The sequence below is a fragment of the Delphinus delphis genome, chromosome 3, assembly GCF_949987515.2.
Source record: "Delphinus delphis chromosome 3, mDelDel1.2, whole genome shotgun sequence".
Classification (NCBI taxonomy): Eukaryota; Metazoa; Chordata; class Mammalia; order Artiodactyla; family Delphinidae; genus Delphinus; species Delphinus delphis.
Window position 1 is genome coordinate 9,085,361 of NC_082685.1, and position 279,035 is coordinate 9,364,395.

At 51.3% G+C, this 279,035-nt stretch overlaps 6 protein-coding genes, 2 long non-coding RNA genes and 1 pseudogene across 28 annotated transcripts; 5 read left to right on the plus strand and 4 right to left on the minus strand.

Moving 5' to 3' along the window:
* Positions 1-16,232: 16,232 nt before the first annotated feature.
* SMARCA4 (SWI/SNF related BAF chromatin remodeling complex subunit ATPase 4) lies at positions 16,233-103,235 on the plus strand. 10 transcript variants are annotated; one of them, XM_060007767.1, is made up of 35 exons: positions 16,233-16,338; positions 31,204-31,453; positions 33,273-33,405; positions 34,407-34,805; positions 35,094-35,192; positions 35,804-36,062; positions 38,237-38,363; positions 39,282-39,455; positions 40,820-40,993; positions 42,211-42,378; positions 42,469-42,519; positions 47,348-47,478; positions 47,681-47,738; positions 55,638-55,759; positions 57,935-58,085; positions 59,427-59,590; positions 65,284-65,350; positions 66,360-66,470; positions 68,233-68,475; positions 69,881-69,994; positions 70,712-70,819; positions 71,937-72,023; positions 72,813-72,859; positions 73,947-74,113; positions 76,832-76,995; positions 79,793-80,020; positions 80,272-80,370; positions 80,628-80,705; positions 81,495-81,712; positions 86,587-86,850; positions 99,203-99,311; positions 99,578-99,679; positions 100,357-100,489; positions 100,675-100,817; positions 102,946-103,235. In XM_060007767.1, the coding sequence occupies exons 2-35, from the start codon at positions 31,232-31,234 to the stop codon at positions 102,976-102,978; spliced, it is 4,947 nt and encodes a 1,648-aa protein (XP_059863750.1). In that variant the 5' UTR covers positions 16,233-16,338; positions 31,204-31,231; the 3' UTR covers positions 102,979-103,235. The 10 variants fall into 10 exon arrangements, with proteins under 10 accessions (XP_059863750.1, XP_059863752.1, XP_059863749.1 ...); XM_060007769.1 differs by having other exon boundaries at positions 16,243-16,338; positions 31,201-31,453; positions 81,495-81,713; positions 86,597-86,850; XM_060007766.1 differs by having other exon boundaries at positions 16,243-16,338; positions 31,201-31,453.
* A 10,871-nt stretch (positions 103,236-114,106) lies between these two features.
* Positions 114,107-149,955, plus strand: LDLR (low density lipoprotein receptor). Of its 2 annotated transcripts, none has more exons than XM_060007784.1 (18): positions 114,107-114,306; positions 125,118-125,240; positions 126,198-126,320; positions 127,949-128,335; positions 130,730-130,852; positions 132,832-132,954; positions 134,410-134,529; positions 135,006-135,131; positions 136,630-136,801; positions 136,888-137,115; positions 140,315-140,433; positions 140,742-140,881; positions 142,298-142,439; positions 142,550-142,738; positions 143,547-143,666; positions 145,996-146,073; positions 147,391-147,548; positions 148,202-149,955. In XM_060007784.1, exons 1-18 carry the CDS (start codon positions 114,240-114,242, stop codon positions 148,235-148,237), a joined length of 2,574 nt encoding a protein of 857 aa, XP_059863767.1. In that variant the 5' UTR covers positions 114,107-114,239; the 3' UTR covers positions 148,238-149,955. The 2 variants fall into 2 exon arrangements, with proteins under 2 accessions (XP_059863767.1, XP_059863768.1); XM_060007785.1 differs by having other exon boundaries at positions 142,550-142,702.
* Positions 149,956-150,385: 430 nt separating this feature from the next.
* LOC132422804 (uncharacterized) lies at positions 150,386-157,734 on the minus strand. Of its 2 annotated transcripts, none has more exons than XR_009518887.1 (3): positions 157,703-157,734; positions 152,795-152,978; positions 150,386-150,854 (listed from the first exon to the last, which is right to left on the minus strand). It is a non-coding gene; the product is annotated as an uncharacterized lncRNA (long non-coding RNA). The 2 variants fall into 2 exon arrangements; XR_009518886.1 differs by lacking the exon at positions 157,703-157,734 and adding an exon at positions 155,342-155,456.
* Positions 157,735-157,895: 161 nt separating this feature from the next.
* Positions 157,896-163,285, minus strand: SPC24 (SPC24 component of NDC80 kinetochore complex). Its single transcript, XM_060007828.1, has 5 exons — positions 163,126-163,285; positions 159,734-159,878; positions 159,461-159,565; positions 159,113-159,189; positions 157,896-158,108 (listed from the first exon to the last, which is right to left on the minus strand). The coding sequence occupies exons 1-5, from the start codon at positions 163,283-163,285 to the stop codon at positions 158,002-158,004; spliced, it is 594 nt and encodes a 197-aa protein (XP_059863811.1). The 3' UTR covers positions 157,896-158,001.
* Positions 163,286-163,533: 248 nt separating this feature from the next.
* On the plus strand, positions 163,534-182,477 carry LOC132422806 (uncharacterized). 2 transcript variants are annotated; one of them, XR_009518891.1, is made up of 3 exons: positions 163,534-163,872; positions 164,601-164,808; positions 182,279-182,477. It is a non-coding gene; the product is annotated as an uncharacterized lncRNA (long non-coding RNA). The 2 variants fall into 2 exon arrangements; XR_009518890.1 differs by lacking the exon at positions 182,279-182,477 and adding an exon at positions 171,488-171,608.
* KANK2 (KN motif and ankyrin repeat domains 2) lies at positions 170,368-194,507 on the minus strand. Of its 2 annotated transcripts, none has more exons than XM_060007788.2 (13): positions 194,423-194,507; positions 192,729-192,951; positions 191,605-191,720; positions 189,935-191,146; positions 180,582-180,755; positions 180,384-180,486; positions 179,136-179,375; positions 178,412-178,499; positions 177,639-177,858; positions 176,840-176,982; positions 174,040-174,240; positions 173,871-173,960; positions 170,368-172,454 (listed from the first exon to the last, which is right to left on the minus strand). In XM_060007788.2, exons 3-13 carry the CDS (start codon positions 191,639-191,641, stop codon positions 172,401-172,403), a joined length of 2,562 nt encoding a protein of 853 aa, XP_059863771.1. In that variant the 5' UTR covers positions 191,642-191,720; positions 192,729-192,951; positions 194,423-194,507; the 3' UTR covers positions 170,368-172,400. The 2 variants fall into 2 exon arrangements, with proteins under 2 accessions (XP_059863771.1, XP_059863770.1); XM_060007787.2 differs by having other exon boundaries at positions 179,136-179,387.
* Positions 194,508-195,401: 894 nt separating this feature from the next.
* Positions 195,402-238,197, minus strand: DOCK6 (dedicator of cytokinesis 6). Of its 8 annotated transcripts, none has more exons than XM_060007780.1 (50): positions 238,024-238,179; positions 230,529-230,616; positions 229,732-229,907; positions 229,425-229,493; positions 229,046-229,175; positions 227,880-228,092; positions 226,502-226,587; positions 224,703-224,769; positions 224,454-224,603; positions 223,455-223,535; positions 223,186-223,339; positions 222,892-223,019; positions 222,690-222,783; positions 222,014-222,149; positions 218,874-218,991; positions 218,732-218,802; positions 218,371-218,509; positions 218,175-218,276; positions 217,416-217,502; positions 216,769-217,000; positions 216,357-216,518; positions 215,511-215,674; positions 214,737-214,841; positions 212,480-212,572; positions 212,140-212,235; positions 211,260-211,400; positions 208,169-208,282; positions 207,805-207,975; positions 207,316-207,455; positions 207,059-207,228; positions 204,729-204,889; positions 204,275-204,457; positions 204,039-204,165; positions 203,651-203,735; positions 203,399-203,495; positions 203,130-203,264; positions 202,427-202,579; positions 202,087-202,245; positions 201,871-201,971; positions 200,998-201,190; positions 200,754-200,897; positions 199,528-199,659; positions 199,417-199,431; positions 197,983-198,108; positions 197,776-197,865; positions 197,212-197,448; positions 196,703-196,846; positions 196,515-196,621; positions 196,086-196,247; positions 195,402-195,645 (listed from the first exon to the last, which is right to left on the minus strand). In XM_060007780.1, the coding sequence occupies exons 1-50, from the start codon at positions 238,065-238,067 to the stop codon at positions 195,603-195,605; spliced, it is 6,315 nt and encodes a 2,104-aa protein (XP_059863763.1). In that variant the 5' UTR covers positions 238,068-238,179; the 3' UTR covers positions 195,402-195,602. The 8 variants fall into 8 exon arrangements, 5 of the variants coding, with proteins under 5 accessions (XP_059863763.1, XP_059863762.1, XP_059863765.1 ...); XM_060007779.1 differs by having other exon boundaries at positions 222,014-222,176; XM_060007782.1 differs by lacking the exon at positions 214,737-214,841 and having other exon boundaries at positions 222,014-222,176.
* ANGPTL8 (angiopoietin like 8) lies at positions 220,265-221,937 on the plus strand. The gene is made up of 4 exons (XM_060007827.1): positions 220,265-220,572; positions 220,754-220,915; positions 221,447-221,556; positions 221,638-221,937. The coding sequence occupies exons 1-4, from the start codon at positions 220,276-220,278 to the stop codon at positions 221,663-221,665; spliced, it is 597 nt and encodes a 198-aa protein (XP_059863810.1). The 5' UTR covers positions 220,265-220,275; the 3' UTR covers positions 221,666-221,937.
* Positions 238,198-267,186: 28,989 nt separating the features above from the next.
* LOC132422799 (small ribosomal subunit protein eS26 pseudogene) lies at positions 267,187-267,534 on the plus strand (annotated as a pseudogene).
* Positions 267,535-279,035: the final 11,501 nt, after the last annotated feature.

Genomic DNA, 279,035 nt, shown 5'->3' on the forward strand with positions numbered 1-279,035 from the left:
TAATATTCCATTGTCTGGATTTACCACAGTTTGTTTATCCTTTCGTTTATCGAGGGACATCTTGGTTGCTTCCAAGTTTTGGCAATTACGAATAAAGCAGCTAGAAACATTCATGGGCAGATTTCTGCATGGACCTAAGTTTTTAATGCATTTGGGTAAATACCTAAGAGCACAATTGCTGGATGATAAGAGTATGATTAGTTTTGTAAGAAACTGCCAAACGGTCTTCCAAAATGGTTGTACCAATTTGCACTTCTACTAAATTTTTTTTTGGGGGGGGGTACATGGGCCTCTCACCATTGTGGCCTCTCCCATTGCGGAGCACAGGCTCCGGACACACAGGCTCAGCGGCCATGGCTTACGGGCCCAGCCGCTCCGCAGCATGTGGGATCCTCCTGGACCGGGGCACGAACCCGTGTCCCCTGCATCGGCAGGTGGACTCTCAACCACTGCGCCACCAGGGAAGCCCTACTACATTTTAATTTACATATTCACGGTTTAGAATAGCAGCTGGTACCCAGGAAGTGCTATGCAAGTGTTAGCTATTGTTGCTAATATTAATTTCTGGTCCTTTAATGGTGCCTACCTTTAGCACACACCCTTTGGCTTGCTAAGCTCATCCTTTCAACACCTTTGAAAAAGGATTCCCTCCTAAGCCTCCCTATTCCTCCCAACAGAGGAAGCATGTCTAACCAGTCTCAGGCAGGGACAGAAGTTAAATCTAAGCCAAGTCCTTGTGTAGGAAGCCAAGGAGAGAGGCAGAGAGAGAGCATTCAGGCTGAGAAATCATGGGCAAAGGCTGCGGGACTAGAAAAGGACAAAATGGGACCTGCAGTTGGATGTGCACGGCTGCTGTTTCCAAGCAAGTAGAGGAAGATTTGCAAGGGGGGAGCGGCGGGGGGATAGGCAGGGCCTTGTGGGCCACTTTACAAAGTCAGGGCCTCGTTCTGAGCTACTCAAGGGTTTATTTAAAGTAAACACATAATATTTATACATGCACTCAGCCCCAAAGGGTGTAAGCGTCTGCCTTCCTGGATCACAGCTCCTCCTAGGGACCAGCCCAGAGCTGTGCTTAGAGAGGGCCCACCCCCTACCCAGACGTTTGACCCACAACAAGCTTTTGTTTTTTTTGAATTTTTATTTTTTATTGGAGTATAGTTGATTTACAATGTTGTGTTAGTTTCAGGTGTACAGCAAAGTGATTCCATTATACATATACATAACATCTATTCTTTTTTCAGATTCTTTTCCCATATAGGTTATTACAGAGTATTGAGTAGAGTTCCCTGTGCTATACAATAGGTCTTTGTTGATTATCTATTTTATAGATAGTAGTGTATATGTCAATCCCAACCTCCTAATTTATCCCTTCCCCTCACCTTTCCCCTTTGGTAACCATAAGTTTGTTTTCTCTATCTGTGAGTCTGTTTCCGTTTTGTAAATAAGTTCACTTGTATCACTTTTTTAGATTCCACATATAAGTAATATCACATGATAATTTGTCTTTCTCTGTATGACTTACTTCACTTAGTATAATAAGGTCCATCCAGATTGGTTCAAGATGGCAGAGTAGAAGGACGTGCTCTCACTCCCTCTTGTGAGAACACTGGAATCACAACTAACTGCTGAACAATCATCGACAGGAAGACACTAGAACTCACCAAAAAAGAAACCCCACATCCAAAGACAAAGGAGAAGCCACAATGAGACGGCAGGAGGGGCGCAATCACAATAAAATCATATTCCATAACTGCTGGGTGGGTGACCCACAAACTGGAGAACACAGAAGTCCACCCACTGGAGTGAAGGTTCTGAGCCCCACGTCAGGCTTCCAAACCTGGGCGTCCAGCAACGGGAGGAGGAATTCCTAGAGAAGCAGACTTTGAAGGCTAGCGGAATTTGATTGCAGGACTTCTACAGGACTGGGGGAAACAGACTCCGCTCTTGGAGGGCACACACAAAGTAGTGTGCGCATCGGGACCCAGGGGAAGGAGCAGTGACCCCATGGGAGACTGAACCAGACCTACCTGCTAGTGTTGGAGGGTCTCCTGCAGAGGTGCGGGGTGGCTGTGTCTCACCGTGAGGACAAGGACACTGGCAGCAGAAGTTCTGGGAAGTACACCTTGGCGTGAGCCCTCCCAGGGTCTGTCATTAGCCCCACCAAAGAGCCCGGGTAGGCTCCAGTGTGGGGTCGCCTCAGGCCAAACAACCAACAGGGAGGGGACCCAGCCCCACCCATCAGCAGACAAGCAGTTTAAAGTTTTACTGAGCTCTGCCCACCAGAGCAACAGCCAGCTCTACCCACCACCAGTCCCTCCCATCAGGAAACATCCACAAGCCTCTTAGATAACCTCATCCACCAGAGGGCAGACAGCAGAAGCAAGAAGAACTACAGTCCTTCAGCCTGTGGAACAAAAACCACATTCACAGAAAGATAGACAAGATGAGAAGGCAGAGGGCTATGTATCAGATGAAGGAACAAGATAAAACCCCAGATAAACATTGAAATTAAGTGAAGATAGGCAACCTTCCAGAAAAAGAATTCAGAATAATGATAGTGAAGATGATCCAGGACCTCAGAAAATGAATGGAGGCAAAGATCAAGAAGATGCAAGAAATGTTTAACAAAGACCTAGAAGAATTAAAGAACAAACAAACAGAGATGAACAATACAATGATTGAAATGAAAAATACACTAGAAGGAATCAATAGCAGAATAACTGAGGCAGAAGAATGGATAAGTGACCTGGAAGACAGAATGGTGGAATTCACTGCTGCGGAACAGAATAAAGAAAAAAGAATGAAAAGTAATGAAGACAGCCTAAGAGACCTCTGGGACAACATTAAACACAACAACATTCACATTATAGGGGTCCCAGAAGGAGAAGAGAGAGAGAGAGGACCCGAGAAAATATTTGAAGAGATTATACTCGAAAACTTCCCTAACATGGGAAAGGAAATAGCCACCCAAGTCCAGGAAGTGCAGAGAGTCCCATACAGGAGAAACCCAAGGAGAAACACACCGAGACACATAGTAATCAAACTGGCAAAAATTAAAGACAAAGAAAAATTATTGAAAGCAGTAAGGGAAAAATGACAAATAACATACAAGGGAACTCCCGTAAGGTTAACAGCTGATTTCTCAGCAGAAACTCTACAAGCCAGAAGGGAGTGGCATGATATACTTAAAGTGATGAAAGGGAAAAACCAAGATTACTCTACCCAGCAAGGATCTCATTCAGATTCAATGGAGAAATCAAAAGCTTTACAGACAAGCAAAAGCTAAGAGAATTCAGCACCACCAAACCAGCTCTACAACAAATGCTAAAGGAACTTCTCTAAGTGGGAAACACAAGAGAAGAAAAGGACCTACAAAAACAAAACTAAAACAATTAAGAAAATGGTAATAGGAATACACATATCGATAATTACCTTAAACATGAATGGATTAAATGCTCCAACTGAAAGACACAGGCTTGTTGAATGGATACAAAAACAAGACCCATATATATGCTGTCTAAAAGAGACCCACTTCAGACCTAGGGACACATAGAGACTGAAAGTGAGGGGATGGAAAAAGATATTCCATGCAAATGGAAATCAAAAGAAAGCTAGAATAGCAATACTCATATCAGGTAAAATAGACTTTAAAATAAAGACTATTACAAGAGACAAGGAAGGACACTACATAATGATCAAGGGATCAATCCAAGAAGAAGATATAACAATTATAAATATATATGCACCCAACATAGGAGCACCTCAATACATAAAGCAACTGCTAACAGCTATAAAAGAGGAAATCGACAGTGACACAATAATAGTGGGGGACTTTAACACCTCACTTACACCAATGGACAGATCATCCAAACAGAAAATTCATAAGGAAACACAAGCTTTAAATGACACAATAGACCAGATAGATTTAATTGATATGTATAGGACATTCCATCCAAAAACAGCAGATTACACTTTCTTCTCAAGTGTGCATGGGACCTTCTCCAGGACAGATCACATCTTGGGTCACAAATCAAGCCTCAGTAAATTTAAGAAAACTGAAATCATATCAAGCATCTTTTCTGACCACAACGCTATGAGATTAGAAATCTATTACAGGGGAAAAAACCGTAAAAAACACAAACACACGGAGGCTAAACAATATGTTACTAAATAACCAAGCGATCACTGAAGAAATCAAAGAGGAAATCAAAAAATACCTAGAGACAAATGACAATGAAAACACGACGATCCAAAACCTATGGGATCACAATCTGAACCTAATCAAGAGGAAACATCCAGTGAAGTCAAAGTGAGGGACAGATTACAAAGTAGCTGGTTTGTAATTTTCTAAAGCGTCAGGGCGGTCAGGGAAGACTGAGAATCTGTTCCGGACTGAAGGAGGCTGGGGACAGCACAACCAAACCTGTGATTCTGGACTTAATTTTTTTGTTATAAAGGATATTGTGGGGAAAATGCGTAAAATGTAAAAGGAGCCTGAGAATTAAAATGGTAGTATCACGGTTAAGTATCACTGTTAATTTCTTTTTTTTTTTTTTCTAATGTTATGCGGGCCTGTCACTGTTGTGGCCTCTCCCATTGCGGAGCACAGGCTCTGGACACGCAGGCTCAGTGGCCATGGCTCACGGGCCCAGCCGCTCCGCGGCAGGTGGGATCCTCCGGGACCGGGGCACGAACCCGCGTCCCATGCATCGGCAGGCGGACTCTCAACCACTGCGACACCAGGGAAGCCCAATAAAGCTATTTTAAAATAAAACCTAAAAAAAATTGTGGTAAAATACACATAACAAAAAATTTACCATTTTAAGTGTACAGATTAATGGCATTAAGTTCAACCACAGTGTTGTGCAAACATCACCACCATCCATCTCCCGAACTTTTTTTTTTTTTTTACGGTACGCGGGCCTCTCACTGTTGTGGCCTCTCCCGTTGCGGAGCACAGGCTCCGGACGCGCAGGCTCAGCGGCCATGGCTCACGGGCCCAGCCGCTCCGCGGCATGTGGGATCCTCCCGGACCGGGGCACGAACCCGTGACCCCTGCATCGGCAGGCGGACTCTCAACCACTGCGCCACCAGGGAAGACCCCATCTCCAGAACTTTTTCATCTTCCCAGACTGAAACTCTGTCCCTATTAAACACTCACTCCCCATCCCCCTTCCCCTCCCCCAGCCCCCGGTAACCTCTATTCACTTTCTACCTCTATTAATTTGCCTGTTCTTGATACCTCATATAAGTGGAATCATAACAGTATTTGTTCTTTTGTGTCTGGCTTATTTCACTGAGCATAATGTCCTCAAGGTTTATCCATATTGTAGCATGTCAGAATTCCTTCCTTTTTAATGCTGAATAATGTTCCATTGTATGGATGGACTACATTTTGTTTATCCGGTCATCGATTGATGGACACTGGGCTGCTTCCACATCTTGGCTGTTGTAAATAACGCTGCTATGAACATGGGTGTGCAAATATCTGTTCAAGTCCCCAGTGGTAATCTTTTGCAAAATGATAGTATAATATCACAGCCTGGAGAGAGAAATACATATTTTTCCCATTACTCCCCCTTGCCCCCCAGCTTTATTGAGATATAACAGGATATTGGCATGGATACAGTTCACTGATCTTATTCAGATTTTCTCAGGTTTGCTTGTACTCATTTGTGTGTGTGCCTGTGTATTAGGTTCCATTCAATTGTACCACCTGTGTGGGTTTGTATATCCATCACCACAGTCAAGAAACGAAACAGTTTCAATACCATAAGGATTCCTAGTGCTGCCTTTTTATAATCACACACACACCTCCTCTGGCAACTGATAATCTGTCCTGCATCTCCAAAATGTTGCCATTTCAAAAATGTTACATAAATGGAATCATACAGTATGGCTTTCTCTCTCTCTCAGCGTGACTGCATAATTCCCTGACATTACTTCATTCAGGTTGTCCAATGAATCAATAGCTCATTCTCTGTAATTGCTGAGGAGTCATCCACGGTACAGATGGACCACAGTTTGTTTACCCAGTCACCTGTGTGAAGGATGCCTGGGTTGACCCCAGTTTGGGGCTATTACAGATAAAGCTGCTATGAATATTCATGCACAGGTTTTGCGTGAACATTCATGTTTATTTCTCTGGGATTAAGACCTAGGAGCACAGTTACTGGGTCATATGATAGTGGTCTGTTTAGTTTCTTCTGAGGCTGCCAAACTGTTTTCCAGAGTGGCTGTACCATTTTACATCCCCACCTGCAATGTATTATTCCACGTGTATTCCAATGTATTCCAGTTTCTCCACATCCTCGCCAGCATTCGATGTTGTCACTAATTCTTCTTCTTTTTTTTTTAAAGGGAACTTTATTATTATTATTATTTTTTTTTGGCTCCTTTGGGTCTTCCTTGCTGAGCAGGCTTTCTCTAGCTGCGGCAAGTGGGGGCTACTCTTCGTTGCGGTGCGCGGGCTTTTCATTGCAGTGGCTTCTCTCATTGCAGAGCATGGGCTCTAGGCTCGTGGGCTTCAGTAGTTGTGGCTCACGGGCTCTAGAGCACAGGCTCAGTAGTTGTGGCGCACGGGCTTAGCTGCTCCGCAGCATGTGGGATCTTCCCGGACCAGGGCTCGAACCCATGTACCCTGCATTGGCAGGCGGATTCTTAACCACTGCGCCACCAGGAAGCCTACTAATTCTTATTTTAGCCATTCTGATAGATGTGTAGTGATTTCTCATTGTGGTCTTAATTTACGTTTCCTTAATGGCTAATGACACTAAACATCTTTTCGCGCACTATTTGCCATCTGGATATCCTCCTTGGTGAAATGCCTAAATATATCAAGCCTAGCCCCAATCATATGTTTGGCTTATATGTGTATATGTGTGTGTGAAAAATGTACTGTGATTATTCTTGATGGAGGTCCAAAGTGTAATAATCCCAAACTAGTGTTTTAGAAGAGCTTAATAAATTCAACCTAAAATAAAACACTTTTAGACATATTTATAGTTAGAATAAAATACCTATCGAATTATGACAAATGTGGGGAGTTAGGTTTTGCCCTGTAGTTGCAGGAAGTGACATGATTTAGTGCAAGTGTAACATGATATGCTGATCATTTGCTGAGCTGAGTTAAAACCTGGGCTTCCGGCTAAAAGAAATCTATTGCCCTGGGTTTATAATTTGGAAGGATGGCTTCTTGTTCTCTGCACAACGCATCTCACTGCTTGATGTGGGGAAATCGTTTTCTTGTGATGCCCATTTTTCAGGGCAGGAGGTCATGTTTGAGGAATAAATATATGTTTGGTTAATAAATAAGCAGTTTCATGCCTAAGGAAGATCTGAAGAGATTACTCAAAAAGTACTCACTTTACTGTGGCAACTGAAGAGGACGCATTTCACATTTTCACCTGCTGGACGTGCGTAAGCATTTTATTTCAAGCCCTTGACGTTGAGTCAAAAGAGAGAAGTTCATTTTCTCTGCAATGGTTCATTTTAGGTGTCAGTTTGGCACATGGCGCTTAGCTGTTTGGTTGAACACCAGCTTAGCTGTTGCTGTGGAGATTTTCATAGATGTGATTAATGTTTAAATCATACTGAGGATGTTGAGTCAAGCTGGTCACCCTCCATCATGTGGATAGGCCTCATCCAATCCGACATAAGAGCAAAGAACGAGGATTCCCAATGAAGAAATTCTCAAGACTGTAGTACAGAAACCCTGCCTGAGTTTCCAGCCTGCTGCCCTGCAGAATTCAGACTCAACACTGAGACATCCTCTATTCCCTGAATTTCTAGCTACTGGCCTGCCCTATGGATTAGGCTTTGGACTTGCCAGCCCCTATAGTCATGTGAGCCAATTCCTTAAAATAAACATCTTTCTCTCTTTATCTGCATAAATATAAATATACATATACGTGTGTGTGTGTTCTCTTTCTCTATATATGTATATATATTCCATTTCTCCAGAGAAACAGAATAGGATGTATATATATGTACATCCAACATCATATTGATTCTAGAGAACCCTGACACATCCTCTGAGCCACGTGAGAAACTCCTGCCTAATAAGGCAGCAGATACCAGAGGATGTAGACGTGAATGCACAGACTCCAAGACTGCTAAGACCAACTGGGAATTGTATTTTCACCGCGTGAGGAGTGATGCTGCAAACATCTGGACTTTTATACACCTCTTTGCATTCCTACCCTTCCCACACCTGGCACTCTCCTTCCCACCGGGGAAGGCAGGAGGGGCAGCTATCATTGTGCCAGGCAGCAGATGGGGAGGGTGACTGGGACCTGGACACAGGAGATGAAGGGCAGAGCCTAAAGCTGTGACTTCAGTCCAGGGCTCGAGTCATTCTCCCCACTGGCATCTGAGAAGCCGGGAGTGTAATACTGACGCCTCAGGAAGCATCTCGTAAACCGGCAGCAAGGAGTCACCCGGGAGTACTCCTTCACTCTCTCTTTCGTGCACCAGGCATTTGGCACTGTGCTAGGTGCTGGGATGCATGGGTGGTGGAGACAGACACAAAGTTTATGTTTCAGCATGGGGGATGAGTACCGTGGAGAAAAATCAACTGGGAATGCAAGGTGGAGGCGTCTGTAACATTACTGGTATCCTCTGGGAGACAGAGCCATGCATGGGTTGGGAGCACACGGGCAAAAACTCTGGGGCAGGAATGTGCCAGGTTTGAAGAATAGCGAGTGAGGAGGCCAGTGGTGGGAGGGGAATGAGCCAGGAGAAGGGCAGTAGGCGATGCAGTCAGGGAGGGGACAAATGGCCTACAGGTCCCTGTGATGACCGACTTTGGTCTTTTAAATGTGTTTACATTTAAAAAATAAACTTTATCTTGGACTTCCCTGGTGGCACAGTGGTTAAGAATCTACCTATCAATGCAGGGGACATGGGTTCAAGTCCTGGTCTGGGAAGATCCCACATGCCGCGGAGCAGCTAAGCCCGTGTGGTATTAACTACTGAGCCTGCGCTCTAAAGCCCGCAAGCCACAACTACTGAGCCTGCGCGCGTAAAGCCCATGCTCCACAACAAGGGAAGCCAGCGCAATGAGAAGCCCTGCACACAGCAACAAAGAGTAGCCCCGCTTGCCGCAGCTAGAGAAAGCCCTAACGCAGCAACGAAGACCCAATGCAGCCATAAATAAATTAATTAAAAAAAGTAAACTTTATCTTTTAGAGCAGTTTTAGGTTCACAGCAATATTGAGCAAAAGGCACAGAGTGCCTTTTTTTGCATCTACTGTTTTATTTAAGCATATTTAGAGATAAATACACGTCAGAATTTCAACATATGTCACTAGGGAAAGGAGTACATGCACCACACAATGCGAGACACTGTTTGGTAGAGATGTCACCACACTGAATCAGTCATGCACCTGGCTCTGTTAAACAGAGCGTTTCAACATATGTCACGAAAATTGCCATGTTGATGTTTGCTTTAAACATGCACAGTGCTCCCCTCTCCCTAGCTCTGTCTCATGTGTCATCTTATCAAGTACAAAAGCCACTGGTAAAGCTCAGTGTTAAATATATTTTCATGTTTGGTATTAAAGGTGTGCTACCTAGTTTATGCTTTTCATAAAAATCTAGTTATTAGTTAAATAAATTATTTTAAAAAGCAGTGTGCAATAAAAAAAAATTTTTTCAAATTAACAAACTGTAATTGCTTTCCCAAAGATACATTTTTTTTTCATACACATCCATCATACACTGTAACCAAAAAAAGCAGTGTACATGAAATAAGAGAAAATAAATTTAAAATCCATAGCATAGGTAAGGAGGCTCTAGTCTGGAGCACAGCTGAGTTTCCAGCAATATAAGGAGGCTCGAAAGTTTCTTTTATAAGAATGCCTGCTAGCAAGGGTTCCAGCCAGGTGGTTGGTTGGTTTGTAAGTCAGTCTTGAGTACTTGAAACAGTTCTGTGTTTTTTTTTCCTTAGCGTTTAGAATAGCCATCATTGTCCTGCAATAGGCAGAGCTATCACGTCCAGGAAAAATGAGGGGGGGGCACAGAGTGCCACAAATGGACAGCCTCCCCCCTATCAAAGCGCCCCCCCATCAGTGGCACCTTTGTTACCACTGATAAACCTAAATGGACGCATCATCATTACCCAGCATCCACAGTTTACATTAGGGTTTACTCTGGGTGGTGTACATTCTAGGCGTTTGGACAAATGTATAATGACAAGCATCCACCATTGTGGTATCATACAGAGTAGACAGACTGCTGTAAAAATCTTCTGGGCTCTGCCTATTCATCCCTCCTTCCCCTAAAATCCCTGGAAACCACTGATCCTTTTACTGTCTATATAATTTTGCCTTTTCCAGAATGTCATAGTTGGAATCATGCAGAACAAACATAAGCCTTTTCAGATGGGCTTCTTTTACTCAGTAATATGCATTTAAGGGTCTTCTATGTCTTTTCACGTCTTGATAGCTCATTTCTTTTGAGTGCTAATATTCCATTGTCTGGACGTATCACACCTTATTTATCCATTCATCTACTGAAGGACAGTGTGGTTGCTTCCAAAGTTTTGACAGTTAAGAATAAAGCTGCTAGAGGGACTTCCCTGGTGGTCCAGTGGTTAAAACTCCACGCTTACACTGCAGGGGGCACGGGTTCAATTCCTGATTGGGGAACTAAGATCCCACATGCCCCGTGACGCGCCAAAAAAAAAAAAAAAGGTTGCTAGAAACATCCAGGTACAGGTTTTTGTGTGGACATGTTTTCAACTCCTTGGGGTAAGTACCAAGGAGCATGATTGCTGGTTCATATGGTAAGAGTATGTTTAGTTTTGTAAGAAACGGCCAAACTATCTTCCACAGTGGCTCAACCACTTTGCATTCCCACCAGCAATGAATGAGAGTTCCTGTTGCTCCACATCCTCACCAGCAATTGGTGTTTTCAGAGTTTTGGATTTCTCCCATTCTAATAGGTGTGTAGTGGTATCTCACTGTTGTTTTAATTTGCAATTCCTTGATGACATATGATATTGAACATCTTTTCATGTGCTTATTTGCCATCTGTGTATCCTCTTTGGTGAGGTGTCTGTTCAGGTCTTCGTTTTTTAATTGGGTTGTTCATTTTCTTATTGTGGAGTTTTAAGAGTTCTTTGTATATCTGGATAACAATCTTTTATCAGATAACTTTTCAAATATTTCCTCCTAGTCTGTGGCTTGTCTTCTCATTCTCGTGATGGTCTTTGCCTTTTATTCTTGGTGAGATGGGAGCCATTGGAGGGTTTTGAGCAAAAGAGGGACATGATGGAACTGAACATTTTAACTCCTATTAAATATCCAAATGGTGGTATCTGAGAGGCACTTTTCTGGAGCTCCAGGTCCAGACAGGAGATAAACATTTGGAAATCATTAGCATGTAGATTTTTTAAAAATTAAAGTGAGGGACATCCCTGGTGGTCCAGTGGGTAAGACTCCACGCTCCCAATGCAGGGGGCCCAGATTCGATCCCCAGTGGGGGAACTAGATCCCGCATGCATGCCGCAACTAAGAAGCCCACATGCCACAACTAAGAAGCCCGCATGCCGCAACTAAAAAAAGATCCCAGGGCTTCCCTGGTGGCGCAGTGGTTGATAGTCCGCCTGCAGATGCAGGGGACGCGGGTTCGTGCCCCGGTCCGGGAAGATCCCACATGCCGCGGAGCAGCTGGGCCTGTGAGCCATGGCCGCTGAGTCTGCGCGTCCGGGGCCTGTGCTCTGCAATGGGAGAGGCCGCAACAGTGAGAGGCCTGCGTACCGCAAAAAAAAAAAAAAAAAAAAAAAAGATCCCACATGCCACCGCAAATAAGTCTGCAGGCTGCAACTAAAAAAAGATCCCGCATGCCACAACTAAGACCTGGCACAGGCAAAATAAATAAATAAATAATAAAATTTTAAAATAATTAATGTGAGATTCATATAAAATTAAACACCTAAAGATGAATTATTTAGTCATATTTAGTACATTCACAACAGTGTGTAAGCATCATCTCTATCTAGTTCCAAAATATTTTCATCATCGGCCAAATAAAACCCTGTACCCATTAAGCAGTTACTCTCCTCTTACCCCCAGCCCCTAGCAATCTGCTTTCTGTCTCTATGGATTTGCCTATTTCAGACATTTGAAATATACAGACTCATACAATATGCCGCTTTTTGTGTCTGACTTCATTTGCTTAGCATGTTTTCAAGGTTCATCCAGACTGTAGCACATAATAGGACTTCGCTTCATTTCATGGCTAAATATTCATTGAATGTATACAGCACAGTTTGTTTATCCATTCCTCTGTTCATGGATATTTGGACTGTTCCAACCTTTTGGGTATTATGAATAGTGCAGTAGTAATGAACATTTATTTACAAATATTTGTTCAAGTGCCTGCTTTCAATGCTTTTGGGTAGATACCTAGGATGTAGATGATTTTTTTTCCTCACCATGCGGATTGCGGGATCTTAGCTCTCTGACCAGAGATTGAACCCGGGCCACGGCAGTGGAAGCATGGAGTCCTAACCATTGGACTGCCAGGGAATCCCCTGGAAAAATTTGTAAAGTCACAAGACTGGAAGCCAAGGGGGTGAATGTAGATAGGGGATGAAGGTCTGAGTCCTATGGCAGGTCATTCTTAAAAGATCAGTGTGAGGAGGAGGAAGACACAAAGGAGCTGATGATGGGGTGGGAAGAAACCTAGCAGTGTGTGGTGCCCTGGAAACCAAGTGAGGAGATTGTTCTAAGGAGGGAAAGCGTCAACTGTGGCCACCAGCCCGAGGAAGGTGAAGCTGAGAACTGACTCCTGCCTTCAGCAACAGGTAAGTCCCTGTGACCTGGACAGGAGTCATATCACTGGACTAGGAAAGGCCTGAAAAGAGCAAGTTTAATGGACATTAGAGAAGACCTAAATAAACAGAGAGATACTCCATGTTCATGGATTGGAAGATGGTGATTCTCCACAAACTGGTCTACAGATTCAGTGCAATACCAATCAAACCATGACCGTGATAAGTCACTGTTTTTGGTAGAAATTTACAAGTTGATTCTAAAATTTACATGGAAATGCAAAGGATCTACAGTAACGAAAACAATTTTAAAAAAGAACAAAGTTGGAGTACTACTTGATTTCAAGACTTACTATAAAGCTACAGTAATCAAAACAGTGTGGTCTTAGCTTAAGGGGAGGCATATTGATTAATGAACAGAACAGAGAGTTCGGAAATAGATTCACACTTTCTGTCTCAAATAGTCAACTGATTTTTGACAAAAGCACCAAAGCAATTCAAAGGGGGAAGCAAACAGCATGGAACAACTGCATATACCTATGGAAAACAATGAACTTCAATCTTACCTCATACTACATACAAAAATTAACTCAAAGTGTATCACAGACAGAAGTATAGCGCTAAAGGCATCAGTTTTGCTTAAACTGGGATCTCACTGTACAGCCATAAGCCACCGGTCTATAGGCTTATTCCTAAAATATATCTTGTCCTTAAAACAGGACTCCTTTTTTGGCCTTGCTACATGGCTCTTGTGGGATCTTAGTTCCCCGACTAGGGATTGAACCTAGTCCACTGCAATGAAAAGTGCTGAGTCCTAACCACTAACCACTGAGTCCTAACCACTAACCTAGTCCACTGCAATGAAAAGTGCTGAGTCCTAACCACTGGACAGCCAGGGAATTCCCCCCAAACAAGACTTCTGATCCTTCCTTGCCAGTGTCCATGTCCCCAGTGTCCCAGCTGCAGAGAAAGCTGGAGTTCACACAGGGCCCTCCTTCTTCACCTCAGTCCCACTTCCATGTTTATCCATTCTAACTCCAATTTCATCTATCTCTAGATGTGAAGACACCCTCTTTACCCTGGGCCACTGCAATGGCCTGAAGGGGGCTCCCTACTTCCTCTCCTTGCTCCTTGTCCCGCTAGCCCAGTCTCCACCCTGCAGCCAGAGCAGCATGGGATTCTCCTGATTAAAGCCCTCCAACTGCCTCACACTGTGCTCCAGAAAAAACTTGAGATCCTTGCTACTGCCCTGCTTTGCCCAGCTACTGCCGACATCCCCCTCACAGCCACAGGAGCTGTTCCCATGCTCTTTTCCCTCTTCAGGGTCTTGGCATACAGAGAGGTCGAGCTGACGCCTCAATCCCAGGAAGGCCCCATGTTATGATCTCATCACACCCTGGGCTTTTCTTCCATTGCACTTAGACTCTCCTATCATGTATTAGTGTGATCAATGTGGGAGACAGTCAGCTGAACTCAAGGACTATCTGCTCCAAGGGCCGGAACCCTGCCTGCAGGCCTATGACCAGCTCAGTGTCTAGCATGTTGAGGGCGCTTAAGAAATATTACTTGAGTGTATGAGAGAGACCAAAGTCCAGACTCCATTTGCCCATTTCCTGTCCACTACCCAACATGACAAGCTAAGGTTCTGAGAACTTCCAGGTGGCCTGCTTTCAAGGATTCCTCATAACCAACCTGTGGAGGTGAGTGCTGTTATTGTTTGCATTTTACAGGTGAAGAAAAGGAAGTGTGGATGAGTCCAGTAAACTTGCCTGGCATCCCCCAGCTACTAACAATGGAGTCGGGTTTTCAATTCAGGTCTTTTTGGCTTCAGCCCAAGACCTCGCCTGCTGCTCTATGCTGCAAGGGACTCACCTTGGGCTTGGAAAGGCCCAAAGAGCTTATGATACACACTCAATAGAATCTCTATTATTCTTTCAATCACAAAAATTTTTTTTAATTATCTAGCAGATATGTGGCAGAGGTGGGCAACACACTAGATGCTGGGTATTCACTAGGGACTAAAATTTACAACATCGTGTCATTTGAGTGAGACAGACAATAAAAGGGGTACACAAGAATTGTGAAAGAAAGGAAAAAGAGGCAGTGATCGGGCTTCCCTGGTGGCGCAGTGGTTGAGCGTCTGCCTGCCGATGCAGGGGTCACGGGTTCGTGCCCCGGTCTGGGAAGATCCCACATGCCGCGGAGCGGCTAGGCCCGTGAGGCATGGCCGCTGAGCCTGCGCGTCCGGGCAACGGGAGAGGCCACAACAGTGAGAGGCCCGCGTACCGCAAATAAAAAAAAAAAAAGAGGCAGTGATCAAAAAGGAGGCAAGGCCAGTGGAGGTGATGAGTCAGCTGAGACCTGAAAAATGAGGAAGAGCCGGCCTGAGAGAAGCAGGGGTAGGGACAGTCATGGGCTTTGGGACTTGACCTTGGGGAGCGTCTGTCCAGTTGCGGAGCTAAACGCGACATACACAGACTCGGAGATACTTTGAAAACAAAAAGAGACCAAGCCGCCTCCAGGCTCTGGGTCTTCCCACTCGGAACAAGGCTCTCTCCGTCACTGCTTTTATATGTCTCGACTCAAATGTCTTCGCAGCGAGGCCTTCCTTAGCTGCCCCATTTAAAACTCCAACGACCCTTCCTGTCTCCATTATCAACAAAGTGTATGTTACTTAATTCTCTTGCCCCGCGCCTGCCTCTCCCACTAGACCGTGAGCGCCACAGCGGGTGATATTTTTGTTCGGTTCCGTAGCACCTGAGCCTGGGGCAGGTCAATAGATATCTGCTAATCCAATTAATAGCCCTAGGTAGGTTTTGCAGAAAAGGCAGCCACGGTCGGTGCCCGTTCGGCAAAGCCGGACGGGCACCGCCATTCTCCGACCAGGGATGAAAGCGGTTCCTAAGTCCGCCCTTGGCCCAGGGGTCGGCTCTGCTCGTCCCCAGTCCAGCCTGTCCGCCACGCGCCTTCACGCACGACCTTGGGGCCTCACTTACGAGTTTCAGGGTCCCTCGGCCACCCCTTCTCCTCAGACCTCGCTGCCACCCCATCCCCCAACCTCCCCCAGCCACCTCCGCCTCCACAACCGCCGCAGTGCCACCCGCTCTGCGCATGCCCGGCGGCGTGGAGACGCGCGGCGTGCCGAGGACGAAGACCCCCGCGCGCAGGCGCAGGACCGTCCCGCACAGCGTGGGGAGGTGCGTCGGGAGCGCTAGGTCTCTCTGGCCCCACCCACCTTCCCCAACCCACCCTGGGCGGGCGCGCACGCGCGCTAGGAGCGGAAGGGTGGGCGGGCACGCGCAAGAGGCCGGGCCGACGACGGAAGCGGGAGAGGCTGTCTGTGGTGGGGGGAGGGGAGGTGACGAGTGCGCGCGCAGCGGGGGCGCGGGCGGCGTGGGGGGGCGGCTGAGGCGGGCGCGCGCGCTAGGCTTACCCTCGCTCGGCGGCAGCGGCGGCGCCTTCTTTGTTTCGTGAGGAGAGACGAGACGCTCATTCTGCCCCCGGCCCCGCGCGGAGGGGTGGGGGCGGCGCCGGGAAGGCGACGGCGCCGTCGACTCCCGGTAAGGAACGCGGGTCTCGGAGTGAGCGCGGCGCGGGACTTGGGAGGACGGTTTGAATGGAGCCAGGGCGCTGAGGGTGGAGGGGGCCGCTGGCGCCCGGATTGGGGCCGGGGTACGGCGGCGCCCGAGGGTCAAGAAGCCTGGCCGGCACCGCGCGCGCGGTGAAGGCCACAGTGCAGCGAGGCCGCGGCGGCTACTGTATCCGCGGGCCGGTTGGGTGGGGGCCCGGGCCAAGTGGAGGCCGCGCGCCCTCCGCGCGCGTTCTCGCCGGGGTCGCAGGACAAAGCTCGCAGCCCCGTCGGCGGGCCAGGGGCCCGGCCCCCATTGGGGTTCCAACAATAGCCAGCCGTCCTGGCTTTTCTGGCTACGTGTAACGGGTCCGACTCGAATGTTGCTTTTTGGCGAGGCTGCGGTCGGAGCTCAGTAGGAAAAAGCCCAGGTGTGTCCAGCGTCGCCTGGACACGAACATTAGCAGCCCCCTTGGGTTAGCCGACCTAAAATTTTATTATAAAAAATCACGTCATTTTAGATTTTCAAGGAAAGGTAAATAACTCTCCTAAACCCTCGCAAGTAGTGACTTAAGAATGTTTGCCCTGAAGCGGGGGTCGGCAGCAAGTGGGGAAGGACTGGGGAAACTGCTGTTGAAAGCATTGTTTTAGTTTTGCATCTTTTTCCCTTTCTCTCAATTGATTTTCCAGATTAAGGCTTTTATTTAAAACGTGGATCTTTCAGGAGAGGGTGTCTTGTGCCGGTCTTGAAGACACTAGTCTTGATTTTTCCCCCCGCCCAGTGAATCCTTGGGGAAAGTAGGGAATAAGCGTGAGAGCCACTTCCGAGGAATTTGAAACAAGTTTTCACTTTTAATTGACAGACCGGATTCGAGTTTGCTACCTGGCGTTGCTGGTCACTTAGCTGTGTGACGTGAGGCAAAAAGCTTAATCTCTCTGAACCTCTTAGTGTCCTCGTATGTGAAATGGGAATAATGCCACAAGTGGAGTTGGTGAAGGCCTGTAAAATGGTTCTTGGCTAGAGGGAAGCACTATTATTGTTGTTCAGTACAATCTCTTCCTTTATTGTTCAATATTTGTTGAGTCCCTACTGGGTGTTCGATGGTTGGAGGTTGGATGCCCTGAGGAGCCTCTCCAGGCCTGTAGGGGAACAGGTGGTAAATGTGGGAACAACTCCCCTTGGCCTATCATGTGTGAGGAACACAGTGGATGGATGCACAGGGGAGTGAGTGATGGGAACCGGAGATCAGGGAGGCTGCGTGGAAGAGGGGGCCTTTACTCAGGATCAGGGAGGACGTCCAGGCTGTATTTGACCACCCGGGACCAGTCATCGCTCCCCTTTGCTACACTTGCGCATCACCCTGAACCTTTCTTGTGTAGCAGTTACCCCAGTTTGTAATTATACATCTCTTTTTCTCCAAGGGCCATCAGAGCCCTCAGCTGTGTCTACCTGATCTCCTGCAGTGTACCCCAGGCCCAGCACCTAGTAGGCCCTCAGTGAACCTTTGTGGATGAATGAGGAGGGTGTGCGGGAGGATTGAGTGAACATGTGTGTGAACTGCTTGGCACACGACTGAAGGGGGATTGTAGGCAATAAATGTTAGTTGCTGTTGCTGGTCTGTTTTTGTTTTTGTTTTTGTTTTTAAACTTTCCAGGCCATTGTTTTCCAAACCTCATTACCCCAACAATGAGGGTGTGTGTGGGGCGGTGGTTAATATGAGGTGGTGGTGTGGAGTGCTAGTTCTGGAATTAGACCTCCTGGATTCACAGCCAGCTCTAAATCCTAGTTTGACCTCAAGCAAGACACTTACCAGTAGGTCCCCCCACTTGTGAAACAGGTATGACAGTGGTACCACCTCAAAGAACTGTTGTGAGGGTTGAAAAGGTAGTATGGGAAGTGACTTAACACACTGCAGAGCCTGGCATGTAATGAGCCCTCAATTTATTGGAGTTAATATTGTTTATATATGTATGTATTTGTAAATTAACTGTTTAAAAAACTGAAAACATAAGTTAGAGTCATTCTGTATCCCAGAAATCCCAGGTTTGATGTGCCGGTTATATATATTTTTATAATTTTCTTTAAAATCAATGCATACACAATTATGAAAATAATAAACGTTCTTCTGCATGCCACTTAAAATCATTTTGTGTCCAGCACTTCAGGAGATGTTGATCTTGCAGGTTTTTGAGCTGGGGGTGGTGGTGGGATGACCTCATCAGAGCTTCTGTGTAGGGTAGTGCAGTGCAGTGCAGTGGTCTCCAAACTTCCTGTCAGTGAAAAGCACCCCAACATAAACACGTGTTTATTTATATACGTTTGCTACTCCTTGTGGACCCTCAAAACACTGGGAGGTAATCCTAGACCATCTTCAGGTCCTAGCTGTCTATCAGATGTGGGAGAGTGGGAAGGATTAGTTGTGTTAGGTGAACATTCTGCAGGTGAAGAAACTGAGGTCCAGGGATATTTCACCAGGAGTTCTCGGGTTGAACATCCAAGTCTGACTCCTGGCTTGGCCACTTTCCCTCTTGGTGCCTCAAGGCAATGGGGGTGACAGTGCCTGGCACCTTGTAAGTCCTCAGACATGACAGCAGATTTTGGCCTGGGCTGTCAGGGCTACCATGGCACAGAGGGCATTCACATTCACCAGAGACAGAGCACAACGTGAATGGCGCCCCCTGCAGTTGTGCAAGAAGTGGCCCAGCCACGCATTCCCCGTTCGTATAGTGAACAAGCGTGCATTGAGTGCCTGCCACGAGCCGGGCACAGCTTGGGGCTGGGGGTTCAGCCGGGAACAGGCAGACAAGGACCTTGTTCTCCTCCGCTCCTACCTGTCTCCTTATTTGCAAAGGGGGACAGTAATAGTACCGAACTTGTAGGATTGCTGCAAGGACTAAACAACAACAAAATGACAGATGACAAACGTTAAGTGCTTAGGACAATGCCTGACACACAAGACTAAACAGTTTGTAGCCGTTGTCATATATTATGATCTCTACAACATCCTAGCGGGTTGAGATACAGAACAGATTTTTGCCCCATTTTAATAGTTCTGTATGTTTTCAAAGTGGTAGCAAAGGAATCAGCTCCTTCATTTTGTCCTTAATAATTTGAAATTGTGTGCTTAAAAAAAAAAATTGTGTGCTTTGAAGTTTCACCATACAGCATTGGAAAGAGGGAAGTGTGTCTGGTGGCATGGGTTTTAAAAAATATCAAGTGTTTGTTTTGCATTTCATATATCTCCTCATAACTTGTAACGTTGATTGGAACACTGAAGAGAGGGTTTTTTTGGTTTGTTTTGTTTTGTTTTTTGTTTTTTGCGATATGCGGGCCTCTCACTGTTGTGGCCTCTCCCGTTGCGGAGCACAGGCTCCGGACGCGCAGGCTCAGTGGCCATGGCTCACGGGCCCAGCCGCTCCGCGGCACGTGGGATCTTCCCGAACCGGGGCACAAACCCGTGTCCCCTGCATCGGCAGACGGACTCTCAACAACTGCACCACCAGGGAAGCCCGAGAGAGGTTTTTTTTTTTTTAATTAAAATCAAAAGAATACGCAAAACCTACTATAAAAGGGAAGTAACAGCGGCGGGAATATTGGAGGGAGATGTCCGAGGGTGACTATATCAGAACTGAGTTGCTGTTGCTATCACCTTCCAGATGTCATCCCTAAGAAATATTAAGCTCATTGATATGGTCGGTGATATCTTGGAGTTTTCAGTTAGCTGCATGCAAATTTTTCAGGATATGGATTTGATGGGCATGAGCAATTTGGCCTCCACTCATCTTCCTGTGTGGGAAAGGACCTTGCGGGAGGCACCAGGTGTAGCTGGGTCTCTTGGGAGATCATATTTCACAGGGCAGAGGGAAGGAAAGGGATGCATCCAGTTCCCTCAGGGAAGGGGCTTTCTTTAGGAAACAGGTAGCTGGCCCCTTCCTAGAAACTCAGACTGGTTTCCAGGGCTTCGTTTTGGGATTCTGTTACTTTGCTCAAGGGCCATGTCTTCATTTTTGTGCGTGGACACTTGTAACTGGGAACGGTCTGAGTTTCGCTCAGTGTGAAGTTTACCACCCGCAGGAGTGTGATAAAGAGAATGTGCTTTCCCAACGACCTATACTGTATAGCACAGAGGACCGTACTCAGTATTTTGTAATAACGTATAAGGGAAAAGAATCCGAAAAAGAATATGTACACATATTAATGTGCTGTACACGACATTATATATCAACTATTCTTCAACAAAATTAAAAAAAAAAAAAAGATGATGGGCTTTAAAATGGCTCCTTGGGGTGGTTTAAGTTCTCCTTTCACTGGCAGGTTGCGCCCTGCTGGTTCAGGAAGCAGGTGGCCGAGTGGCAGTTGCTGCCTCACCTGTTACAGTGAGAGACTTGAGGGGGCAGGGTTTGATGTGCACCACCCCACCTTGCCCCGAAAGTCCCAGTAAAGTGGCACAGTGGGTGTCTCCTTGTCCTGATGGTGACACTGAAGCACAGGGGGCTCCTCGATGTGCCCTGGGAGCTGCTTCTGGCCCTGATGACCGCAGAGCACACATCGACCACAGCCTGGACTGCTAGCGCGCTGAGCGCCCTCGTCGGCCTCCTCGGAACACCCCCTGGAGGCTCCTGCCTTTGGAGTGCTTCTCTTTGCTGCACTTTGTGCTCTTCCAGACTCTCCTCCTCCTCCTCCATCTTCTGATTCTCAGCCTGAATCAGTTACTCAGGCATTAGAGTCCGACAGGCTTGAGGTAGGCAGGACTCTATTCCCACGTGATTTTGGGCAAACAACGTAACCTCTCTGAGCGTAAAATCCCCTGTTTCTCCCATAGTCCCCAGTTGGCACCTCAGTCACCAGTAGTGAACCAAGGGGATGCAAGTTGGGGCTGAAATCCAGCCTGGCTGGGCTTTGCTAAAGTAAGCCTGGTTCCAGGGCTGGTCGCCCCCAAGGAAGGGGCACCCTTTATACTTCAAATGGCATGTGCTAGCTGAGGCCCTGCTGTTCACCTTGGTCATCCCTGTCTCCTCTCATTCTCTCACATGCATTCCATCTGCTTGTACAGAAAAGTCTTCTAAAACCATCATCAGACCATGTCACTGCCTTACCCAGAACATTCCAGTAGTTTCCCATTGCACCTAGGGTAGACTCCAACTTCCTTACCACTGCCCTCGAGGCCTGTGATCTGCCCTCTTTGCCCATCTCTGACCTCATCTGCTGCCACACCCTTCTCGCCTGCTCTCCTCCTTCAGGGTCCCACCCCAGGGCCTTTGCACTTGCTGGTCCCTCCGCCTGTCCATAGCCACTGGCTCCCATTTCACTTCAGGTCTCTGCTCAGATGTGTCCCCATCACTGCCCACCATGATTGGAAACGCACCTCCTATCAGCTTGACTGTTAACCCTGCTACTTTATTCATAGCACTTCCACCCACTACGTGACACTGTGTCTTATTTATTTGTGTGCTTGTTTCTGTCACTCAGTTGTCCGTCCCACCAGGCAGGGACTTTGTTCTCTGCTGCATGGCCAGTGCCTAGAACCCTGTTTAGCGCAGAGTTTGTTCTCCCTAAGTATTTGGGGGTGGCTGGGGCTCTGTCATGAGTGACACTCGGCAGTTATAGGTGCCACGCCTCCCCACCTATTCTTGGCCACACTTGCACTTTGTGCGTCCCTGTCATGGGGGACTTCTCTCCTGCCCTCTCCACAGGTCACGCATCATGCTCAGTGTTGAATACAGAGCAAGCCCCACAGCAGACCCAGTGGTGGGTCATGATGTCCATCCAGTGGGGCTTGGTCAGGCTTAACAGAAAAGGAGGAGAGTCTACCCAAGTTTCAGGGGGGCAGGGTCAGGACAGAACTGTACAACTCGTCTTGGTTACTTGATGCGTGTTTGTGCTGGATCACATTGGAGTCTGGGTCATGGTAAAAAGAGTTTGGCAAACACCTGTGTAGATAGGCTAGTGTTTGTGTTCTTGAAGTGTAGACAGTTTATCTCCCTGCTGGATTAGAGCTTGAACTCCCCGAGGGCAGAGGGCTGGCCTGGTTGTCTTCATGTCTCCTGCCATGTTATAGATGGGGAGGTACTCTTCAGTGGTTTTCAGATGAATGAAAAACTTAAAAAGGGCAGGGGGGAGGATTCCAATGAATAAAATGATATATAATTCCCAGTGCTAAAAATAGTACTTGGTAGCAATTTGGCATGTGTACCTCTGAGGTAGAACTGAGAAGACATTGTAATTTATCATCGCGACATGGTTTTTTGGTTCTCAAATGCATTCCCTTTTAAATGTAGGGCAAGGTTTTGCTACTTAATTATATTGCAAGGGAAATGCCACAGAACAGCCAGCTTCCCAGGGTCTCAGGAATAAGCCATTTCCACGAGGTCCTTAAAACCACAGGTGCCCCCCGCCCTGCACATCCTTGCAGGTTCGAGGACTAGTGCACCCCACACCGTCAGGTCAGGTGTGGAGGGTTTTCTTAGTCATGGAGTGTGGCGGGGGTGGGGATGGGGGAGGTGGAAATCTCATTTTGTAGTTTAAATGTGACGGATGGGGCTGGCTCTGCTGAAGCCATCCCGCATGGCCACCTTGTACCGTCTGAGCGCCGGGTCATGACTTGACTGCAGTGTTGCTGCTGCTGAAATGTGTCTTCGAACAAATTTCTCCACGCCCCAAAAAACAAAATAGCAGCCATCCTGGGACCAAACTTAAATATAAAGCTGGTTTTTAGGCAAGATGGAAAAAAAAAAAGCCAACCCATGATCTCAGCAAGCAGGTTGCAGAGGGTCCCGATCGCCTGTTGGCAGCCTGTCCTGCCACAGTGGCCGGCCACCACGGTCCTTTTTTATTTCTAAGAGAAACGCTAAGAGTGGTACGAAAGAAGAAACCAGACCTCTGATCCTCAAGCAGGTCTGGTTCCGCATTTGAATGTCAGCATAGTGATTTTGGTGAAGTTGGAAGTGGGTGGAAAATAACACAGTCCCCAGATCCTTTCATCTTCCTCCTTTATTTCCACAAAGGCACTTCCTGGGGCGTCTTTTCTGGGTGTTTATTTCCCAGGTATTTTTTCTGATCCAGGGCTTTTTTTTTTTTTTCTTTTTCCTTAAAAAAGTGTTTTTTAAAAATCTGTTTACAAAAGTAATAGTTAAAACAAACACACAAAGAAAAACTCCAGAAATCTGTGATGTGGAAAGTGTAAGTTCCCCAACAGACACCTCCAGAGAGAGTCGCAGGCAGTTTGGTACATGTTTTCTGGCTTCTGTGCTCGGATTAACGTGCAGAAATTGTTCTTCTTAGCAAAGTAGGGTTTGGGCCAAGCACCCCAAACTTTGACGATGCCTTGTTCCCCTGCTTCATTTTGGACCATCCTCTGTGTCCACGTGTACCGTGTCCCGCATTCATTTTTAATGATGCCTTGACTTGTACAGCATGGACTGTGGGCAGTTCTGGTTGTTCGGCAGTTGGGGGGCTTCTCAGAGAAATTGAGGTGAAATGGCTGAGTACCCTTCCAGACCCTTTGGCCCCAGGAACCTGGGAGTCTGTTTTCATCTCACAGCCTCCTGAACTGTCTTTAGTTTTCAGCTTTTTGGTTCTGGCCCTGGAGTATATTTATTTTCTGTCACATGCCTTCGGGCTACCTGCCCAGAATCCCAGGTTCCGTTCCCCGCTCATGGAGCCCCCAAATACACCTGCCCCTCGGGCCACACACATCTCAATGAGGCTCCCAGACACACACGTGCTAGTGGCTTTGCCATTTTGGCCCCTGCATCCCCTTCTCCTTCGCTTTTCTCGCCTGCTTAGGTTTGGGTTGTCTGTCTGGTTTGAGATGGATTTCTGTGTTGTGCAAAGTTGCCCCACCTCTTCCAGCCCAGACACCAAGTGAGTTGTCAGAGAGGGACTTGTTGCGGGAGTCCAGGCAGCACCAGAAAGCCACCTGAAACCCCCTGAGGCAGCCTTGAGGGTGACCTAGGGGACCCAAGGGCTTTGCTGGAAATGCCAGATCTTTATAGTTTCCTGTATGAGGAGGGCAGGGGTGTTTGGTGATGAGGGAAGAAGGAGTTTGGAGAGAGGGGTGTTCCCTGCCCTCAGATCTTACCTCTCTTCTGAAATTCCTGGCTGAATTTGTCTGGCCCCCGCTGGGTAGGAGCACATTGGTATCCCGTCCCACACCCTCTCTGGCTCTCAGCAGGGCCAGGCCCAGCCCCGCACCTCAGGAAGGGCTGGCTTGATGATGGCTAAGAACAGCTCCTTTGTGCAGTGGGAGCTAAAAAGGTAAGGGAGAGTTTGTAGCCCAAATCCTATTCATTGACCGTCAGGCTGGACTGCGGTCACTTTTGACAGCTGGTCCTCATTTGCACCAAGGCTGTGCTGGCGTTCAGGTAGCTGCTGCTCCTCCAGGTCAGCAGAGCTGCCTTGTGCAACCTCTACTTCCCGAGGAGGGAAGTGAGCCTGTTGTCCTGAGTGCCGTGCGTCCGGAGCGCTAATGGCTGATTTCACCAGCAGCGTGGTAGCACTTGCTGCTGGTATGTGCCTGGTGTGTGTTAGGTTGTGTGACACAGCTAGCGACCCCTGAGAGAGGGACTGGTCTCAGCTCTAGTCTGCAGAGAGGAAACAGGCTCAGGGAGTCCGGTGTTGTGCCATTGGCAGGTGGCAGAGTCCACGCTCAGAGTCTGAGGTCTACTATGGCCTTGGGCTTGTGACTCCAGCTCTTCCATTGACCCACTGGGTGGCCTGGGAGCCTCAGGGACCCCTCTGTCTGGTAGTCCTTCCTCGTAGGGTGGTGGGGCAGGCTCAGTGAGGAAATAAATTCCTGTCCTTATTACCTAATGGGACCACGCCTTTCCCTCCCCTCTCTGACTGGATCTTACCTCCCTGCACTTTCTTTGTGACCGATTAGTCCTCAATAATTGTAAGCCACTAGGAGGCGGGAACAAGTCACAATCCCCCTGGACTTTAAAATATTCCTTCCCTTTCTCTATCTCCATGATCTTGAGGTAGTAAAGTGTCACAGTACTTCTGACACCAAACGTGGGTTTTCCACACCAACCAATTCTGCAGGTTCCTGTGGACACCAACAGGGTGTCCTACAGTTCAATTCAATTCTGACACTACCCAGAGTTGGTGCAGACCTCACAGGTTAAGGGTTCAGTCCCACAAGACTGCCCCCCACTTCAGATGCCAGTCGCAAGTAGTGGGTCCCAAGGTTATCCACACTTCTGTCCAACTTGGTTACAAACGTGGATTCCCATGACCCCCTCATAAGGTTTGATAATTTGCTGTAACAACTCACAAAACTCAAGAAGACACTTATGTTTACCAGTTTATAAAGGATACAGATGAACAGGCAGAAGAAGAGATACATAGGGTGAGGTCTGGAAAGGTCCGGAGCACAGGAGCTTCTGTCCCCATGAAGTTGGGGTGCACCACCCTCTTGGCACGTGGATGTGTTCACCAACCCAGAAGCTCTCTGAATGCCATAGTTTAGGGGTTTTGTGGTGCTTCATCACGTAACCATGATCGATTAACTCAATCTCCAGCCCCTCTCCCCTCACCGGAGGATGGGGTGGGGTGGGGGTGAAGGTTCTAAGCTTCTAGCCATGGTTTGATCTTTCTGACGACCAGCCCCCATCCTGAAGCCATCCAGGAGCCCACCTAGAGTAGCCTCATTAGAGCAAAGGACACTCCTATCACGGAGGAAATTCTAAGGGATTTTGGAGCTCTGTGTAAGATGCTCTTATCACCCCTATCACTTAGGAAATTACACAGGTTTTAGGAACTCTGTCAGGAACTGAAGGCAGAGACCAAATATATTATTTCTTATTGTCACAGGTAGACAAAGATTTCTTAAACAGGACCCCAAAACCATTGACCATAAAAGAACAGACTTGATACATTGAACATCATTAAAATTAAGAACTTCTCTTCATCTCTGGGAGACAGTAATAGCAATTACACATCCCCAATAAAATGTTAGTGAAAGCTTAGAGCCTGTACAAAAGTGGATCTCTTGGTGGCCAGTGAGCATATGGAAAGGTGCAACACTATTAGTCACAAGGGAAATGCAACTTAAAACTGGAATAAGGTACGATTATACACTCACCAGAACGGTTACAAATTAAAAAGACTGACAGCACCAAGAGTTGATTTAGAGGAGCTGGAACGCTCACCCAGCTGCAGCAGGGAGGGCAGTGTATGTGATTGTCATGCTGATTTGGAAAACTGACAGTATCTGCCAAGGTAAAGTTATGCCTCCCTCATGACCAGCAGTTCCCCTCCTGGACACACAAGGAAAACGAGTGCCCACGTCCACCAAATGACATTGTTCACAGCAGCTTTATGTGTGCTAAAACCTGGGAGCACAACATCCGGGAACAGGAGAATTGACAATAGCATCCAACTGCATGGATGCCCCTCCCAGACCTAGCGATGAGCATAAGTAAACTATATGACCCTCTTTTCTTTTCTTTCTCCTTTTTTTTTTTTGGCCATGCTGCACGGCATGTGGGATCTTAGTTCTCTCACCAGAGATCAGACTCGCACCCCCTGCAAAGGAAGTGCAGAGTCCTAACCACTGGACCGCCAGGGAAGTCCCTGACCCTGTTTTCCGATTGAGTTCAGTAACAGGCAAAACTAACCTACAGTGAGAAAGTCAGAACAGGAGTTTCACCGGCAAAGGCCCCTTCTGAAATGTTGGAAGTGCTGTGTCTGATCTAGGATTCATCCAGCTGTATACCTACGATCAGGGCACTTTAGGTATGCCAGAACTCAAGATGCCCCTCCTCAGTACTACACCAAGCACCTGAGAGCCGCTCCCCAGTTCCATTTTTCTGTTCTCTCCACCGCCATGCTGTAGGACTGCCCTCCTGTGTCCACACGTGGCACAAGCATCAGCCCCTGGTGGGGCTTTTGATGGAACCCTACCTGCTTTGCCGCTCAGGATGGTTTTGCATTGTGTCTGCACTTTTTGGATCTCCTTTACTGTCGTTTCCACGTGTGTCTGAGCTTTCAAGTCCAGAAACGAGTTTGCTGACGGTGGCTCCGAGCAGTTACCTGTTTCATTGCAACCTGACCCTTCAGAGGTGGCAGCTTCTGAAGGAAATGCAATTTAAAAAGGGTTTTGTGAAAGCCCATGCTTCTTGAAGGCGAAGGTTGCCATACTCGGGCATGAAAGTCTTTTTCGCTGCCCTCCTGTGTCTTTGGTGAGCTGCTTTGTGTCGCCGATGACGTTAGTGGTGCTGTGAGAGGAGGCAGTTAATTCCTAGAGGGACCTTGGGCAGAGCTGTCTTTCCAGAGGCACATCGGTTCGTCTGTCTTTAGATAGGAGGTGGTGTGGATTTTATTTTGCTGTCAGTTTCAGTTGGCTTGACTTCGAGTGGAGACCTCCAGGTGAGAAAGAAACCATGAGCTGCCAGGTGCCACAGGTTCCTTAAGGAGGTGCAGGACTATTGTCCCTCTTCCCGCCTCAGCAGTGCTCTGTGGACCCGAAGAGAGGGCCTGTGGACACAAAGGGCCCAGAAGGGAGCCCCGAGGAGCCATCGTCCTCAGTCCAGCCATGGCCACATCCATATCACTCGGCTGCCCACTTGGGAAGTGTGACTGCTGGTGCATCCACCCTGTAGACAAACCCCTGGACCAGAGGTTTCCAACTCTAGAATCAGCATTTTAGCAAACGAGATACAGGGCACAGACCGCTGTCACGTGGCAGGGCAAACAGCATCCTGTTTGTGCGACAGAATGTGTGAATATTCACATGGAGCTGAATCAGGTCAAATTTCTTTTTTTAATTGAGGTATAGTTGATTTACAATATTATATTAGTTTCAGATGTGCGATGTGATTCAAACGTTTTTGTACATTATACTCCATTTAAAGTTATCATAAAATATTGGCTGTATTCCCTATGCTGTACAATATATCCTTATAGAGTATTCATTTTATACATAGTAGTTTGTACCTCCTCATCCTCTACTGCCATTTTGCCCCTCCCTCTCCTGTCTCCCCACTGGTCACCATTAGTTCTCTATATCTGTGAGTCTGTTTCTGTTTTGTTATATTCATTTGTTTTATTTTTAGATTCCATATATAAGTGACAACAGAGTATTTGTCTTTCTCTGACGTATTTGACTAAGCATTATACCCTTCAGGTCCATCCATGTTGCAAATGGCAATATTTCATTCTTTTATTATGGCTGAGTAATATTCTATTGTATATATAATATTCTATTGTATATGGCTGAGTAATATTCTATTGTATATATCTATGTATATAGATACACACATACCACATCTTTATCCATTCATCTGTGGCTGGATACTTAGGTTGCTTCCATATCTTGGCTACTGTAAATAATACTGCTATGAACATTTGGGTGCATGTGTCTTTTCTGCATATATTCTTGTCTCCTTTGTTGTAGATTAATTGACCATAAATGTGTGGATTTATTTCTGGGCTCTCTATTCTGTTCCATTGATCTGTGTCTGTTTCTGTGCCAGTGCCATACTCGTTTGATTACTCTGGCTTAGTAGTATAGTCTGAAGTCAGGGAGCATGATACCTCCAGCCCTGTTCTTCTTTCTCAGGATTGCTTTGGTAATTCAGGGTCTTTTGTGTTTCCCTACAAATTTTAGAATTATTTGTTCTAGTTCTGTAAAAAATGCCGTGGGTATCTTGATAGGGATTACACTGAATCTGTAGATTGCCTTGGGTAATTTGGTCATTTTAACAACACTGATTCTTCCAATCCATGAACACCGTGTAACTTTCCATCTGTTTGTGTTTCTTCAGTTTCTTTCATCAGAGTTTTAGAATTTTCTGAGTACAGGTCTTTTTGAATCAGGTCAGGTTTTGCTTCCAAATGAATTTGTCTCGAATTTATTTTTTTTTTCAGTTTGATTTTTTTCCTTGAGCGTGTTGGGTTTTGGATTTATGTGGAAGGGATTGTGAGCACATGTCAGTTCTCCAGCACTCCTGTTAGGTGTATTTAAGGTCCAGCACTGAGGCTTCTTGAGCTTTGGAGGAGATCAGGGATGCCGGGAGGATGGAGGAGTGTTTTCTCATACGGTCAGGCGTGTTCACCAGCAGGCAGGGGTGACAGCTGCTGGTCCTGGCTCTGCCAAGATTTCTGACCCTCTCTATTCCAGTTATTTAGTCATGAAACTGGACTGAAGAAGTTCGGGCTTTTGATCTGTTATCCAGGAAGATATACCCCCACCTTTCAAACGAAGACTTTTTTTTTTTTTTTAATCAAGAGAATTAAAAATGTTCCTGTACTTTTTCAAGATTTAGTCTTAGAATCAGGAGAGCCCAGTAGAGCTTATGGGCAAAAAGATTCATTCCCCAAACCAAAAAGTCCAGAGAAACAAAAGTAGATTTGTGGCATGCCAACAGGAGAGGGGCTTTTGATAATTAATAAGGACCTACTTTAGAGCACAGGGAACTCTACTCAGTACTCTATAATGGCCTATATGGGAAAAAAATCTAAAAAACAGTGGGTATATGTATATGTACAACTGATTCACTTTGCTGTACAGCAGCAAGTAACACGACATTGTAAATCATCTATACTCCAGTTTAAAAAAAAAAAAAAGAGGGGCTTTTAAATAACTCAGGATGCATCAGGACCAGGGAACTTGATGGAACTGCTAGAATTTGTGTCTTGAAGACTGTTAAATGATGAAAAGGGTTATAGGTATGATTCTCTGAAGAGAAAGCTGGCCTAGAATGTGCTGAGTAATTCTGTAGAGCGAGTGTCTGTGTGTGGAATAGCCTCGAAGGAGAAGCACTCTGGAGTGTGGCCGGGTCCCAGCGGGAGCACCAGTCAGCTGTCCATCCTGAGAGGGCTCCATCGCCACAGCTCTGGGGGTCTCTGGGGAGCTGCAGCCCTCTCTCCCCACACGTACCCCCTCACCCCACCCTGCTGGGCGGGAGGGGTAAGGAGGGCAGGGCTGCTTCTTGATCTCTGCAGGGCCAGCAAGCACTTCACCTCTGTGTCTGGTAGGACGGTGGGTAATTTTAAGTTTCTGTATTCTTTTTATGTTTTCCAGATTTCAGCACTGAGAATGTATTACTCCTGACAGTCATGACAGATTGAGGGTTCCCTGAAAACTGAACCCTTACTGTAGGGAGCACTTATAAAATGTATCAGCTCACAGACCAATCGTAGCAGTCATAACTTGCCAACGTCATTGGATATTTTGTTACCTGAGTTCTGGATCTTGTGGAGGCTCGGGGTCATAGTTCCGGGCCTCAATTTTTAGTTTACAGCACTTGAATATCACTTTTGAAGTATTTGACGTATCAGAGTGCCATTAGTCCTGTAATATTTCTCTTTAAAAGAGCCTACTTTTAAAACTTAAATTCATGTATTTTAAAGGAAACTTGGTCTCACTGCCTTAAGTGGAAACCAGCATTACTTGCTATGAATATGTGTTTTAGTTGAATTAACGAAGGTCCCGTCAGATGCTGTTGCCAGCAAAGGCTTTGAGCCTTAGTCACGTTCTTCTTTTTTCTTAAATAGGAAGATGAGCAAGTGTTGGAGTGATGTGAAGGGTGTGTCAGCACTGCCCTGAGACGTCCTCTCTGTTGTAATCAGAAAGATACCAGGGGAAGTGAGGCAGTATCACCTGGTGTCCCCACCTCCTGAGTCCCACCCCTTCCTCGGGGGACTTTGATCTGATTTTGGGTGCCTGATGTATCACCTCCTCGGAGAGGAATGGAGGAGAAAGGACTGGGGCACTGGGGGTGCCCGTCCAAGGCACCAGCTCCCTGTCAGATGGGTGCTCTGACATGACTGTGTGTGATCGTCCTTGACCTGCCCTGACCCACCCAGCCGATGGCTGTGACCCCCACGCTGACTGGGACTTTCTTCCAGCAGGAGACCACTATCCGCAGCTCCCGTGAAGATGTCCACTCCAGACCCACCCCTGGGCGGAACTCCTCGGCCAGGCCCTTCCCCGGGCCCGGGCCCCTCCCCTGGAGCCATGTTGGGCCCTAGCCCAGGTCCCTCACCCGGCTCCGCCCACAGCATGATGGGGCCCAGCCCAGGGCCTCCCTCAGCAGGACACCCCATCCCGACCCAGGGGCCTGGAGGGTACCCTCAGGACAACATGCACCAGATGCACAAGGTAGGGAGCCCTGGGCCTGCTGCCCCACCAGCTGGGTCCGCACGATCAGAGACGGGAGGGGAGCAGCAGCACACCCTGGCCTCCACTGTGGGCCAGCAGCCACCCCACCCTGTGTCTCTCACACCCGTCGTTTTAGTAGTGAATTAAGAATGTCCAAATCCTAAAAGATGGCTTACAGCCCATGGTTTCCCCCACTCAGGCTGCTCGGCTCACCCGGGTAACTCACAGAGCATAGCAGCAGGTGCCCTTTGTCCCCACTTGATCCTGTACTCGGGTGCCATTGTCTTCACCACGTACCTGAGTTGATCAGTGGTGCTTTTGCCAGTGAGATGGAAAAAACCTCTTTTAACACAAATGGTTGCCCTCTCTCTTTGCATTCCTGGGCGGTGGTTGAAGGAAATGAGGAAATACCCTCTTATGGATAGTATTTTGCCCATTTTGCAGACGAGGAAGTAAGGTCTCAGAGAGATGGTCACTCAGTGAGTTGGTGGCAGAGCCACCTCACCCCTCCGGCCCTCCCAACCCCTCAGGCATGTGTCACATCGCTGACCTCCCACACAGTGCAGTGACCCCTTCCCCTCCCTGCCCTCCCCATCCCCCATATATTTCTGTCAACTTCGATACAGTATCTGTCTTGTCACTTCCCTTTTGGGAAGCTGTTGGTGATCTCCCCCCATCCCCCCACCCCCCGCACACACGCTGACTGAGGCCAGCTTCTCCTCTAGCACCATCTCCTTTTCCCTCTCTGACCATCTTGTTTCTTCCTCCTGGACACTTGACCCATGTTTGTCAGATGCCTGCCATGTGTCTGGCCTAGGAGCTGAGGTCCAGTGGTGCCCTTCACCTGCCTGCACAGAGCTCCTGCTCTGGGGGAGGCGAGCCCATCAGTCAGCTCCACCAGCCCAGGGAAGAAGGAGCAGAGGGTGGGCCCCACCCAGGGTTCTGCTCAGCATCCCGAGGGCCCCCTGCTTCTTCTGCTTGTGAAGCTGGCCCTCGTGCTCCTAGCCCGGTACCCTCTCGTCCTCCTCTCACGGCACACACTGAGCTGTAGCTGACTTTGCTGGGCCAGCTATTAGACCGGAGAGCTGGATGTTTGCATTAACTGGGCCCACAGAGGGCCTGGAAGGGTCTCGGAAAATGTCCCCTTTCCCAGCCATTCCGTAGGGGGAGTGCTCAGTGCTGAGCATCAGGAGGGAAAATGTGTGTTTCTGTCCCACCAGGATCTGATCGAGCCTCCGCGGAGGGGCAGAACGATGCTGCAGACAGCCTCCCTCCCAGCTAGCAGGTGGGAGGCCAATCTCGGATCAGTGAGGACATTTGACATACTGTTACCATACTTCATGGGCAGGAGTTACTGCCCGTCTCTCTGATTTACAGTCTCCCAGGCAAGAGGGTCCCCCATCCAAAGACTTGTGGTCACAAGGTCATCTTGTGACGATAAACAGGGAGCTTGGTATCCCAGCTAAAACTGCTCCTGACTGGGAGCTATGTGTGTCCTTTCCTTGTGAGATTTTGGCTGTCTGAAACTGTGTCCTCACCCTCTCCCTGATGTCCTAGTCCAGCTGTCCCCTTGCCTCTAGACCACCAATCTGCAGGTTCCCTGGGTGGCATTATTTCATGCACCTGCCTTGACACCCAAGTAGATGTTAGGCCCATGTCTTGGACCTAAGCCACTTGGTCATGTTGGTGGTTCAGTAAATGCCATGGCGACTTTGGATGGGCATTGTTAGTGACATTGAAGTCCTCTCATTCAGCGCCTTTCTGTGCAGCCTCTTCCCTTCCCGCCTTGCTGATCCTGCCCTGTTGTCCACTCTCGTAGCCAATGGAGTCCATGCACGAGAAGGGCATGTCGGACGACCCCCGCTACAACCAGATGAAGGGGATGGGGATGCGGTCGGGGGGCCACGCCGGGATGGGGCCCCCGCCAAGTCCCATGGACCAGCACTCCCAAGGTATGGTTTCCTTTCTTTTCTTTCTTCATGTTTGTTGCCCTCTGGAAGTCCCGAGGTCATTTTCCTAATTGGATCACCCATGCATGGATTCAGAGGACCTAGGGCAGTTGAGCCTCATGGGAGACCCTGCCACAGAGGGCTGTTTAGCTTGGGCTTGTCTGGTGCCCTGTTCAGGGCATCTTTTCTTATAGCAGCCCCAGGAGAGCGGATACTGGTGGGACAGAACTGTGTTCAGCGCTGGGTGTTAGACAAGCCCTGGGCAGGATGGGCTCCTCGGGATAGCCGCTCTGGTGCCACCCAATGCAGACTCCTGGGATTTCCCTGACGGTCCAGTGGTTAGGACTTGGTGCTTCCACTGCCAGGGCGCTGGGTTCGATCCCTGGTCGGGGAACTAAGATCCCGCAAGCCGCATGGCACAGCCGAAAAATAAAAAAAGAAGAAGAATTGCAGACTCCTGGGCTCTGCCCTGCTCCAGACCTGCTGAGTCAGAATCTCAGGAGGGGGCCGGGGCTCAGCTTTAACAAGCCCTACAGGTACTTTTCTGAACAGGGAGGTTTGAGAAGTGATGGGGTACATGGCTTCCTGTCACGGGGTGGGAAGCTCAGGGGCTCCGCAGGTAACGGAAGTGAGAGGAGTGGGCCTGGCCAAGCCGAGGGGCAGGGGGGCAGGCCCAGAGAAAGCCCGGATCTGTGTGACATCTCAGCTTTAATCGTTGGCAGGTTACTGAAAGATGGGCCGAACCAAACCAGCTGTGCAGGCTGCCAACCAAGCTGCGAGCGTGTGCCCTCTGGGTGCCTCTTGTTTGAATCATGAGAACGAAACCTCAGGGTAGAGGCCCGTGTAATCACGAGAACGAAATCTCAGGGTAGGGGTCCGTGTAATCACGAGAACGAAATCTCAGGGTAGGGGCCAGTGTAAGCAGGCAAGGGTTCCCGTCTCTGCCTTAAAAATTACTGGACATGTGCTGCCGAGTGACCGCTCGGATCCACGTTTCCCCGCAGGTTACCCCTCGCCCCTGGGTGGCTCCGAGCACGCCTCCAGTCCGGTTCCAGCCAGCGGCCCGGCCTCAGGCCCGCAGATGTCGTCCGGGCCTGGAGGCGCCCCGCTGGATGGTGCTGACCCCCAGGCTTTGGGGCAGCAGAACCGGGGCCCGACCCCCTTTAACCAGAACCAGCTGCACCAGCTCAGAGCTCAGATCATGGCCTACAAGATGCTGGCCCGGGGGCAGCCCCTCCCTGACCACCTGCAGATGGCGGTGCAGGGGAAGCGGCCGATGCCCGGGATGCAGCAGCAGATGCCAACACTACCTCCACCCTCTGTGTCCGCAACAGGACCTGGTCCCGGGCCCGGGCCCGGCCCCGGTCCTGGACCAGCACCTCCAAATTACAGCAGGCCTCACGGTAAGGCCCATGGCCCTCAGGGTAGGGAGGGGTCTCAGAGCAAACTGACAGGAGTGTGGGCATCAGTGTTGGGCAGATCTGGACTCTGCCGCCCATCAGCTTCCCCGACAGCAGGGTTGCTGTCGTGATAAATGTTGTTTCTCCAGCTGCCCCCTTTCTCCCCTGGTGCCCACAGTGAGGGGCTTGTTGTTGAGTGTGTCCCCTGGAGCCAGGGCTGCCCAGGGAGGCAGGTGCAGGGAGAAACACAGGACGCGTTTTATCCTCTTGTCCGTTTCTCCCTGCGTGCAGGTATGGGAGGGCCCAACATGCCCCCTCCAGGACCCTCAGGTGTGCCCCCCGGGATGCCCGGCCAGCCCCCTGGAGGGCCTCCCAAGCCCTGGCCTGAAGGTAAGTTCCCTCTGTTCTGGTGACACGTGTGTGCCCTGACTCCCATGTCAAGTTTGTATCATGCAGACCCTGAGATGAGCCCGGTCAGAGAGAGGCAGGCAGGATGTCAGGGCAGCTCGGGGTTCTGTCTCCCCTGTGTTTTGTGTAAAATGTAGTTAGTACTTATTTGAAGGTCACATCTGTTAGGTCAAAGCAGTGGATAAAATGGACTCATTCCCCATCCTCACGGGCCCTGAAGTTCAGTGATGGTCATTGAAGGGCTAATCGCTTAAATAGGATTCCGTTGGAGCTAGGGTGGATGAAAGGCAGGCAACTGCTGCTCCTGTGAGGCCACAGCATAGCAAGATCACACCCAGACCCGGCACTTGGACCAGTAGGGGGCTTTGGGGAAGGGGCCTGCAGGCTGAGATCTGGAGGAGGAAGAGGAAGCGCGCCCCATGGGCGAGGAGTGGTGTGGCAGTGAGAGGTGGGGGTTACAGGGAGCTGCCCAGGCCTTGTCAGCCTTGGGGATGAGTTAGACCCCAGGGCAGTAAACGCCCAGCAGGCTTGTCATCTTCACCTGGAATGGACTCGGAACGCAACGCTGTGCCCTGCTTCTTGACTCCCCCCAGGACCCATGGCGAATGCTGCTGCCCCCACAAGCACACCTCAGAAGCTCATCCCCCCGCAGCCAACGGGTCGCCCCTCGCCTGCGCCCCCCGCCGTCCCTCCTGCTGCCTCCCCCGTGATGCCGCCCCAGACACAGTCGCCAGGGCAGCCGGCCCAGCCCGCCCCCATGGTGCCGCTGCACCAGAAGCAGAGCCGCATCACCCCCATCCAGAAGCCGCGGGGCCTGGACCCCGTAGAGATCCTGCAGGAGCGGGAGTACAGGTGAGGGTGCTGCCGCCCCCCCCCCCGCCCCCCCCAGGTCACGCGTTGTTGTGGTTCACACTTCTAAAGGCCTATGGGGTATGCAGCCAGAGATCACCCTCCTGCCTCTGTCCCCAGCCTCCCAGTTCTCTGGGTCAGTGTGTATCCTTCCAGAGAAATCGAGTATGTATACAGGCAGATGGGTACAAGTGGCTGTGTGGTCCCCAAATGGTACCTGACATGTGCACTGTTCCTCCCTTCGCAAAATATCTTAGGGATCATCCCCTATTTGTACAAAATAAGCTCTTCTTTTTTCTGGACACATTCTGCCTGGTGGCTCTACTGTGACTTATTTAGCCAGTGTCTTACCCGGAGGGACGTTTAGGTGGTCTCTAATCTTTCGGTAAAACGATGCCGTAGTAACTACACTTGCATATTTCTCTTCACATGTGTGCATTTATGTCAGAATAAATTTGTGAACACGGCATAGTTCAGGTGCAGGGGATTTACGTGCACGTGGAAATTTCATCAGTTCTGCAAAACTGCCCTCCATGGAGATTGTATGTGTTGGAGTGAAAGTGCTGTTTCACCTCTCCAACACAAGTGTATTATCCAACTTTTGGCTCATCCGCACTCAAAAAGCCACCTGGCAAGCTTTGCGGTGGATGTTCCTCAAACATAAGTAGTTGTTGGTCGCTTTGCCAAGGCCTCCTGAGCGCCGGGCGCTGTGTGAAATGCCTGGTGCACAGTAGGTCTGTATCACCCTGTCCCACACTGCTGGGGGCGCCTGAGACTCATTCCCTGAGCACCTCGTGCTCCCCTGTTTCTCCACTGCATTTATAACCTGTTCAGGGCTGGCCTCCCTTGGTAAATGTCAGCTCCCTTAGGGGAGGGGGCTGTGCCTTGTTCACCGTAAATCCCCAGCTGCATCAGTAAATCTGTGCCAGTGACTGTCTCCGGAGTGCATCTCCAGCTGTGACATGCCCTGGAGCTCCAGCCCCTGTACCCAGGCGCCTCCCCGCCTGCTCCATCTGGACGGCTTAAAGACGGCCTGTCCAGATGGCCTTATGCCCCCCAGTTTTCCCTTCTCTCTCTGTTCTCATGCAGCAGCTGAATGGACCATGGACCCTTCGGCTCCTTGACCCTCGCTTGTACTCCCTCATCCTCGGTGTCTGGTGAACTCTCTCAGCTCCTTTCCCCCCAATGCTGTTCACCCTGCCATCTGGTCTACACCTCCTCCCTGGCCTCCCTGCTCCCATCCTTCCCTGTGCAGTGTTTCCCACACAGCAGTTTGAATTCTCTTTTTACAGTTAATTTATATTAGATCTTTTCCTGGGTTAAAACTGGCTTCCCATTATCCATTGAGTAACCCTTTTCTCTGTAGCCCCTGCCCAGTGCTCTGTCCTCATCTACCCGACTGTCCCGGTTCCTCTTTCTGTTGAACAGGTTAGACTTGTTCCTGCCCCAGGGACTTTGCACATGCTCTGCATGACTCTTTGTAGTTATTTAAGCTTTATTGCCAAGGTCCCCACCTTATAGAAGCCCTGCCCCCCCCCGCGACCCCTCCCCTCCAGGACCCTCCTCCAAGTCCTTCTCCGGAATTACCATAGATACTTAATTTTTTAACTCCTTTATGGCCTGTCATCCTGATAATGCTGTGAGCTCCATGAGAGCAACAAACAGCCTTGTTAGTCTTGTTTAGTGCTGAATCCCTTCACCTGGAATGGTCCCTGGCACACAATAGGTGCTCAATAAGTGTGTGAAAGACTGAGTAAGGAGATTATCCCATTTGAACTTCAGACCAAGCCTGTAGGGTTGCTCTGAGGGGTCTCCCCACTTCATAGCTGAGGACGCTGAGGCTCATGGGCTAAGTAGATTCCCAGGACTGGGATGGAGACCCTGGCCCGCCTGACTCCAGAGGCTGGCTCCCACTGCTGAGATGCCAGAAACCAGCTGCGCCCTCTCAGGTTTCCAGTTTGCTGTGGCTCCCGAGACTTCTGTGGCTGCCCTCCTGTATGTAGTCTGTGTTGTGGGGCATCCTTTTCTCAGCCATCTCTTGTCTTATGATTCATATCGGCTTCCCTTGAGGGATGGATACTTCTGAGGCTCCACCTTCAAAGAAAGGGAACAGATGGGTTCCTTGTAAACAGGTGACACCTCTCATCACCTGTCTTTTTTTTGTCTTTGTGCCCTAGGCTGCAGGCTCGCATCGCACACCGAATTCAGGAACTTGAAAACCTTCCCGGGTCCCTGGCCGGGGATTTGCGAACCAAAGCAACCATTGAGCTCAAGGCCCTGAGGCTGCTGAACTTCCAGAGGCAGGTGGGCGCAGGCGCAGGCCTTTGCTTTCGGAGGAGACTCTTTCTGCCAGCCTTGGTGCTTAGATTAAAGAGCCGCTCACTGGGCAGTTACTAAATGTACCCTGACCATTAAAGCCGCTGTGCCAGGACTTCCCTAGTGGTCCAGTGGTTAAGACTTCGCCTTACAATGCAGGGAGTGCAGGTTCGATCTCTGGTCAGGGAGCTAAGATCCCACATGCCTCTCGGCCAAAAAACGGAAACTTAAAAAGCAGAAGCAGTATTGTAACAAATTCAATAAAGACTTTAAAAATGATCCACATCAAAAAAATCTTACAAAACCAAAGTCGCAGTGCCTAAGCACACTTGTTGGCTCACTGTCTCCCTTCCTTTCCATGTCCTGCCCAGTGGAGGGACATTGGGATGAATAAGTGTGGGCCTTCCCTAAGGTGGCAGTGGCTAGCTTGAAGCAGTGTACTTAGATGGGTCTATTTCTTTCTTTTTTTTTTTTAATTTTATTTTATTTGGCCATGCTGTGCAGCATGTGGGGTCTTAGTTCCCCGACCAGGGATCAAACCCGTGTCCCCTGCATAGGGAGCGCAGAGTCTTGGCCACTGGACCGCCAGGGAAGTCCCTAGATGGGTCTAATTTCTAAGGGTCCTTTACTTTTGAACGACCAATAAGGAAGTTTGTTTGTGGTTGAGGGAGGGCAAAGCTGGAGACCTGAAGGCCTGAGCATAGGGCTGTCTGCTGGTTGTCCGGAAGCAGCTGTTTCCTACCCTGTGCGTGCCCCGCCCACGGGCACCCACCACGGGTTCTCCCCACGCACGCGTTTATGCTCACGGGTCCTCCTTGCTGCCTGGCTTGCGATATGGAGGTGCGCGTGTTGCATGGATGTTACCAAGTTGTGCCCGTCGCCAGTTTCTCCTCTTCCTTCCCGAAGCTGCGGCAGGAGGTGGTGGTGTGCATGAGGAGGGACACGGCCCTCGAGACGGCCCTCAACGCCAAGGCCTACAAGCGCAGTAAGCGGCAGTCCCTGCGCGAGGCCCGCATCACTGAGAAGCTGGAGAAGCAACAGAAGATAGAGCAGGAGCGCAAGCGCCGGCAGAAGCACCAGGTGTGTCCCCGCGGCCACAGGCTTGACCGTGTGCCTGAGTCGTCAGCTCTGCACTGTCGAGTCTTGGTTTTCCTCTCAACACGATGTCCGAGTCTCTTTTCTGTTCATTATAAGAGTATCCTAGGCACTAAGAATACTTCAGTGGACAAAAACCAAACAGTACGGAAAGGTGGGTCGTAATCAAACGCACGTATAACACGTTGGGAGTTAATAGGGTGTAAGGAGACATGAAGCGGGAATAGGGAGTGATGGAGGAGCCCTTTATATAGGACGGTCGACTCAGGGACGGTCTCCCTGAGGATGTGAGGTCTGAGCAGAGCCCCGAGGGAGGAGCTACACCGACGTGTGGACGAGGCTCTTTGCAGACAGAGGGGAGTATGCCCCAGTGTTCTGTGAAAAACAATGACCCAGTATAGTCAGAGTGGGGTGAGCAAGGGGGAGGGTGGGAGGAGGTGAGAATGGGGAGGTGATGGGCAGAGCGTGCAGGACCCTGTGGGCCGGGAGGATGACTTGGGCTTGTGCTGTGAGTGAGGTGGGAGCCACGGAGGATCCTAAACCATGGAGGGTCCTCAGTCAGTGATCTGACTGAGGTTGATACAAGATCCGTCAAGGAGACCAGAATCTCTACTCAAGTAGGATTTGGGGTGATTCTGTTTGTTCATTCATTTATGTTTTCTAAAGTTTGCCTCCAAACAGTGTCTGTTACTGGCATAGTTTAAAATAACAGAGAAGTCAATATTCAGTGTTAACTACTGTTAATATCTTGGTATATCATTCTGACCTTTTTTGTCTATATACATATAGTAATCAAAAGTTAAACAGCTGCCTTTAAAAATATATATATATATGCACATTGAGCTGTTTAAAGTATTATTGAAGCATGATTTTAACATATGTGTTGTAGTCCATCTCAGTGTGCCCAGCATCCCGTGATTTATGAAACTGTTTCCCTGTTTGGGGACATGCAGTGTACTCTCAGCTTTCCAGTGTTAAAAGTAACACTGGGATAGGCATTCTTGTCCTTGAGTTTTTGGGCCAATATCTGCTATTTTCCTTAAAATAAATCGCTAGCAGTGAATGATTTGGTGGGAGGGCGGGTGCATTTTGCAGTGGGTGGTAGACACTGCCAGGTTGTCTCAGCCAGGGCATTTGCCCCGTCTGCTGTGCATGAGAGGGGGGTCCCTTTTCACCACACAGTCCACGCAGAGAATGTTGGGCCTCGTAGGCAGACAGTGACTCGGTATCGTTTTGGTTGCGTCCCCTTGGTTTTCACCAGGCCCCCTTTAAAGTTTCGTCTCACTTGGGGTGACACCACGGCAACTCCTGTCCCATAGTCAGTCTGCTCTTCTGTGTGCGTCCTGCAGGAATACCTCAACAGCATTCTTCAGCACGCCAAGGATTTCAAAGAATATCACAGGTCGGTCACAGGCAAAATCCAGAAACTCACGAAGGCGGTGGCCACATACCACGCCAACACTGAGCGGGAACAGAAGAAGGAGAATGAAAGAATCGAGAAGGAGAGAATGCGGAGACTCATGGTACAGTTGGCCATCATGACCCGGGTCCCTTCACGCGGTGCTGGGTGTTGCAGGCATGCGGGCGGATCAGCCGCCCAGGGTTACGCCGGGGCATTTTGGTGCTCAGAGTTGGAGGCAGGACAGAGAAAGAAAGGGCTTGGGTTTGGGAGTCCGAAAGACCTGACTCCAGACCTTTGCCCACTCACTGACCATCGGTGACCGCGTGACCTCAGCTGGTTAACTGGCTGCTCTGTGCTCTCTGGAGGGTGGAGGTGGCACCCCTCCTTGTGGAGGAGCCGCCGATGGTGTGAGCCTGACCTCCCACCCCACCCTTCCCGTCTGACCGTGTATTATTCGTGGAGGGTTCTCTGACCGGGCCGATATTGACAGGCACTGCTGAGTGGACAGGGCCACGTTAGTACGAAGGAGAGTCCCTGCCCTTGGTGGGGCTCGTGCTGGCCCTAGAGAGACAGATGCCCAAGAGAGACAGACAAGATAGTTTTGGGTGGTGAAAAGCGCACTGAGGAGAACAAAGCAGGGCCAGGGAGTGGGGATTGACTGGGTGTTATGGGCAGGGTGGGTGTGACCCATGAATGCGGAGATCCAGGGGAAGCACCTCCCGGCAAAGAGGAGCTGAGGGCAAAGGCCCGAGGCGGGAAGAAGCCGTGTGTGAGGCTCAGCCAGTGGCCCCTGGAACAGCGTGGCGTGGGGGCAGAGTGAGGTTGGAGTCCCGGAGGCAGCCACGCGGGGCCTTGCAGGCCACGGGGAGGGCTTTGGATTTAATTCTAACCATGATGGGGAGCCGAGGGATGCTGTAAGCTGGGATGGCGGTGGGGGTGGGGGTGACATGATCCGATGTGTTCTCAGAAAGCCGGGGCAGACGGTCTGTGGGAGAGCAGTGGCTCGGACAAGGTGGAGAGAAGGGTTGGGATTTGGGTGTGTTTGTGGACATAGGGGACAGAGCTTTTAAATGGCCCTTGGCAGGACCATGTCTGTCCAGCAGGTCCCCAAGGAGCCTGGCCCGGGGTGGGAACTGGGGAAGTTCTGAAGCGGAGTCAGTAGTTATGTGAAAGGTGTGAATATAGCGCAGCCCCGGGTGTGAGCTCAGTGCTCCCTAAATGTGGGTCCGGCTGCTGGTTAACTGCAGCCCCGCGGGCTTCTTGAGTCTGGTTTGCCCGCCCTGGGTGCTGGTGGACGAGCGTGTCATGGGCACGCGCCATAACTGCACGCTTCTGCAGGCCGAGGACGAGGAAGGGTACCGCAAGCTCATCGACCAGAAGAAGGACAAGCGCCTGGCCTACCTCCTGCAGCAGACGGATGAGTACGTGGCTAACCTCACGGAGCTGGTGCGGCAGCACAAGGCCGCCCAGGTCGCCAAGGAGAAGAAGAAGAAGAAGAAAAAGAAGGTGCGCCCCTCGGTGGGACTGGAGCGGCTGTGTGCGCGTGTGACTCGGCCTCCCCGGTCGGGGGGTGACTGTCTCTCTCTTTCCTTCCAGAAGGCAGAAAACGCTGAAGGACAGACACCTGCAATCGGACCTGATGGCGAGGTGAGGAACCAGGGGTTTCTTCTGTGGAAATGCCAGCCCAGCCCCAGAGGTTAGGTCTATTTCAACCTTAAAAAAATTTTTTTTTCCCTTTGAAATTGTAAAAGTATATGACAATGGTAAAAATCCACATAGGTCCCCTGCCACACTCCACCCTTCCTCGCTCCCACTGCCCAGAGAGAATATTGTTTACTACTGGGTGCGTTTCCTTCCAGAGCTTTTTCTACGCACGTGCTGTTATTTATTTCTCAGTTTTCCCTTTAAAGTTTCAGGCTCACAGGAGAGGTGTAAGAACAGTGCAGAGAGTTCCTGCGTACTCTTCACCCAGATTCCCACTTTTCACGTGTCATTATTTTTTCCTAAACCATTCGAGGGTCAGATGCACACGTGAGGGCTTTTTACCCCTCTGTGTGTTTCAGTGTGTACATCCTAAAAGCAAGGCTGTTCTATTCCACAACTGTACAATGATCAAAACCAGGAAATGAACATTGACGCAATACCGTGATCTAATTCACAGCCCTTGTTAAGGTTTCACAATTGACCCTCCAGTGTCCTTCACAGCAACAGAAAACCCTGAAATGACGCCGGGTCCTTCTCTGTGCGTCATATCAGGAGTGTGTGGCGTAGATTTCTTCCCCCACTGGTGATATTGACCTTTTGGTGGCCGCCAAGGTGTCTCCAGCTGTAAAGATTAAGTACCTTGTGCAGAGATACTCAGACATGTAAAGATAACGTGATTCCTCAAACTTTCATCGGCTGTTTCATCATCTGTTGTCTTTGCCTGTATCAGCTTTTGCCATAATGGTTACAAAATGGTGATGTTTTTTCCCTCGTCTTTTCTTCTGCATTTATTAGTTGACTTTCTGCAGGAAGGAAAAGCCTTCCCTTCTTTTTTATTTGGCTTGTTCATAGTTTGGCAACCCTTGGTACTAACTCATGGATTCTTATTTAGTTTAATGGATTTACTTAGTTTAATCCTGCACTATTATTATGTATTTTGATGCTCAAATTGTTCCATTTTGGACCAGTAGGAACCCCTTCACATTGGCTCCTGCCTGCTTTTGATGTGTCCCCATCGTTCTTTTAGGGGTTTCTGACTTCCTTGCACACGAAAATGGCCCAGGCTCATCTTCTGCTTTCTCTGCCCGAGTCCTGGACTCGGTCATTTCTCCAAGGAGCCCTGATTCCTTTAATCAGAGAAGAATATTTGGAAACCATGATCTAGATGTGTTCGTTGCTACTGAGTTGTCATTGCTTCTGGGCCCTCTCAGTGGACAGATCTAGGAAACAGATGTGTGTATGCTCACACATCCACCTTGCTAGTTATATATATTAACTAGTTATTGTAGTATTAAAAATACTGAGGCCACACTGATACTTCCAATTCTAATCCAGTACCACGGGGTTCTTTTTCTCCTTCTCCCTGTCCACGTTATAATAGCCCAAAACCTGACCCCCGTCTGCCACGAGATAGGCCCTCATTTCCTCAGTCCTAGACTGTGCAGGAAGTACATTCAGAATGGCTAACATGTACCCCTCTGCAAAAGAAACCTCGTAGCTAGGGGCTTCCCTGGTGGCACAGTGGTTAAGAATCCGCCTGCCAGTGCAGGGGACACGGGTTCGAGCCCTGGTCCGGGAAGATCCCACATGCTGCGGAGCAACTAAGCCTGTACACCACAACTACTGAGCCTGCGCTCTAGAGCCCTTGAGCCACAACTGCTGAGGCTACATGCCACAGCTACTGAAGCTCGTGCACCTAGAGCCCATGCTCCACAACAAGAGAAGCCACTATAGTGAGAAGCCCGCGCACCACAACGAGGAGTAGCCCCTGCTCCCCGCAACTAGAGAAGGCATGCATGCAGCAACGAAGACCCAATGCAGCCAAAAATAAATAAATTAAATAAATAAATTTATAAAAAAATAAAAAGAAAGAAACCTCCTAGCTAGAGGTCAGTGTTTGTCTGAAGTTGAAAGTACATGCTCCAGATACTGCATTCAGAAGATTAGTTCTCCCCTTGTGCCCCCGTTAGTGAGGCTCCCCCCAACGCTTGTTGGTTTTATTTATTTACTTCTCATTTCTTTATTTAGGATGTGAAATACTAGCCTGGTTCCAAAAGTCAGAACCGTGCAGTGAGGCCCACTCAGAGAGGGGTTGCTGTCCCCACACACGAGTCTTTGAGTCTTTTCCATGGCACTCTTGTCCGCCTCCTCTCGGTTAACACACTAGTGTGAAAGAAGGCTGCATAGTGAGGTGTGAATGCAAGGTGTGGCCTTTACCACCTCCTCCAACCCCTCCTCAGTCCCCCTTCCCAGAGAGAAACCTGAGTAACCTTCGGTGTGTTTGCTCTGGGACCTTTTCCGTACCTGTGTCTCCAGGTGGTTTTCTTTTCCCCGCCTGGTATTGTATCTGAGTCTTTCCAAGTTAGCTCATGTACACTTACCTGACTCTTTCTAATGCCACCGTATTAGAGAGGTGGCTAGTGCTTGCTTCTCTGACTTGTAAATGTAATACTTCTAGGAAAAAAATGATAATGATAACATGAAACGTAAATGTAATGATAACATGAAAAGTAGAAGCCCCCATGGTGCCTGTTCTCTCACAAGCATGCACGTTGATCCCTGGTTGATGTCTCTCTCTATATCTTTCCAGAAACCTTTGTGCTTATATTCTCTTTGTTTTGTTTTGGGACCATTTGGGTCAGTCTACACATAGCAAGACTTTTCCTGCGTAGCAGGTATCTTGGACCACTTTCCATATCAAGCAATTAGTTCTTTCATTTTATTGTATTGATGTACTAGGATCTCTTTCATCGTTCAGATTGATAGCTATCTAAGTTGCTTCCCATCTGTAGCTGTTAGATCCTGCACTGAACAGCTCTGATGGACCACCATATGTCCCCTCCCCTATGGGTGGCTATTTCCATTGTTTCCTTTCTTTCTATCCCACATGTTCTTGTAATGAGCCCCCTTGCTCTCTTAGCTGGGCTGCCATAACAAAACACCATGGCCTGTGTGGCTTTTTTTTTTTTTTTTTTAACCACATGGCACATGGGATCTTAATTCCCCGACTGGGGATTGAACCCGCACCCCCTGCAGTGGAAGCACAGAGTCTTAACCACTGGACCTCCAGGGAAGTCCCTTTTGTTGTTTTAGTTCTTGTTTTTGTTTTTGTTTTGGTAGCCTGCATGGCTTAAACGGCAGAAATATACGTTCTTGTAGTTCTGGAGGCTGGAAATTGGAGATCAAGGAGCAGCAAGGTTGGTTCCTGATGAGTACTCTCTTCCCGGCTTGTAGACTGCTGCCTTCTGGCTGTGTCCTCACATGGGAGGAGAGAGAGCAAGCTCTGGTGTTTCTTCTTATAGGGGCACTAATGCCATCCTGAGGGCCCCACCCATATGACCTAATTTAACCCTAATTACCCACCAAGGGCCCCATCTCCAAATACAGTGACATTGGAGAGCTGGGGCTTGGGCATATGAATTTTGGAGGGGACACAGTCCAGTCCGTAGCAGATGGCACGCTTTTTCCTGTTGGCCTGATTCCCAGAAATGAATGACTATAGTGATTAACTCAAATAATATTCTTATTTCGCATGATTTTATTTGAAACGTTAAGTTGAATTTTTTAAGAGAAATGTGGGCTGGCATTTTACTACAGTGCTAAGCCTTCACACGGCCATTTGTGGCTTTCAAGGGGGAAGTCACATCACAGGAAAGCGTGACTCGGGGAATTCTGTTGGGGAATCACTGCAGCTGCTCATCCTGTTTAGTAACGGGAACCATCACTTGATGATGGCTGCTGATTGTCCTTGTTCTCACCCAGTGGTTCGCAGCCTTGGCTGAACGTCAGAATCAGCTGGGGAGCTTTTGAAAACCAGAGAGGCCCAAGCCTCACCCCAGAGCAGTTCTGTCAGGATTCTGGGTGTGGGGACATCCCGGCATCAGCACCATTAACCGCTCTCAGGAAGGACTCAGGGGTGAAAGTCACTGATTGAGGCAGCCTGCAGAGCTCATTCGTGGGGCGTGGGGTTTCTGTTCCGCTTCATGGTGGGCCACTTTAAGGGTGAGATTTTAACCTGCATGGAGACTAATCTCTGCTGTGGGTCAGTGTTGATGGAGGGAGGCGTGGGAGGTATAAGTTCCTGGTAGATGCAAACAAAGGTTTCCATCCTCATCCTCGTCCTGAAGGTTTTCACCAAGAAATGTGAAGGAGCTGAGGAAGGGGAAAACTTCATCCCAAGTTGATATCTCAGGAAATTGAGGAATTCCGTATTTGTTGCTACAAGGAAGTTTTATTTTTCAAATATTCTAGTTAGCTGTTTAACAGAAAAGAATGAGGACCCTTGTTGCAGTCTACAAATACAATATAAATTGAATAACTCAAGGACCAGAAAAATGGGAATAGTGTAGTCACTTGGGTAAAAAAGGAAGGAGTACGTAAGTCCATGTTCCTTATGTGTGGAATTGATCTGGGAGAACACACGAGAAAATGATGCTGGTGGGCGCCTGTGAAGAGAAACTGTTGGGCAGGCGGATAGGGAGGGAGAGTACACACTCTATACTCTTGAATTTGAACTATATGTTACCTATTTGAAAATTAAAACGTGGATATCAGTTCCTTCCAAGAAACAACTGTCGTCAATGGGTTATATATATATTTTTTTACTGAATGGTTAATGTGCAGCTAACCCATCTCCACAACCACTGGTCACATTGGTGTGCTGTTTTCTGGACGTGGAGTTGGGAGGGCACTTCTCCAGTTGGCCATGGTTAGTGGGGCACCGAAGGTATAGACTCTACAGAACCTCAAGTCACACGTGTGACTTTTTCAGCCTCTGGATGAGACCAGCCAAATGAGCGACCTTCCGGTGAAAGTGATCCACGTGGAGAGTGGGAAGATCCTCACGGGCACAGACGCACCCAAAGCAGGGCAGCTGGAGGCCTGGCTGGAAATGAACCCGGGGTGAGTGGGGCTTCGTGTTCCAGAGGCAGCCAGGATCCTGAGTCAACAGTCGGCCTCATTCCAGGGGAGCTGGCAGCTGGGGGTGATCCTGCTTACATTTGGAAACAGGCCAATTTGCTAAGGAAAGTGAATCATGCTGGTTCTGGGGAGATTTATATTAAAATGCTGATTTTTTTTTTTTTTTTTTTTTTTTTTTTTTTAGGTATGAAGTAGCTCCGAGATCTGATAGCGAAGAGAGTGGCTCAGAAGAAGAGGAGGAGGTAAGAGTTCATTTCCTGGCTGTCGAGGCCCACAGTGCTGTGTGGTGTGGCCTCTACCCACTGCAGGCACAGTGATCCTCTCCCGCTCCAGCCAGGCATCAAATGGGGCAGGAGATCGGCACACGGGCAGGGGGTGAGGCTGAAAGTTGGTGCTTTAGAGCTGCGCTGTCCAGTACCGTAGCCTCTAGCCACACATGACTGTTTCCACTTTCACTTAATTAAGTAAAATGTAAATGTCCTCACTCATATGTCCTCAGTCGTACGGGCCACATTTCAGGTGCCCAAACAGCTCTCCCCTCCAGAAAATGTTGGTATGAAGTAGTGAGCATGAAATCACATACATGTTGGCCCCTTGTAATCTATTCTTTGGCAATGTTACAGATGGTCGCATTTATTGTGTATGTTCTCTAAATCATTTAATTATTCCACGTTATGGTGATTTTTGGATGTTTGCTGGTTGACAAAGCTCTGATGAGAGCCTTGTTCCTCTGTCTGTCCTGGGTGGCCTCCTTGGGAAGGGTGACTCAGAGGGAGCCCGGGGATGCAGTGTCCGAAAGCAGGGCTTGTTTTCCACAGTTCGCATCCAGAAGGGTGCTGTCCTGACTCCCCCTTCAGCTGGGGTAAGAGTGTCTTACAAGGCTGTTAAAAAGCTTTGGCCACCTCCATAAGATTTTAAAAAGGGAATTTTAATGGGCAGATATTTGCTTATTAAGGTTGAACATTTTTTCAGGTGTTACTATTTAGATTTCTTCTGTGAATGGTTTGCTTCATTTGCCCATTTCTAATCAGTTGTGTTTTTTTACTGGATTTTTAAGTGTTCTTTATGTATTTACCCCAGCCTGAAATCAGCTTGGTGTTCACCTATATCTTTCTTTTGGTTTGTCCTCTTACCTCTTCAGGTCATCTGGAATTTATTTTGTGTAGGGCTTGAGATGGCGCCCTTTTTCCCCCTTCCCAGTAGTAGCGTTAAGCCAGTTGGTATACTGTTAGTCCATCCCTTCCCCATTGATCTGTGATATTTAAAAAAAACTAATATTAAAGACACACTGGTGTCTTTTTAGGGTCACATGTTCAGTTTCTTTTTCTTTTATAATTTATGTTTCTGGTTTTTATTTTATTTAATATTTTTTTAAATTGAGGTATAGTTGATGTACTGTTCAGGTTCTTTTAAAGTTCTAATAATTCTTAGACCAGTAACATTTTGTTGTAATTTTTTAAACAGCTTTATGGACATATAATTTACATATGTAAAATGCACCCACAGTAAGAGTACAATTCAGTGATTTTTTAGTGAATTTATAGAGTTGCGCAATCATTACTCTACACCAGCTTTAGAACGTTTCTGTCACCCCAAATGACATCTCACCCATTTACAGTTTGTTCTTGCTAACTCCTCCAGCCCCAGGAAACCACTGGTCTGCTCTGTCTCTATAGATTTGCCATTTCCGGAATTTCACATAAATGGAATTATACAACATGTAGTATCTTGTGTCTGGCTTATTTTATGTGGCATGTTTTTGATTTTCATCCATGTTGTCTGTACACCAAAAGTTTGTTTTACATCGCTAATTATTAGAGAAATGCAAATCAAAGCTACAATGAGGTACCACCTCACACCGGTCAGAATGGCCATCATTAAAAAGTCTACAAATAACAAATGCTGGAGAAGAGTGTGGAGAGAAGGGAACCCTCCTATGCTGCTGGTGGGAATGTAAACTGGTACAGCCACTGTAGAGAATAGTATGGAATTTCTTCAAAAAACTAAAAATAGAGCTGCCATATGATCCAGCAATCCCACTCCTGGGCATTTATCTGGACAAAACTATAATTCAGAAAGATACATGCACCCCTCTGTTCATAACAGCACTATTTAGCAGCAAGGTCCTACACTTAGGAAACTATATTTAATATCCTGTAATAAACCATAATGGAAAAGCAAAAAAAAAAGAAAATATTCTATGCTTTGAAGGTGTAGATTTAACCCTTATATGCATAATTCCAAATATATCAAACTCAACTTATCAAAATTTTTGATTAGATATGTACATTTTACTCTAAGTAATTTCTATCTCAGTTAAAAAATATTTTAAAAATAAGTGGAGAAACCATTAATAAAAGTTAAGGTCTTAAAAAAGAAATTTGTTTTATTCCTGAGTCATGTTCCATTGTATAGATACACCACACTTTGTTTATCCATACACCAATGGGTGGGCATTTGTGTTTTTTTCCATTTTCTGCTATTACGAATAACATTGCTGTGAACGTTCACATACATGTCCTTGTGTGGACATACGTTTTCATTCCTCTTGGGTAGATACTTAGGAGTGGCATTGCTGGGTCATATGGTAAGTTTATGTTTAACTTTTTAAGGAATTGACAAACTGTTGCCTGAAGTAGTTGTACCTTTTCACAGGTTCCAGTTTCTCCATATCCTTGTCAACGCTTGGCGTTATCTGTTCTTTACATTATATAGCCATCCTTGTGGGTGTGTAGTGGTATCTTGTGGTTTTACTTTGCATTTTCCTAGTAAATAATGATGTTGAGCATCTTTTCAAATGTTTATGCACCATTCAAATATCTTCTTTGGCGAAAATCTATTGAAATCTTTTGCCCATTTTTAATTCGGTTGTTTGTTATTTCATCAGTGAGTCCTAAGAATTCTTTATATATTCTTGATATGTGTCCCTGTTCAGATATGTAGCTTGCAGACATCTTCTCCCAGTCTGTTTGCTTTTCTTTTCCCTCAGTGATGTCTTTTGAAATGCAGAAATATTTCATTTTGATGAAATCCATTTATCGGTTTTTTCTTATATGAATTGTGCCTTTGGTGTTGTATCTAAGAGCTGTTTGAAGTCACAAAGGTTTTTCTCTTATGTTTTCTTTTAGAAGTTTTATATTTAAGCTCTCACATTTAGGGTCATAATTGAGTTGATTTCTGTGTATGGTTTGAGGTACAGGTCTAAGTTTGTTTTTTGTGGGGTTTTTTTGCTATGGATAACCTTCTTACCCAGCACCAGTTGATGAACAGACTGTTCTTTCTCCCATGAATAGTCTTGGTAACTTTGTGGGAAATCAGTTGACCATAAAATTAAGGGTTTGTTTCTGATGCTCAGTGTTTTCCTGTTGATTAGTATGTCTGTGTTTGTGCCACTACCACACTGTCTTGTATTACAAGTTTTGAAATCAGGTAGTATTATTTGCTTGTTTGCTCTATTGGCTATTCTAGGTACTTTGCATTCCCATATACACTTTAGGATCAACTCATCAGTTACTACAAAAAGGCTTGCTGGGATTTTTATTGAGATTGTGTTGAATATAGAGATCAGTTTTGGGAGAATCACGTCCTAACAATATTTAGTTTTCCAGTCCATGAACGTGAGATGTCTCTCTATTTATTTTGATCATCTTTAATTTCTCTTAGCAATGATTTGTAGTTTTCAGAGTATAGGTTTTGCTTTTTTTGTTGTTAAATTTATTCTTAAATATTTTATTCCTTTTCTGCTACTATGAATAGAATTGTTTCCTTGATTTTATTTTTCGATGTGTTGTTGCTATTACGTGGAAATACAATTTTATATGTATATTTTTAAAATGTTAATCTCGTGTTCTGTGCACTTGCTGAACTCATATTGGTAATTCCAATAGGGTTTTTTGTTTGTTTGTTTGATTCCTTAGGATTTTCACATGCAGGATTATGTCATTCATAAATAACCATAATTCTTCAATACTTCTTCCTTTCCCCTCTGTGTGCCTTTAATCTTTAATTTCCTTCTCTTGCCTTATTGCACTGGCTAGATCCTCCAGTACAGTGTTGAATAGAAGTGTCTAGAGCAGATATCCTTAGTTTGTTTTCGATCTTAAGGGTTATGCAGTTAGTCTGTCACTATTGTTTGGTGTTAGCTGTAGATTTTTCATGGATGCCCTTTATCAGGTTGAGTAAATCCTCTTCTGTTCCTAGTTTATTGAGAGTTTTTAGCACGTGTGAGCTAGATTTTATCTCATACTTTTTCTATTAAGTTGATCATTTGATTTTTTAAAAATTTATTTATTAATTTTTATTTTTGGCTGTGTTTGGTCTTCGTTGCTGCGTGCAGTCTTTCTCTAGTTGCAGTGAGTGGGGGCTACTCTTCGTTGTGGTGCGCAGGCTTCTCATTGCGGTGGCTTCTCTTGTTGCAGAGCACAGGCTCTAGGGGCGTGGGCTTCAGTAGTTGTGGCACGTGGCCTCAGTAGTTGTGGCTCAAGGGCTTATTTGCTCCCCGGCGTGTGGGATCTTCCCTGACTAGGGCTTGTACCCGTGTCCCCTGCACTGGCAGGCGGATTCTTAACCACTGCTCCAACAGGGAAGTCCCTGATTTTTTTTTTAATTTAAATTAATCTTTAAAATTTAATTAATTAATTTATTGGCTGCATTGGGTCTTCATTGCTGCATGGGGGCTTTCTCCAGTTGCAGTGAGCAGGGGCTTTCTCTAGTTGTGGCAAGTGGAGGTACTCTTCGTTGCAGTGCACGGGCCTCTCATTGCACTGGTCTCTCTTGTGGTGGAGCACGGAATTTAGGCACGTGGGCTTCAGCAGTTGTGGCACGTGGGCTCAGCAGTTGTGGCTCACAGGCTCAGTAGTCATGGCGCACGGGCCTGATTGCTCTACGGCATGTGGGATCATCCTGGACCAGGGCTGCAATCTGTGTCCCCTGCATTGGCAGGTGGATTCTTAACCACTGCGCCACCAGGGAAGTACAAATTCTTACTATATTTTTAAAGTTATTTTCTTTGTAGTTGCTCCAGGGATTATGATATGCATCTTAATTTATGATGATACGCTTCAGGTTAATACTAACTACATTCTGGTAAAATATGGAAATTTTGTTCTAGCTTAGCTCCATTTGTTCTTCTTCCTTTGTGCTGTTATTGTCACATATGTTACATCTATATATGTTATAAACCCAACAATACAGTCTTCTAATTAATACCTGATATAATCTTATGACTTAGTCTAAAGAAGTTGGAAAAGAAGAAATAAGGGAAAATATATTTATAGAGTCTTTTATATTGATACATGCACTTACCATTTCTGATGTTTTTTATTTCTCCTTATGGATTCAATTTACTATCACCTATCATTTCCTTTCAGCTTGAAAGACTTCTTTTTTAAACCATTTTTTAAAATCAAAGTATAATTTACAATGTTGTGTTAGTTTCAGGTGTACAGCAAAGCAGTTCAGTTAGACGTGTGTGTGTGTCTGTGTATTCTTTTTCAGATTCTTTTCCATTACAGGTTATTGCAAGATATTGAATATATTGAAAGATTTCTTTTACCATTTATTATAAGGCATGTATGCTAGCAACAGATTCTCTCAGCCTTTGTTTTTCTGGGAATGTATTTCTTTAGCTTTCATTTTCAAAGATAGTGTAGCTGGACATAGAATTCTTTGTTGACAGTCTTTTTCCTTTTGAATATGTCATTCCTCTACTTTCTGGTCTCCTGTTTCAGATGAAAGTCTAGCTACTAATTATATTGATGCTCCTTTGTACATGATGGTTCATTTTCTCTTTCTTGCTTCCAAGATTTTCTCTTTGCCTTTGGGTTTTAGAAGTTTGTGAACTCTCTCTTTGTGTTTATTCTCGTTAGTGTTTGTTCAGATTCTTGGCTTGGTAGAGTCATGTTTTTCATCAAATTTGGGAAGTTTATCATTTCTGTCTTCTATTGAGACTCTGTATTTGTTGATACATTCTACTTAAAGATGGTTTCCTTTATTTCTTTGAACATATTTACAATAGCTTTGAACACATATATAGTAATAGCTGCTTGTATGATTGTATGCTAAGTCCAACATCTAGGAACAGAGACAGGCTCAACCGACTGTCTTTTCCCCTGAGTTTGTATCACATTCTCCTCCTTTTTGTTTGTCTTGTAATGAATGTTTAGTGGAAGGCTATTTTAACCACTCTGGATTCTGACTTCCACCCCTGTGCGTTCTTTTTGGTGTTTTTGTTTGTTTAGTAAATTATCTAGGCTGAATCTGTGGAATGTTTTCCCAGGGTGTGTGCTGCCTTTGGTGTCTCTGCTCAGTTTATTGTTTTTGTTTTTTTCTCATTTTTAGTTTTAATCCTGGCTCTCTAGGAGTGGGTTGTGTTTCTTCATAACTTAGTAGTCTTCTAGTGATTGGGGAGAGTTTGTACTCAAACACCTTGAGCCAGTAAGGCTTCTTTCTCCAGCCAGTGGATCAGTGTGTGTAGAAGAACACATTCCAAGTTTGGGCCATTTTCAAGCCCACCCTGGCTTTTACTTTCTGCTGGGCCCTTTCTCCCTTTCTCGTTTCCTCTGTGCATGTGCACAGCCCTCAGCCAGTAATATGCTTTCCCCACCCATGGCTGAGGTCCTCACCTCCACTGACAGTGCTGCTGGCCTGGGCATCGTCCACTGCTACAAAATGACTAAGTCCCCATCAGCCTCAGCTGCCAGGCCTCGTGGCTTGCCCACCCTGGGAGAACTTGCACATCAGAACTGGGAGCTGAGGGTAGGAGAGATGAAAGCACCCCCAAGTAAGAACTCCACAAACTCCCACTCTTCTTGCCCAAGGCTCGGCAGTTTTCTCAGTGTTAATGCTTCTCAGACTCCTAGGGCTCTGAAATGGTTGCCTGTGCTACTTTTGTCTAGCTTTAAAGCCACTTTTTTTTTTTTTTTTTTAAATATAAGTCAGACCTCAGGCAGGGCTGTCAAGCAGCCCCACCTTTCTCCCCACCTACTCCCCAGGAGGACTAGGGGAATTCTTTTTTTTTAAATAAATTTATTTATTTATTTATTTTTGGCCGCGTTGGGTCTTCATTGCTGCACGTGGGTTTTCTCTAGTTGCGGCGAGCGGGGGCTACTCTTTGTTGCAGAGCACAGGCTCTACGTGCGCAGGCTTCAGTAGTTGTGGCGCACGGGCTTAGTTGCTCCGTGGCACGTGGGATCTTCCCGGACCAGGGCTTGAACCTGTGTCCCCTGCACTGGCAGGCGGATTCTTAACCACTGAGCCACCAGGGAAGCCCCTAAAGTCACTTTTTGAGGGGAAAATTTGCTGACCCCTTTAATTGGAATTAGCCAGGCTTCCCATTCCTATTTTAATTCCCAGCATGGTAATATCAAGTAGGATAAGTCTTACCGGTTATGATTTTTTTGACCAAAATGTTTGTGCTGTCATTACCTGTTCATTATTCCAAATGATCTATAAAATTATTTTGCATGCTCCAAAGGAAATCCCACTGGGTTTTGACTGGAATAATTTGACAGGTTAATGACAGATACTTTTTCTTTTTTAGTTTTATAGCAGTTCCATTATACACACACATTTTGTGTGATTTATACAGGAATACAAGGATGGTTTAATATTGGGAAATGTATTTGTGTGTGTTTTTTCAGTATGTCATACAAAATCCCCTTTATTATCTGCTCAGTAAATGTTGGAAAATCCTTTTAATGAAACACGACACTCATACTTAATATACAGATTTATAGAAAACCTCTTAGTAAACGATGATGCCTTATCATCAGTCTTATTTGACATATTTTAGACATTTTGGCCATGTCAGTAAAGCTGAAAGTAAATCAAGGGCAATAAATATTGAAGGTTACCTATAAAATGTTTAATACCTAGGAAATCCAAGAGAAGGGAAAAGCTGTTTTAGTAGTATGCATTGTGTACGGGGGACTCGGTGCAACAGAAGTACAGCATACCCTGAGAGGCCCTTAAAAAGAAGTGTCTGGACTCTGCTAAGAAAACTAAAAATCATATACTGAGCAATTAAAAGAATGTGCAAATAAAAAGCGTGACATGTTTTGGGATTGGTAGGAAGAGGGCACGTGGGTTGTAAAAGCATCACTCTGGGGTGACCTGAGGTGAACTGGCTTGTCTCTTGGTAGGAGGAGGAGGAGGAGCAGCCACAGCCAGCACAGCCTCCCGCCCTGCCCGTGGAGGACAAGAAGAAGATTCCAGATCCAGACAGCGACGACGTCTCCGAGGTGGACGCCCGGCACATCATTGAGTAAGGCATCCCTCCCTCCACCAGCTTCCCGCGAGGTGGCACCGGCAGAAGCTGTTAGAATCCCAGCTTCTCCCCGGACAGCACTGTCCAGCCGGCAGCCGCTGTGGGACCACAAACACCGGATTGACTTACTTCAGATGTCACTGATGTTTGTAGGGGTCGAATGACGTTCCATCCATTCACGTGGCTCATCCTGTGTTTAAGAGATAGTCGGGGGCTTCCCTGGTGGCGCAGTGGTTGAGAGTCCGCCTGCCAATGTGGGGGACACGGGTTCATGCCCCGGTCCTGGAGGATCCCACAGGCCGCGGAGCGGCTGGGCCCGTGAGCCATGGCCGCTGGGCCTGCGCGTCCGGAGCCTGTGCTCCGCAACGGGAGAGGCCACAACAGTGAGAGGCCCGCGTACCACAAGAAAAAAAAGAAAACCAACAAAGAGATAGTCGGGGGGCTTCCCTGGTGGTGCAGTGGTTGGGAATCTGCCTGCCGATGCAGGGGATGTGGGTTCGATTCCCTGGTCTGGGAGGTTCCCATGTGCCGCGGAGCAGCTGGGCCCGTGGGCCACAATTACTGAGCCTGCGCTCTAGAGCCCGTGGGCCACAACTACTGACCCCGCATGCCACAATTACTGAAGCCCATGCGCCTAGAGCCCATGCTCCGCAACGGGGGAGGCCACCGCAGTGAGAAGCCCGCACACCGCAATGGGGAGTAGCCCCCACTCGCTGCAACTACAGAAAGCCTGCACGCAGCAATGAAGACCCAACACAGCCAAAAATAAAATAAACAAATAAAAAATAAATAAATAAAAAAGAGATAGTTGGGTTTACCACAGAAGGCCGCTTCATGCTTGTGCTTCAGCCGCAGCCCTCCCCATCTCCTCCCTGGAAGAAACTGCTTCCAGCATCGCGTGTCTTCCACACATATTTTATGCATCAGTAAGCATGACATGTATCTGTGTTTTGTTTCATTTGCACGAGTGTATCTGGGGCACAGTGTTCTGCCCCTTGCTCCTATGTCTGTGCACACAGGGTGTCTCACTCCTCCACATCTGGCCATCCTGTCATGGCATCCCTGTCATGGTCTCACGTTGTGGCCTGAGTCTGGCGGTGGTCGTTTAGGTTATTTCTCATCCTTTGGTTGTAAGCACAGTTACAATTAACATACCAATTTTATTGTGGCTTACAGGACAGAGTTAATGGATACTCTTAAATAGAGCATTGAGAGCATTATGTATTACATAAGCACTAGGTATGAAGGGAACCATATGCGGTATGCGGGCCTCTCACTGTTGTGCCCTCTCCCGTTAACGGAGCACAGGCTCCGGACACGCAGGCTCAGCAGCCATGGCTCACGGGCCCAGCCACTCCGCGGCATGTGGGATCTTCCCAGACCAGGGCACGAACCGTGTCCCCTGCATCGGCAGGCGGACTCTCAACCACTGCGCCACCAGGGAAGCCCAAACATACAGTCTTTTGAATCCATCAGAAATATATAGGAAAAAACCCTCTAAGCTAGGAAAACCCAGCTCACTGTGCAGGATTTGTAAGAAGATATAAAAACAAAACACAGCATAAAACAATATGATAGTTGGATCACATATATCTCTCACATTAATAAAATGTAAATAGTTTAAAGTCATTTTTTAAAAGAATTCCAGGGAGTTCCCCTGCGGTCCAGTGGTTAGGACTCTACGCTTTCACTGCCAGGAGCCTGGGTTTGATCCCTCGTTGGGGAACTAAGATCCTGCAAGCCTCGTGGTGCGGCCAAAAAAATAAAATAAAATTATAAAAAGAGGTTTTTTTAATTGAAGAATTCTAGATTAGATTACAAAACAGCCTAAGTGTAAATGATTCTGGTTTGTGCAAGGCTGTTGAGTGTACATTTTCCCTTTAGACTCTTGAACTCCGGGTAGGGAGGGTGGGCCATGTGACCAGCCTCTGGCTAAAAGTAACATTCCTTCTGTGGTGTGACAGTGACTTGATTCCCATGGCACCCAGAAGTCTAGTCTTGGGCCCACCTGGATTAGTGTTTGCTGCCTTGCCTGTCCTCAGACTGTGCGGCTACTCTTTGGCTTATCTTCCGGCTCAGGCCATAAAGCTGCTCTGCGGAGGTTTGTGTCAGAAGCACATTGTCACAAGTAGGAATGTGTGTCTTCACATGGCCCTTTGATCTTGCTCCCAGGAACGCCAAGCAAGATGTTGATGACGAGTATGGCGTGTCGCAGGCCCTCGCTCGTGGCCTGCAGTCCTATTACGCCGTGGCCCACGCCGTCACCGAGAGGGTGGATAAGCAGTCGGCGCTCATGGTCAACGGCGTCCTCAAGCAGTACCAGGTAGGTTGGAGGGGGCCGTGTCCACATAGCAGTCTCGGCAGAGGGGTTTCCGGGTCGTGGGTGGCTGCTGAAGGCAGGCAGACCTGAGTTCACGGTCCACTCTTGGTCTTTGGGCAACTTGCTCTTCCCCTCTGAGCCTCAGTCTCCTCATCTGTAAAGCAGCTTCATGGTCTGACCAAGAGGAAATGAAATGTTGCAATAAATCCGTATCTGCTGGGTACTTGATATGTGCCAAGAAGAATAGGAGCACTTTATAGGCTGTTAGCATCTGAATTCCCTCAGCCACTCTGAAGTAGGTGCTGCGGTCCTCCGAATTTCATGGGAAGGGGGGGTGGTTGGAGGGACAACTGAGGAACAGAGAGGTACAGCGATTCCTCAAAATCACACAGTTTGGGAATGGCCGAGCCAGAATGGGACCCAGGTGTGGGCCCATGGGTGCTCAGTACATATTTCCTAGAGCTCTGTGCAGCATGAGGCAGCAAGGCAGGAGAGGTTAGCAGCCCTAGACTCGGTCCTTCCTTCTGGGAAATGGGGCAGCAGCCCCTCCTGCCAGCCTCTGAGGGTGAAGTGATGATGCCTCTGAAGCTCTTTGTCAGGGTCTGGCCTGGAACAGCCAAGAAATGGAGCTGCTTATAGTAAAAATCTCTTCTCCTGTGGCCCCATATCCCAGGCTTACCTGTAAGCTCCCAAGAGGCAGCTGGTGCTGATATCCGTGCTGATATCAAGTGCCAAAGGTGAATCCTGTGGCCAGTGGAACTTTCCAGAGACCAGTGTAATCAGAGAAATCAGAACATGGCCAAGACTTAACTTGCTTAATCTGTTATGAAAATTTCCAGATTTTCCCTGAAGACAATATTCTCTCTAACTGACTGTTTCAGAAAGCTTCACAAGCGTTGGAAACCTTTCAGTTAATCTTGAAATGCTGTTGAGGCAGTTGTTAGTCATGTGGTGGACTCCTCACCAAGTTCCCCTGAAACCCCAACGCTCTCCTGAATCCAGTGTCACACGGTTGAGGGCAGGTTGCTCCCAATGTGCTGTGTGGCTTGGTGTCAGGCAGTGACAGACGGACACTGTAACAGTGAGAAGCTTAGCTGTTTAAATGTGCGCCCAGAAAGGACATTTCATATACATCTCTCATTAGCACAGCAACCCTGTGATTTCAGAGACAGGATTGCTGAGGATGAGGCTGAGTGGGAAAGGAGTGGGCTGACTCAGAGCAAAATACCAAGTGAAGACGGCCGCAGGAGGTCCCTGGCTGGGGCAGAACTTGTGAGTCTCCGAAGCGCGGGGAACACCCCCGAACCCAACCTGGGCTTCAGTCCTGGCCGCTTTTCCTTGCAGATCAAAGGCTTGGAGTGGCTGGTGTCCCTGTACAACAACAACCTGAATGGCATCCTGGCTGATGAGATGGGCCTGGGGAAGACCATCCAGACCATCGCTCTCATCACGTACCTCATGGAGCACAAGCGGATCAACGGGCCCTTCCTCATCATAGTACCTCTCTCGTGAGTGTGCCCACCCCAGGTGCCAGGAGTGCCCAATGGGAAGGCCCCACCGCCCGAGGTCACTAGCAGCCCGGCCTGGGCTCAGACGCCTGTGTGTTAGCTTGCTTGGGCCACCCTCACGAAGGACCACAGCCTGGGTGGCTTAAACAATAGGAACTATTTCCCGGGAGGCCACAAGTCTGAGAACAAGGTGTCAGCAGGGCTGGTTTCTCCCTAGGCCTCTCTCCTGGCCTTGTGGATGTCCATCTTCTCCCTGTGTCTTCACACTGCCTTCCTTCTATGTGTGTCTGTGCCCTAATTTCCTCTTCTTACAACAAAGTTATACCAGTCATGGATTAGGGCTTGCCCCAGTGACCGTGTTTTTACTTCATTATCTCTTTAAAGACTCTGTTTCCAAATATAGTCACGTTCTGGGGTGCTGGGCATGAAGATGTCAACATACAAATTTGGGGGGGACACAACTCAGCCCATAGCCACCTGCCTCTCGTGTCAAGGCTCAGGATAGAAGGGCAGGTGATGGAGTGCCCGTCCATGATTCCTGTTGGGGCACCTCTCACAGGATGTCCTTGGTGTCCTCTTCAGGCCCCACAATGAGCAAATTCCACACAAGGTTGTCACGGGAGTCAGATAACTGCCCACTAGAAATGTGGAGTGGAACCATTTGTGCAGACACTGTCCACTTACTGCTGGGGCACCGAGCCCTGTCGATTGCGTCCCAGCCTGGTCCAGGCACCACAGACGCTCAGGTGGCATCTGGATACCCAAACGGCGTCCAGAGGAGGCTCTCTCACTAGCCACCTCTTGGTACCGTTGGTCTTTTCCTCCCAGCAGGCACCCTTCCAGGGGCCAGGATTCCTCAGGCCATCTGGGCATCCCTCTTCCCAGCTCCGCATGTGTCACATAATGGTTCTCCTGTTCCCAGGTTTTTTCCAGAAGTCCCAGGACTGGCTGTCATTGACCCAGTTCAGGTCACATGTTAGGCAACAGTCCAGTCATGGGCCTGGGGGATGGTCTGCTCTGATGTGGCCAGGCCTCTGAGTGTACACTTGGCTTGGCCCTGAAGGGGAACCCCCTTTACCGTCGGCCCAGCACTCAGGGGGAACCATGTCTGCCTCAAGTCAGCTGTCGAGGGGGAGGATGGGAAACCGAGTACTCAGCCCTCAGCCCATGGGAACATGCCCTCCTACCTGTAAGGAGGCCAGGCCTCCAGAGGCCACGCACCCACCGCTGGGGGCCCCAGAACCCTCCCAGAATTCACCTCGAGAAGTTGATTTCCTCCTTCTGCCTTCTGTCCCTCATGGCGGTGTAAATCTGGCTGCCTTGGCAGGAACAGATCTTCATAGAGAGGGAACTGTTTCCACGGTGCAGCGGAAGGTCCCAGGCCGTGGTCAGGCCCAGCTGCTTCTCTGCTTCCCGCTGCCCTTGCCTGTGCGCTGACTCCCTGCCCTCCACTTACTCAAGTCCCTTCCCTTCTGTTTAGCCTCCCAGGCGTGACTTCATCTCCACTGGAATAGCTCTGTCCAGCGTGCTGCTCTGCAGCCTGGGTTTGTCATTCTTAAATTTTCATTTTGAAATGATTTCAGACTTACAAACAACTGCAGAAGTAGTGTAAAGAGTTCCTATATACCTTTCACCCGGCCTCCTGCATCTCATATAACCTTAGGACAGTTTCAACACCAGGATAGTAACAATGATTTAACAAATCATTGTTAACTGGTAACGAATCTAGAGACTCTATTCAGATGTTGTAGACTTCCCCACTAAAGGCCTTTTTCTGGTCCAGGATCCCACTTTGCCTTTTGTTGCCGTGTGTCTGTCATGTCGTGTCTGTGACAGTTCCTGAGTCCATCTTTGTCCTTCATGATCTTGACACTTGAATCCTGACCAGGCATTTGGTAGACTGTCCCTCAGATTGGGTTTGTGTGATGTGTCTTCTTTCTGGAATTCTGGCGAGAAACTCCAGGGTGGGTGCTGTGCCCTTCTTGGGGCCTCACATCGGGAGGCACAAGCCCAGGGGCTCCGTGACAGGAGAGCATCGCTTTGGTCTTTCCTTACGTGGTGCCTGCGGGTTTCCCCACATAAACCTAAGAGTTTTCCTTTGTAATTTATAAGTAACTTGTGAGAAGGCACTTAGAAGCTATATGAATATACCATTTCTCATCATAACTTTCCCCCGTAATTTCAGCATCTGTCAGAGGAGTCTCACCTGAAATGATCACTCTGGAAAGTGCCGAGTACTGGTTTTCTCTTTCCGGCATTCCTTCTACAGGTCTTGGAATTCCACTACAAGGAAGAGCTGTCTCTTCTCCCTTATTTAATTGTTTAATGGTGTAATTCTTCATAGAAGAATTGTCTTGTGGACACTATTGTTATTTACTTTGCTTAAATTGTCCCAGATTTGGCCCAGGGAGACGCTTCAGATCCGTCCCTGTGTCCTTTCAGCACGTCTCTGTCATTGCATTGTGGTTGTTTACTTTAGAATAGTATCAGATTTACAGAAAAGTTGAAAAGGTCGTACTCAGAGCCCCCGTATACTCTCCCCAGGTTCCTCCTGTGGTTGATCACATCTTACGTGACCGTGTTACATTCGTCACAAGTGAGGAATCAGCACTGGAACATTACTAGTAATTAAACACATTACTATTAAGTAAACTTTATGTGGATTTCTCTAGTTTTGCCCTGATTTCCATTTTCAATTCCAGGATCCCATGTGACATACATGCATACATACATACATACATACCGGGTCTTAGTTGCAGCAGGCGGGCTCCTTAATTGCGGCTCCAGGGCTCCTTAGTTGTGGCACGCAAGCTCCTTAGTTGTGGCATGCATGTGGGATCTAGTTCCCTGACCAAGGATCGAACCCCGGCCCCCTGCATTGGGAGCACGGAGTCTTATCCACTGCGCCACCAGGGAAGTCTCCCATATGACATTTAGCCTTTACATCTCCTCAATCTTTTCTGGTCTGTGACCATTCCTCAGACTTGGTGTAATTTTGGTGACCTTGATGGTTTTGAGGAGAACTGGTCGGGTGTTTTGTAGGATGTACCTCAGCCTGGATCTGTTTGGTGATTTTTTCATCCTTAAATGGGATGGTGGGTTTCGGGACGAAGACCAGAAGTGAAGCACGTCTCTTATCACCTCACAAGGGGGGGGCAGTTACTGTCTACATGTCTTTTCACTCTTGAGGTTGACCTTGATCACCGGGCTGAGGTAGTGTGTGTCAGGTGTCTCCACTGTGAAGTTACTCTTTTTTACCCCTTCCATACTGTATTCTGGAAAAAAGGGACTAAGTTCAGCCCACAAATAATAGGTGGGCAATTAAGAGCTACCTCCTTGAAGGTGAAATCCCTACATAAATTTTTTGGAGTTTTCCTGTGTGGAAGATTTCTTTCTTCTCCCCCCAGTTGTGAATGTATTCAATCATTTATATCAATATGGACTCCTGGATATTTATTTTATACTTTGGGTTAAACTCCAATACTAGTTTATTTTGTTGCTCAAATCATTCCAGCCTTGGCCATTGGGAGCTCTCTCAGTTGGCTGCTCTGTTCCTTTGACATGCCCCCATCATTGTGGGGTTTTTGAGCACGTCTTTGCTTTTTGGCACCCAAAGACGCTCCAGGCTCAGCTGGTACATTTCCCTCCCAGGCCTAGAACCAGCCATTTCTCCCAAGAAGCCCTGGTTTCCCTTATTAGAAAATGGTCTTAGAAACCAAGATGTGGGTGCTGGGTGTGCTCCTTGCTTCTGGGGCGTCATTGCTTCTAGGTCCTCTCAGTGTGCAGTGCTAGGAAGTATACGTACGTGTACTGACCCTAGTGCACACGTGCTGACATGGTTTGCGTCTGGTCATCTGTGTCTCTGTTAAGTGTGACCATACTGCTGTCTTTGACTCAGCCGGGACCACAGGGCTCATTCTAGCCTTTCTCCTTACTCGTGTGTTCGTTCCCAGTGTGCGTGTACAGTGCTTTCAGAATACTTAGCCTGTGAGGAACAACCTTGCTAACTAGAGATCCAGTTCCTTTTGTTCTTAGACTTACAGTTTCCAGCCAAAACATCTTTTCCAAGGTCATTTAAGTTGGCTGCTTTCCCCCATTCCGTTCAGTGAAGTTATCCCGTGTGTTGATCTTCAGCCCTTTTCACCCTTGTGCTACCCAGACCGGGGCCCAGGCTGTTGAGTGTCATCTCCAGGAGCCACCTGTGCCCTGGGGGATGTTTTCAGACTGTGAGTGTCCCGCTGTCCCGTCCACCTGCTGGGGCGTGCTGTTCTCCGCCATGAGTTTGCTTGTCCTGCCTCCCTCTTGACCCCTGACTCTGGCCTGTCTCCTTAACTTCCACTCCCTCCCAACTGTCCCTCAGCTCTTCTCCCGCTCTGCAGATGCCCCTCCCCCACCCCAGGCTTTGGCCCTTGGCTTCTCTCTCTCTCAGTGCCCCGACCTTCCCCTATTGCTCCCTGCAATAGGAACCAGACCTCGGTGACCGAACCAGGGCAACCTTGCTGATCCCTCAGTAAGGGGAAGCCCACAGCCAGGTGGCTTCAAGCTTCCAGGACCCAGGCTCCTGCAGTTTTCTGCTCAGTAATCCTTAGCACGTGACTCCTGCCCCTAGGCCTTTACCCTCTTGGTTGCAGGATGGCCACGCTGCCTCCATCATCTCCTCTGGGTTCCCAGAATGATGGGCGGGGCCCAGGGCAGCAGGAACGTAGGGCAGCTGAGTCTCCACCACCCTCCTTCAAGACCTTTCCCTGACTTTCAGCCCAGCGACTTAAGCTTCCATCTCATTGGCTCAGACTGTGCCCACCTGGTTGGCCCTGGCTGCTGGGGGAGCTCCTCAGTGGAGCTTGCAGGGTGGAGCTGGGTGAGCCGCGAGCAGTCCCTTCCACTTGGCTTTTGCATCCTGTCTTTACAAACCCCCTGGTCTAGACTGTCTGAGTGAGTTCCCTCCCCCACCGAAGACTCTGTGTCCCAGTATTTCCCCGAGAGCCCACCCGCTCTGAACTTGGCTTTACTGTCGCTGTCACCCTCTCCTGAGGTTCTCTCTTGTAGTCGGGGGTGACTTGTCCCTCCTCACCCGCCCCCATGTCCGCTCACTGCCCATCTCTGTCTGTCCCCCCTCTTCCTGGCCTCGAGCCCTCCTGCGCTCCCCCTCCTGCAGTCTTCTGCCCAGGCCTGGCTTGGTCTCGCCTGCCTCCCATCCTCATTCTGCCTCTTACCGGGCAGGAACCTTCAGTGGCTGCCAGTTTCATTTTGACATGGCACTGCGACTCGGTGGTGTCTCCTGTAGCCCCGGCCTCCGTGGCATGACTCCCGCACCCCACCCCCAGCGTCCTGAGCCTGAAATGAGGCACCGTGAATCTGCGTTTTTCTGAGCAGCAGGTCTGCAGCTTGTGGTGTGTTCTCACAGGGGCCTGTGGCCACACAGCGGTGACAGAGAACTGATCTCCAGGGTCCAGCTCCTGGTCCTGGCCCTCTCCGGCCGCCCTGGCGGGGGCTGACCCTATACCCACCACCACGCCTTTGTGTGTCCCTGTGTCTTCCACCTGGGGCACCATCCCCTCCTTCCCTCAGATGGTCCATTACCCGGCCAGCTCTGAGGGTCACACACACATCAGCTTCACTCCCTCGTGGGCATCTGTTGGACAGTTGCTGGCAACAGAACTAGACCCTGACTCTCCCTTCCTTGTTTCCACCAGAACGCTGTCCAACTGGGCATACGAATTTGACAAGTGGGCCCCCTCGGTGGTGAAGGTGTCCTACAAGGTACGTCGCCCCCTGAGGAGGTGGGCATGGGCAGGGTGGGAGAATAGGGGATACGTGTGGGTGAAGAGGGGCATCAACTTGCATTAATGACAGGATGCACGTGTGCATGTGCGCGTCTTCTTATGTTATACACGTGGGATCCTGCCATTAACACAGGGTTTGGATCACTTTATTTCGAGGAGTGATGCTGCTTTTTTACCTGAAGTTATGGACTCAGTTTGTGGAATGTGGTGACATTAACGCATTCACCTGAAGATTTCATTATTCTTGCCGAGCTTTGGTTAAAACCCATTCACGTGGGATGACTTAGCGAGTGTCCACCGTGGGCTGCTGTGTGACGGGGGACACCAGGACACGTGGGCCCCGTGCAGGCCTGCTCTGAGTGCCACCCCTAGATCAGTTCTCCTGTGAAGTGGGGACTAAATGTGCCTCTTGTCCTCGTGGGGAGAGAGGCAGAGAGGGCCTCACACAGCCACTCAGTGGCAGAGCCCCGTTGTGCCCTTGGCCACAGGTCTACTGGGCCCAGGCTCACCACCCTGTGCTGAGAGGCTCTTGGCCCCATGATGGGGAAAATCGGGTCCCGGCAGAGGGGACAGCGTGTCTGGGGAGAACTTGGTGCGTTTGAGGAGCTAAAAGTCGTTCGGCTGGCAAGAGCTTATGGGAACGAGTGCAGCTCTGTCTGGAACGTGAGCTTTGAACAGGAGGGACGGGGCAGATTTGCTAACCGGAGCTGCCCTTTGGGAGTGATCACGGCGGTCTGCGCCTGTGTGGGAGGCCTGGAGGCCTGAGATGGGGACCCGGGAAGAGGAGGGTGTGGGAAGCGGAGCTGGTTGACCATCAGGAGTGAGGCTGATGGAGGTGCAGGCAGCAAGCCTCCCAGGGGCCCGAGCCGCCCAGGACCCACACTCCTCTCTCCGCTCCCCACACTTGGCCCTCTGCCCTTGCCGGCGTGAGGGGCCAGGACCCGAGGCCCAGAGGCTGAGGCGCGAGTGTCTTCTCTCCCTCACAGGGCTCTCCAGCAGCCAGACGTGCTTTCGTTCCCCAGCTCCGGAGCGGCAAGTTCAACGTCTTGCTGACGACCTACGAGTACATCATTAAAGACAAGCACATCCTTGCAAAGGTAGCGTGTCTGCCTATAAAACAAGCCAGCCCAGGCCGTCGCGTGCTGTCAGGGAGCCCGTGATCCAGCCCAGGATTGTCGCAAGTGTGTCACGCTTCCCATCTTCTCAAAGCCCCCGAAGACATTTCTCAGTGATTCCCCACATATGTGTAAAAAGACAGCTGCTCTGTGTGCGAACAGCCCCGGTCGAGGTGACCTTGGGCTTGCGTCTCCGACCATCTGTACCCAGGCTGGCCCTGGGCCACGTCCAGAGACTGGCTGCGTCTGCGCAACATGTGGACTGGCTCCTCTCGGGCCTTCTGCCCGAAGAGCCTGGTCACACGCGGTGACTCTCGACCCACCTGTCTTGCCTGCCGTGTCCCTGGCAGGGCTGTGGTGAGGCCCCCCTTGTCTCCGCCTGTCTCTAGAGGCCTCAGACCTCCCTCCCTGGTGGCCATGTCTCCCTACCACAGCCTACAGGAAAGCGGCCCACGAAGCAGGAGGGATTTGGTATCCAGGTCCAAGCACTCTGATGTCCTGTGTGTTCTCTCAGCCTTGGACCGCTGGGTTGGCGCATTCAGTGGGGGCTGTGCACGTGGGGCAGCCTCTTAGCTGACACAGTTGTGAAGGCAGCTCTAGTTGGGCCATCAGGGAATTACCGAGAAAACCATGACCCAGATAGGAGGCAGGCACCATCCCTCGCCTACAAAAAGCTCTTTTCCCGGTTTGGGAAGGGGTCGAGCCAGAAGGTGCTGCATCTGGCCTCACTAACCGTGTAGGGGATTAAGTCAAGTGGTGGAGTTTTTGACCCAGTGGATGGAGGAGATGTTTACGTGTTACCACACCTGTCGGCCTTGGTCGTACTGATGACATTTGTGCTTGATGTGCATCTCTGAGCTACGGATGAGGAAACTGGGGCCCAGGGAGCTGGTGTCCAGTGTGCAGGCTCACCCTTCTGACCCAGTACAAAGCCAGGCCCATCCCAAGCATGAGAACGGGGCTCTGAAAATCCTGTGTTTGTCTGACCGTGGCTTTAATTAACGTAAACCCCCTGCCATGGGGGTTCCTCGTGGGAAGTGGCTGCTAGGCCCCACCCCAGTCGGTTCTGCCCTTTTCGTCTGGGACACCTGATGGGCAGTTCCTCAGCCAGGCCGTGCCAAGGAAGCCAAAGCCAGAGTGGCTCTGAAGCTCGTCACAGTCACATGTAAATAGGGATTTACACCTGCGGCTCCTGCCTGCAGACTCACACTTATGGTTAGAATCGACATCTAGCCTGTGTCCACCAGCCGTGTGGCCACTGACAGGCTCTGGGGCGCAGCCGGGGCCCCCAGAGCGCACCATCTGAACCCACCTGTGCTGCTCCTGCCTTAGAGCTGCCGCCTGCTGATTGGAAATGCACCCGTTGCTGAGCCAAGTCCCCTGAAGACCCCACCCCTGAGGGCCTCTGATGAGCAGGGGGGTTGTTATTTGGGGTGTTTCTCTGTGTCATGTACTAGCATACATAATTTTCTTGGGAAACCAAAGTACTTTTCTGCCCCTGGATTTGTTCACCCAGTCGCAGGTCACAGCCGTGTCTCCCTGTCCGCGTGTCCGTCTTCACCCCCTGCTTTACAGAGGCTGCGGTGTGAGCTGATCCCTCATCAGGGGCTGTTGTTGTGCTCACGTTCTCCAGCTCAGCAGGCCGTTCTGCCCAGGGCCTTCTTGCCTAATGGCCATGAGGTCCTCACCCAGGTGGGCAGCGCCGCTGCCTGTCCTCCCCTGACCTCCTGCTCTCGGCCCACAGATCCGTTGGAAGTACATGATCGTGGACGAAGGCCACCGCATGAAGAACCACCACTGCAAGCTGACGCAGGTCCTCAACACGCACTACGTGGCCCCCCGCCGCCTGCTGCTGACGGGCACGCCGCTGCAGAACAAGCTCCCTGAGCTCTGGGCGCTCCTCAACTTCCTGCTGCCCACCATCTTCAAGAGCTGCAGCACCTTCGAGCAGTGGTTCAACGCGCCCTTTGCCATGACCGGGGAAAAGGTGGGTGTGCAGCCAGCCACGTGGTGGCGGGGGGTGGAGTGGGGAGCCGTGAGCCTCGGCCACAAGCAGCTCCGAGGACCCTCCAAGTTGATGGTCCCGGCCCAGCTGGCTTCCCTGGGTCGTTGTGGGTTGAGTGCCCACCACAGCCGGCCCAGCAAAGCACAGGGCAGCCCTGGCACCAAAGGACCCCAGAGGAGAAGGGCAGAGAAATCCCAGGGGATGCTTGGGGCTTCCCTGACCCTGTGCCCCAGGCACAGGGAGGGGACAGCAAGGAATATGGCCCTGAGGTGTGAAGGTGCAGCTGGAGGGCCTGAGGAGAGTTTAATTTTCACCCTGAGGGCAGCGGGTAGCTTGGATGGTTTCAGTGAAAGGAGTAACATGGTCAGATTCTGTCCCTTTTGTTTTTAAAGACGGCTGTGGGTTGTGGCCAGTGTCTCTCAATGTCTGCGTGGCTGGGAGTGGCGTTGTTGGTGTGTCTGTGGCCGCCGCGTTTTCTGTTGAAGGAGGTCAGCGGCCTGAGCCTGATGACCGAGGAGGTGGGCACGATCGCAGGGCTTAACGTTGAGCGTCACCGCCCACGGCAGCCGTGCCCCAGCTCACTCGTTCCCAGTTAGCGGATTTTCCTGAGGCAAGTCTGGGACAGCTGTTCCTCAGCTCTTACAGGGGGGCCTCTGTCAGCATCATCCCGCCTCCTTGGTACCGGCTGAGGCAGAAGCCCTCCTGAAGGAGAAATTGAGGCCTTTCCAAGGATCTCATAACAAAGGAGCCCCCAGTTTTCAGATTCCCAGGGACCGCCTCCTCCAAGAGCTGAGGAACAAATGCTCTGGTTTCACGTATTTTCAAGTTGAGCAAAAGCTCTGCCCAAAGGGACCCAGAGAAGAAAAGTTCAGATGTCATGTTTTCACTTAAAAAAAAATTTTTTAATTCACATTTTTATCAGAGTAGCAGGCCTCCTGGGAGAGCAGCATTTCTTTCCGTCCTTCCCACCCAGGCCAAAAGGAGAGTTGATTTGGGCTTCCAGTGACAGAGCCCTCTTGGAGCACCCCCCCAGTTACGCCACACGCTCTATCCGCGTGGCCCCCGCAGTGCTATCCGGATTTCGTTTGGATGTGTTGGCAGGACTCCAGGCACGTGGGTTTGTTACTCTTCGGGAAGCGATGCAGCATGCTGCTGTGTTTCATAGTGCCCTGGGGCCTTGGCTTCCGTGTCCCAGGGCTTCCATGGAAGGTCTTAGATCCTTGCAGTTTTTCAGAGGAAGAGGTTGCCCTGCTAGGCTCCTGTGAAGCTTAGGGTAGTCTGAAAAGGAGGTGCTGAGCACAGGGTGACTCCAGATGGCCCTTCGCTGCATCCCTGTCCCCTCCTTTGGAGGTAACGCTTGGTTGTCATGTCTTGTTGGGGCTGCCAGGTGGACCTGAACGAGGAGGAAACCATTCTCATCATCCGTCGTCTCCACAAAGTGCTGCGGCCCTTCCTGCTCCGGCGGCTCAAGAAGGAAGTCGAGGCTCAGTTACCTGAAAAGGTACCACGTTTAGTTTTTTTCTTTTTGGCCACGCTGTACAGCTTGTGGGATCTTAGTTCCCTGACGAGGGATCGAACCCTGGCATCCCGGTAGTGGAAGTGCCGAGTCCTAACCACTGGACTACCAGGGAATTCCACGTACCATGTTTGTTTTGAGCGGAAGTCCCAGTGCGGCATCGTCCAGGGGGCCTCCCTGGGGTGGGCCCAGTCAGGTGGCTCCCCTGGGTCCCAGGCCTGGCCCTGGTCTTGCCTCGGCATTCAGGAGTCGATCCCGCCTGGGGTTGGCCACTCTCCCTCACTGGGTCTCTCAAGTGGAAGGCAGGTGTGCTAAGTTAGAGCACTAAGTCCCCCCAGGACCCCCTCCCCTTTCCCCTGGGTGGGCTTGGGGTCCCTGGCCAGTCGCCCCCCCCAGTCACATTTGCGCTTTGTTTCTTGGCCGGCTGTGGGCAGGCCTTTGGAAGGTAGCCGAGTTGCCCCATCTGGCCCAGGAAGCCCCCCACATTCCTCTGCCCCGGTGCGTCTGCCACATCCCATCTCCCCTCGTCCCCCTGGGTATGGGGTTTCCTCACGGTCACCCCTGTGTGCCCTGATCAGAGCACACAGTCCAGGGCCCAGGATGCCTCTGAGAGGCTGGGCGATCAGAGACGGGCCCAGGCTGGGCGTTGGGCTCCGGGACCCTCGGCTCCAGTTCCGGCTGACGGCGGTGTGTGCCCTGCAGGTGGAGTACGTCATCAAGTGCGACATGTCCGCGCTGCAGCGCGTGCTTTACCGGCACATGCAGGCCAAGGGGGTGCTGCTCACCGATGGCTCTGAAAAGGATAAGAAGGTTGGCCCGGGGCCCCCCTTCCCCCCCGGGTGTCCACAGCAGGCGTGCTGGGGGCCACTGGGTGCGGGGCTTTTGCACACTGTAAGCAGCAGGCTCTCGCCTCCTCGGAGGTGATAGTCGTGGCCGAGGCCCCATCTGGCCGTGGTCCCGAGGTTGTTGACTGGGCCTGGTTTAAATCACAGCTGGTGTGGATGGGTCCAGTCCATAAGGCTGAGGGGACAGAGGCTGATGGCCCGTTTCCAGGGAGGCCCCCGAGCCTCCCAGTCAGCAGCCTGGGGTCCTCTGCTCGTGAAGTGCTCTCTCCCGTGGATGCATCAGTCGGAAGTGGGGGGCCCAGCACGGACCCCAGCCATTAGAATATTCTAGGGAGTCCCACCTTCCCAGCTGGGAAAGAGCCTCGACGGCCAGGGCCACTGAGCCCGTTTCCCTCGTCATTACGTGGCGTTGGGGTGACGTTAGTTTACGGTGGGGAGGTGGGAGCTAGGCAGGCTGCTGCCTTTCGGCCCCTCTGAGGCCCTGGGCACCCCCGCCCCTGCTCCCCTCACCAGGACTGCAGCTGTCCTCCCAGATCCCTCGCTTCTGCCCCCGCGGCCTCGGGCTTGGCCCTGCCACCCCATTTTCTCTTCCAGATGTTTCGTTTGGGCCCTTTCTTACCCGAGCTGTTGCAGCACCCTGTTTCCTGGTTTTCTTCTTGGCCCACGGCACCCACCCCGGCATCCTTCCTTCACCCTGTAACCAGAGATCTTCCTAAGCCGTCTGGCTGCAGCCCCGCCCCGGGGACTCCCCCCAGTGCCCACAGAGCTGGCCTCACAAAGTGTTTGTGATCCACCCTCAGCTCTTTGCCAGTCACGTTTCCCCTGTGTCCCGCCGGCCCCTCCTCACCCTCCACCCTCCACCCTCCAGGGTGCCAGGGGGTCTCCGCTTCCCCCAGCGCTGGCTTCTTGCTGGCTTCAGGCCTCTGAGCCCCGACAGGAGCCAGCTGCACACGCCCCGTCTCCTCTGCCACAAGCCACAGCTCCTCTCACGTCCTTCTTCCACGCCTCCTCCCCCAACCCCACCCCACCCCACCCCACCCCGGAACAAGACCGATCTGGGAGCCTCTCTTCTGCCTCTTCAGGGCAAAGGTGGCACCAAGACCCTGATGAACACCATCATGCAGCTGAGGAAGATCTGCAACCACCCGTACATGTTCCAGCACATCGAGGTGAGGCCCAGGGCCGGGGCGGCAGGCCCAGCGGTACCCGGAGCTCGGGGGCCTCAGCCCTGCACAGGGCCCTGCTCTCAGAGGGGTCTGTCTGCGCCTAGCCCCTAGACAGAGCTAGGTCACTTCTCTCTGGCAACTTTAGAGAAAAAGAGCTTGTAAGGTTTAGACTAGATGATGCTTGTACATTTGCCTTTTTATGGATTTTTTGTTTGCAAGTGCTTATATATTGTAAAGAATCCAAACTGTAGGGAAATATGCAAGAGAAATGAAAATCCCACCTCAGGTAACTGCCGAAGCCTTCGGAGGCTGTTCTCCGGAGTCGTTTCCCCCGCAGTGGGGTTGTGCTGCCTCTGCTTGTTGGTTACTAGCCTTCCCCACTCGGTGACACGTGGGGCCATCCTGGGCAGAGCATGGAGAGCAGCGTCGCTCTTCCTGACGGCTCTGGGCCCCAGTACCCTTGAGAGTCTGGATGCTTGCTTCTGAAAAGCACACGTATGTCCGTACATTCTGGCATAAAGTTCCGGGGTCATGCCAGAGGCCCCTGGGCTTCCATTTCAGCTCACCAGGTGCGGTCTCAGGCGCGTGCCGTCCTCGCGCACTCCTTTCTGTGGTTAAGAATGTTAGGTCATGACGGAAGGGATGTCAGTGGGATAGAAAAGCTGTGTTCAGCATCTGTGTGGCCTTGGGGCCGCCGTGGGCGATCGCTGAGCATGGGTGGGAGGGCTCGGAGGCATGGGGCCTAGCCGTCTTTTCCTGCCCCGCACTGACCCGCCTCTCATTCCATCGCAGGAGTCCTTTTCCGAGCACTTGGGATTTACCGGTGGCATCGTCCAAGGGTGAGAATCTTCCTAGCTTAACGGGGTGGGCAGACCATCTGTGTGCCAGTATTTCTCTCTTCGGTTGGCTTTATTTCTGTTGTTATACTTGTCTAATTTCAAAGGCAGTATATTCCTGGCAGAAAACTTTGAAAACATAGATGAACCCAAAGAAGAGAATAAAAATTCTCCACTTGGAGAGGTGACCACACCTGGCTTCCAGGCCCCACCTCTGGGCTCTGTGACCTGTGACAGCTTTCTTAACCACTCTGAGCCTAAACTCTGCCCACCAACAGAGGGATACTCTTTATACAGTGCGCCACGCACCTTGCTCTGGGGGTGTTTTCTCCAGCGTTGTTTATAAAGCGCAGCCCAGGCATCGTTCAGCCCTGGTGTTGGGACACAAATGCTGCCTCAAGATTTCACCGTTAAAACATTCTTAACCCTAAAGCCACCATTATTTCTCTGGGATAGTAAACTATTTCCTAGAGCAGAGGCACCGAATGAAAGGGCAAAAGGTTCTTTAGCTGTGTAGTTCTTTATACCAAATTGCATAATGGGGTCCCACAGACCTGGGTTTGAGCCCGGCCCTGGCAGGTCAGCAGCCGTGTCACACTGTCCCCCAGCCTCAGTTTCCACATCTATAAACCAGGAGCGAATGACGGAAGTTGCAGTGGCCCTTAGTCCTGTGTGTGGTGCGGTGTGGGCACTCTCTACTGGGAGCCTCTGCTCTTGGAAAGTTCTTAAACAGGAGGCCTGGCTTCCCGGGGCAGCCCCTGTCCATGCCCATTGTCCCAGGATCTTTACTAATAAATAGCACCTTCTTTCGCTCTTAGAAGTATCCAAGTTGGTCAGTAATTTCATGACCAAGTTTATTTTAGTTGGGTTGAAATGGCTTTGCTGAAACTTTGGTGGGGGGAGGGGGGCGGGGGCGGGCACGAGGGTAGTCTGCCAAGGAAGCACTTGTGTGCCCCCGAGCCTGGTGGCCAGCCTGCCTAGGCCGGCTCAGGTAGCCTGGGCATGGGAGCGCACGTCCTCCTTGACCTGCCTGCAGGGCGCTGTGGTTCATGTGGTGTGTGTGTCCTTCCCCACCCCCTCCACTCCGCAGGCTGGACCTGTACCGAGCCTCGGGGAAATTTGAGCTGCTCGATAGAATTCTTCCCAAACTCCGGGCCACCAACCATAAAGTGCTGCTGTTCTGTCAGATGACCTCCCTCATGACGATCATGGAAGACTATTTTGCGTATCGCGGCTTTAAATACCTCAGGCTCGATGGTGAGTACGATCGGGAGAGAGACGTTTGTTAAAGGGCGGCCTCGTTATCCGCTGCTGCCAAAGCTTCTCTAGGTCTAGCGGCAGGAGTGGGCATAGCGGCTCACTCAGTGACACAGGCTTGCGGGAATGGGAGGGAGGGCCCTGGGAGTATCATGGCTGGATCTCCTGAATGTGAGGCTCATGGTGTTTGCACCATAATGCTGCGTCCAGTCCAGTGGTTAAGGGTTGCTCTACGGTCCTGTTACGGTGGGAAGTGACAGAAACCCATATCCTGTGGGCATAAAGAAGGAAGTCTTGATAGACTCACATAACTGAACCTCAAGGGTTGCTTCAGGCACAGCTGGATCCAGGTGCCCAGATAGTGTTAAGAGGGGCTTTTCTGGAGCTCCTGGCTCTTTGTCCTCCATTTTGGCTTCATTCTTAGCCAACCCCTCCGGGCTTTCCTTCCACCTACCTGCTCAGTGTCCCGAACAGAGAAGCAGCTTGTCTTTTCCCCCAGGGGTCTGGGGGTGAAATTTCATTAGGCTGCTGTGAGCAACATGCTCTTCTCTCCACCGCCTGGGTGGCTCTGGAGCTGGAATCGGGCCCGTTCATGCCGGAACTGTGAGCACTGAGAGAAGCAGGAAAGGGAGGGAGGAAGAGAGGGAGGAAAACCAATGCTGCAGGGGTGATAGTGGCAAGTTCCCTGGGAACAGCACTGACTGTGACCACATGCACTCATAAGAAGCCCTGTTTCTGCCTTGTTCCCAGCACGCAGGAGCTCCGGGGAGGAGGGGGCTGAGTGAGATGCTGACAGTGTGTAGGACCCGTGCTCTGACACGTGTCAACTGACCGGGAAGACCCTAGAGGGAGCCCCCCACCCTCTGTCAGATGGAGTGAATGGGGCTCTCGAGAAAAATGAACTTGGGGGCCTCCAGGGTAAACACAGTTAAGAAGTGTGGGATAAACCACACTTCTCAGAGCCTTTATCTAAGCTCGTTGCTATGTGCATCCACAGCCAACACCCCAAACCTTTTTGCCCCCATTGTGTCTTTCACGGTACATCTTGTGGAACTGTTGTTTTTTTCAGACGCGAGGTTGCTGGGCGGATCTGTCTGTCGGTCTCTGCCCTCCCCACTCCCACCCAGAACCTTTGCTGCATCCCTGTCTTGCCTTCCTTCGGCCTGTTCTTGGAATTCTGTCCAGGGCGACCTTTACAAACACAGCTGTGGTCAGGTCCTCCCTCAAACCTCCCTCCTTCAGGTGCTTCCCATGGCTTGGAAGGCCTGCGTGGCCAGGCTCACCTCGCCCCTCCCTCTGTGTGCTGGCCTCCCCAGTGGCCTCTCTGTCCTTCAGGGGCTGAGCCTTCATGAGCGCTACTCCTTGTCTGTGTCACTGCCCCGCCCCCTAGAGGACAGGCCAAACGTGAAGAGCGTGTTCCCACCCACCCCAGCGCCCATCCATTTGCCCGCCCCCCCCTTTTTTTTCCTCCATGATGAGAGTCCTCTATCTAGGATGAGGACTTTTGTTTGCTTGGCTGTGGCTGCATCTCTGGGCACCTCATGTGGTCACTGCCACATGAGCGGAAGCTCTGGGAAAGAAAGGCAAAGGGGGGGAATTCCCTGGCAGTCCAATGGTTAGGACTCCGCTCTTCCACTGCAGGGGGCCCAGGGTCAATCCATGGTCGGGGAACTAAGGTCCCGCGTGTCACACAGTGCAGCCAGAAGGAAAAAAAAGAACAGCAACGGTGGGGGCTCGGTGACACGTGGAGTGGAACCTTCTGCTCTCAGAATGCCGAGAGTGAGGGTGCAGGCCGGGCATCTGGGATCGGCCCCTCCACCTGGGCCTGCCTCAGCCCCTCCTTGGAACTGGGGCAGCCCAGGCACCAGTGGGCATCAGGCCTCCATGCTGTTCATTGTGACGTGTAGGAGAGTGGCTGGAAGCAACACCAGGAATGACACCTGATTTCCCCAGAGGCACCTCTGCTCCCCAGGCTGGCAATAGCCCGAGGAGCTTAGATGCCCCTCTGAGCATCACGATGCTGAGGATCATGTCCTGGGCCATCACATTAGAGTCCCTGTGGCTCCACGAAGAGGGGAGCCATCCTGCCCAGAGGGAAACAAGTCTCCATTGTAAGCCCCCCGTGTGCTCGCCTGTAGATGATTCCCTTTGTGAATGGAGAAGACCCATCACAGTAGGATGGAGGCAGGCGCCAGCCCTCTGGCCAGTTGTTCGATACCATAGCAGCCCCGTCTGCCCGCCTGGAAACCCCACGTGGGTTTGGGGGCACGGCGTTAACAGTGTTGCTGCAGTGTCTCCCACCACTGCCTGGACAGCTGGGCAGGGCAGGTGGTGGCGACTCATTGGGCAGCCCCATTGCCTGGGTGTCTGCTGGGTGCCGGGCACTGTGCTCCAGCGCCTGCCCACTTAGTTCCCACAGCAGCCCCGATTTACACGGAGGAGACACCAGAGGCCCATTGGGGCTCGTTTTCTTCTCCTGGGGTGGGAGGACTGGCGGTCAGTAGTGTCACCGTAAATCTGAGTTGTTCGCCAGTCACCACTCATGGCCACGTGTTGAGCGAGTGTCCATGGCTTGGGTGGCCCGAGTTGGACGGCTGTGGACTCTATACCTGCTCCCTGATGTAGGTGTTCCTCTGTCTCCTTTGCACCACCGCCCGCCCCCCCTCCACCCGCCACGGTCACCTTGCTAATAACCCTGCTCTCCCTACCCGCCGGCAGGAACCACTAAAGCGGAGGACCGGGGCATGCTGCTGAAGACCTTCAACGAGCCCGGCTCCGAGTACTTCATCTTCCTGCTCAGCACCCGGGCTGGGGGGCTGGGTCTGAACCTTCAGTCAGCCGACACTGTTATCATATTCGACAGTGACTGGAACCCCCACCAGGTAACAGCTCTCAGGCCCCCTAGGGGGAGGGGCTCGAAGCCTCAGGGAGACCATGCCCACTAGCATGAGTGTCCGCTGGCCTCTTGACATTCTCCTGGAGTCCCGGAAGCCCCTGGAGAGAAGCCCAGAGAGCAGTTACTTTCCTCTGTTTCTCAAAACGAAACTAGTTTTTTGCTCTGATTATGAAAAAATTCATGTTCCGTTGTTATTTAAAAAAAAATAATCCTGGGAATTCCCTGGTGGTCGGGTGGTTAGGACTCTGCGCTCTCACTGCAGAGGGCCTGGGTTCAATCCCTGGTCAGGGAACTAAGATCCCACAAGCCACATGGCACAGCCAAAAAAACAAAAAGAATTCTGGTGTCGCGTAAATGTGCAAAGAAAGTGGAAGATGCCCCAGTCCTATCAGCTGGCAGTAATGGTCACTGTTTTAGTCATGCAGGTCCTTCCTGGCCATGTTCTGGCCCAGCTCTCATGCTGGCGCCTCTTAAAACCACACTGGGGCGTACTTTTTGTGCTCTGTGCACTGCTGCCCTTGTTTCTTATCCACATACCCTGCACAGGGCTCCGTGCCTGTAGATAACAGGGATGTGGTTTTTTATAGATGCAGTAGTTTTTTGTTCGTTTGTTTGTTTATAAATTTATTTATTTATTTTTTGGCTGCGTTGGGTCTTTGTTGCTGCGTGTGGGCTTTCTCTAGTTGCAGCGAGCAGGGGGCTACTCTTCCTTGCAGTGTGCAGGCTACTCGTTGTGGTGGCTTCTTTTTGTTTCAGAGCATGGGCTCTAGGCGCATGGGCTTCAGTAGTTGTGGCATGTGGGCTCAGTAGTTGTGGCTCGTGGGCTCTAGAGCACAGGCTCAGTAGTTGCGGCACACGGGCTTAGTTGCTCCGCGGCACCTCCGGGATCTTCCCGGACCAGGGCTTGAACCCATGTCCCCTGCACTGGCAGGCAGATTCTTAACAGCTGAGCCTCCAGGGAAGCCCTGGTACAGTAGCTTTAAAGTAAGTATTTACCTCTTGCGTCTTACTATAAAAGTAGTAATTTTTTCAAATGCAAGTACCAATAAGTGAAAGTAACAAATTAAAGAGTCCAGTTTTCCCCTTCCCCACCAACCCCGCTCTTCTCTGAGCCAGCATCTACCCGTGTACACACATATATTTTGGCTTTGACATGAACACGGCATGTTCCAGCACGTGTCTCTTCCCGCCAGCAGCTGGTGTGTTCATGTCTCCATGCAAGCACATGGGGACTCTCCCCAGCCGCTTCCTCAGCAGCCAGCTATCTTGGCATATGGTGGCCCCAGGATTTTTTTTTTTTTTGCGGTATGCGGGCCTCTCACTGCTGTGGCCTCTCCCGTTGCGGAGCACGGGCTCCGGACGCGCAGGCTCAGCGGCCATGGCTCATGGGCCCAGCCACTCCACAGCACGTGGGATCTTCCTGGACCGGGGAACGAACCCGCGTCCCCTGCGTCGGCAGGCGGACTCTCAACCACTGCGCCACCAGGGAAGCCCGGCCCCAGGATTTTTGACTCAAATCCCAGTTGGCAGACGTCCGGGTTTTCTGTTCCCCTTGGGGAACCTTGTCCCTGTCTTGGAGCACCAGCCAGGCCAAGCCTGAGAGGTGGGATTGCTCAGTCCACAGGCCTGTCCCTTCACGTTCTGGTTGGTTCTGCCACAGTGGCCTCCAGCAGGCTGCTCCAGCTTTCACTCCTGTTGACGGTGCGAGCGAGCCCTTCTCCACAGCCCAGCAGAGCTGGTTATCGGTGTGTAAACCACGGGCGCCTGACAGACGAGTGCCTGGGATGGTTGCTGCGCCAGCCTGGGGTGTGGCTGCCGCCCGGACCTCGATGACTGGCCTGTTTCCTGAGAGGTGGTCCGAGTGTGCTTCCCCCACCCACAGGCTGTCGAGGGGAGAGACCCCCGTGGAGCCCTGTCCTTCTCCACACCCGGGGGGTATCAGAGGTCATGAAGCACATTGCAGAGCCAGGAATCATGCCGGCTGAGCTGCGGGGCAGGGTTGAGGGTACGAACCGTGGACACAAAGCACGCCTGTTCCCACCAGGTGTGGCCTCTGCTGCCCCCATGAGGTGCAGATCTGGAGGTCAGCCCCACACAGCTGCAGGCCCCAGACACAGGATCTCGTAGCCCCTCCTGGGTCTACGCTGGGTGTGATGATACAGCGTTGGCGCCATACCTGCCACTTTATGGGCGCTTGCTCCACACCAGGCACTGGCCTGAGCACCCGATGCCCGTTGGCTCCTCTCACACACGATAGCCACGAGACGGGCTGGTGTCAGCAGAGTGGATCCTGAGGCTCCGAGAGGTGGGGCCTGGGCCTGGCTTGCGTGGCAGGGCCTCCAATCAAACCAGGCATCAACGTGGTGCTGCCCAGCTTTGGCGTCATTCTGTGAACAGTGCCCTCGCTGTGATACAGCCACGCCAAGCCAGGCCCTGCCCGGGGCAGCCAAGGGGCCCTATGCAGCTGTGAGAGGAGCTGCTGGGGTATAACCCCCTGGGGTGGCCCTCCACAACCGCGGTTTCTTCCTGAGTATCCGTCAAATCCCAGTGAAGGTAGAAAGTGACGCTTCTGCAGGAATTTGGGGTCAAGTCATCCTGGCACGGGCTCCAGGTCTTGTTCCTGAGCTTCTGGCCTGTGCAGCTTCTGGCTGTGGCGGGCAGAACAGCCAGGCGGGCGCCCGAGAATTGCAAGACCCCTGCCTTTCCCAGTGGCATCCAGTGATCCACTGTCCCTTAACGATTTAAAGAGCTTGTTTGGGACTGACCGGCATCTCTCTCCCCAGGACCTGCAAGCGCAGGACCGTGCCCACCGCATCGGGCAGCAGAACGAGGTGCGTGTGCTCCGCCTCTGCACGGTCAACAGCGTGGAAGAGAAGATCCTGGCTGCGGCCAAGTACAAGCTCAACGTCGACCAGAAGGTGATCCAGGCCGGCATGTTCGACCAGAAGTCCTCCAGCCACGAGAGGCGCGCTTTCCTCCAGGCCATCCTCGAGCACGAGGAGCAGGACGAGGTGAGGGCAGCGCCAGCCCCGACCCCCTCCCCGGCGTGAGTGGTGGACGCATGAGCGGCTTTCATTTTTGTTTTTTTACCTTTTTTGCACTCTTATTTTTTTTGCATCCCTTTGGAGTAAAGGGAGTGTGGGCTGAAAGGAAAGAGGATGAGTACTTGCTTTTTCTTTGAAGTGGTTTTTTTTTTCTAAACTGCTGGTGAAAGATGCCGGATTGACAGCCCTGGAGACTGAAGTCCTCTATTTATCCACAGAGCAGACACTGCAGCACGGGCAGCGGCAGTGCCAGCTTCGCCCACACTGCCCCTCCGCCAGCGGGCGTCAACCCCGACTTGGAGGAGCCACCTCTAAAGGTGAGAGGGGTAGTTCAGTCTCCATGCCCATTCAATCCTCGGCTTCTCGGCTGAGATGGCCAGCAAGGGCCCTGATCCCACGGAGCGTGCGTGTGCGTGTGCGTGTGCGTCTCTCGCTGCCGTGTGGGTCCCCATCCACCGCAGCCGGACTGGGACCGCCAGCTCATTTCCCATGGACCGCCGCCGCTCGCCTCCGAGCCCGGCCGCCTCCCACCCTGGCCTCCCCGCACTCCAACTAAACGTGTGACATCTTGTAGGAAGAAGACGAGGTGCCTGACGACGAGACGGTGAACCAGATGATTGCCCGGCACGAGGAAGAGTTCGACCTGTTCATGGTGAGCGCCGCGGGCACTCGGGCCCTGCGCACCCTCAGGGGCTTGGTTCCCCGCCTGTGTGAACCATGTGCAGTGGAACTCACACACACACACACCGCCCCCTTCCCTGCTGACACCGAACAGAGCAAAAGGTCTCAGTGACGGTGGCATCCCCAGCGGGTAACGGGGCCGGGGGCAGCCCTCAGGGTGGCCCCTCCATGGCTCCTAACTGACCCATCTTCGTTCTGTGGCCTCCTAAGTGTGTCATAGGGATGGCAGGACACACGTACACGCCCAGCCCTGCTCCAGTTTATGGCCCTCCGTCTGGCCAATGCCTGTTGTCCTTGAGGCTCCCTTTCAGAGGGAGCCACACTGTCCAAGACTGAGGGACTGGCGAGGGCCTCGGTCTCAGGTGCCCTGTTGCCCCTCGTGGGCACGGAATCGGGGGGAATTGGGGGCGCCCTCGGCCCCAGCAGGCCTGTGCCTTCCACTGAGCCTGTATCGCCTCAGTGGGGCAGGGGAGCCGCTGCCCCGTTTCAGCCCCCGTTCCAGCCCCCGTTCCACCACCATCCTGTCCTTTCCAGTTCTCTCTGCCCCTGAAGCAGAGCCCCAGCCAAGGTCTGACATGGCAGCCCAGCCAGCTCAGCCACCGCACGACCAAGTTGCTGTTTAACTACCGCTGCAGCGATGGTCCTGAGGCAGGGAAGCAGCCCCTGGTCAGGGTGCCCCCGCGTGTGCCCACTGGTCATCTCCTCTGTCCTCTCTGTGCTGACGCCTGTCCCTCTGTCCCTGCCGCCCCGCACCCCACAGCGCATGGACCTGGACCGCAGGCGTGAGGAGGCCCGCAACCCCAAGCGGAAGCCACGCCTGATGGAGGAGGATGAGCTCCCCTCGTGGATCATCAAGGACGACGCAGAGGTGGAGCGGCTGACATGCGAGGAGGAGGAGGAGAAGATGTTCGGCCGCGGCTCCCGCCATCGCAAGGAGGTGGACTACAGCGACTCGCTGACCGAGAAGCAGTGGCTCAAGGTACATGCCGGAGAGGGCCGCGGGCGGGGCTCGGGCAGCGCAGGGCTCGGCCGCCAGGATCGAGGCCTTCGTCCGAATCCTGGGCAGTACCCTTCGGCCGTTCTTGGTCGGTTTTCACTCACGACAGCGACCCTTCCCACGTGGGGTCAGGTTCACTCAGTTCCTCCTGATGGAACTCGGGAAGGCACCCCTGTGCGGTTCCCGAGCTGCTCAAAACCCACTTCTGGGTGGAGTTGGCCCTTCCAGCGTCAGGTTTAAGCAAAATATTGCCAGTCTTTGCATGGGGCTGACCGGAGGACCCAGGGATATATTGGGGATCGTCAAGTCACCCTGCAAAATGGTTGAGATTGGTGATGGGGTCAGGCAGCCCCGCCTTCGCGTGTGTCACCCCTGGGAGCTGTGGGGAGGGAAGAGGAGGAAGCCCCCGCCCGAGGCTCCCGGCACCAGCTGCTCACGGAGGTGATGTGAGCACCTGTTTTCAGCAGGTGGCTCCCGGCCCTCGCAGCTGCCGACAGCTGAGTCAGGGCTGCGGGCGGCTGCTGGTCCTCCTGATTCCGCCCCCCGCCCCCACCCGAGCGAGGGCGCTCTACATTTGCACAGGGGCCTGGCACTGTGGTTACAGTGACAAATCAGACCCCATTCCTGCTCCAGGGGTTCTGAGTGCAGAGGTGATGAGTAAGAGTCCAACCCTCGAGTTGTTGTCCCTGAGACAACACTTCCTGAAAGGCAGATGGCGGCTTTCGGTTACGCCCTGCTGAGCGCCACACCCTGGAATGAGCAGCTGTCTCCCCAGGCCTCTTATCACACACCCTGGGGTTCCCCTTAAGTAACTGCAGCCCCAGTGCTTTTTCAGCCATGTGGCCAGGTGGCCCTGGTCCCCTCCTGGGAGCTCAGAACACCCCAGACTTGCGAGCTCGCCCACTGAGCTGTGCACCAGAGGGAGCTGTTGAAACATGCCAGGAACCACCGAACCTCGGGTGGGCTGGGGGCGTGTGTGTGTCTCATTCCCTGCCGTCAGCCCAGGGCTCCAGGGCCCAGAAGAGAACCTTGGATGAAGGAACGTCGTACCAACCACAGTCCCGAACGGCTCGCGTGGGGCCTTTGCCAGCCCGGCATTACTGAGACAATGGGTGCCCTTTAAAAAGTAGCTGCCCACACGCTAATGATGATAGTCGGTGCGCATTTCTTTCTCCCTCCTCCCTTTCTTTGAGGAATAACTTTACCCGTGTAAGATGTACAGTTCAGTGATTTTTGGTATATTCACAGAGTTCTGAAACTATCACCACAAATGAAGCTTACTACATTCTCACCCCAAAGAAACTGTTTTCTCTTTAGCTATCTTCCCATCCCTTTATTCCCCCTAGCCTTTGACATCCGCTAAACAACTTTTCTGTTTCAATAATTTTGCCTAAACAGGAAATTTTCTATAAATGAAATCATGCATTATATGATCCTTTGATGTCTGGGTTTCTTCACTTAGCAAAATATTTTCAAGATTCATCCAGGTTCTAGCATATATCAGGACTTCATTCTTTTTGTGGTTGGATAATGTTCCATTATAAGAATATACAGCACTTGTTTATCTAGTCATTAGTTGATGGACCGTGGAGTTGTTTCCACTTTTTAGCTATTGTGCATAATGCAGTGGTGAACATTTGTGTACAAGTTTTGTGAGGACGTATGTTTTGATTTCTCTGGGGTGTGTATCTAGGAGTGGATCAAATGGTAATTCTCTGTTTAACCTTTTGAGGAACGAAAACTGTTTTCCAAAGTGGCTGCACTATTTTACATTCCCACCAGCAACACAGAAGGGTTCCAGTTTCTCCAGGTCCTCGCTGATAACTTTCTATTTGCCTTTTGATTCTAGCCATCCTAGCGGGTGTGCAGTGGTATCTTATTGTGGTTTTGAATTGCTTCCGGTGGGGTGGGAGGGTGGTGGTGGCGCTAATGGTGTTGGGCACCTTTTCACATACTATTTGGCCATTTGTAGATCTTCTTTAAAGTCTTTTATCAGATATATGATTTGCAAATATTTTCTCCTATTCCGTGGGGTGGTTTTTGTCTTTGCTTTTCACTTTTTTTTTACATATTTTTAAATTTTATTTATTTTATTTATTCATTGTTTTTTGGCTGCATCGGGTCTTCGTTGCTGCGCACAGGCTTTCTCTAGTTGCAGTGAGCAGGGACCACTCTTCCTTGCGGTGCGTGGGCTTCTCATTGCAGTGGCTTCTCTTGTTGCAGAGCACGGGCTCTAGGTGCGTGGGCTTCAGTAGTTGTGTCTCACGGGCTCAGTAGTCATGGCTCGCGGGCTTTAGAGCTCAGGCTTAGTAGTTGTGGCGCACGGGCTTAGTTGCTCCGTGGCATGTGGGATCTTCCCAAACCAGGGCTCGAACCTGTGTCCCCCGCATCGGCAGGTGGATTCTTAACCACTGCACCACCAGGGAAGCCCCTGTTTTTCACTTTCTTGATACTGTCCTTTGAAGCACAGAATTTTAAAATTTTGATGAAGTCAAATTTATTTGTTTGTCTCTTTTCGCCTGTGCCTTGGTAGCATGCCTGAGAATCCATTGCCAATTGATGGTCACAAAGATTTACCCCTGTGTTTCCTTTCAAGAGTTTTAGAGTCTCAGCTCTTACATGTAGATCCGTGATCCTTTTTTTCTTTTTTTTTTAAAATTATTTATTTATTTTTGGCTGCGTTGGGTCTTCATTGCTGCTCACGGGCTTTCTCTAGTTGGACTCTCACGGTGCGCGGGCTTCTCATTGCGGTGGCTTCTCTGTTGCGGAGCATGGGCTCTAGGCACGCGGGCTTCGGTAGTTGTGGCACACAGGCTCAGTAGTTGTGGCTCCTGGGCTCTAGAGCGCAGGCTCAGTAATTGTGGTGCGCGGGCTTAGTTGCTCCGTGGCATGTGGGATCTTCCCGGGCCAGGGCTCAAACCCATGTCCCCTGCACTGGCAGGAGGATCTTAACCACTGCGCCACCAGGGAAGTCCACCGTTAATCGTTTTTGAGTTAATTTTTGCGTATGGCGTGAGGTCAGGGTCCAACTTCATTCTTTTGCATGTGGCTATCTGGTTGTCACAGCACCATTGTTGAAAAGTCTATTCTTTCCCATTTGAGCACTTGCCATTTTTTTAATATATCATACTCAATAAAATTTACATTAATAAAAGAGATATTTACTCAAATCAGGCACTCCTCTGTCTTAGTGGTGGACATGTAATTCGCACCACTTCTCTGGCAGCCACTCTGATGCCATATGTACCCAAACCCTGTAGAATGTACTTGGCTCTTGCCCTTCTGGGCTGACCTGCATGTCTAGGGCACAGGACCAGAGACCCCAGTATTAGATTCCTGGGACTGCTGTAACAATTACCACAAACTTGGTGGCTTAACACAATAGGAATTTATTCTCTCACAGTTCTGGAGGCTAGGAGTCTGAAATCTATGTGTCAGCAGGACCATGTTCCCTCTGAAGGCTGCTTCCTTGCCTCTTCCAGCTTTCGGTGGCCCCAGTATTCCTTGGCTTGTGGCCACATCACTCCAGTCTCTGCCTCCGCCTTCACATGGATGTCCGCAGTGTCTCTCTTACGGCCTTTTCTGACTCCTTGGATTTGAGCCCATGCTAATGTAGTATGATCTCATCTCTATTCTTAACCTATTACATCTGCAAAAACCCTATTACCCCATAAGATGACATGGATGGTGGATGCTTCCTTCCACCACCCTGACCCTTCAGATCTTAAGTGCCCACCTCTGGGAAGCTCTCCCAAACCCTGACCAGGACACATCTGCTCCACCATTCTCAGAGCACTTCTTACCCTCCTTCTTGGCACTCGGCACACTTGTCACCATGTTTGTGGGCTGTGTATTACTGTCTCCCCTCCATGAGGGGCTGTGTTCAGTGCCTGGCCCTGTACCTGCACTCAGATGCAGCTGGTAACTGAGATGAATAACCAGTGCATCCGTTTGGGTCCAGGCCCCACTCCCGTTTCTGATTCCAAGCCCCCGTAGAAACCTGGCTTCCCATCACTTTGTGTTCACGGCTAAAACATGCAAGTTAGTTATTATCGTTGAGAATTAATACGTCGGAACTATTTTAAAGTTAACACTCACGTTCGTGTTCTTCAACCCAGCGGTTTCACTTTCAGGAATCTATCTAAAAGAAAGACAAATGTCAGTTATGACGGTACTTAGAATAGCCCACCCACCCATTCTTGCAAAACTGGAAAGAACCTAAATGCCCAACTACAGAGGAAGTTAAGTTAAGGCCCATTTTACAAGGAAATACTATTAAATAGGCATTAAAAATTATGTTGCAGAAAAACGAGAGGAAGTATATCCAGGACATAATAAGCAAAAAGATGAGTCGTGATGTGGTATGTGGCTCGATCCCGGTGCTGCCTCGATTGTGCACATGTGCGTGGGAAGGTGGGACATCCTACAGGTGGAGGGTGGGGACGGCTGCACAGCAGGAGCGTTCCCAGGGCCACTGAACTGCATACTTGACAGTGTTTGAAGCGGCTGACTTTATGTTATGTGTATCTTACCACAGTTTTTTAAAAACATGGAACATGGTCTAGAGCAGAAGTGTTGACGGGGTCACTCTAGGTGGAGGGTTTACAGGAGCCCACTCTTCAGGCTTCGCACAGTGAGGCTGTGACACTTAAATTTGTAACATACGCCATTTATCTGCGAAGAACTGGCTTGGGTGGGCTGGCATCGGGGAGACAGAGCTGGCCCTCACGGCCCCCGTGCCCTTGGAGCCCATCCAGAGCCCCAGCATGCGTCCCACCCCAGGCAGGCCCCCGGGTTTGCGCCGCGGCCTCTGCTTGTCGACCTCGGTGCTGGCTGTCCTATTTTTACCACTATTGACCCTGAAGGCCATCGAGGAGGGCACGCTGGAGGAGATCGAAGAGGAGGTCCGGCAGAAGAAATCATCGCGGAAGCGGAAGAGGGACAGCGATGCCGGCCCCTCCACCCCGACCACCAGCACCCGCAGCCGCGACAAGGACGACGAGAGCAAGAAGCAGAAGAAGCGTGGCCGGCCGCCTGCCGAGAAGCTCTCCCCCAACCCGCCCAACCTCACCAAGAAGATGAAGAAGATCGTGGACGCTGTGATCAAGTACAAGGACAGGTAAGCGGGGGGCGGAGCGGGCGGGCGGGGGCCTCTGGGAGGGGCCGGCGAGCCCGCTGCCCGGGCAGTCACTCCACAAACTCAGGTCGAATCTCTGTCTCGGAGGCTTTGTCCTCGTGGGACGTGACATTAACGTCCTGGAAGAGGGCAGACAGGCAGCGTCAGCCATGGTGAGAGGGCAGGGGAGGCGACGTTCAAGAGGGGCCCTGTGGAGGGCAGATCTGGGGACAAGGGGTCCAGGAGGTGGCCGGAGGGTTCGAGGCGAGTGGCAGGGTGAGTGTGGGAGAAGGGGGTCTGTGCTGTGATGGAGGCCGATCACGTGGCTGGTGGACCATGGTGAGGAGGCGCCTGTGGCTGGAGCAGAGAGCCAGTGGTTTTCCTTCTGTAGACAGTCCCCCACCCCGCCTGGCTATGGTCTCCCTGGGCCATTCACAGGTCAGCCGCTTGTGGAGAAGACATAGACCAGGCTCCCCCTAGGCACTGGGGCCCCTGCCCTCACAGACACGCCAACCACAGGACAATGCATGCTTTCTGCTTTGTAGATCCATTTGTGGATCATGAGTACTACGTAAGTAAGAAGAAGAAAATAATGGCTCTCCCGCGGCCCTCCTAGGAGACTTGTGCCCATCCTGCCAGCGCAGGGTGGGTCGTGTGGAGCTGCACAGGGCAGCCAGGGGCATCCTTCCGCCCCCCCAGTGTCTTGTTCCACTTTCTGCTATATGCAGATCGATGAGGCTGTCCCCGTAACGGGAGGGTTTTACGACTTGAATTCATAGTAATGCTCTGCAGTCAGTCACAAGCAAAGTAGGGGAGAATTTAATCTGTCTGAGGGAATAGTGTCAAGGCATGAGCCCATGGTGTATCATTTGGAGAAACTGTTACCAAGCCTGTGATTTCAGGGGGTGGTGATGGTTATAGTACCCAAAAAAGGATACAAATTGCTCTTTAAAAAGAATCCTTTATTATTGGAAGAGAAACAAATGATGAAGTGGAAAAGAGGCATATTTAAGTTCAACTGCTAGGCCTAAAAATATTACATTTTGTGTCAGTGTTTTTTTGGGTTTTTTTAAGTGTATATTGGGGTTTTTTAATTAATTAATTTTATTTTTGGCTGCACACGGGCTTCAGTAGTTGTGGCTCGCAGGCTCTAGAGCACAGGCTCAGTAGTTGTGGCACATGGGCTTAGTCGCTTCACGGCATGTGGGATCTTCCCCGACCAGCGCTCAAACCCGTGTCCCCTGCGTTGGCAGGCGGATTCTTAACCATTGCGCCACAAGGGAAGTTCCTTGTGTCAGTATTGAGAACAAAATATTGAACTCATTTGCAAACTTCACCTTTGAGGCCAATTCCACAAAGAAAAAAGTAGACCAACAATTATTTGTAATATGGAATGTGCAAAAATCCAATGAAAATAATAGACCCTGATGTTTTCTTCCTAATAGTATTCTTGCAAGGGAACCTTAACATTGTCAAAATGAAGAAGACCCTTGAAGGTCAGTGGGGAAGGATGGACTTTCCAAAAAGTCATGCTGATCACTGGGATATCCATCCATACGGAGAAGATGAATATTGACCCCTCCTCACGCCATACACATATATTAATTTGAAATGGATTACAGACATAAACGTGATGTAAATCAACTATATTTCAATAAATCTTTTTTTAAAAACCCATAAATGTGAAAGGTACAACATGGGAAAAAATTTTCATGTCCTTAAAGGAGGCATAGATTTCTTCAGTAGGACAGAAACGCCACTGGCCATAAAAGACTCACAAGTTAGACTTCACTCAAATTAAGAACATTTGTTCATCGAAGGACACCCTCATGAAGATGGTGAAAATTGCCACAGACTAGGAAAAGAAAATTCAATTTTAAAATGGGCAAAAGGCATGAACAGACACCTCCCAGAAGAAGATACCCCAGTGACCAATCAACGTGTGAAAAGGTGCTCGGGATCACCACATCGACGTCATAACAAGAAGGAAGTGCACAATAAAATGAGCGTGAGGTGCCTCCTCACACACACCAGAAGTGTTAAAGTTCCTTTTAGTACCACCAAGGACGTGGAGCAGTAGCACCTCACACCCTGCTCATGGGAGCATGTGGCTCTGGGCAGTATCTTCTGAAGCTCGACACACAGATAACGCTTCTGACCCAGCCACTCCCGTCCTAGTCCTGAATGCATACATCCACCAGAAGGCATGTACAGGTGCATCCATAGCAGCTTTGATCACGACTCCCCTAAAGGAAACAGCCCAGTGTCCACCCACAGGAGAACACATCCACAGTGACCTAGTCGAAGAACAGAATTCTAACAGCCACGAGAACAGACAAGCTACCACTCCCTGGGAGAATCTTACACTCTGTTGAGTGAGAGAAGCCAGACACAGAAAAGTACCTGTCGTATGCTTCCAGTTATAGGAAGTTAAGCTGACCGACGGTGATGAGCATGGATCAGTGGTTACCCCAAGTTGGAATTGACAGGGATGGGACGCCAGAGAGCCTCCTGGGACGTTGGGATCTTGGTCTGCACGTGAAAACCTTCGCCAGGCTGTACACCTAAGATAAAGATGTGCGGACTTTCCTGTAGTAGGTTACACCTCGGTTTAAAAATAGTAGACACTTGAAATCGGCACCCTGCACTCAATAAGGCCTTGGATATTTTCAAACTAAAAGTATGTCAAGTGTCAGTCCACTTTCTTAGTCATCCTATGACTTAGAGAAAAGGCACTGTGCTTAGCTGAAGGTCACGTGACAGAAATGAAGCTGGCTCCCCTGGCTGCTGCGAACAGCTGTTCTCCCAGGCCCATGCAAGATTGGGTGATAAATCGGGCAATGAATTAAAACTAGCTTTTAGGGTTCAGGGACATCTTGTCAAGACTGGCCTGTGTCAGGACACCAAGATCCTGGTAGGGATTCTGAGATCCAGCCTGATGAGAGCCCTGACACTGCAGTCACAGAGCTGAGCTCCCAGGTCTGTCAGACCCACGTGGTGGTGCCTCCGGGGAGGGCTTGAAGCATGGCGTATGCTTAACCTCACGTCCTCCCGGAACAATGGCCCCACTGGACGGGGAGTTCGACGTTAGACTGGGGAGAACTGCAAAGGAGTTACAAGTGGGATGGAGAATATGACCATTCCAGGAAGCCTCCTACACGCTGGCTTTGAGAAACGTTTGGTTCTCAGTTGGAGCAGGGCCTTCCACTCGCTGGTTTGCTGGTGGCCACACAGGAAGAGATCAAACAAGGCACGTAAACTCAGGAAAATAGTCACATCATCCTGGTTGAAACGTTGCTTCATGGAAAATGCTTTCAGAGATGATGTTTGGGTACAAACTTGACCTACTTAATGGACATTTTTGACATTCTTATCAAAACATAAGAATTTGAAACCATGGGGAAAACTACAATATGGTTCATGCAGCTGTAGGGTTAGGCACGGTCTGTAGACCACGCTGTCTTCTGACAACAACTGCAGAGTTCAGGGTCCCCAAGACCACCCTCAGTCTCGATAATTTCCCTAGAAGGACTCTCAGCACTCTCTGAAAGCTGGTGTACTCACAGTTATGGTTTATTACAGCGAAAGGACACAGATTAAAACCAGCCGAGGGGAGAGGCGCAGGGAGCAGCGTCCTCCCCGTGGAATCACCGGGCCACAGTGACTTTCCTGGCAACATTACGAGAAGATGCGCACAGAGCATTGCCAGTCTGGGAAGCCTTGGTGTCTAGCCTTGAACTTGGTCAGTATACCCGGCCAACCTCCCACGTGGCTGCCCAGTCTCCAGTCCCTCTGTGGTTGAACCGATGCTGCTTGACCCGACGCCCCTGCCTGGAATCACATTTAGACTGTGCCAAAGGCCCCCAGCTAAACAAAGGTACCCCACCAGGCGGGACATTCAAGAACAGAGACATGGCCTCCAGGAGCCAAGGGCAAAGGCCAGACCTTTCTTTGGGCCAGGTTAAATTCTTTATGACACAGCTGTCACGTACCTGGAAGGTTCTGAGGGACTGGCCACCACGCCAAGGAGAACAGGATTGGAACAAAACCAGAGGTAGCTTGACGTGCACTTTCTTGTCTCAGACTTCCGATTGCTCCTTTCCAGAAGAGAAAATGAAACTTTGGATTTAAAAATCCCATTTGCTTGCTAGAACCCTGTGATTAGCTAAACTCTGTACTTGAGTTAAATGTGGATCCTGAGGAGAGAACTTATTGTTACAGCTTGGTTCTTCCTGGACACCAAAGAATGATTACAGGACATCGCCAGCGTTTGGATTCGGAGTGGGGAGCCCGCCTTGCTGAGCAGGGGCCGTGGCGCTGCTCTTCCTGCCCCCAGTGACCGTGGTGGGAGTGGGGTTGCACCTTGAAGCAGTGACTCCAGAGAGAAGCGGCTCGGCCATGCCTCTGCTGCTGAGTCTGAGCAGGGCTGTCCCGCCCCCAATTTGCACCACTCCAAATGTTGCTACTGAGTGTTGATTTCAAGATCCCTACCCCCCCACCCCCCACCCCAGTGGTGTTAAAATACCAGTGCCGTCGTGTTTGATAGAACCTTTGCATGTACATCCTGATATGCACGCAGGTAATGTCCTGATTTGGAAGCTTTTGCGTCTTTCATGTGTGTTCAGATTCAGGGCTGCCAGGCCCACCCCTCCCGAGGCCCCAGTGCACCCTGTGAGTGGCCCTCCCTCAAGTTGTGAGGTCTCCAGCCTTTGCAGCTGCGACCCTCTGCTGGGTGGCGGTGAAAATACATGTCCTTCCGTGGGGTCACGGTGGGAAAACGCTGGAAGAGTCTGCAGTTTAACGCAACTGAGGGCTGGCACAGGCAACCTTGGGGTCCAGCATGGCCTCCGGGAGGAGTGCCACATAAGCAGAGCCTGAGGAAAAGCAGGGGCCCACCAGGGAAGAGGAGGGGAAGGAGCATCACAGGCCAAGGAACTGCGCATGCAGGGGCCCGAAGGCCAATCCCACACGCAGGGCCTCGCAGGGTGCCTCCTCCTTGGTGGTTGGAAATCCCGAAACTGCACAGAGGAACCCTCGGGTTAACAGCCAGAAGTGAAACCAGAATTAAGGAATTAAGCTGGAAGTAGGGATTTTCACTTTAAAATATCTAAGCGCACCAGTAAGTTAGGCTGCAGGGTCAGGTTGGGATTTGTCGCGGAGCTGCGTGTGCTGCCGGTGGCTGTCTTCTCCCCTGGTCCTTCGGAGGGATTCAGCAGCTGGTCGCCGAGGCATTTAGGCACCGTCTCCAAGTGCCAGCCAGCAGGTGTGTGCTCCAGGGCGCATCCTGTGGCGCCTTTAGGATGGCTTCAGAGAAGTGCATCTTCTGGAAGGCGCCACCTCGGGGGACAGGCTCCAGAGGACCCCACAGAGCCCCTTCTGTGCCCCGCTGGCTGATGTGTAGAGCTTGACCGTTAACTGCTTCAGGGCAGAGTTGTCACTGCTGTAAAGACTGTGCGTTGGACAGTGGAGGCCCATCGGCACCAAGCTGCCTGAATTTGATCATCGAGCCTGGATGGTGGAAGAGAACATCTTTGTTTTTAGGAGATACTCATAAGTTATTTCCAGATGGTTCAGAAAGTTGGTGTTGAGTACAGGCCGCCCAGGCTAAGCCTCCCAGGGCTGAGCCCCACTAGGTGGACCCTCTGGGTCCCCTTCTCCTGTCCTCTTACCAGGAGGCAGCAGCCCTGTAAGGACCATAGGGTTTGAGTGTCACAGAGACCTGGGATCAATGCCAGATCCACTGTGGGTGACGAAGGGCCCCACCACATCCACGGTGGCAGCTTCAGCCAGGCCTGGTGGCCACTGCCCAAACCCCATCAGCACTTGCCCTCTGCCCTTGCAGGAGCCCTGCATCACCTTGATTAGAATCAAAAAGCAGGTGGCTCTTCAGTTGCAAGGTTGTGCTTTGATTGGCAAGAAAAACCGGGGCAGTGTAACAGGCTCCAGGGCAGGTTGTCAGGCAGAAACATTCTCTAGGAGAGGGCACCTCGGTTGGCTGCAGGCCCTTCAGAACAGGCCTCTGGGGAGAAGGGAGAGGGTGGAGGGTGGGCGGGTCTGGGAGCCCTTTCCTGACAGGGCAGGGAGGCCTCAGGCTTCTCCTGCCTCGGCCTTTGGAAGGGTGCACTGGCCCTTCATCGGGAGCCCAAGCTTGGAATGGGCACTGCAGGGCAAGAGGCGGCCCTCCGCCTGTGGGGTCAGCGCTGTCTGCTCAGCCCCGAGTCCAGAGCCTGGCGTGAGAGGCGCCGAGGTGAGATGTCTTGAGAACAGTGCTGATCCCCATCATTAATCCCCGGGCCCGCCTGAGCGTGGGCACAGGCCAGGCTGCTAGCCGAGTGGGGCTCAAAGCCACGGGAGGCTTAGCCCAGGTGGCCTCGCTGAGCCGTGCTGAGGTTCTGAGCCTGCCACGGAATTTGCGGGAAGAAGCCCACCTGCCCAGTTAGTCAAGCCGATTCCATCCCCCTGCTTCACTCCCTGCTGCTAATCGCCATGGTGGAGACAGAGCACGCCAAAACAACAACAAAAAACAGGGTTCTAATTTTAAGGGTCTTAAAAGTAGAATTACATAAAAGCTTAAAACAGGACAGGTACAGATAGATACCTGGACTCCAGAAACAAGTAGATTTGGGTGAGCAGGTGGCAACCTGCCCCTCCCGTCCCTCTGCCCACCTCGGAATCCCCTGTGAGACCCTGTGAAGTGCTCAGAGCATTTCAGCAGGCATGTGCTTCTTCTGTACTCAGGAAGCAATAGAGGAACATTCGTGAAAATATCAGAATAGGATAAACAGGTAAGGCAGGAGATGTAAAATGGAAAATTCCAGACAACCGGGGGAAAAAAAATGAGGGGGAAAGGATGAATAAAAAGGTCCAAAGTCAAGGTCAAATAAATGAGAAATTACCAAAACACAGGTAAAATTTAAAAGGAAGCCAGGAGACAGCTAGATAAAAGGATTGAAAGGCAGATAGAGAGGTGTCAAACTTCTGAGGTGAAACTCAGAAACTAAATTAAAAATGTAATTTAACTAAGATTAAAATTTAGGAGGAGGGAAGAGAGAGTGTCTGCGGGGGCCTCCGGGGAGGTGTGGAAGTGGGTCTGTGGGTCCCGGACGGTGGCAGCACGGTTTCCCCACCCGCCGACCCCCAGACACACCGCAGCCCCTTGGTCCCAGCAGTCCAGGGATCCCCAGCACCCGTAGCTCCCAGGGTGGCCATCCTGCAGACCCTGCCACCTGAGGAGCTTGAGGCCTCTCTGCCTTGGCACCGCTTGGTGCTCAGAGCGGATGGTAACATGGGGGCTCCAAACAGGAAGCACGCTCCTCAAGACCAAGGTCACTCAGCCCTGCAGAGTGGCCTTGGGCCTCCCTGCACTCACATGACCAGCTCCGCCCACCCCTGGCCGCAGCTCCTGGGCTTGCTGTGCCTCTCATTTTCATCTTCTCCCTGGTCCTGAGAAATGTTCTTTGAAGTGCCATGAACGGTGCTCGTCACCCGCAGCTAACGTCCCTGAGCAGCTGCCACGGCAGAGCACAGCACTGGCTCTCGCGGCGTTCAGGTCAGCTTGGGGAAGCTGGAACGTACACTTGGAGTAGATGCCACCCCTGAGAGCCAGGCTGGATTATGATCCGGCTTCTGCTGCTTGCCGTGTGACCCTCTTCTCCAGAATGAGGGTTTCACACTAAGTGGTTTCAAATCCAGCTTAGCGGGGGTGGGGGTGGGGTGGTCAGGTTTTCTTTAAAATGAGATTTGGATTTCATCATTGAACTGTATTAAGAAACATGAGCCCCCAGGTGTGCCATTGGCTTCTGTAAAATAATCAGTTCATTAGAAATTTTGGCTCATGAGATTCTTAATCAGCTTTGTGACCTACAGCCAGTCCAGCCCTCAACATGTGGACCCTGCAGTAAAGCTTCCCCACCCTCCCTCTTTGTTGGAAGAGTGTGCTAAGAGTGCAGGGCAGGCAGCCTACAGACCTTCCTTGTTGGCAGGTTCCGTGGTGAATATCATTTCCTTTCACTCGTGCATGAGTCAGGAGTTTTTCTGTACCACACAGCCATAAATCTGACACTGAGATTGATCTTTTAAGGGTGGATGCCTGGCAGGTGGAGGCTCTTAGTAAATATTTGTAAGCGGATCTGCCCCAGACTTCTCACTTTCCTAATTCTCCAGATATCCTTGACTTTGTAATGGGTCAAAAAATTGAACCTGGAAAGTAATTTTGTACTAATACCTCTTTAATGTGTTTCATTGTATCATTTTCAAATTTCATGAATGGTGTACATACACATAATCTGAGATTCTGTTTCAGATAAATGTTCTGCTGCTAAGTCAATTTTTAAAATCCTGACCTCATATCCAGGACCCTTGCTGGCTCAGTTCACTAAGAGTCAAAAGAGAAAATAGTCCCAGGGTGAGAAGATGTTATCAAGAGGTGTCATGGGAAGAGGGTCTGAACTGCACTCTAGGAAGGAGAGGGGGACTGAGGGACTGGGGAGGAGGCAACTAGGATCTGTCTTGAGTACTATCTTCAGTTGATTGCTTCTGCCTGCCTGAGGCTATCAGGGCTCAAGAGATAGTGCTCTGATCCATTTGCAATGTCTGCCCCGGTCAAAGGGTGAGGAACGGAAGGAATCAAGCAGTATGTTATCATCCCCAGTACAGACATTCTTTCTGTTATTTTCAGGATTCATACCAGGGGTCAACAAACCAAATTTGCAAACTAGCAAAACTATAGATATGGCCCACGACTTGTGTGTGTATAGTCTGTGAATTAAGAATTTTTTTTAGATGAGTTTGAGAGAATCAAAAGAAGAATACTATTTCAAGATGTAAAATTATATGAAAATCAGATTTTGTTTCTTATAAATGAGGAATACAGCCAAACTCTGTTGGCCTACATGTTCTCTGTGGCCACTTTGGTGCAACGATGGCAGAGTTGAGTAGTTGTAACAGAGGTGGTATGGCCCACAAAACCTATAACTTTTTTTTTTTTTTTTTTTTGTGGTACGCGGGCCTCTCACTGTTGTGGCCTCTCCCGTTGCGGAGCACAGGCTCCGGACGCGCAGGCTCAGCAGCCGCGGTTCACGGGCCCAGCCACTCCGCGGCATGTGGGATCTTCTCGGACCGGGGCATGAACCCGTGTCCCCTGCATCGGCAGGCGGACTCTCAACCACTGCGCCACCAGGGAAGCCCAGCCTATAACATTTATACTCACTGTTCATAGACGAAGTTTGCTGACCCTTGATTTAGAACAGTACATGGGGGGAATTCCCTGGCAGTCCAGTGATTAGGGCTCCACGCTCTCACTGCCAAGGGCCCGGGTTCGATCCCTGGTTGGGGAACTAAGATCCCGCAAACCACACAGTGCGCCCCCCCCCCCCAAAAAAAGGACGACAACAACAACAAAAAGATTCTAGAACAGTATATGGGAAAGGATGAGAGAGACCCCTGACTTAGCCTAGGGCACCTGTGCTGAGGTCCTGCCTGCCACCAATTTTCTGTGTCTGGGCCAGCTCTCATAACCTCTCTGGTTTCTCCGTCTGTTCGAATGGGATATCGACGGATGACCTCTTAGATGCTGAGAGTCTGTGGTTCTGTCCTGTTCAGGGGTTTGGGTCTGTTTTTTTGTTTGCTTTGTTTGTTTTGCTTTTTGTCTCGTCTGATTCTTTGTTTCTCCTTCACATGTTATCTTTTTGTTTCAAGGACACATCAAAGGATGTGTCCATTTAGACTTTGGGGCTCTATGTATCAGGAACTCAGGTGTAAGCCCCGCAAGCAGAACAGGGGTTCCTTTGGCTTGGAGGCCATGGAGGAGTTAGTGAAGTCTAGCTTTCAGGACCCAGAGCCACCTGCCACCTCTCCCCTTACCCCTGTGGTGAAACACAGCTCTGGGCACCGTCCTCAAGGCCTCACACACCAAGAAAAAAGACCTCTGCTTCCCCAGCTCCTGGTAAAAAGGACCAGGGAAGGGCTCTTATTGGCTGGCTGCGTCCCAGGCTCTTGCCTGGATCAGTCACTGAGACCAGACGGCTGAGGAGCTGTGCTTGGTCGCGCCATAGTCTTGTGGGGAGAGGTGGGGACTCAGTGACGGGCAGCCCCACCAGAACCCTGAGTTGGTGTGGCGGAGGGCACATTCCCATAGGGAGGAGACCATCTGGGCAGGTTAAATAATAAGGGTCCCAACCAGGGCTCTTCGGGCTCTAAGGAGAAGGGCTTAGAAAACTAGATAAGGCCCCCCCTACCGCATGGTCACAAACCTCGTTCAGTAAGAAATGACCTCTGGGCTAGATGTGGGAGGAGTTGGAGCTCCAGGCAAGGCCCTAGTCACTCTGAGCCCCTCTGTGTCTCGTGTCCCGATGTGATGGGGACAGGGCAGTGAACGAGATAGAAGAAAATCCCTGCTGTGGGAACTGACATCTAGAGGCTGGAAAATAACGTCACTGTCGTATGTAACAGCAGCCACCACTGCTAGTGTTACCAAAAACCAGGTGACAGGCCAGGCTGGAGGCACTAGGGCCATGGTGGGTGCTTGCTTTGTGTCTGAATTGGGGTCACAGGGCCGATCCTGACGGCAGCAGGATTCTCTCAGGCTCCTTCATTCGCGTGCCCACCGCTGCCAGGCGGCCGGACGCAGAGCAGAGCCAGAGGTGGAGTTCCAGCAATTCTGGCTGGCAGAAACTTCTTCAGAGCAAGTCTCACAAGGCAGGAGGCATGTCTCACCGACAGTGGTGAGCAGGGAGGCCAGGCCTGGGGGCTCACCCTGTGGGATCCCGTAACCTCAAATTCAAGAGGAGGCCAAGCTCGGCCAGGTGCTGGAGGTCGGGGAGGCTCACGGGAGCAAGCACTGAAGGTTTGTGCCTTTACGTGTCATTTCAGTCGTCCGTGTTATTACGAGGTGTCGGGAAGATGACATTTATGCGGAGGTGAGGGTGGGAGCCGGGGTTCCCTGGGGGAGCAGCCGCTTCGGTGATTCTGAGGCGACTGAGAGGGGCGCTGACATCGGAGGTCACGGGCAGCCCATCCTGGAGAGCCAAGCAGCCCCGAGGAGGGGGGCGCCGGTGAGCGAGCCTGGAAGGCCGTACCAGCCCCTGGTCGGGGGGAGGTGAGGGCTCTCCAGGGGACTTCTAAGGATTAAAAATGACTTCTCAGCACTTTGGCAACGAAAATCTTATGGCAGTGGCTTTTCAAGAGGTCTTCACCGTCAGAGAGGGCGGTTTTAAAAGTCCCCCGTGACCCTGGCGCCCTGCCCCTCCCTCACACACGACCAGTTCCAGGCCCTCTGCCCTCAGCACGTGGCACCAGACAACAGTTCTCGGGCCAGGTGGGCCTTTTATTCCTCAAGGATGCGATTTCCCCAGAGGTTTGTGAGGGTTTTGCTCTGGAATTTCCCTCTATATCATGGCGCTGGAGTCCCGCTTCCTGAGCTCCCTGAAGGGCCACGCACACCCTGAGGCCAGGCCACCTGTGTGGATGCCACGGGTGAGCACAGAGCCCATGGCCCTAGCACCATATACAAGCCTGTTTGTGGGCTGCAGCGTTAATTTAGCGGGTCTAAAACTGGCGTTGCCGGGAGACAGCGTCGCCACGCTGGAGGCTGAAGGGAGGCTGAGGGTGGATGTCTCTCTGTTCGCCCCCTCCTCGTCCAGGCACTGGGAGGATGTTGCCTCGGAGCTCCTGGCCCCAGCATAGCCGGGCGCGGGGGTGGCACAGCCTGGCGTCCCAGTGCTCGGGTTCCTCATCTCATGGCCACTCACGGCACGTCTTTCCTCTGCTCCCTTGTGCAAAGCAAGCACCTTCTCGTTGGAAAAGACTAGAAAACAGCTTTTGTCATCCATTAGCATCTTGCCGGGGGGGCATCTCTCCTTGGGTTTTGGCCAGATTCTCTGAAGTTCGCCGCTCGTAAGTGCCGCCTGTGAGAGGTGCACAGTGTGCTTGGGAAACTGGCCTCTGAAGGTGCGGGCACTTGATGCTCCCAACGTGAGCAAACTGGTTTTTGCGTCGTAAACAAATAATCAGGGCTCTTCTCCCTCTTTCAAGCACCAAGGCTTTCGCTGCATGTGGCACGTGATGCTGTTTCCTCCAGGGCTGGGGTGGGGGAGGGGAGATGGGAGGAAGTTGGGTGAGTTCGGAGCCTCGATTCAAATGCATCAGGGGCCTCTCTGCATGGCTGCCCCTCAGGAATGTTCCAGAACTCACAAGACAGCACAGGTACGGGAAATAATTCCCGAGTCAGCCTTGAATTTCTCACCGGCTCTGTCCTCAAGCAATGGGGGAGTGGCCTGGTGGGGGGGCGCCAGGCAGGGGGTGAGGGCTCCCCGGCAGGCAGGGCCTGTGAGTGACGCCGCCGTGTCCCTCCTTGCAGTAGTAGTGGACGTCAGCTCAGCGAGGTGTTCATCCAGCTGCCGTCCCGCAAGGAGCTGCCTGAGTACTACGAGCTCATCCGCAAGCCTGTGGACTTCAAGAAGATAAAGGTAACCCCGTGTCGAGTGTGCGGGGAGAAAGACGTGCCACGTCGGCGTTTGGGGGATTCCGAGCCTGGGCCTCGGGCCCCCCCAGGCAGGGAGCCAGGCGTTGGACGTAGGGGTCCTGAGGATGTGACGGGCGCCCCCCGCCCCCGGCACCCACAGCTGGGCCTCCACGTCTGCACAGAGCCTGGGGGTTCAGCCGTGACCTCGTCAGGCAGAGGGACGCCGGGTGCAAGGGGGTCCAGAGGTAAGGCCGCTTCTCCCGCCCACAGGAGCGCATCCGCAGCCACAAGTACCGCAGCCTCAACGACCTAGAGAAGGACGTGATGCTGCTGTGCCAGAACGCGCAGACCTTCAACCTGGAGGGCTCCCTGGTGAGCAGCCCCCAGCCCCGGGTGACACGCCCCTCAGCCCCCCGCCCGTGAATTGACTGGTTTTAAAAAAGACTCCCTCCAACTTGGACTATTTTACTCATAACAGAAGCAATGTGTGTGTATTACTGAAAAAATAGCAGAAAATAAAAACAAACTAAAAAGAGGAAGTAGACTCGGTGCCATCCATCCATGGTGACCCTGGGAACAGTCTGCGTACATCTCGGAATCTGTTTTGAATTCCCTCGGGGACTCTCTTGAAAGGAATCCTGTGCTGTGTCCCATCCTGGGATGAAATTCGTGTACACACACAGCCTTATTAGCCTAGCAGTTTCCCTAAGTGTCGGGATGGGTGCCTCTCGGAAAAGAGGTCTGATAGTCACGTATTTGGGGGAGATGCTGGCTTCAGCGAGGGGCACGCGTTTCTAATGTTACGGCAGACCCCCTCAGAGCCTTTAAAAACGCGCTCGGTTCAATTCTTCAAAGGGAGGGAGGAACGTGTGGTTATTTCTGAACGAACACACCGGACCTTTTGTCTGGGGCCCCTTCATCAACCCGGTGCTCTCTGGGGCACCAGCTGAGAAAGGATTATTGAGCTGTCCCTCTGCCAGGACTGGGGCCCAGCGGGCGGGGAGCTCCCCAGCAGGCCCCGCACCTGAGCCCCGTGTGTTTCCCCCCAGATCTACGAAGACTCCATCGTCCTCCAGTCGGTCTTCACCAGCGTGCGGCAGAAAATCGAGAAGGAGGAAGACAGTGAAGGGGAGGAGAGTGAGGAGGAAGAGGAGGGCGAGGAGGAAGGCTCGGAGTCGGAGTGTGAGTCTGGGCGGGGGGCGCGTTGGGGGGGGTGCTGCAGCCCATCCCCGGGGTGGGGGGAGGCGGGGATGGGGTCACACCCACCTGAGGGGACCCGAAGCCCGCACGGCTCCCAGACGCCCCTGGCTCCGAGGTGCCATGCTCTCCCGAGCTCACATCTTCTTTCCTCCTGGTGCCCACCCCAGCTCGCTCAGTCAAAGTGAAGATCAAGCTGGGCCGGAAGGAGAAGGCCCAGGACCGGCTCAAGGGCGGCCGGCGGCGGCCGAGCCGTGGCTCCAGGGCCAAGCCGGTGGTGAGCGACGACGACAGTGAGGAGGAGCAGGACGAGGTAAAGCCTGCGGGGCCCAGGCAGGCGGGTCACTGCACGTCTGCGCCGTGCCACGTGCTGGCCCCTGGTCCAAGGCCAACAGCCCCACTCCCCAGATGCGGAGACCGAGGCTCAGCCTTATATGGCCTGGGACTCAAGTCCAAGCCCACGCGGCCCTACAAGCAGTGCTCTTGGAGCTGGTGGGCTTCAGGCGGGGCATCCCAGCCTGTTCCTGCTGCAGCAGCCTGCAGAGCTGCCAACCCAGGGCACCAGGGCTGCCGAGCTCGGGCTGGCAGTGTTGGGGCGGGAGGCGGTGAGATCGGAGGTGCCGCCAGCAGGTCCCCATGCCCACAGCACAGGGCCCTCCAGCCGCCAGGACTGCCGTGGTGTCCTCACTGCACGGGGCACACGCCCTGCACCCCAGGTCTCTGCTTGTGGCTCTGTTCCGGCCTGTCTAGAAGGATTTCTAAACAATGGTAGTGGGTTAAGAAAAAGCAAGCAAAAAACAAAAGGTCCCATAATCCACAGTCATAAAAACATTGTGCAGCAGACCCTGTGAACGGGGCTGTGAGCGGTTCCTTGGTGATGGTCCCCCTGGCACAGGCTGCAGTCCCTCGCACACCAGGGAAGAGCCACAGGAGCATCAAGCCTGGACACTTTCATGGGCGTGGGGGCACGAGCAGACCCACTGGCTGGGTTTAAATAAGCTTTGCCCTCTTGCTCTAGCCCGGGTGCCAGGCCCTTCCCTGCTGTAGGGCCTGGGCATTTCACTTCACTTCTGAGCCTGTCTCCACTTCTACAAAGCACGGAGGTCAAGTCGATTACACGGGGCCTGGCTCCCAGAACAGCCTGACAAGCACCATTTTGTTGTTGTTAGTCTTTTTTTCTTTTTTAAAATATTTATTTATTTGGTTGCACCAGGTCTTAGTTGCAGCACGCAGCCTCCTTAGTTGTGACATGCGAACTCTTGGTTGCAGCACGCATGTGGGATCTAGTTCCCCGACCAGGGATGGAACCTGGGCCCCCCACACTGGAAATGAGGAGTCTTAACCACTGGACCACCAGGAAAGTCCCTCGTTAGTTTTCTTGTATAGCTGTTTGCAATAGCAGCAAAACCAGGTGCCTTCGGACTTCCCTGGTGGTGCAGTGGTGAAGAATCCGCCTGCCAATGCAGGGGACACGGGTTCGAGCCGTGGTCCGGGAAGATCCCACGTGCCGCAGAGCAACTAAGCCCATGCGTCACAAGTGCTGAGCCTGCGCTCTAGAGCCCACGAGCCACAACTACTGAAGCCCGCATGCCTAGAGCCTGTGCTCCGCCACAAGAGAAGCCACTGCAATGAGAAGCTCCTGTTCACTGCGACCAGAGAAAGCCCGCGTGCAGCAATGAAGACCCAACACAGCCAAAAATAAATTAATTAATTAATTAATTAGGAAAAAAAAAACCCAGGTGCCTCAGAATAAACTGACCGTAGACATCCATGGTCTTATGGGGACGTTAATGACATTGTGAACACGGGAGTGGTGGCCCTTGTTTCTGGAGAGGAGGGTCTGAGCTGTAAAGCTCCCCATCTGCCCGTCTGGATCCAGCAGGGCTTCTGTGGCCCTTGCCAAGCTGTTTAAAACGTTTATACAGGAGAGCAGAGATTTTACGTGGTCAGGAATCGGCAAGATGGTTTTAAAGCCACAGGTCAGGGGAATTCCCTGTCGGCCCAGTGGTGAAGACTTGGCGCTGTAACTGCTGTGGGCCCGGGTTCCATCCCTGGTCAGAGAACTAAGATCCCGCAAGCTGCGTGGCATGCCCACAAAAATAAAGCCGCAAGTCAAGGGCACAGGGACAGGCAGACAGCAGTGGGACAGAGCAGGGAAGGCCCAGCAAGCCTCCCACGTCCCGAGGAAGAGTCGATGTGGACACAGGGGACAGTCTGTGGGAGAACGGTGACGTCACGGTGTGGCCATGGCAGCAGGGGATGAGGGCAAAGGCCAGTCCGCACCCAGCCTCGTGGAGCCAGTGCTGCCCGCTCCCTGCAGGGCAGAGCGGTTCTGCTGCCTGCACTGGTGGTTGAGTGCATCTAAAGCTGAGGTCGGCGCCGGTTGGGGTGCTCCTGAGGGCGGGGCTGACTCACACTTTCTCCTCCTGTCCCCCCTCCAGGACCGCTCAGGAAGTGGCAGCGAGGAAGACTGAGTCCCGACATTCCAGAGTCTCAACCCCGAGCCGCTCGTTCCAGATCTGAGATGGTGTAGCCCTTAGCAGTAACGGGTAGCAGCAGATGTAGTTTCAGACTTGGGATAAACTGTATAAACAAAAATCTTCCATATTTATACAGCAGAGAAGATGTAGGACTGTTTGTGTCTGGCCCTGTCCTGGCATCAGTAGCGTTGGTAACAGCATTAACTGTTTAAAATGAGAAAAAAAAAAAAAAAGAATTATGAATTGGGGAACACGCGACACCTGTTTTTCTTTTCCTTCCCTGGCAGTACTGTTTCGGCCGCAGTTTGGAATCACTGTAGTTTAAGCTGTGGATGCATGTGTGTAGCCGTCCACTCCTCGTACTGTATTTTATTGGACAGGTCAGACTCGCCAGGGCCAGGGGTCCATAGGCCCGGTGGGGGTATGTCAGTGTCACTGGATGTCAAACAGTAATAAATTAAACCTACAACAAAAGTCTTGCCTTCTGGTGGACTCATTCCCGGCTCCTGGGGTGGTGGTGAATGTCCACTGCCACCCCAAGTGCTGTGAGGCCCTGGGGCCCCGTGTGGGGCCTCACCATATCCGGGCCCCTGTCCTCCCATCACCAGATCCCAGGGGTCCCATTTCACAGGGGAGGACACTGAAGCCCACGCAAAGGCAAACACCTTGCCCAGGCCTCACACCATCTGACTGCAAGCCTGGGCTCTGGCTCCCTTACCACTGCCATTCTCCATCATGTGTTCAAGCCTGCCCTGTCATGCAGGGAGCAAACAGCTCAGTCCCTTCCCCTCTGCAGCTAAGGTGGGGTTGGGGAGACAGTCACATAAACAGGCAGGTGCAGGACTTCCCTGGTGGCGCAGTGGTTAAGAATCCACCTGCCAGAGGGAGGGGATATGGGGATATATGTATACGTATGGCTGATTCACTTTGTTATACAGCAGAAACTAACACAACAATGTAAAGCAATTATACTCCAATAAAGATGTTAAAAAAAAAAAAAGACACTTAAAGAAAAAAAGAAAAAATCCACCTGCCAATGCCAGAGACACGGGTTTGAGCCCTGGTCCGGGAAGATCCCACATGCCGTGGAGCAGCTAAGCCCATGCACCACAGCTACCGAGCCTGTGCTCTAGAGCCTGCAAGCCACAACTACTGAGCCCACGTGCTGCAACTACTGAAGCCCACACGCCTAGAGCCCGTGCTCCGCAACAAGAGAAGCCACCACAATGAGAAGCCCGTGCACCACAACGAAGAGTAGCCCCCGCTCGCCGCAACTAGAGAAAGCCTGTGTGCAGCAACAAAGACCCAAAGCAGCCATAAATAAATATATTTTGGAAAAAAACGGCAGGTGCCACACAGTAGTCAGAGCCATGACACGGGAATCCCAGGGCATTGTGGGAGCCCAGGTGATCAGGGAGAGCTCCCAAGTCCAGAACTTACTTTGGGTTCTGTAGTTTTTGTCTCTTCATTAAGATCTTGTATTTGCGAGTCATTGTCATCATATTTGCCTTTAATTCTTCAAACACTGTTCACTTTAATTCTTTGAACATTTTTTTTTTCTTTTTTTTTTTTTTTTTGCGGTATGCGGGCCTCTCACTGTTGCGGCCTCTCCCGTTGCGGAGCACAGGCTCCGGACGCGCAGGCTCAGCGGCCATGGCTCACAGGCCCAGCCGCTCCGCGGCATGTGGGATCTTCCCAGACCGGGGCACGAAGCCCTATCCCCTGCATCGGCAGGTGGACTCAACCACTGCGCCACCAGGGAAGCCCCTGGTGGCATTTTTGTTTTGTTTTGTTTTAGTTATTGCTGAGCTGACTCTGTAGGGTCTCTCTCCCCCACTGTGTGCAGCTGTTTATGTCTCTGCTCCATGTTTGAAAGTTATTGTTTTTCATTATCTTTAAGCTGACTCCCTGTTGGAGTCACCCCTGGGTCGGCCTAGCTTCGGGTCAGCCAGTGATGGCACAGAGGTTGTGCTCAAACCCCTGAGTCAGTGAGGCCCTGTGCCAGGGGCCCGTGCTCAGGCAGTTTGCAAGCCAGACCTGCCTTTGCTTCCTGCCGTCCCTCTTGCATCTTCTCAACATGTGCACACGGCCTCCTGCTGAGCAGCTGGGTTGACGGGGCTCCCTCCGTCTCTTGTGCAGCCTGGTGTGCGCGTTACCCATCTGCAGCCAGCATCTCAACCTCAGCTAGTTAGGAGGTCTTGGCCTTCCCCATTCATTCCACCCTGAGATCCCTGCTGTTTCCAATTTGCCCAGTGGCCTGAGGTGTTACTTGGCTCCTAGTCAAGTCAGCCCCCTCCAGCAGTGATATTCATGGCTTGTCCAGTCCAATAGGAGCTGGGAGGCCAAAAAAAACCATTACCTCCCACTGCTCGTACCTTGCCATTCAGTAATTATTTTTGAGTAAATTCTTCTTAATTTGTCAAATGCCTTTGATTAATCTCCAGAATCCTGAAATGGTTGTTTTTGACAACTCTGTCTAGTTTTAAGGTTGCTTTTATGGAGTGGATTTGCCAAGATACTCATGTCATTTTGAAAGTCCACATTTTTGTGTGTGAATGGCTTTGACTTCATTTTAACAAATTTGAATTTATTTTAATGTTTACAGAAAAGCAGCTCACCTTGATTTCACGGTATTTAGACTGAGGCCAATTTAAAAATGTGTCCCGTGAGGGGGCAAAAAGTATATGTGAAATTTGAGTAGGAGAAAAGTGTTTGTCTGACATAGTTTGTTGGTGAATAGATGGCAGCAAAATCCAAAATAATATTTGCCATGAGTTCATACCGCTCTCATGTCAAAGTCTGGAGTTGGTGCCTCAGTGTTGGAGAACAGCTCCTTCTCTGTCTTGTTGCTTTAGTACTTGCCACCCCTATGTCCAGCATCACCTCATGGCCCAAGATGGGTGCTGGTGCTCCATCTATCCATTCCACATTCCAGCCATCAACAAGGAGGCAAGGGGAGGGAGATCCTCTCTGGAAACTGACACTTCACTCTCTCTTAAGTGCTCGTTGGCTACAACATAGTCAAGTGGCCACACCTAGCTGCACAGGAAGCTGAGAAATGCAGCCTATCTTCTGGTGCCTATGTGCCCAGCTAAAGTTGTGGGCACACCACTCACTCACTGCATACTTTGAGGTGGTTAGCCCCAGTTTTCAGATGAGAAAACTGAGGCACAGGGAAGGGAAACATTTGCCCAAGCCTGCACAGCCAGTCCTAGAACCAGTGGTTGTCAAGCCCCACTTGCCTTCCTCCCACATTGGGTGGTCGTGGGTTTGAATCCATAGCCTGCCACGTCCAGGCTATGTGACTTTGGGCAGTTCTCTGCACCTCTCTGAGCCCACTAGGAGATGAGAAGCCAAACGATGCTCACGGAGGTTTCTTATTTCTTTGGGCATTTCTGTTTTTTCTACGGTGACAATGAAAAGAGAAATAATTGAAGAAAACAAATGAAGGGCATCAACAAGAGGAGCTAGTTGGGCTGAACACCCACACAGGCAAAGCCAAGTGTGATGGTGACCCAGGAACACGTGGGCTGTGCTGGGGGTGAGAGGTCATCCCCCTGGCCTGGCTCTCCCACGTTGACCTTGGCCTGAGGTCCTGGAACCAGCCTGGCCCTCATGTGGACACTGGCCAGGAACCACCGACCTCTACCAGCCTGAACTCCTGTCGCTCCTGGTGACAGCTGCTAACTGCCTACCCACCACCCCCCACTGGCCTTTGCTCTCAGCACCCATCTATCTGGACAGTCCTTTCCCCTCTATCTCGGCCCAGCTGGCCAGTGCCTTCCTCCCCCATTAATCCCAACAACCCTGAGGGGTGTGGACTTCACTCCCATTTCACAGATGACACAAGTGAAGTTCAGAGAGGTTGAGACACTTGCCCAAGGCCACACAGATTTGGGCCCAGGTTTGTGGGGCACAGGAGTGAGTCCTCGGGGGCTGGGACCTGCTCCAAATCTGGAGGAAAGGCCCTGGGTCTGGGAGGGTGAAATGGCCCCTGGAAAGGGTGCTGCGTTGAGTAATGTAGCCAGGTCTGTGTCCTCAGGGAGTCAGGGAAGGCCCCAGCAAGACTTGGGTGAGCAGGTCCCTTTGGCTGGAATACCAGATGGTCAGGGCATGATGGGAGCCCCTGGGGTGCCCTGACACAGCTAGGACTGGGAGGGGGGCAGTCAGAAGAGTATGGAGCATCACATGTGACAGATGGCCACAACAATATCTCCCACCCCATATGCACTTCTAGAACCTTGCAACTCCCCCACCAAGACCTGGAATCTAATTCTCCTTCCCTTGACTTTGGCTTGGGACTCTTGGTAAGCAGTAGAGTGCAATAGAAGTGACAATGTGACCACTAAGAGTGGGTCATACAAAGCACCTCAGTTTGTTGGAACACTCCCTGTTAAAGCCGTCAGCTCTCCTGGAACAGCCCAAATGCCTAGAAGCCACCATGTGGTGAGGAAGCCCGAAGAAGCCCATGCCGAGAGACCACCAAGACCACAGGAGGAGAAAGAGACGGCTGGCCAAACCCCACCTGTGTGCACCTGCCCAGATGAGCCCTTCCCACCTTCCCGACACAAAGAAAGAGAGAGAACAAACTGTTGTTTTAAGCCACTAAGCTGTGGGGTGATTTCTTACACAGTGATAGCAACTGGAACATCCTAAAACAATTTTTCAAATGACATGGGTCTAATTAAGCTAACATGGAAAGCTCTTTAGAGCAAGGTTAAGGCTAGGAAAGCAAGCTACACAAATGTCCAGCAAGATGCCTTTTTTAAAATTAATTAATTTATTTATTATTTTTGGCTGCGTTGGGTCTTCGTTGCTGCGCGTGGGCTTTCTCTAGTTGTGGCGAGCGGGGGCTACTCTTTATTGTGGTGTGCGGTGGCTTCATTGTGGTGGCTTCTCTTGTTGCTGAGCATGGGCTCTAGGCACGCGGGCTCAGTAGTTGTGGCTCACGGGCTCTAGAGAGTAGGCTCGGTAGTTGTGGTGCACGGGTTTAGTTGCTCCAGGGCATGTGGGATCTTCCCGGACCAGGGCTTGAACCTGTATCCCCTGCATTGGCAGGTGGATTCTTAACCACTGCGCCACCAGGGAAGTCCCAAGATGCCTTTTTTTTAGCACACACAGGGTCTCAGATATTTTGCTTTGGACCATGTCTCTGCCACATAAACATTCAGAGAAAGTCCTGTCAGGATATACCCCCAAACACACTATATCCTGAACAGCTGTTACCCCTGGAAGCAGGGGACAAGAGGATGGAGTTGGGAGCTTCTCCAAGCTAGTGAGGTTCTGGACACATGTCCATTTTACGACCCATTTCTTGATTCCTCACCAATGTTTAATTCAACAAAATAGTTGGTTTCTAGTTTATGTCATGGTCTCAGAGATTTCTGCTTCAATGAGGCCATTTGTATCTTCCAGAGCATTCATACTGACAAGGTGCCCAAAGCCCAACTCATCGTGTTCCTCCCACACCTGATTCCGCTTCTGTGTCCCCACCTCTTAGGTGGCTCCAGTGGCCCCAAGAAATCTAACTCAGCTCTCATCCCTTTCCCTCGGCCTCCTACATCCAGTCCGTCCCCCAGCTCAACCATTCTCCTTTCTAAGTATCTTCAATCCACCCACCTCTTCTCCATCCTTGGCCCCTACCTAGTCCACCACCGCTGCCATCGCTGGTCTGGACCAGTGTGGTCTGCACCTCCCTGGTTCCCCAGCTCCCACCCTCACTCCCCACCAGTCTTTTCTTCCACATGGCCAGAGACTTCTAAACTCTTCCAAATCCTTGAGCGCACATGGGGCCCTGATCATCTGAGCCTGGCAACTCTCCAGCCATGTCTTCCTAAACCTCAGCCACACTGAAATTTCACACCACACACTTACAGGTGTTTGCACATGCAGGTCCCTCTTCCCAAAATGCCTCCCTTGGCAAATCTCCTTCCCCTGAGCCTCGTCTCAAATGTCATTTTCCTGCCCCTTCTCACCTTTCGTTGACAATCCGTAGGAGGAAGCATGTAGGCGCCCTCTAAAAGAAGCCCTCATTGTCATTTTGATTTGCATTTCTCTAATAATTAGTGATGTTGAACGTCTTTTCAGGCCCTTATTGGCCATTGTTATATCTTCTTTGGAAAGGTGTACTTAAGTCCTTTGCTTGTTTTTTAATTGGGCTGTTTGTTTTGCTGTTGTTGAGGTGTAGGGGCTCTTTATATATTCTGAATATTAATCTCACCAGATATAGGATGTGCAAATATTTCCTCCCATTCCACGGGCTGCCTTTTCACCTTGTTGACAGTGTCCTTTGATGCACTTTAGTGTTTGATTTTGATGAAGTCCCACCTTATTTGTTTTTTCCTTTATTCTGTATGCTTTTACTGCCGCAGCCAAGAACTCACTGGCAAATTCAATGTCATGAAGTTTTACCCCAATGTTTTCTTCTAAAAGTTTTATAATTTTAGCTCTTACTTTTAAGTCTTTGATCCAGTTTGAGTTAATTTTTGTATATGGTGAAAGTTAGTATGCAAAATAGTAAGCATCATTATTTTGCATGTGGTTTTACAGTTTTTCCAACACCGTTTGTTGAAAAGACTGTCCTTTCTCCACTGAACGGTCTTGGCACCCTTGTAAAAAATAATTTGGCCAGGGCTTCCCTGGTGGCACAGTGGTTAAGAATCTGCCTGCCAATGCAGGGGACACGGGTTCGAGCCCTGGTCCGGGAAGACCCCACACGCTGCAGAGCAGCTAAGCCTGTGTGCCACAACTACTGAGCCTGCACTCTAGAGCCTGTGAGCCACAACTGCTGAAGCCTGTGCACCTAGAGCCCGTGCTCCATAACAAGATAAGCCACCACGATGAGAAGCCCGCACGCAGCAACAAAGACCCAACGTGGCCAAAAATAAATAAATAAAATAAATAAATTTATAAAAAATAAAACTTTTACTTTTTCTCTACTTCTTCCTTTCCTTTTTTTAGATGTTGGGGGTAGGAGTTAATTAATTAATTAATTTTCTGTGTTGGGTCTTCATTTCTGTGCGAGGGCTTTCTCTAGTTGTGGCAAGTGAGGGCCACTCTTCATCGCGGTGCGCGGGCCTCTCACTATCGCGGCCTCTCTTGTTGCGGAGAACAGGCTCCAGACGCGCAGGCTCAGTAGTTGTGGCTCATGGGCCTAGTTGCTCCGCGGCATGTGGGATCCTCCCAGACCAGGGCTCGAACCCATGTCCCCTGCATTAGCAGGCAGATTCTCAACCACTGGGCCACCAGGGAAGCCCTACTTCTTCCTTTCTTATTTGGACGCCTTTTATTTTCTTTTAATTGCCTAATTACACTAGCTAGAACTTCCAATACTATGTTGAATAAAAGGGTTGAAAGCAAGCATCATTTTCTTGTTCCTGATCTTAGGAAAAAGTCTTTTTACATTTTCCTAACCAGAGAAATGTTTCACCAATTCAAGCTAAATGAAAATATACTTTTTCTCTAGTAGCCTTCCACATCTCATTCCAGAAGTAGCCTCTGCAGTCTTCATCTGGCACTGCATGGGCCCATGTTTATATACACATCCTGCCGTGTTCTCTCTCCCGGAGTCCTTGAGGATGAGGTGGTGTCTTCCTCAATTCTGAATCTCCCCAACTACAGACTTGGGGCTTTCTCCATGTTCTCAATACAGGTTTGCCTTCAAGTCTGGTGTTCTGCTTGAAAGGAAGGACCGGCAGCCCAGAACAAATTTGAGTTCTGAATTATCAAAATCCCAACAATAGTGGAATTCAGAAGCAGGGCATCTCTAATGTTGTTGCAGCCACGCCAGCAATAATATCTCTTGGGCTTCCCTGGCAGTCCAGTGGTTAAGACTCTGCGCTTCCACTGCGGGAGTGGCAGGTTCGATCCCTGGTCAGGGAACTAAGATCCCACAAGCCACGTAGTGTGGCAAAAAAAAAAACACCTCTAATTTTCATTTATTTATTTAACCCTTACTACCACAGGGTGCTGGATATATAAACCATTGTCTCTGCCCTCATATGGCTTATAGGCGTTTTTGTGGAGATAATTGATGGCTACCGAGTCAAGGCAAGTCTCTAATTGTACCTACTGGAAGGTACCAAGGCACCTGCAGTTACTCACCCTCTGTCTGCTGACTTCTGGGTCAAAGGCCAGACGACAGCTACGAAGGCTCACCTTGGTCAAAAGCAGACCCCTTTGTTCAGAGACCTATTCTGGTCTGAGTCTCCTGGTGAATTCGAGAGGTGTAAAATAAGACAAAGAAGGCTGTCCGTTAATTAGAATGAGGAAAATGCCTGCCCTGGATTTGAATGACTTTGCAAGTCTAGGAATTTTCAGATGAAGTGGATTCCATGGAAAGATTGTTTTCAAGTTCCTATGAGAAAGAAAGTGATAAATGGAATATTTATAAATGGAATGGAATATTTGTAAACAGAATATTTCCTGTCATATCAATAGACAAAGAGTGTCACAGTCATCAATGATTGCAGCCCTCCAATGTGACCCGGTGAGCCCTGAGGAAACTCAGGGCTGAAAAGAATACCTGCCATCTAGCAGCGAACAGACTGCAACCACTCGGGAGATGGTGAGCCCTGAGGAAATTCAGGATGTGAAAATACAGGATACTGGCCCCAGATAGCTGAGGTGCATATCAAAGGAATGGGTCCAGTGAGCCCAGACTTTTACATCTTCCCATACAGAGAAAAGCGCTAAATTCCTTAACTTGAGATATCTGGTTTTCTTTAATTAACAATAATCTTTTTATGTTCAGACTACCTGCCCTTTGTTACAAAACTTCTATACAACCTGGCTCCCCCCTCACCTCCTTGGAGCAGTTTCTCAGAGCTATCTGAAACGCTGTCTCCCGGGCTGCAGTCCTCATTTTGCCCCAAATAAAACTTAACTTGCAGCTCTCACGTTGTGCATTTTTTTTCAAGTCAACAAAAGTGTTCCCTAAAGAAAAGAGAGAGGGGGGAAAAAAAAGAGATGTAGTTGCAAAGACAGCCAAACAAAACAGGGAACCCATACACTGTGTCTATTATGTGCCAAGCAAGCATGGCTCTAATCACGTTTATTTATGTATTTATTTAGACATTTTTTAAAAATTATTTATTTATTTATTTATGGCTGTGTTGGGTCTTCATTACTTCGCGCGGGCTTTCTCTTTCTGTGAGCACGGGCTCACAACAGAAACTGAGCCAGTGAGGTCTTGCAGTTTTTCTGAAGTGAAATCACACCTAGGGCTCCTGACTTTAAAAGATAAATAAATAAATAAAAAAGGAGCATATGGTGTAAGGAATTGGAATTGGATGGTGACACATTCATAAATGTTGCAACTCCCAGAACTTACCTGCCCTTGTAAATTTCTCCAGGTGTTTGCTCAGGATCTCATTTTGACCCTGATACTGAACCTGCCAAGTAAGGGAAGTGGCATTACTTTCTCTCCCATATTTATTTTATCTCCCATTTTTAATTTTTATTTATTTTTTTAAAAATTTATTTATTTTTGGCTGCGTTGGGTCTTCTTGCTGTGTGGGCTTTCTCTAGTTGCGGCGAGCGGGGGCTACTCTTCGTTGCGGTGCGTGGGCTTCTCACTGCGGTGGCTTCTCTTATTTCGGAGAGAGGGCTCTAGGCGCGCAGGCTTCAGTAGTTGTGGCATGCAGGCTCAGCAGTGCTTAACTGCTCTGCAGCATGTGGGAGCTTCCCTGACTAGGGATCAAACCCATGTCCCCTCATTGGCAGGTGGACTCAACCACTGAGCCACCAGGGAAGTCCCTATCTCCCATTTTTTAATTGGCAAAGCTAAATGACTCGGGACTTCCTTGGTGGTCCAGTGGGTGAGACTCCGCGCTCCCAATGCAGGGGGCCCAGGTTTGATCCCTGCAGGAAACTAGATTCTGTATGCATGCCACAACTAAAGATCTCCACATGCTCCAATGAAGATCCAGCATGACACAACTAAGACCCTTCACAGACTAAATAAATAAATGTTAAAAAACAAAACAAAACTGAGTGACTCACCCAAGGTCTGTCTGATTCAGAAGCTGGGGCTCTTTACTGCCAAACACTGTCTATAAATTTCTTCCCCTGGATTAAATCACTGTTTTTCTTTCTGTTTCCTCTCTGCCTCTTTTCTGCCTTCTTTCCTGGGTTTCCTGTAAGCCTGCTGAGAGGTAAGTATGCCTTGCCAAGCTCAGTTTGTAAAACCTCAGAGAACTCTGCTCATTCCTGAGGGAACCCTCCAAAACTACCAAACCCCTTACGGGAGGCTTTCTGGCCAGGGGCCTCTGGGAAGTTCATGAATCTCCAAAGAGACACCCTGATTCTTGAAAGCTGTTCTCCATCAGCCCTCTGTGGTTTAGGCAATCGGGTTCAGTTCTGAAAGCTCTATTTTGTTTTCATTTTGCTTTGGGGAGAGGCTTTGGGCCTCTCTGTTGATTCAACTCCTTCTCCTTAAAGGATAAATCAATATTTATGTCCAGATCCCAGGTATTGGGTCAATTGATTTTAGAGATGTTTTTGCTCATAATTCATCCAAGTGCTGGATTCCACAAAACAAAATCAGTCTTTGGCTGTACTTTCGTGACGATTTTATTTAAATGCCTCATTAATAACTGTTTATGGGGTGATTTGGAAGAACCCTCTAAGACTGTATATGACGAAACAGTTAAAATCTATAAACAATTCGTACAAAGGAAAAGGCAAGGAGAGACAGAGGTAGGGGGGTGTAGTTTCCAGCATCTCTAGTTTTTTTCCTTTTGAGTCAGAGGGGAGATGTCAATTGGCCAATTAGACGATTTGGAAGGACAGGTGGTTGCTAATCTCCTTTGGGCACCAAAGAGAACGTAACAATTAAAAGTGGAGTGAAATGTAAGGGAGATCCTTCAGGAGACGCGCATTTCCATTTGGGGGTGGGCGTGGCGGCGGCTCCTCTCTTCAGGGGCTACCCAAATGGGACACATCCGGCAGCCTGTCCCGAAGCGGCTTTGGAAAGGACTGGAATCCGAGTCAGGGCTTCACGGGTTAAGGAGCCCATGTCACATCGGCCGTTCCAAACTCCTCCTCTCGAAACTCCTCCTCTCGCAGTGAGGTGCAGATGTTTGAAAATCACCCCACTGCAAACTCCTCCCTCTACGGGAAACCTCACATTGAAATGCTGCAAATGACTGGGGCCCCGCGTGCAGTCGCGTCAGGGCCGCGCGAAGCCCGGGTTTCCAGAGTGGACACAGCGGACAGCAGCCCGGTCCGGGGCGTGACAGGCAGAGGCTGGGAACATGAGGCTTGCGGGCTGCGGGCTGCGCTGGGCCGTCGCCCTGCTCATCGCTGCGACTGCGGGTGCAGGTAAGGCTGGCTCCAGAAGCCCGCGCGGGGTGGGGGTGAGCCTGCGAACTAGGAGAGCCTCTTGGTAATTTTTGTTTGCAGGGGAAGAGAACGAAAAATCATTCCACCCTTGGAAGACTTGTGGGCAAATGGCACGAAATCCTTCCCAAATGGCTGCAGGGAGCACTAAGGGGAGCGCGAGGGTTGGGAGGGTCTGAGGGGTCTGCGGAGTCAGGGGAATGCGGGATGCGGCTTTCCCCACAAGTCTCCACCCGATTGCAGACCCTCTTGTCTTAGAGCCGGGTACGCGGGTCTCCACCAATGGGGGGAGGGACCCCCTCCCAGAGTTATTCTAGGGGTGAGAGTGACCCGAAACCCGGCTGCTCAGCCTGGTCCCTGGCTGCACGCTCAGGGTAGTCTGCGGGCGCGCCCCTGCGCCGGTTCACCCTCAGAGGTTGCGGCGGCGGGCAAGTTGGCTTTGTGCGGCTCAAGGGCGCTGCTGGCTCCCGGAACTGAGAGGAACGCGTCCAGCGCGGATCCCGCACCACACTTCCTCCCAAGGCCACCGCCTTCAGCCCCGCCCCCGAGCTCCCATAGGGCGCCATTGGAACAGGCGAGCCTCGAGCCACTCCCCTTGGCCAATGGGAAGTGGCGGCTGCGGAGGCGCGCGCGGCGCCGGGCGGGGCTGGCTCAAGACTAGCGGCGCACCTCGTTCTCTGTGAGGACGTCCAAGGAGATTCCTCAGGTTGGTCCCAGCTTCTGTCACAAAGGAGGCGTCACGTCCCGGGCCCCTGGAGAAGCTCTGCTAGCGTGGCCGAGGCGCCCGCGGAGCGCCTCGGCCCCCTCGGCGAACGCCTCAGTTTTCCCCTCTATCTGTGGCGAGGCCTTCGTCCCCGCTTTGTCCTCGGGGGCCGCCCTCACCCACCCCGCCCGGGACATGTTCGCAGACGTGCCCCCCAGGCCACCCTCATGGCCCTCGGGTTGCCTTGTTTGTTCAGAGGCGCTGAATGGGTTCAGCTGTGCTGCCCACATGACAGCATTTCGTTTTAGAGGGTTTGAAATTTAGATTTGGTTAAGAGGCTAGTTGAGGCTCCATCCTGAGTTGTCTGCTGGCTCCCAGAGGCATTTGACCTCGCTCTGGAAAATAGAGAAATGGTCCTTTTCCTACTTACGACCAGCTGGGCCTAGAAAAGGATTGGGATTGTCTGATTAACAGGATGCAGGAAGCTTTTCCTTTTTATTGGCAGGGAGGTGGCTTTGAACTCTTGGAATCAGTACCTGTGACCCATCAGTTTCCTCTGGGAGGAGAGGAAGGGAGGTTGTACATGGCAGAGGATTACTGTAATAATTCGGCCATTCAGTTGTGTGAAGCAAAGGGAGCGTGGCTTGGTCAAGAGACGCTTGATTAGCCTGTGTTTCACACGCGATCCACTCCTTTCCTAAGAGGAAACGATGGCAGTGAAGTCTTGAGCAAGCTGTGTTGCGTGCTTCAGTTTCCTCTTTCACTGGGTGGCGAAGGATCTGGTGTATTTTGGGTCTCAAGGAGGCTGATCGTCTGGTGTGTTTCCCAGGCTCCCGAGAGCTGGCAGCTACTAAGTATCTTCTCTGGTGTTAACACAACCATGTACATTTGTAGCAGCCCTGACTACTCCAGTTTGCCCCGAGGGGGAGGGAATTTCTTGTCTGTTTCCTTTGGGAATGGAAGTAATTGGGATCTTAACTGCATGCTTTCCCTTAGCCAGATCAAAATCAGTTAACAGCTGTGTGTGGAGCCTCAAATATGCCAAGGACACATCCGAACTCAGAAAGTAGAGTGGTCCCTCTAAGAGTTGTGTCTGCTTTGGCAGCAGGCTCCAGGGTTGTTCATTGATCATTGCCAAGCATACTTTTCTTCCCGGGCAACACTGGCAAAAGATAGGGAGAGTGTTTTTGAGACTGCAAATCTTTAAGAGAAATATGTGCCTCATTCTGTCTTTCCACAGTATTCCTGCTCTTATCTGTAGGGTTCCTCCCCTGATAAGACCCAATTCTAGATGCCTTTTTTGCTCAGAGCTTGGATGGCCTTTCATGTTCCACTTTAAGTACATTAACAGCATCCATACTCTGCCCCGCTGTCAGGAAAGAGACCATGTGTTGCTAAGACACTGTGGAAGTAGCCAGCTGTGAACAGTGATAGAAACAGGCTACCCCTCCCCAAAGGCAACAAAATCTACCATCGAGATCACCCTTGGGGAAAATACCTTGGCGACACCTGGTGTGGAAAAGAGCACTGGTAAAAGGATGTCTCGTTTGTTTTCCACGGAGTCTGTTAGGTCCCGCCATTTCTTTCTCAAGAAAATGATTCCATGTATTATTTTCATTTCTCTGCACAACCACTGTCTTCAGTAACAGGAAGGAAAACATCGAAAGCGTTTACCACCTCATTTGTGTGCTGGAGAAAAAGCAGAAATGTGTATTCCCCTTTTGTGTTTCAATTATGTTGTTCCTGACTTGTCATTCGTGACAGGAGAGGTCTAAGGGCTAGAGTTTCGTTTTTTTTTTTTTTTTTTTTTTCCTAAGGGAGGGTGCAGTGCTTATGTAATTTTAGGCATCTCCAGCATGAGGAGATAAGGGATTGGGAGCTCTGGTTTGCTTTTGCTGAAATTCAAATGAAACTGACGTAGAAAACCCAAATCTTGCTTCTGGAACAGGGAGAAAACAAGAAAGAGGTGTGATTTCTTTGGGCTGTGGCGTTTGAAACAGGCCTAGTTCTGACCCATTGTTCGGGACTGTGTTGCCTGCTGTGGAGACACCCATCTGATGTGCTGTCCCTTGGTGCTCACTGTTCCTCATTCCCATCCCCATGAGCAAGGCTATGGGATTTATTTCCCAGCTGACCGTTCCCTGTAATGGTGAAATCCATTCACTTTTCATTTAAACACTGTCTGGAGCTGTTGGCCAGCTGTTCAGATAGAAATAGGTAGTATTGGGGTCTTCCTGTTGGTGGGGTCTTCAGCCGTCTATGACAAGCAAATATTTGATTAACTGTTGCCAGGGGAAGGCTTGTTATCCAGGGAACGGGGTTATTGTTCTTTAAAGGGCCTTAAGATGTTTTAATAGTTCTAACCTTTCCAGGAGCACATTTTGTGTGTAAGATGATTCCTTGTGCAAAGTGGATTAGTAGTGGCAATCGAAACTGCAATCGCCTGGTTGGGAGAGGGGATGACAGAAGGTCCTCCTCCGGGATCCTCACTGAGAATGCCCCTTGCCTGAACTTCCGTTTTTACTTTTTTCTGAGAGTGTTGGAATTCCGATTGGTTTTTGCTCACCCTGTGTGCCAGGATCTAGAAGTGAGTCATTTCCTTTTTCAGGCATGATCACAGTTCGGTTGTGAGTCAGTGGGGTGTGGGGTGTATTGTAGAGGCAACTCTGAGGGAGATATCCTGTTTGGCTCAGTAGCTGGGCAATGTGTTTATCAGTCTGTGTTCTGATAGCAGTAGATTCCAAAGCTCAGCTCATTCACTTCTCTTGAATGAATGGGCTCCACTGGGGCCACCTCCAGCCTGGCCTCCTTGTAGTTCAGTTACCAAGTTCTGTTGATGCTTGTCAACACTCTTTGTATTTCTATCTTTATCACCTGTAGCCTCCTTGTGGCCCTCCTAATCTCACCTGACTGGTTTCCTAACCTCTGGCAGGAACCTTGGACATGATCTTTGAAGACTTAGAGTTTCCATTTTGAAATTGAGGTATAATTGACATACTATAAAATGGACAGATAAGTAAAGAGTTCAATGAGTTGTGATAAACATTTACTTCTATGTAACCACCTCTCATTAGGATCTAGAGAATTTCTCACATCCCAGAAAGTTCCCAGAAAGCCATTTACACCCAAGCCTGTCTGTCTGAGCACCTCACTACACTGCCTCTCAGGGAGTCTACACAAAAGTGCTGGGTGAACCAGCAAAGTAGAAATGGATGAAGGGATACATTATTCTCCCTTGGATCCCTTTACCAGAAATGCCAAATCAAGTTTCTCCATCCGTGCATGCATATTTGAGAACTCAAATACATACATATACACACATGTACACATAAATAAATAAGTAGCTGTTTTTTAAAGAATAACTTTTACAAGGAAAAGCAACCCAAACGTTAGTTTCATTGTGCTCCGTAGACTCCAGGGCAGTGAAAGATGATCTTTTTGCAAGGTTCTCCAAAAGTCCTAAAAATGCAGAACATTCCTTGACAGCTGGAATCAGGCCATGGAAAGTCATCCACCATCATCTTACCTTTTCCTGGCATTCTGTGGCTGCAGTAAAAGGTTTCCTCCCTCTTGTATAAATGTAATACACTCATCTGGGTAGTGGAACTGTTTACCAAAGGAAGCCAGGGGAGAGTGATAAAGTACAGCATATGGTGTCCCATTTCTCCAGGAAGGTGGTTTTCAAACTGGGTCCCAGAGCCCCTGACCCCCATAGCCCTCAACCCAGGCTCAGGATTGGGTTCAAGGCTGAGTGAAATGTTCAAGGGCCTCCAGAGGTCTCTGGCCTTGTCAACCCCCATTGGAATGACCAAAGGCACCAAGAGCCGACAAAAAGGGAGGTTTATTGAATCAGAGGAATTGGGGCTAATGCCAGGGATAGGCACTGACTGATATCTTAGTTCTTTCACTTAATCATTTTCTTCCTTTGTTTAAAAAAAAAAAAGAATCTCAAGAGTAAAGCATTCTTAGAAGAAAACCAAACAACCTGAAATGAATTAAAGAAGGCCCCTTGCCACTGTTTCCTATGCAGAAGCACAGATAAGACTTTGTTTCTTCCAAAAGTAGGATCACACTGAAAACTATTACAAACTCTTCTGCCCCTTGCTTTTTTCCCCATTTAGCAAAATACTGTGGACAGCTTTCCACAGTGTCACAACGTAGGATGATTGACATCACCTTTTTCAGTGCCTCTGAAGGATCTGCATTATAATTAGGTATCGATTTTGCATGTGTGGCTACATAGTTCCATTTGAATATAGGCATACCTTCTTAAGTTAGGTTATGTATTAATTATCTATTGCATATCAAATTACCCCAAAACTTAGTGGCTGAAAACAATACACATTTATTATCTCCAAGTTTCTGTGGGTCAGGAATTTGGAAGCAGCATAGCCAGATGGTTCTGGCTCAGGATCTCACTTGAAGTTGCCATCTAGATACCCCAGGAAAAAATACATTTGCAGGGGCTGCAGTCATCTGAGGGCTCTATGGGGGCTGAAGGTTCCCTTCCAAGATGGTGTCCTCAGTGGCTTTTCCCAGAAGGCTTCAGGCACTCACTGCATGGAGCACCTCAGCGTGTGCAAAGGGCTTCCCCCAGAGTAAGCAATCCAAGAGATTCTGGAGGAGGCTGCGGTGGCTTCATGATGTAGGGTCAGAAGGCACACCTCATCACGTCTGCCTTTTTCTCTATATTAGAAACAAGTCCTGAGTACACGCCAGGTGTGGGGAATTAGGCTCACCTTTTGGAGGGAGTGTCATGGAATTTGTGGTCATATTTTAAAATACCACTGGGCTTCCCTGGTGACGCAGTGGTTAAGAATCCTCCTGCCAATGCAGGGGACACCGGTTCGCGCCCTGGTCAGGGAAGATCCCACATGCCACGGAGCAACTAAGTCTGTGTGCCACAACTAGTGAGCCTGTGCTCTAGAGCCCGCGTGCCACAAGTACTGAAGCCTGCACACCTAGAGCCTGTGCTCCGCAACAAGAGAAGTCACCACAATGAGAAGCCCGTGCACTGCAACGAAGAGTAGCCCCCACTCGCAGCAACTAGAGAAAGCACTCAGGCAGCAATGAAGACCCAATGCAGCCAAAAATAAATTAAATACATAAATAAATAATACCACCAATTGTTCCCCCCTTTTCTCTATTATAAGAAAAGTTTTAGGGACTCCCCTGGCGGTCCAGTGGTTAGGACTCTGAGCTTCCACTGCAGGGGGCATGGGTTCGATCCCTGGTGGGGGAAGTAAGATCACGCATGCCGCCAGGCACTGCCAAAATAAACAAACAGAAAAAGCTTTGGACCTCTTTTGAACTTGACATTGTTATACACCTGTGTTAATATTTCTTCTGGGTCCCAGGGACTTTGCACTTTAAATTTTGACAGATTCTGCCCTGTTGCCCTCCTAAGAGGTGGAATGTGGAAGAGTTCCACTTTTCCAAAATCTTTCCCCAGCAAAGGTGATGGACCCGGCCCTGATTTTTGGCATACCTATTGAACAAATCTTACTGTGACTGTGTCAGGCCTTGGGCTCTGATGGTTTCATGCTGAAACGATGAAAAAGACATTCCTTACTCTCAAGGAGTTTAAGTCTAGCCTGGGGGATACACAATAAACAGGTGCTTTCGATACCGTGTTAGGAGTGAGAAATGGGTGTTTTAGGGGCTCACGGGGGTGCCAAACCCAGTTTTGGGGAAGGTCAGCTTCAAAGTTGAACTGTTAGGGACTTCCCTGGTAGTTCAGCGGGTAAGACTCGGCAATCCCAATGAAGGGGGCCCAGGTTCAATCCCTGGTCAGGGAACTACATCCCGCATGCTGCAACTAAGAAGCCCTCATGCTGCAACTGAAAGGTCCTGCATGCCACAACTCAGACCTGGCAAAGCCAAAATACATAAATAAATAAGTATTCAAAGTTGAACTGTTAGCCAAACAAACAGGTGGGAGTTGGGAGGGGGCTTTGCAGCAGAGGGAACTGCAGGGATTTGGGATCTGAGGTTGTGAAATTTTTACCAGATCCAGTACGGAGGCAGAGAATGCCATTTCCATAAGACTGTAATTCACACTGCTTTGGAGTGGGGACAGTTGGTGAAATCTGGTGACCTCAGGGCCTCCCTCTTCCTTGTTTATAGAGGTTTCAGGATGGCATTTTATGGGGAAAACAGATGTCTTGCAGATGGGTGTGTATGAAAGGAAATGGGATGTGTATAGGGAACACCGGCCTACATCCGTGAGCTTGGAAAAGAAGTATCCAGGCATATTCTTTTGTTCCCTTCCGGCTGTGGGCCACCTTCACCTCTCTGCCAACTTATGTCTTGACTTTAACTTAGATGGAGACCACACTTCCATTTTGGCCAAGAATGGGATGAGTTGGAGACTCAGCTCTTCCTTCATCATCATAAGGTCTGGCTTTCACGTGCCTTCTAGCCCTAAAGACTTTTTTCCCCACTGATGCTCCCCAAGTCTTTATTCACATTCATTGTTCATTTTAAGGAACTGCAGTGGGGACTTCCCTGGTGGCACAGTGGTTAAGAATCAGTGGTTAATATCTTGTAATAACCTATAAGAGAAAAAAAATTGAAAAAGAATCTGAATCACTTTTGCAAAAAAACATTTGCTCTGACTACATCATGATTTCAGATTTTAACTAACTGTAGTAGGAAGCCATCACGAATAACAAGATATTTTTAAATGTTGTGTGTCTGATTTTTAATCTCACCTTTTTAACATTTCTGATTTTCTGTATAGTTATAGTTTGTCATGTACATCATACACTAGTACAGTATATGATAAATAATTATATTAGGGAGGACTTCCTCAAAATTTTTTTAACCAGTGAGGGTATGCGATTAAAAGAGCTGGTAGACCAACTGGTTAAGACTAGGATCAAAGACTTTAGGGCCCAAATGTGATGTGAAATACTGGATTGGATCTTGGAAGAGGAAAGGGCCATTAAAGAAAAAAATGGATGAAATCCAAAGAAAGTCTGGAGTTCATAGTAATATACAAATGTTAATCTCTTAGTTTTGACATGTACTGTAGTATGTAAGATGTTAATATTGGGGGAAAATGTATGAGGGGTATGAGAATTCTCTGTAATATCTTTGCAACTTTTTTTACATTGAATATAATCCCAAAATAAGAAGGTAATTTTTTTCCCAAGTCATTGAGGTGAAAGATGACATACATTAGATGACTGCAGTTCGTTCTTTCTTTCTTCCTTTCTTTCTTTCTTCCTTCCTTCCTACCTTTCTTCATTAAATATTTTTGGCTGTGTTGGGTCTTCATTGCCGTGTGCAGGCTTTCTCTAGTTGCAGCGAGCGGGGGCTGCTCTTCAATGCGGTGCATGGGCTTCTCATTGCGGTGGCTTCTCTTGTTGCGGAGCACAGACTCTAGGCATGCAGGCTCAGTAGTTGTGACCCCCAGGCTTAGTTGCTCCGTGGAATGTGGGATCTTCCCGGACCGGGGCACGAACCCGTGTCCCCTGCATTGGCAGGCGGACTCTCAACCACTGCGCCACCAGGGAAGCCCCCAAAATTTGTTTTTATCCATGGTGGTATTGCCTAGAAAACGTGAATCATCTACACTTAGTCTAGTAAACGGTTACAGGTAAATTAAAATTTTGTTGCCTGGAAAAGAAAAAAAAAAAAAGAATTTCCATTAATAATTCTTTAGCTCTGAGACTACTGAAGAATGTTTCCAAGTATCTGTTCTCCTCCTCCTTCTCCATATTATTAAGACCTTCAAGTTTTAGCTGGGCACACGACCCAAAAGAGGATCTATAATTTCCCAATTTTCCTTGCAGCTAGGTGTGGCCATGGGACTGAGTTTAAGCTAATGAGCTGTGAGTGGATGTAAATGTGCAAACTTCCCAATCTTAGATGGCAGCATTGACAAGTTTATTCCTATTTTTTTTAAGTCTTTATTGAATTTGTTACAATAATGCTTCTGTTTTATGTTTTGGTCACGAGGCATGTGGGATCCTAGCTCCGCGACCAGGAATTGAACCCACACCCCCTGCACTGGAAGGCAAAGTCTTAACCACTGGACTACCAGGGAAGTCCCAAGTTTATTCCTATTAATGAGCATTTCGCCCCTCCTACCCTCAACATACAAGATAAAAAGAGACCTAATCAGATATGATAGAAGGTCAAGCCAAAAAAAATCAAAATGATCAAGGACACCCTTTGAAATGTGGCCTTCTGTGCCCAATTGCTAATGATTAACCTTGCCCTTAATACTCAGCCATAAAAAAGAATGAAATAATACCACTTGCAGCAACATGGATGGACCTAGAGGTTATCATACTAAGTGAAGTAAACCAGACAGAGAAAAACAAATATCATACAATATTGCTTATATGTGGAATCTTAAAAAAAACGATAGAAATGAACTTATGTACAAAACAGAAATAGACCCATAGACACAGAGAACAGTCTTATGGTTACCAAAGAGGAAAGGGGTGAGGGACAGATAAATTAGCAAAAAACCCCAAAAAAACAAAAAAAAAAAACAAATTTTGGGTGTTTAAAGAGAATATCAAAGGAAAAAAAAATCTAAATACATAAAAAGCCCCAAAGTGTGTAAGATCTTGAATCTTCCTCACCCATATCCAGAATGAAGGAAGGAGAGACTTCTCCCATGAGAAGAATCGTTAAAGGATCTGCTGTCTTCTGTTCTTCTTGTCTGGAGTTTTCTCCCAGACAATGCGTTCATTAATTGCCTTTGTGCAAGATGAGCTCATGAATAAGTTTTGCACAAACCATTAAACTCTTTATTTGGTTATGGCTAACATTCAAAATAAATTAATAAAAGAAAAGACATTCTTAATCTTCTTACAAAGGTAATGAAAAATATAACAAATGTAGCCATCAGTTAAAACTTCTATTTTACATACTATTTGCCTTCAGAACATCTGACTAATCAGGAAAATCTTGCTAGCTTCTTTTTTTTTTTTTTTTTTTGGTCTTATTTCCTTATCCTGAGATGAACCAGATCATAATTTTTATTGGCCGCATTACTTTAGATTACCAAGGGGATCAAAGTTTATATTTAGAGATTAAAGGATTAGTACCAGGTTTTACCAACCAATAAAAGTTTGCTTTGATCGTAGTTCACACATAACAATGCATTCTAAATCAAAGCATGATATCTAAAACTAAATGCAGTCAATATTATTTTGTTCTCTTTTCCAAAGTGCAAAAATCATATATTTTAGAAAACTTCCCAAACACTTACTTTGTCCTCATTTTTTTTTTTTTTTTTTTTGTGGTACGCGGGCCTCTCACTGTTGTGGCCTCTCCCGTTGCGGAGCACAGGCTCAGGACGCACAGGCTCAGCGGCCATGGCTCACGGGCCCAGCCGCTCCGCGGCATGTGGGATCTTCCCGGACCGGGGCATGAACCCGCGTCCCCTGCATCGGCAGGCGGACTCTCAACCACTGCACCACCAGGGAAGCCGCTGTCCTCATTTTTATCTCAAAATCCAAGTCTTCGTTTTCCTAAGGAAAGTTTTCTCTTGATTAGATCTTTTGTTACTGTGTCTGTCCCATTTCTTTTGATCTGACTTTTAGTTATATGATTATCTTTTCTGCTGGATCTCTGCTCACTGACCTCTACATTAATAATTTCTCATAATTTTTATCTCTTTATAGTTCCTTTCTACCTACTGGAGAAAGCTTTTCAACTTTTCCTCCAGCTTAATGCTTTTACAGCCTCAATTTTCCTTGGTACTGTTTCCAATACAGATTTGTAATATGCGAAATAATTTTCTTTTCTTTGTTAATGTACACCCAGTTTCTAATATTTTATTCCCATAGACCAATGGATCCATACTTTGGACTCAACAACCATGATGCCAAAATCTCATACTGGGGACAAATCTCTCTTTTGGATGTGTTCTTTGCATCCTCCACAATACTTACATTTCAGTTCATGAAATTTAATTTGTTGTACGTGTTTCATTTCCTGGGAACTTGACTGTTATAGTAAGGTTGTATTTCTGGTTCGTTCTTCAGTTGGCAGGAAATAGACACAGGGAGCATGGTCGTTTCTAATCCTGACCCTGATCCTTCCTTCTCCTTTCTTTCTCTCTCAGTGGAAGACAAATGTGGGAGAAATGAGTTCCAGTGCCGAGATGGGACATGCATCTCCTACAAGTGGGTTTGCGACGGGAGCGCTGAGTGCCAGGACAGCTCCGATGAGTCCCAGGAGACGTGCAGTGAGTCCCCTTTGGGCGTGACACGCGTCCTAACCTTTTTTTTTCACTCTTTTTTTAAAATTTAAGTATAGTTGATTTACAACATTGTGTTAATTTCTGCTGTACAGGGATTTCCCTGGCGGCCCAGTGGTTACGACTCCACACTTCCACTACAGGGGGCCGGTGTTGGATCCCTCTTTGGGGATCCCCGCAAGCCATGACACAACAAAAACCACTTTTTTAAAAATAAATAAATAAACATTTCTGCTGTACAGCAAAGTGATTTGATGATACTGGATGACAGACTCGGTGGAAATTGGCCAGTGTATTGATGTATTCAGCTGTGAATTGGGAAATGGAGAGAGAAGGTATTACTGGAACTGAAACTTTCCTTTAAAGCCTCTTTTTTTTTTTTTTTTGTAAATCGAGGTGAAATTCACATAACAGAAATTAGCCATTTTCAAGTGATCAGTTTGAGACGGAGGGGGTAGGGATAAATTAGGCGTTTGCGATTAACATATACACACTGCTATATAAAAAATAGATTAACAACAAGGTCCTACTGTATAGCACAGGGAAACTATATTTAATATCCTGTGATAAACCGTAATGGAAAAGAATATATATATCTATATGAATCACTTTGCTGTACACCTGAAACTAACACAACATTGTAAATCAACTATACTTCAATTTTTAAAAAGCCAAAAAAATTTAAAAATTAAAAAAAGTAAAGTTCAGTAGCATGAATACATTCACAGTGCTGTACAACCACCACCTCCATCTCGTTCCAAAACCTTTGCAGCACCTAGCTTCTAATTTTAAACAAGCTCCATTAAATGTCCTTCATTTTGACTCAGAAAAGTGGGCTCGGCACTCCCTGTCAGAAAACTCTGGGTTTTTCCCTTGCAAAGCTCGGACTGGCGAGGCAGGTTGGTCTTCCCTCTGGGTTAAGGCTGAATCCTGTTTCTCCCATAGTGTCTGTCACCTGCAAGACGGGGGACTTCAGCTGTGGGGGCCATGTCAATCGCTGCATTCCTGAGTTCTGGAGATGCGACGGCCAGCTGGACTGCGAGAACGGCTCAGACGAGGAAGGCTGTCGTAAGTGGAGTCACTGGCCTGGTGGCCCGTGGGTCCTGGTTTAGTCCAAGTGACCTGACCGGGTTCCTGGCTAAGGTCAGAGTTTGTTCCCCAAACTGAGGGTTCTGTGAAGAAACAGGCCGAGAGTCTTGGAGGGGAAGGCACTTTGCAGTTGGTTCTGTCTTGTCTCTTTGATTTTATTCATTGTTTATAATTTCATTTTCAATTGCATAGGTTGTTTTTTTTTTAACAAAATAAGGCCCTTTAAAAAACAAAAAACAAAAAATCCTGGGGAAAATTTAAATAACTGAGATCACATCAAATCTTCAAGTTCACAAAATATGAAAACCCTTAAGAGAGTCTTAAAAAAAACTAAAAACGGGGAGTTCCCTGGTGGCCAGGTGGTTAGGATTCTGGGCTTTCACTGCCGTGGCCAGGGTTCAATCCCTAGTTGGGGAACTGAGATCCCACAAGCCATAAGACCCAAAAAGTGAGTGTTTGCTTACATTTACCTTAGAAATGCACGTCTAACCTTGGTTAGTGGTCATCTGATGAAACAGCTCCCTGGGGAACATTTTAATAAATTTATTTTATTTATTTATTTTTGGCTGCGTTGGGTCTTCGTTGCTGGGCGCAGGCTCTCTCTAGTTGTGGCGTGCGGGGGCTACTCTTCATTGCGGAGTGTGGGCTTCTCATTGCAGTGGCTTCTCTTGTTGCAAAGCACAGGCTCTAGGCACGTGGGCTTCCATAGTTGTGGCTTGCAGGCTCTAGAGCGCAGGCTCAGTAGTTGTGGTGCACAGGCTTTGTTGCTCCGCGGCATGTGGGATCTTCCCAGACCAGGGCTCGAACCCATGTCCCCTGCAGTGGCAGGCAGACTCTCAACCACTGCGCCACCAGGGAAGCCCCCATATATTCTTTTTCATATTCTTTTCCATTATAATTTATTATATGATATTGACTGTATTCCCTGTGCACACTATTTTTTTGACTGCATTGGGTCTTAGTTGAGGCATGCAGGATCTTTGTTGAAGCATGTGGGATCTTTCATTTCCTCGCTGGGGCTTCTTCCTCTGTAGTTGTAGGGCACAGGCTTCTCTCTAGTTGTGGCGTGTGGGTTTTCTCTCTCTACTTGTGGCACGCGGACTCTAGAGTGCATGGGCTCCGTAGTTTGCAGCACGCAGGCTCTCTAGTTGAGGCTCATGAACTCAGTAGTTGTGGTGCAGGGGTTTAGTTGCCCCTGCCCCGGCATGCGGGATCTCAGTTCCCCAACCAGTGATTGAACCCGCATCTCCTGCATTGGAAGGTGGATTCTTTACCACTGGACCACCAGGGAAGTCCCCTGTGCAGACTCATACTGCTTCCCATGTACCCAGCCCAACGTGAGAGCTTTATACCCCAAGTCCTCAGCAATGCCTTAAGACACGAACAGATGAGGGAACTGAAGCACAGAGGGGGCCCAGGAGCTGGGCAGTCTTCCGGCCAGGGCAGCGGTTCCGTGTTCAGGGTTCCTGACCACTGCCTTGAGCTCCTGACCACTGGGCTCTGGCCTCTCCTTGGCTCAGTGTCTGCATCTGTGCAATGGGCTTGTGTCAGAATGTGGTGGGAGGCTCCCTGCTGACCGGGCTGTCGTCTCCCGTCCGTCCCCGCAGCCCCCAAGACGTGCTCCCAGGACGAGTTCCGCTGCAATGACGGCAAGTGCATCGCCCCGAAGTTCGTCTGCGACTCGGACCTGGACTGCTTAGATGGCTCAGACGAGGTGTCCTGCCCCGTGCCCACCTGCAGCCCTGCCAGCTTCCAGTGCAACAGTTCCACCTGCATCCCCAAGCTCTGGGCCTGCGACGGCGACCCCGACTGCGAAGACGGCTCTGACGAGTGGCCGCAGCACTGCGGGAGCCCTCAGCCGTCGGACCCCACACAGGGCAACAACCCCTGCTCGGCCCTCGAGTTCCATTGTCGCAGCGGCGAATGCATCCACTCCAGCTGGCACTGCGACCACGACCCCGACTGCAAGGACAAGTCTGACGAGGAGAACTGTGGTAGGGGCGCCGCACGGGTCCCCTCATCTGTCCCCAGGCTCCCCCAAGTCGGGGCAGGGGCAGTGCCTTTAGGTGGTTGAATGGTTTCACATCTCATAGCAAGAAAATCGGTCCCATTTCATGTTCGAGTCTTTCCAGTCACATGGAGGACAAGCTATCCTCCAAAGAGTGCTCAGTCTGGAACACCTATTTAATTAATCTCTTTTGCCCAGGGGAGCAAACTGCAACCTGCAGTATAATTTGGGTCCAGAAAGGATCCTGGGCTCCGGGCCTGGCTGGTGTCATCTGTGCTGTGTGACCTTTGGCCAGGGACCACTGTGCTGTGGTCTCCTCCCCTGCAGATGGGGCAATAGCATCGGCCTTTGCGGGCCTCGGTTAGAATCCAGTGCCATCCAATCGAACTTGCTGTGATGCTGCCCAGTGCACGAGCGCTGGCCAGTGTAGCTGGTGCCACTGAAAGATGGAATTCTTAGGTTGCTTTCATTTTAACTCATTGAAACTTAAATAGCCACAGGTGGTTAGTGGCGACTGTGATGAAGACGTGGCCCTGAGTCAGTGCACCCTGAATCAGGGCCGTTCTTGCACGGCTAGTGATGTAGGTCGTTTTCGTCTTTCTGTTTCTTTGGCATCTTTGCCCACGTGCACAGTGTTCAGAGTTGCAATCGCTGTATAGGTGTAATTAGACATTTTATTTTTTAATTATTATTTTTTTCCTTTTTGGCCGCCCCACATGGCATGCGGGATCTTAGTCCCCAACCAGGGATCGAACCTGTGCCCCCTGCATTTGAAGCGTGGAGTCTCAACCACTGGACTGCCAGGGAAGTCCCGTAATTAGACTTTTTAAAAACTTCTTACACCTTTTAAAAACGATTGAAGGGACTTCCAGCCTGCGGAGTCCAGTGCACCCGGCCGGGTTCAGTCCCTGGACAGGGAACTAGATCCCGCATGCCGCAACTAAAGACCCCACATGTCGCAATGAAGATCCCGCATGATCCCACCTGCGGCAGTGAAGATCCCACATGCCACAACTAAGACCTGGCGCAGCCAAAAAATAAATGAGGCAAAACAAAACAGTTGAAGACTTTGTATGTGATCGATCGGTTCTAAAACTGAACACCCTGGCAGTCCAGTGGTTAGGACTCCGCTCTTTCACTGCCAAGGGCCGGGGTTCAGTCCCTGGTTGGGGAACTAAGATCCCACAAGCCCCACGGCGAGGCCAAAAATAAAAAATAAATAAGTAAATAAACAAATAAAACTGAACACAAACTCATTTAATCCCCATGACTTGTGAGAGCACGCTTCCCTCATTCTTTACAGATGAGGAGACTGAGGCACAGAAAGGCAGAGTAACCCTCTGAGGACACACACCTGTGAACCCGAACCCATCCCTGATCACCCCACCATGTGAACTCTCATCGGAGAGCATGTTTTGCGAGAGTTATGTTCAGTTGTATTTTTTTTTCCTTAATGCAAAGATAGACACAGGGGTTAAAAATAGGATCATTCTAAATACACAAAGCAAAACAAAAAGTAGGATCATTCTCCTCTTTTACCTAGGTCACAGCAGAGCAAGTACACTTGAAAATAACAAGCTCCAGACATTTGCATATTTTTATTTTATTTTATATATATTTTTTTGCGGTACACGGGCCACTCACTGTTGTGGCCTCTCCCGTTGTGAAGCACAGGCTCTGGACGCGCAGGCGCAGTGGCCATGGCTCATGGGCCCAGCCGCTCCGCGGCATGTGGGATCTTCCCGGACCGGGGCACGAACCTGTGTCCCCTGCATTGGCAGGCGGACTCTCAACCACTGCGCCACCAGGGAAGCCCGTTTGCATACTTTTAAAAAGGTGGGTGGGGAGGATCATTCTGCCCATAGATTTATCACCTTTTTTCACTGACCTCCTGAAATCGAATTTTCAAATTGTAAACATTTTGATAGTGAAATGTAACCCATGGGAAAGTGCAGAAAACTTAAGCTTAGAGCTTAATGAATTAGGGTAAAGCAAAAACCTGTTGGAGGTCAAGGTCTGGACCGTGGTTAGAATGACCCTATTCTAGTCATCACGTGTGTCCGCCAAGATTTCATTGTAATGGCCTTTTTAGGTAGTGTCAACTGAAACATGTTTTACGTTTGCAGTGTGAGTCATTTGAGGGGCTGTATGATACTCAGTGGTATTGATATGATTTATCATAGCTTACCTGGCCGTGCCTCTGTCTGGGTTGGGACCACATCACTGCTTTTCTGCAGAGAATGGCCTGTTGGCTCTGCCAGCTTTTTAATGAATTTCCTGCATACGAGGACAGACTGGAGAAAAGTCTAAGAAAACGGTTGTGTTAGGGTGCTTTCCTGCCCACTTTCTTATTTTCCACACCTGGCTCTGTCTTTCCCAGCTGTGGCCACCTGCCGGCCTGACGAGTTCCAGTGCTCAGATGGGACCTGCATCCACGGCAGCCGGCAGTGCGACAGGGAGTATGACTGTAAGGACCTGAGCGACGAGCTGGGCTGCATCAATGGTGAGCTCTGTCCCGCCAGGGTCCAGGGCCATGGGGAGATGTAGGGGGATGAGCATGGTGCATCCCAGACAAGGGAGAAGCCTCCTGTGTGTCCTTGGGCAAGTTACTTGACCTCTCTGAGCCTCACGTCCACTTATCTGCCAAATGGGCAAAAATGTAAGCACCTACTTCAGGACTGTGAGATTTAATGCGGTCGGAGTGTACAGAGCTCATGTCCCTGAGCTCAGTTACATGCACAGTACGATTCCATGTAAAGCACTTTGCTGAATTTACAACATAGCAGTTCCGCTCCTGGGAAACTTGCACTGGGAGAAAAGCTCTAGAACAGGCAGAGCAGCACTGTCCTAACAGCAAAACACTGGAAGCAACCCAAATGTTCATCAGCAGTAGAATTAATTAAAAAAAAATACGTATTTATTTATCTATCTATTTATTTATTTGTTTATTTATTTACTTATGGCTGTGTTGGATCTTCGTTGCTGTGCGTGGGCTTTCTCTAGTTGCAGCCAGTGGGGGCTACTCTTTGTTGTGGTGCACAGGCTTCTCATTACGGAGGCCTCTCTTGTTGCGGAGCACGGGCTCTAGGTGCACTGGCTTCTGTAGTTATGGCACAGGGGCTCAGTAGTTGCGGCTCGCGGACTCTAGACACAGGCTCAGTAGCTGTGGCTCGCAGGCTTAGTGCTCCGCAGCATGTGGGATCTTCCCAGACCAGGGATTGAACCCGTGTTCCCTGCATTGGCAGGTGGATTCTTAACCACTGTGCCACCAGGGAAGTCCCAAAGTATTTTTTTAATTGTGGTAAAATACCTATAACATAAAATTTACCGTCTTAACCTTTTTTTTTTTATCTTAGCCATTTTTAAGGGTCAGTTCAGTAGTGCTAAGTAACCGTCACCACCATCCATTGCCAGAACTCTTTTCATCTTCCCAAATTGAAACTCTGTCCTCGTGAAACACTCACTCCCCCTCCCCCTCCCCCAGCCTCTGGCACCCACCATTCTACTTTCTGTCTCTATGAATTTGACTCCTCTAGGGACCTCATGTAAGTGGAATCACACAGTATTTGTCTTTGTGTGACTGGCTTATTTCACTGAGCATGATGTCTTCGACGTACATCCATGTGGTAGCAGGTGTTAGAATTTCCTCCCTTTTTAAGGCTGAATAACATTCTATTGTATGGATGGACCACATTTTGTTTATCCAGTCATCTGTGGATGGACACTTGGGTTGCTTCCACCCCTTGGCTGTTGTGAATAGTGCTGCTGTGAACAGGGGTATATGGAAATAATTTTAAACGGCACATAGTGGAATACCATACAGCTGAGAAAATGAGGCTACAGCCCTTGTCTGCAGCCCAGGCAAACCTCATAACCTTGGGGTTGGGAGCAAGAAGGAAGTTGTAGGAATTTACTGGGTACAGTTATTATATCATACTCAAAAACAAGCAGAGTTCAACAATATATTGTTCATTCATACATGTTTGATAGAATGATTAATGAAAAAATAAGGAAATGGTAAACCCATAATTCAAGACTATCATTACCTCTGGGCGTAGCAGAGAGTAGGGGGATGGGATGGCAAAGACCACTATAATAGTCTCTGTCAGGGCCCAATGGTACAGGCCAGATAGTAAGTATTTTCAGCTTTGTGGGCCATAGTCTCAATTACAACTACTGGACTCTGCTATTATAGCGTGAAATCCACCGCTGATGATATGTAAATGAATGGGCAGGGCTGTGTGCCAATAAAACTTTATTTAAACCAACAGGCAGTGGGCCAGAGTTTCCCAGCCCCTGCTCTTGGTGACATTCTAATTCTTAAGCTGAGTGGAGGCTTCACAGACGTTCAATAATTATTCTGTTTTATTACCAAATACGTTTGCATCTATTCTTGCATGAATAAGCTATCATATTAATAAAAAGCACTAAGTGGGCTCCTGCTGCTCAGAAGCACCTGATCCTCCTCTGTGGCTCTCATAGTGACTCTGTGTGAGGGACCCAACAAGTTCAAGTGCCAAAGCGGCGAGTGCATCTCCCTGGACAAAGTGTGCAACTCAGTCAGGGACTGCCGAGACTGGTCGGACGAACCCCTCAAGGAGTGCGGTGAGCCCCAGGGTGCGGGCAGCTGGCAGAGCAGGGGTGGGACCCAGACGTGGGTGCTGCGGTGCTGCGAGGGGCTGGCCCACCCAGGCCCACAAGTGCTGTGGGGTGAGACAGATGGTGGGGGGGGGGTGCTGGGGATAAGTGGATTGGCTTTCTAAGCCTTAGTTTTCCCAGCTGTAAAATGGGACAGTAACTGCTCCCACATCCTAGGGCTGCTGGGGATCAAATGATGCAATGCGTGTAGTTTTAGCAGTGCTATGACCCATATTTTGGACTTTACAGGCCATAAGGTCTGTGTCACAGCTCTTCAACTTGGCCATTGTAGCAGAAGAGCAGCCATACAGATGCATACACGTGCATATGAATGCCTGGGGCCGTGCTCCAAGGAATCTTTTATTATGGATACAGAAACTTGAATTTCATAGAACTTTTTCGTGAAATACCATTTTGCTTTCGATTCTTATTTTTCAACTATTTTTAAATGTAAAAACCCTTCTTAGCTGTGTAAGAGCAGGTGGAGGGCTGGCTTTGGCCCATGCCTGGTACAGAGGGTAAGAGCATAGATTCTGGAGCCGAGTGCCCTGGGTTCGAGTCCAGTGCTGTGATCTTGGGCAGGTCATTTAATCTGGCCATGCCTCAGTTTCCCCAGCTGTAGTTCCCTTGCCTTTAGGGTTGTAGGGAGGATTAAATGGGTTAATATATGTAACTGTAGGAAGTTGTATGTGGCTTTTATTTTTTATTTTTTTTGCGATACACGGGCTTCTCACTGCTGTGGCCTCTCCTGTTGCGGAGCACAGGCTCCGGACGCGCATGCTCAGCGGCCATGGCTCACGGGCCTAGCCGCCCCATGGCATGTGGGATCCTCTCAGACCGGGGCATGAACCTGGGTCCCCTGCATCGGCAGGCGGACTTTCAACCACTGCGCCACCAGGGAAGCCCCGGCTTTTATTTTTTATAATTAAAAAAATTGTAATTACGGTTAAAAAAACATAAAAGTTTACCATCGTAACCATTTTTAGTGAAGTTCAGTAGTGTTTTAAGTACATTCACGTTGTCGTGCAACCATCACCACCATCCATCTCCAGAACTGTTTCATCTTGCAGAACTGAGACTCTGTCCCCGTTAAACACTAAGTCCCCCTCCCCCTCCCCCAGCCTCTGCACCCACCATCCTCCCTTCTGTCCTTATGAATTTTACTCCAATAGGGGCCTCAAGGTGGAATAGTGCAGTATTTGTCCTTCTATACCTGGCTTATTTCACTCAGTATAACATCCTCGTGGTTCATCCATGGCGTCCCATGTGACAGTGGCTGAGTCCTCTTAGGAGTCATGGTACTTCTGCAGCTGCACAGTCATTGTGGTGATTATAATGATGACGGCGAAATAGCACAGGGTGGCGGGAGAGTGGTGGCTGGAGGCAAGAGTGTGACCGGTCCCCATCCCCCACCTGGCACAGGGACCAACGAGTGTCTGGACAACAAGGGCGGCTGCTCCCACATCTGCAACGACCTCAAGATCGGCTACGAGTGCCTGTGTCCTGAGGGCTTCCAGCTGGTGGACAAGCACAGATGTGAAGGTGATTCCCGAGCCCCGGCCCTTTCCCTGGACATGGGGAAGGTCAAGCCCTCAGCCTCAGTTTTCCCATCCATTAAGTGGGCGTGGGCACCGTCCCCTCTGTACAGGGCTGGTAGGAGGCCAGGTGCACAGGCCAACTGTCGCCGGCTTGGCTCTCAGGGAGGACTTGCTTCTGGCCTTTGGGGATTAATAATTAAGAAAGAAATCTCAGCTGACTCAGCTTGGCCCTGCTGGCTGTGCCCTGAGGTGAATGGTGAGGTCGGGGTCACTGTTAGAGGTGACACTTGGCTGTTTCCAAGATTTTGTTGGTCAGAGTCCCCGGCCCTGGAGGTCTTCCCCAGAGGGGATGAGCTATCCCCCATTTGATGAGCTGTTCCCCATTTGCCACTGGGATGCACGGCCTTTGGTCAGAGCCCATGGCTCCATCTGCACCCCGTGAGGAAGATGCCCCAAATCTCTCTGTGTCCCATCCCGCAGACATCGACGAGTGTCAGGACCCAGACGCCTGCAGCCAGCTCTGCGTGAACCTCGAGGGCAGCTACAAGTGCCAGTGTGAGGAGGGCTTCCAGCTGGAGCCCCTCACCAAGGCCTGCAAGGCCGTGGGTGAGTGCAGGGAGGCGGCGGGACAGGGAACGAACGTGGTGGGGAATTTTCCCGGGGGTAGACCATCTGCTCCGGAGGCCTCTGGTAGGTGAACACCACAGCCTAGTTAGGAATCGGGCTAGGGAGCTGCCCACACCTGTCCAGCTTCTCTGAAGATGCAGATCAATCCCGTGGGGGATGGTTTGTAGCCCCCAGTCCCATGAGGGGCTTCAGGGCACAAGAAGTGGAAAGCCATGGCCTGAACAGCCTGCACCCCCTCCAGCTAAAGGAACTTATATCAAAAACAGTAAATCCATTGAAAAGAGACCAAAATATAATTGTTCATAATGAAACAAAATAGTACAAATCACTGAGTTTCTTCTACCTGACGTTTAGGTTAGAACTGCAACCATGCACTAATTCTTAGAATCACCTAGATCAAGGGATCCCATGGTTTTGGAGGCATAGCTGTCCTGGTGAAGTTGACAGGTCACCCAAACATCCTTTGTCTTCTGTCATGTTCTGCTCTTGCAGTGTGATTCCAAATGAGGGCCAGTTTTGCAGAAATATTTTAGAGCTGTTTCCCCTAGGACCTCTCAGTCATCATCCCTTTGACAGCTCCCTGGCTTCCCGCTGTTACATCCCCATGTGTGAAGCCCTCCAGGATTTGAGATTTCATTTTCATCCCATTCTGTAGGGTCAGGTCCCTACAGATGCCATCCCAGCTGGAATGCTGTCGTGGGAAGGGATATTCTGACAGGGGTCAGTTGTAGAAGGCTCGGTGTGTTGGTGGATATTGATGTCATGGTTATAGCACAGCCCCCAGAGTCAAAGTGACCCAGGTTCGAATCCCAGCTCTACCACCCACTAGCTGTGTGACCTTGGGCAAGTCACTTCTCTCTGAGCCTTAATTCCCTTATCTGTACAGGGAGCTGGCAACAGCCGCTGCCTGTTAGGAGGGTGAGGGTCAATGAGAGAAAAACGTAGGAAAAGCACTAAGCAGAATTCCCTGACATTAGGAATCACTTTGTTTACATTTGCCGTTATCATTTCTTCATCTTTACGTTCTTCAATGTAAAATGCTGGGGCCCAGATGTTTTCAAATGTAGGTTTTACTATTATTCAGCTATGGTGAGGCCAACAGACCAAACCGGGGTTGTGGGAGAGCCTTTATTGTGGTTTCTGTGGGAAGGAACAGGCGAGTTTGAATAATTTCCGTGGTCTCTGGGGAATAGACACTGGCCCTTGTTGTCTGGCACCTGTCCCTGGGGTGACTAGGGAAGGTGGATAGTGGGCAAGAGTGTGAGACCCCAGTAAAGGATGTGGCGGGGTGTGGGCTGGTTAGTTTGCATTTGAAGTGAGTCATTTACCATGTCCTCCCCGATCCACATCAGAACCACTTTGTTAATACCCCAGGCAGGCATCCTGGTGTCTCCCCTGATTCAGTCAGACCCTGCAGGGTGACAGTGGAGGCCAGGGTCCCTTTCACTCTCCTGAACTCCCCTTCCTGGCTCCCCAGGCACCATCGCCTACCTCTTCTTCACCAACCGCCACGAAGTGAGGAAGATGACTCTGGACCGCAGCGAGTACGCCAGCGTCATTCCCAACCTGAAGAATGTGGTCGCCCTGGACACGGAGGTGGCCAGCAACAGAATCTACTGGTCCGACCTGTCCCAGAGGAAGATCTACAGGTGAGCCTGGGCCCCGCCCCGTGCAGCCCCAGTCCCTGAGTGGACTGAGGGCCCCTGGAGCTGACACTCTCCTCCTCTCCCCTCAGCGCCCAGATCAACAGAGCCTCCAGCTTCTCTTCCTACGACACTGTCATCAGCGAGGATCTCCAGGCCCCCGATGGGCTGGCAGTGGATTGGATCCACAGCAACATATACTGGACTGACTCCATCCTGGGCACCGTCTCAGTGGCTGACACCAAGGGTGTGAAGAGGAAGACGCTCTTCCAAGAGAAAGGCTCCAAGCCACGGGCCATTGTGGTGGATCCCATCCACGGGTGGGTATTCCCAGGGCTGGGGGCACAAAGAACACGGGTGGGGTTCATGAACCGATTAGGGCTCCAGGTGGGGGGAGGTTTGTGCTGAGGTAGACCAGACTGAGTTGGATGCGGGCTGTCCCGAACCCCGGGATGCTCTTGATGTCAGAAAAGAACAAGGCCCAGGGCTTCCCCGGTGGCGCAGTGGTTGGGAGTCCGCCTGCCGATGCAGGGGACACAGGTTCGTGCCCCGGTCCGGGAGGATCCCACATGCCGCGGAGCGGCTGGGCCCGTGAGCCATGGCCGCTGAGCCTGCGCGTCCAGAGCTTGTGCTCTGCAACGGTAGAGGCCACAACAGTGAGAGGCCCGCGTACCGCAAAAAAAAAAAAAAAAAAGAACAAGGCCCAGAATGTGGGCCTCCCCACCCATCCTATGGGGGCCCTGGGGGTTGATGCCCCACCATGTCTTCTGTGTCACCTGAGGTGGAATCAGACCCTGAAAAGCCCTGCCCTATGGAATAGAATCCAAAATCAGAGATAAAATACTGATTTAAATTGATATTAGAGGGACTTCCAGGCGGTCCAGTGGTTGGGATTCCATGCTTCCACTGCAGGGGCCGTGGGTTCAATCCCTGGTAGGGGAACTAAGATCCCAGTGCCAGGAGGTGCGGCAAAAAAAAAAATTTATATTAGAAATGAACACTTGTTAGAAGTTAGAAATTTAAATTCCAGTGTATTATACGGCAGAGTATCCTACACTGAGACGGGATTGCAGAGATGTTTAAAAACGCTCTGGGACAATGTTAGCCGACTGACAGATCACCGCCCGTGGATCACCCTCCTCGGGGTCCGCAGGCCCCGTGGCTGACTCAGCAGCTCCAGTGTCCCCAGGGACCCGTGTCCCCTGGCGGAAAGCCTCTGTCCTCTGTCACACGTACCCTGCACCTGCAGCACACACCAGCTGCCCCAGTACATCATGTGTGGCATTTCACAACCCCAGGATGGGCAGGATGTTCTGGCTGCAATAACTGGAGAAAAGGGAGCATTGGGCCTCAGGGAGAAAATGTTGGCAAAGGCGCACTTGGCTGTCCTTGCATGGTGTCCGTGGCTCAGAACGGACAGACCCCCCTTGGGGTGAAGGTGGGCATGTCAGGTCCTCATCAATCAAGACTAATGCTCTCATTTGGTGGAGGGTCACCCGGTCCACCCTACTGCCAGCAGAGAGAGACACCCTCCCCGACACACTCCACTTATCATTATTTATTTTAAAATATTTATTTATTTGGCTGCGCCAGGTCTTAGTTGCAGCACGCGGACTTCTTAGTTGCAGCATGCATGTGGGATCTAAGTTCCCCGACCAGGGACTGAACCCGGGTCCCCTGCATTGGGAGTGGGGAGTTTTACCCATCGGACCACCAGGGAAGTCCCACACGCTCCACTTAGATGCGTGTTGTGTGCTCTGCTATTGATTGATTGATTGCCTCGCTGCATGGCTTGTAGGATCGTAGTTCCCTCAACCAGGGGTCAAACCCGTGCCTGGAAGCTCAGAGTCTTAACCACTGGACCGCCAGGGAGTCCCCAAGTGCTCTGCTTTTGTGTTTCTTCTCCCCACCCCCAATAGCATGGAATTCTTTGCCCGACCTGGCTCTTTCATTTGGCCTATGGGTTTCCTTCCCTGCCAACCCGATGGGCCATGATTTATTTAAACTGCTCTCCAGCCCCTGGAAATTTAGGTTTTTACCCCCTGCCTCATACAAAGTAGCCATGAATACCTTTGAATGCCTTTGAAGGTGAGTCGCTGCAGTTTATCTGCAGGATAACATTCTAGAATTTGGATTACAAATAGGTCTGAGGGTACTTACATGGACATAGCCTCAAATTGTCCTTCCAAGCAAACATTGTGATACTGACCCTCCCGCCAGAGGCGCACCCTAGGACCCGTTTCCCCATACTCTCACCAAAGGGTTTTCCATCTTTGTAATCATGATGGGGAGGGTGTATTCCAGGGTAGTTTTAATTTGTATTAGGTCACTTGTGAGTTAGCCTGAGCATCTCTTCAGATGTTTAAAAGCCTTTGGAGCGACTTCCCTGGAGGTCCAGTGGTTAAGACTCCGAGCTGCCACTGCAGGTGGCACAGGTTCAATCCCTGGTCGGGGATCCTGCATGCTGCAGGATATGGCAAAAATAAATAAAATAAGATAAATTAAGATTTAAAAAAGAAAGAAAGAAAGAAAATAAAAGCCCTTGGAGATCCACTTGTAAGTATGGATCCAAAAGAATTGAAAGTAGGGACAGAAACAGATGTTTGTACACCCGTGTTCTTAGCAGCATGATTCACAGTAGCCAAGTGTCCATCTGCAGAGGATTAGATAAACAAAGTGTGGCATATGCATACAGCGAAACTTCATTCAGCCTTAAAAAGGAAATCTGACACCTGCTACAACATGGATGAACCTTAAGGACATTATGCTTAGTGAAATAAGCCAGTCACAAAAGGATAAATACTGTATGATTCCAGTTATGCGAAGTCCCTAGAGGAGTCAGATCCATAGAGACGGAAAGTAGGAGAGTGGGTGTCAGGGGCTGGGGGAGGGGGATGGGGAGTCAGTGTTTAATGGGGACAGAGTTTCAGTTTGGGGAGAAAAGAAAGTTCTAGAGATGGATGGTGGTGATGGCTGCACAGCAGTGTGAATGTACTTCATGCCATTGAATTGTATACTTAAAAATGGTTAAATGCTAAATTTTATGTTATGTGTGTTTTACCACAATTTAAAAAAATCTCTCTTTGTGTGTGTGTGTGTATATACATGTATGTATATGTAGGGGTGTGTGTGTGTGTGTGTGTGTGTGTGTGTGTGTGTATATATATATATATATATATATATATATATTTGTATTTAAAAAGCCAAAAAATTACCCCCCCCAAATTTATAAAAAACCCTTAGAAAGCAGTGTTCAGGGTGCAGATTCCAGGGCCTCAGTCCCAACATTGGAATGAAAACCTCCCTTTGTTCTCAAACGTCCTCCAAATCCTGCCAGGTCTCACCAGGTGTGGGTCTTGAGGGCAGCAAGGTCAGGGAAGCAGAAAGAACCCATCCAGGGTCTCCCCAGAACCAACTGGGAGTCCTGGCCTGGCTGCTTCAGGGGCAAGCAGCTCTTCTGGGTAGGCAGAGCCTCCCTCCCTGATGTCCTCCTGTCTGTCCTTCCCGCTGTCCCACCAGCTTCATGTATTGGACAGACTGGGGAACCCCCGCTAAGATCAAGAAGGGGGGCCTGAATGGCGTGGACGTTTACTCGCTGGTGACGGAGGACATCCAGTGGCCCAATGGCATCACCCTGGGTATGTTGGGAGCACAGTGGTCCTGTGGGGTCAGGCACAGTCTGGAAGAGAGGAAATGGCCACGGGCCTCCCTGAGATTTTATAACCTGAAACTCAGCTCCCATTCCCCCACATACCTGCATGCGGTTCAGGCTCACACATGGGGGTGGGGATGGGGGCAGGGTCTGAACTGCTTTCCTGGGCGCATCTCTGCTGGGTCCTTGGGGGTCTCCCTCCTGTGGGGAGCAGCGTGCCCAAGCCCCAAGCACCGCCCCCCGCATCACGTGTGACCACTCCTTGTCCCCCCCCACCCCCATCTTGGATTCTAGATCTTTCCAGCGGCCGCCTGTACTGGGTCGACTCCAAGCTGCACTCCATCTCCAGCATTGATGTCACCGGGGGCAACCGGAAGACCATCCTGGAGGACAAGAAGAAGCTGGCGCACCCCTTCTCCTTGGCCATCTTTGAGGTGGGTGCTGGGGGCAAGCGGTCGCTGCTTCCGTGCTTGCGGGAATTCACAGTCAAGTGCTGCTGACTGAGCATCACTTACATACAAGGCGCGAGCGCTCCTGCTAACAGGTCCACACACATCGTGTAGTCATTCAAGCCCAGACTAGGTCAGAAAACTGCTGGTGACCATGAAGAGGTCTTAGACCAGGAATTAGGGATTTCCCTGGCAGTCCAGTCGTTAGGAATTAGCACTTCCACTGCAGGGGACCCGGCTTCCATCCCTTGACGGGGAACTAAGATCCCTGCAAGCCGTGAGTCAAGGCCAAAACAAAAGGATGCTGCTCAACACCCTGCAAGAGAATGGGGGTGCCCATCAGGAAGGCTTATGTGGCCCTAAATAGCATCCCAGTGGGGAAACTCTGCTCTAAAGAATGTTGCTGTACAGTTGACCCTTGAACAACGTGGGGTTTGGGGCACTGACCCTTCACACAGTCGAAAATCTGAGTATAGTTTAGAGTCGGTCCTCCGTATCCAGGGTTTGTTGGTATCTGTAGTTCCACATCCGTGGATTCAACCAGCTGGGAATCGTGTATTTACTACTGAAAAAAATCCACGCAGTTCAAATGCATGTTGTTCAAGGGTCAACTGTATTCGTAAACCCACGTTCAAGCAGCACGATCCACAAAAGCCAAGAGTTGGAAGCAACCCAAGTGTCCATCAGTGGATGACTGGATAAACACAATGCGGTCCATCCATCCAATGACATATTATTCAGCCTTAAGAAGGAAGGAGATTTTGACACCTGCTATAACATGGATGAACCTTGGGGACATTATGCTCAGTGAAATAAGCCAGGCACAAAAAGACAAATACTGTGTGATTCCACTCATTTGAGTCCCTAGAGGAGTCAGATTCATAGAGACAGAAAGTAGAATGGTGGGCGCCAGGGGCTGGGGGAGGGGTATGGGGAGTGAGTGTTTCATGGGGACAGAGTTTTAATTTGGGAAGATGAAAAAGTTTTAGAGATGGATGGTGGACACAACAATGTGAATATACTTAATGCCAAAGAACTGGACACTTAAAAATGGTTAAGATGGTAAATTTTACATAATGTGTATTTTACACAATTATTATTATTTTTTATTTTTATTTTTATTTTTTTGCCACGCTGCTTGGCATGTGAGATCTTAGTTCCCTGATCAGGGATCGAACCCACGTCCCCTGCACTGGAAGCGTGCAGTCTTAACGACTGGACTGCCAGGGAAGTCCCCACAATTAAAAATTTTTTTAAGAAAAAGAAAAAAGAAATGATGCTACCACCCAGCACTGCTTGTTCCCCAGAGAACCCCAGTAACTTCAAGGGGTGTGGAGACAGTGGTCTGTGTCCCAGCCCCATGGTTGATGGGATCTGTCATCTTCCTTAACTCCCATGTAGGATAAAGTATTTTGGACGGATATTGTCAATGAAGCCATTTTCAGTGCCAACCGCCTCACGGGCTCGGACATTAATTTGATGGCAGAAAACCTGCTTTCTCCAGAGGACATCGTCCTTTTCCACAACCTCACGCAGCCGAGAGGTAAAGATGGGATGGCCACCCCCACCTCCACGTCCCTGCCGGCGCTCTGGAATTTTCTAGAAATTTTCTGACCTCGTTCTCACCCTGCCTCCCTGCCTTTTCCGCCACAGGGGTGAACTGGTGTGAGAGGACTGCCCTCCGCAACGGTGGCTGCCAGTACCTGTGTCTGCCAGCCCCGCAGATCAACCCCCGCTCGCCCAGGTTCACCTGTGCCTGCCCCGACGGCACGCGGCTGGCCGAGGACATGAGAAGCTGCCTTGCAGGTGGGGGCACCAGTCTGCCTCCTGCCACCCTTGCAGGTCAGCCCAGCAGCTGGACCTTCCTGACCCTCACTTTACTCATCCATCAAATGGGAGAGTGAGGCCCCAGGAGGCCCTTGTAAGGCCTTTCTCAAATGCTGGGTGCATCAGCACAGTGCCTGGCAGGGAGATGGACTCAGTTCACCTGTAAGGTCTAGTTCTCTCTTTCCCAGACCTCTTGGGTGGGGGAGGGACTGGTTTTATTTTATTTATTTATTATAAATTTACTTATTTTGTTTATTTTTGGTTGCGTTGGGTCTCTGCTGTTGCACGCGGGCTTTCTCTAGTTGCGGCGAGCAGGGGCTACTCTTTATTGCGGTGCGCGGGCTTCTCATTGCAGTGGCTTCTCTTGTTGCGGAGCATGGGCTCCAGGCGCGCGGGCTTCAGCATTTGTGGCGCACGGGCTTAGTTGCTCTGCGGCATGTGGGATCTTCCCATACCAGGGCTCTAACCCGTGTCCCCTGCGTTGGCAGGTGGACTCTTAATGACTGCCTGCGCCACCAGGGAAGCCCGGGACTGATTTTAGTTGCAGACACTGAGGGAGAAGGTGGCCCCCTTTTGATTCTCCTCATCCTCAGAGAAAGTCTCCATTTGGGGCCAGTGTGTCTGTAACACTTAGGAATCTTCCTTTTGAAAAACAACGTGTAATATAATAACATAGATATTGGTGGGTTTGTATTTTCAGTGCGTTTATCTTCAGTTATTTCTTTGTGGCCCATGGCACTTGCTTCCTATCCGTTGTCAGCAGCAGCGCAGCTATCAGTGGGGCTCAAGCTGCAGGGCACTCAGGAACTGTTTATTCTTTCAGAGACTGAACCTGCAGTGACCACCTGGAGGCCCTCCACAGTCAACTCGACAACCGTGGGTCCGAAGCGCACAGCCAGTCCTGAGCTCACCACGGCAGAGTCAGTGACGATGTCCCAACAAGGTAAAGGCTGGGGTCACCCTGGCCCCGGTTCATTGATATGAGCATGTTGGTGAAGAGACAGAGTGGATTTAGTCTTGGCTCCTTTTCTCACTGTCTCTGGCATGGTGGAAGCCTCAGTTTCCCTACCTATAAAATGGAGCTAATAACAGTGCCCACCCACCTTCCTGGAATAGTGGGGATCACATGGGCTTTTTCAGGTGTCTGCCCAACAGGGCCAGGACTAGCATGAGGCAGGTCAGGCACTCCCTGGGGCAGCATCTAAAGGGGGCACCAGGGACTTCCCTGGTGGTCCAGTGTGTAAGACTCTGAGCTCCCAATGCAGGGGGCCTGGGTTTGATCCCTGGTCAGGGAACTAGATCCTGCATCCCACAACTAAGTTCGCATGCCTCAACTAAAGACCCCCGCAGGCCACAACTAAAGAAAGACCCACCCCTGCATGCCACAACTAAAGATTTTGCATGCTGCAACTAAAAGATCCTGCATATGGCAACGAACATCCCATGTGCCGCAACTAAGACCCGGAACAGCCAAATAAATAAATAAATATTTTTTAAAAATAAATAAATAAAGGGGGCACCAAAATACCCAAGATTCAAGTAATATTTTAATGCAGTATTTTTTTTAAAAAATTGAATCCTCAAACTATGGCATGTGGGGTCAGCCACCTGTTCTAGTAAATAAAGTTTGCTCGGAGCCAGTGTCTCAGTGAGGCAGAATCTTGCAAAGTGTATAGTCAGATCCTGTTTTCCTAAAAGTTTTGCTATTTTGGTCACCATGAGGTATCGGCATTAATTTTTCTTTTCTTTTCTTTTCTTTTTTCTTGGCCGTGCTGCGTGACTTGTGGAATCTTAGTTCCTTGACCAGGGATTGAACCTGAGCCCTCAGCAGTGAGAGCGTGGAATCCTGACCATTGGGCCACCAGGGAATTCCCGTTGGCATTAATTTTGATTTTTAAAAACAATGCAGGGACTTCCCTGGCGGTCAGAGATCTAAGATCCCGCATGCTGCACGGTGTGGCCAAAACAGGAGAAAAACAAAAAAACAATGCATTATAATATTACTGGTTTACTGAGTTTTGGGGGGACCCCTTTAAATTTAGTGCCTGGGATGAGTCCCTCTCTCTCCTCATCTTAGCCCACCCTCAAGGTCATGATCTACCTCCCCAGCTGGAGGAGGTGAGAGCTGGGCTCTCAGTGAATTGGAGCCCACCATTTGCTGCTTTGTCCAGCAGAGGGCGCCCGACCCCGTTTTTGAGCAGCCCGGAAACAGAGCTCAGACTTTTCTGGCCAGGAGAAAAAAAAAAGGCACATCAGCAAGTTTCAGACTTTTTTTTTTTTTTTTCCCCTCAGAATAGCTGAATCCTTTGTTCAACCATAAAGGAGATAAAACAGAAACTATATGGTTGAAGGAGGCCCAGAACCCTTCTCACTTGAAGGACCACTGCTTAAAAAACCGTTTCACAGATGGGCCCGTCGAGGGCTTCTCGAATTTGGCAAAGGAGCCCTTTTAAGGGAAAAATTTTTCAAGGACACCAATGCTGCTGCCCAAAATTATTTTTGTGACAAGGTTTCTTAAATATGCGTAAGTGTAAAACTGCATGTAAACTCTGTCCACAACACGTGCGACAGCGGATTGAATTAAAACCCAGAGGGATTTGAACACAACCGGAGACGGTCATCACTGTTCACCGGCCTATGTGTGGCTTGGATGTGGCTTGTGCAGTCTTCCCAGCTCACTGGCCTGTTTGTAGGCCTTTAAACTTTCACGTGCACAGCCCCTCACATTGTCCGGCCCAGGTGCATGGGCGTGGTTATATAATGAGGTTCCCCCCCTTCCAATATTTCTTATTAGGTGGGGACAGCTGGCGCAGGACTATGGGGCTTTGGTGCGATGCAACCCAGGCACTGGGATTGCTGAGTATTACGGGGACAGAAGTTGGCCCCGGCCCCATCCAGAAAAGGCTCCTTGTCATCAAATGCAGAAGCAGGTTGAAAAATTCCACCAGTGACCTCGCCAGCCACTGGGAATGTATCTGTAGGCGTTGGTCTCAGGGACCAGCAGTCCCTTCCCCAGTGCCTTGTAATGTGAGGCTAAAGGACCCTCTTAAATTTGCCCCAAATCCCATAACCCCGATTGCTAACAAGCGAGGCCCTGGAGGAAGCCAGCCCGGCTCCTCTCACACCTGGGAGATGCTCGAAGTTCCTTTGAATGTTTGAGGACACTGAGAAATGTCAGGCATTTTCCTTTGCGGGTTGTCATCATACACCTGCTGTGTTTTCCCGCCTCTCACTGGGGAACTGGGCCTCACTTTCTCCCTTCTCCCTTGCAGTCCTGGGTGATGTTGCCGGCCGAGCGGATGCGGAGAGGCCCCAGGGCGTGGGTGCTCTGTACATCGTCCTCCCAATCGGTAAGCCTGTGGCCGGTCCTCCCCTGGTTCCCGGGTTCCTACAAAATGATCTCCGTGCCCAGTAAGCCAGTCTGGTCCACCTTTCCTCCAGGAATGGGGTAGCCCTGCTGTGCATCCTGTTCATCACTGGGCCCCCCTTCCTAGCTTCATTTACTTAACAAATATAGTTGAGTGCCTGTTGTATACCAAGATTGCTTCCGGGCACTGGGGACACAGCCCTGAAAGAAACAAACATTCCTCCCCCCACCCCCCACCCCCTCCTCGGAGCTGATGGTGAGCAGAGTGGGGCAGTCGATGTGTCACAATGGGGGAAGTGGGGCTGGGCCAGGGTCCCCGGTGTGAGTATGGGCGGCCTCGCCAACACCCAAGGGATGGGAGGGCAACCAGCAGGGGCGCCTCCTGGTGAGCGGTTCTCTTGCAGGGGGCAGTTGGGAGATTTCTGCTTCCCCCCCGCCACCCATCAATCATGGCTTGGTCAGCATCACACCCATTTTTCCTTTTTGAAAAAAGTCCTTTCAAGGTGTCCCTTCACAGAGATGAGAGATCTAAGTGCCCAACAGCTGTGTGCTGTGGGTTGGCGGCTGGGCCCCTTACCTTCCTTGGGGCTGCCGGGGGCCCAGCAGAGCCTGAGCCTCTCCCACTCTCTGGACCAGAATATTTTTCAGACCTGGGCCGGGTGAGCCCTTGGCTGTTCCCTGGATCTGGGGGAGGGGGTAGGGAGGGGACAGGAAGTGCCACCCCAAGGCCCACCATAAAGGATGCAAAGAGGGATCCAGCCCCACCCAAGTTCAAACAGAACCAGAGTACACTGTGGCCCTGTATGTAGAGAACAGTCCTATTTCTGAAAAAGCGGTGGCTCCCATGTGACTAATCACAGAAACAAACTGGAAGAATTGAAAATAGTTGGGTATTCAGAGGGTGAGGCAGGGCTTCCCTGGTGGCGCAGTGGTTGAGAGTCTGCCTGCCGATGCAGGGGACACGAGTTCATGCCCCGGTCCGGGAAGATCCCACATGCCGCGGAGCGGCTCGGCCCGTGAGCCATGGCCGCTGAGCCTGCGCGTCCGGAGCCTGTGCTCCGCAACGGGAGAGGCCACACAGTGAGAGGCCTGCGTACCGCAAAAAAAAAAAAAACAACAAAAAAAGAAAGAGGGTGAGGCAGTCACAGTGGTCTTCAAGCTAGAGATTTGTTATGCTCATAGATAGATTTTTTTTTTTTTTTTTACAACGGGCAAGTACTGCTTTAAATGCAGAATAAAACCCTTTACAAGTTGAAAGGGCCTGACAGCTGAAGGCAACATCTCTCCCCTCTCCCTGCAGCGCTGCTCATCCTCCTGTGCTTCGGGACCTTCCTCCTCTGGAAGAACTGGCGGCTTAAGAGCATCAACAGCATCAACTTTGACAACCCTGTGTACCAGAAGACCACGGAGGACGAGGTCCACATCTGCCGCAGCCAGGATGGCTACACCTACCCATCGGTGAGCTGCGCCACTTGGGACCTCGCTGGTGCCCGTGTGTCCGTCTGTGTGTCTGTCATGTCTCCTCAGGGCCAGGTCCTCCCCAGAGAGCAGACATTCTCACTGTGTGGGGACGGGGCCAGAGGATAAGCAAAAGGATCGTAGGTCCGAGGGTGAAAGCCAGAAGGGGGACGGAGAGTGGTTTGTGGGTCTGGGAGGGAGGGGATGCAACTTTAGGTGGGCAGGAAGGCTTCTCTGGGCAGGGAGTGTATGGTGTGCAGAAGGCACCACCTGTGCAAAGGCCCTGTGGCGGAACCCTGCCTGGTGTGTTTGAGGAGCAAGGAGGCCACCAGTGTGACCGGAATGGAGAGAGTGGGGGAGGGTGGGAGGGGACAGGGCAGATGGAGCAGCACCCTCGGAATGAGGTGGGAGCCACGGAGCCACACGATCAGACTTGGGTGGTCACGGCGCTCCCTGGTGGCTGTGAGGGAGCAGGCTGGGACCAAGTAGCAGAGCTCCGAGACCCCGGGGGAAGCCACTGTGTGGGTCCAGCGGGCAATGCGTGGGGGCTGGTTGGCTGGAGGGGCCAGGAGAGAGTGAGGCGTAGGTGGCCTCTAGCCATGTTTACTGTATGTTGGACTGATGGTTTCCGGCGTTTACCGTTTTGTTGACAGAGACAGATGGTCAGCCTAGAGGATGACGTGGCGTGAGCTGCTGCCTTGAGTCCCGTCCCTTCCCGGAACCTGCCGCTGGTCAGTCGCTGGCAGGAAGAACACTTTCTCCCCGGACCCTTGACCTGCCTCAAACCCTTCCTGAGACCTCGGGCGCCAAAAGCAGTGCTGGTGGTTGCAGCCCCGGAGCCTGTCTGCCTTGTCTGCCAAAGCTTTGTTTTATATATTTATTTGTTTGGGAGGCAGAACAGGCTTCCGACAGCGCCCACGGATCGGGTTTGGGTTGCATTTTTTCTTTCTTTCTTTACGCTTAAAAGAAAAGAGGAGGAAGGCGGACGAGCTGGGGGATGTTTCTGAGCTTCTCTCCTCCTTGACGTGCTCTTCCCCCAAGGGAATGATGGACGGAGGGACACGGAGCGGGAAAGCTAGTGGCTTTGAACGCACCAGAGCAGTTGCTACCAACAGGGGCCCGGGTAGCTGCTGCTTCACGTGCCCTCCAGCTCGAGCCTCACACTCAGGACTGGACGTGTTTACCTCTGCCTGCCGAGCTGATGGGATGGCCAGTGTTGGCCTTTGCTCTGCCACCCACAGGTTAGGATCAAACTAGGGTTTTCCAAGCTGGGTTTGCCCTCCCCTTATGCTGGGGAAGGGCCCCTGGTGATGGCTGGATCCAGCCTTCTGGGGGTGGCACCCGCTGAGCCCTATTCATTCACCAAAATCCGGCCATCCCCAGGGAAAACCTGAGCCACCTGTCACCCTTAATATGTATTAAGTGCCTGAGACCCCCATTGCCTTGTGCGTGAAGATAGGTGGCTCCGACCTCTAACTGTGTCCCTCTGGGTGTGGGTGTCTGGACCCCAGCCCTGCCCCTTGCACTTTTTCAGTTTAGTTGTACACTGCGTAAAGTCGACAGTCTATTATTACTTTGCACTGCTTTCCGTTCTGGTTCTGTTCTGGCTGGAGAGAGTCCAGGTCGGTGATGGTGCAGACCCGGCCCCTCTCCCAGCACGTAGGGAGACGTGCGTGAGGAGGAAAGGGTCGGCCTGATCACAACTTCAAAGCCAAGATCAAGATTGAGACTATCTGGCTAGTGTTTCCACTTCTGTGCAGATGCCCCCCGAGCCGTTCATTTCCCCAATAAGCTGGTCATGGTTGGCGGGGGGGGGGGGGGTCCATCTGAAACGTGCATGGCAGGTCCGCCCTGTAGGATATGCTCCTGGCCTCGAGCATTTCGCGGGACTTATGAAACAAGAATGCTTTCTGAAATTGACACACGTATCACATTTGTGACCACAGAGTGGGGGTGGGGGGTGCCTCCCACGGAGACTCTCTGAGGGGACTGTCTGCTGTACAACCACAGAACATGGCGGCCCTGCAGGAGGCTGTGAATGCCTTTTCTCTTTCTGAAGCATGTAAATAGATCCCCGGGCAGACAATGGGAGCTTTTTGTTATGTTTGCACTTTGTATATTTGTTGAAACATTTATCACTTATATGTATATAAAAAAAGATCTATTTATTTTTGCAAACCCTGGTTGCTGCATTGGGGGAAACTGTCTCTGAGACGCCTCGTCTTTCTGTACAAAAAGATTATTCGCGCGTGCTGCGTGCAACGCTCTTCAGGAGAATCAGGTCTGTGTTGTATATATGGGTTGCTTTTCCGGGATGGGTATCGCTTTTTAAACCACTGTATAGAATGTTTTTATAGCCTGAATGTCTTACTGTGATCGATTAAATTTCTTAAAGTATTTGGCTAAACCAGAAGTGCTTTCTTCCTCTATTCTCTGGCTCCCTCCATCTGTTGAGGGACTAGACTCCCCGGGAGAAGGATCTGGAAAGGGAACATCTCCCCAGATCTCCAGCAGGCTGCAGGCTCTCGGGGATATTGTGCTCAGGTGGGGAGCAGCTCTGCTGGGTGCTTCCCTGAGTTGGGGTTTTGCTAAATTTTCCTGCTTGTTCATTCAATGAACAACGGGCACCTGTTGCGTGCCAGGTCCTGTTCTAGGCGTGTGGGACACTGCAGTGAATAAGAGTCCGTGCCCTTGGGACTTCCCTGGAGGGTCCAGTGGTTAAGACTCCACGCTTCCAATGCAAGGGGCGGGGGTTCGATCCCTGGTCAGGGAGAGCTAAGATCCCATATGCCGTGTGGCACGGCCAAGAAAAAAAAAAGTTATATATATTAAAAAAAAAAGTTTGTGCCCTGAAGGAGATGACATTTTAGAAGAGGAAACAGATAGAAAAATTATATTTTACAAGATTATTCTGGAAGAATATTAAAAAGGATAATGAGAGAACTGAGTGGCAGGAGGCTTTTTTTATTTTGGGGGTTGTCGGGGAAGGATTCTCCTGAATTTAGTCCTATTAAATTCGTTGCTAAGATGGAAAAAAATCGAGAGATTTCACAACACAAATCCAAATAATCATAAATTCAGGTGAATCTGGCTACATCATGGAAAAATTTGGCCAGAGCCATGGGTGTCAGGGTACGTGGGCTGCAGTCCACCTCAGTCCCCTACACCCTCATTCTCTTGTGCACCCCAGCTTTACCTGAGTCTGGGCCTTGAGGGCATTTCAGACCCCTGTCTTAGGGCATGACGGTCAAGCCACAAATAGTCCTGGCACATCAACTGGGGAACAGTCAGGAACACAGCAGGTCACTGGATAGAAAAAAACAATACAGGGATCTAAGCATAACACACCAAATGGGCAAATCATAATGAGATGCCACCTCACACCCATTAGGATGGCTGTAATGAAAAACAAAAAACAAGACAACAAGTGTTGGCGAGGGTGTAGAGAAACTGGAACCTTCGTACATTGTTGGTGGGAATGTAAAATGGTGAAGGCACAGTGGAAAAACAGTATGGCGGCTCCTCAAAAAATTGAAAATAGGACCTCAAATTTTTTAAATTAAAAATAGAACTATTGGGACTTCTCTGGCGGTCCAGTGGTTAAGACTCCACGCTTCCACTGTAGGGGGCATGGGTTCGATCTCTGGTCGGGGAACTAAGATCCCGCAAGCCGCGAGGCATGGCCAAAAAAATTAACAATAAAAATAAAAATAGAACTATGATGTGATCCAGCAAGTCTACTTCTGGGTATATATACACAGAAGAATTGAAATCAGGGACTTAAACAGATATTTGCACACCCATGTTCTTAGCATTATTCACAAAAGCCAAAAGGTGGAAACAACCCAAGTGTCCATCTGCAGGTGAACAGATAAATAAAATGTATATATATACAATGGAATATTATTCAGCCTGAAAAAGCAAGAATATTCTGACACATGCTCCAACATGCATGACTCTCGAGGACATTGTGCTACAGGGAAATCAGCCAGTTATAAAAAGGTAACTACTGTATGGCTCCACTTATATGAAGTCCCTAGTGTAGTCAAATTCCTAGAGACAGAAAGTAGGACGGTGGGTGCCTGGGGCTGGACGAAGAGTCTGGGGAGTTGGTGTTTAATCGCTATAGGCTTTCAGTTTTGCAAGACCAAAGAGCTGGATGGCTGGTGGTGCTGGTTGCACAACAATGTGAATGTGCTTAAGGCCGATGAACTACACACTTAAACTTGGATAAGATGGTAAAGTTTACGTTATGTTTATTGGAGCACAACTGAAAATAATGCTAAATAATACTTTTTTTAAAAGACCAGGGGGCTTCCCTGGTGGCGCGGTGGCTAAGAATCCGCCTTCCAATGCAGGGGGACACGGGTTCGAGCCCTGGTCCAGGAAGATCCCACATGCCGCGGAGCAATTAAGCCCGTGCGCCACAACTACTGAGCCTGCACTCTAGAGCCCGCAAGCCACAACTACTGAGCCCGCAAGCCACAACTACTGAAGCCCGTGCACCTAAAGCCTGTGCACCGCAACAACAGAGCCTGCACTCTAGAGCCCGCAAGCCTACAACTACTGAGCCCGCAAGCCACAACTACTGAAGCCCGTGCACCTAAAGCCTGTGCACCGCAACAACAGAAGCCACTGCAATAAGGAGACCACGCAACGCAACAAAGAGTAGCCCCCGCTCTCCCCAACTAGAGAAAGCCTGGGGGCAGCAACCAAGACCCAACGCAGCCAAACATAAATTTATTAAAACAAAACCAAAAACCCAGGGAATTCCCTTGTGGTCCAGTGGTTAGGGCTCCATGCTTCCACTGCATGGGGCACAGGTTTGATTCCTGGCCGGGGAACTAAGATCCCAAATGCCGCAAGGCGCAGCCAAAAAAACCACAAATGGGGACAATGAGGCATCTAGAAATAACAGCAGAAGAAGGGGTGGCATTACTGGAGCCCAGGAGCTGTGGGAGCCTGGGAGGAGACCCCTCCACGGCAGAGAGAGACGAGAGAGACTCCGTCCTCTCCCCTCCTCCGGGCCCCCCTCCTGCCAGCGCCCCCATGGGCTGAACCCAGCAGGACCTGGGAAACTGGGTTCCCTGCAGGAATGGGCCCAGGGGCAGGGGACCCAGAGTGTCAGGGCAGCAGGTGGGAAAGAGCGCAGACTGGGCCAGGCGGCCTGGGTTGAGCTGGGTGACCTGGGACCCATCAGAGTCTCAGTTTCCCCAACCGAAAACGGGGCCGATGCTGATCCCTACCTCCCGGGCTCCACGGGTGGCCGGCGTGGTGGTGGAGAGAAGCGCCAGGAGCCGCAGGGACTGTTATCTCTTCTCTGTCCACAGGGTGGCACTTCCTTCCTTCCTTCCGCCTTTTGTCTTGGGAAGGTTCCAAAATGCCTCTGGGGGCGAAAGCTGAGCGGACCGCACAGGAAGCGTCCGGGGCCTGCAGGCAGGCGGTCGATAATTGGTTGATTGACTGACTCCATGCTCAGTCGCGTGGCAAATGGGACAAATGAGCTCGAATGGCTGGGCCTGTGGGAGGGGCCGGGAGGTGGCAGAGGGTGCTGTGAAGGGAGGGTGGGCAGGACTCAGGTGTCCCTGAGCAGAGGAAGTGCCTGGGAGAGGCTGGAGGTGATGGAACTTTCTGGTCCCTGGCCTGGGCAGTTTTCCATTAAGGGAGTGAGTAGTTGCTGAAATCCTCCCTCGGGCGTCCCCACCGTGGCATTGAGTACGACACAGACACGCAGGACTAGAGCCTCAGGAAAAATAAGAGCAAACACTTCTTGGGGATTAACTGTCTGCTCCCCTCGGTGGCTGCCCAAGGGGCGGGGAGGGAGGGCAGGCCCAGAGCCCATTTTACAGATGGGAAAGGGGAGGCTGGGGTCACCGGTCTCAGCTCCCGCAGCTCCTGGTGAGACCCAGACGTCCCTCCCCACCAGCAGCCCGAGGGGTGGAGGGGGTGCGGCCTGGTGATCCTCTCTGGGCTCACAAGGGGTCCCCTAGGGAAGGGCGTGGATGTCACCCAGGTGAGATGCAGCGCAGCTAGCAGGCCACTTGGAGGTGGTCTGTAGGCGCAGCCTGCCCAAAGGGGTGGGGGCAGACTGGAGCTTCGGAGCTGCCATCCCCAAGGACAGGGTGTGGGCAGGCGTGACCCTGGCTCCCCCTCTCCAAGGGCTCAATGGCTCTGGCCAGGACTGGCTGGGTGGTGGGAAGAAGCTGCTCCCCCAAGCCTGACACCCCAATTCGTGTCCTCTGCTGCCTCCCCCTCCTGCCCCCACCGGCATCTGAAACCACAGCTGCCTGTGGTGAGTCAGGCTGGAGCCTGTGGGGCTGAGCCCAGGTCCGGGGGAGGGAAGGGGGGAGGCAGGGAGGGGGAGCCCTGTCCCTGACGCCAGCCCCTCCCCCACAGTGGGGGTCAGCACCCCTTCCTCTCCCCCAGGAAGTGAATCCCCTCCACGATGAAGGGGTAAGAGAGCGGCTAAGAGGTGGAGTTTGAGCGAACACTGGTCACATCACCCACCCCACTGAGTGGAGTGGGATGCGGGGGGATAGCCCCCAGGACTCCTGGGTCCCGTCCAGCCTCCCCTCCAGGCAGCTCAGGTTTCAGCACTGATTCCTGCCCTTGGTGGAGGGGCTCCACCCTCCCGGCACAGCTGCTCTGCTCACCCCGGAGGCCTCCTCTCCCACGCTGTGCCTGGGATGGAGGTGGGGAGCTTGGGGGTTCATAGCGAGACCAGCCCCATAGTCGGCTGGGCCTCTGCACCATGACCTGTGTCAAGAGGCCAATGTCAGGCTCCCCTTTCCAAGCCCCAACTCTGGGGCCCCCCTGGAATCTGCAAATCCTCCCCATGCCTCACTGTGGACTGCAGGCCTGGCATGGCCCAGCCCCACAGCCTCATGTTCCCTCCATGCCGGCCTCTCTGCTGCCCCTGAACACCCATCTTTGCACTTGCTGTTCCCTCTGCCTGGCTCACTGTCTCCACACCTTTATCCCCAGAGGGCTCAGGTCTATCTGGGCTCAAACGGCTCTTCCTCCCTGGGGCCTCCTGCAGGCACTGTCTCCATAATCTGTGACACCTTCCACGAATAGCCTGCCCTCTCTGTGCCTCAGTTTCACCACCCGTAGGGCACTGGGAGCCAGCACACGGCACCTGCTCGTGGCCTCCACTGGAGTGTGGCTCCCTGAAGGGGGGCCTGGCAGGTCACAGATGCCCAGTGCACACTTCTGAGCCAGTCGGGGAGCCGCCAGGAGGTCCTGGAGCCTCCCCGAGGGTGGTCCATGCACTGCCGTGTCTGTGCTGATGCCCTGTGACCAGTCCTCCCGGCCTCTCACCAGCCTCGGCCCACCAAGCTTGCCAGAGGTCCAGTGTGAGGGGTTTGGCTATTTTCCCCAGAAACGCCAATTATAAGACAGGTTGGCCAGGTGTGTGGATGTTTGACCGGCAACCACTGATCACTAAGCGTCTAGAACTTTACCCTGCTCCGTCGCCCAGCAGGGCTCCACCCAGTACAGGCCTGAGTTCCAGTCCTTGGTCTCTTTCTACCTGGGTGACGTCGGACAAGGGGCAGATGCCTTGGAGGCCATTTCTCATCTGAAAAGCCAAGATGCTCCTCCATGGACCCCAGGGCCCCACTGCCGAATTCAGCCTCCCAGGGTGTCACTGTCCTGTGACTTCGGGCAACCGACTGGACCAAGCTGTGCCTCGGATTCCCCACCTGTAAAACGGATACTCCTCACCGGCGTGGGACGGTGTTGGCCTGAGGGGTGCAGGAGGAACGGGCTGGGGGTGAGGGGTCAAGTCTCACCTCTGCAGGCGCAAGGCCTCGGTTCCCCACTCACTGCCTGGTCAGGGGGACTCCGATCCTGCATGCATTCCAACAGGCCCGGCCGAGAGAGCTGGTTGCTGGCTGCCCATGGGCCGGCTGTCAGAGGGAGAGCAGGCAGGGGCGGGAGTGGGTGTGCAGGCTGGAGGCCGCGGGCCGAGGCTGTCCGGGCGTCCAGCCAGCGCCGGGCAGTGAGTCAGGGCCCAGGCATGTGGAGGGCCAGGGCCTCTCGCGGCCCCTGTGAGCTCAGGCACCTCCCTGAATGCGCCCGCCGGGCCCCACTGGGCTGCGTTCCTCACGCACTTGCTCACTCCTTGGGCTGGTTGCGGGGGAGGCCTGAGGCGACGGGGCCCCTCTAAGCCTAGGTCCATGCTGCCTCCCTGGAGCCACCTTCTTCTTCTTGGGGAAACTGAGTTCTGGGCAGGCAATGCCTCCAGGGCCCCTCCCAGAACAAAGCGAGGCCACTGCTCAGGGGTTGGGGAGCAGGCCCATGGGGGTTTCAGGCCCTGGGCCCGGGGTACAGAGAAGCCTGCGTCTGTAACTGCACCCGCCCCTCAACACTGGCTTTCTCTCCCAGGGACTCTGCACCTGCAAATCTGTTTGAACTAGAGAGCAGTATGCCTCTCTGCCCGCCCTGGGACCCTCAGCTAGGCCGGGTCTACTCAGGGCGGGGAGCACTCCTGCAGGGGAGCAGGTGGAGGCCGGCTGTGTCAGCAGGAACAGCCACCAAGGTGACAGCAGCTAGTCAGCTGACCTTGGCAGAAGACTGGTTCCTGGCTGAGGCTGCAAGGCAGGGGGGCAGCAGCCCTGAGTGTGCCTGCCCCCCCCACCGCAGGGTTTTTGCGACAGGGGTGTGCTCCTCCCATCTAGTGGGTGGAGGCCAGGGATGCTGCCAGATATCCTGTGATGTCCAGGACAGCCCCCACCAGAGACAGTGACCTAGCCCAAACATCGTGAAGGCTGAGGCAGGAAAACCCTGGTCTAGATCAAGTCTTTTGCCCTTTGGAGGCCGAGGGTACAAATAAAGGGCTCTGCTTCTTTTTCACATCATAAAAAACTCTGCCAGCCTTGAAAATGGAAACAGCCCAGGAGGGCTTATGTGAACATTTCCTTGAATATGTAAAGCCAGGCCCTCGGCCTCTGAAGTTCTTCTGGGAATCTTTCTTTGTGAGCCAGATGGACTGGGGCTGCTTACATTTCAGGGAGACTAACAACCCCTTTTTTGGGTCTATCTCCTGGAGCCCGACAGGCAGGATCCCTTGCTCTAAGGCCTCTGAGAGACACCGGAACGGACTATTTTTAGTGCCCACTTGATGTACTCAGGAGCTGCTAGAACTTACTGCTCCCTCTGCTTAGCATGTCCCTCTCTGATCAAGAAATACAAATTGTACTCACTGTAAATGGTACAGAGGTGCACAAAACCCAACACCCAGAGGCTCATGTAACTACCAAATCTACTGGCTTCAGGAAAAGCTGTGTCCAAGAGGCACTTGATATCGAAGGGACCCTACTTCTCACTCTCTCCCCTCACACAGGCAGGCAGGCTGGCCACAGGCTTCCCACTCTTAGTAGTCCCTCAGTCACTGAGGATGGGGGTTAGGTGAAGAAATCAATCGGCTGGCCCAGGCCTTGGTTGCATGCTGAATCAGTTAGGGTGTTTGTGATAGAAAAACTAAAATAACAAAGGCACACATAATAGTTTAGCCCCTACCCGCAAGGAAGTCCAGCATTGACACCCAGCTACACCATCATCAGGGAACCAGGTTCCTATCATCCCTAGAGGATTGCACCCCTCCTTAAGTGTGGCAATACAGCTGCTAGGGCTCCAGCCATCACACTCAAGTTCCGAAAAACAGAGCAGAGGGGGAAAGGGTATACTACCTTGCCTTTTAAGAAGTCACACACAACACTTCTTTTTACATTTCACTGTCCTGAACTTAACTGCAAGGGAGGCTGGGAAAAGCTGTGTTTTGACTGGGCAGCTAAAAGGATTTCCTTACCAAGGGGGGAGGGGAGAACAAATATCAGGGAGGCAAACAGTGGTCTCTGACACACAGCCCACCCTGGAGCCAGCGATGGGCCCCTATACATCCTATAATGTAATCTCTTCATGACTGACTCATCCTTTCCAGTCCCAGCAAAAATGCCACCGCCATCCCCTGGGGCAGGCCCCCTCCCTGGCCAGGGTCCGGAAGCACTCTGGATGCTCTCTAGCTCGAGGGTGTCATCTGATCACTTTTGACTCCTCCACTGGCTCAAGGGATCCTTCATCTCGCCTTGGGTTCCCAGCAAAGCTCAGACACACAGTGGCACTCAGAACGAACGGATAAAAAAGGGCCAAACCTGAATCACAGATGACGAAGACCTGGAATTTGTCATCGGATACTACGGTGTCATTTGTATGTGTTGTCACAGACGTGAAGTCACAGGCCTGGCACAGTTAAGTCCATTTTCTTTGGTTACCTAGTCCAGCATTTGAGGCCAAAGTCAAGACGGGGGAACGGGGGAAGAAATCCAGTAAGAAACTCATTTACGTATAAACATTTAATTTTAAGCTGATCTCACCACTGAGGCACTGACCACCCACCACGGGCTGATTCCCACTGTGTGGGACTGTACGATGCAGTCCCAGAGGCTCCTGGCTACCACTCTGTGTCCACCAAGCTCCAGAGATAGTCGCTGATGAATTTCTTGGAGAGCTGGGTGCTGTCCAGGTGGATGGGCTGAGCAACGCTGGGGCCATGATGGACTGAGGGTGCAGATGTAAGGGAAACCCAGCACACATGGCCCTCCCTCTCCCCCCACGACGAAAGGACACTGCCTTTAAATTGTTATTATTAAGATAATTGGAGACTGAAAGACATTTTCATGAACAGAAAGTTAAGATAATGAACTGTCTTTTTTAAAATTGTGGTAAAATACATATAACATTATATTTACCACCTTAAACATTTGAAAGTGCCCAGTTCAGTGGCATTAAGCACATTCATGTTGTTGTGCAACTATCATTACCATCTCCAGAACTCTTTTCATCTTGCAAAACCAAAGCTCTGTCTCCATTAAACACTGACTCCCCCTCCCATCATAATCCCCTTCCTACGTTCTGTTTCCATGAATCTGACTCCTCTAGGGACCTCATGTAGGTGGTATCATACAGTACTTTTTTTTTTTGCGGTACGTGGGCCTCTCACTGTTGTGGCCTCTCCCATTGCGGAGCACAGGCTCCGGACACGCAGGCTCAGCGGCCATGGCTCACGGGCCTAGTGGCTCCGCGGCATGTGGGATCTTCCCGGACCGGGGCACGAACCCGTGTCCCCTGCATCGGCAGGCGGACTCTCAACCACTGTGCCACCAGGGAAGCCCACAGTACTGACTTTTTGTGTTTGGTCTATTTCAACCAGCAGATTATGTTCCAGGTTCATCCATGTTGTAGCATGTGCCAGAAAGTCTTTCCTTTTTAAGGCTGAATAATATTCCACCGTATGGATGGACCACATTTTGTTTATCTGGTCATCTGCAGACGGACACTTGGGTTGCTCCCACCTTTTGGCTTTTGTGAACAGTGCTGCTGTGAACATGGATGTACAAACATCTGCTCAAGTCCCTGCTTTCAATTCCTTCGTGTGTATCCCCAGAAGCTGACCTGCTGGGTTATGTGTTTATTCTGGATTTTTTAGGATCTACCATAGTGTCTGCACCGTTTAAGATTCCCACCAACAGTGCACAGGGTTCCACTTTCACCACAAAGGATACTGCCTTTGATCATCCCCGGCTCACATTCATAATCCCACTCAATTTTACTAATTCGGCGATAAAGTTGAGCCACATACCTGTGTGAGAAGACAAAACGGGGGGGGGGGGGGGGGGGAGGGAGGGAGAGGGAGAGGGAGAGAGAGGGAGAGGGAGAGGGAGAGAGAGAGAGAGAGAGGGAGAGAGGGGGAGAGAGACAGAGAGAGAGAGAGAGAGAGACAGAGACAGAGAGAGAGAGACAGAGAGAGAGAAGTTACTCCAGCGTCGACTCCAACAAAGAGCTGTGGGCTGCGTGCACGCACACATGCGCGCACACACACACACACACTCACACCGCGTCTGTGGACCTACACGGCTGAAGGGATGGTGACTGTCGTGTCTTCGTCAACCTCCCTCTCTTGTCTTTCAAGATCAGTCTCGATCTCCTTGAGCTCCTCCAGCTCTCTGCTGAGCTGAGTACACAGGCAGTTAAGGACTCCTGGCTTTGGAGGGAGGGCTGCCCACGTGCTCACACCAACCCCGTCGGGCCCGGGGCTGCTGGCTCCAGGTGTGCTCTCTAGAGTGAACAAGGGCATCCTGGGTGAGGCTGGGGCCCGGCTGTCCTGCACACACAGGAAAGGATATAGGAGGCTGGCCTTCAGACGGGCGTCCTCCTCGCTGGCCCTCTGAAGCTCGGCTTCAAGCTGCTGCAACTCGGCGCCGCCCTGGTGTGCCTGCTCCTTCGCGTTGAGGAGGCTCTGGGCCACCTCCTTCTCCGCAGTGAGGACCTCTGCAGGGCAGGGAGAAGTCTGCGTTCCTCATCTCGGGCTCCCCAGGAGAGCCCCGGAGCAGAGGGCAGCCTCAATGCTCCCATCTATGGCCACGTTCCCACTTCCATCTCTAGCTCCCTGACCCATCGTTCTATTTGCAAATGCCCGCCTGAGAGTCCCACCTGGACCTGGCACATGTGCTTCCATTTCACCGAAATCACACTTGAATCCATCCAAAGTAATAAAGCCTGGTCCTTGTTTGCACACCTAGTCTTAATTTATGACGTCACTCTCGACCCCATTGTCCAAGCAACAAGCCTGGGACTCACTTTCTGGATCCAGTTAGCCATCCCGTCTGGCAGGACCCCTTCTTCTGCGTGCTGGTCCTTCATGCCTCCAGGACCACCCCAAAAACCTCCCGGCCGTGTCCTGCTTTGGTCTCTCCCGTTGCCAATCCTTTCTGCTCTCTGCCTTCAGAGCAGCGGCGTCAGAGGCCAAATGTGAAGTCGCTCCCCTGATCAAAGACCTCCCGTGGCTCCCCAGAGTCTCCAGGATAACGTCCAGGTCTTTTTGGGCACCTTCGGCATCCCTGCCAACCTCCTCTCTCCCTGCTTTTTGCCCCACCATGTGCTTTTCCCTTTGCTCTGGCTGCAAAGATGCCTCATCATCGTGCAGACACGCCATGTTTTTTCAGTCCTGGGCCCCTGCCTGCTGGTCTTCCAGGGACCTGTACCCCTGTGTCCCTGCCCACTGGCGCATCATTCCCAGCATTAAGGCCTTCTGGATAACGCCTGACTCAGGCGGCTGGACACTCTCTTCTCCCTCCTAAGGCGAGACTGTGCTCCCAGGACAGCCCTTATCACACTGGACTATTTATTCCCAAGTCTCTCTTCTTCAAGGCACAGATTGCATCTTAAAATCACCGTACATCGCCAACACCTACTCAGAATAAACACATTTTGAACAAAACATCCAAAAAGATCAAAAACACCCTAAGAAGGTTACTGTGTTCCTTCCCACAGAGTCAGAGAAACCTGCCAACTCAGAGAAGGCACGGATGAAAATGCTTCTTAAAGGGCCAGTGTTTAAGTGTTTATAAACTTATATTAAGTTAATTTTTAATCAAAGCACCACATGTCTATGGTTGTGAAAATTTAAACACACACACACACACATATATAACCCTCTCTAAGCCTCTCCAACCCTCTGAAGCAGCCAGTTAAACTCTTCACTGTTTTCTCTGGCATCGACCTTCATATTTCTAAATAATTTGCTTATGCTGCTATTTCTTGATCTGTCTGTGTTAGACGGTGCCTGCTGACTTCCTGTTAGGAGAGCTGAGGGTCTGGCTCTCTTTTGCAGCCTTCCCGCCCCTTCTCCACTCACCCTCCTAACAACAACCGAGTCTCCTGGGATGATCTCTTCCCCATGGACGTTCATTATAAGCTGTCGTTACCCGAATGTGTGCTAAGTGCCACAGGTGACCACGGGGCCCCAACTCACTGAACTCTCACCACTCCCTGAGGGTGGCTGAACCCCTCCCCCGATTTGAGAGGCGATGAGCGGAAGCCCAAGGTCCAGTGGCTTGTCCACACACTTAGCTCTGAAGCTGGCATCTGCACTGGATCCTTTTGATCGAAACCCCAGCTCCCTAGAATACCGACTCTTGTCTCCCTGCCCCAAATCCCTCTGTTCTTCTGAAACCCAGGCAGGTTGGGTGATGCGGAGCTTCTCCTCAACCATCAGTGAAAGGGGAGTTAATGGAGCGGGAGGGGAGGAAAGAAAGGAGAGAGAAGGAAGGAGAAAAGAGCAGAAGACCCTGATCAGGACATCTGTTGTGCTTAGCCTAACATCCAAACTCCTCCCGGGGGCTCGCAGGCTGGCAAGTCTGGCCCCTGATGACCTCATCTTCTACCTCTTTCTCTTGGGTCTCCAGCTCATTCTCACCTCATGACCTTTGCATTGACAGTCCCCTCTGCCAGGAACACTCTTCCCGGAGCCATCCCATGGCTAGCTCCCAGATCATTCAAGTCTCAACCCAAACGGCACCCCCTCATAAAGTGTCATTGTCAAAAGGCATTACAAATCCCTGGCACTGAAACCACAGTGGAAAACTAGATGACAGCCCCTCAGAAAAATTAAATATCAAATTACCATCTGATCCAGCATTTCCACTTCTGGGAAAATACAAAAAAGAATTGAAAGCAGGGACTCAAAGAGATTATTTGTACACTCATGCTCATAGCAGCATTATTCACAATAGCCAAGGGGTGGAAGTGTCCCAAGTGTCCAGTGACGGATGAATGGATAAACAAAATGTGGTGTATCCATACCATGGAATACTGGAGATGATGGTGGTGATGGTCACACAACAACGTGAATGTACTTAATGTCACTGAACCGGACACTTGAAAATAGGTAAAATGGTAAATCTTAGGTTATGTCAATTTTACCACAATAAAAAAAGTCTGAAGCCTTTAAAAGACAAAAACAAAAAAACCCTGATGCTGAGAAAAGCCGCAACAAGGGCAGCTCCTGTGCAAGCATCATCTCCATGAATCTCACTTTGATCCATCAAGGGGTGCTATCAGCAACCCCATTTCACAGATGAGGAAACTGAGGCTTGAGAGGGAAGCACTGGACTGGGACAAGAGGGTTCATGAGTTAACAGCTGAAATCCTTAGCCCATCACCTCCTGACAAATCCATTTTTCTTGTTTATCCTCTGCCTCACCCCACTAGAATATTAGCTCTACCCCCACCCCAGGGATTTTGTTTGCTTTGTTCCCGGCTGTCACCCCATGACTGGCACTATGCCTGGACCCAGCAGGTGCTCAGTAAGACATGGGAACAATCTCAGCAGGAAGATGCGGACTATTTATTATTACAACCATTTTATGGGAAACAGAGGCATTGCAAGGTTCAGTAAGTCACCTCAAATCTCACAGCTGGGAAGTGGCGGTGCTGGGATTCAAACCCGACGCTTTGACACCTGAGCCCCAATTCAAACCCTGAGTCCCAGCTCCTGCTCACAGCGCGTCAGACCTCCTACATTCACCACTAAACCCCTGGGAGGTGGCTGCTGTCCTGAAGCCCATTTCATGGGTGGGGAAACCCAGGCTCAGAGGCGACAATGCTCATCCGCCGGTCGCACGGGGAAATACGGTAGCGGATGGGGCGCCCAGAAGGGAGGAGGTTTGAGGCCGGCCTGGTCACCACCACCACCACTCGGGCCCGGCTGCCCGCCGCCCCCCGCCCCGGCCTTCACCTCGCAGCCGCTGTTCGGCACCGTCTTGCGTCTCCAGCAGCCGCTCCACCACCTGCTCGTGGCGCCTCAGCAGCCGCCGTTGCTGCGCCTCGGCGCGGTTGGCACCCAGTAGGCTCAGCAGCCCCTGGCTCACCTCCTCCATGTCGCGGAAGGCCGCCATGACTACACTAGGACCAATCCCGCGCAAATTTAACTGCCCGCTGGGCCCCGCCCCCTTCCCGGAGAGGCCCGTTTCCATTGGGTTTAGCCCACGTCAGTCATCAGCCAATGAGGGAGGCCGCGTCTAGTCGGACTAGTGCGCCTGCGCCGGCTCCTCTGTCAACCATTGGCGATGGCCAGTCTGCGTAGGGAGCGTGGGGGTGCCTCCGGAGTCCTGCCTGATGCGCCTGCGCAGGCTGGAAAGCGGCTGCAAGATCTTCAAGCTGTTTCTTTCCGGGTCCAGTGCCTGCTGCGAGCAACGCGCTGTTCTAGGGGCGAAGCCAAGAACTACTTCTCGTGGAGCTGAGGTTCAGCGGTGTGTGTGTGGGACACTCACAATAAACATCATAAATAAGTAAATTCTATAAGAGGCTGCGTAGCAAAATGGAGTCTGCATCGAGATTTATTGCGTTTCAATCCCAGATTTTCCACTTACTAGCTGTGTTACCCCGAGCAAATTGCTTCATCCTTCTGTGCTTCACTTTCCTCCTCAGTTAAATGAGGATCATCATAGTGTCTACTTCAGAGTTGGTGTGAGAGTTGAATGAGGTCAGTGCCTGGTATTCAGTACGTGCTTTATAGGTGTTAAATAAAAAATACGTAGAAGGCTAGTGGGTGAGGTGTTTGATTCTCACCGAACACCATGCTGTGTGCGGGGTTACGGTTGAGGAAAGACAAACTGTTCACTTTTGTGACATGTCCCTCAAAGGAGGTGAAGAGGGCTTCCCTGGTGGCGCAGTGGTTGAGAGTCCGCCTGCTGATGCGGGGGACGCGGGTTCGTGCCCCGGTCCGGGAAGATCCCACATGCCGCGGAGCGCCTGGGCCGTGAGCCATGGCCGCTGAGCCTGCGCGTCCGGAGCCTGTGCTCCGCAACGGGAGAGACCACAACAGTGAGAGGCCCGCGTACCGCAAAAAAAAAAAAAAATGAGGTGAAAAAATAAGCGGGTCATGACCAGCATTTTCAACAAAATACAATGAAAAAAAAAAATCAGTGCATTGTGTACAGAAAGCTAAGTATTGTTTTGGGAAACTCCCCCCATTTGTCTACTGGGTGTGGAAGATTGTATTTTCCAAAAAAATGGCTACAGAAATAGTTCCAATTTTGCCAGTCCCTATCAAGAGACAGACTCCAATTCTTCTCTTGAACTTGAGCAGGATTTGTGCAACAAACAGAATGTGGCAGGAGGGACGCCGTGTGAATTCCAAGTCTAAGTCAGAAACTATAATACATCTTTTGCCTGGTGCTAGCTCGCTCTCTCCCTCTTTCTCAATTCCAGGATACTCTCTGTGAGCCCAGCTGCTATGTTGTGAGGAAGCCCAAGCCACGTGAGGAGTCTCCCAGATAAGGTCCCAGCTGAAACCAGGATCAACCACCAGAGAAGCGAGTGAACATTGAGATGATTCCGGCCCCCAGGCTTTGAGCCGTCCCAGCTGACACCAAGAGGAGGAGAGAGAGAACTGTTCCCATCAAGCCCGGCCCAAACTGTGAGCAACATCGATGCCTTTGTTTAAAGCTTTTGTTTAAAGCCAGTAAACTTGGGGGTACTTTGTGATGCAGCCATAACACCTGGATCACTGGGTCACATGTGAAATTTGTATCTTGCTGTGGGTTGTGTAAAAAACCATTGAAAGCCACAGCTGTAGTGGCAAGTCCTCACAGTAAGCAAAGAAACAGATGAACAGAATCATTTTAGCCAGGAACACCTGCTACAGGGAATAAACCAGGGTCATAGGACAGAGTCACCAGAGTTGGGGCAGGGGAGGGAAGTGGCTTTAGGTTACGTGGTCAGGGATGGACTCCCTGAGAAGGGAACATATGAACTGGGACCCGAGTGATGAAAAGGAAACAAAAAGGAAACAAAGCACCAGGAGAGGAAAGAGTAAGTTCAAAGGTGTTAAGCAGGGAAGAGCTATGGAGTGGATTGGCTCCAGATCTTCCAGAATCAAGAGAACTTGCCAGCAAGACTGGATTCCATCCTTCTCTGAGGAAGAGAAAGGATACTTCTGGGTGTTTGGCCCAAACACCTGTTGGGTGGTGGGTAGTGGTGGTGGCACTGGTGGCCAAGGCGGGTAGGGGAGCAGGCTTGGAGGTGGAGGGCTGCGTGAAATGGAAAGCTTGGGGAAGTTCCCAGTGCCTGGAGGCTGACCACGTGGAGCTATCAAGAGGGTAGTTGCAGGGCTTCCCTGGCGGCCCAGTGGTTAAGACTCCGTGCTTCCACTTCAGGGGACGTGGGTTCGATCCCTGGTCAGGGAACTAAGATCTCGCATGATCCACGGCATGGCAAAAAAAAAAAAAAAAAAGAAAAGGTAGTTGCTTGGCTATGAGCCTGCAGAGACGTTTGAGCTGCAGATAGAAATCCGGGCGTCGTCAGGGTGCAGCCAATATCAGATGACAGCTCTCCTGGGGGAGAGTACGGAGAGGACAAGGTCTGAGGACTAAGTTCTGAGACCCACCAATTGCAGACGTTGGAGAAGAGAGGAGAAGCCGGCCAGATAGAGAAGGCACAGCCAGGGAGAGAGGAGAGAAACTACAACAGAGGCGTCAAGATTTCCACTGACCATCCAGAATCTGACAGGTCCCCAAGCCCAAGCCTGGAGCCACCTTCCTCCTTAGAGCTTACTTTCATGGGATAATTTTTGCCAAGACCCCAGGGACTGTTCATGTTGTAATATTTTGACAGCGATCATGGAGCTGGGGACACCCTAAGACTAATATATTTATTTAGTCTTCCCCGGGTCACAGATTCCTTTGAAATCTAATGAGAGCAACGAGACAGGCTCTTCTTTGAAAAACGTACCCAACAGGCACACATTTTTGGATTTCAGGACCCCAGAAGGCCATCCCCAGATGTTCAGGTTAAGAAGCTCCACAGCCTTTATCTCATAGGGTGGCTAGCAGATGTATAAGTGATGACACCTTAGTTGTTTCCTGCAGAAATGTCGGTGTCAGGGCATGGAGCTGGGTCCCCAGAGTCAGCGCTTATGGCATCGCTCACCCTCCTGTTCGCTGAGCATTTGATGCTGAGATTGCTCTGTCACCATCAGCTACGTGACCTTTGGTGGCAGGGGCTGGCCTTCTCTGTGCCTAAAGGCGGGCACAGTGCTGAGTGAAATGAAGAAGAGATAAGACCATGGGTTCCGTTTCTGGCTCTGCAATTCACCTATGACTGTGGCAAGTTCTTAACCTTTCTAAGTCATGGGCTAATGATAGCTCTCTTATCAGCTGCGAAAGGTTTTTCAAGAGTTAAGCCATTCCAGGTTGCACAACCAGAGCCTGAAATATATAAATGCTCCTGTCAAAAAGGCCACTCACCTCACTTCCAAAAAATAAAGAGAGAACCACTCACAGCCATTAGGATGGCTACTATTAAAAAAAAAAATCAGAAAATAACAGTTGTTGGTGAGGACATGGAAAAACTGGTTGGTGGGAATGTAAATTGGTGCAACTGCCCCGGAAAAAACACTGGCTATTCCTCAAAATACTGAAAACAGAACTACTGTATGACCCAGCAGTTGTACTTCTAGGTATATACCCCCCAGATTGAAAGCTGGGACTTGAAGATGTTTGTATAACCAGCATGATTGATAATAGCCAAAAGGTGGAAGCAACCAAGTGTCCACTGATGGATGAATGGATAAATAAAACGTGGTGCATGCAAACAGTGGAACAGTATTCAGTCTTTAAGTAAGGAAATTCTGCCACATGCTGCAATGTGGATGAATCTTGAGTATATTATGCTAAGTGAAATAAGCCAGCCATAAAAAGACAAATACTGCACGATTCCACTTATATGAGGTCCCTAGAGTAGTTGAATTCAGAGACGGAAAATAGAATGGCAGTTGCCAGCGGCTGGGTGTGGGAGTGATGATGTCAGTGTTTCATGGGGACAGAGTTTCACTTTGGGAAGATGGAAAGAGTTCTGGAGATGGATGGTGGAGATCGTTGCACAACGATGTGAATGTACTTAATGGCACTGAACTGCACGGTTAAAAATAGTTTAGATGGTAAATGTTTTGTTATGTATATTTTGCCACAAAAATAGACATCTATTTTTTTCAGACATATATTTTTTTCATGCACAATTTCTATTCTTTTTCTGTAATATCTTTTTTAAAAATTTTTATTTATTTAATTTTGGCGTGTTTGGTCTTCGTTGCTGCGTTCGGACTTTCTCTAGTTGTGGCGAGCGGGGGCTACTCTTCGTTGTGGTACGCCGGCTTCTCATTGTGGTGGCTTCTTTTGTTGTGGAGCACGGGCTCTAGGCGTGAGGGCTTCAGTAGTTGTGGCTCGCGGGCTTAGTAGTTGTGGCTCACGGGCTCTAGAGCACAGGCTCAGTAGTTGTGGTGCATGGGCTTAGTTGCTCCGTGGCATGTGGGATCTTCCCGGACCAGGGCTCGAACCCGTGTCCCCTGCATTGGCAGGCGGATTCTTAACCACCGTGCCACCAGGGAAGTCCCTGTAATATCTTTATTGAAGTATAATTACTTTACAATTTTGTATTAGTTTCTACAACAAAGTGAATCAGCTATATGTATACATATATCCCCATATCCCCTCCCTCTTGAGCCTCCCTCCCACCCTCCCTATCCCACCCCGCTAGGTGGACACAAAGCACTGAGCTGATCTCCCTGTGCTATGCAGCTGCTTCCCACTAGCCATCCATTTTACATTTGGTAGTGTATATATGTCAATGCTACTCTCTCACTTCATCCCAGCTTCCCCTTCCCCCACTGTGTCCTCAAGTCCGTTCCCTATGTCGGCATCTTTATTCCTCCCCTGCCACTAGGTTCATCAGTACCAGTTTTTTAGATTCCATATATGTGTGTTAGCATATGGTATTTGTTTTCCTCTTTCTCTCTTACTTCGCTCTGTATGACGGACTCTAGGTCCATCCACCTCATTACAAATAACTCAATTTCATTCCTTTTTGTAGACATATATTTTTAAAAAGCAAAGCAAGACACTGGGTTTGGAGGGTGGGGAATGGGGTCTTAAGCATGAGCTGAACAAGGTAACAAAGATGATGAAATAAATGGTCCTGGGTGATTGCTTGTGAGAAACAATTTTTTTTTAATTTAATTTAATTTATTTATATTTTGGCCACGCCACGTGGCTTGTGGGATCTTAGTTCCCCGACCAGGGATGGAACCCGGGCCATGGCAGTGAAAGCACCGAGTCCTAAGCACTGGACCACCAGGGAGCGTCCGAACAATTTTTTTCTTTTTAATTTCCGAAAGGCCCCTTCTTGGCTCACAGACCCTTCTGGAAAACTGACAAGATCAGTGGACCTTCCACTTAGAAATATACAACTTTGAGTAAAATTTCTGGGACTTCCTATAACCTCTGAAAACCACCCGTTATCTCCTGGTTGAACAGTCCAGAGGAAAAACAGAGGAAGTGAGAATCAGGAGAGCAATCCTCCATCATCAGTCATCCTTGGGGGAGAGAGAGGAGTGGCCTAGGGCGTTGCTGAGGATGCTCCGCTTCCTTTCGTGGAGCTGGTGACTCATAGATGTTCACTTTTCAAAAAGCCATGGAGCTGTACACTTTTGTACACGACTTGTACGCAAATGGTATACGCCACCTCAATAAAAAATAAAACAGCAAAACAAAGTATTTTAATACCCAACCTATAAGAAAAAGGTTTGGGCTTCCCTGGTGGCACAGTGGTTGAGAGTCTGCCTGCCGATGCAGGGGACATGGGTTCGAGCCCTGGTCTGGGAAGATCCCACATGCCGCGGAGCATCTGGGCCCGTGAGCCACAATTACTGAGCCTGCGCGTCTGGAGCCTGTGCTCCACAACAAGAGAGGCCGTGATAGTGAGAGGCCCGTGCACCGCGATGAAGAGTGGTCCCCGCTTGCCACAACTAGAGAAAGCCCTCGCCCAGAAACGAAGACCCAACACAGCCATAAATAAATAAATAAATAAAGCAAACTGTCAACCAGTAAAAATAAATAAACACTAAAAAAAGAAAAGAAAAGAAAAAGGTTTGACAGGAGAGTCTCCAAAGTATTGACAATGGCACGCATTGCTACCAAGTAGGACCATGGCACCCTCCACTATGCCAAATGGTTTTGTATTGCTTAAACTTTGTGTTTTACAATCACTATAAATTCTTTTGTCATGAGGAAAAAACAATTAGTAAACATTTTTTTCTGCCCACAGTGGGTTTTTAAAAAATAAATTTATTTATTTTTGGCTGCTTTGGGTCTTGCACGCGGGCTTTCTCTAGTTGCAGCGAGCTGGGGCTACTCTTCATTGAGGTGCGCGGGCTTCTCATTGCGGTGGCTTCTCTTGTTGCGGAGCATGGGCTCTAGGTGCACGGGTTTCAGTAGTTGAGGCTCACGGGCTCCAGAGCGCAGGCTCAGTAGTTGTACCGCACGGGCTTAGTAGCTCTGTGGCATGTGGGCTCTTCCCGGACAAGGGCTCGAACCCATGTGCCCTGCATTGGCAGGCGGATTCTTAACCACTGCACCACCAGGGGAGTCCCACCCACAATGGGTTTGATTAGAACTTTCTGCCACAGTGGCAGTGTTCTGTATCTCTGCAGCCCAATAGGGTAGCCACCAACCACATGCAGCTACTGACCATGAATTAATTACAGTTGATTTCCATCTAAATGGAGATTGCCACAGGTGGCTAGTGGCTATAGTATTGGATGGTGCCAGTGTAGGGCAGAGCATAAGGGCGTTTATTGTAATATTCTTGTCACCTTTCTGTAGCTTGGAACATTGTTCAAATAAGTCCATTTTAAAAAAAGAGATCTATTTTAGGGCTTCCCTGGTGGCGCAGTGGCTGAGAGTCCGCCTGCCGATGCAGGCGACACGGGTTCGTGCCCCGGTCCGGGAAGATCCCACATGCCGTGGAGCGGCTGGGCCCGTGAGCCATGGCCGCTGAGCCTGCGCGTACGGAACCTGTGCTCCGCAACGGGAGAGGCCACCACAGTGAGAGGCCCGCGTACCGCAAAAAAAAATAAAAAAGAGATCTATTTTAAAACTTCAAGAGTAGTACAGTAACAAAGACCAGACACAGATGCTTTGGCATAATCATAAGGTAGCTTTATTAAATTCCTTTACTTTCTAAAAAACGATTACTAAAAGGAATACTTCATTTAAGTGTAATACTGTCTTTATGGACGTACCGTGGTTGGAAAGTGAAGTTAAAGGTCATGAATACACGTGAGAAGAGAGTGGGATCAGAGGCAGGACCCCCTGTAGCCTACCATGCCAAGTCCAGTGGGTAAGCTGGGGAGAAGGGAACACAGGGATAACTATGGACTTATAGGGGGTGTCAATGAACTGCTTCTAAAAGCTTAAAAGAAACACACCCACCGGCTCCAGGGCCAGACACACAGGCACACAATGCTTGTACCGCTTCTCAAAGCTGCCCAAAGCTGTGGCCTTCTGTCAGTGGTCATCCCCAGTCAGCTTGGGTTTCCTTTCCTCGCCATTTACACACACACACACACACGCACGCACGCACGCGCGCACGCACACACACACACTGGGGTGTCTCTCTCCTTTGACCATTTAAGCTCTCTTGACTTGGGTACCATCCCTTCCATCAAAATCAAAGCAAGCCAGACTCCATCAAGCCAGGAAACCTACTTTTCTAGGAGAGAAGCCAGCACTTGGCTGTATTGAATGAACGTGTAAGTGCCGAGGGCTTGCTCTGTCCTGCTGGGGTTTTGGCTTCCACCCCAGCAGCTAGGCTGAGAACTGGACAAGAGAGGGCAGGACACCTAAGAACTAGGGATCTTACTCCCTGGTCACAAGGCACTTTTCGACGCTCGGAACCTGTCCCCCTTCCCCCCTCCCTTTTTTTTTTTTTTTTTTGGTCACAAAAGGAAGGAACAGGAAAGAAAACTTTGTTGAGATTCTGGGGACAAAATAGGCCATGCAGGAAACTACGTGTGTCGGGAGAGCCCCGTTTCCAGCAGGCTCCGTTCCAGGCAGCTCTGGAAAGCCTGTACGTTGTTAAAAAAAAAAAAAAAAAAAAACAACCCAGCTGGCCCTTGTTTGGTTTTCGGCAAAGCCCTGTCTCTTTAAGTTTGCACTGGGAGCCCTTGGGGGCAGCCAACTTTTAATCGAGCACACATGGAGTTTTTGGAACTGGTCCTATGCTTTGCCAACAATCTCATGCCCTGTTTTCTTTCCTTTGAGGAGAGAAATTCTGGAGTCTGGGGAGAAAAAGGATGGCCCTGCTACTGGCGTTCTAAGCCTAGGGATGCAAGGACCACTCTGGGGACCGGATTCATTTCCTGCACCTCCACATCTAAAGGATTTTCTAGGAAAATGAGTATTTGCCAGGGCCCCCATGTGGGGAGGGGACGGATTTCTGGGTAATCTCTCGATATGAACTACTTGCACACCTTGGCTGCTGGGTCCCGAGCCCCGCACCTGAATGAGGGCGTGGGAGACGCTGGCAGTGGCCACGTGAAGGCAGAAGAAATGACTAAACTTCCTGCCCCGGGTGACAAAGACAGGGTCTGCTTTGTGAAGAGACCAGAAGAAAATTCCACCAAGAAAGCCGTCTGGGGAGGGGGAAGTGGACAAAATGCTATTATATACCGAACAATTAAATGTAGGGGAGCGAGCGGGGGGCGCATTAGGCCACTCCAGACGTGATCCGTGCGTAATCACATTGAGGATTAAAATGAAAATATGCGATTCCAGTGACTTTCAAATTTCCCCCCCCTTCCCCGAACATGATTCCGAAATACAATATTTTTCCCTCTCACCCTCCTCCATCCTTAATTGCCAGTTGATTGTTCTCAGCGTTCTTCGCAAACCCACGCCCCAGCATCAGCCACTGGCGCCAATTTATATAAGAATTTAGCTTCGGTCTGCGCTGCGGCTGCTTTGAACCGGGGTGCTGGGAAAAAACCTGCTTTCGGCTGAAGTCTCAGGGCTGTTGGGGGCTCCCTGGGGAAGCAGAAGAAAACCCCACTTGCATTTGAGACTTGGGCCTTGGTGGGTAGAGTGGGGGCCGGCCAGGGAGGGGATGAGGGACCAGGGATGGTTCGCTCTGGGGCTGCCTGGCCCCCGGGAGAGGCACCTCGGGCCCCTCTGACGGCTACTCTTCTGCGGAGGACGACGCAGGACTCTCCTCATCCGACATCGGGGCAAACTGAAACGAGAGGCAGAATTCCTTTTGTTTGGCATCCTCTCCTGTGCTATGAGGCGCCGACTTTGTTGGCTGGCCCCGCACCTGCCGTGAGTGAACAAGAGGCCTTGGTTCCTTGGCCTCGAGGAGGTGACGTTGGGGAGATGCTTCGGAGCAGCTCACAGATGAATGCAGTGGAGGGTTTTTCCTGAGGGATAGGGGGTGGAAGGCAGTGAAAGTGGGGAGTGGGCGGTTGGGGAGGGTGACGTCTGAGCTGAAGGATGTTAGGGGTCCAGCCAAGGGGCAGGGCGTTCCAGGCAGCGGAAACAGCAAGTGCAAAAGCCCTGAGGCAGGAGCGGTGATCGGGCCAGTGTGGCTGGAGCAGAGTGAGCGAGGAGGAGAGGAAAGAGAGTGGGGGGAGGTGAGGGGTGTTGAGCAGGGCTTGGTGTGCTCTGGAGGTGACTTCTGCTTTTTTCTCTAAGTGGGGTGGGAGCCACAGAGGGCTGTGAGCAGAGGAGGGATGTACCCCGACTCAGGTGCTCACAGTGGCCTCTGGCCGCTGTGGGGAGAACAGAGTGGAGGGGACAGTGAGGGTGGGAGCCAGGGAAGCAGAGCGGAGGCAGTGGCAATGGTCCAGGGGGACAGTGATGGAGGAGTGGGATTCATCCCTCAGGAGCCCTGGGAAGCAGGACCACAGATCAGACAGCAGGACGCCACCCAGCCCCATCACCCCCCATTTTCCAGCTGAGGACATGAAGGCCCACAGCTGATCCCAAGGGGATCCCCTAAGCACCACAACGGAGGCTCAGGTGTCCTAACACCCTACGCAGTGAAGACGGAAAGACTCAGGGCCTCGGGAAGAAGCTGGAGGCCAGTCAGGACCCAAATGGCTTTGGTCTCAGCAACCTTTTCTCTCCTAGACCATTTGGGGAATTGCTGTGGTTGACGCCCACCACACCACCCTTGAACCTGGCCCCAGACGTGCCTGGGGAGGCCGGGGCAGGTACAAGGTAGGGGTGAAGAGGAGGGGGCAGAGGGCTCCTGCCCGTGGTCTGGGTTCAGACCCCGAGGTCTCTCCGCCCCTTCCTGTCTGTGAGACTTTGGGCCAGGAATGTAACCATTCAAAGCGTCAGCTTCCCCACCTGAGAAATGGTAATAGTAACAGTACTTTATGCAGCTGAATTGGGTTATTGTGGAAGGTTCCAGAAGGCATGCTTGGGAGGCACGCCCAAGTCCTCTGTGTGGTAATTAAGAGCATGATTTGGAACTAGACAGATCCGGGTTCGAATACCGTGCAGTCTCAGCTCTCGTGCCTTACTTCCTCGCGGGGGCACCGTGAAGGTTCAGCAAGTAGCTGACCATGCAGCCCTTGGGATGGTCCCCATACACCATCCCTTCCCAGAGCCCCGCACCCACTGCCCTGCCCGGGCCGAGACTCACCGAGCACTTGATGTTCATGCGAGAGTACAGCATGGATGCAATTTCACTGTGTCCTGCATCCAAGGCCACCATCAACGCCGTGCTCCCGTCCTGCAAAGCATCAGTTGCTATGCTGACACCCTGCACCATGTTCCCGCCCTCCCCGGAGTGCGCCTGGGTGGGGACTCACGCGGTCGGTGATAGAGATGTCGCAGCTGGGCACAGCCAGCAGCAGCGCCGTGATCTCCTTGTGGCCGTGCTCGCAGGCACACATGAGGGCCGTGGAGCCGTCATCGTCTTGGACGTTGACGTCCGCCTCGCAGGCAAGCAGGGCTTTGACCACGTCCACCCGCCCGTGGCTGACCGCCAGCATCAGGGCTGTCTGCCCCGCCTGGGTAGGGCAAGGAACAGCTTACGAATCACGCAGCCTCCAGAGCGTGACACCCCTGCTCCGGAACCATCCATGGTTCCTGGGTACTCTGACGCTAACAGCACCTCCACTCACGGGCCTCCTTCTGTATCTCAAATAATCCTTCCTACCACTGGGCCTTTGCACTTGCTGATCCGGCTTCCTCCTGCTGGCTCCTCCCTCAGGTCTCAGCTTAAATGTCTCCTCCTCGGGGAGAAGCTCTGTGCCTCCCCACCGCTATGCCCACTTAAATCAGATTCCTAACTCACAGGTGCAAACGTAAGTAAAATGTGTCGCGCTAAGAGTTGTACACTTTTCTGTCTGCCAGTTAAACTTCACGGTAAAAAAAAAAATCAACACCCATCAGTGGATGAATGGATAAAGAAATTTACATATCCATACTACAGAACATTATTCATCCTTAAAGAGAAATGAAGGCCTGAAGCATACCGCAACGTGGATGAACCTTGAAAATATTATGCTCCGTGCTAGGAGCCAGACACGAAAGGACCCAATACCACATGATTCCATTTATATGAAATACCCGGAACAGGCAAATCCATAGAGACAGAGAGCAGACTGGAGGGGGCCAGGGGCTGGGGAAGTGAGGACGGGAGTGACACCTGTGGGTGCCGGGTCTCCTATCAGGGTGTAAAGATGTTCTGGAGGTAGTGGTACAGCATTACGGATCGATTTGTTCACTTTAAAAGGGTTAATCTTATGTGCACTTCACCTCGATTTTTAAAAAAGTAAACCACCTGGGCATACATCTGGAAGGACGAAAACTCGAATTCAAACAGGTACATGCACCCCAATGCTCATAGCAGCACTTTTACAACAGGCAAGACTTGGAAGCAACCTAAGTGTCCATCGACAGATGAATGGATAAAGATGTGGTACATATATACACAATGGAGTATTACTCAGCCATAGAGAAGAATGAAGTAATGCCATTTGCAGTAACATGGGTGGACCTAGAGATTACCATACTAAGCGAAGTCAGTCAGAGAAAGACAAATACTATCATATGATACCACTTATATGTGGAATCTAAAAAAATGATACAAATGAACTTATTTACAAAACAGAAACAGACTCACAGGCATAGAAAACAAATTTATGGTTACCAAAGGGGAAAGGTGGGGGGATAAATTAGGAGCTTGGGATTAACAAACTACTATATGTAAAACAGATAAACAACAAGGTCCTACTGTATAGCACAGGAAACTATATTCAATAGCTGGCAATAACCTATAATGGAAAAGAATCTGAAAAAGAACATATATGTAAAACTGAATCACTTTGCTGTACACCAGAAACTAACACAATGCTGTAAATCAACTATACTTCAATTAAAAAAAAAGTAAACCACCAAGAAAAAAATTTTAATTAAAAAAAATCAGTAAAAAAGCAAGGAGGGTCTGCCTGTTATGCACCACGGCAGCACCTCCCCCTTTTCCTTTGCTGCCGTAAGGCTGCTGCTAATCTCTCCCCTCCTTGCTGTTCCCACGGGGTCCTGGGTGCCCTGCTCTTCTGCCCAGACACCCATCCATGCCCCAGTCACCTCCACAGTCTCCCAGCTTCTGCTCCCCAACATACAGCCGAAGGGAGATTCCAAACCAGAAAGCAGCCCTCGCCCCTGCCCTGGTGGCTTCCCACAGCCCTGGGTCCAAACCCCTGCTAAGCCTCCAATGCTTGGGCTCCTGGAGCTCCTGGCTGGCTAGTGAGCTTTGGGAGGGTGGGGACTGTGCCTGCTTGTCAAAGTCCCCAGCGTCCAGTTGCTGGTCAATGAATTACCAAGCAGGATGTGGGATGGCGTCGGCTTAAGGAAAGCTGAGGACCCCCATGTCTTCCCACACCCCCATTTCCACCATGAGGTTCTGTATCAGAGGCACCCTGGCAGGCAGGTCATTAAGAATGGGGCTCTCGGGGGCTTCCCTGGTGGCGCAGTGGTTGAGAATTCTCCTGCCAACGCAGGGGACACGGGTTCGATCCCTGGTCCGGGAGGACCCGCATGCCGTGGAGCAACTAAGCCCGTGCGCCACAATTACTGAGCCTGTGCTCTGAAGCCAGTGAGCCACAACTACTGAGCCAGCGAGCCACAACTACTGAGCTCACATGACACAACTACTGAAGCTCACATGCCTAGAGCCCGTGCTCTGCAACAAGAGAAGCCACCACAATGAGAAGCCCACTCACCGCAACGAAGACCCAATGCAGCCAAAAATAAATAAATAAAATAAAATAAAAAATAAAAAGAATGGGGCTCTTGGGACTTCCCTGGAGGTCCAGTAGTTAAGACTCCGTGCTTCCACTGCAGGGGGCGCAGGTTAGATCCCTGGTTGGGGAACTAAGATCCCACATGCCATGTGACACGGCCAAAAAAAAAAAAAAAAGGATGGGGAGCTAGACCCCCAGGTTCAAGTCCCCCCTCCTCTAGTTTGACCTTGAGGAAATGAATACGTCCCTGAGCCTTGGTTTCTTTGCCTGTGGAGTGGGGATTCTCCCCTTGGGCTTGGGTATGGCCAGGACTTAATAAATGGGAAGAGTTATCCCGGTCTGCAGCGCCGAGGGCCCGTACCTGGCTGGCTCTGGCATTGACATCTCCGAGCCGGAAGAGCTGCAGGACAGTCTCGAGGTCGTGCTGGGTCTTCAGGGTGGCCAGGGCGGTGAGCATGATGGGGCTGTAGCCGGCGCGGTTCTGCTTGTCTACCTGGCAGACACCTGAGGGGAGGGGACCGGGAGGACGACAGGCCTCAGACACCCCTGATGCTGGCCAGGTCTGCCTTAAGGCTGGGGGGGTGGTCCCCGAGGACCAGGTCATGTCTCTACCATCAGACTGGAAGCCTGGGAATCATGCCTCCTCCAGCAGTCTAGGCCTGGCCTAATTACTCCTTTTTCTTGGACTGAGAACCCCATTCTGGCCTAGGGTCTCCCAGCTCTGCCTCCTTCATCAGACTGACTAGGGGGCTATGTCTTCCCCGTTACACTAGGGGAAAGCAAATTTCTTCATGTCGAATTGAGGACCACATCTTCTCTCCAAGCCCCAGGCCAGAGGCCGCATCCATGTCTTTCCCTCAGACTAGGGTTCCAGGGATGTCACTTTCATTATACAGGGGTCATTGGTTGGCGGGGGAGGGAAGGGCCACATATTTTCCATAAGACCATGTCTGCCTTTTCCAGTACACCGGGGCCACAGGTGGGGCCTGTATTCCCCTCACCTCAGACTGGGAGAGCAGCGTCTCCCCCATCAGACTGGGAGGGCGGCGTCTGCCCCATCAGACGGGGAGGGCAGCATTTCCTCCATCAAACTATGAGGGTGGCCTCCCCCACAGACCAGGAGGGCAGTGGCTCCACTGTCCCCGCCCCGCCTGGCTCACCGCTGTCGAGCAGCTGCCGCACCACGGGGAAGTTGGCGTGGGACACGGAGTAGTGCAGCGCAGTGTTGCCGTTGCTGTCGGCGATGTTGACCACATAGTCCAGCAGGCGCGCCGACATGGCCCGGAAGGTGACCAGGTGGCGCCGCACAAGCTCTGGGTGGGCATCGCTGCGGCAGGCCAGGCGCAGCCACTCCTGCAGCACCGTGGTGTAGGCCACTTTCTGGTTGCAGATTGGGAAGGAAAGGGGTGTGAGGGCCACGGAAGCCCACCCCATCCCAGACGAAGCCCCCCAAGGGGAGTGCAGACACCCCACCCTGAACCCGAGCCTTGAGGGGAAGCATGGGCGCCCCACCCCAGTGAGCCCCCCTGGAGGAAAACGCAGTGTCCCCTGCCCTGTACAAGAACCCTAAAGGGAAGTGTAGACACTGCAGTACCAGGTACGCCCCCAGAAGAAGGTGTGAGCGTCTCCACCCTGGATGTGACCTTCAAAGGCCTGTGTAGACACCCATCAAGGGAAATATGGCAGCCCCTTCCCTCAGGCCCCCGAAGGAACAGGAACCAAGGCTGGGTTTGCCGGCGGGCAATCGTCCTTGGCCCCTCCCTGCCTCCCTGGAGCCTCTCCAAAGACCAAGACTCAAGCCTCGGAGCCCCCCACAAGCTCCCAGCTAGGATCCTGGGGTCCCCGTGATCCAAAGCACAAGGAGAAGCCAGGGTGAGGGTGGAAGGGACAAAGCCCTCCCCGCCCCGCTTTCAGGCCCAGGGCCCCACCATACCAGCTCCCGCTCGGTGAGGGCATTGGGGTTCTCCAGGTACTTCTCCAGGGCCAGGCAGGCTGAGATGAGGTCGGGGCTGAGCTCCATCCTGCCGGTGGCAGACAAACGGGGAGTTGATCTTGGAAGCACCCACCTCAGCCTCCTGGGTGCCCCCTACTCCCCACATCCAGCTGGGGTGCTCGGAGAGGCCCTCAACACTCTCCACCAAGGCACTCACCCAGTCCTGCCAGGGCTCACCTGAGTGGTAGAATCTCAGACCCCCTTCCCTGGGGACATAATTTTACATAGCACCCCAAGGGGCAGACATGGGGAGCACACAGACCCCAAGAGAAAGTGGACACGTGGGCCAACATTTATTCCAAGTGGCCAGTGGCAGATGGAAAATCTTTTTCTGAGGACAGATTTTTTTTTTTATCAGGGGAAAAAAAAAAAGAGACATACACAGGATGGACAGGTGTGGCAAATGTCCCAAAGAAGGTGGATGGCTTAAGAACAAACTTGGTCTGCCCCTTAAACCCAAACCTGAACAGCCCAAATTGCCCCCATCAGGCCCTTTATCAAAGCCTCCGGACCTTCAGATGCCCAGAAGGAGAAAGTGCTTGTTTACTAATTCAGACTAAGGTGGGCATGACTGACTGATGGGAGGTTCCCTCAGAGGGTTTGAATGGTGGGATCTGAGGTCACCCCAGGCCCTGCCTAAATCCCTCCCACACAGAAAACTGACCGGATCTCCTCTTCCGCACTTGATCCCGACGCCCCCTCAGCTGTGGGCGCCTGCTGAGACTCCCGGGACAGCTGGCACTCCTCCCGGCTGATCTTGGCCTTTGCCATCTCCTTGGGCCTGAGCTGGGGGGCTTCAACCACACTCGGAACCCTCTCCTCCGGCTCTGGGGCCTCGTTCTCTGTACTGTCATTGTCCGAGAAGTTCTCTGCTGTGCTGGAATCCTCGGATGAGGACTCATACCTGGGGGAAACGCTGCAGGTGGTGGGGAGGGTCATTTGACCTCTCTGGGCCTCAGTTTCCCCATCTGTTAAATGGGGGTAATGGCAGTATCTAGCTCACAGGGCTCCAGGGATGCAGCTTATAGCACCTGGCACACAGTAAGTGATCAACAAACACTGGCCGTGATTGTGATCATGCTTGGGGGGGCCAGGGAGGGACATTGCTTTTCCCTTCCACCCTTTGCTCCTTACACAGGTGTTATACTGATTCAGACCCTTGTCCCACTGCAAATAGGACCCTCATGCTTCTTGCTACCTCCAAACACATCTAAACTTCTGGGCCTGGCATTCAAGGCCCCCAACTGGCCCGGTTCCCCAGGCCTCCCCCCTTTTTTTTTTTTTTTTTTGCGGTACGCAGGCCTCTCACTGTTGTGGCCTCTCCCGTCGTGGAGCACAGGTTCCGGACGCTCAGGCTCAGCGGCCATGGATCACGGGCCCAGCCCCTCCGCGGCATGTGGGATCTTCCCGGACCGGGGCACGAACCCGTGTCGCCTGCATTGGCAGGCGGACTCTCAACCACTGAGCCACCAGGGAAGCCCCAGGCCTCCCATTTTTCACGTCACTGCTTCCTCCCACCCCTGAGCCTTTATCCAGGCTGTGTCCTCCATCAGGAGACCCCACCCCTCCCACTCTGCACCTCGGAAGCTTCTGCTTGTCCTGCAGCACATGTGCTCCCCTCCGTCAGTTATTTCCTTGGTCTCCCCACTGCCTGAGCATCCCCCATCATTGCTCCAGTCATGTTGTGTTGGGATCGCCTATTAGGGCCCAAGATCGCAGTGGACCAGGAGCTCCATCAGGGCAGGGAGCCGAGTCCGGCACCTCCCGAGGGGTAGTGTGGTACAGTGGTTGCAGCACAGGCTCTGGAGCCAGCCCACGGGGCCTCGTTGTGCCTCCGTTTCCTCGTCTGTCTACTGTGCTTTGGTTAAATGAATGAACCATAAAGTGAGGGGCTCAGACCAGGTTCTCTCACCTGCCGTTGACCCCCACGAACTGGAGGCTCCTCCGGCGGGTCTCGGGGTCTGCGGGCTCCTCTTTCCGCTTCATGATGGATGGCACACCTGCCGGGGGCCCTCCTGGTGGGGGAGCGTGCTGTCGTGAGGGTCTCCCGAAGCCAGACCCCGTGCCGGGCCTCTGGCACCTGACCCTCTCGGTGGCCACCGCCATTTACCTGCACCCCCGGCCTCCTCTGACTCCAACTCCTGTGGGGCTGCTTGCCTGGTGGGCTCCCTGTTGGTGGCATCGTGGGCAGGCACCAGGCCTGTGTTCTTCTCTGGCTGCGTGAGGGAGTCCCCCTCAGACTCCGGGGGTGACAAGGATGACTCTGCAGGAGCCTGTGGGAGACCTGAAGGGGCAGGAAAAGAGGTGCTTACTGTGGGTAACAATAGCAAAACAAGAACAGTAACAACGGCTACCTCCTGGCGGGGGGGCCGGGTCACATACCCCAGGCCAGGTGCTCCAAGGGCTAATTCTTGCATTAGTTCATCAAATCTTCCCAGCCCATACAGAAGTTGGATTATTTACCGATGAGGAAATTGAGGCACACAGATGGCCTGAGGTCACCCAGCAAACAAGTAGCAGAATCCATTCCAACCCTGGTTTGTTGCCTGCCTCGCAGCGGGTCAGGGTCAGGGAAGACTACGAGACCCCATAATCCTGGCTTGTGACCCCCTCTGACTTCATACTAAGTAGTGTCTGGAAACTATAGCCAAGCATAGTAGTCATGGTCGGGACTCATATCTCTGACAAAAGAGCTGTGTGACCTCGGGCAAGTCACTTAACCTCTCTGTGCCTTGGACAAACACCATTTCCTACATCATGGCATTGTGCAGACTAAAGACAGTAATGTGAGGGAGAGAGCTTAGAACAACACCTGCACATCAAGAGCACTTGAAGAGCATTTGTTAATTCAAGAGAATTGTAAACTATATTTTGATAAGATTTAATATTATACTTTTTTTTTAACAGAAGTAGGGTTGTGCTGTAGATAATATTTTGTATTTCACTTCCTTCTTCTTTACTTAACATAAAGCAGGGGATTTCCCCAGTGGCGCAGTGGTTAAGAATCCATCTGCCAATGCAGGGGACACGGGTTCAAGCCCTGGTCCGGGAAGATCCCACATGCCACGGAGCAACTAAGCCCGTGTGCCACAACTACTGAGCCTGTGCTCTAGAGCCCACGAGCCACAACTACTGAGCGCACACGCCTAGAGCCCATGCTCCACAAGAGAAGCCACCGCAATAAGAAGCCCGCGCACCGCAACGAAGACCCAACGTAACCAAAAAATAAATAAGTAAATAAATAAAAAAAAAGAAATTAAGCAGGTGTTCCTTTCAATAATCATGAAAAAGAAACAATAAGGGCTATTAGAAACTGAAAACTAAAACCCCACCCAGGTGGTTTCAGTTTGGGCCAATGAAAAAGTTCTGGGAATGGAGGGTGGGGACAGTTGCACAACAATGTGAGCTGGACACTCAAACATGGCAAAAATGATACCTTTTATGTTATGTATATTTTATCATCATTAGAAAAAACCCCGCCCAGTTTGGCCTGAGAACAAAGGTGACATTACAGGACCTGGGCCCCAAGGGTGCCCACTGCACAAACGGGAGTGGGCTTGGCAGACAGCTCCAGCCCCGGATCACCAGCCTGGAGCTAGAAACAAAAGTCCAGTTGCCACTTGGAGTGGCTGCCCGGGTCTCGGAACCCACTCAGGTTTCCCCCCCAAGCCCCGCCCCGGCCAGGCCACGTGTGGCTTCTGTGTCACCACTTCTCCAGGATGTCCCCTTCCTGCCAACTGGCCAGGGGCTCTGCAGACCAATTCATTTTAATTCCCTTTAACGGTTAACTTTTTTTGACATCCACAGTAACTACTTCCTCAAGTCCATGGGCAACACTCAACTTGAGCTAAGAACGGGGAGTAAACACTCAGCAGAAGTAAAGCACATAGAACGGATAAGACATTGGCCATGAATGCTTCCGACAGCGCCCCAGCCCAGTCGGGCCAGGCGGATTCCTGAGCGGGGAGCTCCAACTCCCATGGGGAACCAAGAGCAAACACCGGGTTTTTACATGAATCTCCAGATTGTTTTTTAAACCGTGTCAATAAATTCACATCAAACAAACAAACAAAAGCACTATGTGAGTGGAATTTATCAGGAGGCAGATGGGCCACTTCACAGTCTCACGGTTGCCCGAACTCAGGCCTCCTGATGTAAACACCTGGGATGTTTGTTACTCAGCAAATCAGACTATGCTCAGTGAAAGAAGCCAGTCACAGAAGGACAAATACTGCATGAATCCACTTATATGAGGTTCCTAGAGGAGTTAAATCCATAGAGACAGAAAGTAGGATGGTGAGTGCCAGGGGCTGGGGAGTGAGTGTGTGATGGGGCAGAGATTCAATTTGGGAAGATGGAAAAGTTCTGGACAAAGATGGTGGGGATGGTTGGACAGCAGTGTGAATGTGCTTATTGCCACTGAACTGGACACTTTAAAATGGTTAAGAGAGTAAGTTTTATGTTATATGTATTTTATCGCAATTTTTTAAAATGTGAAAAAAAAAAAAAAAGGTGAAGTGGTGCAGCTGTATGGCCCGTTCTGCCCGGAGGGAAAAGCATGGCTCCTTCCAGCTTGAGAAGTTCAAGGTCAGACACTGCAACACTAAAATAACAATAACAAAACTGATAAGTTATTATTGTTATTCTACTGGGAGATGGAGCAAACTGTTACCAAAATTTATAAGGAAGAACAAAAGTCCATGGCCAGCTAATTTTACAAAAATGGGCAGGGATGGGGAAGCTGGCTTAGGAGACAGTAACACATATTCCCAAAGTCACAATAATTAAATCAGCAGGGCATGGCTGCAAGAAGAAATGGGCCAAAGGAAAGGAGTTCCAGCACAGACCCTGTCTGAAAGAACTTGGGGTAAAGCAGAGGGCTTTCCACAAATCAGTGGTCAAGGGTGAGCTCTGTGGGGTGGTGTAGGGAAAGCAGCTTACTCTGCCCAAGGAAAATCAGGCTGTATCCCTACCTCACACCTTATGCAAAAAATAAACTCTGAAGGACTAATATGAAGGCACAATGACAAAGCTACAGGAAGAAAATATGGCAGAATATCAGTGGCCTCAAGAAGGGGAAAGATCTCTTTACAAAGCCCTCTGAGCACTAACCATACATGAAAAGTATGAGGTGATCTCACTTAAATGTGGAATAAAAAAAACAAAAACAAAACAGAAAAACCTCAGAGATACAGAGAACAGATTGATGGCTGCCAGAAGCAGGGGATGGGTGGGATGGGTAAAGGTGGTCCAGAGGTACAAACCTCCAGGTATAAGATACAGGCATACCTTCTTTTAGTGGGCTTCACTTTATTGTGCTTCGAAGATACTGCATGTTTTTTACAAATTGAAGGTTTGTGGCAACCCTGCATCGAGCAAGCCTATTGGCACAATTTTTCCAACAGCATTTGCTCCCTTTGTATCTTTGTGTCACATTTTGTTAATTCTCACAATATTTCAAGCTTTTTCATCATTATTATATTTGTTATGGTGACCTGTGATCAGTGATCTTTGATGTGACTATTGCAAAAATGTTATGACTCGCTGAAGGCTCAGATGATGGTTAGTGTTTTTTAGCAATGAAGTATTTTTTAATTAAGGTATGTACATTATTTTTTAGACATAATTCTACCACACACTTAATAGACTACACTACAGTGTAAACATAACTTTCATATGCACTCGGAAACCAAAAAATTGTGTGACTTGCTTTACTGCAGGGGGTCTAGAACCGAACCCGCAATATCTCTGATGTATATTTGAAAGTTGCTAAGAGAGATCTTAAAACTTCTCATCACAAGGAAAAAAACCTGTAACTCTGTGAGGTGATGGATGTTAATTAAACCTATTGTGGTAATCATTTTGCAGTATGTACATATATCCAATCATTAATTTGTATACTTTAAACTGATATAATGTTATATGTCAGTTATATCTCAATAAAGCAGAAAATATCAAAAATTTAAAAAAGAAAAATACGATGGGTTTAACTACATCAACATGAAGATTTCTATTTGGTTAAAAAAAAAAAACTCTTAGACAAAGTTAATCTACAGAAGAATACAGGCTGTGGGAAGATAGTCATAATGCCAAAAACAGGCAAGGGATTACTTTCTAGAATAGGAGTCAACAAGATTTTTCTGTAAAGGGCCAGATAGTAAATATGTTGGGCTATGCGGGCCATAAGGTCTGCTGCAAATAGTACAAAAGCAGCCCTAAACAGTACATAAATGAGTGGGCGTGGCTGTATTCTAATAAGTTAGAATTTCATATAATTTTGCTCATATCACACAATGTTATTCTTCTTTTCACATTGTTCAACCATTTAAAAACATAAAAACCATTCTTAGCTCATGGGCTATATAAAAACAGGCAGTGGGCTGGATTTGGCCCTGCAGGCTGTAGTTTGCCAACCTCTATTCTGAAATATGCCAGGAACATCTCAAACTTGCCCAAAGAAAAATGGACAAAGGCTAAAACTAAGCAACTCACCAAGGATTCTTGTTAAACTTATATGGTGATGCTCAACCTCACCAGAAATCAAAGGAATGCAAATTAAAACAAGGAGATATGAAACGAACACATCATCGTAAAACAACTATACCCCAATTAAAAAAAAAAAATACAAAAACGAAAAAAAACAAGCAGATACCACCTTGCACCGGTGTCAAATGGGCAAAAAATTAGAAAGACAGGTAAAACTGTACGTTAGTGCAGATGTAGGGAAGTGGGCACTTCAGGCCCAAGCATGGCCGCTGGGAACGTGGACAGGGAGACCTTTTCCGAAGAGGATAAGACGAAATCTGGAGTGAAGTTGTACATTCCCTGTGACCCAGCAGGCCCACCAGAGGGGACATGTGAGGATGGCGCCATACTGTTCAAAGCGGCCAGGAGCTGGAAGTAACCCAGGGGCCCACCAAGGGTGGGGGGGGCGGGATCAGATAAGAAAGTGTAGCACATACCTAGGGCAGAAATCTACGCAGTCATTAAAAGTGACAAACCAGATTTATAAACATCAGGGTGGAGAGTTCCAAAATAGTGTGTAGAGAGGAAAAAATAAGAAACAGAATGAGATTTTTTTTTCCCTAAAGCGCAATACCATTTTAGGAAATTAAACGAGCATAGGGCATAGTTTTCAAGAACACTCAAATATCTAAATAAGCTTCTGGAAGATGGGTGGCAAGGAAGGATATTACAGTGGGGGTGGAAGTGTATGACTGAGCAGCGGTTGCTGAATCACAGCCCACGGACACGGTTTTTACATTTTTAAATGGTTGGGAAAAACATCAAAAGAAGGATTCTCTTTGGGACACGTGAAAATTATAGGAAATTGAAATTTCAGTGTCCACACGTTAAGTTTTATTGGTACACAGCCATGCTCTTTCATTTATGCATTGGCTAAACCTGCTTAAGTGCTACAAAGGCAGAACTGAGAAGCCAAACTCATCAAAATGTATACATTAAAAATGTGGGGCTTCCCTGGTGGCGCAGTGGTTGAGAGTGCGCCTATCGATGCAGGGGACACGGGTTCGTGCCCTGGTTTGGGAGGATCCCACATGCCGCGGAGCGGCTGGGCCCGTGAGCCATGGCCACTGAACCTACGTGTCTGGAGCCTGTGCTCCGCAACGGGAGAGGCCACAACAGTAAGAGGCCTGCGTACCGCAAAAAAAAAAAAAAAAAAAAAAAAATTAAATCACTTGGCCAACCTGTACACGGAGGGTGTGTGTTTGTGTGTGTGTGTGTGTGTGTGTGTGTGTGTGTGTGTAAAGCAATTTGGTAACAGACATCACGGTCCTTAAAAATGCCCTTCCAAGGACTTCCGCAGTCCAGAGGGCCCAAGTTCGATCCCTGGTCCAGGAACTCAGATCCCTGGAAGCCACTTGGCGAGTCCAAAAAAAAAGGGGGTGGGGGGATCAAGGGTTCCCATAGAAGGACATTTGCATAGCATCTTTGACAGTAAAGAGTCACCCGGCTGTTAAAAAATAAATAGCATGTCCCAAGAATTTTTTTTGGCCGCGCCTTGCAGCTTTCGGGATCTTAGTTCTCTGATCAGGGATTGAACCCACACCCTTGGCAGTGAAAGCATAGAGTCCTAACCACTGGACCGCCAGGGAATTCCCCCAAGAATTTTTAACAATGTGATGAAATGGCCCTGGGATAATGTTAAATTAAAGAAATCAGAGAGTTTAAATCCTGGCTTTGAAAACTGTGGGCAAATTCCTTTACCTCCCAGTGCCTCAGTTTTCTTATCTGTAAAATGGAGATAAAAACACTACCCACCTCATAGCGCTGCTGGGGGTGTAAATGAATTAAAATACAAAAAGGGCATCAAATAATGCCCTGGCCCATTGTAAGGGCTGCCTAAATGCTTTTAAATATAAAATAAAGCAACACAACAAATTCCATCAGCTATATGTTGCCAGACTTGAAAAATACATATTATTTTCTGCATTAAAAAAAATCAGAAGGGGGCTTCCCTGGTGGCGCAGTTGTTGAGAATCTGCCTGCCAATGCGGGGGACACGGGTTCGAGCCCTGGTCTGGGAAGATCCCACATGCCGAGGAGCAACTAGGCCCGTGAGCCACAACTACTGAGCCTGCGCATCTGGAACCTGTGCTCCACAACAAGAGAGGCCGCGACAGCGAGAGGCCCGCGCGCCGCGATGAAGAGTGGCCCGCTCGCAGCAACTAGAGAAAGCCCACACACAGAAATGAAGACCCAACACAGCCAAAAATAAATAAATAAATAAATAAATAAAAATCAGAAGGAAAGAAGCAAAAGTGTTGACAGCAGCTGTGTCTGGGTGGTGGTGGGTTTATGGGGCTTATATTTTGTGTTCCAGATTCGTCTGTACTTTCCAAACCTTCCACAAACAATATGAATTGCTTTCATAGGACTATGTTTCAAACAAGAGCACAGGAAATTTCAAAGCCTTGGAGAGATCTCACGGATGCACCTGCCTGGCTACCCCTTCTCCCACTAATCTCTCTGTGGTGCCTTTGAAAGGTGAGGGGTGAATGAGACTTTATGGGGTCTCCAGGCCTGCCCCACCCACCTTTGCCAGCCTGAGGGGGAGGCTGCCTCTCACCTTCCCTGCCCTTGGCTGCAGCAAGCAAATTCTAGATGTCAGAGAGGCTGGGCTCCTTCCTGCCTCCTCCTCCAGGGAGTCCTCCCTGACCTACCCATTGAGCTGACCGACCTAAAAGAACACATGGTCCGAACACTCATCAAGGACTTCCCTGGCGGTCCAGTGGTTAAGACGCCATGCTTCCACTGCAGGGGGCGTGAGTTTGATACCTGCTTGGGGAACTAAGATCCCCGCATGCCTTGTGGTGTGGCCAAAAAACAGAAAAACAAATACACAAACAGAAACCACTTGTCAAGCAGCCACCCGGCTGCTTCTTTCCTTTCACATCTTGGTTCAAAGAGCAACCTACCAGCGCCTGGTACCATACTGAACACTCACACCAACTGATGCACTTAAGATCACACTGATCTGGTGACATCAGGTTGTCAGGACCCCCAATTTGCAAATTTGGCACAGAGAGGTTAAACAGCTTGCTCAAGGGCACAAAGCTAGGGGGCAAGGAAACCAGAATTTGAACACAGGCCGCCACCCCATCCAACCACCACCCACCCCGTGCCCATTTTATTTGCTCCAAACGTGTTCTCTGAAATTATTTTTCTTCACGTGTTTTTGGTGGTCTCTTATTTGTTTATCGCAAGGGCTTTTGTCTGTCTTGTTCACTGCTGTGTCCCCAGTGCCTGGAAGAGTCTGGCACATAGCAGGCACTCAATAAATGTCTGCCGGATGAGAAGGTATCGAAATGAATTAGCACACACCAGTTCCACCGAAGCAAGGCAGAGATTAGGGCTGGCTGCAGCAAGAAGGAGTTAAGTGACACACAAAGAAGAACTTTCTCAGGGGCGGTAGCTTGCACAGGGTGGGGACATTGCTAGGTCTGTGTGTTCTGCAGGCAGAAGGCCCCGTGGCTGCCCTGAGAGGCATGTCTGGAATGGAGGTTGCCTCTCAAGAGATCTCGAGGCTGGGCAGGGCGGGGCCTCTGGCTGGGGGCCAGGGTCGCAGGGCTGGGTGTTTGGGATAGACAGAGCAGAAGGGTGGAGTCCAGAGCTGTCCAGGAACAACATGGGGAAGTAAGAAAACACAGCTGGGTCCCTGACCCCCAGCTGGTGCCCTCTGGTCCCTCCATGGGCTCTGGCCACCTGACATTCAAGGCTGGGATGGGGATCTGGGCCCCACCTTTGAGCTCTGCTGTAGGTTCAGAATGGCCTGGGCTTAGATCCTGGCTGTGTGACACAGGGCAAGTGAAGCTTCTCCCCAGGCCTCAGTTTCCCCAGCTATGACAAAAATTGACCTGAAAATCATTAGTAGATGGAGTAACAAGCACTGGCTAAGCACTTACTGTATGCACTAATTCACAAGAGTCTTAGAGGTGGGGGGTCATTATTATGCCACTTCACAGATAAGGAAGCTGAGGCCCAGGGAGGTGGAGCTTCTCATTCAGGGTCACACAGTAAGAAGTGAAATTTGAACCCAGGTTGCCTGGCTGCACAGCCCACCGTCTTAACCTCCTCTGTAGGTGAAACACTTATCAGAGCCCTCAGCACCAAACTGGTATTCGATAAAGAACAGCTGTTATTATTATGAATCATTCTGGCAGCTCCTCCCAGGGGCCTCAGGACGGGCGGTGGTGGGACAGCTGCCATTCTGCACATCCCACATCCCCTTTCCTGGAATGAGGACTCAGCAGTTCCTCCAGGGAGCAGCCCCTTCCTCCCTCAGGACTTGGGTGGGGCTCCTCTACCCCCAGGATCTGGGCCTGGGCAGTGAGATACACAGTGATTAGCTCAGTGATGGGCATATGACCCAAGCCAGCCAAGGAGGGCCACCCGTGGGATTTTTCTTGGTGCTATCTGGATTGAGGGGCTCCCTTTCCACTGAGCTGCAAGGACAGATGCCCGGAGTGGTGGAGCCACCTTTGTCTGCCTGAGAGAGAAGGCTCCACGATTCACAGAGGAAGAGAAAGAGGGAGTTAGAGATTCCTGAGGATATCTGAGTACCTGGATCCAGCTACGCCTGAAGCCGTCCGTCACTAAGTTACACGGACAACACATTTCCTTTTCATAGTCTGAGATTGGTTTCTGCCAATCAGCGACGATTTTTTGCCCAGCAACCAACAGCCTTGGGGACCCTCCCCTAAATACCTCCTGTTTTCCAGACATTTACAATGTGCTAGACATGAGCACACACGCTTAACAGACACCCAATTTCTTTTCATGGTACCTAGAGGTACTGAGTCAGCAGCATAAGTGTCCCCTTTTCACAGATGAAGAGACCGAGGCTCTGAGAGCTGGTAGGAGGACAGGGCTGGGGCTGGACCCCGGCATTCAGAGGAAGAAGGAGGGACCCTCCACCATCTGCCCCCGCCCACTAAGGCTCACCTGCTGCCCCATCGCAGCTGCGCTCTGTGATGCTGATCTTCTTTACCAGGTGGACATTGCTGGTGGATGCAGGGGGTGTTGGGAACACTGTCTCTACCACCTCCTGGCTGCGGAACACAGGGGGGCTCTCGGCCCCGCCGGATGTCGCCAGGGCCCGCAGCCCTGCCCCGTAGGGCTCCAGACTCTGGGCCCGCTGTGCAGGGGCCCCCGCAGCTGTGCTGGCCGCCACTTCTACCTCCCTCGGCCCCTCTACCACCCGGACAGTGTCCACACGGACTGGGCTGTCTGGTGGCGGCCAGGCCTGGGGCTGGAGGTCGGCCTGCCGGGCCTGAGCTGCCTGCAGCTCCTGGAGCGCTTTCTTGAGCTGGGTCTCCAGCACGGCGACCTTAGCGGCAAGGGCTGCCTCCCCGTCGGGCATGCCTAAGTCCCGCTCTCGGACCCAGGTGCCCACGCTCCGGGTCTCGAGCACCGCCGGGTCCTCGGGGGGCTCAGGGAGGTCCAGGCAGAGCTCGCTGCGCCCCCGGGCTCCCGCCGGGTGGCCTAGGAATTTCTGGCTCTTGAGCTGCACTGTGAGCTGCCGCTTCTCCTCCTGCAGCACCGACAGCTTCACCTGGAGCACGGGAATCAGTTTCACCTGCTCCTCCAGCTGCCGCAGCTTCCGCAGGGCCCCCGCCATCTGCTCCCGCACGTGGGCCAGGTGCCCAGCACTGGGCGGCACCGGCGTGGACAGTCCCGATCCCCGCGGCGTCGGGGGTGGCAGCCCCACGCCCACCAGTGAGCTTGTCGAGCCAGCCACGCTGGGGGTCAGGGAGCCCAGGCCGGTGGGGGCGGCCGCCTGGTCCTCAAGGCGGCGACGGGCGTCCAGCAGCGTGCGCTCCACGCGCGGGTTGAAGCCAGCGCGGGTCTCCAGGGCGCCATACTGCGGGTAGAAGCCTCGGCCGCAGTAGGAGTAGGCCGAGTGCCGGCTGTCCCCACTGGCGTTGGAGCACAGAGACTCGGTGGACGTCCACCAGGAGCCAGGGCCGCGGGGCAGGGAGCCGAGGCGGGGCCGGCGCTGCACGGCCACCCGCCGCAGAGTGTGGCCCTTCTCGATGTCATCCACGTACTTGAGAAAGTCCAGGTCCAGGCGGTAGCCGTAGGGCGTCTCCACGGAGTAAGGCAGGTCGGGCTCCTTGGAGGGGAAGGTGGGCGGGGAGGCTGGGCCGGGGGTCCCTGGGGTGGGAGGAAAGGCCAGTGCCTCTGAACACTGCGGTCCCCTCCTCGAGGCAAACTGATTCCCCTGGGAGGGTCAAGGCTTATTTGCCCAAAGGATGGGAGGCCACCGGGTGCTCAACTGCTCAGCTGTGTCTGCGGTCTCCGAGCCTTCCCCGGCCAGGGCAAGGCCCTGTCACCCCCTCAGACCCTCCCAGGGCAGGGCTGTGCCTCCAACCTCCCAACCAAGACAGGACCCTGTCTCCCCACTCAGACCAACCTCCTTCCCTGGAAGACCCAGTCTCTCCCATCACACTCTCCAGGGGAGAACCAAGTTGTCCCTCTTCAGGCCCTCAGGGCAGGGCTGCGTCCTACCCTCAGCCTCCTCAAGTAGGGCCCTCTCCCCTCCCCGAGGCTGTGTCTCCCCTCCCCCACCTCCAACCCCAGGGCAGGGCCCTCTTCCCCGTGAGACCCCTGACCTGGGAAGGGGGCTGGCACGTGCAGGACTTGGGCCATCCTCCTGCCTGCAGACGCTCCTCAAGAGTCACTTGGGCGACTGTGAATCAGACCACCTGCAGCACGGGCTGAGGCTTACCTGGGGAGAGGGTGTGATGAAGCCCCCCCCCAGTTGGGAATCTGCTGGGGGAGGGGAGGGGATGTGGCCACCTCTCCCCTCTGCCCCCTCCACCTCCCCGCAAGTTCCCCCTTCCCCTGGGCGTGGGACCCTCTCATAGGTGCACACCCAGCCTGGCTGTGGAAAGGGGTGGGGAGCCCCCAGAGCCTGGAACAAAGAAACCAAAACTCACAGTCTGCCCGCACATCTGTCCGGCCCCTGGACAGGCTCCAGCTGTTCCCACAGCCCCGCCTCCACAAGGCTCCCGGGCCGAGGAGGAGCCCTAAGCCTGACAGGCCCCACCTTTCCTGAGCCCCCTCCCCTTAGCCCAGGCAAGAGCTGGCTGCTGGGACAGATGGGGGCTTAGGTGGACCGAGGGCTGGGGCACTCGTGGGGAGACAGCCTTCCTGCAAGGATCCGAGGAGACAAGAGACACAGGGCACAAAGAGGAATAGAGCTCAGGGTAGGGGACCCCAAAACAGAGCTGGGTCAGGCCAGGCGGTGCGGGTGGGGGGCGGTAGGGAAAGTTGGGGGGAGGCAGCGAGGAGCAAAGCCTTTTCCCTTTATGGAAACAATTTTCTCTAAAAATAAACAGTTTCGCTGCCGGGCTACACGAGAACTTCCTGCCCCCACCCCCCCACCACCCCGACCAAGGACGCGTCCGGCTCAGGGCTGGGGGGGGGGCGCGGGGGGCAGCGCGGCGGGGATAGAAGGCCGGGTGGAGGCCTGAGAAGTCGTGGGGGTGGGGGGAGGAAGTAAGAGGGGGTGCCTGGAGGCTTCAAAGAGGAGGGACAAGGAGGGCCTCTCACTAACCTGCCCCCCCCCCCAGCTCTGGAGGCTGGCCAGGGCACTTTTGTCCCCAACACTCCACCTGAGTTTGGCCAGTCCTTTCTGCTGTCTGACCCCTAGCCACCCTGCTGCAGAGGTCCCGGCCCATCCCACCACCAGAGAGGACCCTTTGCAAGCTGCAGGTGCTGGGGCAGTGGGTACCTGGGAGGATGGGCCAGGTGGGCCACCTGCTGGGCATGAAGGCGGGGCCGGGGCTCCAGGGGCAGCCAAGCTTCTCCTGTCTCACACCCTCCTTGCTTAGCGTCTTGCTTCGTCTCTCCACGTCTCTCTATGTCTCTCCAAGTCTCTGTCTCTCTGTGTCTCTCTTCACTTGTCTCTCCCTGTCTCTCCACGTCTCTGTCCTCACTTCTCTGTCTTTCAATGCCTGGAACACACAGTCACCCAATTGTAGGAAATTTGGTTTTCCAGCTGCCTGGAGGGCCATTCCATGCACAACAGGGAGGTGATCAAAAATATTTTCTGCAGGGACTTCCCTGGCGGTCCAGTGGCTAGGACTCTGCACTTCCAATGCAGGGAGCATGGGTTCGATCTCTGGGGAACTAAGATCCCGCATGATGCGTTGTACAGCTGATAAAATAAAAGTGAATTTAAAAAAAGTTTCTGGGGACCTGAGAGAGACTGGAGGCAGGGACCAGGAACGGTCCCCGGTGTGGAACCCTGGAGGTGGAGGGTGTGAGGCGAATAACAGTAATAACTATAATCATCATCCCAGCAACTCATTTGATCATCATGACAACCCTACCAGGTGGGTAGTTATCACCCTGTTTTACAGATGCGGTGTTTGGGGACACAGAAATACACAGTGACTTGCCCAGGGTCACTGAAGGGGTAATTAGCTGGGTCTGGATTTGAATCCTAAGCCTGGTAGATTCCCCCACTGCCAGCCAAGCCACCCTTAAGCCCCTTGCCACATTCCTCTGCCCATTTCCCAGGCAGAGAGACTGAGGTCTGAGGGTCTCCAGCCACCTGACCGTCTTCCACGTGGGCCGGTGACTGACTCCACGCAGAGAAAGCAGATGGTGGGGGAAAGCGTAATGGTGGTGGGTGTCTGTGGCTGAGACTCCTCTCCCTCTATAGGACCCCTGGAGAAAGCGGAGGACACGGGATAGGACAGAGAGACATGGAGAGAAAGGGACAGGACACTCCAAGAGGGGACAGGTGGGAGGCTCAGGGAAGGGGCGGGGGGTCCCGGGCAGGCCTGAATGTCCGGCGGGGTCTCCCTAAAGCCCCCCTCCCAGACCAGCCTGGACGTCTCTGGGGTCTTCCCGCTCCTCTCCCCGCCTCAAAGACGGGGGCGAGGAGGACCCCGCCCCGTACAGGGTAGGGGCGGGGCCTGCGGGGTCCCCAGCTAATGGCAAACAGCTGCTGCTCCCCACGCCGGCCCAGCCGCCAGGCCGAGGCCCAGCCCGGCCGGACGCCCGGCCGCCTTCCCGCCGCCTGGGCCTGGCTCCGGCCCGGCCGCGGAGGAGGGCGAAGGAGGACCGAGTGGGGGAGTGGGGAGGCGGGACAGAGGTAGAAAGGAGGATGGAGACGTGGGAGAGGGGCAGAGGGGAGGCAGTGATGGGGCAAAGGGGTAGGGAGGAACGGATGGAGGATGGAGGATGGGGTTGGGGGAGAGAAGCAGGGACAGGGTCAAAGATGAGGACGGGGCAGAGGCGCGGGACCAAGACACTCAAAGTCCGGAAAGTTTGGGCATAGATGATGGAGTTGGAAGCAGCAGCTGGTAGAGACCGGCGAGATCACGCCCCGGGGTTAGGGGTGGGGTGGGTGGGGTGGGGACCACGCTCGAACCCCGAACCAGACTCGAACCCCGACCCAGCCCGGGTCCTACTCGCCTCGCGCGCTCCGGCCGCCGCTGTCCCAGCGTCCCGCCGCCCGTGCGTCCTCAGCGCGCCGCCGCCCGAGCGCCCGGCCCTCGGCGGTAGCTCCGCCCCGCCCCGCCCCCGGGCTGGCCCCGCCCCTCTAGTCGCCAGCGGCCCAGCCACTGTTGAGGGGGATGGGGGGGGGACACGATCGCACCTGGACGGGCAGGTGTGTGTGCGCGCGTGGGGTATCCGGCCTCGCCCCCTCTTCCTGTCCTCGGGGCAGGGTCCCACCACCGCTATCCTCCCCCCCACGACAGCTGCCGCTGGGCCGCTGCGGGGGGCGGGAGAGGGCGGGGCTGGCCGGGATCCAGCTCCTGGAGGGAGGGCGGTGGCGGCGGCGGCGTCTGCGGGAGGTCGCCCCACCCCCCGCCGGCTCAGGGCTGGAAGCCGCCCAGCACAGGCCTGGTACACGGTGGCGTGACCACCGCGGGGCGGGAAGGGAGGGCTGGGTCAGCGCGAGGCTGCACAGACCGTAGCTAAGGCCTGGGTTCCATGGCCAGCCAGACCTGGGCTCCAATCCTAACTCCACCAAGTCTTTACTTGCTGCCTCAGTTTCCCCATCTGTAAAATGGGTCTAAGAATGCTGCCTGCCTGATAGTGGTGTTAAGATGATTCTATAACCATGAGGCAGGGGCCTAATAGAGGTCCCTCAGGAAGAAAGGCCCATAAACGGGGCAGTGTCTTTGCGGGAGCCAATTATACAGGGCTGGGCACTTAACGAGAGTTTAATAAATGTTACTATTATTCCCCCTGCACACATGTGACATTGTCCTTTGTGTGTTGCCTTCCCCACTAGAATGTCAGCTCTACAAGGGCAGAAATTTGCATCCGGTGTCACTGCTGTGTCCCTGGCACCCAACTGGTTCTCAGTGTCTATGCATCAGCAATCAGGGTGTGCAGGTAGAGGGTGCACATGGGACCCAGCTCCCAGGGACCACACCACACAGGCTGTTTATAAAAACCATTTTAAATTAGAAAAGGTAAGAGGCATCAGTGCACACAGACGAGAACAGAGGGACAGAGGGCCCAGACCCATGTGTGATGTGGTCACCCCATGGCTGAGTGGGCAGCAGGGGAGACTGTCAGGAAGGCACAAACAGCTGAGTCCAGGGTGCTGGTTCCTCTGGGTGTGGCTTCAGGCCCTGTGGGCTCAGAGGTCAGCCTTCCGGAAACTTGCTCTGTTCAAGGAGTTCCTGGGGGAGGAGTGAAGTGGATCAACATGGCCACAGGGCCCCCAACTCCATAATGCTCCCCAGCCTCCTCCCCCTCCCCCTTTTCCTCTGCCCTCCTCCTCCAAGGAGGTCTTCTATGGTCTTCCTGGCTCCTTTTACATTGGTTCTGATCTGACCATGGAATCAGAAATTCTCTCTTAGAATCCACCACTGGAGATGTGAATCATGCCCATTTTACAGATGTGGCAACTGAAGCTCAGAAAAATGAAGTCACACACCTGGGAAATGATCAGAAACGGTTGCCCTGAGCTTGAATATGTGTACGTGTCTGAGTAGTCACATGACTGTGCAAAGCCCTGAGCACCCGTGTTGACGTGCACGTGTATGACGGCCCCCACGCTCTGCCTGGCTTTGCCTGCCCCCTCTCTCCCTCTCTAGGGTGGGAGGCCTGGGTCAGGCACCTGAAGCCGGCTGTGTTTGGCGCCAGCAGCTGAGGCAGGCGCTGGGTGAGCAGAGGCTGCAGAGCCTCCCGCAGGCGGGAGTAGTTGCGCTCCAGCTCACGGTGGTACTCCTTCTGGTCCGGCCCAATCAGGGCTTTGTTCTTCCGCAGCGCATCCTCGCACCTGAGGGAGGACCAGATGGCATGAGATGCTCAGGGGCTGACACTCAGAAGACAAAGCAAGACCAGAGGTGGGGAGTTCGCGAGCTGGGGTCAGGCATGCAGAGGAGCCTATAATGGGGGTCCGGCAGGTGGATGTGACTTAATGGAAATCAGAGAGGCTACAATGGGGGCTCAGGTTTATAGACAGGCTGTACTGGGGAGTCAGATAGGCAGAGAGCCATAATGCGGGGGTTAGAGGGACCCTGATTGGGGGGGTGGTCAGGCCTACTTCTTGCAGAAGTCCTTGAAACAGAGCCGCAGCTTGTTGTGATGCCTGAAGAGCTTAGGGTCTTGAGGGATCTCGGCCAAAAACACCTGGGCCACCTCCAGTGGACCCTGTGGGGTGACAGGGACTTGTGACGATGTCTGCACGGCCCCCGGGGGCCTCAGGCAGCCTGCATACCCCACCAACCGTGCCTGGTTTACAGTGGGCCCCACGGAGCCCTGCAGCACCATCTGCAGCATTTTGGCATCAGGCGGGTCCTGCTCGGTGGCGAAGGCCAGCTCCCGAGTCTTCTTCTGCATGTCCTCAATGGCCACCTCTACTGGCGTCAGCACTGTCTGCGGGGTGGAGATAAGCGGGCACACGTCGGGGCCCGAGGATGTGCTGACCCAACCCAGCCCACGGCAGCTTGGACCCCAGCTGGGGGTGGACAGGGGTACAAGAGGCTGTAAGGAACCAGGTCTGGGGCTCCTGCCTGCTTGGGTCTGGCAGGGTGGGGGTCAAGGTTCAGCTGCCTTTGTCTGGTTCTGATAACTCTGGTCTGGTTCTCGTCCAGCCTTGGGTCAGCAAGGTCTGGAAGTAAGGGTTTGAGTCTGCAGATTGGGGTCTGGAGGTTGGAGTTTGGGGGTCCCTGGCCTCCCTTGGTTTTGGGGTCTCTGTACCTCCCCTCCCTGGGCCTCCCCCAGGCCTGGGCCCCGCCCACCTCCTCCCGGTGGCACACGCGGATTCGTGTCTTGATGTAGGGGAAGGCGTGGTCTGTGCTGAGCAGCGTCTTGCGCTTGTGCTGCTCGGGCAGCTCTCCGTGTGCGCGCCCGTCCGGCGTGAAGGGTGTGCAGAACAGGAAGGTTCGCAGCCCGTAGTTGCGGTCGAAGTAGGTCACCCGGTCCTTGAGCTCATAGGTGTCGAAGTGCGGCTCCACGTACGTGATCTGGATGTAGGCCTGGGGCACGGGGCTCAGGGGTGAGGCTCTCAGCCCCAATACACACACCTGGGGCTTGCTGGCCTCCCGCAGGGGCCCCATCCCTGGAGAAAGGGGATTTGGGCCTCCTTGGGTCTGGGGGCTTTGGATCTGGAGTTCCCAGGTCTCCCTATATCTCCTTTGGATGTTTGGGAATCCCATGAGGAATAGGACGTGGGGTCCCCGAGGGAGATAAGCTTTGGAGTTTCCCAGAGATATAGGATTTGAGGGGCCACAGGATTATAGTACTTGGAGTCTCCCTGAATATAGGATTTTGGGGTCCCTGGGGGGATAGTAAGGAGTCCTCACCTTCTGGGGGTCCAGCTTGGTCTTGTCCACAGGGTTAGAATCTTTGATGATCTGGACCACGTCCTCCCCAAATCTCTCCGTGTAGAACTCCTGAGAACACGGGGCTGACTCACAGCTGCAGCCCCAGTGCCCTGTCCCAGGGCACCCCGCCCCAGGGCAGCCCAGTGCCCTGTCCACCCCCCCCCCCCCCCCACCGCCAGGACGTGCCTCCAGCCGGTGTGAGATCTCGGCCAGCTTCGTGATGGATGGCTCCTTGTACACGAACTCCTGTTCATCTAGGTCACCAAAGCGGGCACCGTAGAAGCCCACGCGGAAGTATGTCCCGAACACACGCTGGGGCTGTGGGAAAGCTGCTGTTGCCCAGGAGGCCCTGCTGGAGGTCCCCCTACGCCAGAGACACATGGGTCCTCAGGCCCCACGTGCAGAAGAGGTGGGCGTGGGCGGAGGACCCTGGACACCCTAAGAACATCACATCACAGGCACAGGCAGGGGCACGGACCCACATAACTGCCAATTGCCCACACCCTCACTCTTTTTCCCCAGCCTGCCTCCTACCTCCCACAAATCTTTCTTCTCATTTAACACAAACCCCTAGTTTCTGATTCTCCCTCATGACCCATGCAGTTCTTCAGCGTCTGGATCTCAATATGAAATGAGAACCGGGGCCCTATTGCTCATAACTAGGTCCTCAATGCCTATAGGTCCGGGTATACAGTAGGTGCTCATATGCATGAGTGACTGAGGGAAGGCGTGGCCGTTTCTTGCTCTGGGACAGAGGCTCTAGTTCCCTTGTTCCAGTGCATTCCCTCCCCTCCCAGATCTAAGTTTGCCAAGAAGGACCCCCTCCCTCCAGGTAGGCTACTTTTCACTGGGAAGGATGGGGGTGGCTCCATGTTCACTCACCAAGGCAGATCCAGGCAGGGTGAGATAGGTACCAGGAGATGGAGGTGGGGAGCAGGGGGCAGAGAGACAAAGTCATGGGTGAGGTCAGAGGTCACAGCCCCCAACCCCCAGAGTCCTGGTTATGCTACCCCATGAGAACTATTCCATGGGCAGAGACAGGATATCCGGGGAGGGAGAGGACTTAACCGCCCCGCCCAGCTCCCACCCAGTCCTCCCCCCTTGGTTCTGGGTTCCTGCCATCTTTGGCCAGAAAATTCTCCCCAAACTAGGAGATGCCTAAAAATAGACCCAAGTCGGGGAGAGGCGGGAGAGGGGGGACATTAAATGGCAATGAGCAGAGACCCTGGGGGAAGCTGGGGAGACAGGGAGAGACAGAGACCAAGGGAGACACACAGAGAGAGTGATCAAGGAGAGAGGCAGAGACAGGGAGAGGTGGACGGAAAGAGACCAAGAGACACAAAGAGAGAGAAAGAGAAACAGAGACAGAGGAAGTTGGAGGCCCCCCCTTCCAGGCAGTGACCAAGCTGGCCCTGCCTGAGGGAGGGGTGTCTCTGGAGAGCTCCCAGCTGGGTGAGTCACAGGCTGCCCTGGAGATCTGGGGCAGGGAGGGGGGCTCCGGGGGGGGAAGTAGTGGGGTGCGTCATCACCCACTGAGCCCCCGCGGCCAGGCAGCTGTGCTCCTCCAGCGCCCCCTGGTGGTGCCTGACCACTGTTGACCAGAGGCAGGTGGCCACTCACCTCCCAGCCGGAGCTCTGTGGGTGAGGACAGAAGGGTCAAGGTCAGCTGAGCTCGGCAGGGGCCAGGGGCTGGGGCTGAGGGCAGGGTCTGAGAGGGCATCCTGGGCCCACCTGGTGCATGATCTTGGTGAAGGCCTCCTGCAGTTTGCCGTGCACAGCAGCCAGCTTCTTGTAGTCGCGGTGGGCTTCCAGGATGGGGATGAGGGTCTTGTAGACCTCATTCACTGCCTCGTAGAGCCCACCCTGGGGGTGGAACATCAGGATTTCCAGCACCAGCCCTGATCTTCTCTCCTGCCTGGAACAACCCTCTTTCCATGCTCCTACCCACCCTCCAGGGCGCCATCTTCCATCACTTCCTCCAGGAAGCCCACCCTGACCACACCTGCCCCAGATGGGGTACCAGCCTTTCCACTCATCCCCTACAAACATCCTCTGTGGTCTCCACCATGCTTACTATGGACCCGGTGCTGCGTACATGTACACTCTACCCATGTTCCTTCATTGGTGGGAGTCGTCGTCATCTTTTTCCATTCCTCAGAGGGGAAACTGAACTTCAGAGACGTGGAGGGGCTCCCCAGGGCCAGGACCTGAAGGCCGGCCCTTCTGGCATGGTGTCTAAAACCTCCACACCCAACTGCCTCCCAGCACATGGTAATGGCCGCTCCTGAGTGCCGCTGGCCCCCAGTCAGGGCCAGCATCAAGCCTGGCACACGGCAGGTATCCTGAGCTATTTGCTGACTGTTAGAGATCTGTGCCTACCGTCTGGCTTATTCCCAAGGCCTCTGTCTCTGAGACTCCAGCAAAGTGATCATAATAATAAAAACAACAATAATAAAAAAAAAAAACCTCTAGAAAAAAAGGGGAAAAAAAAAGAAGGCTTGATGCGAAGAATTGAAACAGGATGGTAAATATAGGTGGTCACTGAATTTGAGTGCTGGGTATGGGGGGTGGTGGGGATACAACTTTCTTTTATGTGTTCTTGAAATTTTTTATAACAAAAGAGAATTTTAGGGAATTCCCTAGTGGTCCAGTGGTTAGGACTCCACATTCTCACTGCAGGGGGGCCTGGGTTCAGTCCCCTTAGTCGGGGAACTAAGATCCTGCAAGCCACAGGGTGCGGCACAAAAAAAAAAAAAAAGAATTTAAAATGGTAACTGAACATATTCAAGGGTTTTATGGGGAAAAAGGCAGGTAACGGGGCCTCTGAGGGATCCCAGTCCTTCTCCACAAATCCCCTGCCCAGAAAGGGTCCAGGCAGCAGCTTCACCTTGAGGCTCTGGGAGCGGGTATCGGGCTCACGAGCAGATGCACGATGTTGCCCCAGCCCCAGGCCTCACCATGGTGAAGTAGGCAGCCGCCTGTTCCAGCAGCCCCACCAGCCCCAGCTCCGTGAAGTGCTTCCCGGAACAGAAGCCCTCCTCATCAGGCGACAGGATGTCGTCAGAGATGGCGGACTCCTCCAGCACGTTGGACGAGATGTTCTGGGGTGGGAGGTGGCATCAGAGCCTGGTCCTCGGCCCACGTGTGCCACCCCCTGCCCGCCACTACCCCACCCCCCAGCCCCCCATCCCTGACGCTCACCTGGAAGGAAACACAGCCCACAGGCAGGTGGCGGCTGTCCTCCAGCAGAGCGAGGTACTCGGCCACCAGGGCGGCCGCATGAACCATGCACTGCGCAGCCTCCGCGTGGTTGCCCAGCTCCGCGTGCTTCCCCGCCATGTTCTGCAGCCATGTCAGCCGCAGGTCTGGGGAGCCCTGGTAGCCCCGGGCAATCCTAGAACCCAGGTGAGGGGGGATGTGAGAAGGATGGAGACTCACCTTGCCCCCCTGCTCACCCCTCACTTGTCCATCCCCTTCACCTGTGATCCCACCCATCTGCCCCAGCCAATCTCCTCACCCTTACCCCATTCACCTGTCTCCTTACTTATCCCACTCCTTACCTGTCCATCTCTTCATTACCCCCACAAGTGTCACTCTGGGTCTGCCCAGGCCCATCCCTTCTGTATGCCCCCTGCCTTCCCTGTCTCCATCACCCGGGCCCCCATCTCCCACTCCCCAGTTTCTTACTAAATACCCTTTACTCTCCTCCAAATCACTTGTTCCCCTAATCTGTCACCCCTTCATGGGTTAGCACCTCACCTGTCTCTCCTACCTGTCCCCCTCACTTATTCTTGTGCTCCTCTGTCATCCTCATCTGTATGTTCATCCGGCACCATTTTTACTTGCTCATTTACCTGCCCTCACCTGTCTGCTCACCTGGCCCCTCACCTGTCTGCCCTCTCACTTGGTCATCTTCACGTGTCTCCTCTCCTGGTCCCTCTTCACTTGGCCATCCTTAATTGTCTCTCTTATTACCTGTACGCTCACCTGCTCCCTCCCCACCTGTCCCTCTCACCACCTCCTCTCCCCTCACCTGTCTGTGAATGGCTGAAGGTTCCAACCGGCCCTCCTCACCTGTACATGAGGTCAATGAGCATTTCCGGGTCCTCCTGATGCTCCTTCATCTTCACCGTGTCAGTCAGGATCATGTGCAAGTTGAACATCAGGTCCTGGACCTGGAACGGGGGAATGGCCAGGAGTGACGGAGCCGAGGTGGTGGGGTCAGGGGTCAAGCATGGCAGGGCAAAGACCCTGGCTGCGGAAGGTCGGGCGGGGGTCCGGCGGGGTCACCTGCTCAGCAAAGGTGCTGTCCCGCAGCCCCACATCCTCCTCGGCATAGGTGAGGATGGTCTTGAGTGAACGTCGCAGGTGCTCTTCGCTGAAGTTCTGCGTTGTCCCCACCAGGGACGAAAGCGACATGGTCACTTGCATCTTCACGCGGGCAAAGTTCTGGGTAGGCCGGGGAGGAAGAGCACGCCTGACTGTGGACCTCGGACCCTCACACCAGAGCCTGCTCGACCCACTGACTTCACCCCTCTCCCCTCCTGCCGTGCATCTATCGTGTCAAGACCCCTAGTCGGCCGCCCTCCCCAGAGCCGTAGATCACCCCCACCGCCACACCCCCACTTACGTTGCCAATCTCGAAATTCTGGCGCATGAGGAGGTAGAGGGAGGCGCTGGCGTGCGTACGGATGGCGCTGATGCGGCTGCCGCAGTGTCGCAGGAGCCTCAAGCAGAGGTCGGCACACAGCTCTGTGTCCTCCTCAAACAGCAGCTCTGGGAACTGGCCCCCAGGGCGGGACAGACACCAGTCAGCCCCTCCCCGTTCTGGCTCAGAAGGTCCCCGATGGGGACATGGGCAGAAGCATCGATCTGTGTTCTGCCTTCTCGGGCCAAGCCCAGCAGGTTTTGGCGTCAGACCTGGGTTTAAGCCCCTACTGTGTGACTCCGGGTGAGTAACTCTGCCATTCTGATCCTCAGTTCCCTCCTCTGCAAGCTGTAGCTAAGGAGTGTCTGCCTGCCTCATGGAGCTGCTGAGCACACAACAGTTGCTCAATGAATGGGCTGTGACTGTTACTCTTCTTTTTCTTTTTTTTTTTTTTGCGGTACGCGGGCCTCACTGTTGTGGCCTCTCCCGCTGCGGAGCACAGGCTCCGGACGCGCAGGCTCAGCGGCCATGGCTCACGGGCCCAGCCGCTCCGCGGCATGTGGGATCTTCCCGGACCGGGGCACGAACCCGTGTCCCCTGCATCGGCAGGCGGACTCTCAACCACTGCGCCACCAGGGAAGCCCAACTGTTACTCTTAAGAAGCGTGGCTGTTGGAGGTACTCACCTTGGATACCAGGGCCCGCTGTGTGGCCAGGCCGTGCTGCAAGAAGAGGGCACTCTGGGCACTGCCCAGACTGTACAACACAACCTTCAGTACCGCGCCCAAGATACTCTCCCGGGCCTCTGACAGCATCACCGTCTGGGGGGCCAGAAATCCAGCTGTTAGAGACTGGGGTGGTTATGGAGTCAGGGAAGGAGAGGGATTCTGGAGTCAGAGATCACAAGGCCCTGTGGTGGGGTCAGAGGTGAGGGAGGTGCTGGATCAAGCCCTACCTGCACGATGATCTCCAGTGTATCCAGAACCACCAGGCTTGCCTCGGTTGCCAGGTTCCCGTCCACCAAGGCCTCGTGTTCCATTTCATCCTTGGTCCTGGAGGGGACAGGAGGGATTGAGGGGGCCTCTCAGGGCCAGACTTCACCCCACGGCTGAGGTCTTTCCCCTCCCTCGGCTGCCCTGGGGCGGGGGGGCGCCAGTTCTCTGGACATTGGTCTAACCCCAGCAAACTACTTCCTGCCCACACCCACTTGTCCACACGGTCCGAGGTTTGTCTCCAGTGTGTGACGCTCTTCCGCCAGCGTACATTCTCCTGGTTCCCAAATGGGCTCCTCTCTGAGACACACAGGTGCATGTTCACAGATGTGCAAAAACAGAGAGACACACGTGACCATGAGAATGGATCCCACACACATGGGATCCCTGTGAGGACGCTGGGTGACGTGGATGCTTCCGGAGTGGATGCAGTTAAACGTGAACAGGGAACACAGACACCCACGTGTACGGGGATAACGCGTCGACTTCTTTCTGGGAAAAGTAAGCCAAATAGAGGCAGAGATGGTCCCCGCCTTGGGGCCCCTGGTACAAAGGCTGGGAGGCACCGGGTAGGGACGTGCATGGGGTACGTCTCCCTCTCACCACGGCTCCGTCGCACCATCTCCTGTCGGGCTCCGATGGTGCCCAAGATAGCTTCCTCCAGCCGGGCCTTCATGTCCAGTGACTTCTTGAACGTGAGACTGTTGATACGTTCAAAGGCCTTTTTCCCCTGCAGGAACAGAGAATAAGTTCGAGGTTGACTCTGCTCTTTTCTGTGGGCTAACCTGGTCCTGCTTCTTCTGCCTCCTATACCCCAGTCCCTCGCCCACCCCTCGAACCTTGTATTCAAAGGCAGCCAGACAGAGGTACAGCAAGTCCAAGAGACGACCCAGCTGAGGGAGGGCCAGGTCCGCAGCCCAGCGCTGCAGCAGGGCTGGCTCAGCATTCTTCAAGACCCACAGCACACACACCAGCAAGGTCCGACTAGACTCGGCGGAGAGGGCACAGCCCGAGCGAGCAGCCTGGGGGCAGAGAGGGGACAGGGCACTCAGAAGGGAGAGAGGTGACTTTCATTTTTCTCCATGTTAAGATGAGACCTGGCCAATTGGTACTTCATTGCATAAATTCCGTTACCAGGTTATCGGACACACGATGTCCAAAATACAATAAAAAAATCACAAGACATGTGAAGGGGCAGGAAGATGTGATTGATAAGGGAGAAAAGACATTAGACGTAGGCACAAAAACAATCAAATGTTGGATGGGGTCTCTGGGGACAAGCCTGGTACTCACGGTCGCTGGGCCCTGGGAGATGCTGGCCCGGGAACCAGGGGCCAGGGGGCCACCAGCGATGGCCATGGCCACTGAGGGGTTGATGGTGCCTCCCATGTCCCCTTCCCCTTCTGTGTCTGAGTCGAGCATAGAGGCCAGTCTTGACCGCTGACCTGGTCCCTCTGGGTCGAGAAAAGAATGAGACCGTGGTTAAGTGCTGTCTCTGTCTCAAATTTCAGCTCACAGGTCACCTCCTCAAGGAAGCCTTCCCTGATTCCACCCCCCAGACCAGGGTGGAGTCTCTAGTTATTGACTCCCAGAGCTCACTTATTGTACTTGTAATTAGTTACATGCATCATGCAACTGTTTCTAAGATCCACAAAGGCCTGGACTGTATCTGCTCTGGCCACTCTAAACTCAACACTTAGAACGTGGCCTGGTGCACAGGAGCAGTCATTGTAGAGATGACGACGATGATGATGATGGCAATGGTGACAACCACAATAATAAATGCTGCTGCTATTATTATAGCACCAACTGGCACTTACATAGCATTTCCTGCGTCAGGTACTGTTCTAAGCACTTTAACAATATTAACTCTTACTCTTCAAAACAACCCTATGAGATAAGTCCTTTTATCACCCTTACTCTTTAGAAGAAGAAACTGAGGCACAGAGAGGTTAAGTTACTTTCCTGGGGTCACACAGTAGGTAAATGGTAGAGCTAGGATTTTAATCTAAACAGTCTGGTTCCAAAATCTCTAATCTTGGACTTCCCTGGTGGCACAGTGGTTAAGAATCCACCTGCCAATGCAGGGGACACAGGTTCAATCCCTGGTCGAGGAAGATTCACACATGCCACGGAGCCACTAAGCCCGTACGCCACAACTACTGAGCCTGTGCTCTAGAGCCCACATGCCATAACTACTGAAGCCTACACGCCTAAAGCCTGTGCTCCGCAACAAGAGAAGCCACTGCAATAAGAAGCCCGCGCACCACAACAAAGAGTGGCCCCCGCTCACCGCAACTACCGAAAGCCCATGCACAGTAACGAAGACACAACACAGCCAAAAAAAAAAAGAAAAAAAACAAATCTCTGATTTTAAAAGAGTACTCTCTCCACTCCCCCCTCCCCAAAAAACACAGTCTCATCAGAGAGAGTGAGTTGCTGCCAACAAATACAGAACAGGTTTCACTCCAGAGAGTCTTGAAATAAAAGGTCAAAGTCAACTGAGTTTTACTAAAGCTCCAGCCCAGTTTAACCTAGCTGAATTCCTGACTGGATTGAGGTGATCAGCCCCTTATCCTAGCTGCCTAAGAGAGAGAAAGGGGAATGCTCACTGGGAAAAGATGACATTGCTTCAGTCCTGATGTTCCTTTTACATGCAATGTCCAAAATACAACACAAAATCAGAAGATGTGAAGAGGCAGGAAAAGGTGACTGATAAGGGAGAAAAGACAATAGAAGCAGGCACAGAAATGATCAAATGTTGAAGTGGGCAAAACTTTAAAATAAAAAATAAAAAAGATGCACAAACATGGGTTAAAAAAATGGAGAATTTCAGCAGAGAACTAGAATCTACAACAACAACGAAATCAAAATTTACAACTGGAAAATATAAAATTTGAAATTCAGAACTCAATGGAGGGGATTAATAGAAGACCAGACACAGCAGAAGACAGAAGTAGTGAGCTCAAACACATGTGAATAGAAAGTTTCCCAACTCAAGCACAGGGAGCAAACAGAATGAAAACCAGAACAGAGCACAGCAGACACTTGTGACATGATCATAAAGGTCTAACATACGTGTAATTGGAGTCTCAGGAGGAGAGAAGAGAGAAAACGAGGCAGAAAAAAAAATTCAAGAGATAACAACTGAGAGTTTCCCCCGAATGACGAAGGGGATCAACCCACCAATCCCAGGTCTGTGTTTCCAACCACTGAACACACTTGTCCATCAGTGGTGCCAATGAAAGTGAATATAAACGAACGAACACAGGGCCCCAACTGATGTTCCCCATCTTTCCCTCCTCACACCTCTTTCTAGAAGATAATTCACCTCCCATGTATTGCACGCTGACAATATCCCAGTACTACACGTGCTCAGATTTTCACATAATCCTAGGAAGTAGCTGGTGCTACCACTGTCTCCATTGTACAGGTGATAAATCTGAGGCTCAGAGAGGTTAATGGCTTTCCTGGGGCCCCACAGCAGGGCTTGAACCCACTCCTCTGATCCTAACACCCATGTTTTTACTCCTAACATGCTCGCCCACCTTTCCCGATCTGAGCCTTGTGGGATCAATCAGGCCCCCAGATTGTGGGACCCCACCCCTCCTTGCCCTGCTGACCAGCAAAGTCATGCAGCCGTGGCAGTGTGTCCCGCGCCAGTGACAGCAGTGGCAGGTATAGCTCGGCCACCCGGGCCTTCACAGTGGCCTCGGCGTAGCGGGGGTCAGCATCATGGCCACAGAGCAGGCTGTGGACAGCACTGATGGCCTTCTTGTGCAGCAGGGACGCCCTGTGGGGTAGTGAGGTGCTCAGGACAGAGTGGGTGTGGCTCCTGGACCTTCCTCCCACCCCACGGCCAGGCAGGGCCTGTGCTCACCCCTCGGCCTCAGGTTCCAGGGCCAGGGCCAGTTCCGTCAGCAGGAGCCCAGCCAGGAAGTGCTGCTGCCGGAACGACCCACTCAGCTCGAACATGCTGATCACCTTGGGGTCTGGGGCCTGGCTGGAAAAGGTGGAGCTCTGGAGAGGGGGACAAAGCAAGGGACCAGGGGCCAAGGGTCAGAGGTGAGTGGTTAGGGTTAACTCATCTGTGAGATGACAGGGCACAGGGTCCAAAGTCAGAGATTTGAGAAATGGCAGATGGAACACCAGTCTGGGAGTTAGCATTTAGGGGTGAGAAATCAGAAGCTGGTCCTCCCAGGAAACTGCTGAGAATGCAGGGTCAGAGGTGAAGGGTCAGAGGTAAGGGGTCAGTCCCCTGGGCAGTGGCCTATTGCGAAATGGACAGAGATGAGGGAACCACACAAGAAGGGCTGAAAGGTAAGAGGTCATAGGTAAAGAAGAGGAAGCAGATGTGAGGCCAGCCCACCTGCGAGGTGGTGGAAGATACGGAGGGCGAGGGTGAGGCCGGGGGTGACAGGGGGCAGCAAGGGAGGTTGAGGGTCACGTAGTGCTCGTGGCCGCATAGGATGCGGGTGAAGTCCATGCGCAGGGTCAGCAGCACCGCCGGGTTGGGAGCCGACTGCAGCCGTGTGGCCACCTGCGGGGGAGAGTTCAGCGGGTGACACTACACTGCTCTGCCCACCAATCCACACCACCCCCTGCCATGTCCCCGCAGGTGTGCTGTCCCCTCCAAGTCCCCCACAGGTATGCCGTCCCCACCATATCCCCGCAGGTGTGTTGTTCCTACCACGTCTCTGCAGGAGTGCCATTCCCACCACGCCCACCCCTACCTGCTTGTAGTGAGCCCGGACCAGGCTGAAGACAAAGCCGCGGTCCACCAGGGACAGCAGATCACTGAGGAAGAAGGCCAGGCTGGCGTTGAGGTGCTCGGCCAGCTCCACGTCCTGGGGGAACAGGGCCTGTCAGGCCATGCCCACCCACCCCATCAAGCCTCCATCCCTGCCCCTGGCCTGGCTCTCGCCAAGGCCACCAGTGACCCCTAAGAGCCGTGTCACTGCCCGAAAACCTTGGGTCTCCTCGACACGCCCTTGTCTCTAGGCTCTGGACTCCCAGGCTTCCTGGTTGTCCTCCTCCCTCTGACTAGCCCTTCCCTTCCCCACAATTAGTGTCTACCCTCCACCCGGCTCTGTTGAGGACACTCTTTTTTATTCTCTCACCAGATTTGAGTAACACAACACAGATGGCAGAGACTGGCTGCTGACCCCCTACCATATCCTCTCACAGGTATTGGGACGCTTTTTCAGAGTTCAGAGCTGGGTAGGGACTACATTTCCTAGCCTCCCATGCAGCTGAGAACAATCATGTGACCACATCCTGGCCAGTGGGATTTGAGAGGAATGATGCGGCCACTTAAACAGAAGGGGCAGGTCCTCCGGTTTCCATAGCCTGTAATGCCTGATGTGGCAGGTACCATGATGAACTGAGATGGCCAGGCCCACACCGTGGAGCCCCCCGTAGCCCACCTATGCTCAGAAATAAACTTTGGTCACATTTAAACCATTTGTGATGATGTTCAAGCAAATTAACCTTTGCCCTAACTGATAAACCCTAAGAAATCATTTAACAAGCATCTATTATGTACCAAGTCTTGTGAAAAAGACAGACATGGTCCCTGCTGACTGTCCAGCTCTCAGTCTCATGGGCTCATGGGGGGGGGGAATGGGGGATAAGAGTATTCCAGATAGCTCTATGTGTTTCAAAGACAACTAACAGGGTGCTATTTCAAGAGAGGCCTGAAGGGTGAGCAAGAGCCCAGGGGAGAAAGGCGTTCTGAAGAGAGGGAACAGTAAGTGCAAAGGCCCTGGAGCAGGAAGCGCCTGGCAAGTGTGAGGAACGACAAGGAAGGAGGCTCCCATGGCCTCAAGGCCCAGCTGCCCTCCTGCTTTCGGGAGCTACTCTTGGCCTCACAAGTTAGCCTCGGTGGCCCGCAGTTCCCTGCAACCCAAAGAAACAAAATACAAAATCCACCTGAGCTCTGAGTCCTCAAGTGGGGCAGAGACTTGTGCGTGGAGCCTGACACAGTTGGTACTCCATAAATGTCAAGTGAAGGAATGAAACCGCTGTGGCCCGTCACTGATACCCCCCCAGCGCTGTGACGAAGGTGCTTCTCAAGGGCATTGTTCTTCCCTGCAGCCTTTTTTTTCTTTTTTTTTAAAGAAGATGTTGGGGTTAGGAGTTTATTAATTAATTAATTTATTTTTGCTGTGTTGGGTCTTCGTTTCTGTGCGAGGGCTTTCTCTAGTTGGGGCAAGCGGGGGCCACTCTTCATCACGGTGCGCGGGCCTCTCACTATCGCGGCCTCTCTTGTTGCGGAGCACAGGCTCCAGATGCGCAGGCTCAGTAGTTGTGGCTCACGGGCCTAGTTGCTCCGCGGCATGTGGGATCCTCCCAGACCAGGGCTCAAACCCGTGTCCCCTGCAGGCAGATTCTCAACCACTACGGCACCAGGGAAGCCCCTTCCTGCAGCCCTTTTGAGGAGGGTTTCCTCATAATCTGGATCAGCCTCCGGGAACTCAGCCCCTGGGGAGGCTCTAGCGAAACAAGGTTAAAACCTTTGAGACCAGCCCAGAGGTCGCAGGGGATTGCACAAGGACCAGCTTGGGCCAACTAGCATTTCAAAAATCTGGAAAGTTCCCATCAAATCCGAAGTCCCCTTTCTCTTTAAAAATCAGACATTCTGGCCACATGCCCTCTGGTCCACCATAAGCCCTACTCCCCCAACTGAAGCTGGTGGTGAGGGTTCAAATCCCCATTCTGCCCATTCCCACTTATATGGTATCAAGTTGTTACTCAGTCATTCTTTGCCTCCGGTTCTCCAACAGTATAATGGAGGAAACAATACTACTAACTTCATGGAGTTGTTGGGAGAGTTTAATGTGATCCATCTGAAGTATTTAGGTAGGGGCTTCCCTGGTGGCACAGTGTTAAGAATCCGCCTGCCAATGCAGGGGACATGGGTTTGAGGCCTGGTCCGGGAAGATCCTTCATGCCGCGGAGCAACTAAGCCCGTGCACCACAACTACTGAGCCTGCATGCCCCAACTACTGAAGCCTGCGTGCCTAGAGCCCGTGCTCCGCAACAAGAGAAGACACTGCAATGAGAAGCCCGCGCACCGCAATAAAGAGTAGCCCCCGCTCGCCACAGCTAGAGAAAGCCCGCGCACAGCAATGGAGACCCAGTGCAGCCAAAAATAAACAAATAAAAATAAATAAATAAAATTCAAAAATAAAGTATTTAAGTACACAGTAAGTGCTCAATAAATGCATAATTTTATTACTATTATCATTGTCTGCCCAGCTTCTGTGAGCACTGGAATTAGTGGTCCAGGGCCTGGATAACCATCAAGGTCTCGGAACATCGACATCCATTTACTGAGTACTTACTGTATTCTGACACTGTGCTGAGGGCTAGTGCATCTGCCCTGTCACCTCTCTGCCTTCACCAACTCCCACTCTCCACTTTGTTCACTTCACCCCAGCCACTCACCGCCTCACTGCTCCTCTGACAGTGGCACGGTCCTGCCTCAGGGCCTTTGCACTTGCTGTTCCCCCCCTGACTGGAATGCTCTTCCCCCAGATATCACATAGATTGCTCCCTCATGTCCTTCAAGTCTTCCCCTAAAAGTCAGCTCCGTGAGGGTAAGGAACTGGGTCTGTTTTGTTCACTGCTGTGTCTCTAGTTCCCAGCACAGGGCTGTGCTTAAGAAATAGATGTTGCGTGAACAGGCTGATTCAGCAAATGGGATTTGTGGTCTTGTAGCCAGGAGGCACTGGACAGGACTGATGCCTCATGTGGCTGGCTCTATGTCCTCCCTAAGCACCCCTGCCCCACCCTCCCTCCATGGAGGCCCCTCCCCCTTACCTTGTGGACGCGGGTGATGACCTCCAGGCCCACAGAGCCCACCAGGGCAGCAATGTCATCCAGGAAGCGCCCAGGGAAGCGAAGCTTGCGGGGTGTGTCCAGCTTCTGGCCCAGAAGCAGGTGCAGCGCCATGCTTTTCACCTGGGGGTGGGGGAAGAGGGTGGGGGGTGGGTCTTGAGGGGCTGTGGGTGGAGGTGGCCTGCCAGAAGGGAGCAGATGGGTGGGCTGTGAGTGGTGGCTTGAAGTGGGCTAAAGGTGGGCATGAGGGGTCCTGGATGTGGCTTGAGCCCTGTAGTTATGGGGTGAGAGTGGGGCCTGATAGCTGTGGGGAGGGCCCAAGAGCTGTGGGTGGGACTTTGCAGGTTGTGGGTGGGGCTTGAGAAGGACATGGGCGGGGCCTTGAGTGGGTGCGAGGCTGAGAGAGTATGGGTGGGGCTAGAGCAGGTCTCCAGGGGTCAACGTCTGACTGTAGGTAGGAGGGTGGGGCTTGAAGGCCCACCAGATTGAGGGGGGACGGCTGTAGTCAGGAGGAATAGTTCAAGGCACCTCTTGAAGAGTTTGGGGGATGTCTCCAGTCTGATCCCAACAGTTTCCTTCTCTCTCTTGCAGGGGAGGCCTCCTTGCTAGCTGGGGGTCTCTCAATGGTCTTATAGGGAAGGTGGGTAGTGGGGATCCTTCTCGCTGTGCAAGGGGTTTCAGGGAACTTTCAGGGGGCCTCTCCAGGGAGAGATTCCCTTAGGCATCTCTTATCTCTCTCTACGTGTGGGTCTCTTGGGGCCACTTCTCAGGGGGCTTAGGTACAATCTCAGGGGGCTTCTCTCCCCAAGGAGAGTCTCCCCTGGGGGCCCCTTGTTCTTGGGCGGGGAGGAAGGCGTCTCACCATGAGCTGGAAGAAGAACCAGGCATGCTGCAGGACAGCCTCGCGCACGGCACTGCCGCTGACCACCCACTGCAGGGCCAGCTCCTCGTGAAGCAGCTGGGGGCAGGGGCAGGGATCACAGAGAGCAGAGGAGCCCACCCCGTACCCCCGTCTGGAGGGCGTGACAGGGGAGGATGCAGCTGGAGGGTTTGGGATTAGAGCAGCGAGAGGCCATGCAGGAGGAAAGGGGCCAGGAGGAGTCAATGTGCCCTTTCCCCGGGCTCTCCAGACCCTGCTGGGCTCGAGGGCAAGGGAGCTCTGGACCCCAAAATGGAGTCACCCACCCCCTGCCTCCCACTACCTTCTGCACAGTGGGTCTCGGCTGGGTGGCTGGTGGGGTCGAGGAGGAGCCCTCGAGGTAGGAAGAGGTTCGGCTAGAGCTGCGGTCGATGGCCTATGATGGGATGGCGAGGGGATGGGATGGCGAGGGGGGTCAGAGTGGGTGCAGGCGGTATGGATAGAGGAGAGAGACAGTCGGCGTGGATGGAGGAAAGACATGGCCGTGTGGACAGACAGCGGGGACGTGGATGGGGAGAGCCGTGTTAATAAAGACAGAAGTGTGTGGGAGCGGATGGAGAGAGTAAGAATGTGATGGAAGAGACGAGAAGAAGCAAGACACAGGTAAGGAGGGGACAAGCAGGGTGAACGGAACAGGCAAGAATGTGGACGGGAACCCATCAGATGGAGCAGGACCCAGCAGACAAAGATAAGAGAAAAGACATGGGAGGAGTGGAGGTGGGGAGGGTAAAATCAGTGTAGACGGAGAAGAGAACGTGGTCAGAGGAGGTGAGCCAAGTGGGGACGAGGGCGGAGAGTGCGTGTGAGTCCGTGAGTCCAGGGATGGACAGAGGAGGCGGAGGGCACCAGGGTGGAGGAGGAAGAGTGCAGACAGGGGTGTAGAGTGTAGACAAAGGGGATTAAAGGGAGGATGGAGGAGGAGAAATAAGAAAAAGAAAGATAAGGACAGAGGAGGTGAGGTGGTGATGAGAGACGGTGGGAGCAGCCAAGAGAGCCCCAGTTTCCAGGCCTGGCCCCGCTCCAGGCTTGCTTGGGGCCTTGCCAGGCCTCAGTGTCCCCATCTGTGAAATGGGCATGAGGTGCTCAAGCTCCACTCTCCCCGCCTCCTTTGCTGCTCAGGTGAGGCCGCTGACAGGGAGAGGAGACCCAGTGATGGAGCTGGCCCGGCCCTGGAAACTGCCCAGGTCCTTGCCTTGGCCGTGGGGGCCCCCCCAGCTCCCATAGTCCCAGCCACACGCCCTGGGCTCCTCAGCCCGCATCAGATGGGCCATCTACTGCAAAGGCCAGCCTCACTGCCGCCTCCTGCCTGGAATGCCTGCCCTCCTGCCACCTTGTCACCTCTTATGTGCTCTTCCAGGCCCAGCTGACACCCCAGAGAACTGAGGGCACTGGTGGGGAGACCTGTTAAAAACATGGGGGGACTGGAAAGGCCCATGAACCCAGACTCCCAGCAAATCTTAGAAGACCGTCCAAAAGTCCCCCTGCTCGTGCTGTGAACAGTTCCCTGGCTGCCATGCGGTGCAGGTTGCCTAGGTGACAGGTACAGAGCTGGAACACGGCCTGGGGCCAGGTATGCAGGGAATCCAGCCCTTGGTGCCCAGGGGCCTCTGAGCTTGGTTCCAACCTCTGCATATGCCTTTCCCTCCATCTGGAACACCCACCCTTCACTGGCTGGCTCTATCTTACCCTTCAGGTACCAGCAAAAATGTCACCTCCCGGGAGAGCCTCCCCGGACCACCCAGAGGGAGGCTGGTGGCCTGTTTCAGTTCGTTTCCTTTCAGGTATTTTCACCCGCTGCACTTATATATCCATGTGTTTGTTTGATGGGTGTCTCTCTCCCCTACTAGCCAGTAACTCACGGATGAAGCTGGGTTGAGGATCTATCTCCCCAACAAAATCTTGCCTGTGATGCCCTAACTCCCTCCCAGGCTCGGACCGCTGCACTGAATAGCAAGTCTTCACTTCTGAAAATTCAGAACCTGGGGCGCAGGAGGAGCCCACAGCAGAACCAGGACTTGATCCCGATCCAGGGTCTGATGGCAAAGCCCCTCCCCACACCAGGTCCCAGGAAGGGGCAAAGCAAAGGAAGCTGCCCACAGGGGTCGCTCTGCCTGAAACGGGGTTGGGGAGCCCAGAGGTTCAGTTCCATCCCCTGGGCATCATTCAGGCTGCTGTGTCAAGGGGACAGTTGAGAGTCCCCCGAACAGAGTGGATTAAAGGGAGAGAAACAGGCCATGCGGGACAGTGAGGTTAGAGCGGCTGAATGTGCATATCATTTGCATGCTATTTGCATACCACCCTGCCCCTTCTGTCTCTGCCTGAGGCTGTGGTCTGTGTGGCAGCAAAAGGCTGGTTAAGATGACCCTGTGTTGCCTACAACATCCACTCCACAGCCCCAAACAAAGGCGGGGGCGGGGGGGGGGGGTGTCCGCTGCCTCCTCCAGGCAGCCCCCCTAGGTTAGTCGGCCCCAGCCAGGAAGGTGGGAGGAGCTCATGCTGAGGTGGGGTGACACACGTGCAGGGGCAGGCAGGGAGGGCACCTGTCTGGGGTCGGCCCCACAATAAGGGGGTGCCCGTCGCAGCACCGCCTTGCTGCCTCCTGGAGCATAAGCAGAATTCACCCAGGAGTGTGAGCGGTCGATACCCTGGAGATACACGGATAAGTGGTAGCATCTATGGGCAGAGGGCAGGGAAACCAGCGTGAAACACCAAGCGTGCTCACTGTCCTGGGCCACACGTGTGCCCACGTGGACACCCACACGCAACCCTGGAATATGTGTGTGTGCGCAACTGCGCATGGGGTGCACACGTATATGCATCCCGCATACGTCTGTGCGTGGAATGCATGAGTACATGCACCCGCGTTCCCATGTGCGTGGGGTGCGTGCATATACGTGCCCCGTGTGCGTACATGCATAGGGTACACATGGAAATGCACCATTGCGCTATGTACATGGTGCTCTTTTTTCAAGATCCAGTCACCTGTCCTTGGGTCAGCCTAAGAGTCCGAGTCACAGCTCCCAACCTGTGACAGCCAGGGCCCAACCCTAATGTCCAGGGTCAAGTCTATTTTTTTTTGGCCAGTCTGTGTGGCTTGCAGGATCTTGGTTCCCTGACCAGGGATTGAACCCGCACCCTTGGCAGTGAGAGCTTGGAGTCCTAACCACTGGACCGCCAGGGAATAACCCAGGGTCAAGTCTTCATCCATGCTGTTGGCTGTCTTTCCTATCCTCTGTCAATACTGAGATCTTTCACCTGCCCACCTGGCAGCCATGACCACTGAGGCTGGAGAGAGCAGGGGCCCCTTGCCCTACCTTGCTGGCCAGGATGCGGGAGACCTCGTCATCCACGGAGCCAGGGGCCACGGCCAGGTCAGGGTTGCTGCTGCTGATACTCTTAGAGCGGGCCAGGTAGAGGCTTGCGGGGCGGCCAGGGCCATGGGCCAGCGTGGCAGGCTGCAGCGTCACTGGAGGGGCCCCTGATGATAGAAGGAATATATATGCTCAGCCCCCTGCCCACCTGCCCTCATGACCCCCTCACCCTTCCCAGTCAGCTGCCTTTGGCGAAGTCACTTTCTTTCTCTGAACCTCTAGGTTCTTCACCTGTAAAATGGGTGTGATAATGGCTCTGCCTCACAGCAATTTTGGGGAGAATGAAAAACACTGAGAACGGTGCCTGGCACGTTATAAGTCTTAGTGCTAATTGTCAATTATTTAGCAAATGAAAAAAAATCCAACTTTATTGAGTGCTCAGTGTGCCAAGCATTTTGCATGGATTACTATGCCATTGACTACTACTAGCACCCCTGTGAGAGGCACTACTATTATCATCGTTTTATAGATGGGAAAACAGGCCCAGAGAGGTCAAGTCACTGGCCCAGAGTCACAGAGCTTGTAGGCAGAACTGAGATTCAAACCCAGACAGCTCTGCTTGAATCCCTGCTTGCTGACTGGCTGAATCACATGCCACTCAAGTTTACAAAGACCACTCCCCTGGGGCTGGGGCAAAAAGTTCTCTCTCTCTCTCTCTCTCTCCTGTAAATTGCCCAAACCAACCAAAGCCTGTGCAGCCTCAGGACCTTTGCACATGCCCTTCCCTTTGCTTGGGATGCTCTGGTCCCAGGTATTTCCCGTGCCCCAGGGTCTCCCACCAACACTCACCACCTGGGAGGCTGGGCTCCGTGCCAGGCAGTCGGAAGGCATAGTAGACATAGGCAGCCAGCAGTGGGCAGTGACCACGGGCATCCTGGGCAGCCTCCAGGCTCCGGTGGACGAGGCTGACTACATGAGCCATTGCTTCAAAGGCTACACGACCCAGGTTTACTGCCGGGCAGAAGAGAGGTCAAGTTCCAGGTCCCAGGGCTTCCCACTTCCCCAGGGAAGAGACTTCAGGGTCCAAGAGGCTCACGTGGCCATCAAAAATTCAGGGGACTAGGGGACTGAGGGGCCATTTTTCAGATTGGAAAACTGAGACCAGAGAGATAAACGGGCTATGGGAGGTCACCCAGGACCAGGGGACCCAAGGCCCATTCTCCAGATGGGGAAACTAAGGTATGAGGCTGTGCCCGCGCACCGATCTGGCCGCCGATGATCGGGGGCCGCACGACCAGGCGTACGAGCTTGTCCAGTACGTGGTGGGAGAAGGCGACAAGGGGTTCAGGGCTGGCGAGTCGCAGGGCCACCAGGCTGGCCCGCAGCTCCTGTTCCACGGTGCTCTCGCTCAGCACGGCATCCTTGAGCCGGAATGGAAAGGCCCCTTCCTCCAGGACGTGCACCAGGGTGAAGAATTTGTCCAGGTAGGGGTCCTGGTGGGAGACCAGGGGTGAGCAGGGCGAGGCCAGGGCCCCCAGTCCAGAAAGGGCCCAGGGGATCGAGTGCGAGGCTGAGTAGGCTGGGACACCGAGGCTTGGGATCAGTGAACGGAAAATACATGAGAAAAGGGACAAGACGGTAGATCAAGAAGAAAAGGAAAAGGTGGGGGGTGATCACAGAAATGACAAGGGACAAATCGGGCGGGGGAAGGAGAGACCATGCAAAGGCCAAAGCTCCAGCTAGGACGGCCACTGGCACGGCCGCCCCCGCCTGAGTCAGCAGCTTCCCTGGAGCCTGGCCCCGCTGACCAAAGTCGTGTCCAATGGCCCGAAGCCAGGCCTCCGTGGTCAGCGGAAACTGTTGCCCAACCCCAGGGCCGGACTCCTGGGCTCTGGCCCCACCCCCTACCTGGGGGTGCACAGACGACACAGCCGTGAGCTCCACGCTGAACACACCCTTGTGGCCATCCACCCAGCGCATGCCCGGCAGCGCCACCTGCGGGAGGGACACACCAAGTGGGCACCGGCCGGCCCTCCCCACCGCTCAGGCCACCAGCCTCAGCCATTGCGACACTGTGGCCCGAGCACAGCCCCGCCCCGGGGAGCCACCTGGCACCCTGCCCCCGGGTCCCGCCCAACCCAGAGATGGGGGCAGATGGAGGGGAGCGCTACGGGGTTCCACCGGGCAGGCCGGAAGCCTGGGATGCTCACGGGAGAATGGAGACCCAGAGTGACTGTTATTGGAGGGCATGAACAGGAAATAGCATGATGGGAGGACTCCAGGTCCCTGGGGTGCAAATTAAAGGCTATGTGGGAGGGTGACAGAACATTCGCATGGGGAGGGGGTGCCCTAGGGACAGTGATTAGGGAGGCAAGCAGGGCTGCAAGTGGGGGGCTGCAGCGGGGAGGCAGTGGAATCTCACTATGGAACAGTGAGTGCAGAGGCAGGGGAGGGGGCAGTAACGAGGCAGGGCTAGTGGAGGACAGCAGATCACACAGGATTAATAATGGGGGTGGGTGTGACGAGGCAGGCAGGGGCCCCGGAGGCCCTAATGGAGGACAAGGCTCCCAGGGGTGTTGGTGGGAAGGAAAGCAGGGCACGAATGGGGGACTTGGGAGCACTGATGGGGGACAGGGTGCTAGTTGGCAGGGAGTCCAGAGCACGTACGTCCGGTGTGAGCACGGAGTAGCTGGGCGGGGGCTGATCCACGGACACAGGGAGGCAGAAGGGGCCGGTCCTCAGGCGGCCGTGCTGCAGCAGTGGGATCCACTGGGGGGAGGCTGGGGGTCAGGTATGGGGCCGGACGGTGGGCAGGAGGGCTGGGCATGGGGGTGCGGGCTGGCAGTGGTGGAGGGGAGCTCACAGTAAAGCCCACAGGAGTCTCCAGGGCCGTGCCTGGCCGGGGCTGGCAGCTGACGTGGTAGAAGGTGAACAGCAGGTGGTGGTTCTCGGTCACACAGGCCGGAAGACGCAGCTTCAATTCCTCGTAGAATTCAGGGGACCTGGCAGGGCCGGCTGGGGGTTCTGCTGGGGGCCGGGCTCCCCCTTGCCTGCCCCGCCCCGTCTGCCACACGTTCCCCCAGTGCTGCTGGGCCCCACTGTCCCTGCTCTCTGCCTCGGGTTCCCGCATTAGCACTCCAGGAGACGGCACCCCTCCCCCGACCCTGGCGCCCCTTCCTGCCCCACTGTACCCCCATCAGTCCCCCCACCCTGACCCCACATACTTGTTATGGTAGACCACTGGTGTGAAGGCCTCGCGGGTGAATTCGCTGCAGCTGGACTTGCCAAAGATGACCTGGGGGAGCAGGGGCATGAGGGGCCGGTGGGGGACACCCCGCCCACCTCCCCCTGGGCCCCGCCACTGACCGGCAGGGCCTGGCTGGGGTCCTCGCCCGCCATGTACTGCACTCGCACAGTGAGGTTGCGCACGGAGCCCTGGCGGCTGCTGAAGTTGAGGCTGTGCGGGTACACGTACAGCAGGTTCCTGCGGGGGCAGGGGCATGTCCACGTCAGAGGGACAGAGAGCCGGGGGACGGTGGCCACACCACTGGGGCACTGAGAGCCGGGTCAGGGACACGTATGGGCACCAGGCGGGAGATGTGACTGGCAGAGAATGGAGGACAGACAGGCACCCTCAGAGCACAGACGGTGGGAACAGAGGGACTTCGGGGGTACTGAGGGTACACAGTGAGGCAGAGGGCAGGAGACAGATGGGTGCTGAGGGCCAGACTTCCGAGAAGGTAGCCCGGGCAACCAGCACCAGGCCTGAGCCCTGCGCAGGCTGACCTGCCCATCACCCAGCTCAGCAGCCTGACCACCCCTTCCCCCAGAAGAGGCCACTAGAATTATATGGCGTGTCTCTCAGGCGGGGAAACCAAGGCTGGAGTTGAAGGCAAGGGCTGGGCTGGGGTCAGGGTTCTGTCTCCCTCCCCCAGGGTAACTCCATTCAAACCCTAACTGCCCCCTGGGCCTCAGTTTCCCTATCTGTCTAATGGGGGCACCAAGCCTCCCCAGCTGAGCCTTTGTAATACCAACGATGCTAAATTACAAAAATGTCAATGATTGCACCAAACACTAATGTGGCACCGGCTGGCTCTGGGTGTGTTGGGCTCTGTTCTAAGCACCCGACGTGAAATGACTCATTTATTTCTCACCAGCAGGCTGTGGGCAGGGACTCACATCACACTCCATTTCACAGGGAAACAGAGGCACTTGCCCACAGTCATCCAGGGAGACAAATGGCAGTTAGCATTGAGCCAGGGTACGTGGAGGTCCTGGAGTCAGGCTGTGTGGCCCTGGGAGAGTCTCCACCATCTGTACCTGCTCCCTTAGCTCTTAACCAGGCCGACAAAAACTCCAGCATCACAGGCTCATGGGAGGATTATGAGACCAGCTACTATAACAGCAGTAAAACAGCTCTGGGCAAACCACTGGAACTCATAAAAGCTTCACTGTTATTGCCGTTATTGTTGTCATGCCTATCCACAGGAGGGGGAACTGAGGCTAGGAGCCGTAGGGTCTCCCAGCAGGGCCTGGGCCTGTTCTCTCCTAGCGTCCCCAGCCCACACCTGGCCCCGAGCCCCAGCCAGCGTGATGCCAGCGTGGACCGGCTGGACATTCGCCTGATGCAACTTTAGTGCCAGCCAGGCCCTTGCACAACACGGGGCACCCGGTTGGCCAGTTAACGATTGACCTGAGGTTAAGGGGGGTGTTAAGGCATAAAAGGCAGCAGCAGTGTTGCTGTGGCCACACCCCCAGCCCCCCAGTCATGCCCATGCTCATGCTGTGTCTGCTGTGCGCCCTGGCGATGGTGGCCCAGCCTGCCCCGGTGGCCCCCATGAGCGGCTCGGAGCCGGCGCAGCAGGAGGAGCTGACCCTGCTCTTTCACGGGGCCCTGCAGCTGAGCCAGGCTCTCAACGGCGTATACAGGGCCACCGAAGCACAGCTGACAGAGGCCGGGCGCAGCCTGAGCCTCTATGGCCAGGCGCTGGGGCTCCTGAGGCAGGAGGTCAGCCAGGGCCAGGATGCAGCCCAGGAGCTACGTGCGAGCCTACTGGAGATGCAGGTAGACGCTGCAGTTGGGGTGTAGTGGGGTGGATAGGAGTCTATGGGAGAGTTATGCCTAGGGTGACCAACTGTCAGGTTTTCCCAGGACTGAGGGGGGTCCTGGGATACAGGATTTCCAGTGTTAAAATCAGGCCAGTCCCAGTAGGTCATCCTACTAACATCCGCTATCTATTGATCAGATGGCAGAGGATGGTCTCAAGCTGCAGGCAGAAGCCACAGCCCAGGCGCTGGAGGAAGTGGCCCAAGGACAGCAGGTGCTGCGGAAGAAAATGAAGCGGATGGAAGTCCAGCTGAGAGGCGCTTGGCTGGGCCATGCCCGCCAAGAATTTGAGGCCTTAAAGGTAAGGGGTTCCCAGCCCTGGGGGAGTCAAGACCCTGATTCACAACCAGACCTCATTTCTGAACCTTTTGTCCCAGAGACCCCCCAAAGGTCAGCCTTCCAGCACCCTGGCCTCTACTCTGTGTGTCTCTGGGCAAAACCCATGTCCCTTCCCATGCCTCAGTTTCCCTATTTGCAAATAAGGGCGACAACTGATTTCTCAAAGCAGAGCCAGGGACTCAGTGCAGATAAAATCCTCAGTAGGGGGTGGCACATGGGAGTTACTCAATAAATGCATACTATTTAGAGAATTTCTTGAGTGCCCTTGACGTATCCAGGCACTGTTTTATGCCCTCTAAAATTCCATGCTCGTAACAACCCCACAGAGGGACTCCTGTTTCATCCCCATTTTACAGGTGGGGAAGTTGAGGCCAAGGAGCGGCAGTGACTTGCCGGGTCGCACAGATGCAGTGGGGAGCAGGGGGGTCTGGGTGGGGTCGAGGGACGGGAGGTGAGGAGGCCCCCAGCTGAGGTTTCTGTCCTGACCCCACAGGCCCATGCAGACAAGCAGAGCCACATCGTGTGGGCCCTCGTGGGCCACATGCAGCGACAGAAGCAGGAGATGACGGCACAGCAGCAGCGGCTGAGAGATATTCAGGAGAGGTGTGCCTGGTGGGGGGTTGGGCGTGCCGGGCAGCGGGATGGGGACCCCTGCGCCTTGCCTGAACCTCACCTCCCTCCCAGACTCCACACGGCGGCGCTCCCAGCCTGAGACCTGTCTGGGTGGAACTGAGGACCAGTCACGCACCGGGGGATGCTGCCATGCCCCACGCGGCCCCTGCACAGGGAGGAGCTGCCTGTCTGCTGAGGTCGGCCAGGGCGCTGGGCCCCACTTCCGGCCATGGAGCAGAGACGAAAGCAGGCAGGGACGCAGGCAGAGGACACGGACCGTCGAGGAGGGGTGGAGGAAGGACACGCCCCTTCATTCCTATCCATCCCCCATTAAAGCAGAGCAGTGGCATCTCAGGCCAGTGTCTGTGAGTGTCGGGGAAAGGGCATCTCCCTTTGCACGATGCCTGAATGCCCCTATTCAAGTGCCCGGCTGCCCCAGAGGCTGTACCTGTAGCTGGTGTGGGGGGCGTAGACCTCACGGGCGGGGAACTCCAGAATCTCCTTGGTGGGCCGACCCCTGGGGTCTGGGTAGGGCTTGACATGAAGCAGCTCCGGGGAGAGGCAGAAGTGGGGGTTCTCAGGGGCTGGGGAGATGTCAATCTTGAGCTGGGCTGGGGAGGGGGTAGTCAGTTTGCACGTGCCTGGGAGCCTCGAGCCGGGCCCTACCTCTCTGGGCTTCGGATCAGGGCTCTGACTCTCCCACAACACCCTCTGGTGGCTCTATCCTTCAGGTGCTAAGGCTGAAAGATGGCCTCAACTCCCATGTCTTGCCCTCATATTTGATCAGCTCTGCCCACCACATTCCCCGTGTGACCCACTATCTATCTGTCTTATTTATTCTTTTTTTTTTTTTTGGCCGCACCCCGCGGCATGAGGGATCTTCCCCAACCAGGGATCGAACCCGTGCCCCCTGTAGTGGAAGCGTGGATTCTTAGCCACTGGACCACCACAGGGAAGTCCTATCTTATTCTGTTTCTCATCTCTGGGCCCCATTAGAACGTCCACCCGTGAACTCGGGGCTTTGCCTATCATGGTCCCCAGGGCCTGGCACAGTACGTGCTCAGTGTGGGGTTGCTGAGTGACTGTATGAGTAACACGTCTCGTCTAGGGCGCGCACCACGCACCGGTCACGGGCCGCAGGCGCCGCAGCAGGGATGTCGGGCGCCGCATGTCAGCCAGGAACTTGAAGAGGTCCTCATCACTGAGCCGCTCAGCTTCCTGCAGGGACCCGCCCTGGTGAACCAGGGCTGAGGGGCTTGGGGTCCCCGGGGCCCGGGCAGCCACAGGGGGGTAGCCCTTAGCCCCCTGCCCCCCGAGTCACGGCACCTGCTTAAAGAAGTTGGTGACAGTTAGCGTGGCTGGGCGGAAGCCGGAGAAGCTGCAGGCGTCGTCCCCGCTACTCGTCCGGTCCTGGGGCCCCCGACGGCGGCGGTCAGTCCAAGTGGGTCGGCGCTCTAGGGGAGACAGTGACAGTGATGGAGAGGGACAGAAATGAGAGAGAGGCAGGGAGGGGCAGAGACGGTGCGGACTCAGGTCTGGTACCAAATCCGGCCAGCAGAGGGCGCCCCTCCCCCTTTCCCCGGTAGCTCCGCCCCTGGCCCGTCGGCCCCGCCTCCTCACCGCCCTCCGAGTCCGAGTCCCGGTCCGACTGGCCCGCGCTGCTCACAATGTTGGCCAGGTGCACCGCCGTCCAGGCAAAGGGCATGCGGTAGCGGCCCAGACGGGTGCAGAACTGCTCAGCCGCCAGGCGCAGCTTCTCTAGCTTCTCTTTGTTCTGTGGGGAGACGCCGGAAACACACCCCACAATCTCAGTGCCCCAGGCCCTCTGAATCCAGGATCTGCCCTGCCTGGGGACCCCTTCACTACCTGGCCCAGCTTCCCACGCTTACCTTGGCTGTGTCCACCTCCTTCATCACCATGTAGGGCTCGCAGCACTCGCTGATGTCCCCCTGCTGCAGCACCTTCTCCAGCTGAGGGGCAGACAAGGCCAGTGAGGCACTGCTGGGGCTGCAACCTCCCCAAGCCACACCCAACTTCCCTGACCCTCACAGCCTCCCACACATTCCGTTCCATCCAGCTAGGGCTCTCGGTTCCAACACCAACCATGGCTCCCACTGTCCTTGGGACTGAGTGCTAGCTCTCAGCCTGGGCAACCAGCTACACCCTCCCCACCTTTTAAACCCGGCCCCAAACCCAAGACTCCATTTTTTCCCCCACATTTACATCTTTCTTTGTTAGTATAAACAGAGTCCACATCAAGCATGGCTCTGAGCCTGGACTCCAATCCTGACCACTGAGGGGCTATGGGACCTTGAGCACATTCCTTACCAGTTCTGTGCCTCGGTTTCCCCAACTGTAAAATGGGCCCCATGTCATCTCCCACCTCCCGGGGCTGCTGTGAGGACCAAAGACCAGAATCCCTGTGAAGCCTAACCGACTGGGAGCAGCGCCTGCCTTAAGGTGTTCAATTAATGTCATTAGCGTAACCTAACTGAATGTTTTGGGGAAGGAAATTTGAACTCACTCCCGGAAAAAGAAAATCCCAAACGAATGTGCCAACTAGGTCTTTCTTCCTCTAATAAACTGAAAAACTCTCAACTAAAAAAAATTTTAAACATCCACCCACATGTGCCGGGATGCCATTTCTCCCCAGGCTGCCCACTCATGGGTGTCGGCTGAGCTGTAACCTCTCCAAGGAAGCCCTTGGTGATTTCTCCCCACCTGGGTTGGGTCAGAAGCTTCCTCTGGGCTCTCACCCAGCTGCCTGTACTTCCCCCATGACAGCCCTGATCACCCTTCTTAGTGACATGTCTGTCTTCTTTCATGAGAGCGGGGACCTCTCCTGCAGCCTTCACCATTATCACCCCCTTGCCAGCCCCAGTGGGTACCTTGATGACCAAGAAGATGTCGGGCGAGGGATAGGTCACGGAGAAGATGGCAGAGCGGGCCAGGGTGGAGATGGCAGGATGGGTGCCATGGGCCCGCAGTAGCCCCTTCATGGAGTCTGAGTTCAGGTCAAAGTAGAAGTTCTCCGAGATCTGGGGGCACAAGAGGCAGCTGGGCCACCACTTCCAGGAAGCCCACTACCCTGCAGCAAGGAGGGGGACTGTGAGGAAAGGGAAGAAAGGGGTTCCTACCTTCTTCTTCTCCCGCACGTCGTACAGGGCCAAGATGCCAAAGATGGGCTCAATTTCTATCTCGAACCTGCAGTAAACGGGGGTTCTCTGGCAGAGGATGACCTTGACACTCCCTCCTCCATACACCCCGCTCCCTCTTGAGGTCCAGCCCAGCCTTGGTGCTTTGTGGGGGCGGGGGGCATCTGTTTCCCACTGGGTCACAGAGAAGCACCATTCAAGGGCTTGTAGGAAAGACCTGTCCCATTTTGCCAAAGGGGAAACTAAGGCACCAAGAGACTACCTCCCCCACCTCCCCCGCCCGCCTTCCTCCCTCAGTAAGTAACTCACACAGAGTCCCTCCTGCTGAAACCACGGCCCTTGTTCGGTTGGCATGGAGGCACCTTTTGGCACATCAATCCCCCCACACCCCCCCCAAGTCCCATCTTGAAATTCTCGACTTCTGGGCCTCCCTGCCTCCCCTCCCTGAGGTGTCCTCTACGGCTTCTGCCATCCTGGGCTGAGTCCCATCTTCGATCGCCGAAACAGCCCCCATAACCGCCTCCCTGTCTTACTCTGCCCTGCTCATTTCTACTCATCATCCACGTGCCTCCTAAGGAAACATCTTAAAACTTAAAATTTGGGACTACCCTGGTGGTCCAGTGGTTAAGAATCCGCCTTCCAATGCAGGGGACGTGGGTTCGATCCCTGGTCGGGGAACTAAGATCCCACATGCCGCGGGGCAACTAAGCCCACGCGCCGCAACTACTGAGCCCGCACCACCATTAGAGAGCCTGCGTGCCACAACTTTGAACCTGTGAGCCACAACTAAGAACCCGTGTGCCACAACGAAAGATCCTGCATGCCGCAACGAAGATCCTGCATGCTGCAAAGAAGATCCCACATGCCGCAACTAAGACCTGATGCAGCCAAATAAATAAATAAATATTTTTTAAAAAAAGAAGGTAGTAAGAATAAAAAAAAACCCAAAACTTAAAATTTGAGGCTCCTCACTGCCCTGCGTGGCCCTGTCCCGCCCACTTCTTGGCCTCAATTTTCCTTTCTCCAGACATCTACTGGCCTCTGTTTGTGCTGTATCCCCCACCTACAGAGCCCTGTGTGGTCATCCCACAGTTACACGGCCTTGCATACAGTAGATGCTTAATGAGTGTTTGTTGAATGACTGGATGAGCTCAGAGAGCCAGTTCCCAGCCCGTGTGCTTGAGGCAGGAGGCCCACCCGGGCCTCAGGCCAGATGGGACCTCCCTTTCCTGCCCCCATCCAGGCAGGAACTGAGAGTTGGGGAGGGGCAGGGCCGGGCTCAGGTCCAAGGCCACATCCTGTTTAGCTCCATTCCCAAGAACGCTGGCTGCTCCCAGGGGGCGATGTGGAGGGGGCCTTGGGCAGCTGGAAGCCAGGCCCAGGGTCACCAGCGCCCCCTCTAGCCTGGGTCCTAGCAGCAGCCTGGGCGAGGGCCAGACTCTGGCCTCACAACTCGTGATCTTGGGCACAATGACCTTTCCACCCTGTGCCTTGGTTTCCCACCTGCACCCACATCGCATGTTGTGGTGAAGGTCAGTGTTAATACACATGGAGGGCTGAGAACTGAGCCTGACACACAACTGGAGCTTAGGATTGGCGGTTTTGAATAATGCAAAAGGGAGTCTTATTTTCCAGCCTGAGAGCCCACAGGTGTCCTCATAGGTCTCAGGGCTGCACACGGTAATGGCATAGCTCGAGTAGTGAGCGCCGAGTGTGTGCCACACCATAAGCCACATGGTCCCCTCCCATGTCTGAAGGGAGGGACGGGTCAGCACACTCACTTAAGCGACAGACACTTGACCAGGATCCTCTGTCCGAAGTGCTCTCGGGGTGGCTCCGGGCGGCTGCAGCGTTCCACGGCCTCATCCTGCCAAGAGCCGAAGGGGCAGCTGGGAACACATCCTCCAGGAAGGGCTTGGAATGTGTGGCCTGAGACCAGCTCTACCCGCAGGCTGACTAAACTTCTTTCAGTCCCCTGCCTCTGAGCCTTTGCACATGCCGTTCCCGCTACCTGGAATGCCCTTCTTCTCCCTTCCTCCTTGCCTGGCCGATACATGCTCATCGTCAGGTCGCACCTTAGCTGGAACTTCCTCCAGGAAGCCTTCCCTCACTCAGAGCCACTTGATGTTCCAGATGCTCAACAGGCCCTGCTGCAATGGGCCACATGGCTGGGACATTGTGGGCCATGTGAGAGACAATGACACACATCTCATCATGGTACTATTCTGGGTTGTCATTTCCTGGTATCTCTCCTCCCCTAGGCTGTGAACTCGGAGAGCAAAGACTGGCTCTATCTTGTTCGTGGCTGTATCCCCAGTGCCTGCTATATAACTGGCACTCAAACATCTTGGTTGGATAAACACAGAGGTATGTAGTAGGTACCTACTAAAAAGTGGTTGAATAGACATATACAGAAAGTATTTGATTAATGCTGACTGGACATATATAGAGATGTGTACTAGACACCCAATAAGTACTAGTTGAATAAAATATTGGGGTATACAGCAAGCATTCAATAAATGGCTGAATTAAAACACAGATGTATATACTAGGTGCCTAATAAAAGTTAGTTGGATAAATATAGATACACATGGTAGGTGCTCAATAAACATTAGTTGCTCAAATGCACTTTAATTAAATAGAAGACTATACAGTAGGCATACAGTTAACATTGACTGAATAAATATGAATATACGGTAAATGCCCAATAAATGCTGGGTGGATAAATATAAGGGTATGTATAATAAATAAAGGTCATTGAATAAAAATATAGAGTACACAGTAGGTGCCCAATAAATGCTGAATGGATAAATATAGGGGTATATATAATAAGTCATCAAATAAAAAATAGGGTACACAGTAGGTACCCAATAAATATTGGTTGATTATATGCTGTTTGATTAAAGAAAAGACTACACAGTAGGCTTACAGTAAATATTGGTTGAGTAAATATAGCAGTATATAGTAGGTGCCCAATAAATGCTGGGTGGAAAAATATAGGGGTATATAGTAGGCACCCAATAGAAGCCATTGAATTAAAGTATACAATGCAGGGTATACAGTAGGCACCCAGGAAATCTTGCTGGGATCATATACTGTGATACATGTCAGTTGGATGTGTATTGACTTCAGGGCCTGTGCAGGCTAGTGGGCACCCACCTCGTCGGGCGCCGGGTAGAGGGTGAGCAGGGCACGGGACCGGTGCTGCCGCCGCAGGGCCTCATTGCGCCGGTCCACATCCTCCGGGGCCACGCGCTCCAGCAGTGAGGGCAGCAATGAGTCGGCTGCCAAGTTCCTCAGGTCGAAGATGCCAGAGGCACCACTGCTTCGTGGGGTGTCGTCTGGGGAGCCTGAGGAGTGCCGGGGGTCATCCTGCCAGCAGTAGAGAATGGGCAAGCGCTGAGTGCCAGCTGAATGCACCTCCATCCTACTCAGGTGAGACTGTCCTCATGCCCAACCTATAGATGGGGAAACTGAGGGCCAGGGGCTGGGGTCACCACTACAAGGGTCACCTGAGGGCTCTGCTGACTCTCTTTCTAGAACCTTCTGTCTGGGGAAGCCCCCTCCTTTACTATTGTGGGGAGGTTACATCCCAGTCTGGGTATCACATGACCCTTGTCTGGCCAGTCAGAACAAAACAGGTACCAACCCCAGGGATTGGCTCCAAGGTCAGGATATGCCTGGGTTGGGCCAATGAGAGCCTTCCCTGGGACTCTGCTCACTGTTGCCAGGGGAGGGAGAGTTCTCACTGGGGCTGTCAATGGCCCAGGACCCTGCCTGACCTCCCAGACTCAGCTATGGTCAGAAGCAGACTACCTTGGTTCAAATCCCAGCTCAGCTCTGTGATCCTGGGTCTCTGATCCCAACCCTAAGGGCCTCAGTTTCCCCATCTACATTTATAAATAGTAACAAGGAAACAATAATTCTTGACATGATTATTACTGGTAAAAGTAGACACTCAATAAATATTGGCTGACAAAATACAGGCTCAAGACTCAACCAGGGATTGAACCCAGGCCATAGCAGTGAAAGCTCCGAATCCTAACCACTAGACCACCAGGGAACTTCTGTCTTTATCTGTAAAATGGGTGTTGCCCGATCTCACAGGATGAAAGATAAGGACAAGTATAAAACATTTAGTACACACTAAGCCCTTAATAAATGCTTATGATTGTTACCCTTAACTTTTCACTTACAGGGCTGATACATTTCCTTTTGGGTTCAAGGCTGTTTGGGTTATTTCCCATCATATGCGTTTGAGAGCTGGGGCCGTAGCCCATGCATGTACATATGCTTATAGTGACCCCTGCCCAGGGCTTCCTCACCGAGTCGTCCGGGCTGGACCTCTCATCCCCAGAAGCGTCCTGCTCGAAGACCTGGCGGGTGAGGCCCTTCTGCCTCTCTCGCTGCGTCTCTAGGGTGATGGGGCTGTATGCTGCACTCAGGTGCTGGTACCTAGGAGGAGGCGGGGCTTGGTGGGTATCAGGAATGAGGGCTCCCCAGGGCTCCCGGATGTGCTGACACACCTCCAGGGTCCAGATGATGCGTGCAAGGCCATCCACCCTCCCAGTGCTCTGCCGGAGAAGTCTGGCTACCCTTAAAGGGACGGTGGGTGGATAAACAGGAGGACCGGCAGCACACAATGGGCTCTTCTGGGCTCAGACCTGGCCTCTCTACCCTGAGCTGCCCCCGAGCCAGACCCACCTCCTGTGGGCGATTATCCAGTCCTCCGTGTACATCTCCAAGGCAGCCCTCACCTGGGCATCCAGCTTTCTGCACAAAATACAATCAGGGTAATAAACAGAGGCAGGGCCCAGTGTTAATCTTTCCAGTGGCCTGTGAGGTGGGGCCTGTCCTTCTGCCTGTTTCAGAGATACAGAGGTAGAGGCTCAGAGAGGGCAGAGGACTTGCCCAAGGTCACACAGTGGAGCCAAGAGTTGAAAGAGGGTATTCACGGGGGGCACAGAGGTAGGTGGAGTTACAGACAGGGAGGGCGTGGGGCTGAACCCACCCATCCTCGGGGATCCCAGGCTCCGTGGTGCGGCATTCCCGGGGCTGCAGCAGCAGCTCCAGGTCATCAGCTGGAAACTCGACCAGGTCCCGGAGCGGCCCAGGCTCTGCATCTGGCGGCCGGCTCAGGAGCACATCCTCAAAGTCCAGCGGCTCGATGACTTCAGTCAGTGGGACCTGAGTTGGAGCAAAGTGGCTGTGACCCGTGCCCCGGGGGGCTGGAGGGTGAGTGTGGACTTGGGCTGGCCTTGAACAAACAAGAGGGCGGTGGGAGCCATGGAGGGTGTTGGAGCTGGAGGGGCCCTGGAGGACAGTGACCTCAGCCACTCCACCCCCACCCCAGCTTGGCCAGCCCTGACCCTCTTTCCAGGCAGGAAATCACACCCTGTGCCTGGAGCGGCAGGAAACTCATGGTGGAAGGAAAGGTTTGTGGACTGCAGCAAAGAAAGAGACAACTCCTCAGGCCCTGGGGCGAGAGAGCCCCACCCCTCCCCACTGCAGCCAGAAGCACCTCCCATTCCCCAGACCGCCCTCCCCACCCTCCCCAGCTGGGTGGTCCAGGCAGCAGGAGTTGCGGGCCACAGCAGGCTGAACTTCTCCCCCACGACCCCGACCACCCACAGGGCTGCTCCCTGCAGAGAGGGGGGTCCACCACCCTCCCACTCACGCTCACTGGGGACAGGAATGGGGACAGTGCTGGGCCAGGACAGGGACCCCCTTCCCTGCCACAGCTGGGTCCCTCCCAGCCTCAGGGTCCCCACAGCAGCGGCGGCGGGGGGGGGGCTCCCAAACACTCACCCCCAGGGAGCTGCTGCAGCGCCTGCTGGAGTGGGGAGAGCCACTGCGTTCCCGGGACACCTGCTTCCGCACCTCGGCAGCCACCGTCCTGTGGGGACAGGAAGGGGGTAGTTGGGGGCAGGAGAACTTGGGCAGCGGGGCCCTGGGAACCGGGGCTTCAGAGCCGACAAATTCATTCCATGAGAGGAAAATCCAGGCTATGGAAAGAAAAAAAATCAGGCTCCGGGCCAAGAGAACCCAGGCTTCAGGAGCCACAGATCTCAGCGTGTGGGCCCCAAGGCTGTGGCGCATACATCTCCCCTTTCCTCCTGCAAGCACAGATAGAGGGCTGCTGCTGGGCAGGGCCTGAGGGCCACTGATTCCTGCGCGTCCTTCTTCCCCCTGGCCCCCAGGCTCTGAGTCCTGACCCACCAGGACTGGCTTCCAGGTCTGGAGAGAGGCCTCTACTTCCTCATCTGGAGGACCTCTGCCTCTCATCAGGAACGTGAGAACCGTTCCACCCTTGCCAGATAAGTCACTTCTGCCTCTGAACCTCAGTTTATCCATCTGTAGCTGCCCTGCTCTCACAGACCAGTGGAGCTGAGCAGGGGGCCTGGCATTCAGTGGGCATGCCACACACCCACCTTCTCAGGGAGTCTGAGACTGAAGCTGACTGTGTGTAAGAGGCCAGCATGACTCTCAGAGAGCACAACCCAGCCACCAAGGTCGGTGCCGTGGCCTTCATGGGCCGCCTGCATCTACGCTGACCTTCAGAGTCCCAGAGGACGAGGGTGAAGGGGCAAGACCCACAGCGGAGGGGGCCAGCACGGGAATTTCGAACAAATCCTACAGGGGCAGGGATTCCCCAAGCTCTCAATTCCCTCAGCTGAGCTTGGAAGGAGAGGGAGCCATGTAGTTATCTGGGGGAAGAGTGTGCCAGGCAGAGGGAACAGCGAGTGCAAAGGCTCTGAGGCTAGGCTCTGTTCTCTGGGCCTGGAAATCCCTGCTCCCTGGGGTCTCTGTGAAAACAGGACTAGGACTGTGTTGTCCCTGTGGAGGCCCCAGCACTGGATCCCACACATAGTAGATGCTCAATAAATTTTTTTTTTTTTTTTTTTGGCTGCGCCACATGGCTTGTGGAATTTAATTAATTAATTAATTTATTTATTTGCGGTATGCGGGCCTCCCACTGCCGCGGCCTCTCCCGCTGCGGAGCACAGGCTCCGGACGCGCAGGCCCAGCGGCCATGGCTCACGGGCCCAGCCGCTCCGCGGCATGTGGGATCTTCCCGGACCGGAGCACGAACCCGCGCCCGCCGCATCGGCAGGCGGACTCCCAACCACTGCACCACCGGGGAAGCCCGGCTTGTGGAATTTTAGTTCCTCGACCAGGGATCACACTCCAGCCTCTGGCAGTGAAAGCACCAAGACCTAACCACTGGACTGCCAGGGAATTCCCATCAATACATGTTTGTTTGTTTTTTTTTTTGCGGTACGTGGGCCTCTCACTGTTGTGGCCTCTTCCGTTGCAGAGCACAGGCTGCGGACGCGCAGGCTCAGCGGCCACGGCTCACGGGCCCAGCCGCTCCGCGGCATGTGGGATCGTCCCGGACCAGGGCACGAACCCGTGTCCCCTGCATCGGCAGGCGGACTCTCAACCGCTGCGCCACCAGGGAAGCCCAATAAATGTTTTTTTGATGGAATGAGTGAATCCCTTCCAATCTCCCTCTTGGTCCAACTTGCGTAAATCTACTGTCAGTTGGGGGAAGCCCCTTATCTTTTAGCTGTGTGGCTTTGGACAGGTGGAACAACCTTTCTGGGCCTCAGTTTCTCTTAAAATCAGGAAGGCAAGGCAACGGCTGAGGGGTTCAGGCCTCAATAGCTCCTGCTTCCCTCTTTTCTCTTATGCTTGGAAATTTTCTTAATAAAAAGTTGTACCCCTGGGACTTCCCTGGTGGTGCGGTGGCTAAGACACCATGCTCCTAACGCAGGGGGCCCAGGTTCGATCCCTGGTCAGGGAACTAGATCCCACATGCTGCAACTAAAGACCCCACATGCTGCAACTAAGATCCAGAGCAACCAAATAAATAAACATTTTTAAAAAATAAAATAAAAATAAAAAGTTGTACCCCATAAAGCGCTATGTTGAGGGTTGCAAATGTGGCCCACAAGCGTCCAATGCAATGGATGTGTGAGGTGGGCCCAGGAAAGACAGGTGTGGAGTGGGGATAATTAGGAGCTTCAGCCCTGCCTGTGAGCCTCCGAACTCAAATCCGTGTGGGTCAAACAAAACTTGGCCACGACCCTGATCCAATGTGGGGTCTCCAATTTGAGACCCCAGCCTCATTCCTTCTCTGTCCCTGGATTCTATTTCTTTTCTCTGTCAACTGTCTCAGAGTCTTGCTTCTGTTGGACGGGAGGTGCGGGGAAGCGGGGAAGGGAAGAGAAGCTTGTAGGAAATTCAAAGAATGTTAAAAATGAGGGATTTGTGGAACTCCCTGGCGGTCCAGTGGTTAGGACTCCGTGCTTTCACTGCTGAGGGCCCAGGTTCAGTCCCTGGTTGGGGAACTAAGATCCTGCGAGCCAGGCGATGCTTGGGGGGAGGAAAAATTAGGGATTTGTCCTCAAATTCCCGAAGTCCAGGCCACTTCCTCTGGAAGCATGGGCACACAGAGGAGGATTGGGGGTGATTTACGAAAGATGCCGTATCAGGGAACCTGTCTGTGCCCTGGTCCCAGCTGTTCTGCAGCTGCTGCCCCAGAACAGGGAGGGGGGTGGGGAGGGCTGAGCCTCCAGCTTCATTTTGCCACGGGCCTTAGAGTGAGGCCCCCAGAGTGGGAGAAGGCTGGGTCCACAACGGTGTGGCCACAGGAGCCAGTTTACTGAGTCACAGAGCTCTGCACTTGGAGCTGGGCGAGCAGGGGTGAATGACATCTTTTCTCTGGACCTCTGGGCTCGGGACAGTACCCACGACTTATTGAGCTGTTCTGAGTGTAGGGCCTGGCACATAGTAAGTGCTCAATTAAAGCTAGCTGTCCCCACGTTGCCTCACAGAGCATCCTGGGAAACTGGAATTCCTGACCCTGCTTTGTATACCAAAGGTGAGTGAGGCTCAGAGAAGGGTCGTGAGGCACCCAGGGTCACACAGCAGAATGCAGCGGTGCCCAGAATTGAACCCTGGTCAGCTGGAGGTCAAAGTCCTTTAGCGCTAGGCATTCCATGATGGGGAGCAGGGCCAAGAACAGGGGCTCCAGAACCTGCCCCTTCCCTGTCCACACTCACCCGCTCCCCACTCCGAAGAGCAGTCCCATCCAGTCTCGAGGCTTCAACACCATCTAAACACCAACAGATCCTCAAATCTGCCCCATGACCGTAACCTGCCCTCCCATCATCCTCTCTGTCTCACTAAGGGCAGCCCTACTCTCTTGGACGCTTGGGACCCACACCTGGGAGTCACCGTCAACTCCTCTCTCTTTCTCACTCCCACATCAGATCTGCTTCAGATGTTCCCGTGGACCACATTTCAAAAAGGGAGGCAAAATGCTGAGCTGAATTCAGTGGGTTTTCTCAGGAAGGGATCTCAGCATTCAGTGAGGGAAACTGCAAAGATCAGGTGGTGGGTTTTAGCTATTGGTGAGAGGTGAAAACTCCACAACCCTATGTGCTACTAAAGAGATGCTCAGAGGGGAAACATGAAGCAGTGGCATCACTGGGAATTCATGTGAGACTGTGTACCTCCCCTCCAGGGCTGGCCAGATTAACAGAGGACTACTCTCACAGGGGAGGAGGATGACAAAACCAGAAACAAGAATGGCTTAAGCCTTGATGCTGTGTTCCCACTTCTGTAAAGAGTGAGGGAAGAAAATGAGTAAATATAAAACCATGAAGAGATTCCTCCTCATATCCCACCCTACCCCTCCTGGACTGACAGAAGAATTTAAAGGCAAATAATATGAGTGCCAGCAAGGATGCAGAGCAATGGGAACCCTCATCTGCTGCTGGAGGAACCCCTCTGGAAAACCATCTGTAAATTTACAGGCAGAGTTGAAAATATGCCAATCCAGCAATTCCACTCTGGGGCGTAGATACTCAGGAGGAAATACATGGCCGAGAATGTTCATGGCAGCTCTGATCATGACAGCCTCAAAGGGAAACAACTCACAAGATCCTTGACCAAAGATGGAGAACACACAAGAAACAGGGGGAATAGTATGCAGCAATGAAAAAGGATGAGCCAGACTACAGTCGGCAGCACGGATGCTGCCGACATTACGCTGCCACATAGGACTTGACATCCTGTGTGGTTCCGTTTATGAGATGTTCTAAACAGACAAAGCCAACCCACTGCAGATAGGAAGCCAACTTGGATGGAGAAACCATAATGTAAGTGAGGAAGAAACAGTAGCTACCACCAGCATGGCCGTTCCCTGAGGGGCAGAATCAAGTGCAGATCACCTTGAGAGGGGCCTGCTGGAGTGGGGAGGCTTGGGAAGGTAGAGACGGCCCCCCTTTTTTTTTTTTTTTGGCAGCATCACACAGCATGCAGGATCTTAGTTCCCCGACCAGGGATTGAACCTGTGCCCCATGCAGTGGAAGCACGGAGTCCTAACCACTGGACAGCCAGGGAATTCCCAAGACAGCCCGTCTTGATCCGAGTGACTTTTCCCCTGGCACTTGTTTCATGATTACTCCTTACTTAAACTTAGCATTTTTCTGTCTACATGTCATCTGTTACAATTTTTTTAAAGGTAAAAAATAATCACCTACGCCTAAGCTCACGTCTGCAAATATATTAGGGGACAGGAGTGGGAGGAAGATATTTCCTGGAAATCCCACAGGTACTTTTGGAATTTCGTCAATGTCTTGTTGTGCTCCCACCCCTCCAACAAAGCATTTCTTTAAATGAGAACGGCAAACTGCCCCACATCAGACAACTGAGGGGCAAAATAATGACACTGCTCTCAGAAGCCTGGGAAGCATGAATGGACATCCTTGCGGACAGGAGAGGGCAGGAAGAGGCACGGTTTCCAAGACTGTTCTCAACTCTGGAGCCACACACTCTTGGGCTACTTCCCCCCCGAGAGACCCTTGAGAGTGACCTAACCACTTTGGGTTTTGGTTTCAATAGTTATACCGATGTCAACGGGCTCTGGTGACAATTAGTGACATCTCAGATGGGGACCAGCATGCGATAAGCACATTAGAAGTGCTGGTCATGGGAATTCCGTGGCGGTCCAGTGGTTAGGACTCCAGGCTTCCACTGCAGGGGTCATGGGTTTGATCCCTGGTCGGGGAACTAAGATCCCGCAAGCCAAACCAAGCCACACAGCCAAAAAAAAAAAAAAAAAAAAAAAAAAGTGCTGGTCGTTATCACCATTCCAGATTGGACTTTATTTTAAAGAGTACAAGTCAAAAAAAAAAAAAAGAACATTATGTTGCATACAATACTATTTGTGCGTGTTGTGTACGTTCATAAGAGTTTGTTTGTTGTTGTTCCTTCTGGCCATGCCTCGCGGCTTGCAGGATCTCAGTTCCCTGACCAGGGATCGAACCCGGGCCCCTGCAGTGAAAGCGCCGAGTCCTAACCACTGGACCACCAGGGAATTCCCGAGTCTGTATTTTTAAGTTGTCCCCCCAAATCTTTGTTTTAAATGGACCTGTTCATTAGGAAACTGGGGGACTGTCTAATATTCAGATTAATATGGCATTTGTGGAATGAATAGTTGAATGAACAAGCAGATGAATATAGGCCTAGGTCTGAGCATGTAGATACCTGGGTGCCCACCAGTCTGCTGAGACCTTGTCAGAGGGTGGCTGGAAGACTTGAGCCATTTGCTTGTGGTTCACTGGGGCCCCAGGATCTTTCTCTGCTTTTCTTACCCTGAACCCTATAGAGCAACCATTCCCCAGGGCAAAACCCAGGGCCTCTCTTTCTCACTTGAGTGGACGCCAGGACCCAAGGACATAGGGACCGAGAGGCAAAAAAACAGACAGCAATAACCTCCCCAAGCTCAGAAACACCAAAGGTCCAAGAGACAGGAACGATTCAGAGACACAGAGATAACAGAACATAAAAATTGCCCAACCACTATGCCCCAGACACCAGGTCACAATGTCCCTCCTCTGTTCCGAACTCTTCATGGCCCCCACCTCACTCAGGGTAAAAGTTAAACTCCTCCCCACAACCCACAAGCCCTGTACAACCTGCCCCCCTCCTCACTCTGCTCCAGCCTGACTGGCTTCCTCAGATGCTCTGTGAACATCTGCTCCTGCCCCTGGGCCTTTGCACTTGCCCTTCCCTGTGTTTGGACTGCTCTTCCCCCATGTCTGGGCATGGACCCCTCCCTCACCTCCATCAGATCTTTGTTTAAATGCCACCTTCTCCTCCAGGCCTTCCTGACCCGCCTCCCAGATCTAAAATAGTCCTCACATTCCCCATCTCCCTTCTCTGCCTTGTATGTCCTGATACCACTTACCACTAACATATAATCTACTTTATCCTGCTTCTCCTCTGCCTCCCCCACTGTATCTGCCCCCAAGGGTGGGATCTTTTCTTGTGTCTCCGTCAGGGCAGGGCTGACTCTTTCACCTGGGGCTGATCAGGGGAGGTCCCTGCCCGCCTCCTGCCCCACCCCACCCCACCCCTGCCCCGCTGTGAGAGAAACACCCCCCACCCCAGCAGATTCTGAACCCACTATTGGAGGCAAAGACCCGAATGGGAGAAAGGCTCTTCAGCCCCAGAGAGTCTGACATCCCCCTCCCTGGTCAATCTCTTACAATCACCAGTGGCCACGGAAATGGATCCCCCAGCGCCTGGCGCCTGTTCCCTCCCCCCGTCTGCCCACCAGCTGGTTCCGTCCCCCGCCCCCACTCCTTCCATTCAATCACCATCCATCTCCAGAGCGTCCAGCCGGTGCTGGGAGAGCCTGAAGCAGGGCTGGGGGCGGGGGGACATTCACAGCTGTCCCCTGCCCCCCAGACAGCTGGGCACGGGACCCTCGCGGGGAGAAGATTACGGGAAACTTCCCGAGGAGGTTCAAAGGCCGCCAGGAGCACCATCCCTGTTCCCAAATCTCGGCGCCTGATGCGTCCCTGCCCCACACCAGGCCCAGAGGATGGGACGGAAAAAGCCCCCCAACTCCCACGCTTGAGGAGCTAGGGGGCCGGGGGAGGGGCCAGGAGATGGGTAGGACGCGCGGAGGGCGCCGGGCAGCGCTTTCCCCGCGCCGCCTCCTCCAGGAAGGCCCCCCGGGCACGCCCCCACGCGTCCCACCGGTTCCAAGGGAAGACCTCAGCCACCACCGCGCCCGCAGCCCCTCCGCGACCCCCAGCCCGGAACCCCCCCGTCCTCCCCACCTCCCCACGCCTGCGCCCCCGGCCGGAGGAAGCGGGCCGGAGCTGGCCAAGGCGGAAGGAGCTTGAACGGGGGGCGCCCAGAAGAGGGAGGGCCGGGCCGCCCCGGGGCGGGGCTCCGACACGTGGGGGCGGCCCGGGAGGGGGCCCGGCGGCCGCACTACCTGTTGATCTTGTGCGCGAAGGCGCGGCGCTCGGCTACCGCCATGGTGCTCCGCGCGTCCAGCCGCCGGCCCCGCCGCTGCAACCCCGCGCACCGTCCCCGCCGTGGCCGCCGCCACCGCCGCCTCCCGGTTCTGGGCAGCCCGGGCTGGGCGGGGCCGGGGGCGGGGCCCTTCCGGGTGTCCCGGGCCGCTCCGTGCTGCCCCTGCTGGCCGGAGGGGGCGCGGGTCCCCCGGCCGCCTTTGCGGCCCTCGAGGCTGGCCTGGGGAAACTGAGGGGGGGCAGGGGAGGAGAGGATACGGGACTGAGGCTGGGGGCCTCGGACTTCCTCCCGGGGGCTGCTCTTTCTGCCCTCTGGCTAGCAATCACTATAATCACCATAATAATTATAATCTCGAGCGTTTGTTAAGCACGGCCCTGTAGTTCTGATATGTGGGAGGACCTATCCTTTCCGCCATTTTACAGATGAGTAAACTGAGGCACAGGGATGTTCAGGCGCTTACCTAGGGGTCTCCATGGGATGTGCCCCAGTCTGGGGTGAGGGCAGAGGAGTCCAGTTGGGCTCCAAGGCGCTAGGAGATGTGACACAGGACCCGGTGGCGGGACCTGAGTGAGCCAGTCTGGGAGGCTGGACCGGCCCAGCCGCCTGAAGTGCAGGGAGGATGTGCGGATGTCTTGGCCAGTATGTGGTCTAAAATCTCTCCCCAAAAGTTCCTCTACCAGCCCCAAGGCAGCAGTCTTAGTGGATTCTCTAGCCCCCACTCAGCACCTGCATATGCCAATTTCTCGCTCACCTCCCAGGCTTTGCATGCCCAGGTGCCTCCTCCTGATGGCCCTTCTAGCCCTGGTTAGAAAAGGGCCTAGGAACTGGGGGCTGAAGAATGCTAGGGCTCAGCTCTACCTCAGGGCCTTTGCATGTGCTGTTCCCATTCCTGTGTATGGGTGCTGTCATTATTCCCCCCTTTTACAGATGAGGAAACAGAGGCCCAGGACTTCCCTGGTGGTCCAGTGGTTACAACTTCGCCTTCCAATGCAGGGGGTGAGGGTTCGATCCCTGGTCGGGGAGCTAAGATCCCACATGCCTCAGCCAAAAAACCAAAACATAAAACAGAAACAATATTGTAACAAATTTGGACCTCCCTTGTGGTGCAGTGGTTACGAATCCGCCTGCCAGACACGGCGGGGCCCTGGTCCGGGAAACTCCCACACTCCACGCACTAACTAAGACAGTGGGCCACAACTATTGAGGCTGTGCTCTAGAGCCTGCGAGCCACAACTCCTGAGCCCGCGTGCCACAACTACTGAAGCCTACGCTCCTAGAGCCCGTGCTCCGCAACAAGAGAAGCCACCGCAATGAGAAGCCCATGCACCGCAATGAAGAGTTGCCCCCGCTCAGCAGAACTAGAGAAAGCCTGTGCACAGCAACGAAGACCCAACACGGCCAACAATAAAAATAAATAAGTAAAAATTTTAAAATATGTATTGTAACAAATTCAATAAAGACTTTAAAAATGGTCCACACCAAAAAAGATCTTTAAAAAAAAAAAAAAAGAAAGAAAACTGAGGCCCAGAGAAGCAGAGTGACTTGCCCCAGTTGCCCAGTGGATCAGTGTCAGATCCTGAGCCCACAGGAGGGAGGCCTGGACTGTGGGGCCCCAGGCTCCTGAGGGCACAGGAGGGTGGCTCCCAGCCTGGCATGTAACATGCGCGCACCTTCCCAAGTGGTCCAGCCACTTTGGCCTGGGAGATGCCAGGTGTAACCCTGCTCATCACACCCTGGTGTGCCCCACCCCGGGTCACCCTTGCTGCAACCTGCAGCCTCCCAGGCTAAAGTCCTTGCCTCGCCTTTCAGTCTGCTGGTAGCTGCTGGGCAGGAAACGTGAAGATGAGCAAAGACTGGCGGGTTTCTCCACTCCTCTTTGCCTATTTCCAGTCCAGCCCCCATCATACCTGGTCTCCCAGCTCCCGCCCTCACCCCTCACAGTTTGTTTTCCCCTCGATGGTCAGAAGGAGCCTGGGAACACCCAAATCAGATCAGCTCCCTCCTCTGCTTAGAATCCTTCATGGCTCCCACCTCACTCAGAGTAAAAGCCAAAGTCCTCACTGTGGCCCACAAGGCCCTGCATGATCTGATCTTGTCACCTCCCTGCCATCCCCTCCTCCCATTGTCTTCCTTAATCACGCCACTCCAGCTGCCCACCTCTTCCATGTGGCTCTAAAGACTAGGGCGCAACTCCACCTCAGGGCCTTTGTACATGCTGTTCTCCTTCCCACACGTGGGTGCCATCACCATACCCCTTGTACAGATGAGGAAACTGAGGCTCGGGGACGCAGAGTGACTTGTGCCATTTTACCCAACGAATCAGTGTCAGATCTGTAATTCCAGATCTGTGGCCCAGGGAGCCTGACTCCAAAGTGGTTGTCTCTAAATACCAGCTGGGGGACTTCCCTGGTGATCCACTGTTTAAGAATCCGCCTTCCAATGCAGGGGACGCGAGTTCAATCCCTGGTCGGGGAACGAAGATCCCACATGCCGCAGGGCAACTAAGCCTGTGGGCCACAACTAGAGGGCCCACACGCTGCGACTACTGAGCCCACGTGCTCTGGAGCCCAACCGCCACAGCTAGAGAGAAGCCCGCACGCTGCAACGAAAGATCCCACATGCTACAACAATGATCCTGTGTGCCTCAACTAAGACCCAATGCAGCCAAATAAATAAATATTTTAAAATAAATAAATAAATAAATACTAGTTGGGGGACTTCCCTGGCGGTCTAGTGGTTAAGACTCTGCGCTTCCAATGCAGGGGGCACTGGTTCGATCCCTGGCCGGGGAATTAAGATCCCAAGTGACGCTCAGGAATGGCCAAAAATAAAATAATAAAATAAAATAAAATAAATACCACTTGGATCCCAATCCAGGCCAGGCTGTGTGACCCAGGGTAAATCTCTCAACCTCTCTGAGCCTCTGTTTCCTCATCTGCTCAGTGAGGGGTGGGGTCAGCACTAAGCTCCAGGCCCTTGTGGGAGCTGATTCCACACAGGAGCCAGTGGGGGCTATGAGCCCTGTCTTAGTGGAAAAACTTCTTCAAGGAACCCTCCAAATAAAGGTCCTGCTCTAGCTACCTGCCCACCCTGGTGCCCGCCAGACTTGATTAACAAGGCAGTTCCTCTCCAGGATATGACCAGGCCTGACTCAACCAGGCGGGGCTGGGGTGACCCCGGCAGCTGCTCAAACAGAGGCTGAGCTTGGTGGGGACTTTGGCCTCCTCTGGCTGGTGTGGGAGAACAGCCTGTGGGGTCTGACGGCAGCAGCTTGCGGACCTAGGAGGAGGGACTGCACTGGTCCAGGTGGTGAGTTCAGAGTAGGAATGATCACAGGCAGGGCTTGGAGTCCAAAAAGACCTGGATTCCAATGCTGGCTTGGCCACAGCCAGGCTAAGTGACCTGGATGGGGTGGGGGTGGGGCTCTCTGGACCTCAGTTTCCTCACCTGTGAAATGGGGATGTTACCTTCAGAGCCAACCCTGTGGGCCCATGTTCGGTGCCCATGAGATGTTGTCAGGAGAGCACAGAACCCGGGAGATGTTGCCTTTGTCCTATTGTTTTTCCTGCCGCTTCCGGAGCCGGAGGAGGAAGCTGGGAGCCGGCTCAGGGTGTCCAGGCCTGCCTTTGGGAGTTTAAGTCACAAAGACAAAGGCTGGGCCCAGAGAGGCCAGAGGGGCAGGCCACAGGCTTCCTGTTTTTCTTTGAACAGATGGCCAAGCCTCCTGACGCTTGTCTGTGTGGATGCTAATCCACGTCCTTAGTAATCACTTCTTATCCCTCCTGGTGACACTTCTGTCCAGTTTGCTCATTTCCAGTGCTCTGGTCACATTCCAACGTCTGGGAATTTTTCTCCAGGGGTCCCAGACACCCAAGGGGTCCACAAATAGAAGTGGGGGGGGTCCATGAATTTGGAGGGGAAAAACTTGCATCACTCACGCCTGCCCCTGCTCCTAACGTTAACAGTCATTAGAGCTGCTACCGGGCCTCGGTATTTAAGTATGAGGAAAGTTGTACAAATTCCATCACAATTAAAGCATATTTTGATAACTGTATCGCATGTAATGGGTTTGTAATGGCTTTCCTTTACCATCTGAGGTGTTTTATTTTAGGCACTTACAAACTTCCACTGATAAGGGCCCACGGCACAAAAAGGTCCCCCTACAACACGCCTTTCCCTGCCTAAAGCCTGCTGTGGCTCCCCATTGCTGCAGGAAGGACCAAGCTCCTCCCTGTGGCCTACAGACTCCCTCATCTGCCCCATAAGACTGCTCCCCCTTCCTTTTCCCACCTCATTCATTCACTCCAGCAGCATTTATTGAGCACCTGCTGTATGCCAGGCATGGGAAGGAGGTAATGTCAGTGCTGAGACCTGAAGTTCAGGCTGAGTTGGGGAGGCAGGGAGTTCTAGGCAGACGGACCAGCAAGGCAAAGATGGAGAGGAGAAGTAGAAGTCACCCGTGTGCAGCGCAGGGAGGAGAGGATGAGACTCAAGGTTGGTGAGTTTGTGGGATCAGGTCCGGCAGGACCTCCCAGTGGGGGCCTGGGCATAGCCCAGCGGGTAGTTGGGGAACCCTGGAGGGGTGCAGAGCAAGACAGGGGCACCCTCTGGTTTGTTTCAGGAAGATCTGATTCTCCTGTCCGGACTGGACCCTACAGTGACCTTTTCTCCTCTCGAGTTCCCTGTATCACCTGTCCCACCATTGAAGCACAAGTGTGAGTTGGCTGTAAGGAACTGGGGCACACGTTGCAAGAACTCTCTCACCGACCGACCAGGGCTCTGGGGGACACCTTGCCTCTGTGAGATGGAACCTATGAGGCACATTCACCAGATGAGCCAACTAGGCTCAGAAAGACTCTGGCGACCCAGCTGAGAAGTGGTGGAGTTAGGACTTGAACCCAGCGCCACCTCTTGCATGAAAGCCGTGCCCTCCATCCTGTGGCATTTCCTCCTTAGCACAACTTTTTGGAGCAGGCGGCAATGACTTCCACAAAACTCTATCTTCTAGGTGGAACAAGTTTTCTCAGGCCAGCAACTTCCTGTATCTTTACCACTGCACCTTGCAGTGGTTACGTGCTCCGATGCTCGGGTTCAAATCCTGCACCTTGGCTATGATGCCAGCCTAAAAAGACTCGTTTCACGCTTATTAGAATGGCTAAACTAAAAATACCGACAATACCAAGTGCAGATGAGGATGCAGAGAAGCTGGGCCTCTCAGATGCTGCTGGTGGTGAGACAGGCCGGGACCCGGGACCCTTTGCTGCCGTGCTTGCACCTGGACAAACGCCTCCTCCAGCAACAAAATACAAAGAAACTATAAGGGACTAAAAACAACTGCATGCATGGGCAGTTGGGGCAAATTATGGACAAGATACAAAAAGGCCAAAAACCCACACAGCACAACCATGGGGGTGGACAGACCGCCTAAGCCACCCCTCCAGGGAACCTGTTACTTGTTTTTGCTCCCTCCTGCTGCAACAGGGGCCCCAATAAAGCCTTGCCTGAATTTCTTGTCTGGCCTCTTATCAATTTCTATCGATTAAGGAGGCCAAGAACCCTGGCTGGGAATAGTGGGAATGCAAAATGGTGAGCCACTCTGGAAAACAGTTTGGTGGTTCTTAAAACACTAAACATGCAACCACTGCACGGCCCAGCAATCCCACTGCTGTGAATTTAGAAATGAAAATTTATGTTCACACAAAAACCTGTACGTCATTATTTACAATAGTTTTATTCATAATTACCAATAGCTGGAAACACTCAATTGTCCTTCAATGGGTGAATATAAAACAAACTTGGGTCCATTCGTACAATGGAATATTCTTCAGCAACATAAAGGAACAAACTACTGATACAGGCAGCAAAGCTTTACGCCCAAATGCTTTATGTTGCAGTGAAAGAGGCCAGGCTCAAAAGGCTGCATGTCGTATGATTCCAAATATATAACATTCTCAGAGAATAGATCTCTAGCATGAGAGAGCAGGTCAGTATTTGCCTGGGGCTGACTACAAAAGGCCAGCATGAGGGAATCTGAGGGATTGTTTCGGAGTTTTGGAGCTCACTGGCAGGACAGCGGATGATGATGACCCAGTAATCAGAGCTGCCGTGGGGGGAATGCCAGGCACTGAGGCACTGAGGCACTGAGGGGGCCCTGATGCAATGTTTGACCCAGCCGGAGGGCTTCTCAGAGGAGGGGGCATCTGAGCTGAGACTTAACAGGCTGTGCTGGCGTCCGGCAGGTGAAGGGCCTTCCAGGCCATGGGAACAGCATGAACAGAGGTCCAGAGGAGAGACATTCAGGAAACCGGGTGGCGTTTATTTGACTGAGTATAGAGATTTTTTTTTTTCTTTGAGATTCATCCTTTTTTTCTCTTTTTTCTTTTGGCTGCTCAGCATGACTGGCGGGATCTTAGTTCCCCAACCAGGGATTGAACTGGCAGCCTGGGCAGTGAAAGTGCAGAGTCCTAACCACGGGACCACCAGGGAATTCCCTCCAAAATTCATATGTTGAAGCCCTACTTCCCAGGACCTCAGAATGGGACTGTATTTGGAGACAGGGTGTTTGTTTGTTTTTTAAAATTAATTTTTATTGGAGTATAGTTGATTTACAATGTTGTGTTAGTTTTGTGCTGTACAGCAAAGTGAATCAGTTACACATATACATACGTCCACTCTTTTTTAGATTCTATTCCCATATAGGTCATTACAGAGTGTTGAGTAGAGTTCCCTGTGCTATACAGAAGGTTCTTATTAATTATCTATTTTATATATAGTCGTGTGTATGTGTCAATCAGAAATAGGGTCTTTAAAGAAGTCGTTAAGTTAAAAAGAGGTCCAGGGATTCCGTGGTGGCGCAGTGGTTGAGAATCTGCCTGCCGATGCAGGGGACACAGGTTCGAGCCCTGGTCTGGGAAGATCCCACATGCCACGGAGCAACTAGGCCCGTGAGCCACAACTACTGAGCCTGTGTGTCTGGAGCCTGTGCTCTGCAACAAGAGAGGCTGCAACAGTGAGAGGCCCGCACACCGCGATGAAGAGTGGCCCCTGCTTGCCGCAACTAGAGAAAGGCCTCGCACAGAAACGAAGACCCAACACAGACAAAAAATAAATTAATAATAAAAAAAAAAAGAGGTCCAGTTAAGACAAAGCCACCCCAGGGTACAGAGGTGCCATGGGTAAAGAAGAGAATCTCAGAGGACCTGGGATTACCAGGCCACCTGGAGCGATGCAGACAGAGGAGGGGGTGGTCTCCAGGGGGGCAGGGCCAGACGTGGGAGGGAAGGGTCCATGACAAAAACCTGCTCCAAGGGTTCAAGCCACAAAGCAAGGTCTCAGCCTGTTTTCTTTAAGGCCACAGAGGAAATAGTTACTAGTTCAGGGATGGGCTGACCTGACCTCAGCCTTTCGGGCTGAGCTGTGGGTATCTTCTCTCCACAGCTTCTCTCCACACTCCCGTGGATGGACAGCTGACCTCGGGCTACCCTCAGCCTGCAGTTTCTCCTTACCTCCAGCTCAGAAGCAAAAACTATACTTAAAAAAAAAAATAGCTTTGGGACTTCGCTGGTGGTCCAGTGGTCAAGACTCCATGCTCCCAATGCAGGGGGCCTGGATTCGATCCCTGGTCAGGGAACTAGTACCTGCATGCCGCAACTAAGACCTGGAGAAGATAAATAAATAAATAAATAAATAAATAAGTAGCTTTACTGTGGGGGAGGGATAAATTAGGAGTTTGGGATTAACATATACACACTACTGAGTAGATATATGTGTATGTATAACTGATTCACTTTGCTGTACACCTGAAACTAACACAACATTGTAAATCAACTATACATCAATAAAAATGAAAAAAAAAACAAATGCACTACTGTATATAAAACAGATAACCAGTAAGGAGCTACTGTACAGCACAGGGAACTATACTCAATATTTTGTAATACCCTATAAGGGAAAAGAATTTGAAAAAGAATATATATATATATATATAACTGAATCACTTTGCTGTATACCTGAAGCTAACACAACACTGTAAATCAATTATACTTCAATAAATTAAATTAATTTAAAAATAGCTTTATTGAGATATAATTCACATACCACACAATGTCCCATGTAAAGTGTACTCCAGTGGTTTTTAGTATTTTCACAGATAAGTGCAAACTTCATCATGGTCAGTTGTAAAATATTTTCATTACTCAGAAACTCCTGTACCCTTAGCTCTCACCCTCTTGTCTCCTGTCCCCTGTTCCCATCCCCTGAGCCCTGTGTAACCACTAACCTACTATCCTGGACTTCCTAAGACTGGAATAAAATAACATGTGGTCTTTTGCATCTGACTTCTTTCACTTAGCATAATGTTTTCAAGGTCCATCCTTGTTGTAGCGTGTGTTGGAACTTCATTCCTTATGTGGCTGAATAATAAATATTTCATTGTATAGATATACCCCAATTTGTTCATCCATTCATCAGTGGATGAACTTTTGGGTTGTTTCCACCATTTGGCTATTGTGAATAACGAACGCTTCTCTGAACATCTGAGTACAAGGTACTTGTGTGTGGTTAGGACTCCGAGCTCTCACTGCCGAGGACCCAGGTTCGATCCCTGGTCCGGGGAACTAAAATCCCACAAGTTGCAAGAAGTGCCCCCCCCCAAAAAAGGAAAAGTCAGCAAAGTACTCGAGTGGACGTATGTTTTCATGTCTCTTGGGTGCATATCTAAATGGGTCAGATGGTAATTCTATGTTTAACCTTTTGAGGAACTGCCAGACTGTTTTCCAAGGTGGCTGTGCCATTGTACATTCCCACCAGCAGTGTATAAGGGCATCTATTCCTGCACATCCTCACGTGGAAACTCTCCTTGAGCCCATTTTGCAGATAAGACTCAGGTATACTGAGGCCAAGCATGGATCAGGATCCCACAGTCAGTGAGGGGCAGTGCCAGGTCTGGCACCCAGATCTTTAGACCCCAGACACAAGGGTTTTCTCATTTCATTGAAGCTTGAATAAAGAGTTGATGGGTCTTTATTGAGCTCCTACTGTGTACCAGGCACTGAAGACATCCAGTGAACAAAGCAGACAGGAATCTTTGCAACTGTGAGGAGTAGGGGCATGGAGAGGACCTAGATTATTTAAAATAATGTTACTAAGTTTAATATAAGGTAGAAAAATTTGGAGGAATATATGGGATTAAAAGGAACTCTTTTGGGACTTCCCTGGCGGTCCAGTGATTAGAAGCAGTTTCACTGCCAAAAAAATAAGTTGGGGGACTCTCTTTTTCTAGGTGGCTATCAATTTTTACAATGTTTGGATGTTTTTACACTAAGCATAGGTTATTTTTTTATGCTCTTTTTAAATTGTGGTAGGATATATATAACACAAAATTTGCCATTTTAACTATTTTTAAGTGTACAGTTCAGTGGTGTTAATTACATTCACAATGTCATGCGACCATCACCACTATTTAATTCCAAAATTTTTTATCGCCCCAAACAGACGTTCTGCACCCATTAGGAATAACTTCCCTGATACCACCCCTGGTAACTTTTATTCTCTCTTCTGTCCCTGTCAGTTTGCCTATTCTAGGTATTTCTCTTTTTTAAAAAAAAAATTTATTGGAGTATAATTGATTTATAATTTTGTGTTAGTTTCAGGTGTACAGCAAAATGAATCAGCTATATGTATACATATATCCCCTCTTTTTCAGATTCTTTTCCCATAAAGGCCATTACAAAGTACTGAGTAGAGTTCCCTGTGCTATATAGCAGATCCTTATTAGTTTCTTTCTTTCTTTCTTTAAAATTTATTTTATTCAAGTGTAGTTGATTTACAATGTTGCGTTAATTTCTGGTATACAGCAAAATGATTCAGTTATACACATGTACACATTCCTTTTCATGTTCTTTTCCATTACAGTTTATCACAGGATATTGACTACAGTTCCCTGTGCTATACAGTGGGACCTTGTTGTTTATCCATCCTATATATAATAGTTTGCACCTGCTTATCCCAAACTCCCAGTCCACCCCTCCCCCACCCCAGATATTTCATATAAGTGGCATCATAAGCACAGACTATTTTTGTGCTGAAAAATGGCCAGACTTCATTTTGTTTTTAAATACTTGGTGCCAGCAGTCACACCTGCCCATATTAAACACACAAAAGGTGTCAAGGGATGCCTGTTGGGTCTTCGGGTGTTAGAAGGGCTGCAGATGGGGGGCCAGAGGCTACCCCTGGCAGACTCTGAAAGCCAGGCCCAGGAACAGGAGGTGAGGATGCAGATGTAAGGCTGGACTTCCAAAGGAGACAGCTGTGGGCTCAGAGTCTCCTTTGCCTCATGGAAGCCTGAGAGCTCCCTGGCCCAAGGAATAAGGGGGTCAGACCAGAGTCCACCAATAACTGACCAAGTTGCTTTGTCAGGTAGTGATATCCCCGTCACCTGATGTTCTCAGAAAGAAGTCAGGTCCAGGGAATTCCCTGGTGATCCAGTGGTTAGGGACTCTGTGCTTCCACTGCTGGGGGCCCAGGTTTGAGCCGCGCGGCGTGGCCAAAAAAAAAGAAAAAAAGAAAGAAGCCAGATTCAATGTTGTAATTGTCTGTTTACACATCTGGGTCCCCAAAATATCTGAGTTTGGGATGATAGGGACTGCATCTGTTTGGCACAATGGTGGGCATATACTGGGTGCTCAATGGATCCTCTTTGAATAAAAAATTGAATGAATTAGAGAGTGGGGAGATGCCACCCATCAGAAAGGAGACTTGACTTTGGACTCAGGAGACAGGCCTTCACATCTCATCTGTGTGGGCTGGGGCACAGGCCTTCTGCCACCGTGCCTCTAGTTTCTTATCTGTAAAATGGGTGTAGTAAGAGCACCTACCTCCAAGGAGGGGAGGGAAGAATCCAGACCATTTGTCAAGCACCTGACATGGAGTAAGGGCTACGGGAAATGTCTACACCAACTCTCTCAGGTCTTTTAAGAGAGAACCACAGAAAACAGTCTGAACCCAGACTGAAAAGGAAATTCCTGTGCTGGGTGGGACTGTTTTCCATGACCCCTGAGGTCCTGGCTAAGTTTCAGGTCAGAGCTGTTTTTTTGTTTCTGCAGATCATCTCTCTCTCGCATGGTCCAAGATGAAGTCGTGGTTTCCAACATCCCTGCCAGGCTCAGCAAGGAGCATCCGCTGAGATGGTGAGAAAACCCTCCCAGGAATGCAGAGGCCTCGGCCGAAGAGGCAGCCTGTCTTCCAGTGCCACTGCCCCGCCCCCAGGCACCTTTTACAAACAATCAAAACATCCCTCCATTTTCTAAACAATTTCTTTTGCGTGCCAAAGGAATCCGTGTTCACTCTAGACAATTTGGGAACATTTTTCAGAAAAGACTACATAAGAAAAAAAAGTTGCCCAAAAGCCCACCAATGCAGACATTTTTGTGAATTTCCTCCTGGTCATTTTTCCCTACAGAACAGTCATCTGTGCGAATTTTTCAAAAGTTGGGATTGTTCTGAACGCACGACTTTGGGAACTGCTGTGTCCTCTTGGCAACATGACGGGATTTTTCTGTGGGTTTTCCCCACCGTTGACCCTCCAAGGCCATGGTGGTTTCTGTACTTTAAGATAAGACTGGGGACTTCCCTGGTGGTCCAGTGGTTACGACTCCATGCTTCCATTGCAGGGGACCCGGGTTCAATCCCTGGCCAGGGAACTAAGATCCCACATGCCATGCATGGTGTGGCCAAAAAAAAAGATAAGAAAGACTGTATATTTGTGGGCAGATGGGTGGACAGCAAAACATCTATGTGGTGGTTAAGACTGAGGCCCTGGGGTCAAATTCTGGCTCCCGCCACTTTCGGACTCCGTGGGACAGTTTTAAGCTTTGTGCCTCAGTTTCCTCATCTGTAAAATGGGGATATATTACTCCACTTAATCTCACAACAACCCTGGCCCCCACAGTGAGTCAACAGCAGAGAAAGGATGTTCTTAAGGATGACACCGCACTGCCTTCCCAGCAAGTTATAAAAATCACACCTTCAGTGCTACGTTATTTATATAAAATCACAAAACACGCATTCAACGCTGTCTGCTTTGCCATGATTCATTATATCCAGCATACATGCTCTATGGAGCTTTCTGTATTTGTGTTCTATGTCCTCATTAAAAAAAGATTGTTTAAATAAATTAAATGGCAAACAGCACAAATGAGTTTGGAGCAAAAAACAGATGCCATTACCAGATTTCTTTTTTTTTTTTTTTTGCGCCGGCCTCTCACTGCTGTGGCCTCTCCCGTTGCGGAGCACAGTCTCCAGACGCGCAGGCTCAGAGGCCATGGCTCACGGGCCCAGCCGCTCTGCGGCGTGTGGGATCCTCCCGGACCAGGGCATGAACCCGTGTCCCCTGCATCGGCAGGTGGACTCTCAACAACTGCGCCACCAGGGAAGCCAAACAGATATTTTAAAAAATTAATTAATTTTATTTATTTTTTGACTGCATTGGGTCTTCATTGCCACACGAAGGCTTTCTCTAGTTGCTGCGAGGGGGGGGGCTACTCTTCATTGCAGTGCACGGACTTCTCATTGCAGTGGCTTCTCTTGTTGCGGAGCACGGGCTCTAGGCGTGTGGGCTTCAGTAGTTGTGGTGTGCGGGCTCAGTAGTTGTGGCATGCAGCCTCAGTAGTTGTGGCGCACGGGCTTAGTTGCTCTGTGGCATGTGGGATCTTCCCAGACCAGGGCTCGAACCCATGTCCCCTGCATTGGCAGACGGATTCTTAGCCACTGAGCTACGAGAGAAGTCCCGTTACCAGATTTTTAATTTTTTTTTAAGTTTCTCACTAATTTTATTTTATTTTGGGAGGTATTTTTTAAAGTATTTTAATTTAATTTAATTTAATTTAATTTAATTTAATTTATTTGGCTGTGTCAGGTCTTAGTTGCGGCAGGCAGGATCTTCGTTGCAATATGTGGGATCTTTCATTACAGTGCTCGGGCTCTTCATTGTGGCACATGGGCTTCTCTAGTTGTGGTGTGTGAGCTCAGTAGTTGCGGTGTGTGGGCTTAGTTGCCCCGTGGCATGCGGGATCTTGGTCCCCCAACCAGGGATCAAACCCATGTCCCCTGCATTGGAAGGCAGACTCTTAACCTCTGGACCACAAGGGAAGTCCCAGTACTTCTTTTCTTATTGAAGTATAGTTGACTTACAGTATTATATTAGTTTCAGGTGTATGACATAGTGATTCAATATTTTTATAGGTTATACTCCATTTAAAGTGATTACCAAATAATGAACTTTGTTTTTAATTAATAGAATTTAGTTTTTCAAAGTTTTAGGCTTACAGAAAAATTAAATGGAAAGTACAATTCTCACATATCTCCTCTGTCCCTGCTCACAGTTTGCTTTATTATTAACATCTAGCATTAGTGTGGTAAATTTGTTAAAACCGATGAACCAATATTGATACATTATTATCAACTGAAGTCCATGGTTCACATTAAGTTCACTCTTGGTGTTGTACATTCAATGGGTTTTGACAAAGGCACAAGGTCTTGTATCCGCCAGTACAGCGTCGTCGTGCAGAACAGTTTCACTGCCTTAAAAATCCTCTGTGCTCCCTGTATTCCTCCCCCCAACTCCTGTCCCTACCCCCACCCTGAATCCCTGCTACCCAATGATATTTTCTTTTTTTTTTGAGCCTTGGAACATGCGGGATCTTAGTTCTCCCACCAGGGATCGAACCCCTGCAGTGGAAGTATGGAGTCCTAACCACTGGACAGCCAGGGAAGTTCCCCAATTATTTATGTTTTTAATTTTTAAAAATATTTATTTGGTTGGTTGCACCAGGTCTTAGTTGCGGCTCGCCGGCTCCTTAGTTGCAGCATGAGGGATCTTTAGTTGTGGCATGTGAACTCTTAGTTGCAGCATGCACGTGGGATCTAGTTCCCTGACCAGGGATCAAACCCAGGCCCCCTGCATGGCAGTTTGGAGTCTTATCCACCACGCCACCAGGGAAGTCCCTCACCCAATGATTTTTACAGTTTGTATAGTTTTGCCTTTTCCAGAATGTCACATGGTTGGAATCACACTGTACGTAGCCTTTTCAGACTGGCTTCTTTCACTTAACAATATGCATTGAAGCTTCCTCTTCAATCAATTCTGTTCCGCAGAAATATTGTCTGAATTAACATATAGCCTCTTTCTTTAACCACCAGTCACAACCAATCCCCTGTTGATGGAATTTAGATTGCTTCTCCCTTTTCACATTTATAAATAATGGCGTGATGAACATCTCTAGAGCCACAGCTTTGGGCTTCCTTAGGAGAGATAGGTGAATTGCTGGCATCTGCTTATTTCAATACCTAGTGCCAAACTACCCTTCTGCTAGATGTACCAATTTACACCCCGCTTGACCTTATATTTTAATTGGATAGGTTTCCAGGCACTTATTTGGCCTGGAGTGCTTCCCAAATCTGATGTAAAATGACCAAGATTTTATTTATTTATTTATTTATATTGGGGTATAGTTGTTTTACAATATGGTGTTTGTTCCTACTGTACAGTGAAGTGGAGTTCCCTGTGCTACATAGCAGGTTCTCATTAGTTATCTATTTTGTACATATTACTGTATATATGTCAATCCCGATCTCCCAATTCACCTCATCCCTCTCCTTAGCCCCTTGGTGTCCATATGTTTGTTCTCTACATCTGTGTCTCTATTTCTGCCTTGCAAACAGGTTCATCTGTACCACTTTTCTAAATTCCACATATATGCGTTAATATACAATATTTGTTTTTCACTTTCTGACTTACTTCACTGTGTATGACAGTCTCTAGGTCCATCCACGTCTCTACAAATGACCCAATTTCGTTCCTTTTTATGGATGAGTAATATTCCATTGTATACATATGTACCACATCTTCTTTATCCATTCATCTGTTGATGGGCATTTAGGTTGCTTCCATGACCTAGCTATTGTAAACAGTGCTGCAGTGAACATTGGAGTACATGTGTCTTTTTTTTTTTTTTTTTTTGTTTTTTGTTTTTTGCAGTACGCGGGCCTCTCACTGTTGTGGACTCTCCTGTTGCGGAGCACAGGCTCCGGACGCGCAGGCTCAGCGGCCATGGCTCACGGGCCTAGCCGCTCCGCGGCATGTGGGATCTTCCCGGACCAGGGCACGAACCCGTGTCCCCTGCATCGGCAGGCGGACTCTCAACTACTGCGCCACCAGGGAAGCCCACATGTGTCTTTTTGAATTATGGTTTTCTCTGGGTATATGCCCAGCAGTGGGATTGCTGGGTCATATGGTAACTCCATTTTTAGTTTTTTAAAGAACCTCCATACTGTTCTCCACAGTGACTGTATCAATTTACATTCCACCCCACGCAGCTTGTGAGACTTTAATTCCCTGAACAGGGATGGAAACCGGGCCCTTGGCAGTGAAAGCGAGGAGTCCCAGCCACTAGGCCGCCAGGGAATTCCTGTGAGATGTGTTCTCCTGGGGGGTTCTTTAAGCTTTGTGGCTTGTTTCCTTCGCAGTAAGAAGAAGAGGTAGCCGCACCCACTGCCATGAGAGGGCAGTGTCTGGGGGAAGGCCTGACACAGACAGAAGCAATGGTATGTATCCCTAAGATGGGAACTGCTGTGCTAGAAAGCTCTAGGAGATGCCATTTATATGCTTTTAATGGGAGCAGCGGCCCCTACAGTTGTGCAAGGAGGCAGCTCCAGAATCGACACCATCAGCTGCTGAATCATTCAGGGCAACTTGGCAGTTCAAGTTCACAAGTAAATCTTCCTCCATTTTAGATGAAATTCAACAGCTATGCTGATCATGACTTTGCATTCTTCACAGAAGGTACAAACATATCCCTTGGCCTGTACAGGCTAGAGCAGGGTCCTGCAAGATCTCAGAGACTGATGATAAAAAGAAGTGGAGTGAGTATGCCGTGTCGCTGCCTAACTTCCCTGCCTGGTTGATGAATGACCCTCAGTCTTGAATCTCAGCACGCTGGCTTGGCTGTGGGTCTGTCTCCTGGCTTGCTAGAACCAACAACACAATGACAGGTGGATAGAACCCAGCAAACCACGAGGAGACGTGTGTCAGACAATGAATGATAGCCTGGAAGGCATGTCAGCAAATCCACCTGAGGAATTCAAATTATAACCAAAGTGAAATGATGAGAAAGAGACACACTTGGTTCAAATCCCAGCTCTGCCATTTGTTCCCTGGATGAGCTTGTGGAGGTCAGGCCCCCCCGCCTCTGGCCTCAGGTTTCACATCTATAAAATGGGCATAAAAGTAATTCCAGCCTCACAGTTGAATGTCCAGTAGCTTGGCTGGGCAATGATTTCTCATCGTGAGGCAGGTTTGCCATAATAATCAGATGATGTGGAAGGCTGGTCACTGCATTAGTTTGCTCGCTCAAGAAGCATTTATTGAGCACCTACTGTGCGCTAGGCACTTTTCTGGGCTCTGAGGACACAGCAGCGCTTTGCAGGGCATGAGGAAGACTTGGCTTTGCTCTGAGTAAAGTGGGAGCCACGGGGGAGTGGTTCTAAACAGCGGATGAACCCAAACGACTCAGGTGCTCACAGGCGCCCTCTGGCGGCCGTCGGGGAAACACACTGTGGGGGGAGGGGAGGAGCCCTGAGACGAAGGAGGAGGCTACTGCACTGGTCCAGGTGAGCGAGGTCAGGGGATGGACCCGGAAAGTGGTGGAAAGCGGTCGCGTTTCGAAGGATCTTAATGGTGGGTGGACCCCGCTCTCCACTTCCTCTCGAGGAAGAGGAATTCCAGACACTTAGATATCTAACCATCGTCCTTTCTGAACCTTTCTTTCTACCGGCGGCTGCAGCCGGGTTCTACCTGCGGGGACATCCTTTGGATATCTCAGTCAGGTGGCTGTCTTGGCTGAGGGGGCCACAACTGAGATGCCTACCTGACCGGCAGGTTGCTGGAGGGAGGTGGAGGCACGCCGGCAAACTGGAAGTTGACCCTATGCCCCACCCAGGAAGAAAAGAGCAGGTACTCAGCTCAGCGGCAAGTGGCCACGGGGCGCGGCGTGGAGGAATGGAGGAGGGCAGTTCCAACATGGTCACATCTCTGGATTTTCCAAGAGAAACTCCAAATCGAGATGTTCAATTGAAAATGTTTTAATTTTTTTTTTAAAGCCCAGGCCACCAGCAAGATCTGAACAGCATCCCTATTCTTAGAAAAGGACCCCTCCCTGGACCCTGGACGCGGACCCTTTTCCCAAACCTTTTGCTTCTCACACACACAGGCAGCTGAAATACATGCTGTCGGCTACCCACTGTTTTCTGCTTCTGTTAGTTTCCCATGGCTGCCATAAATTAACATAAGCTTGGTGGTTTAAAACAATAAAAAGGTATTCTCGCACCTTTCTGGAGGCCAGAAGTGTGAAATCAAGGTATCAGCAGAACTGAGTCCTTTCTTACCTCCTCCAGCTTCTGGTGGCTCCTGGCATTCCAAGCTTGTCTTCACGTGGCGTTCTCCTCTCTGTGTCTGTGTCCAAATCTCCCTCTTTTTTTTTCTTTTTTATTAAATTAGGACACAGTAACCCTAAGCCATTGGGTTTAGGGCCCAAACCCACCCTAAATCCAGAATGATTTTATCTCGAGATCCCTAACTAGTTACATCTGCGATGATTCTCAAATAAGGTCACATTCGAGGCTCCAGGTCATATAAATTGAATTCGGGGTTGGGGGGCGGTCACTATCCCACCCACTACATTGTCCAAAGAGATCAGAAAGGGATGAAATTCCACAGGAGCTGCAGGAAATGTGTGTTGACATCATTCACTTCCCTCTTTCCCACCCGGAGGCCTCTATCCCCTCTCCATTTATTCATTTTATTATTATTTGTTACTGTGGTAAAATACACACGACAAGAAATTTACCATTTCTAACCATTTTAAAATGTCCAGTTCAGGGGCATGAAGTACGTTCCCATTGTTGTGCAACCATCCCCAACACCCATCTTCAGAACTTTTTTTTTTTTTTTTTTTTTTTTTGCGGTACGTGGGCCTCTCACTGTTGTGGCCTCTCCCGCTGTGGAGCACAGGCTCCGGACGCGCAGGCTCAGCGGCCATGGCTCACGGGCCCAGCCGCTCCGCGGCACGTGGGATCTTCCCGGACCGGGGCACGAACCCGCGTCCCCTGCATCAGCAGGCAGACTCTCAACCACTGCGCCACCAAGGAAGCCCTCCAGAACTTTTTCATCACCCCAAACTGAAACTCTGTCCCCATGAAACACTGACTCCCCATTCTCCCCTCCCCCCAGCCTCTGACACCCACCATCCTACTTTCTATGTCTAGGAATTTGCTTCCTCTAGGGACACCCTGTAAGTAGAATCACATAGTATTTCTCTTTTTGTGACTGGCTGAGTTGTGTCTTCAAATTCTTATGCTGAAGTTTGAATCCCCAGCATCTTAGAATGTGACTTTATTTGGAGAGAGAGGCTGTAAAGAGATAATTAAGATGAAATGAGGTCACTGGGGTGGGCCCTGATCCAGTATGACTGATGTCCTTATAAGAAGAGGACACACACAGAGGGAAGACTGTATGAGGACACAGGAAGAAGACAACCAGCCGCAAGCCCAGGAGAGAGCCTTCAGAAGAAATCAGCCCTGCCAACACCTCGATCTCAGACTTTTAGCCTCCAGAATTGGGAGAAAATAAAAGGGTGTTGGTACTTTGCTAAGGCAGTCCTGGCTGACTAATGCACTTGCTTATTTCACCCAGCAAATTTCCAAAGTTCATCTATGTTGTGGCACGTGTCAGAATTTCCTTCCTTTTTAAGGCTGAGTAATACTCCACTGTATACATACACATTCTGATATTCATTCATCCACTGATGGACACTTGGATTGTTGCTACCTTTTGGCTATTGTGAATAGTGCTGCTATGAACATGGGTGTACAAATATCTGAAACCCTGCTTCCAATTCTTTTGGGTGTATATGCCCTAGGAGTGGCATGGCTGGATCATATAGTAATTCTACATTTAACTTTTCTATTTTTACTTTTAAAATTTTATTTATTTATTTATTTAGGCTACACCGTGTGGCGTTCAGTATCCTGATTCCCCAACCAGGGATCGAACCTGTGCCCCCTGCAGTGGAAGGGCGGAGACTTAACCACTGGACTCCCAGGGAAGTCCCACGTTTGACTTTTTATTTATTTGTTTATTCATTGCTGTGCGTGGGCTTTCTCTAGTTGCGCCAGCAGGGGCTACTCTTCGTTGCGGTACACGGGCTTCTCATTCTGGTGGCTTCTCTTGTTGCGGAGCATGGGCTCTAGGTGCACGGGCTCAGTAGTTTGGCATGTGGCTCAGTAGTTGTGGCTTGCGGGCTCTAGAGCCTGCGTTCTAGAGCCCGCGCTCTGCAACCAGAGAAGCCACCACAATGAGAAGCCCTCGCACTGCAACGAAGAGTAGCCCCGGCTCCCTGCAACTAGAGAAAGCCCGCACGCAGCCACGAAGACCCCATGCAGCCAAAAATAAATAAATTAATTAATTAATTTAAAAAATGTCATATTGGAGTATAGTTGATTTACAATGTTGTGTTAGTTTCAGGTGTACAGCAAAGTGATTCAGTTATATATATATATATATATATACATATATCCATTCTTTTTCAGATTCTTTTCCCATACAGGTTATTACAGAATATTGATTAGAGGGACTTCCCTGGCGGTCCACTGGTTAAGACTCCACACTCCCAATGCAGGGGTCCCGGGTTTGATCCCTGGTCAGGAAACTAGATCCTGCATGCTGCAACTAAAAAGATCCCGCATGCCACAACTAAAGATCCCACATGCCGGAACCTTAAAAAAAAAAAAAAAGAAAAGATCCTGCAGGCTGTCTTGAAGATCCCGCGTGCTGCAACTAGGTCCTGGTAGAGCCAAATAAATAAATAAATATTTTTTTTAAAAAAGAATATCGAGTAGAGTTCCCTGTGCTATACAGTCCGTCCTTGTTGATTATCTTTTGTGTATGTATATATGTTAATCCCAAACTCCTAATTTATCCCTCCCCCCACCCCTTCCCCTTTGGTAACCATAAGTTTGTTTTCTATGTCTGTGAGTCTGTTTCTGTTTTGTAAATAAGTTCATGTGTATCATTTCTTTAGATTCTACATATAAGTGATACCATATATTTGTCTTTCTCTGTCTGACTTCACTTAATATGATCATCTCTAGGTCCATCCATGTTGCTGCAAATGGCATTATTTCATTCCTTTTTATGGCTGAGTAATATTCCATTGTATACATGTACCACATTTTCTTTATCCATCCATCTGTGGATGGACATTTAGGTTGCTTCCATGTCTTGGCCATTGTATATGTTTGACTTTTTTTTTTTTTTTTGCGGTACGCAGGTCCGCCACCGTTGCGGCCTCTTCCGCCGCGGAGCACGGGCTCCGGACGCGCAGGCCCAGTGGCCATGGCCCACGGGCCCAGCCGCCCTGCAGCACGTGGGATCCTCCCAGACTGGGGCACGAATCCGCGTCCCCTGCATCAGCAGGCGGACCCCCAACCGCTGCGCCACCAGGGAAGCCCATGTTTGACTTTTTTGAGGATCTGTTCCTTTCTAAGTCCGGAGCTAAACCTGTGGCTAGAATGGGGCTTGAAAGGATATTCACAATTTTCAAAAGATGACGATTCTGTGCCTGAGGGCTTGCGCATTGCATGGAAAGCTTTACAATGACTCTGGGAAGCAGACGGTATCATTATCACTGTTTGGCAGGTGAGGAAACCGAGACCTGGTCATGTGAGTGCCAAGGCTTAAGTCATTTGGCCAATGAGGGGGGATTCTAGGATCTGAACAAACCAAATGTTAGGGCCCAATCCCCTGACCACAAGGCCTCCCTCAAGATTTCCCAACAAGTTCCATCTATCTGTCATTGTTTGGGGAAGATCAAAATGTTTCTGCTTTAATCCCACTCCTGGGCATATACCCAGAGAAAACCATAATTCGAAAAGATACATGCACCCCAATGTTCATTGCAGCGCTATTCACGATAGCTAGGACACGGAAGCAACCTAAATGTCCATTGACAGATGAATGGCTGAAGAAGATGCAGTACATATATACAACAGAATATCACTCAGCCATAGAAAAGAGTGAACTAATGCCATTTGCAGCAACATGGATGGATCTAGAGATTGTCATACTGAGTGAAGTAAGTCAGACATAGAAAGACAGATAACTTATGATATCGCTTACATGTGGAATCTAAAAAAAACGGTACACATTAACTTATTAACTTATTATAAGAAATAGAGTCATAGATGTAGAAGACATCTACAAACATATTCTTATGGCAGGAGGGAGGTGGGGAGAAGCATAACTTGGGAGACTGGGATTGATATATACACACTACTATATATAAAATAGATAACTAATAAGGACCTGCTGTATAGCACAGGGAACTCTACTCAACACTCTGTAATGACCTATATGGGAAAAGAATCTATAAAAGAGTGGATATATGTATATGTATAACTGATTCACTTTGCTGTACACCTAACTAACACAACATTGTAAATAAGCTATATCCCAATAAAAATTATATAAGAAACCTGTTTCTGCTTTTATGGAGCTCAGTGGTTGATTTCTTATTTTTTTTAAATTAGGGTGAAATTCACATAACATCAAATTAACCACTTTAAAGTGTACAATTCTCTGCCATTCAGGACATTCACCATGCTGGGCAACCCCAACCCTATCTAGTTCCAAAACATTTTCATCACCCAAAAGGAAACCCTGTCCCCAGAAAGCGGTCAGTCCCATTCCCTCCTCCCCCAGTCCCCAGCAATGACAAATCTGCTTGTCTCTTTGGATTTGCCTATTCTAGACATTTCATATAAACAGTATCAGATAATACGTGGCCTTTTGGGTCTGGTTTCTTTCATTCAGCATGAGGTTTTGAAGGTTTATCCATGTTGTAGCATGTATCACAGCCTCATTCCTTTTTACGACTGAATAATATTACATTGTATGGCTAGATCACTGTTTGTTTAAATATTCATTCGGTCCATACACACGGCTCTGTACTTTATTTCTTCACTTAAGAGACCATCACTTGGAGCTCTTCTCATTTTGATCCCAAATTACCTTTGGTACTTCTGCCTTCAGTTTCTCAGCTGCAGAATATTCCTTCATCTTAGCTCAGGCTACCATAATGAAATAGCACAGTCTGGGTGGCTTAAAACAATTGGCATTTATTTTCTCACAGTTCTAGAGGCTGGAATCCAAAAATCAACCTGCCAGGGTTGGTTTCTGGTGAGGTCTCTCTCTCCCTGGATTGTAGATCAATATGAATTTCCAGGGGCGGGGGCTGGCCTGGCACCATTCACTCTGTCACACCTTCCTATGGTTGGACCATGCCATATTTAACCAGTGCCCCTGGGAAGAGCATTTAGGTTATTTCTAATCATTCACTAACTCAAACTAGGCTTTAGAGCAAGTACTGGCAGAACTACAGCCTACTACCTGTTTTTGTAAATAACATTTTGGCGATGTGGTCACGCCCATTCGTTTACATATATTTACATATTGCTCATTTACATACTGTGTATGCTACAACAGCAGAGTGATGACTGAGAAATATTTATTCTCTGGCCCTTTCCAGAAAAGCTTTGTTAACTCCTGGTCTCTATGTGTTTGAATACATCTGTAGTAGAAATTCCTAGAGGGGGAAACCTCCCCCATCAACCCGTATACTTAAAAAAGTCCCATTTGCAGTTGTTACAGTCTCCCCTTGAGACATTACACAAAATCTCTGAAAGCTATTTATGAACTTTTCAGTAGAATGGGAGCAACAGTCTTGGCCACCGTGCTGGGACCAGCCACCAGGTTAAGAAAGGAAATTATAACCCAAGACCCATACACTAAAAGTGGGAGGCCCTTGAGTGCTGCCTGCACCCACTGGCCTGGTGGCCATTTGTGCCTGAACTCTCACCAGGACCTCCAGTCCTCCCAGTCCTATGGGGTCAACATTCCTGACACACTCTGCTCTGCCTGGATCACTGCTTCCTGGGTGGTACTTTCTGGCTGAGTATTTTGAATATCAGCCAGAATCTTTTGGTGCTCCTTCATTTACTCCTCTCCTTTCATGAAGCTAAGACTTTGCTGGGCTGAAGGAGTAGAAATTCCAGATTTTTAAGTAGAGAGAAAGAGAACCTGGGAGAGCAGTGAGTCTCCCCTGTAGGACGGGGGCCTACCTGTCATATCCCAACCCACAGGGCCTCAGCACTCAGAGTGAGCACAAAGGCTCAAAAAATAAATCAGAACGTGAAAAAGATGAAACAAATGGAATTATAAAAACGATTAAGCCAAACAAAAAAATCTCTAACAGCGAAACTGCTGTCTGCCCCCTTTTCAGTTGGCAGCAATGATTGTCACTATGATCCTCTACTGTCTTGTCAAAGATTTCACCCCATGATGCTATAACCTGGTGACACCCATACACCCATCCCTGTTGAGGGATGAGGTCCATGGACTGACTGGGAGGCCCAGAGCAAGGGAATGATGTCAAGGAAGTCGACCAGCCTCAGCATGAACAGGCACCTTTCCTTCCTGTGCTCCAGACATTTCTGTTGGATGGTGGATTCTGATCTGTCACCTCCTCCCTCAATGATTGTTACTAAAATAACTTAAACCATAAAATGCCTCTTTGTCAGGGGTGGATCCAGGTTTTGTGGGGCCTACACATACAAATATATCAGTGCTACAAATTTTACATGAACAATAGACCTGCTGAAACTATCTCCTGAGTCCCTTGTTGTTGCTATTGATGACAAATACATCATTTTAGGGACAGTTCATAGACTAGCATGGGCTATTGATATAAATATTGTGTGTGTTTAAGACTCTGTTTTCCTTTTATTTTTTTAGATTTTTAAATTCATTTTTTATTTTTTTTTATTTGACACTCCGTTTTCTTGGAGATCGTGCTTTTTAAAAACTTCTCCTGGGGCTTCCCTGGTGGCGCAGTGGTTGAGAATCTGCCTGCCAATGCAGGCGACACGGGTTCGAACACTGGTCTGGGAAGATCCCACATGCCGCAGAGCAACTAGGCCCGTAAGCCACAATTACTGAGCCTGCGCGTCTGGAGCTTGTGCCCCGCAACGAGAGGCCGCGATAGTGTGAGGCCCGCGCACCGCGATGAAGAGTGGCCCCGGCTTGCCGCAACTAGAGAAAGCCCTCGCATGAAACGAAGACCCAACACAGCCAAAAATAATAAATAAATAAATAAATAAATAAAACTTCTCCTAAAACACACGGAAGGAGACCAAGCATGTGGAGAAATACGTTAGGACTCTCGACACACCTTAAGCCCTGTAATTAAGGAAATACTGGAGTGACGCTTCTTTTATTCTACAATGGTATTTCTCTTTTTAAAAAAATTATTTTATTTTATTATTTTTTGGCTGTATTGGATCTTCGTTGCTGTGCGCAGGCTTTCTCTCTAGTTGCGGCGAGCGGGGGCTACTCTTCGTTGCGGTGCGCAGGCTTCTCACTGTGGTGGCCTCTTTTGTTGGGAAGCACGGGCTTCAGCAGTTGTAGCACGTGGGCTCAGTAGTTGTGGCATACGGGCTTAGTTGCTCCGCGGCATGTGGAATCCTCCCAGACCAGGGCTCAAACTCGTGTCCCCTGCATTGGCAGGCGGATTCTTAACCACTGCACCACCAGGGAAGCCCTACAATGGTATTTCAATGTCCTCCTAATCATTCTGTGGAGCCCCTTCGAGAGGTATTTTTCACTGTTTTCTAGAACCTTTGAACAGTTACTGATAAATTGCAGTGGTTTTCTGCATGCTTTTTTTTTTTTTGGCCAAATGTCTTGAATTTGCCAGATCCCTGCACTATTCTGTCTGTCCGCATCAATTCAATGGGTGCGTATTGGGGGGGCTGGGGGTGGTTCTTGCCCCTCCATTTCCCCACACGCGAGGGCTGACCGGCGGCTCCGAGGAACGGAGACACGTTTGGGTGTGTCTGACTGGGAGACGCCAGGGTCTGGGTGCACGTGCTTCCGCTGATGGCCGCCAGGGGGCGTGAGAGGCCGGGACCTGGGCCTCTGCCTTGCCTCGAAGCCGAGACGAGGCGGCCGCGGGGCGGGGCTGCCACGGGGCGGGGCTGCCTCGGGGGCGGGGCTGCCGCGGAGGTGGGGCTTCGGAGGGGCTCCTGACGCCTCCGTCATTGGGTCCTTCTTTTCACAGTTCCGCAATGGCTGTTAACTTTTGATGGGAGGCGCTCCACCGCGCCCCTACGTCCACATCACTCTCTGCCTCCCACTCTCCCCGCCCTTATCCGTCCTTCATTTTCGCGCCCTCCTTTATGCCACCCCTCCTGTCCTGCTTTGCTCCCGCTTTCTCGAATCCTTTGCGCCCCCATTTTCGGGCCCTCAGCCTCTATCTCTGAGGCTCCTTATTTCAAGTGACCTTTTAGAGAAAGATGTGGAAGGACACACTCCTAGCTGTGAACGTGACCTGTGGTCACGTTCAAATGAGACAGCCACGCCTCCATGAACATCTTGCTTAGTTCTACATGTTCCAAGAAGCAGGCAGTTTTACAAACATTCATTAAATTAATTCAAGTGGAAAGTAATTTTTTTTCTTTGAGTTGTTCCCTGGGGATCACAGAAGAGCGTGAAAACCCTGAGCCCTCCAGGACCTGGCCACAGACATGCTCCAGCCTGGGGCTGGACAGAGGAGCCCAGAGTTGGACCTGGGCGGGTGGGGGCAGGGAGACAATGAGGGCTAGTGGCTGCAGAAGTTGGGCCTGGGGACCCTCAGTGCCCGCATGCATATTTTTTTGCCCTGAAATGCCCTCTGTGCCTCTGTTATCATCAAGAAAGGCCCAGTGATCAATGACACATGAGCTTAAGGACTATATCTTCATCAGCTGTGGCCAAGCAAGCCTCAGATGCAGAAAGTACAGGCTTTCAGGTGGGAAGGGGTTGGAGGTTCCTACCTCTGTGTCACTCCTGGAGCTCCAAAGGCCAACCTTGGCCCTGCTTCCTGTGTGGCGTCGGGCAGTTACTTTGGCCTCTCTGAGCCCTGTGAGAAGGATGAGCCAAGTGAGCTAACGTGTAGGCAGGGACTTGGGGAACATGATGGCTTGTAGCCAGATCCCTGCTTCATGGAACCTCTTCATTCACTCCACAGCGGTTTCTTGAGCACCACTGTGTACAAGGCTTTTGGAACAAAGCCATGAGTAGGACAGTCCAGGCTCCTGTCCACTCGGAGCCTCCAATCTAACGGTTGCATCAACCACACTAGTAGCCAGTGCTGAGCACTGTGCCCACAGGGCCCGGGTGGCATCTGGAGGGGTACCAGGGTGGCACACTGTGCCTCTTCTCCACCCCTGGTGTGGCTTCTTTGGAGGATGGAGGATGAGGAACCAGCAGGGCGCAGTTTGGGGCACCTGCTTCCCTGGCACTGGGAACCTTGCTCCAGCATCTGACTGTGATATGATAAAGGCTGTGACAGAAGAGGGGCAGCCTCTGGGACCCCTCCCCGGCAGAGGATCATGCAGCCAGGAGAGAGAGGGGTAGAGCAAGGCAGCTTTGGTGCCCCCGACCCCAGACCTCTACCATCTTGGGAAGCAGTATCCCAGAGGTTTAGGAAGAGGCTGACTTAAATGGGCTCCCCGGTCTGGCCGACATGGCTGAAAAGGCGCACTCCGTATCATTCCTTGAAGAAACTGTTATCTTTCTTCAACAGCGTTATGGCTGTAAGTATGTCATAACCTGGGCCCTGGGGATTTGCAGCCCTTCCTCCACAACTGGCTCGTTCAAAGACAGAAATAAGTTGATCCAAATTCACTGGCATCCGGATCTGTGGTCCCCAGGGAAACAGGAGGGATGTAGGGCAGACTGACAAGGAGAAGGACGCACTGGGAACCGGCGTAACCTCCATTGACCCAGAGCTGCTGAAATCAAGCAGAAGAGCGTGATCTGGGGGACCTGGGGTCCATGGCGGAAGAACTTGGCTCTAAAGAAAATCCTGCAGAAAGCTAAGCTGTTAAGGAAGGCAGGAGGGAATGGTTCTTCTCTTGGTCCTTTACGGTTTTCAAACCATTTTTTTCTCACTATAAAAGTAACCCAAAATATGCACTGCTAAAGAAGTAATTGCTTTTAATAGTAAAACAGTATGAGGAAAGGCCGCCAGGAAAGAGGAGGAAATTAACTATCACTCTTTACCTGTGGCTGTATCATTTTGATGGGAATTAAACAAGATAATGCATTTAAAGGGGTGATACGTGTCATCAGGACATGGCTCAATAAATATCATCATTATATCCTTCCAGACTTTTCTATGTAACTTTTAAAAACAGCAAAACAAACATGGGATGCTAATGCTTTACAATCCTCATTTTTTTCTCTTTTAAAAAATTGTAAGTTCTTCATCCTTTTAAATAGACTTCTTTAAGAGCAGTTTTAGGTTCACAGCAAAATTGAGCAGAAAGTACAGAGATGTCCCATATAAGCCCTGCCCCTGCACACAGCCTCCCCTCCTGTCAACATTCCCCATCAGAGTGGTACATTTGTTATAATGAACCTACACTGATATCATTAGAACCTAAAGTCTATAGTTTATATGAAGGTTCACTCTTGTACTTATTTATTTATTTTTTTGGCTGGGGTGTGTGGCATGCGGGATCTTAGTTCCCCGACCAGGGATTGAACTCGTGTCCCCCGCAATGGAAGAGTGGAGTCCTAACCACTGGATGGCCAGGAAATTCCTGGTGGTGTACATTCCATGCTTTTGACTAGCGTATCCACCATGTCAGCATCGCATGAGTAGTTTCACTGCCCTAAAAATCCTCCGTGCTCCACCCATCAGCCCTCTTTCCCCGCTAAGCCCTGGCAACCACTGATCCTTCTTCTGTCTCCATCGTTTTGCCTTTTCCAGAATGTCGTATACTTGGAATCATACACCATGTAGCCTTTTCATATTGGCTTCTTCCACTCAGCAATATGCCTGGAAGTTTCCTCTATGTTTTTTTCCTGGCTTGATAGCTCATTTCTTTTTAGTGCCAATATTCCATCGTCTGGATGTGCCACAGTTTATTTACCCATTCATATGCTGAAGCCCATCTTGGTGGCTTCCAAGTTTTGGCAATTATGGAGAAAGTTGCTAGAAACATCCATGTGCAGGTTTTTATGTGAACATGAGTTTTCAACTCCGTTAGATTAATACCCAAGGACGGTGACTGTTGACAATCTACTTTTTAAAAAAAAAATTTAGGCCTTAAAAACCTTTTTCTGTATCAATAAACATTCTCCTACCACAGAAGTCAGCAAAGTACAGTCTTGTAAATAGATAGATAGATAAAATTTATTTGTAAATAAAATAAATTTGTTTATAGATTTTGTACAGCTGCTTTTCCACTACCCCGGCTGTTTCATTTCAACCGAGACTGTATGGCCTGCGAAGCTCACAATATCGGGTGCTTTTGCAAAAAAATTTGCCACCCCCTGTCTTACAAGCATCATTTAACATAACCGTCTAGGGACTTCCCTGGTGGCGCAGTGGTTAAGAATCTGCCTGCCAATATAGGGGACATGGGTTTGATCCCTGGTCCGGGGAGATCCCATGTGCTGCGGAGCAACTAAGCCCGTGCGCCACAACTACTGGGCCTGCTCTCTAGAGCCCACGAGCCACAACTACTGACCCCGCATGTCACAGCTACTGAAGTCCATGCACCTAGAGCCCGTGCTTCGCAACAAGAGAAGCCATCGCAATGAGAAGCCCACTCACTGCAACGAAGAGTAGCCCCTGCTCACCGCGACTAGAGAAAGCCCGCATGCAGCAACGAAGACCCAACAGAACTAAAAAATAAATAAATTTATAAAATAAAAAAAACTCTCTAGGATTCTTGCGTGGTTGTACCATGATTTACCTACCCAATCTATGTTATTGGTTACTTCAGTTACTTCCAACATTTTGTCCTTAATGAACGTCCCTGTGCATCCTGGTTTTGAGGCACACATGTGACTATTTTCCCTAGGTTTAATGTCTAGAAATGGAATTTCTAGGTAAAAGATTTTACCATAAAACCTTTAAGGTTTTAAATATGAATTGCAAAATGTCCTCCTGCCACGACTAAGATGACCAAGAAAAGAAGGAATACTGGTCGTGCCAAAAAGGGCCGCGGCCACGTGCGGCCTATTCACTGCACCAGCTGTGCCCGATGCGTGCCCAAGGATAAGGCCATTAAGAAGTTTGTCATTCGGAACATTGTAGAGGCCGCAGCCATCAGGGACATTCCTGAAGCGAGTGTTTTTGACGCCTATGTGCTTCCCAAGCTGTACGTGAAACTGCATTACTGCGTGAGTTGTGCCGTTCACAGCAAGGGAGTCAGGAATCGTTCTCGGGAAGCCCAGAAGGACCGAACACCTCCAGCCCTATTTAGACCTGCTGGTGCTGCCCCACGGCCTCCACCAAAGCCCATGTGAGGAGCTAAGCCCTTAAAGGCTAAAGAAATACTGTTCCCTGGAAAGACAATAAAGTGGAAATTATATTTAAAGAAAAAAAAGATATTGTGAGCTCACTCTTAGCTCGTTAGCCTTTTGTTGTGTTTTTTCGTGTGTGTGGTGTGAGGTAGGGGTCTGATTTTATTTTATTTTTTTCCCATTTGGTGACATACTGTTGCACTTACCAACTGGTCCATCCAGTCCTCCTTTGTCTATGCTAGTTTCCATTATGCTAAAGTCTGTTCTGTGTACACTGCTTTGTTCCATTGGCCCATGTGTATATCCCCCACTAACACAACACTATTGTAATTGCCATGCAGCACAAGTACATGTTCAGATACATGGGGTATGAATATTTCAAGCATGATCATGCAAATAGCATGTCACAGATTTTGCATGTCTTACTCATTCTCATATATAGCCTTGGCCAAATGTCTCCCCAGAGTCCAGCTCCGAGAGCCCCCATTCCCACTTCCCTTAAAATCTTGTCTGAGCTCATCATCCCACCCAAAGTTGAATCTGTATCCAGCATCTTTTGTTTTCCTTCCTCCACTGTGTTGCTGCAAAACTACAGCAATTTCAGTTTGGGGGTTTCAGGGAGATTCTTGCTCTAGCCATCTCCCAGAGCATAAACAGCCCCGACTGTTAAAGCAACCACCCTCACTTTCCTCCTCCCTGAATCTCCATCATCTCTCATTTTCTTTCTTTCTTTTTTATAAATTTATTTATTTTTGGCTGCGTTGGGTCTTCGTTGCTGCGCGTGGGCTTTTTCTAGTTGTAGCAAGTGGGGGCTACTCTTCATTGCAGTGCTTGGGCTTCTCATTGTGGTGGCTTCTCTCGTTGCGGAGCACGAGCTCTAGGCTTGTGGGCTTCAGTAGTTGTGGCTCGCAGGCTCTAGAACTCAGGCTCAGTAGTTGTGGTGAACAGACATAGTTGCTCTGCAACATGTGGGAATCTTCTCGGACTGGGGATTGAACCCTTGTTCCCTGTATTGGCAGGCGGATGCTTAACCACTGCGCAACCAGGGAAGTCCTCGTTTTCTTTCTTAATTACTTCAGCAAAGATTTATTGAATAGATGCTGTGTCTGCAAGATTTCGTTTTCTCTTCAGTAGAATGTGGACACGATTTTATCCATGTTTTAACTCGGAGGAATCAAAGAGTACTCTCTCTCACACCCCACGTCCAACCCACTGGCAAATCCGATCGACTTTACCCTCAGCGTCTGGTCCATCCAAAGCTGATGGCGTTGGGAGCCACGAAGGGTTCAGAGCAGAATCATGCCCTGACTCAGGTGCTCACAGGCGCCCTCTGGCGGCTATGGAGGGAACAGAGTGTAGGGGGGACCAGGGTGGAGGGACTGTATTGGTCCAGATGGGAGATGGTGGGGGCTGGACTCGGTGGGGCCAGGAGGGGGTAAGAAGTGGGCAGATTCTGGATAGACTCTGAAGATGGAGCCAATAGGACTTGCCAACACCTGGATATCTGTCCTCTGGACGCTTCGGTCACCCAGAGGTTGGGAAATATTATTTTTCTTTTTAAAAAATATTTATTGAGCTTTGCTGGTGGCGCAGTGGTTGAGAGTCCACCTGCTGATGCAGGGGACACGGGTTCGTGCCCCGGTCCGGGAAGATCCCACATGCCGCGGAGCGGCTGGGCCCGTGAGCCATGGCCACTGAGGCTGCCCGTCCGGAGCCTGTGCTCCACAACGGGAGAGGCCACAAGAGTGAGAGGCCCGCATACCGCTAAAAAAAAAGAAAATTATTTACTTGGTTGCGCCAGGTCTTAGTTGCGGCTGGTGGGCTCTCTCTCTTTTTTTTTTTTTTTGGTGGGCTCTTTAGTTGTAGCATGCAGGCTCCTTAGTTGTGGCATACAAACTCTAAGTTGTGGCATGCATGTGGGATCTAGTTCCCTGACCAGGGATGAACCCAGGCCCCCTGTATTGGGAGTGCAGAGTCTTAACCACTGAACCACCAGGGAAGTCCCGGGAAATATTATTTTTAAATTATTTTTTATTTTTGGTCACGCAGTGGCAGCGTGCGAGATCTTAGTTCCCCGAACAGGGATCGAACCCAGGCCCCCAGCGGTGGAAGCACAGATTCCTAAACACTGGACCGCCAGGGAATTCCCAGGAAATACTAATATGAATAGGAATTCTCAGAATCTGATACAGGAGCCGCATGTCTGCGGTCTCACAACTGCCTTCATGTTTCTCCCCGTCGACTGTGGGGACCCCGATGTGTATCCACTGTGCTTTCCTGCCTCTGTGTCAAGGCCAGATAAGCCCAGCCATCGGCTGGTCTGGCAACTCAAAGCCTCAATTATCAAAGAGATTTTAATGATAATGATAATAATAATAGGTATAGATAGAAATAGATGAAAGGGGAGACAGGAGCTGACCTTCCTTTGACCCCCCCCCAATCTGGTCTCTAGAAGCTCCACAGAACCCACTGAGACCCCCCTGAGCTGGTCCCACCCCTCCGTTGTGCAGATGGGGAAACTGAGGCTCAGGAGGGAAGCAGCTTTTCCTCGATGGATAACTTGAAGTCCCCCCACCCCCGCTTACAGCATTTCCCACTGTTTCCCACCAGGCATGTGAATTTCATCGGAAACATGAGGCATTCTCCCCTGCCCCCCACCCTCCTGTCATCCGGTATCTCCCCTTCAGTCTGGTCACCCCTCCCCGCAGTTTGTATTTCTGAGGTTTCTTGGCCCTTCCTCTGTTTTTCGTTTTGCTTTGTTTTGTTTTTCTTGACCTTGCAGCACGGCTTTAGGGATCTTAGTGCCCCGACCAGGGATCGAACGGGGCCCTCGGCAGTGAAAGCACTGAGTTCTAACCACTGGACCACCAGGGAATTCCCTCCTGCCTCTGTTTGGTGCCCCGCACTGTCCCTCCTGCCCTTCCGTCGGCCGCTGCTGTCTGCACACACCGCTGGAAGTCGCCTCTTAAGCCTCCCAGACTCTCAGAAAGTGGTGGCCGTGAAATGGGGTTCCAGCTATTTTTTTAAAAATGAATTTATTTATTCGTTTTTTGGCTGCGTTGGGTCTTCGTTGCTGTGGGGGCTTTGTCTAGTTGCGGCGAGCGAGGGCTACTCTTCGTTGCGGTGCACGGACTTCTCACTGCGGTGGCTTCTCTTGTTGCAGAGCATGGGCTCTAAGCACGTGGGCTTCAGTCCTTGGGGCACACAGCCTCAGTAGTTGTGGTGCACGGGCTTAGTTGCTCCGTGGCACGTGGGATCCTCCCGGACCAGGGCTCGAACCCGTGTCCCCTGAATTAGCAGACGGATTCTTAACCACTGCGCCACCAGGGAAGTCCCTCCAGCTATTACTGATAGCTCCTAAGAATATCCCACTGCCAGCATCCTGGACAACATTCAGGAATGCGACACCTGGAAGAAATAAAATAACACCCCCCACCCCCCTCCCCCCGGCGTGTGTTCTTTCAAAATGGAGAGGCCACGGTGGCCTGGGGATGGGGTGGAAGGACTCTCAGCAGGCTCCCACCCCCCCGACTCCCCACCCTGTGTCTTCCCGTGTTTCTCGGTCATGGTCATCATTCTCATCGTGGAAATCACTGTCGCCACAGTGGTCCTTGCCTTCTTCCCGATTGTAAGTACAGCTCGGCTTCTCTCACTCTGCATTAGAAATAAACAGAATCAATAGAAGCCCTGCCCCTCCCCCCGGGAGGCTCCCACACTCGCCAGGATCCGGTGATGGTGGGAGACTAGTCTCCAGGGATAGGGCGAAAAGCCGGAAACCTCAGCCCTGCCTTCAAAGCCTCCCCTCAAGAAACTGCGGAGTGAATTGGACCACCTCTCATTTGGGGGAGTAATGGGAAGTAATTGCTGGGGGAGGAATGGGAAGTAATTACTGGAGGAGTAATGGGAAAAGCTGTGAAGTTTCTTGGGGTTTTGAAATGAGTTCAAAATAGAGGGCTATTCAGCAATATCTATCAAAATGAAAAAGCACGGACACTTTGACCCAACCATCTGGTCCCTAGGAATTATCCAAGGATATGCTTGGGGCGGGGGGAGTTTATAATGTATAATAATCCACACAAGGGAGTCTGATGCAGCTGGAAAGAAGGAAGAAGGAGGCTCTATATGCAGGAGATGGTACATTCTCCAGGACATAGTGCTGTCCCCGTTTGCGTCCCCCCAGAGGCTCACCCTGAGAAAAGGATCTGAAGGCTCATGGTTTATTTGAGAGGTGATCCCAAGAAGCACCTGTTGGGGACAGGGGCAGTGAGGCAGGGAAGGGAATGTAGCCCCTAAAAGCTGACACTGTGGGGCTTCCCTGGTGGCGCAGTGGTTGAGAGTCCGCCTGCCGATGCAGGGGACACGGGTTCGTGCCCCGGTCCGGGAAGATCCCACGTGTCGCGGAGCGGCTGGGCCCGTGAGCCATGGCCGCTGAGCCTGCGCGTCCGGAGCCTGTGCTCCGCAACGGGAGAGGCCACAACAGTGAGAGGCCCGCGTACCGCAAAAAAAAAAAAAAAAAGCTGACACTGTGTGCAACTGGGCTGTCCTGGTGGGGGATGTCGGAGACGCAGCAAGGAGCACGCCATCTATTTTCTCCACCCAAGCGACTGGGGAGCTGCAGTATTAATCCAACACCTCCCATCAGTCAGTGCTTAAGGGCTGCTCCCAGGGCGCATGCGTGCGGAGAGGCCACTGCAAGAACCTCGGTTGCTGGGGGCTTCCCTGGGGGTCCAGAGGTTAAGACTCGGAGCTTCGACTGCAGGGGGCGCGGGTTCCATTAGTGCTCAGGGAACGAAGATCTTGAATGCCGCAAGGCGCGGCCAAAAAGTTAAAAAAAAAAAAAAAAAAAGAACCTCGGTTGCTGGCAGCGGGAAGCCGGGCTCCGCGGCACAGAAATAAGAGAAGCCACCGGGATTTGAGCAGGGCATCGAGAGCCACTGCTACTCGTGTTGCGAACAGCCGGATGCAGAACAATGAGAATAGAATAAAGCAAGGGGGACAATAATGAGGATATACTTTGCTTTGACACACATAGCATACGTCTTTGGAGACACTGGAAACCATGACAGTCGAGGTGGTGAAGTGGGAGAAACTTGTCGGCTGGGAGAAAAAAGTGGGAGGGAGACTTTTCATGGTTTACCCTTCTGTGATTTGTGAATTTTGAGCCGTGTGACGATTTCACCTCTTTGGGGAAAAAATGGTTTTAATTTAGACCTCTATTTAAAAAATAGAAAATTAAAGTTGCCCCTTTTGTGCAGAGAGAAATTCAGTTGCTGAAGATGATATTCAAGTCCCTCATCGAGTTGCAGCCATAACGGGGGCGTAGCAGGCGTGTGGGCGATTCAAAAGAGCAGATGATTCAAAGCCGTTTGTGAGTTTGGATACAACCAGATGTGCTGGGCTCCAGACCCACGCTCTACCCTGTGTCCCTCTCTCGGGGGCGATGGTAGCCTGAGTTCGTCCTCCTCCAGCGCAGACCCATGGTTGGGGGAGGGGCCATGAAGGAAGCGGAAGGGAAGCCCCCACCTCCCTCCTGAGTCCCCAAGAAACCTCACCTTGGGGGCACCTTGCTGTTTTCTGTGCTCACCGCTCCCTGTTTCATCTCTGAGGTTAGAGAAGTGGCCTTGGACCACAACTTTGTGACCCTGAGCATTACAGAGGTTACAACAGCCGGATGACTATTCCCTGGAATGGAATTTGGTCATGGAGAAGATGAGATTCACATCCTTTTGTTTTGTTTGTTTAATTTATTTTTATTGTAGTAAAAGATATATAACGTAAGTGTATCGTCTTACCATTTTTAAGTGTCCAGTTCAGTGGCATTAAGCACTTTCCTATGGTTGTGCAACCATCACCACCCTGCATCCCCAGAACTGAAACTCTGTCCCCATTAAACACTAAGCCTCCTTCCCCCAACCCCCCGTACCCACCATCCTACATTCTACCATTCTCTAGGAATTTGACTCCTCTAGGGACCTCATATAAGTGGAATCATACAGTATTTGTCTTTTTGTGTCTGGCTTTTTTCACTTAGCATCCTCAAGGTTCATTCGTGTTGTAGCACGAATTTCCTTCCTTTTCAGGGCCGAATAATATTCCATTGTATGGATGGACCACATTTTATTTATCCCTTCCTCTGTCAATGGATACTTGGGTTGCTTCCACCTTTTGGCTATCGTGAACCATGCTGCTGTGAACGTGGGAGTACAGATATCTCTTCGAGTCCCTGTTTTCAGTTCTTTTCGGTATATACCCAGAAATGGAACTGCTGGATCATCTGATAATTCTATGTTTAATTTTGGGGGCAATTTTCATACTGTTTTCCACAGCAGCTGCACCGTTTTACATTCCCATCCGCAATGAAGGCACAAGGGTTCCAGTTTCTCCACATCCTTATCACCACTTGTTATTTTCTGTTTTTGTTTTTTGATAGTAGCCATTCTCATGGGTGTGAGGTGGTGAGACTTATATCTTGAGTCTTGGTGTTTAAGGAGCAAGACTGGCCTCCATGTGTCATCTAAGCTCTTGAGGCAGATGGTTGAGAAGGATCTTTGAGGCGAGGGAGGGTGTGGAATGGAAAAGCCATTGCCTGTTTCTAGGAGTGTTTTCCATCTGAGTCTGGGGCCCAAGAACTGCTATGGGGTCAAGTTCAGGCTTGGGAGGGGGCACACTATGGGTAGGGGACTTGCCTGCATCCCCGTTTTGGCTTCTGAAGCTTGAGGTGGTAGAAAGTACTTCTCATTCATTCATCTAGTCCTTCCACTAATCTTTTTTTAAAAAATTTAAGTATAGTTTCTTAAAATATTTTTTAAATATTTATTTGATTGTGCTGGGTCTTAGTTGCAGCAGGCAGGCTCCTTCGTTGTGGTTTACCGGCTCCTTAGTTGAGGCACACGGGCTCCTTAGTTGTGGCATGCGAACTCTTAGTTGCGGCATGCATGTGGGATCTAGTTCCCTGACCAGGGATCGAAACCAGACCCCCTGCATTGGGAGTGTGGGGTCCTAACCACTGCGCCACCAGGGAAGTCCCTATGCCACAGCTTCTTTATCCGTTCCTCTGTTGATGGACCTTTAGGTTGCTGTCCTTCCACGAGTTTTTATTGAACACCTACTGTGTGCTGGGCACTGTTCAGGGGTCTGGGGACAAAGCAGGGCACAAAACAAAATCCTTGCCCTGTGTTGCTGACACTCGAGTAGGGAGATGGAGAAAAAAACTCTAAGTAAACATAGGTGGCAGGGATCTTAAGTGCCATGAAAAAGAAAGCAAGGCAGGGAAAGGGCAGAGAGAGTCAGGATTTTGTTTACTTGTAGGTGCTATTAGTCACCTATTTTCAGCACACAGTGGGATGGCCTGTCCTAGCCTTTTTGTAGTTAGTTGGGGATCATGTGATGAGTTCTGGCCAATGAGCTGGGAGGAGAAGTGATGTGAGTCACTTCCTGGCCAAATTATTTAATTACCAGTGTAGGGCCCTCTGGACCTTTCTTTCTTTTTTCCACAATAGTGGAATCATCTGGATGGTGGCTGCTTCACAAGCCTGAGTCCCTGAGATACTTTGATAAATGGAGTTCCCCTGCCAGGTTGGTATGAGCATGTAGTGTGAGGCAAACTGCTGAAATTGAAGGGCTGTTTGTTACGCAGCATCACTTAGCCTGGCCTGACTGATACAGGGCTGGTGGCTAACTTAGAAAGAGGGGTCAGGGCAGGGCTTCCTGAGGAAGAACACTTGAACAGAGACCTGAATGAAGTGAGAGAGGGAGCCGTGCAGACATCTGATAGAACAGCATTCCAAAAAGAGGGAACAGCCATCTAAAGGCAGCAAGGCTGATGCTTACTAAGTGTGTTTAAGAAACAGAGAGGAGATTGGTGTGGAGCTGAGTGAGTTCAAGAGAGAGCAGGGAGATGAGGACCTGAAGGTGACAGGGCAGATCATGCAGGGCCTTGTGGGCCATGGTGAGGAGTTCAGCTTTTACTCCCAAGTAAGATGACAGCCATGGAGGGTGCTGAGCCATGATGGGGTGGGGAAAGGGAGGCATTTAGCGCAGGCATTGGGATATTGTGACTACTCTAAACAGTAGCCATGGTGACCATGATTTCTAGTGTTTTTATTATTTTGAAATTTGAAAGGGAGTCTTCAAGCGTTTATTCTCTTCTCTGCAGCTAAAGGGCTGTGGCATGAAGGACTACACAGATTTTCCATCCTTCGAAAGGATGACTGGCCACACCTACCCCAGGGGCTGCTATAAATCTATCGGGACCGTGGCCTGCGACGGGCACAACGTGTCTGCAGGTGTCATCCACCAGGAAGTAACTTGACATTTTGTTAGGTGTCTAGGTAGACCCCTAGGGCTGGGGACTTTTATGAAAATTGCATTTTTGCAGGAATCCCAGCGATGTTGACCACAATTTCAGCTCATTTCGACCACACAGCCTAGAGTTACCATCCCCATTTCACAGATGGGGAGACTGAGGCTGGGGAGGAGAGTGGTTCAAGGTCACATGGCTTTGGTAGAACCGGGATTTGATCCATGTTCGCCTGTGTCCATTGCCTGGGTCACACTGCCTGCCTCACAGAGAAATCAAATTGCAGCAATAATGGTGGAAAATGATTGTTCTGTAGATAGTGATGGCTGCCACATGACTGGGTACTCATTCAGTGAATTCAGTCTCCATCGCACCCCTTGAGCTGGGGACTGCCCTTCTCCCATTTTACAGATGAGGAGACTGAGGCACAGAGACGTTCCCATAGCCAGGGAGGGGTGGAGCTGGGCTTCAAACCCCAGCCCTAGCTTCCCCACCCCTAACTTCTGCTGCAGGGGAATAAACACATGGGTCTTCCTTGAGAAATAAGAGTCATTCCTTAATTCATCCCTTCACGCTGAATGTCTCTTGCTGGGTAAATTGGCCAGAGTGAGTCCCAGGCTAGGGCCTCAGAGAGGGACGTGGCACCACACAGTGACCCACTGTGCCCTGTACAACCTGCCTGTCAACCTCCCACTCACCCCCTCACTCATTCCACTCTAGCCACACTGACCTCCACACTGCTGCACAAATACAACAGGCACATGCTTGCCTCAGGGCCTTTGCATAGGCTGTATTTTTTTTTTTTTTTTTTTGGCCTTGCAGCTTGGCTTGCAGGATCTTAGTTCCCTGACCCAAGACTGAACCCGAGCCCCTCAGCAATGAAATCACCAAGTCCTAGCTACTGGACTGCCAGGGAATTCCCATGTTCTTTCAGCCTGGAATGCTCTTCCCCTAAATGTTTTCCTACCTCATCTCTTTCAAGTCTGTGCACAGTTGTCACTTCCCCAGTGAGGCTGTTCCTGAACCCCTATCTATAAAACGATGCCCCCCATTCACCATCACACTCCATCTCCTTACCCTGCGTTAGTGTGCCCAGCGCTTAATCACCACCTGACAAAGTCATTGCTGTACCTGCTTATTTTATTACTTGTTTTTCCCACTCAACTGTCAGCCCCACCAAGGCAGAAATGTTTTCTCTTTTGTACATTGCTGCGTTCCCAGTGCCGGTTTCAGTGCCCAGCACACAGTGGACACTTAAAAAAAGCCTATTAAATGAAAGGGGGCACTGAGCCCTTTGAATACAAGACAACTCCAGCTTCCAGAAGAAAGGGGAGTATCTCAGTGGCTGCAGGAAGGGAAGGGAAGGTCCCATCACCTGCAGGTGGCTGTTCTGCTCATTCACTGTGCCTGTTCTCTTAATCTCTCTGAGCTTCAGTTCCTTCACCTATAAAACAGAGAAAAGACTAGTACCCACTTCATGGGATTATAGTGAGAAAATGGCTGAGAAGGTGCTGGATACTTGTTAGCCCTTTTGTTCATACGTAAAGAGGACTTAGATGTAACTAATGGTTACTGAATGCTGGTTATGTGTCAGGCCACTGCTGTGTGCTTCATGTAGATTCTTTCTTTTAATCCTCACAAAAATCTTGTGAGGCCGATCCTATTGGTCCCATTTACAGCTGGGGAAACTGAGGCACAGAGAGGTGTAGTGACTTCTCCAAGGTCACACAGCTAGCAATAACTTGGGACATCTGATCATATTCTTTTTTTAAAATATATTCTTAAAATTTATTTATTTATTTAAGTTTTGGCTGCATTGGGTCTTAGTTGCAGCACGCGGGCTTAGTTGCCCCTTGGCATGTGGGATCTTAGTGTTGATGGGGACTTGGAATCCAGGAGTCCCTAACCAGGTTCCGCCTGCTTTGATGTTTGTATCTGCAGGGCTGTTTCCCTAAGCTCCTGAAAATAACCAAGACTCAGAGCATCAACCTGAGTGGAGGCTCTCTGGGGGCGGCAGTAATACAGGTAAGGTCCAGCTCCTCTGGGACACACCAGGCTCTTTTGTTGAGCACCTACTGTGTGCCAAGCACTGTTAGGGACACCAGGGACAGAGCAGCGAGAAAAGACAAAATCCCTTTTGGGACTTCCCTGGCGGTCCAGTGGTTAAGACTCCGTGCTCCCAATGCAGGGGCCACGGATTTGATCCTTGGTCGGGGAATTAAGATCCCGTATGCTGCAGGGCATGGCCCCCCAAAATTATATATATATATATATATATAATAAAGACAAAATCCCTACCATGGTGGAGCTGACATTCAGTGGGGGGGAATGGATGATCATTTCAGTTTAAGATACCAGCTGGGAAGGAAGTAAAAGAGGGTGACAGGATAGGTAAGGGAATCAGGGATGGCCTCCCTGGTGACATTTGACCAGTGACTGGAGGAGGTGAGGAAAAGCCATGTGTGTATATGGGAGTTGACAGAGGGAAGAGCTGGTGCAAAAGCACTGAGGCAGCAATAAGCATGGCTTTCTCAAGGACCAGCAGAGAGGCCCCTGTGGCTGGGCAGGGTGAGTGAGGAGGATGGTAGGGGGAGACGAGGGCAAGGCCTTGTGGGCTACAGAGGGGCGTGGCTTTTATTCTGAGTATGATAGAAAGCCATTAGAAGGGTGTTAACATTCACTTTTTCACTCTACAAACCTTACTGAGCACCTACTGAGTCCAGGCACTGCTGTAGGCACTGGGGATACAACAATAAACTAAACAGACGAAAATCCCTGCTCTCATGGGGATGACATTCTAATCAGCAGGGAGAAACAAAAAATATGATTTTTTTTTTTTTTTTTTTTTTTTTGGCTGTGCCGGGCGGTTTACGGGATCTCAGTTCCCCAACCAGGGATTGAACCTGGGTCACAGCGTGAAAGTGCTGAATCATAACCACTAGACCACCAGGGAACTCCCAAAATATGGTTTTGTTAAATTAGAAAATTTATTGCATGATAGTGATAAGAGTTAAGGAGAAATATAAAACTGGGAAGAAGATAGAGGAGGTAATTTTAAGCAGGGTGATTTCATTACTGTTTACCTATAAAGGGGGCAAGGCATGAAGGTGCTGGGGGCCTCAGACCTAATTCAGGTGAAGTCAAACTTACTCCAGGGATATGCCCTGTCCACCCAGCTAATGAGTCTGGCTTACACTTATGTGGT

What these genes read in the sequence shown, in the direction of transcription:
- SMARCA4 (XM_060007767.1), top strand. Translation starts at nt 31,232, where the DNA reads ATGTCCACTCCAGACCCACCCCTGGGCGGAACTCCTCGGCCAGGCCCT. An exon ending in CAATCGGACCTGATGGCGAG is followed by an intron (nt 42,520 to 47,347) that starts GTGAGGAACCAG and finishes TGACTTTTTCAG; the next exon opens with CCTCTGGATGAGACCAGCCA. An exon ending in ACATGTTCCAGCACATCGAG is followed by an intron (nt 72,024 to 72,812) that starts GTGAGGCCCAGG and finishes ATTCCATCGCAG; the next exon opens with GAGTCCTTTTCCGAGCACTT.
- LDLR (XM_060007784.1), top strand. Translation starts at nt 114,240, where the DNA reads ATGAGGCTTGCGGGCTGCGGGCTGCGCTGGGCCGTCGCCCTGCTCATC. An exon ending in CAAGGCCTGCAAGGCCGTGG is followed by an intron (nt 135,132 to 136,629) that starts GTGAGTGCAGGG and finishes CTGGCTCCCCAG; the next exon opens with GCACCATCGCCTACCTCTTC. An exon ending in GTGGTGGATCCCATCCACGG is followed by an intron (nt 137,116 to 140,314) that starts GTGGGTATTCCC and finishes CTGTCCCACCAG; the next exon opens with CTTCATGTATTGGACAGACT.
- SPC24 (XM_060007828.1), bottom strand. Translation starts at nt 163,285, where the DNA reads ATGGCGGCCTTCCGCGACATGGAGGAGGTGAGCCAGGGGCTGCTGAGC. An exon ending in CGTCTGAAGGCCAGCCTCCT is followed by an intron (nt 159,566 to 159,733) that starts ATATCCTTTCCT and finishes CTGCCTGTGTAC; the next exon opens with TCAGCTCAGCAGAGAGCTGG. An exon ending in GTCACCATCCCTTCAGCCGT is followed by an intron (nt 159,190 to 159,460) that starts GTAGGTCCACAG and finishes CTTCTCACACAG; the next exon opens with GTATGTGGCTCAACTTTATC.
- KANK2 (XM_060007787.2), bottom strand. Translation starts at nt 191,641, where the DNA reads ATGGCCCAAGTCCTGCACGTGCCAGCCCCCTTCCCAG. An exon ending in CGTGCCAGCCCCCTTCCCAG is followed by an intron (nt 191,147 to 191,604) that starts GTCAGGGGTCTC and finishes CTCCCACCCCAG; the next exon opens with GGACCCCCGGCCCAGCCTCC. An exon ending in CAGCTGCGATGGGGCAGCAG is followed by an intron (nt 180,756 to 189,934) that starts GTGAGCCTTAGT and finishes CTGCCCCTTCAG; the next exon opens with GTCTCCCACAGGCTCCTGCA.
- ANGPTL8 (XM_060007827.1), top strand. Translation starts at nt 220,276, where the DNA reads ATGCCCATGCTCATGCTGTGTCTGCTGTGCGCCCTGGCGATGGTGGCC. An exon ending in CGAGCCTACTGGAGATGCAG is followed by an intron (nt 220,573 to 220,753) that starts GTAGACGCTGCA and finishes TCTATTGATCAG; the next exon opens with ATGGCAGAGGATGGTCTCAA. An exon ending in CTGAGAGATATTCAGGAGAG is followed by an intron (nt 221,557 to 221,637) that starts GTGTGCCTGGTG and finishes CCTCCCTCCCAG; the next exon opens with ACTCCACACGGCGGCGCTCC.
- DOCK6 (XM_060007779.1), bottom strand. Translation starts at nt 238,067, where the DNA reads ATGGCGGTAGCCGAGCGCCGCGCCTTCGCGCACAAGATCAACAG. An exon ending in ACAGCACCTTTGCTGAGCAG is followed by an intron (nt 201,972 to 202,086) that starts GTGACCCCGCCG and finishes CCCCCGTTCCAG; the next exon opens with GTCCAGGACCTGATGTTCAA. An exon ending in CTCATTGACCTCATGTACAG is followed by an intron (nt 201,191 to 201,870) that starts GTGAGGAGGGCC and finishes CCTGGGTTCTAG; the next exon opens with GATTGCCCGGGGCTACCAGG.